This window comes from Cyprinus carpio, chromosome A24, assembly GCF_018340385.1.
Source record: "Cyprinus carpio isolate SPL01 chromosome A24, ASM1834038v1, whole genome shotgun sequence".
Taxonomy (NCBI): Eukaryota; Metazoa; Chordata; class Actinopteri; order Cypriniformes; family Cyprinidae; genus Cyprinus; species Cyprinus carpio.
Window position 1 is genome coordinate 14170853 of NC_056595.1, and position 260130 is coordinate 14430982.

General features: G+C 35.7%; 6 protein-coding genes across 13 annotated transcripts in view; 2 read left to right on the forward strand and 4 right to left on the reverse strand.

Moving 5' to 3' along the window:
- Positions 1–4761, reverse strand: part of tnfrsf11a (tumor necrosis factor receptor superfamily, member 11a, NFKB activator) — a 15592-nt gene extending 10831 nt beyond the window's left edge. The window contains exons 1-2 of one of the 2 annotated variants that reach the window (XM_042714273.1): positions 4236–4747; positions 336–408 (exon numbers count right to left, since the gene is read on the reverse strand). In XM_042714273.1, the coding sequence (XP_042570207.1) occupies positions 336–408; positions 4236–4310 (148 nt within the window). In that variant the 5' untranslated portion in view covers positions 4311–4747. Of the gene's footprint in view, positions 1–335; positions 409–4235 lie in introns of both variants that reach the window. The other variant, XM_042714274.1, reaches the window with a different exon arrangement.
- A 3061-nt stretch (positions 4762–7822) lies between these two features.
- Positions 7823–52083, reverse strand: relch (RAB11 binding and LisH domain, coiled-coil and HEAT repeat containing). 7 transcript variants are annotated; one of them, XM_042714267.1, is made up of 31 exons: positions 51426–52081; positions 50289–50339; positions 43740–43829; positions 38487–38558; positions 38281–38336; positions 38035–38148; positions 37757–37948; positions 37286–37377; positions 35706–36005; positions 33888–33963; positions 32455–32550; positions 32194–32217; positions 26721–26833; positions 26542–26632; positions 24998–25069; positions 23105–23245; positions 22831–22995; positions 21537–21681; positions 21105–21261; positions 19641–19764; positions 19388–19436; positions 18936–19015; positions 18751–18857; positions 17229–17328; positions 14882–14964; positions 14506–14569; positions 14237–14375; positions 13917–14033; positions 11363–11451; positions 11019–11089; positions 7823–8427 (listed from the first exon to the last, which is right to left on the reverse strand). In XM_042714267.1, exons 1-31 carry the CDS (start codon positions 51880–51882, stop codon positions 8307–8309), a joined length of 3648 nt encoding a protein of 1215 aa, XP_042570201.1. In that variant the 5' UTR covers positions 51883–52081; the 3' UTR covers positions 7823–8306. The 7 variants fall into 7 exon arrangements, 6 of the variants coding, with proteins under 6 accessions (XP_042570201.1, XP_042570200.1, XP_042570205.1 ...); XM_042714266.1 differs by lacking the exon at positions 14882–14964 and adding an exon at positions 16402–16484 and having other exon boundaries at positions 51426–52079; XM_042714271.1 differs by lacking the exon at positions 32194–32217 and having other exon boundaries at positions 51426–52079.
- Positions 52084–54196: 2113 nt separating this feature from the next.
- LOC109051497 (centrosome and spindle pole-associated protein 1-like) lies at positions 54197–71941 on the forward strand. The gene is given in 28 exon segments (XM_042714904.1): positions 54197–54997; positions 55103–55172; positions 55294–55397; positions 55594–55674; positions 55942–56055; positions 56585–56877; positions 57960–58039; positions 58143–58239; positions 58340–58397; positions 59241–59590; positions 59727–59845; positions 60076–60160; positions 61403–61514; positions 62420–62567; positions 63749–63835; positions 64196–64317; positions 64403–64552; positions 65104–65262; positions 65341–65454; positions 65700–65717; positions 65842–66017; positions 66330–66469; positions 68123–68260; positions 68679–68722; positions 68864–68927; positions 69710–69792; positions 70307–70457; positions 71261–71941. Coding segments are annotated over 28 exon segments (3435 nt in total). The 5' UTR covers positions 54197–54922; the 3' UTR covers positions 71464–71941.
- An 828-nt stretch (positions 71942–72769) lies between these two features.
- Positions 72770–122587, reverse strand: LOC109051526 (brefeldin A-inhibited guanine nucleotide-exchange protein 1-like). Its single transcript, XM_042714275.1, is given in 41 exon segments — positions 72770–74066; positions 74780–74897; positions 76710–76848; positions 77078–77246; positions 77537–77676; positions 78025–78145; positions 78281–78350; positions 79576–79714; positions 79906–80041; positions 80188–80317; positions 80475–80605; positions 81081–81241; positions 81832–82004; positions 82627–82778; positions 82985–83154; positions 85334–85374; positions 85471–85558; positions 86173–86317; positions 86409–86567; positions 87018–87146; positions 87230–87381; positions 87894–88059; positions 88288–88372; positions 88466–88671; positions 89222–89333; positions 90215–90416; positions 92025–92133; positions 93318–93383; positions 93385–93420; positions 93498–93656; positions 93978–94212; positions 94528–94661; positions 95654–95844; positions 96585–96701; positions 97855–98122; positions 103331–103384; positions 103506–103685; positions 104717–104863; positions 104946–105096; positions 109779–109809; positions 122245–122587. Coding segments are annotated over 41 exon segments (5616 nt in total). The 5' UTR covers positions 122369–122587; the 3' UTR covers positions 72770–73886.
- A 1657-nt stretch (positions 122588–124244) lies between these two features.
- On the reverse strand, positions 124245–140304 carry LOC109048988 (carboxypeptidase A6). Its single transcript, XM_042714276.1, is given in 11 exon segments — positions 124245–125391; positions 125575–125659; positions 127160–127359; positions 128568–128658; positions 128815–128925; positions 129776–129880; positions 129990–130091; positions 130770–130884; positions 132011–132135; positions 136402–136477; positions 139995–140304. Coding segments are annotated over 11 exon segments (1314 nt in total). The 5' UTR covers positions 140108–140304; the 3' UTR covers positions 124245–125200.
- A 7498-nt stretch (positions 140305–147802) lies between these two features.
- On the forward strand, positions 147803–259463 carry LOC109067463 (phosphatidylinositol 3,4,5-trisphosphate-dependent Rac exchanger 2 protein-like). The gene is made up of 40 exons (XM_042714277.1): positions 147803–148248; positions 168857–168928; positions 170422–170544; positions 171061–171165; positions 174735–174836; positions 175854–176015; positions 180831–180964; positions 181074–181177; positions 185516–185665; positions 186283–186427; positions 191596–191696; positions 193224–193318; positions 193424–193473; positions 197928–198003; positions 198496–198568; positions 200883–201025; positions 201390–201482; positions 203890–204038; positions 204276–204361; positions 207158–207294; positions 208313–208430; positions 209284–209468; positions 211656–211817; positions 214825–215044; positions 215182–215389; positions 220741–220920; positions 222055–222149; positions 222568–222650; positions 223950–224040; positions 226905–227033; positions 227859–227900; positions 228574–228779; positions 231217–231319; positions 232572–232715; positions 232877–232991; positions 242110–242176; positions 243278–243468; positions 251389–251491; positions 256449–256516; positions 259029–259463. Exons 1-40 carry the CDS (start codon positions 148111–148113, stop codon positions 259072–259074), a joined length of 4794 nt encoding a protein of 1597 aa, XP_042570211.1. The 5' UTR covers positions 147803–148110; the 3' UTR covers positions 259075–259463.
- The last annotated feature ends 667 nt before the right edge of the window (positions 259464–260130 follow it).

Below are 260130 nucleotides of genomic sequence, written 5' to 3' on the forward strand. Positions count from 1 at the left end.
TCAAAGGAAAATCATGCAATAAGTTGCCCATCTAAAGATGTAAATGTGTTTGCTCTTTAAGTCATTGAAAAAAGGTCAATGAATGCATATTGAGAAAGATGATATTCTTGTGAATTGTATAGTGGAAGTTAGGTTATAGTTCGTTTGGGTGTGTGTAGGCCTCTTCCTCTTTTTCTTATCCTTCTGCTTTTTAAAATGGGGAAAAAAACGAGCCAATTTAGACCTGATCTTATTTTTCCCAGACAGGCTTCACCCACACACCATAAAATGAATGTATGGACTGTTTTATAGTGTCTTCTACATACTATAATTAACTAGACTGTATTGCTGCTCACCTGGTTCACATTTTCTGCAGCATCCCCCGTTGTGCTCATATTCATTTAGTTGGCAGCTTATGGCCAGTCCTGCCTGAAATTAAGAGTTACAACAATAGTTAAACAAATGTATTGGCTCTTATATGATAAAATGTTTGTGATGTTCCTCATTTGAAAGTCATTTTGGATAAAAGCATCTGCTAAATGACAAAACATAAGGCCAAACTACAGCAACAAGTCATATCAGCAGCAACACACATTTATGATAGACAGATAGATACTAAATTAATTGTGCAGCTTTGAGAGCCTCACAGGTCACCCATGGTAGGTTTTTAGTTACAGATATTAACCATGGGAGAAGCTAACAGCCTTGGTGAGCATAAGAGACTTCTTTCAACAAATATTAAAACATCTTTTAAATTCCGAACTTTTGAATGGCAGCTCATATTCTTTTTCTCAACATAAAGCTAACAACAAACCCTTTCTGAGCCATGTTTATAATGACTTTTAATCAACGGGTCCCAAGTTTGATCAGTATCAGTTTGAATAGTACATTTATTATTTTACTATTGTTAAACGTTCTTTCTTAAAGGTGCTGTATGTAAGTTTTTGACTCTACTAACGCATAAAAATACCATAATATGTTTGCAGATATTTAAGAAACATGCTAAGTTAACATACTTGTTTAAAAACAGTGCTACAGTCAGTTATTCTCCTTTGAAAATGTGCGTTCTGGGCCGGAATGTCAGTCTCTGTTTTGGTTTGTGAAACCCGCCCTCTGCCAGTTTACCCAATTGTATTTCGGCACCCCGGGTTGCCAGTTTGCGGAAAAAACACAGCGTATTTCAATTCATCGTCAATCTGGCAACCTGCTGTGTCAAGTCTGAGGAGGAGGGGCCAGGTGAAAAAAACCCTCTCTAATATTTTGAATTTGGACTGCAATACTTAGTTCAACCACTCAGTGTCGATCCTACAAACAGCACCTTTAAAAAAATTATGTTATTTTTCTTAAACTGCATGCCTATTGGTTATTCAGTAATCTGATGCAATGGCATTCAGGCATTTTTAAGTGTGGCTTAAGCGTTCAAATATTTTTTGGGGTCACTGTATCCCCAGTCCGTTTGGTGATTTATATAGTAACAGAAAAACTGCACAAAGTTTAGCCTGTTTGAACATTCGATCTAGTCGGGAATGAGAATCTTCAAGGAATAAGGATCATTTGAGTGGTAAAAGCATCAGGGAATGAAAGAGTGGGGGAGTGAGTGTATGGTGAGGGGGTATTGCCCAACTCAGAGGAAGAAAAAAAGCAAGAAGAAAAGCAAAGAACACCACCCACATCCCTCCAGATACCACAAAAGCATTCCACGGTTTAACAGCAGGGCAGAATTAAATGCAATCCTTTAATTCAGTGCAAATCTGAGAAAATCTAGCTGTCACTTATGTAAAAGACAATAAAAAAGAAAATAGTGCCAAGCTCAGCATACTGGGCTCTCGTGGAGGTGAAAAGGACTTGGCTGAAGTACCAGATGTTTCTTTCCAGACTGTTAAAATAGCTAGAAATAATGCTCAAATTCAACATATTTCAAAAATCATAGAAATGGAAGAGAAATATTGTTTGTATAGGGACTACAGATGACTATTTATGAAATACAAAAGCTCTCTTTATCTCTCTAAAGCAAAAAAAAAAAAGCAGAAGCAAACATTTTCCTATTCAGGTTTCCTGGGATTGATTATGGATCAGTGGATTCATCCATCATGCCAGCTGGACAAATCCGTGGGTATCATGGAAATTCATGAGGAAATAAGATTTCCTTATCAGATTTGTTGATGACAACAAGTTTTGTTTAAACAAGGGACTAGTTCACTTCACTAAAACGAAAAAAAAAAAAAAAAAATTCATCAGGAAGAACACCCAATTTATTCAAATGACGAAACAAGTTGTGTCCTGTATTCCTTGATGTAAATGAAACTCAGTACAATTTATATATATACTCCTACTGCAGTGTGTCCAAATGTATTTTTTTTAAATCACCTTTAAATTAAAACACAATAAATTACAATAAACATTCAATAAATTAAATACTTTTCTCTTTGTTTCTATTAAGATTTTATACATAGCTAAAGATGAAATTCTGAGGGTTTTTCTACCACTGCTGAAGGACCTTTTGATGACACATGTGAAAAAACACAGGAAACCCAAAGGAATGTCCAGAGTTCATTTCTGATCCTTTACATTTGAATGCATGGCTATACTTTGGCAACAAAACACATTTTCATTGACTAAATATATAAGATCATGGTCAGTGACGCCCTGAAAAATTATATGTTAGAAACTATGCACCAGACACAGAGAAATCTGTTCTCATAGGATCTCGCTGAATATAGCAGAAGCACTTAGATAACTCAGTTCTAATGACTCAGTTCAGTCAAGTCATGTGATTTGCTTTGCACTTATTCTATTCTGAATGCAAAAAGATAGCAATGTTGTGTTACTGCATTCTAAACATGACTATATTAATAAAAGTCACACCCTGGCAACTACATCTTCAGACCTGCATGTGATGCAAAAGAGAACATGTTAAAACTTTTGACCGATAACTCAGAAAAAAACTGAATGAATGAAAATATGAATGAAAATGGGCTGAAAAAAAAAAAGATCTGTAAAATTTGCTAATTTCACAAAACCAGAATATAATAGATGTTTTCAAATTCCAATATAAGGGGTTTTCCCCGAAATGTTTGCATGGAAGTTTTGGAAGTTGCATGGAGTTTTGAAGTTTGGGAGTTTTCAGCTGGAGTTTTACTCCATTCCTGGGAATGTAATGATAATTTACATTTGATGAGTAGGTTATCAGTTTTACATTTAGCGGAAAGATCCATTGATTTCTTACAAAAAAAAAAAAAAAAAAAAAAAACCTGCACAGTTGAGGTTAAAACCATCATGAACAAAGCACAATGCCAGAAACATACATATCCATGGAGTTCCCCTCAAAGTTTGCAACAATTCAGATTCCAGGGAAAAGTTCAGAACAATTTTGACAGGGAAGGACAGAGTGGGGATGTGTCTAAAACCTAGTGAGCGGTCAGCCTAGAGAGCACTTTTGTCTAGGTATGTCTTCTCAATTTTGAGCAAAAGACAAAATTTGTGACAGCATGTCTTGCTATTTCCGCGAAGCGGTTCTTTTGAACAGTTCAGTTCAATGAACAGGTTAAAAAATATTCAACAATTCATTATTCGTCATCATTCGGACTTCACTGTAATTAGTCCTAATATGTCATGTTTTGGTTTTTAGTCAATGTTATTTTTTTTAGATTTAATCAAACCATGTTAAAATTAATTTACATCACTTAACTGAAAAGATTAAATGTTGTTTATTTAAACCTACAGGTTTCGTGCGCGTGTTGACAAAACAGTCAATAAAATCACAAACCTTTATTTGCATTGCGTTATATTTTTAACATTTTCGCCGTTCGGCTATTGCTTACTTTTCGCCCCATTAGTCAATTCCTCAGTTCACTACAAACGCTTCTATATTAACGAATCTTGATTCATTACGAACTGGACTTGTTCCGAAAGAGTTGTTTTGAAAGTAAGTTGTTGACTCGAGAACCGTTTGGGGCGATTCAGTCAGATCGAACGAAGCGATCAGACCGGGTTTGAGATTCATTGCAAAGGTCCGACTCAAAGAACGAGTCATTCATGAATTGTAACTACAGCGCAAAATGTATAGCCTACAACCGGTTTCTGCAACAAAACGTTGAAATAAATAGAAGGGAATAAGGTAGTTTAGCTTTGAGGTGACCAAGAATTTCCATTAAACAGAGTGCAAAAAATATAGCTACATTTTATATTAATCCCATACAATTCAAAAACAAATTTGATTTTATAAGAATCATATGCAAACACTTAAGCAAACCTACCTGCGTGCACAGAGCAAGAACGAAGTGTGTGATCCATCCTTGAAATATCCAACTAGCAGAAAAATTCACTCTCATTATTCTAAACTTTAAAGCAGGACTGTGTAATCTCCGCTTCAGCGCTGTTGTATTGTCCAGTGAGATTCAGCAGCAGACGTCTGCGCGCTCTGGGATGAAGCTCCAGACTGCTGTAGTTCATTCGCTGAGAGCATGTCCCATGATGTTCACTCACCCACGCCTCGACTGCTGCTCTCCCTGTGTTTCCACTGCTCTGCAGTCATGTAGAAGCTGCTCAGTTTTTTCACACGCTCCTCCCATTTCTCGTAATCAAAGTAGTCCACATATAAACGGGGTGACGTTCATTTAACCAGACAATCACTGTCAGTCACTAGCGTTCAACTCTGTAGCAATTTAGTTTACCACGCCACGTCAAGCACATGTATCGCGTTAGTTTACGCTTATAGACAAAGTGCAGTGAAGATACATTGTACTTTTAAGTTGTGAGGTACCGTTAAAACCATAGACTGTATAAAACCCCATAAATCAAAAGTTAGGTCTGTTTGCTAGTGTAGATGCAACAGAGCATAATGCAATGCACTTGACTTGCCCCTCCACTTTCTGTTCCTAATGAACCTAAATAACATCTCTCTTGATTTATAATTTGATTGGACTGCCAAGTAAAAAAAATAGGATTAAAAATCAACAAAAACTACTACTGTTTAAAATGTTTATCTTAAAAAAAAAAAAAAAAAAGAAAGAAAGAAAAAAGGCCAAGCATAAAATTTGAACATAGCCTCACTTATGGAAGCTTGTTTCTGCCACGGGATAAAAAAATAAAATAATAATAATAATAATTGCGACTTTTGAAAATATATAAATTATGAAAAGAAATGTCAGAATTGTCAGATATAAACTCGCAACTGTGAGTAAAAAAGTGAGAGGTCACAGTTAGGTAGCCTTTTTTATTTATTCCATGGCTTAAAAAAAAAAAAAAAAAACACAATTGCGAGATGTAAACTCTATTACATATAAAATGACTCATCTTGCACTACACAGATTTTCGTCCAATCAAATGCTAGGTTGTTAATGGTTGCTATGCAGCCTGCTATCCTGGCACAACTCAGATGACATGCGGGAGTGTGACTATTAGACAAGTCTCATCCAGTCAGATTTTGTAACTATTTTATTAATAAGTTGTTGTTGTGAGTAAATATTTAATTGTACCTGTCCCACCTTGAATGTGCAAGGCTTCTGGTGTCAGCCAATTCCAGTGATTTTAGTTGTACAAAACCATTGCAAACTGATTATATTTATTGCCGTAAACATAAATACACTGGTATGTAATGCAAATACAGTAGTTTATGGTTTCCTGTGTTTACTCTGACAAACTCCATATTTTGTGCATTAAATATTTTGCAGGCCAATACTTAATATTGCCTACTTTTTCCATTAGTTTTTTAGCAGATAAACCTTAATTTCTCCTGCAAAATACACATTAACCTCAACTGATAAGAACACTGTGCTCTTCAAATTGGTTTTCTTGTCCTGGACCTTACACAGTTTTCAGAAGAATAACACGTTTAAATGACATATAATGTTTCTTAATCAGATTACAGTAATGGTCCAATAGTCTGTGGCCTCTCTGAACAGAAGGTCACACTACTGTGAGTTGTTTGCCTGTAATTCTTATCTTGCTTAACTGTCAGCTCATAATTGCTCACTTGGCATCTGTCTAAGTGGGTGAATGGGGCAGATAGCAATGCTTTCGGGATGTTTGAAACATTGCCAGAACTTTTCTTCTAATTTACCATCCTCTTGCTTTCAAGCACAACGCTGTCGTGCCTTTCCTTTAAGCCACCGCTGCCTGCTTTGAATAACAGTCATCAGTAAAGCTGAAGGGCAAGTTTTGGCATCCACGCACTCTCCTTCATGCAGCTAGCGCACCACCCCACATGCAAATCAGGTGTACACCGTGTCCTCAATTCCTGGAGGCCTTTCAGAGCTGTTATGTCAGGCAGATGTAGAGATGTCACAACAGACTGATTGTTCAACCATGAAAAAAAACAACACTGAACCAACCCCAAATGAAAATTATGAGATAAAAAGTCAAAATATGACGTACTAGGCCATAATCATGAAACAAAAAGGTCTATGTCATGAAATCATGACATAAAATGATCAGAATTATGTGATATAAAGTTTATGAAAAATTATTTAGCTAAACTTGAGTAAAGATAAGACATATTAAGCCAGAATCATGAGATAAAATGCCCAAATTACGAGATTAAAATCACAATAATTTTTAATATTATTACATAGTTATGACATAGTTATCATTAATTATGACACGTATAATTATCATAATTATGACATTTTATCTCACAATTTCAAATTCAAAATAACTTTTTCTCTCAATTTCAACTGTCATAATTTTGACTATTAATTTATTTATTTATTTATTTTTTAAATTTTTTTTTTATGTTTATTTCTTATTTTGTAATTTTTAGTATTAATGGTTTTGTTTTTCGTGTAATGATGATTATGGTTATGGCATTTTGAACTTTTATCTCTTTAGTATCTCCTAGTTTTGACTTATCTCATAATTATGAGTATTGTCTCCTAATTTTGACTTTTTACATTTGTCCTCTCACCCATAAAATGTTTTTGCTAACTTTAGGAGAAACTTTAACTTAAGGATATTTTGCGAGCTTTAGGAGGGAGGAACCCTGGCACGCTCCAAAACCCTTCACAATTTGCCATCAAAATAGTCACATGTTGGCCAGAACTCAAAGCTTTTTAGTTCCTGTTTGTCGTCTTGTTATGCTCTCAGTCTACAACACAACAGGAATAAAAACACGGAGAGGCAGAATGTTCCTGTGGTTTTATGCAGCCGCTCTCTCCGGGTTTGGAAATGTTCCTGGCACTTCAACTCTTGCCCTGCGCTCATGAGTAACTTATCCCTGCTGATGAAATTTCCATATAGTACCATAGATCAGCTCCAAATCATGTGCAGGTCACCTCGAGCTAAAGAAAATATTTTATGCAAATATGAGCTCTCGTTTTTTAAACCATGGATTGCATGAAAGAAGAAATGTTACACTAGTGATGAAGGTTTAACAAAAAAGTTAAAGATTAAAATTAATATGCAAATTTTGTTCTCGTTCAGTCAATAAATGTTCCAAAACAAAGGCTTCTGTAGGATTGTGCCAGGATTTCCTCCCGCCAACTGCTAACCATGTGATTAAGGGGCCCTTGACCTTTGAAATCTTTTCTCCAAATGCAGAGGTAAAATAAGCCACGCCTTTCATGTTCTCATGTTTTTTCATTTGTTTTCAAGGCCAAGCATTTATTGTAGTAACACCTGTCTAAGTGTTAAATATGCGGCACAATTCAGTTGCATTAAAGACCGTATATAAACTGATATGAACCTCAGAGCCAGATAGCATGAGGCACAAACAATGAGCTACTGATTTGCTGTATCAGGAGTCCTTAAATGCTGATTTATTATGACTAAGCCAGATGTCTAAGCAAAAAAACATCTGACAGGCAATCTTAAAGAGAGTTCAAGAGACAACAGACTGAATCAGAAGTACATAAGTACACAAGTGGTCTTCGCTTTTTATTATCTTATGACACAAATCAAATATACATGTTGGGTACTGTTCTCTCGATTCACTGTATTTTACAGTTATTTACTGTTGGAGCATATCTGAAATAAGAGAAACAAAACCCCGGACAATTTTACACACTTATAGAAAATATTCTCCAGAGACACAGTAACACATAAAAGACAACAAGACGAGGAAGGAATCATTGTTTTGATTTCATAAAGTTCACATTGTCCAAAAAAAAGGTAAAGTGATGCAAATAAGCCTCTGAAATAAAATCATAATAAAAAAAAGAAAACATTGACATGAGTGCAAATTTCTTTGGAGGCTGGAACAAAATTTAAGACATAAATATGTTAAAAATATAGACTGTCAAATCAAAGGCGAACAAAAGAAAGGCAGACAATTGACTTCAAGTAGGAGATCCCAGAAAGTGGAGGGTCGTGGGAAACACCCCAAGCAGCTTTCATTTCTTTCTCTGGAAAACATTCGCCAGCATGGCACCTGAGGTGGTCAGCTGGCCCATCTTACTTAGAAACTTGGTCTTTGCATCCTCACCCACCAGACTCGCTGCAATAGAGATGGACCTGAAAAGAGACAGAACAGCATTCATGGGTCAGAACATCCACTCAAGTGTCGTGTAAGCACTGGCTGCTGACAGGGCCGGACAGACAAAGATGATACTGGCCACCCAGCGCTTGCGTGTTTTATGATAGAGTTTATAAGTTCATTATAAGTTCATTTTCATTACCACTCTCTGTGTGGCATTGTCATACAGTAAAATATTTCAGTAAAAATTAAAGATTTATCACTATGCATTGTCATGTGTCATAATGGTCCATTTAAATGTAACATTATTATTATTATTAATTATATTCTAAAAATAATTTGATCATTATTACGTATTAATATTATTAAAATTTTTATTAGTATTCATTAAAATGATTTTTTGTATTTTTCGTTATTGTATTTAAAGTCATGACTTGATTTTTTTTACTATAAATAAATTGTGAAATGAAATATTATAACAATTAAACAAATATATTGTAATGGAATTTATTCCTGTGATGGCAAAGCTGAGTTTCTTTATTATTATCAAAGTTGAACACAGTTGTGCTGCTTAATATAATTTAACAAATATATTTTAATGGAATTTATTCCTGTGATGGCAAAGCTGATTAAGTTTCACTTTTTTTTTGGCAGATTGGGGATGAATAAAACTTTGCAAGGTCACACGAAAAGAAAGATAACACATAGTTATGTGATGAATATAATAATTTTGGGTGAACATATCACCACCATTTCTATTTAAAAGGATACTCCACCCCAAAATGAAAATTTTGTCATTAATCACTTACCCCCATGTCGTTCCAAACCCGTAAAAGCTACATTCGTCTTTGGAGCACAATTTAAGATGAAATTTTGGATGAAAACCGGGAGGCTTGAGACTCTCTCATAGACTGCCAAATAAAGAACAGTGTCAAGGTCCATAAATGGTATGAAAGTCATCTTCATAATGCTCCATCTGCCATCAGACGTGCAATCTGGGTTATATGAAGTGATGGGAACACTTTTTGTAAGCGAAGGAAACAAAAATAACGACTTTATTCAATAATTCCTTTGTCAGCAGTCTCCTCTGTGTCTCTCCATATTACTGTATGCTGCGTATGCTCTTCTGTATCATCCGCTCCACAAGGATGTGCTGTTTTATTTCAAGTCAAAGCTAACTACATGTAGAAACAGCACATCCTTGTGGCGCGGATTTTTCCCATTTTAGTTTTTTGTTGGGATTGTTTTTTTTTTTAGGCATTGCAAAAGGGTTGTTGTGTATTATTGAATAAAGTTATTTTTGTTTTCTTCACTTAAAAGTGTTCCCATCACTTCATATAACCCTGATTGCACGTTATTACTCAGATGGAGTATTCTGACGATGACTTTCATACCTTTTCTGGACCTTGACACTGTTATTTATTTGGCAGTCTATGGGACAGTCACAAGCCTCCAGGTTTTCATCCAAAATATCTTAAATTGTGCTCTATAGAGGAACGGAGCTTTTACGGGTTTGGCACAACATGGGGATAAGTGATTAATGACAAAATTTTCATTTTGGGGTGGAGTATCCCTTTAATGGTTAAAAACACCATAAATCCAACAAATCACTATCTTTTGTATCTTTTTTAAGTCTTGCTCTCTCAAACTGGATCCCACAAAACATTCATGCTTAAAATGTCACCCGCCCAACTAATTAAATATAAAAAAGATCCCAGATAACCCGTGGCAGAACAACCCACACCATTTGTGAGAGGCAGACTCAACTGATGTATCATGTATCATGTAGTGACAGTCACAATGATAGACTATAAAGTTCGAACATTTATAAATATCTCACAGAGCCATGAAACAAAACCACTGGAAGCGTTGCTACGATACCAACTGTGAAATTTAAAAGACAAGTGCTGTTTTTAATCAAGCCACATCTTAAAGATTAAAGCTTTTAAAGAGTGCCACACATGTTCACAAGCTGGGTATATTTCGTTTTGGAAACCCTCAGTAAGAGAGAGAGTCCTTAGCAAGCGAAAACCTGACTGTACATACCCTCTCACTTCTTCACCAAGTCATTCAACTCTTAAAAATTGCAAACTTCTGCAAATAAAAACCCATTTAGTGCATATTATACTACCTTTTATTTAAGAAAAAAAAAATACTCAGCACCAAATCTGGAGTGGAACTATTACATAAATAACAGTGTATGATTCCATGTAGCTTTACACAGCTGCTACAAGTGTAATATGAGCACTGGCCTACAGGCACGGCCCAAATGGAGTGGGTTTGCAATTATCATGTGGCTAAACCAGTGGCCTGCAATGCCTGATGGGAACTATCCTGGCAGTGGAGAGAGTGAGTCAAACCCAAGCTGAACTCAAACAGATAAATTAGAAAATTAGCATGCGAAAAGCCTTCCTGAGTACGTGTACTTGAGAGCTCCAGTGAGATTATTTATTTTTACTCTGCTACTGAATGAGCACTTGTTCACTTGTTTTATTTTTTCGTGGCCAGTACAGAAGCAGACACTGTATTCATTTGATTTTCCTCTTGCATGTAGTGATTTGAGGCTCCATTTGCAGTAAATGAGAACACAAAACCTGGTGACTGTATGAATAAAAGTGTGTCTTCTCACCCTTGTGCCTCTCCAATGCCTTTGTTCTCCACCTTTATTTCACACTCCTTTATCATGGAACTGAGAATAACCTAAAGGACAAATGAGGAGTATTCTTAGAGCACTGCTGGGAAGTCTGACATACGCACATCAGCTGGACATTACTAGGCAAAGGAAATTAAATAAATAGAAATTAGGTTATATGACAAGCAGCGTGATAAAACGTTAAGACAACAAGACTGGACCAGACTTAGGAAAAGGATATAATGTTATGGGTCTGTATTTAATTAAGGATTATGGGTGGTTGTCATAATTATGTCATACAGACATGAAAACAAATGTTTTTTGAAATGTTGATTTAATACCTCATGCTCCGGAGAGAGCTGCTCCATATCAGTCCTCAAACATCTCAGCCCAGGAAGGAAATGATTTACCATAAGTTCTTCAGAAATAACTAAAGTCCCGGAGTTAAAGAAAGACTATGTCAAACATACCTGAGAAATATACATATACTATGACTTTAAAATAATATAGGACTTTAAAAATAAAACCCAAAATGGCAACAAATTAAATTTCAGTAATTAATACACAGCGCATAAATACTAAAACTCCAAACTATATTAAATATGTAATGTATTGGATAAAATTTATAACATAGAATAAGTAAAAGTTAATGTTAAGTTATTATAATAATATATTTATTTTTGTTTATATGTGACAGTTTTATTAAATTTAAATTACAAAACACTGAAATAAAAAGACTAAAAAAATAAAAAAAAATAAAAACTAATTAAAAATGTAATACTATAATAAACCTTCAATTGGGACTGTGGCTCTATAAATGTTTCATTAAATAAAAAACTAAAGTATTTCAAAATAATAATAATAATAATTCAAAAAGTAATTAAAAATGTAACATTTATGGCTGTTAATCTTCAATTAAATTAATTACATGATGTAACAATTAATTACATGATACACCATGATATACCAATTAATTAATTATTTTAAATAAATGATAATTAAACCACATATACCAATATTTGCTGAAAATACATGACATTCATAATACAGCAAAATATTAAATGAACACATGTAATTGCAAGCTCTGCTCACAATGCATCTGAAAATATAAAAAATTATTCAAAATAAGTATGAATTTTGATTTTCAAGAATAACTTTGCTAAATCAGCTGAATCTACCAAAAACTGCAAATGAATTAAACATCAAACACAGTGTTAAGTTATCGATATCTGCTAAAAGCTTGATGATCGTGCACCCCTAAAAGCATCCAAACCGAAACCATGACCACCGCCAAACTCGATATAAACCGTGAGAACTTTGCACAGTTAAAGCCCTATCGCCTTCCCATAATGACTTGCACTTCTACAGTAAATACACACCAGTATACAGTCCACCGATCCAGACTCAACCTCATATCGATCATGTTGCAAAACCTCAAAACACAAGACAGGACGAGGTTTCACAAAACTGCCTGGGGGGCAAGCCACTGCTACAGGGGGGTCTCAATTGTGACACAGCGGACAAAAATAAACTGAAACAGAGGAAGATGGGTGGGAGAACAAGACAAAAGAACATCTGCAAAGGCATGTGTGCTGGGAATCCTGACCAAAGGGCTGGGCCAGGCTCTCTTCACTCAAACTAACAACATCACAGAGCGTTTAACGACAAATTCTGCTATCCACCCTGCAATTTAGTGTACAAAAATGGCTGAGGTTTATTTTCTTTCTTTCATTGCCAGCAGGATATGCAAACATTTTCACAACGATGAAGCTCTCAGGAAAAAAAGGTGGAAGAAATAAAAAAAGAGAGTGAGAATGCAAATCCAGCTATGGAGACTCATGTCCAACTTAAATAGTTAAACATCGCTCAAAAACTCAAAAAGCACAGAGAGAATATGGCCACACAGAGTGTGTGTTCAGTATCTGTTTTTAAGTTGAATCTGGAGGTAAAACTGTGGTTATACGGTGCAAACTGCCATACGCCACAAAATCAGTAGAGAAACCAGTGAAAGATGGCTTCTGCTTCCAAACATCAGCAGTGGAGCTGTACAGTCCAATTCTGTTTTCAATTTGTAATCCAAATGTTCCCTCTCAGAGAAAAATCAACTTTTGGAAATTTTGGAAATGCGAACCGCTGGGCATTACCAAGACTTACAAAAACAATAAAAACACGATTTATTTGTTGAAAAAAGCCTAAACCGTCAGCCAAACGATTACCCACAGACCGTTCATGGACTGCCTCATGTATACTGATCCCCAAAATAGCAAAAGCTTGGCAAAATTACTAGTTACAATCTGATTGGTTTACACAAATTTCAGGTTTTCACTGGCCCACAGAGTAACAGATTCCAATTTAGGCAAACAGTTTTTCAATTAATTGAATTGTATAAAATGATATGAATTAAAAAAAAACAAAAAACATGTATTTTAAAATACTATGTATAGAGGACTAGTATTTTCACCAGAAGTGATGGATTTAAGTTAAAAACATCTTAACGATGGATTTGTTTCTTACAAACATGCAGCTATTCTCTTTACAAGACGCTGAAGTCGTGTGGATTACTTGTGAATTCTTTTAATGCTTTTATCAGCTGTTTGGACTCTCATTCTGACGGCACCCATTCACTGCAGAGGACCCATTGGCGAGCAAGTGACGTAATGCTATATTTCTTCAAATCTGTTCCCATGAAAAAGCAAACTTCGTCTATATCTACACCTTGGATTGTCTGAGGTTGAGTACCTTTTGGCAAATTTAAATTTTTGTGTGAACTATTCCTATCACAATAGTTAAAACCATGCTATGTGAGGCAAGATGAAAGGTGATTGACAGTAATAAGTAGTTCTAAACTTCCAAAATTGTAAGTCAAACTCTCTCTCATGTGACTATAAAAGATACAACAGCAGGATAAGGCGCTGTATGCCTCAAACAGTTGAGTGGCAATGTCAAGTCTTTTATTCTCCACCGTCTGCTGGTTGTTGCACAAAGCCAGTTTGTGTAAATGAGGAAGAACAACTGTGGAAAAAAACAGAGAGAGAACAGGACATGAAAGAAACAGAAAATACTTCTGCCACACTAATGTATGTGCACTAAAGGGCAAACAGAGTCACAGAAGCATGACGGTACTGTTATCATCACATTACAACACGCTATGGTGTTTTTGTCCGTGCAAATAGTGAGAAACTTTGCATAAGCAAACATATAGTGATGACACTCACATTCATCTCTGAAGCGGGGCTCTGCGTTGGGTCCTACTCTTCCAAATGTTTTGATGATTTCCATGTGCAAAGAATGCTGGTCCTGATACTGGGGGTCTTCCAGAAAAGAGGCCAGCTGCATTTTCACTCTCTCTAGCAGCTAATAAACACACACATGACATAAAAAAAGAACTTCTCTATACAATTTGCAAACCCTGATATACATACACACACACACACACAAATATATCTGGATTGTGTGAGGTATCTGTAATACGGAAGACATGTACCTCTTTTTGCGTTACGGTTTCCATAATTGTTCCGAAGGCAGGTATTGTAGATATCCTCACTGAGCTGAAAACATAAAATCTGTCACTACACATCCAAAAGAAACCATTAATTTCCCCACTAAAATGATAAAAGATGCATGAATGGAACAGAACCATGAGATGCCAATCACTTGATGGAATATGTGGTAAGCAAGATGATTAATGTCACATGATCATTCCCATGTCAGTATGAAAACCAAAACAGAAACAGTCAACAAATATCCAAATACCCCCCCCATTAAGAAAATAAAAAAAGAAAAAATATCCAACCAAGTGAATGCGGAGAGGAGACAGGATATTTGGTTTTTAAAGTGTCTCATAGCTGCGGTTAACTCACAATTCAGGACCACTGCACAAGGTAATAAGGGCTGGAGCTACTCGCTTGTCAATTAAGGCTTCACTCATGCCTCGTAGAACCAGCTGCAAACCAGTCAGATGCAAAAGAGAGACGGGGGGTCAAACACAAATGGCCAAGAATCTAGCAGGGAAGGAGGGTGGTAGAGGAGACTGTAGTGCTAGGGGGATTTGGGAAAGAGTGACTGGCAGCCAAACATGCCATGGGCCACATGAATGGACATATGAGTTGACTGAGGGGATGAATGGATTGTGGAAAGCAGGTAGCTTTTCCGAGCGTGTAGAGATTAGTGTAGCCTGAACGAAGGATGTTAGTACATCGAGCACATGAGACAAACAAAATAAGCACTGTCTCTCAAGCCTTGGTTTCATCAGGAGAGCCAGATATACACTTTCACACTGACATAACATTTACATTTATGCATTTGGCAGACGCTTTAATCCAAAGTGACTTGCAGTGAATTCAGGCTAACATTTTTTATTTTTTTCCTACCTAACGTGTTCCCTGGGAATCGAACCCACAACCTTTTGCGCTGCTAACGCAATGCTCTACCACTGAGACTCAGGAACACTGTAACATCAGCATGAATTACAAATGGACTGATGGTTTAACAATGGTTTATTTCAATAATAAATTTGTATATATGAGGCATATTTCAATCTCAAAATAAAATAAAAATAAAGAATAAAACAAAAATATTAAAAAAACTATATAAAATAATAATTTAAGAAATTTTTATAATAATAAAAAAAAGACTATTTTAGATTTATTTAAAACAATTAAGCATATTTAAAACTCTGTTGGTTAGTAGCTTATTAATGCATATAAATTCTAGTACTGAGAAAAATACATACAAAATGATATATAAATAATGCCTTGACCATATTCCAGACTCAAAATAAAATAAATGTAGCAATTTTCATAGAAATTAAGCACAGTTAACCCTATGGATGTCAGAAGCCTATTATAATGCAAATAAATAAATTAAATAAATATTTAAAAATAAATAAAATAAACAAAAGTAATTTATATATTACAATTTTCATCTACAATTTTAAGTATACATCATGGTAGTATTAGTTATATATTGTATTTTTGTTGTTTAAAAAAAAAAAAAAAAAAAAAAAAACAGGTCCAAACTGGTTTGTTTTCATTACTGTATTACAGTAATTAGAGATTTTTTTTTCACATTATGGTAATAAGAACTTGGTTCAATGTGATGAAAATTCTAAAATCATAATGCAAAACATATTCATGATCCTCTATTATTTTATTTTTTTAATTTTAAGGTGAAATGTGACCTAGACATTTAATTTTTTTGAAAAATGAATGCAATATTTTTGATATGACATTCATCACTTTCAACATAAATAAAGTGAAACCCTTAAATCTTGGCTCAGGTAGGCGGTGCTCGCTTGAGGAGGGGCTAATAAAGTTGTGGCCTCTGGAGAGAACCAAGGCGGAGGGAGGTGCATGGATGAAGGAGGCAGGAGGAGACTTACATTTCAGGATCACTGGAGAGAGTGATAAGTGCTGGAACAACTCTCTGAGCTACTAGAGTTTCATTCACCCCCTTCACCAACAGCTGATTGGTCAGAGCAGGGGTGATGTCACACAGGATGCATGGAAAGAGCAAGCACAGTGTCATGGAACACAGCAGAGAGAAAGAGAGAGAGAAACAAAAGAACACAAAAAAGAAACAACGGTAACAAACTAAAAAACAGAGCAGACATACACCGAAAACAGAAGCCCAAAGAGGCGCTACACAGATAAATAAAATAAAATTAAGGACTTAAGAGGCCAGGCGTATTTAACTAAAGCTACAACCACAGATGAGGAGAAGGGGTTTCTCACATGGAGTTTCCTAACACTCCTTGAACCTTCATTACGGATTTACAACGGTGTGGGGGGATGAAATGTAGGGGTTTGTTACATCATTTCTGAATGGCAATAGCAAGCGTGCTGTGGTGCAAAAGACGTACGGATGCTTTAAAGCTGCAACGACTTCAAATACAAGTAAACATTCAGCGATTTGACAGATAACAGTGATGACAAGGCACAAGGGGGCCCTACAGGGAGTGTGGATAGGTCTGAAAATACATATTTACCACCTCATACCAACCATTAACATTTCTAAAACATCATATCACAGCTAATTTGTATTAAAAACAATGCATTAGGTTATAAAACTAATCATTCGACTAGCCTGGAAGATGATAAATGTCTTTAAACATCAATTTATTAAGGACATTGGAAGTATTTATTAACTTTTTGGCTAAATTTACTATGCATGTCAATGTTTGAAGCGTGAATTGGAGGAAGGACTTACCTCGAACATGCGTGCAGCTGTGCAGCGTACCAGTGCAGATGTATGGACCACTCCATACCAAAGCACTGTCAGTAGAAGCTCATGATACACTGGGTTTGCCCTGGAGACAGGAAGTAACAGATTTAGTGGGTAATCACAAAATAATAGGCGATGATCCTACTAAACCTGATCTCCCAGTCAGTTAGACTGCCATTAGCGTCAAACGTCTGGTGCATTAGATCATCAGGATATGGGAGTCAAACAAATTGGGACATGTCATGTTTGTCCTAAACTGCTTAAACCATTATTGTCGGTTTATGCAAGGCTCAACTTGAAGTGTTCTGGTATGTAAGTGTTTGTCTTGCAAATGTAGACATTTGGTTTTATGTGATTTTTGGTCTAGAATTCTGATTGTCAACCTTTTAAACTTCATTTTTACATTAAAATCTTTAATATTAACTTTATATGAACTTAAATATTTAATATTAGGCAGAATTAAAAGTAATTGTAAGTTTCTTAAATAACTCTACAATTTTCAGCTATAACTGCGATTTGAATTTTTAAATAGTGAAATCATAAAACAAAACAAAAAAATGTAATTTTAAGTTTTTTGAATAACTCTACAATTTTCAGCTATAACTGCAACTTTATATGAACTTAAATATTTAATATTAGGCAGAATTATATAACCAGTTAATAATGATGTAACTGTCGAATTTGAAAAGATTACTTGCGATCAATAAGGAAGAAAAAAAAAAAAAAAAAAAACATTTTGTAAGGTTTTGCAGTAAAACAAAACAAAAATTAAAATAATTTGAAAATTTAAATAAATTTTGTATTTTCAGCTATTACTGCAATTTGAATTTTAAAATAGTGAAATCATAAAACAAAAAAAAAATTACAAATTAAAATAATTTGAAAAAATATTTAAAAATTGTGTAATAATATTTAAAAATAATTACAACAATGATATCATAAAATAACATTATAAATGTCCAATTAATATAAAATGCATAGAAAGGTGCGGAATTATATATTTAAAATAATTGTAAAACTATGAAACCATAAATAAAATAAAACATAAAATATACATATTTATAATTTTTTAAATATTAAAAAAAAAAAATTAAAACTGAAATATGAAATTAAAATACTACATGTAAAGTTATTTTTTAATTATAAATATAAAGTTATACATTTACATTAATAAACAAATCTTGCCCTGCAAAATATCTCTGAGATCTAATTTTTTAATTGCACTTTTTAGACAGCCCCTGGTTACAGTTAAACATCTGCTTTTGTGTTCCAATAAAATAAAATCAACTGGGTTTGGAATAGCATGAGGGTGAGTAAACGCCAATTTTGTGTGAACTACTCCTGTCAAATGGATGAATTAATAAAGCTTTAATGCACAGAAACTGACATGTCTCAACAGCGGGGTCATGACACTCGTGAGCAACTCATTTTACATCAGCTTAAAGGAATTGCAGCCTCAGATGAGCTCATGCAGAAATGCAGATTTAACAGAGCTGACGACACTCACCCCAGCTCTATAAATGAAGCCTTTAGACTGTCAAGAGGAGCATGGGAGAGAGACAGCGTGGTCATGACATCCTCAAGAAAGCCAACCAAGAGTTTACGATCCTCCTCCTGAAACGAACAACTTCATCAGAGAGAGGCTTTCCTGAATTAAGACATCACACACCAGGCGTACAATGATGCTCCTACCTGATTGTAGCACGTCAGGACTCCGGTTGCATAGATCGGCACCGTAGCCTTTGTAAGGATGCCATTTCCTGTGGAGGCGTCTGCAGGACACAATCCTTGTTACAATCTCTAAACTTATTTAACCAAACTCTCAGTTAAGTCAGACATAAAAGAATTAGTTGAACTCATCTGGTACTAATTTAGCAAAATTCAAACCATTAAAATGATACAACATGCAAGATTTGTTGGCAGATACTTTAACCAAAGGCTTTTTTTTTAACTCAATAAACATTCAAAGAATGAAAGAAAAAGCTCCATTTCCAAATCCCATGAAGAGTGAAAACACATATTTGACACCAGCATGGGAAAGAGATATAGAGACGAAGAGTGTGTGTGTGTGTGTGTGCGCTCTCTTCCCAGCCCCTCCTCTGACAGCGGGAGTATCATTCTTGGTTAAGTGAACAGTCACTCACCCACATTCTCCTCAGATAGCCGCAGGATTTCTTGGAATTGAGGTTTTACCCAAAAATGAGGGGAAAAGAACACCTAAATTAAACTGAAACTGCAGAGGGGAGTATCTGAGCCAGACTATTTGTGGCACAAGCTGTATTTAGCAACGTTTATTTGGGCAAGTCTATTTGTAGAAAAAATATAAATGAATAAATAAAAAAATTGTTAAAGATAGATAGAGAGAAATGTTTGTAAAATGTCTTTGACCTGTCCTACCTTAGTGTTGGTAAAGATTTTCCCAAATGTTCGACATAATCTCCAGAAGAACCTGCAGAACTCGTGCACACAGGTGGATGAGGTGACGTTGAAGCGTCCTACAATATCTATAAGCTGTGGTAAACTGTGGAGAAAAAAAATCAGGTTCAATGTAAATGTAAATAAACTAGGCCATTAACATGCAACATGTGATGAATAGAAAGAATACGGTCACTAAAAGGATTTCAAACACATTGTTCCTTAAATTGTATCCAACTGCACCACTGTACCTTTATTTTAACAATCAAATATACTCATAATTTTAAATAAAAAAAGATTTATATGACCTTCTGATTTAAACGTGCTGCTCATACTTTTAAAGACTTTGATATGTAAATGACCTCTGTTATTATTAATACAAAAAGGGAAAAAAATTAATAAATTTAAAGTATAAATCTAAATACACACACGTGTGTGTGTGTGTGTGTGATATATTGTTATTATTAATACAATATGTATTCACATATATATATATAAAATAATTATTTTTTTTTTATATATATATATATTAAGAGATACATATTTACAATTTTTTATTTTTTGATGTTATTCTGAGAAGAGCGTAGAATCGTTTTTTGGTATTTTATGTTATTGTTAGCAGGAGGGTTGCGGTGTTTTGTGTAATCTGGGATGTTCGCAGCAGTGTTTTCTTTCAAATCAAAGTGTAAATATAAGTAAAAAACTTATCCTTGTGGCGTGGCTGACACAGAAGAGCGTGCGCTGCCTGATTCGCCAAAATGGCGCTAAACTGATGTGGAGTGACACAGAGGAGAAAAATTGTTGAATAACGCGTTTTATTCACGTACAAAAAGTATTGTCTTCACAACATCATGGTTGAACCACTGATGGCAGATGGACTATTCTGATGATGCTTTTCATACTTTTCTGGACCTTGAAAGTATATTTTACTTGGCAGTCTATGGAACAGTCACAAGCCTCCCGGTTTTCATCCAAAATATCTTAAATTGTGTTCGGAAGACGAACGAAGCTTTTACGGGTTTGGAATGACATGGGGGTAAGTGATCAATGACAACATTTTCATTTTGGGGTGGAGTATCCCTTTAATGAAAAATATTGCAAAAGACAATTTTTTTTTTTAATAAGAATTAACCATCTCTTACATAACATCTGCCATTTTTCTTGTGAGTTGATCTGGAGTGGCCTATTAGTTTGCCCTTTGTTATGAATGATGTCATCTGACACTTTCTGACCCTTAGTTTGCCCGTTTTATAAATAATCTGGGTGGGATGAAGAGATTCATTTTTACGAACACATATGCATGCCATTTAACGCTCTAGGTGTGGCCTGGTGCTCCAACATGAGTGAGTGACTCAAGTTCCTGTCTCCACCTTCAATAAAAATGGCAAAAGAGGCCAAAAACCAGAGGTCAGAAGGGGGAAGAGTGTGAGTGAGACATCGACTTACAACTGGTTGACCACCCAGAGCAAACTGTCCCATCCTGTAGTCCCTTCATGCTGGAGCTGATGATCATGTAACTGCAGCAGAACTGCCAACTGCTCTCGGCTGCCCACAATGGTGGCCACGTCCTGTAACGGGGAGGCTGGCCGCGGGAATCGGGTCACTGCGAGGTCACATGTACGCACACACACACAAGCAGATTTTAAAACCATGAATACACCAAAAAAGCATAACTGTGCAAATCATCTGACGCGGCCGCAGCACGTAAATGAAAGAGCACTTTGATAGTGAGCCCAAAACCAGAGAGCAACCTCAACATGGCAGGAACCCTACAGTTACCCTGAGTCAGGCGCCAGGTCTGCATCGCTAAACGTGGCCTGACTGAGAATGTTAGCGAAAAACGCGTGTGTGCACATGTTGACGTTGGCCAACCCTCACCCTCGATTGGAGGCACGTCGCCCTGTAGTTTGGCTCGGCTGGTGAAGGGGGCGTTCTGGAGCAGCACCGCAAACAGAGACGGGATGAGGGACTGAAGTGCTGACAGATACATATGCAGCTTGTGTTCATCTAGACCATATTCACTCTGTTGGAGGAAGAGAGAGAGAGGGATTTAGGAATTAAATAACTGAATAGAACTAAGAGAGCATGCTTGTAGAGTTGGATATGATTTGCTAAGTTACTTTATTTAGGCATTTTTTTAGAGATTGATATTATGAGTTAAGTTTTTTTGTGTTGAATATAGTTTTCTAATTTAAGTTTGGTGTTAAGATTTTTTTAAAATGTTTTTGAAATAAGTCTCTTATGTTTACAGAGGCTGCATTAATTGGGTCGAAAAAACAGTAAAACCAATAATATTGTGAAAAAATTTTTTCAATTTACAATAGCTGCTTTCTATTTTAATATATTTTAACATGTAATATATGATCCTTCAGAAATCATTCTATTTGGTGCTCAAGAAATATTTCTTCTTATTATCAAAATGTGAAAACAGTTGTGCTGCTCTGTGATAATATAAACACACAAAAAAACTAATTAGGAATAGTAACTATTTTTCTTTACTTTCAATTTTTGATCAATTTAATGTAATACAAAATTTATTTCTTTAAAAAAAAAAAAAAAAAAAAAAAAAAAAAATCACATAAACCCCATACTTTTGATCTGTACTGTGAATTTTTTTATTCTAAATAAACATGCAATTCAAAAAAAGATTAAAGACTTCATTCTCAAGATACAAATATTATAGATTTGAAAATTAGATTCCAAATATTCAAAAATATCCAAAATGTTTCATATATTCAAAATGTTCACAATTCTATTCAACAGTAAATAGATTGAAAGTTTCCATTCTAATTTTTAAATTCTAAAAAAAAACACCAAGACTCAAAAGATTCTATTTGAAAGATAACAGAGGATTTGATTAAGTTTTAATATTTATATAAAAAAAAAATATATATATTGTAAAGATTAAATTCAAAAAGCTTTCATGGTTCCAAGCTAAAAATTCACTTCTAAAATGATTCTAAGGTATTATTCCAAATATTAAAGTTCCATTCTAAATATTCAATCCTGAAAAGATCGAAAGATTCCATTAAAAAAAAAATTAAAATAATAATAATTATAGATTAAAAATGGGCCAGGTGAAGTCTAAACATGCAAAACAAAAGGAAATGTGGAACGAGGGTCCTCACAAGGTTGTAAGTTTGTGTGTGTGTGTATACGTGCTGGTTTTCACCTTGAGCAGCTTCTCGATGCGTGTGAGGAGGGAGGGGATGAGCTGGGACTGTAAGTTGCCCAGTTCTGTGCACCAGGCAGCGAATGCTGGAATGAACACTTGGTGTGTGGCACTGACCACCCTCTCTGATGGGTCACCCAGAGACAACAGCATCAGCTCAAAGCCCTGTTACATAACCATATACAAAATAAAGCAGACATACATAAGAATACACTAGTCAAATAAAAAGTGTAAAAACACTGGATTGCACTTGAGCGTCAAAACATGCACACACCTGGGAGTATTTGTCTGGGTCGTCAATGTAGCCCATTATAATGCCTAAACTTTTCACCACTGCCTCTCGAACCATATCAGCTTTATCTTCTGCCAACATTTGCTGGAGCATGGACAGAACCAGAGAGCTTCGGATTTCCTTCTGCAGACACACACACATAATTGTATTTCCATGCCAGCTCTGAATTTGCATACACAACATTTTATTTTGTATTCTGCTGTGTTTGGCGAAATGATTAAGTGTTCATTCTCATGAGGAAGTGAGTAAACATCAGACTCTCCATTACAGACTAGAGCACACAAAAGCAAAAAAGGCACAACACCAACAATCAGAGCGCCGTTTGAGCCAAATCAGTTCAGATGTATGTGGGCAAGTGTTTCATAGCATTAATAAATGAGCAGCCCGCTGAGCCTCTATGATATACAGCCACTGAAAACTACAGATACTCCAGTGTCACATGATCCTCCAGAGATAATTCTAATATGCAGATTTGGTGCTCAAAAAGAATTCTTTGATAGATACAATGTTCAAAATAACAGCATTTATTTGAAACAGAAACATTTTATTTTAGCAATTTAATGTGCCTTTGCTGAATAGTATTAATATCTTAAAAAAAGTAAAAATGCTGACCTCAAATTGTTGAAAAATTGTTTTAAACACTGGAAAATTTTATTCTTAATAAATATGCAATTCAGAAAAGACTGAAAGACTTCATTCTCAAGATTCATATATAATAGATTTTAAAATATTATTATTTAAAATCCAAATATTAAATTATAAAATGTTTAAATGATTCTATTCTAAATGGATTTAAAGATTTCATTCTAAATATGAAATTCTAAAGATTTGAATATGAAAATGAAGATTTGATCATTTGAGCCTAATATAGATTTTAAAAGATTCAAACGATTCTATTGTAAAGACTGAATCCAAAAAGGATTCAAAGATTCTAGTCTAAAGATCCAGTTCTAAATTTCTTTTAATAGATGAACTGCCTGCAAAGCATTTAGAATGGGACAAAAAAAAATCCATTCTAAACAGATTCAAATATTTCATTATAAACACTCCATTCTAAATAAATTCAAAGATTCCATTCTAAAAGAAAATGGTCTCTTTTTGATCAATTTAACATATCCTTGCTGAATAAAAGTATTAATTTCTAAAATAAATAAATAAAATAATAATAATAATTTTAAAAAAATCATACTGACCCCAAAACCGTAATGTCCAAATTTTATTCTAAATAAATATGCAACTCAGAGAAGATTGAAAGACTCCATTCTCAAGATTCAAATATAAATTAACTCTAAATATTCAATTACTAAATGCTCAGTTGTTTCTGTTCTAAACTGATTCAAAGATTCCATTCTAAATATTAAATCCTAAAAAAATGATTCAAAAGATTCCATTTGAAAGAGTCAAATATAAAAGATCTGATCATTTGAGTCTAAATAATAATAATAATAATAATAATAATAATAATAAAAATCTAAAGATTCAACTGTAAAAATGCAAAAAGGTATCTAAAGATTCAGTTCTAAAATGATTCTAAGGCTGTTTCATTGCACTAGATGAACAACAGCCTGCTGAGAGTGCCGAGCGTAACTCTATGATGTGCAGCCACTGTAAACAAACAGCTATCCTCCATAGCAACACATACAGACATGATCAAAGTGGACACAAATGCAAACAGATTTTGCATATGCTGATATTTCTTGGTTTGATTATTTGATCATAATTATTTGATTATTTCAACATGCTTTTGCTTGACTACCATTCACCGCAGTGATCTTGAAGGTCTAGTGTTTTAACGATCACTAACTGTGACACTGTTGAAAGGTGAACATGATTAATGTGTCCCAGTTTTATATTTAGAGGAATGGAGTCTCTTACGGGTAAATAAGGGGCCAGGGCTCCACATGCTTCCGCCACCAGAAGTCTTCTCTCTGGATACTTGTGGTTGATCTGAGCGAGAGAAACACAGACAGCACAAGACACAACACGGCAGCGTCAGTCCCAGCTCTGACCACAGGACTGCATACCCACCCGTACCCTCTGTAAACCACATTAGCTCATATTTTTCAGTGTTAAACGCTGAAATTGTTTAGGTTATTTCCTCAGCGGAAATAGGTTCCATGTGGGGAGTTGCGAATGTACTGTACTTTTGAGAATTTCCTTAAAACTAACGGTAAACATGGGGATGTGTACCAAGCCACAGACATGATCTACAGTGGCTTCAGGACAATTTAATTCACACTTTAAGTTTGAGAGTCATTGTAGAAATGATAGAATATTCATAAATATATAATGGATAAAACCTTTCGGAGCCATTTTGTAACTACTTTTACATTTTTAAATACATTTTAACCAACTGGTCTTTCAACAACTTTTAGGGTACTTTTCTAAACTCAAGTGTAATTATTAAAACCTAAAAAAAAAAAAAAAAAAAAAAAAAGGACAAAAGATAAATAAATAAATATCCAATCACTGTGTGTTTCTTCTGTATTTATTTATTAAAAAGTCTTTAGACTAAAAAGACTAAAAAGATTCCATACATTCTTTCTTACCTAAGTTTAAGTATTAAAATCTCAAAAGTTTGAAATATTTGAAAATTCAGTACTCAATTATTGTTTACTATGTCCACAGAAATCTAATTACTAAAGTCTTTAATTACATTTCGAAAGATTTAAATAGAAAGTTTTTTTTTTAATTTACCAAATATTTAATTTAAAAGTTTAAATTCTGTTCAAAATTTTTTTTTCAAATATTCTATTGTCAAGCTTATTTTCTAAATAGATTCAAATATGCTAAAAGGATTCAAAGATTCCATTGTAAGAATACACCACTATAAAGATTCCACTGTAAAAAAGTTAAAATATTCCATTATAAAAACTCAATTTTAATAGATTCAAAGATGCTATTCTAAAAGGATTCAAAGGTTCCATTGTTAAAATATATTTAAAAATTCCATTATAAAGATTCCACTGTAAAAAGGTTCAAATATTTCATTATAAAAATATTCAAATAACCCATTTAAAAAAGATTTTAAAAATTGGAAACCGATTAAGTAAAAGCTAAAAATGCTAAAAAAAATTGAAGTTTGACTGCACCATATTCTACACTTCCACAGTACTTTTTCCAAGTCCACTTATAATGTTAGTAAAGTTGTTATAAATGTAGTTTTCCATGACGTTTTTATACTTCCTGATAAACAGTATAGCTTATTTTGCCACTGCATCTTCTACATGCAAATCAGCCATGCTTTGATTGGCTAACCTTCTCACATATAAAAAAATATTACAGATGTATTGATAAAATAGTTAATAGGATGTTGCAAAATTGTTGTTTTGACCATTTGGTTTATGTGAATGACAGAGTATGCCTACACAGTTCAAAAGCAATTATGTGGAGAGTGCGTGTATGAGTATAGAACTAACCTGTTCCCAGCACTGTGGCAGAAGTTCGGCTTCCACTCGAGTGGGACCCACATGCTGGGCGAATGCCACACACCCGGTCAGAATCATCTGCCTGGAGAGGAAGATTACAGCAGAGTGTTATCAAACCGATTTTTTTTTTGGTCATTTACACATGAGCAGATGCCCAAATGCGCACACACCTCTGCTCATCGTCAGGTCTCTTGATAAGATTAAAGAGGATGTGCAGTAGCTGGTCTCTTTCTTTGGGCTCGGGATGCAGGCAGGCCGTACACAGAATGAGAGGAATCAACTCCTGTGGACACACACACAGGAATGCAGATTAAACAATATGCATTGCACAGGGACATAAACACACACATGCATCTGCTGAGACCATCCCAATAGGCTTGGACAAGGAACTTCTGCAAGCAGGTATTTGAGGATATGGGAAAAGCTACTCTACTGAAGAAACACCTTCACCACAGAGAAGAGTCTACAAGCCACTAAATCACAGCACCAACAAGGGCTGGGGGATATATCGGATATTCACGGCATGGTTGGAACTAAATTGTAGGTGATATAATATTTAAAAACACTGTGTATACTGAAATGATTTTGATTTGGTCATTAAGTTTCCTAAAAACTCTCAATTTTCACAATATAACGATTCTGGAGTTTGAGAGCATTTGGATATTAACTTTTAAAAATAATGATAGAGTTATAAAAAAAAAAAAATATTGTAATTCAGTGTCACTTTGTGTTTTTATTTTTTAAGTTTCATGGCATTTTTATAAAGTAAAAAATACATTTGCGTTTTAACAAATATAATATAAACAGATACATGTGTGTGTGTGTGTGTGTGTGTGTGTGTGTGTGTGTTGTGTGTGTGTGTGTGTGTATATAATATATATATATATATATATATATATATATACATATATATATATATATATATATATATATATATATATATATATATATATATATATATATATATATATATATATATATATATATATATACATACACACACACTACATACACACACTTAAAATATTATTAATTAAATTTTTATGATTTTTGTTTTATGACTTTACCATCTGTCTGGAAAATAATTTTTATGAATTTAGTTATCTTTATACATTTGCATGACATTCTCGTGATCTTTTAAGATTTTAACTTATTTTTTAGACCTGGAAATCACACATTTGAAATTCTCTGATATTTCCAGGTCTATGGAAACACTTTATATTGGTGCATATATATGAAATTTAATTAAATATAAGTATTCTGTTCACTTAATGCAAAGCTGTTTGGAAAAAAAAAAAAAAAAAAAATTGATTATTTTTAACTGGAATTTATGGCTGTATAATGAAGGTTTTGATTAAATTAAAAAACACCTTTTCAGAACAAACTAATAAATATAGAAATCACCGGAATTTTGTCAAAAGGATTAAAAATATTGATATATATTGCCCGGTACTAGCACAAAGACATATCGAAGCGCATGTATACAAATGTGACATTCTCTAAAGTGTGTACAAAGCCATTTAGCCATGTAAATCTGTGGCTGTTTACCGTAACGGTGAGAAGCAGTTACAAAAAACCTCGTCAGCACGACAGATATCGCATTACAGAACAGGCAGTGTGCCCTTGGTCCACGTCTCATGGTCAAACAGTGGTTTCTAGCCCTGTTTTCCACGAAGACCCAGAATAGAAATAACAGATCAGGATTCACATGAAGATTCGACAGAAGTGTTTATTTTCTCTAGATTTATCTCATCTTGAGACGTCTGTGGGTAGAGCTTAGCCTCAAACAGACACTTTAAAGTGAAAGATAGTTAAGCAAATATGAGGCAAGACTGCAGGCTGTTTGACGCTGTGTTTGTTTGTTTGGACGGCTCTTTCAATACACCCGTTTCTGGAGGGGAAGTTACCTGCCAAGAGTTAAAACCATAATTTCATCCGCATTTCAGAGATGTTATGAAATGGTTGGTCTGTTGGAGACAGCAATGATCTGTTTCATCAGGAGTGACTTTGTGTGAGAGTGTGGCATTATGAGGCAGCAGCGTTGCCTGCTCCTGGATGACAGCTTTCAACAGAGACACATTTATGAAATATTTTATTTGGCTCTGGCCCAAAGTGAAAGTGTGAAATTGTGAGTGGAAATGGAACTTTTGTGGAAGAGTTACTGGAAAAAGAGTAACGATTAGAAGCAGGCATTAAGACTGGGAAGAGTATTAAGGCATTAAGAATGCAAATAAATAATTGCACAGTTATCATATTTGGGCCCTGTTTAAACTATAGAGGATTGCTTCCAAGAAAAACAGCATTTTTATAAAATAAAATGAAATATAAAAATCTCATTGCATAAAAAAAATAATAATAAAATAACCAAATAATTCCAGACCGTTCTGACACTTTGACCAAAGAATTTCCATACATTTTGACCAAAAATTCCATAAATATTGTTTTAACAGTGTATTTTGTTTTGTAATTCATTAACAACATTATTATTATTATTATTTTTTTTTTTTTTATAATTTATGAATATAATGTCAGTAACACTTTATAATAAGCTTCCATTGGTTAATGTTAGTTAATGTATTAACTAACATAAACAATGAACAATACATTACAGTATTTATTAATCTTTGTAAATGTTAGTTAATGAATTTACAGTTGTTCATTGTTAGTTCATGTTAATTCAGTGCATTACCTAACCAGTCCCTCCAGGATTTTGCGATCGCTGAATTTATCGCAAAATCAAGCAAGCAAATTTTCAGAATTGCCGCAAATTTTCAGCAGAATTTGGGCTTAGACGCATCCCGTGACGTAATCGCAATGTGCATTAAGTCAAAGAAAGGTTGTTTCTCAGTTCCAAAAATGGAATGAGCAGCCTTGTGTTCTCATCATGACTGATTTACAAGAGCTACACTGGATAAATGAACCGAGAGCGGAATGAATCCGCACTACTCGTTTGGGCTACGCAGCGCAGACCGTTTATCTGCCTTGAGCCTGAGCCGCGGGCTGATCTCGATCACGCGACACTGATATACGCAGCGCTAGGAGATACAGTGAAGAAAGCAGTCGAATTCACCCCAGAATCAATAACATCTCTGTGAAATCTTGTGAGAAGCATTCAAATTCAGCGCAGAATTCTGTTAAAGCTGATATCAGAACAAACGCCACTGATGTGGAAACCATTGATTTAACAGTAAAACTACAGGAACAACTTGTGGCAGAAATTGTCTGTTTTCGAGTGTTTTTAAATGCTTCACACAACTTTTCCCAGCACTTCAAAGCTTTAATCATTACCGAATTTTAAAGTTCTTTTTAATGTGACGATATTTTTTCATAGGCCATTTCCACTTCCTTAATATATATATATATATATATATATATATATATATATATATATATATATATATATATATATATATATATATATATATATATATCCACTCCCTAATATATATATATTCATTTGATTACAGTAATAAAAGTACATTTTATCAGATGTAATACATTTATTACATCTGTAAGACGTCTGCTAAAGATCTGGGAATCATCTTCTGTGTAATCTGATACACATCTCAGAAGCAGTTTTACATGCATTCTAATACATGTCTATTTGACATCTGACAGGAAATTTCTTAGATGAACAAGCACTCTTAACATTGTCATAACAGTGTTAGAAGAATGTTGTCTGTGGTATATTTTCACTGCAAAACAACAAGAAATGCCGCAAATATCACCACAAATTTTGAGAAAAGCCGCAGAAAAATTAGTCATTTTAGGCCGCAAAAATCAGAAAGAAGTTCTGCAAAATCCTGGAGGGACTGCCTAATGTTAACAACCACAAGTTTTGATATTAATAATGCATTAGTAAATGTTGAAAATTTACTAAGATTAATAAATGCTGCAGAAGTATTGTTCATGCTTAGTTCATGTTAACTAAAGTAGTTAACTAATGAAACTTTTCATAAAGTGTTACCATGATGTCTTTCTGTGATGCATTTTGCTAAAAAAAAGTACTTATAATTGTATTTAGGCCCTGTTTTAAACTAGAAGGAAAATTGAACTAGACTAAAAAAAAAAAAAAACTAAAAAAAAACTCTAATTTCATTAGATAACAAAACAGAGGATTCTAGAGGGTTCTTACATTTTGACCAATGATTTTCCATGAATTTACCCTAACTTTCCATTATTTTGTAATTTAAAAAAAAAAAAAATTATCTTGTTGTTATAACAATGAATATTGTTTTATTATTAATAAATAAAAATAACAAATAAAATGGTTTTGTGATGCATTTTGCTTGACAAACTCACTTTATTTACAATAAATGCCAATTTAATGGATATTTCTTAATCAAATGCAATGTCATTTGTTTGTGGCTGAAGTGTCCAAACACTTTTGGGCCAATGTTGCTAAAAAATGCAAACAATTAAATCTGTTCTAAACTCTAACTAAAAAAAAACAACAACAAAAAAACCTTGCACGTTTGGATTCCTTGTCACTCCAAATTGTTTCCCATGAAACCTTGTATCTTTATGCAAATTTTCAGTTATACCATCAGCCTGCATTGACTCATTTCTTAAACACAAAGGAAATCAACTGCTCCATATCAAGATAATAATCAGCAGAAAGCAAAGAGGCCCAATCAGAAATACACCCACATATTCAAACACACCAGACATAATTCTGCTAGAAGAAGGGGGTTTTTGGACTGTTGCAAACACACAGTGTAATGGCTGGTGAACCTGATGTCTTATCAGTTTTACATGGTAATCAATAACTTGAATGGCCTTTAATTCGACTTTACAATAAAGTTCTTGTAGGTGTGCAGATGATAGGAATTATATTGCAAGGCAGGTGTTCCAGCAGCGCCTGATTAGTAATTGCTCTGCAGCAGATGTGGGGAAAACTGAGGGTGTGTCAGAGTGTGAGTGTGTCTGAATTCAAGGAAGAAGGTTACGAAGCAAACAGAATTAACAGGCAAAGCTCAAAGTCCAGTTTAGCAAAGAGATCTCTACTCCTCGTGCAGTGTTTGTTTTCACCCGACTTCAGCCTGGAAAGCATCCAATCCATCTTAAACTGTCACCTGGCTTCCGTATAACAGAACTGCCCTATGCAAATCAGAGGGGCCCGATGAGGGAAATACAGTGGAACTTGCTTGGAACGGTACACACCTTTGGGGCTGCTCTCAACAGATGTGAAATGTGTGCATGTACCTTGTGTTTTTTTTTTTTTCCTACAAGTTTAGACATTTAAACCAAATCAGCCCTGTAATAGGGAGGCAAAGAAAACACTTTAAAATCAGACAAGGTTTCACCGTCAGCTGAAAGGCAGGCAAACTGAATTAATGCAGCCTGAAGCACAGAAAAATCACAGCGTAGAAATGTTCCACTGGCTTGGAATTATTCGTCTAAAACTGCTATTTAGTTTTTCGTTAAAAAATTTAGCTACTCACTATTTATAAAACAGAAAGTTCAGAACACACTCTATTTAGACAAGCAGTATTTGAAGCTGTTGTAAAATATATATTTGCATTTGAGTCACTGACAACTAAGGAAGCTGATGAAAAGCCAAGCCAACTGAAAGGTCAAAGGTCACACGCATGATGAAGGAAGGAGGGCTGATGTGAGAACATGCCGATGTGTTCCACTCACCTGACAGAGGTGCACAACCATTCTCTATCGGTGCAGTGAGATGCATGCACAAAAGCAAGAGAAGAAATGAGTGAATAGAACAAGAGAGAGAGAGGTGGATTGGGTTGGGGGCATAGAGAGAGACACACACACACACACAACTGCAATGGAAAAAAATAAGTTGAGTCAATGTTGAATTAAGAATAGAATGAGAGGAGAAGCCAGCCGCAGTGGACGATGGAAGATGAGCTGGGGCTGTTAGGTCAAAAGGTCATTGGTTACCTCTCGCTTGGCAAGCAGGACGTTGGGTACGATGTGTGGCAGACAGCGGCCCAGCATGAGCATGACGCTCTGCTCGCTGTCAGCGATTCGAGACACCTGAGAAACGAGCGCACTTGAATTAGGCACAAAAATGTCTCCACATAAAGACCAGCAGAGGCAAACATGTCAGACATTTCATTTAATCACACGTTCCTAAAAATGACTGCATAGCTGCTTTTGTATAATCTGGACATAGAAGACACTGTAAACTCTGTGACCTCTCAAACGTACCTATTAATGCATTCCTGGTTATTCTGAAAGCAACTGAACCACTTCTAGTGCACTTTTTTTTTTTATTGAAGGTTGTTGTTGTTTTAAGGGAGGGTTGAAAAAAAAAACTATGATTATTGGCATTTACTCGCCCCTAATGTTTGTTCCAAACCTTTTTGACTATCTTAACAAAAGAAAAGCACCATAAAAGTGGTCAATATGACTTGTTCGAAGTGTGAAGGCATTGTATAGTTTTGTGTGATGAATTGACTGAAATTTAAATCATTATCCAATGAGAATCTTCCTCTCCAGTGAGCTGATCACTATTGTAACTGGATCACAGAGTCAGTGACTTTAGAACCAAATCAGTGTTATTTATATAACATTATATTACTTACTCATATATAGAATCAATTAGGTTTATGCTTTAGTAATTTTGATCTCTTTTAAAAATATTTCTATTTAGCTATTATTTAATATTCTTTTAGTTTTAATAATTTTACTACTTAAACTTACTTCAGTTAGTTGCCAAGGCACCATTTTTGTTTAGGTTTAAGTTAAAATGTAAGTTTTTCATCAGTTATTTAAATTTTCAGTTTTATTTCAATTACTAATAATTATTTCTAGTAGCTTTAGTTTTATTTAACTGAATCAGTTTGCTTAATGAATGAATCAGTGAGACTTGGTTTTGTGAGCTGGATCTACTGAAAAACTGAAATGAATTGACTTATGGAAGTTAAAAGAATGATGACTTTAAAAAAAAGATTCATTCATGAAACGAAAATGACACCTACTTAATAGAGCTAATGGAGAGATCTCAGGATTTTCAGTGAATAACTACTAATATTTGGTCTGTTCGTCACACAGTGCTATTGTATGGCTTCAGGAGATTCACAGGAATACAGTGCATGAGTCATTAGGAGCTTTTTATTGAAACATTTTTTTTTTTAAACCTTTTTAACATTAAAAGCTGCAGGCTATTCACTGTAATTGCACTGCCAATTCAAAAGAGAGAAAAAATGTTTTTTCCCCTTTTGTGCTCCATATAAGAAAGTCAGTCATCCTGATTTGAAACAACATTAAGGTGAGTAAATAATGACTGATTTTTTATTTTAAGTGTCACAACAGGTAGATCCCACATGTGCTTGTGCTTTTGTTTCTGTATGCTACCTGACCCCACTCACCTCTGAGCCCAGACGACTGTCAGCAGACATTCGACAGAAGGACAAAAGTGCTTGGTGGAAGGCCGGAGACAGCTTTCTGCACAAGCAAACAAAACATGATTTAACAAGCCACCTCCACCTCCGGTTACCAATAACTCTACATATTAGCCCAGCTTTCCACAGCGCAGAGCAAAACGCTGATAAAGGAACAGTCAAAACAAGGAGAGAGTAATTTGTCTGAATCAGCCTAGAGGGGTAAAAGTCCATCCGGAGCAGATGTGCAAAATGATGATGAATGGAATATATGATGCCAGTCAGCACTGCAGTATGATGTGGATGAGGACTGAAATAGTGCTTAATGCAGTGCTGCTATCTAGTGGCCATAACAGCTAAAAACAACAAAAAACCAACAACATGCAGTGGTTTTCAATCCTGGTCCTGGGGACCCACCGCTCTGTACATTTTTGATGTCGCTCTTAACTGACAGACTCCGTTCAGTTCAGTTCATGGAGCTCTCGTCTGATGAGCTGATGATCTGAATCAGGTGTGTTAAATAAAGGAGACTGGTCCCAAGAACTGAATACCACTGGTCTACAGTCTAAAACAGCATCCAAACAGAATAGGTTATGGACTCTTTAAATGACTGATATGAAATAGGCTACTTTTCACGGGCATCATTTACTTGAATAATGCTAATCGTTTCTGTAGCTGACTTGATCTAATTTATGATTTTCCATCTAGCAGGCATTAAAACAGACATCCAACCAAAAAAAAAAATCCTTTAGATTTGTACGCTACTGTTCAAAAGTTTTGGGCCGGTAAAGCCTCGTTCAGACTGTCAGCCCAAATCTGATTTTGTGCATATCCGGATGGAATCTGATTTGAATAACTGAATGTCCACACAGTGTTTCACAACTGTTCATAATACGATTTGAGTGTCATCGTGATTGCTATTTTGTTTCGTTTAATGTGAGTTTGTTTTGGTTTTTATGGCAAAGCCGTTGCATTGTTATGCATAAGCTAAAAACAACAATAACAGCAATACAAATGTTGTCTTTCGACATGACAACATGTTGCCGTTGCGCTGGATTATTATTATTATGGATTTTGTCTTATGAGGCAGTGGCAGAAACGCAGGAAGCTGGAATGTGCGGCTTTATTGCGTGCTGCCGTCTCCACTGGTTTCAAATCTCAAAGAGGTGCGTATACTAGCAGTATATTGTCTTTTTCCACTTGACTTGCAGTTTGCAACAACAAAAGAGTGTTTTGTAAAGACGTTCATTATGTTTTCTACAAAAATGTTTGATGTTTTACGTGGCGTGAAAACATGAATAAACTAGGCTAAATCCGATCTGACCGTTCAGACTGGAATGGATATCCAGGAATGTGATTTGAATAGGATTCCAAACCACATATGAATGTAGCTCAAACGGATTTGCAAAAATCCGGATTTCATGTAGTTCGTTGCCGTTCAGACTATCTAAATATGATTGGATTTCAATCGGATTTGCACAAAAATTGGATTTGTGTGGCAGTCTGAACGAGGCTTACAATTTTTCTTTTTTTCAGAATATCATAGAGACATGGAAGTTGACTTCTTTGTGTTGGAATGGTATGCAACCACCGACCAATGCCCTAGAAACCAACTGAAACATATCAGAAACCATAAAGCAACCATCAAAATCAGCAAAGCTCTATGGTGGCAGGTTTGCAGCCTAATGTTTGGAAAGCCTTCACATTAGGAGTATGACTATGATGCTGAAAACATAGCCTAGATAGAAAGCTTGCATTTTTATAGTCATAAGAGTGTCGACTGGAATAAGGAAGTGCAGGTCTCACCTGTTGGGCTGGTCAAATTGCACAGAGGATTTACCCTGCTGACTCTGAGACTTTAGTTTGTTGTAAGGTTGTGTAGCAGTAGCGGTGCTTTCAGTGCAGTCAGTAGTAGCAGTAGTAGTGGTTGAGGTCTTTGTAGTGTTGGCATCTGAGGAGCTGTCCATTTCTGTGACCCCTCGTATGTCCAAATACTGTCCATTGTCTAGGGGGGGTTTACCACATGGAGTGTCTTCTTTAGACTGAATCAACTTCACTGCAGACGTGGGATCTGATAAAACATTCCTCTGAAGTGCCTGTATATCACTGGATTCACACACACCATACACACAAACACAGAGTATATTACATTTAGTGGTGTGCAAAATGTATGAAAATGCAAGTATAGAAGTGAATATACAGCAGTGTTGTGGCAAACAGAACAGGAAAGTATGAAGTGGAGGCAAAACTAGTGTAAAAAGAGAAAGTGTAGAGCTCTTCACTTTCTAGGAAACGTAAATGCCACGCTGAAAAATGTCATAGAGCAGAAGGTCATAATGATGAGCGCTTAAAAGCACAACATTGGAGTACTGGAGTCATAAAAGACACAGTGAGTATAAATATTATATTCATTACATGTTGAACATATCAGTAGTTTCACAATATATGTTTCACTACCATTCAAAAGGTTTAGGGTTAGTAATTTTTTTCTTGTATAAATTAGGTTTTTTTGTTTTTGTTTTTTTAAGCAAGGATCCAATTAATTTATCAAAAGTAACAGTTTATAGAATTTTATTGTAGCATTATAAATGTTATTTAAAATAATACCGATAGATTTTTTTCTTGTATGAGAGACTCTCTATATATATAATATCTCTATATATCTATATATTTATAGAATTTTATTGTAGCATTATAAATGTTATTTAAAATAATACCGATAGACTGAACTCTCTTATTGTTTCTACTGTATTTTTGATCAAATAAACAGAGCATTAGAGATGACTTCTTTCAAAATTGTAAAACTTTAAAAATCTGACCAACCCTAAACTTTTGGACAGTAGTGTAGTTTGTGTGGTTAACACATTAAATTAATAATAATAATAATAATAATAATAATAATAATAATAATAATAATAATAATAATAATAATAATAATAATAAACAACAACATTTGTAAATAAATATTTAAACAAACTAAACCTATAAATTTTAATAATAACATATGTACATGCTTTGACAATTAAAAATCTCTATTAGTATTAAATAACTAAATATGGTGTTATTATTATATGGTATAATATCCAATGCATGTTACTTCCATTTAATTACAACAAAATATGGTTTAGTGACATATTAGTTTAGCAGGTTAACTAAATCAGCATCAAAATCATAGGGAATCGTGACTAATAAACTATAGCTAAATATTTTTTCACAGAGAAATGTGATTTTTATAAACATCAGCTGACAAGATCAGACCCTGCAGATATTAATTATGACAGCAATAACAGGTCGCTGCTCTGAGCTCTGATTATTCGGGCTCATGCGGCAGGTTTCTAATGGTTCTGACTGAATTGGGCCCGCAGGCAGCAGGCGAAGACTCTTACCTTTGGAGTTTTTTAATCTGTTCAGCCAGACTCTGTTTCTCACTGTTCAGCAGGCTGATCTGATATTCCAGCTCCTGAACCACTTCCTGCTGCTGCGGATAACATCGAAATTACTTAAAAGGTGGAATATTTTAGACCAGAGAAACCCAAGACCACCCAAAATCACGTTTTAGACCCTCGAGAAGCATTTTAAATCAAAAATCCATTTGAATAAGATATTTTACTTGGGGTTACTAGGATTTGGCAATATTCTGATTATGTAAATATTTTGTACATGCATTAACTTAATTGGGATTAAGCTGATTAAGCCAATATTCCAGTTTCTAGGAAAGTGACTAAAATAGCTATCATATGCCATTAATCAGAAATGTATTTTATTTCAGAATAAAGGCTTAACCAGAATATGGATCTTAATCGGAAAACTATTTTCCCTTGACTACAATACCAACAGTTCTTCCTATATGTAAATACCTGTATGGCCTCAGTTTGCTGCACAGATTCCTGGGTAAAATAGTCTCCCGGCAAATCATTCGGGTCCACATTGACCGCCACATCCACGGTCTCCCGATGCAATGGCAGGCTGTTTCCGCAGTTCCTGTAGAGCTGCAGGAGGTCTGGAGGTTTGGGAATGTTTAGACCCACATCGTCCCACAACTCAAAATCCTGCAGAAATTAAATATCATGAATAACAGGAAGAAATAAAATACGAAATCAAATAATTCTATAAAAATGACTGCATAAAATATTACCTGATCATCATTTTCATCTGAGAATGTGATGGACGTTAACTTATATTCATTTTTTAATAAATACTCATTAACTAAAAAATTTAAGGCTCTCTTTTCAAGAGGGCGGATAGGCTCCTGGAAAAACAATTGGAAAAAAATTAATGCAGTTTCGATTCAAACTAATTGTTCATAACAAGATTATTAGAGAAACTTAATATATTTAAGCTTATAATACCATCAGAAAAAAAAAATGAAAAATAGGGTAACCTGAATTTCAGGACTGGATTTGTAGTTTTTTCTCTCTTGAGAGGGAATCTCACATTCTACAGAGAAAGAAAGAAAGAAAGAGAGAGAAAAAGAAAACAAGTGAGCTGGAATTTGATTTATGGTGGACATTAAAAACTGCCTTTAGGAATGAGAGCAGCTCCTATAGCAGAAAGGACTGAAGTATGTAAAAGTTGAAAGTACGCCACCTGCAGCCTGAGTCAAGTTGGCACGAAGAGCCTGAATGGTCTCCTTGGCTTTCCGCAGTTCAAACTCCAGAACTGGACCAGGGGGAAGTGGGACACACACAAACAGGCATCCAACCAAGAGAAGGGAACAAAGAAACAAAACAAATGGGGGGAAAAAAAAGAACAAAGGATGGCCATGAAAAAATGAAATCAAAAAAAGAAAGAAAAGAAAAAGAAAGCGACAACTTTCGTAAGAAGCTGAGGCAGAACCAAAACAGGGACACACACACGCTATGGATCTAATGAACACATGCAGCAGAGGTTGCTGGAGGAGCTGCCAGATCATGAAAATATTTACACATTTAGTTTCCTTCAGGAAATTTTATTTTTTCACATAATTCTCTAGCTGCTGTCTGACCAGGGATTTAGGGCAAATCAAATCTGTTCGCCCTTTTTTTGAAATTCCTTTAGATCTTTTAATTCCGTTTGACTTTTTAAAGCTGAAGTGTGTAATTTCTGTGCTACTAGTGTCATCAAACAGTTGCAAAATATATGGTCCTATCCTAAATAGTGCACTTTGTCATCTAGCAGCATGTGTCCATAAAGTTCACATGACCATAGAGAGTCCGATTTGTCATTTTATGTTGCAGAATAGTGCGCCAACTTCGGACCCAGTATTACAACAAAGTGTAAACCATGCCATTTGGGATAGGCCTAATTATGAAACAGGTAGTCTCACCCTAAACTCACATAATTGGCTAGACCAGTAATGTCATGTCAGATTGTTCGGGATGCAGAGAATTGTTTTGACAGCACCATAGAGACTTTTCAAGGGAATCGATCATTGAATGGCTTATTTACAACGGTCTCTGAATACTAAGGTGGAATATGAGAAAGTAATTAAAACAGACAAAAGAAAACTACTCACTTCAGTTTATAGTACGACTGTTATTCGAACAGGTTGACAATGCCAAATATATACAGAAGCAAATCCTAAATACACAAAAATCTAAATCCACCTGTTGTTTGCATTTGATCTTTGTTGTAAAACAGTTGTTCAATTGGTAAGGGATTTACTAGTGTAAGCAAAACCCCGCAGCAATCCTGCTACCGTGGACCTGCAAAGCGAGTTCTAACACAGGCTGTGTCTCATTCTGCTCCCTAGTTTCCTAAAACAGTAATCAGAGGAAATTTGGGATTAGCAAGAACCCTGATCTACTAACAATTGGGACACTGATGGCTAAATTACCTGTGACGAGATTACATTAAAAAAAAAAAAAAAAAAAAAAAAAAAAACACAAAAAGACCACAACACTGCAGTATTGTATAACATGTAATAAACCAATATTCTGTCTGGAATCAGCTGATTCTCACTGATTTTTATGAAGCATTCTGGGAATTTTGAGTGTATTGGAAGGATTGTGATCATGGGACAGCCCTAGAAATCTTTTGCCAGTATATGAACTTGGGAACGGATTGAGACACACCCAGAGACACCAGGAAACAGAAGCATGAAGAACACAGGACACTTTGCATGACTGTGCACTGATGATCAGCAGGTGGGACTCCCACAAGCTCTGCTTCCTAATATGTGTTCTGGAACACCATCTACCTGAACAGTGCCAGAAAAAGAAGGGAGGGGGAAAAAAGAAAGACGAATTCAAATGGGACGAGGAAAAAACTCAAGAAAAAAAAAAATCTAAGATAAAGCAGAGCTCAAATGGGACAAAGGCACTTATGCTGCTGATCAACAAAGCACAGGATGCAAGTTTAACAAATGGAAAAATGTAAGAACAAGCAAAAAAAAAAAGAAAAAAAGAAGTGGCAAAGTGTGCTTGCCTGGATGGTTTGTGGTCCAGTATTGGAAAGAGAAATACTAGAATAGAGACCCATCAGACAGCCAATAAACCCCAGGTCAGACAGCCAGGGCTGTGCTCATCGCTGAAGGGGTCAAGATTTAGGAGGAAATTCCCAATTGGGGGTGCAAAAGTGACATTTTGTAAAAGCAATCTTATTCTGCTGCACGGTTCCTTAAGCCATCTACTTACCTATTAATAGCTTTTTTCAATAAAATCACACTCAAGCACATAAAACTGCCCATTACCTAAATTAGATATAGTTATCATTTATATTCATGTTTATTTATTTTTTATTGTTTCGTGGAGATGCACAGATTGTAATTTTCTTGGCCGATTCCGATTTCTGGTTAGTGTGACCTGCCGATACCATTTTTTGCCGTTTGCGATTTTTTTTTCCCAAAGAACTATAATTGACAGCATACACAAACAAAAATCTATTTTACTTCAACGCAAAGTTTTATTTTAATAAAAAAAAAACACAAGTAAAAAGTCAGAAATAAAATAAAAACTAAAATTGCAAACAACAGTACAAATAAATGCAATAGAATAAAAAGAACCACTAAACTAAGATTTACAGGTTAAGTAAGTTTTTATTCAGGTAAGAAATACTACAGAAATTAAAGTAATTAAATGTACATTTTTATCCAATTTAATTTCTGTAGTCTTCATTGTAAAAATTAAATACAAATTAATGCTTACCATTAAAGTTATAAAACGTTATTCAAGTCAGGAGCAGAAAGTCATTTTCTTTGTCTTTTGTGCTTTGATTAACATGACAGACAGCAGCAGGAATATTGGACAGCGGTCCCTTTAAGAGTTTATCCACGCGTTCTCTCTCAACTATTTAACGTTCCAAAAGTGACTGTGTTTAACTGCATACTCACCAAGACGGGCATTTTGACATAATATTTGAATGTTTTAGCACAGTTAGCCACATTTTGGTATTTGTGGCTCACAAGCTGTTTGAGGCTGTGCGCTCCACTAATATAGATCAGTGGTGGTGTAAGCGCTTTTGGTGTAAGCGTGAAACCTGTGGAAATAACTAAAATAATGTGCAGTACAAGCACTGTTTAACTGATGCAAATGAGACGTGTGTGAAAAGGGGTCGTTGGAGAAAAGAGAGCGAGAATGCGCAGCTGACGTTATTGCCTGTGCCGCTGGTAACAAAACAGATCGGCTCGAAATCGGAAAGAAGTGAGACTGATCGGCCGGTCACTGATCCGGGCCGATCATGAGGAAAATCGTCCGATTCCAAACCCTGGAAGATCGATCGGTGCATCTCTATTGTTTAGTCATTAATATAAACTATAAGCCTGTTCACACCAAGTATGATGTGACAAAGTCACATATTTACAAACAATTGAATGTTTAATATTTAACTAACTTTAACTACTTAATATATAACAAAACAATTACATTTTCTGAAATATAATGAATAAAAAAATAATAATTAAACTAAAATAAATGGAATAAAAATAAAAATAATAATAAAAAAACTAACATGAACAAAAATAGAAACTATAATAAAATAAGCTCATACAGTAACATTATTCTGTTTTATTCAATGCTAAAAATGCAACCTTGGTGTGAATAGACCCTAATAATACTATCAGAAAATTTTAACATTTTAAAAAGACCACAAGCAAAATATATAACTAGATAGTAGAAACACTAATACTTTGAAAACAATTCATTGACTTTAATGTGTGACAGGGTCCAACAAATAATTGTGTACAGCTCAGCTCCGAAGAGTTTTTTTCTTTCTTTCTTGTGTTGAGAAAGGGTAGGGGATGTGAATTTTCAAAGGAACATTTCAATCTGAAAAATCAATATCTGCTAGGATAATGTAGGAATCTGAAGCTTGGGAGGGACTGAAGCTAATGCAGGAAAAAGCTAAAGGAACAATATGGCAACCTAGCCAAGCAAGTTTTAAAACAGGGAAATGACAAGAGAGGAAACTTGAGAGCCAGAAAACCTTTTGCTTGAAAAGAAATGGGAAAGCAAGATAGTTATCAATCCAGCCCAATTAGAAAGAAAAGTTTAGTGTACAGGCTATTAGTTAACCCTCCTACTCGTCTATAGAGAGCACTCATCTATGAGACCGCTGATGAAAGTGGTCAGTGAACCATAATGTTTGACCCATGTGTATTCACATCAATCATGAATGACTAGAATCTTGTGTCATATACGGTAACACTGACCAAATCGCCTCTCATAAAAGAATTCGACACAAGCCGCTGAACCACTAATAGTTTCCAGAAAAACACCCAGTAAAGCCAAATCCTTCTCATTTTGCCTAAAAAATGCCCACAAAATGTAACTGCTGAATTGTGTTCTTGGAAACTTTGGCTACTGTCAATTGTGGTCTAATATGATAAGTGCATGCAAAATGTTTAAAATTAAATGGACTGAAGATTTCCAGTATTAAAAGTACTGAATGACACAAAGTTGGAATTTAAGAACACTTGCATATTTAAAACCAACCACATTACCAGTCACTGTAGCTGAGGAAAATGTATTTAACTAGTTGCCAACTGTCCCATCGTGGCATGTGAGGCACACTGCAAACAAATCCAATATGATTTTCAAATATGATCTAGGACTGGGTGTTCATGCACAAATTTTGCAAGTAGGGCTGCACGATAATTCGAAATGGAATCGAGAACACAATTCGACAGAAGCTATGATTGTCATGCGTATCGTTCAGTGAAGCACGGTTCTGTGATCAGCAGTAAATCTCCATCCAAAGGCCAGAGGGCGCTCTCGCGCTGAAACTCCAAATACGGGTTGCCGAAGAAACCCAGGAAATGCCTATAGCGGTAGCTAGATAAACAGAAGATTTAACTGCTTTTATTGATTCAACGTGACTAAAAAACACTTGATTATGACAATATATGATTTATCGGAGTTATTATTATTATTATTATTATTTTCATTAAAATAAAGCATACTATGAAATATGTTGCATGCCTTATTCGGTGTAAGACGCCACATCATCGCACAGAAGGATTAATTTCAAACACTCGACTGACGTTATGAAGTGAGTTTGGGGTAAAAATGTTATTAAATGTGGTATTTTCACATGCTTTCAGATGGAGCAGCATTTACTACACAGAGCCGTAGTTCACGGAGAAGCTATGCAAACAGTGGTCATTATCGCGATTTTTTTGCGGAACTGTGCGGTCAGTGAACTACGGTTCTGTGTAGTAAACGCTGCTCCATCCGAAAGCACACGATGATGATTTACTGCTGATTACAGAACCGGCTTTACTGACAAAATGCACATGACAATCACATTTGAGTAATCGTGCAGCCCCATTTGTAAGTGATAGAATCCGATCTGAGCATCCAGACGCATTTCATTGATTTTTATATATAGATAGATAAATAGATCTGCCAGCAGGATTCTCCTTACCTGCCAATCTTTCGTCTGACTCCCTGTTGCCATCATCTGAATACCGTGCGAAATCCAAGGAGTCCAGTGTACTAATGCTGCCAGCTCGATCTGGAAACAAACAAACACACACACACAAAAAAATGGATGTTAAAATTTACTGGTTCCCACCAAATTATAGGGTTTTATAACAAAATGCACCCTTGTTAGATAGAACACTAACCTACAGTATCATTTACAGAAAGTAAAGTGGTAACATTTTGATTTGTTTCAGCAAACTAAAGCAGTCAGCAGTTATAGAGAATAGACTCTACGTAGGCCAAAACTTTCCAGACGAACATGTCTCTCTCCATCTGTCTGCACTGCTGGAGGGAAGATAGAAAAGTATTGCCAATGTCAAGCCCCCACATGGACTCCCCTATTTCTGCATGCCAACGATTGTAGTGTGCCATGTACACTGGCGTGGTAACACATTATTCAGCAACAAACCACATTTATTTATTTATTTATTGTAATTTCAGATGAATAATGAGGATATAATAATGGTGTTCAGGTACTTATCTATGCATTACAGATTTCACTTTATTTGCATATTTTTTAAGGTCCAGTCCAGGTCATAAGAAATCAAATTTTCCTTGATCTTTTGCAAGGACACAAATTGAACTCGATACTGAAACTCATGAAAACATACTTTAACTTTTAGAACTCCATTACAAAAAGATAACTTAGTTACACATCAACAAAATCTACTGTGTGTTCATAAATATGGCTTGCCCAGTCACACTGAGTTATATTTCTACTATTACACCAGAAGAACTAATAATTGAAGTGAAAAGTAGAAAACCATGTTCTATGCCTGACTGTATGTATCACCTACAGCTCTGCATTTCTATTTGAATGATCCCAATTGAGTACTGTAGTTACTAATTTATTTTTTTAACAAGACTCCTGATAATTCGAGACTGACTTTAAAAGTTTGTTTGGCACAAAAAAAATTAAAATAAATAATAGGACTCTAAATTTAAAATCACAAAACCCTAGACAAACATGACAAGTACAATCAAATAACATCAAATAAAATATAACAAGTAATATGGCATCTTTGGAAATACCTGTGCTCTCATGGCTATGGCACCCTAGTTTCTTTCACTCAAGCTAAATATCACAGTGACTTGAGCATGTCACATGACGGCAGTAAAGCTCATGCACTTAGTCCTGTGACTGTAAAGCTGTCCATGTAAAGAAGCGAAAACATCACATCCACCATTAAAATGAGAAATATTATTCTTGTATTCTGTATAAATGCAGCAGGCTAAATGTCAAATGACACCCTGATAGTTAAATTAGTGGACCTGCCCATCACAGCCTTGGACAGAGAAGTAATGATGAAGGAACAGTTTTGTGACTCTCTCTCTGGGCGTGACTTGAATGATAATGCTGAGATCCGACATGTGAGAGTGCCACGGAGCTGTACTGAATAAACGTCTTGTCAAACTGGTTGACAGGGAGGGGCTGGAGGTTGTGAGCCTGGCCTACGCTTAAGATGCTTCCTGCAAGGAATGATATTAAAGGGCTCTTGTTCAATATGTCAGACGAGTCATGTGACTCGTGTATAAATGTGCAAACATACACTGTTCACATAATCAACACAACATTGCTGTACTACTTAATGTTATATATTTATACACTGAACAAAATTATAAACAACACTTTTGTTTTTGCCCCCATTTTTCATGAGCTGAACTCAAAGATCTGAGACTTTTTCTATGTACACAAATTTTGTATTTCTCTCAAATATTGTTCACAAATCTGTCTAAATATATGTTAGTGAGCACTTCTCCTTTGCCGAGATAATCCATCCACCTCACAGGTGTGGCATATCAAGATGCTGATTAGACAGCATGATTATTGCACAGGTGTGCCTTAGGCTGGCCATAATAAAAGGCCACTCTAAAATGTGCAGTTTTAGTGTATTGGGGGGTCCGAAAACCAGTCAGCATTTGGTGTGATCACCATTTGCCTCACACAGTGCAACATCGCCATACATGCTGTCTGCCATCTGCCCTGTACAGTGAAAACCAGGATTCATCCGTGAAGAGAACACCTCTCCAAAATGCCAGACGCCATCGAATGTGAGCATCTGCCCACTCAAGTCGGATACGATGAACTGCAGGCAGGTCGAGACCCCGATGAGGACGACGAGCATGCAGATGAGCTTCCCTGAGACAGTTTCTGACAGTTTGTACAGAAATTCTTTGGTTATGCAAACCGATTGTTGCAGCAGCTGTCCGGGTGGCTGGTCTCAGACGACCTTGGAGGTGAAGATGCTGGATGTGGAGGTCCTGGGTTGGTGTGGTTACACATGGTCTGTGGTTGTGAGGCGGGTTGGATGGAGTGCCAAATTATCTGAAACACCTTTGGAGATGGCTTATGGTAGAGAAACGAACATTGAATTCATGGGCAACAGCTCTGGTGGACATTTCTGCAATCAGCATGCCAACTGCACGAACCCTCAAAACTTGTGACATCTGTGGAATTGTGCTGTGTGATAAAACTGCACATTTTAGAGTGGCCTTTTATTGTGGCCAGCCTAAGGCACACCTCTGCAATAATCATGCTGTCTAATCAGTATCTTAATATACCACACCTGTGAGGTGGATGGATTATCTCCGCAAAGGAGAAGTGCTCACTAACACCGATTTAGACAGATTTGTGAACAATATTTGAGAGAAATAGGCCTTTTGTGTACATAGAGAAAGTCTTAGATCTTTGAGTTCAGCTCATGAAAAATGGGGGCAAAAACAAAAGTGTTGCTTTTATAATTTTGTTCAGTGTATGACGTATGTGACAACCAAAGGGAGTTTTTGTGTTCTGTCAGGAGCTTATCATCAGTGAGCACACAGAACTTCACATCTCCTATCAGAATTTGGCTACTAAGTGTTTTGCATTAGCAATAATAGGTTATTTTAGGAGCTCAGGAATCTGAGGGAGTAATAAACACTAAAGCTACACCAGGAAGACAAGGTCGTTACAAAAAGGAGCCATTTCTTCTTAGGAACAGGTTACCAAAATCAATAAATTAAGCTTTAACTACAAAGGTCGTTTCCAGAATAATTAAAAAACAAAGCCACACCTCCAGGGCCACATGAATGCAAAGGTTTAGGCCTATAGGCTTAAGAAGGACTTCTGGGGAGGCCTGGAGACAAGTTACTTAGCCTATATATATTTTTTCTCTTCATGAGTTTACACACATTCTTCATTCCTTTCATTATTTTACTTTACCTTATACTTTTACTCCCACTTTTGTTTCAGCTACTATATGTATGCACCACAGAAATGTCACCATGTAACCATGTAAGAATTTACAAAACATTTACAAAAATGGGGTTGGATCATTATAGCATACCACAGGTCACATTAAATAAATAAATACATTCACAAAACCTGTGGCCAGACTCTTATTATACACTACCATTCAAAATTTTGGAGCTCACCAAGGATACATTAATTAGATAAAAAATAAAAAAACAGTAACATTGTGAAATATTACAATGTAGAATAATTGTTTTTTGTTTTAATACTGTATATCTAAATTATCCTTCAAAAACTTTTCTAACATGCTGAATTGATGCCCAGATAAAGTTTCTTATATCAATGTTGAAAACAGCTGTACTCATTAATATTTTTGTGGAGGCCTGGATACATTTTTTAGGATCCTTTAATGAATAGAAAGTTTATTTAAAATGGAAATCTTTTGTAACATTATAAAAGCCTGTACTGTGAATTTCTTTCAAAAAAAATCTTCTTATATATAAAAACATCCAGTGATCTTAAAATGACAAGAACAACCATTGCCTCAATCTTGACATTGTTGATAATTTTAGGTCTTTATAATTTAAATGTTAATTTTAGTGTGTATGTAGGCAGTATGTCAATGCAGGTCTGCAGAATGTTGTATTGTAAGAATCAGTAGAAAATTTAAATACATTTATAAGGCCTAATGGAGTATTCTGGTCTGTTTGTTGTGTCATTCGGAGCTCAATGAATAGGCTCGGGGGAGGTGGGGGGCACAGTCAATTGTGCGGTGAACTACACTTTGATGACAACCCGACAGCTGCTAGCATCATACAGTTTACAATATTCATTCAGCACTGCTTCAAATCCTCTCACATCCTAAATGCGCAGAAGCCTTTTCATCCCAGAAACGCTTCTCAAGCGAATGCTGCATCTCTCTAGCAAAGGGTAAAATACTGGCGAGACTGAGTGAGGTGTTGATTATGTCTCTTCCTGCAATGACGTGACAGAAGCATGGTTAAGAGCCATCTGCTCCCTCTCTGCTGGTTGCCAGATCCTCTTTTGGGGAGGGGCTTTGCTCCATAACGCTAATAAAACCACCCTGTGGTTCCTAAACCTCTGTGTTCTTAGAGCCAGGTCAATACACAGCCGTCAGCGGCAATTAGGCATGTATTTAAAAACCATTTATGTGCAGTAAGCTTACGTAGAAGAAAAAAATACTGTTTAAAAAATATGGATTGGCTGAAACTAACAGGCAGCCCAGGTCTACTCCTCTAATTTCTACAGCATCCCCCTCTCCCTGGAGAGCGGTGTCACTTAAGACACTGCACTCAGCTGATGAGGTGAGGTCACATCCTGTCTTTCGGTCTGACACCCTAAAAAATAAAGGTTCTTTTCTAGCATCGATGGCTCCATGAAGAACCTTTAACATCCATGGAACCTATCCATTTCATTTATAGTGGAAAAGGATTCTTTCGATGATTTAAATGTTATTCACATGTCCACTGAAAGGTTCACTGAGGAACCCAAAATGGTTTTTCTATATAATCACTTTATAGGCCTTTTGGAACCTTTATAGGTATAGAGACCATTTTAGAGGTCTTAGAATTGGATTGTTTTATTTTCTGAGATTTTTTAAAATCAAGGAATTTATAATCACATCAATTGATTTTACATAATGAATTAAGGTTTTCACATACTGTGGAAAGGTTGCAGGACTACATGGAATTTTAGTGATCTTAATAATATCAGATCTAAGCCTCTTCGATGAAGGAAAGATTGGTTGTTATGCGAAACGGAACAAATATTTAGATATGATACTCTTTGCAATAGGCAGCTGATTAGACCGATTAATGACTGTTTTGAACCATGAATAAGCCTGCATGAAAGCCATTTCAACATGCCCACCCACATGATCAGTCAGCAGCAGCTGAGAAAATGTGCAGTTGATATGCACTCATGCCAGGCAATCACGCAACCACGCCGCATGAAAATTGAGGAATAATTGTAATACAACCAGTACAGACCTGAAAGTATTCAGGTTGTCTAATATTTGATCAGTTTTTCCTCATTCAATCAAACTGTAGAATACCTGCAGTTGTTCAACAAGCTTCAGCAACACACAGAAATTTTCCGTTATGTTATCATCATTCAAGATTCATATGGTACACTGATTTAAGGCCTGTGCACACCAAGAGTGATAACTATAAATAGAACTATAGCGATAACTATAGCATCCACACACCAGTTTTGCTACTTTTAACACTTGAGTCAGGTGGATTCTGATTGGCTGTCAATGTTTTTGCAGTGGCCATTGTTTTTGTTTTTTTTAATAAAGTATTTATTTTTTAACATTTAACATTTTTAACATTTATTTATTAAAATGTTGACTATTTAACATTATTTTTTTAATTATTTATATTATTAATGTTAATTTGTGAATGAAGGTTACAGCAGTTTAATCCACAACAATTTACTTTAAAAAAAAAAAGTTTGAAAGAGTTAAAAAAATAATAATAAATACCTCTCTGAGTCTTTGTGTCACTGGTTAACATTTTCCTCCATAATTTATGCAATATTCCATAACTGTCCAAACACATCAGACCAAAAGCTTGCCTAATTATACGGTGAATGGCAACAGTTGCTAAGGTAGAATTGCATTTTTACATTTTTTAAGGTTGGTCTTAAAGGGATGATTCTCTCATCATTTACTCACTCTGATGTTGCAAAACTGTAAGAGAACCTTTCTTCTGCAGAACATAAAAGAAGCTATTTTGAGACATGTCTTTTTTGTCCAAATAATAGAAGTCAATGGTAACCATTATCTTTTTTTGTGCTCCACAGAAGAAAGACACCAGTTTTAAAACAAAATAAATAAGTAAATGATGACAGAATTTAATTTTTTTGCATGAATTTTCCTTTAGATTATTGATTTGTGTAACTGATTCCAAAGAAGAATCAGCTCCTTTTAACAAAAGGGTTGATTTTCTTACAAAAATAAATAAATCTTTAATCAATGAAATTCTTTTATAAATGATCAACACTAGAATTGGATCTAGCAATTGTCAATCAACACTGCAACAACATGCAAGGAAAACAAATTCAAAAGTCATGCTTTGAAAGGCAAATAGTGAGAGGCAGATGAGTGCAGGATATCAGATCAGAAACTTCATTAAGGAGCAAAGGTACAAGAAAGACAGACCACGAAAAGAATTCCTGATTACACCAAAGTACATCAATCCCACATATCACTGCACACAGTCAGGTTTTACATACCCCTCATATGAGCATCTTTTTTTCTCCTCTTTCTATCCTGCACCTGCGCAGCTGAGGGTCAGTGGGAAGACTTCACATCACATCACACAACAAAGACACAATCCAGCCCTAAAAATGCCTCCTCAACAAGCCAATGCATTAGACTGAAGCACAATAAACCGCAATATGAAATAAACAGGTAGTCTAGGCAGCTAGAGTACTAACAGCTGCTGTGTTGGTGTATTTTATGGCTGTTTAAAGAGCAAAAGAAAAGAGTGACTTTGCTACAAAAGCCAATGAGCAGCCTACCTAGACAGCATTTTAGAGCATTAATTTGGGTACTAACTAGGTATCCAGCTCCAAAACCTAGTGAGCTTCCTACCTAGATAGCATTTTAGAGCATTAATTTGGGTACTAGCTAGGTATCCAGCTCAAAAACCTAGTGAGCTTCCTACCTAGATAGCATTTTAGAGCATTAATTTGGATATTAGCTAGGTATCCAGCTCCAAAACCTAATGAGCTGCCTACCAAGACAGCATTTTAGAGCATTAATTTGCATACTAGCTAGGCATCCAGCTCAAAAACCTAGTGAGATGCCTACCTAGACAGCATTTTAAAGCATAAATGTGGGTACTAGCTAGGTATACAGCTCCAAAACCTAGTGAGCTGCCTAATTAGATAGCATTTTAAAGCATACATTTGGGTACTAGCTAGGTATCCAGTTCCAAAAACCTAGTGAGCTGCCTACCTAGACAGCATTTTTGAGCATTATTTTAGTTGTTAATTGGTTTTCTTTATGTAAAAAAAAAAAAAAAAAAAAAACAAAAAAAAAAAATATAAAAAATAACAACAACAAAACATCTTAAACCAGACTAAGATGGTCTCCCTGCCTGGTTTACCTAGTCTAGCTGGTCTTCCAGACTGGCCAAGTGGAGTTCAGCTAGTTTAACTGGTCGACCAGCGGACAAGTGTCCAAAGACTTGAAACCAGCCAGCCTAACCAGGTTAGGAGACCAGAAAATCATTTTAGACTGGTTTTAAATGCGATTAGGATATACAGTCTCGTAGGTTTTGAAACACGAACATTACTTCATATAGTAAGATTATAGGCTTTATTTTTTTTGGTGGTTTTTTATTAGAGTATGATATAAAGACTTACTAAGTGGACCTCCAGGACCGACACCTTGCTCTTTGCACGCGGGTGGAGTCCCGCTCTGTCTTTCGAAGTTGCCTGGATTGGAGAAATAGTCCCGCAGGCGAGGCAGCTCGCGTCCGGCTTCCAGCAGCTCGGTGTGCAGCTCCAGGGCCGCGAGGATGTACTGATCCCGGAGCAGCTGCGCGGCGATCGCATCCAGCGAGACCCGAGTCTCTGCGCCTCCTCCTCCGATCCCAGCCACCGCGGCGGCCGACGCGGGTATACCGTCCACACTCGGGCTCGTTCTGTTGCTAGACAGCAGAGCGGCTGGCTCGGAGTACGCCGGCGGAGAGAAGGGACCGAGGCTATGGCCTTGCGCTTCATCACTCGGGCTGCGCTCGGTGTCCGCGCCATCCTGCCTCTGCTCCGCTTCCTCCTCCGAATCACTCACGTTAAACGGGTTGACATTACCCGCCGCCATTTTGCCGTAAGGTGTTCAGCCAGCTGTCTGGCTAATAAGTGTCTCCGTCTTCCTGGGTGGATGTCAAGAGCGCTTTATTGCTCCTAATCAACGGAGCTTCTGGAAATATGCTTTGGTTGGTGGGGCCGAATGTCATTTCAGCACCCCGCCTCCTCCCTGCCAAGACACGAGCGGAAATAACGTCATGCACTTCAAGTAGCAGGGATCCGCCAAGTGGACGTGCAAAGAGCCAATGGGAAAACATAAGTAGTCTATCAAAAGAATAAGAATATTTCATAAATTCATCAAACACAGAACAGTACAGCAGGCACGCCAGTCTGTCTGTCGTTCTAAGCTCCAAATAAAACAGATATATTTAAAAAAAAAATTATGTGACTAAATATATTTAACAAATTAAATTATATACAATACAATTTTTAGGACAAAAATGACCCCCCCCCCCATTTATCTCCGTCTGTCGTTCTAAGCTCCAAAGAAAATAAATCATTTAACATATACTGGTATTAAATTACATTTAACAATAAATTAAGACAAGAATTGTGATTAATAAAATGGAATTGCTCTGTCTCTTAATTGTTGCATTTAATCTATCGTTCTATTTTTATATAATTAAACATATTTAACATATTTAATTATATACAACAATTTCTTAGAACAAATGCTATATTAAAATAAATTAAAATATTAAAAATATCTATCTATCTATCTATCTATCTATCTATCTATCTGTCTGTCTGTCTGTCTGTCTGTTCTAAGCGTTTCATATGAGGAATTAGAAAATAATAATATAAAGATTTCATATGCTAATGATACATCTTCAAAGCACTTTGAAATCACAATTCAAGATAAAGACAAACAGGTGCACATCAGCATTAAACAGACATGACATTTCATCTCATGACAGACTCCTCTAAAATGAAACAGCTGATCTGAATCAGATTACCAGCACTGCTCGGCCATCAACAGACGTTCACGTGGCTGCTTGCAGCATTATTAGTGATTGTACACAATCAGACATTTGTTTGTGCCATCTGCTGGACTGAACCAAGCATAGCATGTTTTCTGTTCTGGACGACTGGCCACAAGGTACATTCATTTCTAATTTGCATTTCAGTTAATTTGCATGTACATGACTTCTATTCAGAGATGCAATTGTATCACTTAAGTAAACACCCCAAATAAATATTTTGTTGTATTTGTGGCAATATGAGCAGTTCACCTGCATGGATCTCATCTATTCATTCTGTTTAACATTTAAATATATTTAATTAAATGTCTTGATGCACCAAACTACACCAGATTCTATATGTGGATAGCGTTGGATATTTTTCCTCCTTTAAAAAAAATTTAATGAGTGTTTATTTATCGGAACTGAAGCTATGGTTACCATGGTCCTCCTTTAAAAAAAATTTGAATGAGTGTTTATAAAAAGACCTCAAGAGATGATTTATTGATTGAAATATTACAATAATGCTGAGAATACAAAGAACTGGTGGTGATGTACAATTTGTTTGGGTCCCGGCTCATGTTGGTGTTGTGGGAAATGAAAAAGCTGATGAGATTGCAAAGACAGCATTAAAACTAAAAGATGATGAAATAATGAAAGTTCCCTTTGGAAAAAGGAGAGGCCAAATCATTAATTAGAAAAGCAGTGAGTGACGAATGGCAGAACAAGTGGGACACAGACAATAAAGGGAGACACTATTACAGCATTTCAGAAATCTATTAAAGTGAAGGGTTTCAAAGGGAAATATAGAAGAGATGAAGTGATCTTTTCAAGATTAAGGCTTGGACATACTGGGTTAAAATCAACGCTGTATTTAATGACAAAATGTGTGTCTGATAAATATGAGGTATGTAATGTTCCTGAAAATGTCGAGCATGTCATAATGAAGTGTAGTAAATTTGATTTTGAGAGGAACATCTTGCGTGATAAGATATGTGAATTAGGACGGGGATGGAATTTAGAAGGGATACTGGGGGATAAGTGAGGAAACATGGGAGTGTTACGAAGCTCTCTTTAACTTTCTTAAATCTACAGGATTAGACCATAAAATATAGGGCCCCCCAAAAATTTTTTTTTTTTTTTTTTTTTTTTTTGGATCAGTAAAAGGTAACCTGAAATACTAAAACCATGAATTACACACTCCGGTACAGTAGGTGGCGGTATGCACCGGAAAAAAATTGGTTGCGACCCGCCATTAATACTAGAGAGAAGAAGAAGAAGAAGAATATGGTTACCATGGTCATTTCTGTAAGGGCTGTCGGTAAAAATAGGACTTTTATTTTGAAATGTATTATAGTCAGCTGTGAGAACAACTTTTGAATGGTTTCTGTTAGCAGCAGTGGTTCCACATAAGGCGCAAGATAATATTAATAGCCGTCTCGTATGGTTGACATTATGCTCACTTTTAAGACGGTCACGTAAAAGTTTCAGGTAAACGAAAGTCAGATTAAACCCTGGACAGGCAAGATTTTTAACAAGTACAACAAGGAGTTGAAAACAGACACGCCAAGCCGGACACTTTCTGTTCCCGTTAGTGACACTCACGCGGTGTTTGCGTACTTTATCACAGATGAAGTGAATTAAATGCAATATTTGTCAAATACAGAGACGTTTTAGAAACGTTTTCATGAGCAACAGAAACACTGTGCCGTCAGTGAAACGCTGTCGCGGTACTTTGATGCCACACGTGACAGTTTTGTGGCGTCGGCGCCGTCTCAAATCGGACAAAATTTCTAACCGGCATGCACTGCTTCAAATCAGACAGCCATTGGTCTGCGCAGTGCTGCATGAAGTCGAACGCACCTATTGTGTGAAGTGTGCGAGGTTGAGGCGCGTGCGTTGTGTTGAGTTGTTGCCTAACAACCTCTGCGTCTGCAGCGTCTGCACTCCTCGTCCTCTTCATCTCTTCTTCCTCTGAACAAAGTCTTTCTTCATTTCCATGCCCAGAGAGCAGCGTATTCACTCGTGTGTTATTAATAAGAGCTTCGTCTGTCTGGAGCTTTTTATTAACTGGTGATTCTGGTTTGGGAGAATATGAACGTCAACATCAGCAACTTTAAGGAGCAGAGAAGGGCGAGCACAGAAGAAGCACCTTACATGGAGATGAAGGTAAGCATAAATTCGAATTAAAATAGTGCTGCTTGATGTGTTTGGGTGTTGAAACATGAAAATTTTGATGTCTATATATTTATAGTGTTTGTCTTTCTTTCATAGACAAGTTTCGGTAACAAGGAGAACATCAAACCTGCTAAAACACAACCTTCACAACTCAAACAGACCAAAGGCAGGATATATTTCAATATAATTTCAGGCAAATTCATATAGGAAATACTTGATATTGGGTATTGGATTTTTCCCCTCATTTTTGCTGTTGGATATGTTTCATATTGTTGTCTTATTTCCAGAAGAGAGTTTTGGCCTCAGTTTACCTCTTGGAGAGGAATATGAAAGAAAAAAGCAAAAGTTAAAGCAAGAACTTCGTCTTGATTACCGGCGCTTCATGTCTGAGGTACACTATGCTCCTCTGATATAATATAATATAATATTAAAAAAAAAAAATGAAATATACTGTATAATAAATAACTTGCATACCTATTTTTTTGTTTTTAAACTACATATTTAAGTAGTTTGTTTTGCTGTTTGTTAATCAGATTTTTTTCATTATTTTTAATAGTTTTCATTCATTTATTTTATTTCTTCCTTAGAAAAAAAATCAAATTATTGCTGATCCACATCTGGTGTACATTGTTATGTATTTTTGTTTAAAAGATCTTGGTTTAGGTAAGGTGAATATGTTTTTGTTGTCCATTTGTAAACGAAGGCATAATTACAGCAAACTTCAGTCCATTGCAAAAAAAAGATCCACACTTACTGTTTGGCAAGCCCTCAGTGACATGAAAAATGATTTGCTTACTCTGAGTTGATTAAAGTATCTAGTGGCAACCAGTGTTTTGCTGGACTGCACACATTTGAAAGAGGTCTTATACTAGGAATAATGTTAATTGTTTATTATTACCATAGAAATGTTTTGTTTTATTCTGTTAATGTAACAGTTTTGTGATTCTACCCAGGAAAAACTGCAGAATGAGAGGAACAAGGAATATAATATGTTTCTCCGAGGGCAAGAGGGAGCACAGAAAATGGGGAAAACTTCAGCTACCCCACAGGTTTGAACGAAATATGACTTATCCATCAACGTTAGGAATAAGTAACCTTCCCAAATGTCCTTATTCAAACCATTTAAAAATTTTTAAAGGGATAGTTCTCCCAAAATTGACGATTTGCTGATAATTTACTAACCTTGGGGCCACCCAAGATGTAGATTTTAGATTTGGAGAAATTTAGCATTACATCACTTGCTCACCAATGGATCCTCTGCAGTGAATGGGTGCCGTCAGAATAAGAGTCCAAACGGCTGATAAAAACATCACAATAATCCACAAGTGATCAACATGACTCCAGTCCATCAATTAATATTTTGTGAAGCAAGAAGCTGTTTATTTGTAAGAAACGAATACATCATGAAGATGTTTTAACTTTAAACTGTCACCTTCGGCAAGTCCTCTATCCACAATTTTGCTTCCTCCAGTGAAAGTTTCAGCAAATTTAAATTTTTGGTTGAACTGCTCTTTTAAAATTCTGTAGACCTGAACTTTGCCTTGAATCCTCAGCATATGTTGATCATGTTTCTGTCAGGCCCTGGAGAGAGCTCGCTTTGGCTCTATTTCTCCAAAGTACCCCGCTGGTTCTCTAGAGGTACAAGCGCAAAGGGCCAGTCAGAGCCTGGAGAACATTGTGTTCTCAAAAAGGGATGTTGCCACTGTGACTGAGCCCATTTCTAGAGTGCCTGATCGCTGGGGAGGCCCTCACCGAGATCACACCAGTTCTGATGAGGAAATGGAGCTTGTAGAGAAGGACAGGCATAGAAATGTACAGGAAGAAACAGGCAAAACCAGGAGAGGAGGAAAACACAACAACAGATCTCACAGGTGCATCTTCCATGTTCTCTCTATTGCTGTTTATTCTGCTGGCACTCCGAAGTTGATGTGGTTGTATTTGTGGAAACATAAAAATAATAACGTTCACTTGAGGGACTTCTGTAAAGTATAGGTTATAATTAGGATTATGAAAGGGATTATAAGTGCATGTCATTGACAAAATGATATTTATGTAATTCAGCCCCATGCATTATTCAAATTTATAATCAATGTTTTCTTTTTTGTTATTATGTTAAAGTGCAATATAAGGTATAAATCGAAAGAAGATGGTTTAAGCAGGCAAAAAAGGCTTAAATATGTTTTTGCAATTATGTCAAATAGCAACACTCGCAGATGATGTTTTTCACAACTTGTAGAGGACGTGAAATTAACAACCTCAACCAAACCGACTATATCTGCGAAAAATCATCACTACAGCAACATTCAAATAAAAATAACTTGAACAGTTGAAGAGCCAAATATAAGCAAATGTAGAAAGTAGAAGGGTTGTACGGGCTGTAATCTGTTAAATTTGACGTCGTTCTTACTAGACACAGTTAATGCAGACAGCTGTGAGGAGAATAGACAGACCCTAACAGCACTTCAACTCAAGCACTGATCTGCAATTAGAGTAACTGGGGTTTAAAGCCAGTCTTTCACTGAAAATAAAACTGCAATGAATCAAATTGCTGAAGTGGCAATTAGTCTAGCAGAAGTCTGTATTTATAAACCCTCCTATAAATTTGTTGGCTTTCGAATCCACCTGTGGTGGGGGAAAAAAAAATTGTGTGATGGTTTTCAGTCTTCATTTTACCTTTATGGTTTCATGTCTTTTGTAGGATTTTCTGTTAAGTCTACTTGAGGGTTTTTTGTGGATCAGCTGGATTTATTGTGCATTCTATCAGTGGGATTGTATTGATTGGTGTTGATGAGGAGGCTCAAAGCCTCTGATGGCTCTGCACCCAGGCTCTTTAATTTACTGAATATGTGATGTGTGTGAGGTAATAGTTTGGCCGGGGCTGCAGAGATCAGGGTGGGTTTTGTTTAAGACACTGGATGGAGATTTTTGTTCCTTTGTGTGATTTTTGATGTAGTCTACAAGCACCAACTCCAGCCCAAAGCAGATCTGTCAACGAGCAGAACATGACTGAGTTTGCTACAGGACTCATGATTGGTAAGACAATGAGTGTTGGGTCAAATCAAACTGTATGTAGAGTATATACAGTATATATACATAAAAATGTGTGTAATTTCTGACCTGTGAATGGGTTATTTAGGTGCTACTGAAGGAAATGAGGCCTCTCAGAGGAGGAAGGAACGTTACAGACTGGAGCTGCTACAGCAAATAGCCGAACAGCAAAAGAACAAAAGGAAGTGAGAAACATCAAGTATTTGAAATGCTGATTGTGGGTATTTGAATTAAAACCTTTAAGGGCTCAAATATTCCCTTGACCATATAAACTCACTTTTACAGGGAGAAGGAGCTAGAGTTGAGAGTGGCTGCAACAGGTGCTGTTGATCCAGAAAAAAAGGTGAAGGTCCTCAGGTTTTTAGTCTGTGAATATTCATTGTTTTTATTTAGATTTTATATTGTTTCTATATTAAATGAATAAAGAATAAGAAAAAAATATTTTCAAGTAATTAATAAGCGACATATAATTAGTAAGTTTAATTTTTTATTTTTAATTTTATAATGTATATTTTTATGGTTTTTTCAAGTAATTAATAAGCGACATATAATTATATATATATATATATATATATATATATATATATATATATATATATATATATAATATATATAAATATGTAAATTTTAGAATTTAATTGTTGGGTGTTTCTTGTTTTTTGGTTCTTTTTTTTAGTTTTTTTAGTAATTTTTTTTTATGGTGACATTTTCATAAATAAAATAATAAGAATATTTAGCATAAATATTTAGCAAAAAAAAAAAAAAAGCTTATTTTATGCAAAATATTTCTTGTAATTTTGTCTATTAGTTCTTTCAATTCTGAAACATTCATTATGCAAAAACTCTTAATGGTTCTAAAATGGTTCTCAATAAGAATTTTTGTCCATAATGATATATATAAATAAAACAAAAGTAGTTCATACGAAACATGCACTACATTCTAAGTTGGTAATTATTAGTAAATAACAACTTGAATTTTGGCCTGTACCTCACACAAACCAATTGTATGGCTTTAGAAGACTTGTAATATAGCGTGCAAGAAGATGTTTTTGTTCCTCTTGCACTTTGGAACAGAATTTGAGATTGACCCAATAGACTGGACTTTGACACACATTTTCTCTGCAGCCATAGTTGTGCAACATCTACTGTGCTTCTACTGACAGTCATCTCACCTTGTTTCTCACAGTCAGATCGAATCAAACAATTTGGTGCCGTGACTCTGGAACATGGGGGCAGGAGAAGGGATGTACCCTACCGCACAGGGTTGGGTCTGGAGGAGATCAGGGCTGACTCGGCCAGGTGGCTCAAAGAAGAGCGAGCTCCACAAGCACCAAAGGAGACAGCACCCCCTGAGAGACCTCGTGTTGCTTTCCAGTCACCATCTATAGACCACAGCACTGTCTTAAGCCGGCTGGCTAATACATCAGGCCTTGGTCTGGAGGCTGGAGCAGGGTTTGGGGCCAAGGACACCACCTTTGCTACTGAAGACAATCACAGAAGTCTCTCAAGAACCCTGGGGGAGATAGTTGCCCCAAGGTTTGTATAAGATTTTTATGTTATTAGATTTTGCACTAAAATAACAAAAATTAAACTATTTAATTATATGCTCTAATAAAACTATAGACAGGATTTTATACATGTTAATTGAAATCTGTCGGTTCTCTGATATCAGAATTACAGGTGTGCGTCCTCCATTGGGTCCCTCCCTCACTGACTCCTATCAAACTCCTTATGATAATGCATATTACTATTATGGAGCTAGAAATCCTCTAGACCCCAATCTGGTTTACTGTAAGTAGCATCATATTTGGTTAAACTAAATACATCTGTGCTAATGTATGTCATTATCTTTATCATTTATTGATATTTTGTGTTGTTGGTCAGTATGAGTAGTGTTATGTTGCAAAATGAAATTTGTTTCTGCAGTAGCTACATTATAGTTTGGAGTCCCTGGCTATTTAATGATGAATGTATCTGTTGACTGCATGTTTAATGTGATTTGTTTGTTTTGTTTGTGTTAGATGGATCAGCAGTGGGTCAGCAGGCACACATCCCTCCAGAAGCACAGTGGCCCATTCTCCAGCCTCCCTCTGGAGGCCTCACGCAGTAAGCACGTTTTCACACAAAACCTCAATTATTTAGCTTCAGAGTTTAGTCTGTCACATGACAGGGATAGTCAGAGTTGTCATTTAGCCGCACCTCATTTAAAGGGGTCATATGATGCTGCTAAAAAGAACATTATTTTGTGTATTTGGTGTAATGAAATGTTTAGTCTGTAAAATGACAGGGATAGTCAGAGATTATTGTTTCTTCTCTATGCCCCGCCTTCTGAAATGCATCGATTTTCACAAGGCTCATCGCTCTGAAAAGCGAAGTGTGGTTTTGTTTGGTTGGCTATCTATCGAGTTGTTTTTGGTAAGATTCTTAAAACGTGTGACGGAAATGTTATGCCCCTAAACATGCCCCACGCCTTGTCCGGCCGGAGCGACGAGACATAAACATAAAACCCATTATAAACGTGATATAAACATGATTTCTAGTCGTGTTTTCTTCTGGAAGGCATAAACAAAGTAGTTTCGCTTTCTCAGCGAAACAGCATCACACACCCCGTCCTTGAGTGAGCCGCGCTCTAAAGTGAACCACAGCCGACTTGAGTGAGCAGATGCGGGCGGCTTGAGACGGATTCTACGAAGGAGCATACCTTGTGCTTGCAGCGACCACATGTGACGACCCCGGGCTGGACGCCGCTTCGTCCACGGTGAAAGCCCATTCGGCGATCCACAGTGCAAGGTTGATGTATTTCCTCAGGGACCAGCACGGATAAGCTCCAGTTATGATGAAGTGGATATCATCCTCATTTGGAAGGCCAAACAAAGTAGTTTCGCTTTCACAGTGTAACACACAGTGTCTATATGACATGGCGGCGGCAACAACAATACTACAACGAGAATAAAAGGTACGCCTTCTTTCTTTGCGTGAACATCTGGGCGGCATTATGCAAATCTTCCCACATACTGACGTAGATATGTGGGGGCATGTTAGAATGAGCCGTTTCAGGGGGGCATGGAGTTTCAGGGGGCGTTGGCGAGTCTTAACTTTTAAAAGAATATCTCTTTGGATTTGAGACTTTAGTCTTTGCAACTTCACAGATCTTCATTATTCACCAAGAGCTTGTAACACTCCAAACAGGAAGGAAAATTTGAAATCTCATCATATGACCCCTTTAAAACAATACATATTGAAATGACAATATGTATTATATACTGAGGTACCAGTAGGGGGCATATTTATTCAGCTATAACAGAATACAACAGAATAAACATAAAGCTCATCTCTGTCTCTCCACAGAGCGATCAGCCATGCTGGAGTTGTTTCTTCTGGACCAGCGTTCTTTCCTCCTGAGAGGCTGCAGCAGGCCAAGGAAAGTGCTGTTAGCTATCAGGAAGCCCTGAAGCAGCAGGTACTCTCACAATGATTTATGAGATGAGATTAATTCATTCTCATGCCATAGAAAGGGTGCAAATAATTTAAATTTAATTTATGGAAAGGTGCAGAAACAGGGTGACACAGCTTTACATTTTAATCACCAATAATGTATTAATTAACATTTTTTTAATTAACCGTTTTATTACTACAATTAATTGAATATTAATTATAGATTATGTCAGAATTATGACATCAAAACCTCAGACATTGAACCAAAATCATTAAATAATTTAAGGAGTGATGATACAGATACATTTATTAAAACTAGCTACTTTTCGAGATAATATTAATTTATTAAATGATGTTAGATGAAAGTTCAATGAGTGAACACTACTGTTCAAATGTTTGGGGTTGGTAAGGTGTTTTCGAAAAGTAGTATTATGCTCACCAATGCTGTATTTATTTGACCAAAAATACAGCAAAGACAGTAATATTGTGAAATATTGTTATTACAATGTAAAGAACACTTTAAAATGGTTTTCTATTGTAATATATTATTAAAATGATTTTTTTATTTTTTTCTGTGATGGCCAAACAGAGTTCTCAGCAGCCATTGCTCCAGGCAGAAACCATTTTGAACCATTCAGAAACCATTCTTGGTGATCTGATGATCTGATTACAACATGTTGAGTAGTACTACTTTGATTTTGATGTCACATTCTTACAGTATCTGACATTAAGTTGTTTTGTTTGTTTGTTTTTTCAGGCAGGCAGCAAAAATCCTTTTTTCATCTATTTAGTTATTTGTAGATTGAACAGCAAAAAAATGTGTCAGATGTGATTTAAACTTGTTTCTGTTTTTTTTATTTGGGATTTGAACAACAAATCAGACGATGTGCAGTGTGAACAAAGCCTAATTGTCTAAATTGTGGTGCACAGATTCAAGAACGACAGCAGAGACGGCATCACGAGAAGGTGGAAAATGAGCTGTATGATGCTAAAATAAAGGCTGAGATGAAGGCCTACGATCCCTGGGGAAGAGCAGGAGCAGGAGCCCCTCTTAGGGATGATCATGGAAACCTCATCAGTACGCATACAGAGTTCACACTACACTCAGTCACCTCCCTGTCCACAGTCAGCTGCAATCACTGCAGTTTAATGAGGCTTTCATTAGTGCGATCAGCAAATTGTTGGCTGTTAGTGGGAGTACTGCATGCAAAATGCAAAATAAAAAACTAAAAACGTTTACATACCCTTACCGAAATCTGCAAGACATTAATCAATTAAAAATAATAAATTTTAATGCATTTTTAAATATTTAATTTAGTTTGGCCCTGATTAAGTTGTTGTATACTTGACACAGATATTTATATGTGTCAGTGTTTCTATGGTCATGGAAATCACAAAAATGAAGAAAAAGGTCAAGAAATAATCATGGTGATTCTGATAGTAAATATGAGATTTTCTTTTTCTGGTTTTAGTCTGCTTAGAAATAATTCAGCAGCTAGAATCATTCTTTGTGAGTGTTTACAGAGTTATCATGAATAACTGGAAAAATCACTGAAAAGAGATACTTAAGCAGATACAAGGGGTACGTAAAAGTGTTATTAAATCTTGTTTTGTAGTTAATAAAAAATTTAGTTCTGAAGTTCAAAAGTTTGGGGTTATTTTATTTATTTTTTCATTTTATTTTGGTGTACAATCCTGCATTGATCAAATTTGATCCAAAATACAGTAAAACAGTAATATTATGAACCATTTTAATAATTTAAAATGACTTTTTTATTCTAATATATTTTAAAATGTAATTTATTCCTTTGGCAAGGCTGAATTTTCACCGGCTATTATTTCAGTCTTCAGTGTCACATGATCTGTCAGAAATCATTCTAATATACTGATTTAGCGCTCAAGAAACATTTCTTATTGTTATCAATGTTGAAAACACACATTTTTTTCACATTTTTGTGGAAACCATTTTTTTCAGGACTCTTCAAAAGAACAGCATTTATTTGAAATATATATATTTTTTTATATAATGTTATTAATGTCTTTCCAAGAAAACAATTCTTACTGACCTTAAACTTTTGAACTGTGCTGTAAATCACAATCTTTCCACTTACAGTTGCTCAGTGGTGTCAGTTAATTCACAGATTTTGGATTGGGAACAGAAAATGTATATAATTTGTGTATGCTGTATTTTTTATCATTAAACTGATACTGAAAATTAATGGTATAAATTATAGCAATGTCATGTTTTTGTGTTTCCAGGTGATTTGAAACAAATGCATAAAACAAACGTGGAAGCTTATGATTCCGGAGGCAGATTAGCAAGGATTCCAGAGGCTTCTAGAACAGGTGACAGAAATTTACCTCATGCATCAAGTACCATGGCCACAGAATTACAAATTGACTCGCATTCACAAAAAGTATGTAGCTAGAGTGGAATTTAAATGGAATTGAATTTTTTAATATCTGCATCGACATGCACTTAGAGCAGGTTATTAGCTGGTGGTCCATGATGGTATACTGTATATAAAATGTATATTTAAAAACTAATATAAATTTAGCTAAATGTATATTTTAGAAATTACAAATTATGTATATTTACATAAAAAAAAGCCTCTGACTTTGATTGTGGATACTATGAAACCTTTCAGAAGCTACAAATAAAAGACCTTTGCATGCAATCCATCCAAATCTTTTCTGCCCCTGTAGAACCTGCAGGTTTTTGTTCTTCTCAGCCGTCTGTGCAAGCCCGGGGTAACCTTTTCAATGAACTGCCCACTCCACAGCAGCTCCACGATCAGGAAAAGTACAAGGATTGCTTGAAACAACAGGTACGGACATTCAGTCAGCTTTGGATTCTGCTGTCTGTGCTTTCGTCCTGCTGTCTCACTTTGTCATCATCTTTGGGATAAACAGATTGAGGAAAAGAGGAGAAACGAGGCAGAAGAGAGGGAACGGCACAGGCTTGAGGAAGAGAAAGAAGAGAGACGGCTGGCCGAACAGCGAGCTTGGATCCAAAGAGAGTATGAGGAAGAGCAGGAGAAGAAGCGTCAGAAAGAAAAAGAGGTTCTTATTTTGCAGTTACATCATGTGAATTGCAAAAATGGCCTGCCAAGAGGAAGATGTATTTACTTTGAAGCGCTGGTCTTGACCCACATTGAACATATGAGTGTGTTAAGCTTGAAATAGTCTATCCTCTAAAAGCCTTCACACAGTGTCCTAACAAAGTGTGACACAAAAAACGGCAACTGATAAAAGCTTTCCCTTTTAATCCCTAACAAACAGCTACATTCGAACGGCAGTCAATGGAAAGATCCATCGTAATGGTGTCATAATACTGTACCAGCAGTTACACTGGCAAAATTGTGGTGAAATTTCACAGCCAGAAAAGGTTTATATCCAATGTCTGTGAAGCACAACTCATTGTCAAACATGTAATTTTCTGGCTTTCTGTTAGTCGAACTTGAATCCAATGTGAAATCTGTATGAGGAAATTCTATCGCCATCCTGTGAAATTCCAGTTTCCTATTGAAATGATGTAGATTCCTATTGAAATGAATGGAAAAATGACAGGAAAATTAGATGAACAATGACACAGTGCAAGTTGAAAGACAAAGTACAGAACCACAGGATGTGCTTTCTTTGTTGAATATTTGATTAGGCAAGCCGAAGAGCGTCGTAAAGATGCTGAGAAAATGAGGAAAGAAGCGGAGGAGAAGGAGGACGAAGCCCTGGGAAAGAGGCAGGAGAGAGAGAAACAGACACATCTGGAGGAGGTGAAGAGTGCACATTATCAAGTATGTTACATTTGTTCATATGTGCACACAATGTGCTGACGCATTATTCTCAAATAGCAAAAGGTCCACAGGGCACCGTCACCACCCCTACCAGCCTTGCAGAGGAAACTACGTCAGCAGACGCCCAGACCTCTATCGGAGGAGAGCCACCGCTCTTCTGCTACTCTGTCTGTGAGTGACACGTGCGCACAACTACTTCAAAATAAAAAGTTACAGTTTGTTAATATTAATAACAAAAACCAACCCCTGCAATGGAAAAATGTCCCAAAAGTTGAAGAAACACCCATTTAGGGTCTACACTCCAGCTTATTCTGGACAACACCCTTAACTTAGATAGGAACATCTAAGTGAATAACATGTAAAGTGACTAATTTGTGTTTTGTTTGTTTTCTTTTTATTTGTTTTGTTTAATGTAGGTGCGATATTTTTCAGCAGTGCATTCTCGATGGGAAGATATAAGTGCCCCGTAACATATATATATATATATAGGATATATATATATATCATATATATATAGGTAATATATTTACATATATTTTATCCTGTCGCCACCACCAGAGCTGTAAAGGACCGTATCCCTGAATTGTATACTGACTTTGTGTTTTAGAAGAAAAACGTTCTGTGATCAGGGAGTTGTCGGCCTTGCGTAGGCAGCTGCGGAGTGAACAGAGACGTCTGGAGGGAGAACTGATGCAGTCTAACAGAAATGATCACACCCCTCCTGTTCATAGCAGGTAGCAAACATCCTGCAGGCACACATTCAGAACGCGTGTGGTTAGTTAGAACCTATAATAAAGTTTATTTCCCCCACAAAAACCTTAAATGAACAATATTCTCTGGACTAATGACAACTGAACTGTATATTTGACCATTGTCCTTATTTATTTGGTAAGTAGCCATGTAATATGGGATAATGTACGGTCAACAGCTAATTATCATAAAATAAACCATTTCAGAATAATGGTAGATGCTTTGTGTTGGGCTCTTGATCATCCTGGGAAGGTTTATTTTGTCCCTCTGACCCTTATGCCTTGCATATTGAACAGGTCAAAAGAGCACCTCCCGGAGGATGTTTTTGAAGTGGCGAGACTACGCAAACAAGTCCCCATCAGGAGGCCGGATTCCCACACCACTGCAGCGGTCAACATGCAGAACCTGCAGGAGTTTAACCGTCTGAAGTACAGAGGTGAATGTGACAGAATTTCCTGTCTTTTGCTTGAAAAACCTCTACAGAGCTCTTCAATAGGTCTGTAATTTCACTCTCATAAAGACTCATCACAGCCGTGATGGCTCCCAAAAATCCCATTCGCCGGCCTTTATTACATTCGCATATCCACCAATAGCAACGCTCATTTCCTGTTACTCACACCCTGATCCTTTGTTAGCTTCTGTGTAACACCAAAAACTATCATCTGCTCTTCAAATACCTATAAAAGTCACACATTACCACACTGGCTAAACGAGTTTAGCAATATGCTTTATGCCAAGACGGCTGCCAAGTGAACCGAGTTGCCATAAAAGGATTTTTGGTTTTTGAGTCAAACTTTATTTTCCTGACCCAGAATGCTGGCTGGATGGATGGATAGGTGGATGGAGGAAGTTAATAAAATAAAGCAATAAGGCTTATTGCTTTTATAAAACGATTATTCCATATACATACGTAGTAAGGTTTCACAGAATAAAACAGAGCAAATAAAGTGTAATGATATAAATAAAAAAGTATTCTTCCACCAAACAATGTAGTTCCTCAGAAACAGTTGTACTTACAACAAAGTGGCAACACACAGAAGTAAACAAAGATGTATGTTTGTAGTGTAATTTACAACAGCTTCGAACGCAGCTCAACCAATCAGAATCAAGGACCGGAACTATCAGTTTTAAAAAGTAGCTTTTTGTAATCAAGGTTATTAATGTTAACAACAAATAATTGTTTACTGCACATTAAATGAAAGAAGCTGAAAATAAAATGTATAAATAATAGAGAAAAACTTTTATAAAACTTGCATAATAAAAAAATTTAAATGTCAAGTTAAAGTACAAAAATTACAAAACTAAAATGGATAAAAATGGATACATAAATAAATAAAAAAACATAATAAAATTACCTAAACTATAAAAAAACTGAAAATATAAAAGCTAATTAAAGCGAATTCAGAATGTGAAAAATTGTTATTGTATATAAATAATAATAAAAAAAACACTGTCTGTGATAGACTTCTTGCAGGGATTGCTGGAGCAGACGCTAATGGAGAATCTAAAGTTTAAACAGGAGATTATCTATATGAAACTTAATGTTTTTGAGGCTTGCATCCATAGACCAAAAACCTGGATATGGCCGAGTGAAACTAGGATTAATTTATGTCCAATGTCCTGATGCTAATATAGTATCAAATGCTAATGTGTTTTCCTAGAGCAATGTCTGTTCCTGTAATGTCGCTTATGAAAATCTTTAACCTTCTCCTCTGCTCAGAAGATGGATTCACCAGCTCTTCCTCTCCATCTGCCCACCTCATGGGGTGGACGGTCGTATCAGTCATCAAACCCCCCAGCAGGAGAGAAATGAGTAGCCTCTCTGTGAACCGTGACTCAGCGCTCGGCTCCATGCCCTTGTCATGCTCTGATTCTCTCTCTGCATCGCTGTGCCAACTGGTTTGGCCATATCAGACCTGCTGTTCTCCTGTCATTTGGGATGGACAACACTTTGCTATATGTGTCAGTGTTTTCTGTGATTGGATAATGTTTGTAAATGTTCCTCTTAATATCTCTATTCGACACCCCTGTATTATCTGTAGTCCTGGAGGAGAGGATGACTCTCATCTGTGTGTGTTTGCGTTTTCAGATGGTGCATCTCGTGAGGAGGTGCGGCACACGTATCCTGACCCCCCCAGTGACGACCACAGTCTAGATATCCAGCAACAGGCTCTGTTACGCCAACAGCAACGAACCATCAACAGCCTGAGGAGGGGCAGAGCTGCTGGTCAGTCTGTTATAGAGGATGTAACACGTAATATGTTCACAATATCACTGTTGTACATGGGTGTCAGAGCTGCTGGTCAGTCTGTTATAGAGAATGTAATACGTAATACGTTCACAGTAATGATTGTACTATAATGTATTTTTGGTTCGCTTTCAAACGTTTTTTTTTTTTTTCCCCAGTTGAGAAAATCATAAATGCCTCCCATTCTTTTGAGCAGAAAGATCAAAACATTGACAGCCAATCAGAATCCATTCTGCTTTAAAGATTTCATTGATTTGAAGTGGTAGTGTAGTTGAAGTGGTCTTTTTTGTTGACGTTCTTGGACTGAATAGGCCTTTCAAAAACCTTTTGAATGGTATTATATAAATAACCATTAAAAAAACTGCAGACTCATACAGTACCTGTATTTCCTGGGCAGATTACTTTGACGTGGTGTCTTCAGGGCAGCGGCATCATGAGCAAGTGAGTAGAGTTTACACACCACAAAAAAATCTCGACTGTTTTTCTGTGAGCCCTTTAAGGGGTATCTGCACTCTATTAGCACTGTCTGATGATTCTGGTTATTGACTTGACGTCTTTATTGATGTGTTGATCCCCCCCCAGAGGCTGAATTCTGCACTGGATCCAGGCAGACACTTGCTGTTAGACTCAGAGAGCGCCTTTATTGGTAAGTTCCCATAAAATGAAGAACGGAGGGATGTGTTTTCCACCCTCCAGTATATGTACATGTTATATGTTTTTATGTACACCCACCAGTATACATACTTAAATGAAGTCATACAGGTTTGGAATGACATAAGGGTGAGTAAATAATGACTGTATTTTAATTTTTGGGTGAACTATCATCATAATAACCTATGCCATGAAGTGTTTTGCTGTACTGGTGAAGGCCAAACTTGTTATTGTGACATTTAGTTCTGTAGTTCATATTTAATTTAGTAATATAATGTGATATCTAATTTAAAAGACATTTCAGGGGTAGCATTAGAGTTGGGGCATATCGATTAACATCATTTAGAAACAATAGACGTCTATGGGAAGTTTTTACAAGTATAGGGGTGTGAATGTGTCAGTATGAGCAGCAGACAATGCGTGACAATGCCGTCAGACAGCTGCTGTCACTGCCACCAGAGACGGATGACAGCTAGTGTGACAGCTATGAATACCAGACAGAAGAGAGATTGACTCTGGGATGAGGATAATGCCTGTCCACAGCGGCACCCCAGAGAGATCAGCAGTCACCTTGTAAATGAGTTCCCAAAACCGTCTCAGTCTCATCCATTAAATGCCATTTCATTTGCTCAGTTTCAATTACCAAGCTTCGATTGCTTGACTTGTGCATGATGGAGCTAGAGATAATCTCGAGAGAGCGAGAGAGGAGGGACTGCAGAGCCTGCTGTTTCTAAACATTTGTCAGCTGTAAATAACCAATCAGTTGTTTCTACACAGACCCCAGTGGCGATTCATTCCTTCTACAATCCTGGCGTGACCAGAGAGCGAGAGCGGCAGTTAGGAAGACAGACATGTCTGAAGTAAGAGTTCCCAGTTATATACAAATACAACCTCACTTGACCAAGGCAAAGTCATTAGCTCTGTTCTGAAACCTAGCTGACTTGCTGACTACTTCCTACATGGGCAGCTACCTTCCAAGGGGCCATTTGTGCAGAACGTGGGACAGTAGAATGGGCAAGGTATAGAGTCATGCTTTTTAAACTTGAGCACCACATTTTTAGAATGCAATGTTGTGTGAGATTCTGCAAAAGACATGTGATGTGAGTTGTGAATGCAATTGTCAAACATGTCCATCTAGCAGTACAGTGGAACCTCATAATTGACTGATTTGGAAAGCTCTACATAGGCAACAACTCCAGTTGTTGCCATGCATTATGGATTACATGCATCCTGCCTTAGAATTTGGTCAAAACAAGGTATCTTTAAAGCCTGCGTACTATTTAGAAGCCATTGGGTTGGGATTTGGAACAGAGCTAGAATGTGCATGGAATGACTGAACAGTACTGAATGACTGTACTTTTGTTTTGTCGGTAGGATGTGATAAACAGGTACGCTCGACCTGACAGCAGTCCTGACAGTCAGTCTCTGCACTCGCTAACCAGCACAGAAATAGAGCGGCTGAGGGAGCGCACAAAGAACAAGATGACATCGCTGAACAACATGAGAGAACATGATTGGAGATCAGGTCAGGAGCTCTGAATCTGAAAGGAGATCACCTAGGATTGGTTAGTCTTGTCCATCCATGTTTACCAGTCAGAGCAAACTTTTCTGGAAAGTTTTCTTTGGCAAACTCTTTTGAACTCCGTTTTGGTCTGATCTAAATGTTTGTTCGAAATGACATCACACCAGTTCATTCTTCGATTTCACTTTAAGTATATTGGGGCCTTTCAAAGTTAACTAAACGCATACGCACTAGAAAGATTAAACTTTATCCAGTGTCTGCGCTATTTCTCTCCAGAAGTTATGGGTGATAAAAATCTCTTTGTACTCTTTTAAACTAGATTTGTGGGTGTCTCCTAACCTCCTCACACAAGCGTTTTGTCTGTTGTTGTCATCTATCTATTTCGATTGCAATGTCCTGGGCCAGTGCTGCCACTTTGTGGACAAAGTAATTAGTTCCAAAAAATTCAAGGCCTATATGTGAGCTTAGAGTATAGAGTATGCAAGGTTAGCAACATTGGGCTGCACATAAACAGTGGTATGCTGATGTTGACATTTTATGGCATGTGCACCGTTTGCAAAATGAAGAATACTTTGGGCTTAACACAACCAACTACAGTTTGCTGTTTTGCCTGATTTTTAGGGATGGATATGTCTAGAATCCAAAGTACACAAAGATAAAAAAAATGTAAATTGTGATATCTTGTTTTAGCTACTCAAAAGCTCTTCTTAATGAGTTAGCGCTATGCTGAGCTGTTAGCTTGCTAAATGCAAAGCCATCAATGTAATTCAAAGCACTGAGATATGTATTTTTTTTGTGCTATCTAGGGGAAGTGTCAACAGAGGAAGGGGAGGAGCTATGGCCACAGACTTCTCCTTCACCCGGCATTTCCATTGACACCATTGCCACAGACCCCTGGTTACATCCTAGTTCCTCAGAAACACTGAAGAGATTCACGGGCAGTCGCAGGCCATCCAGCCGAAACCGCATAGGGCAGGATTGGGAAGGGCCGTCCACTTATCATGGTTAAATCTGATTCAGAACATGACAGTTTTGCTATTTTATTTATACAAGTACATACAAACTTGTATACTTGAGACCAAAGATGAACATTGACGATTTATAAGTCCAGTTTCTTTGTTTCTGTCTTACTTTCAATTGATGTGAATGAAATATTGCACTTAGAAAGTTCTGGAACACTTCCTGTAGCATTAAGAGTCTGTTCCCTCCGGTCAGAGAGTGCAGTCTGGGAGAAATTCACTTTGATGCTTCATACTGTGACTGTATGAATGTGTAAACTGCATGAATTCTGTTTGTTTGTCAGGTCCAATCTTGTAATATGTAATTAGATTTTCATTTTTAATGAATGTTTTATGATACATGAATTTTAAGTAGGAATATGAGCTTATGCAAACATAAGCTTACAGTCTAACTGAAAACATAAGCTAATGTAATAAGCATGTAAGGTAATGTCTATGGACTCTTTAATAAATATTTTATTCTTTGTATTTGATCTGTCCACCTTATTTTTCCCGTAAGAGAGGGCGTGGCCATTTGATGGACTCTTTAATAAATATTTTATTCTTTGTATTTGATCTGTCCACCTTATTTTTCCCGTAAGAGTGGGTGTGGCCATTTGTCATTTTTATTATTTTATTTTTTTTAATGTCTGGCTTCCATTTACATTTATGCATTTAGCAGATGCTTTTATCCAAAGCAATTGAGTGGGTTTTGAAGTGAATTCAGTTTGTACTTATTTTGCAATTCTCTACAACTGAGCCGTTATTCATATTTCCCTACATCAGCTAGTGATTCAATCGGTTTTTTTTTTTTTTTTTTTTTTTTTTTTTTTAAATATAGTTTTAGCACTACTGTTAAAAAGGTAGTGGTTGGTAAGATTTTAAATTTTTTTTTTTTTTTTTTACTGGAGTAGTTTTATATGCTCACCAAGGCTGATTAAAATACAGTAAAAACAATAATAATATTGTAAAATGTTTTACAATTTAAAATAACACTTTTCTGTTTAAATATATTTTAAAATGTAATTTATTCCTTTGATGGCAAAGCTGAATTTTCAGTCTTCAGATTTTTTTCCAACATTGAAAACAGCGTTTTTTTTTTTTTCAGGAATTTTTGATGAATATAAAGTTCAAAAGAAAAGTTAGTTTGAAATTGAAATTTTAGAACATTTGCAAGTTAAGTGTTTGAGAAAATCTTTTTTTTAAATATTGGAATTCCCTTTTATAATTCAAAATTCATCAGAGCAAATGCACCAAGTTCCAAAACTTTATTAACCTATGACCTGATTAGAATGTGTGGTGATGACCAGTTCTGTATAGAGTTGTACAGATCATTTTATTCCATATAGAAAACTTTACAGGGCTGTACCATTACAGTCACCCTCACTAGCCAGGAATGCTTAACATCTTTATTCCATCAACAGTTTTAAAGCGCAGCTATCATTAATTTCTATACAATACAACCCACCCCCAAAACCAAAAAGAAGATTTTAAATATATTAACTTTAAAAAAAAAAAAAAAAAAAAATTTGTACACGTAGAGTGAAGCCTAACTTCCAACAGGGATACAAACCAGTGACTCGGATGCAGCTCACATTTAACTCGCCCTAAATTTTTAAGTTCCAGTTTTTTCCTTTTAAAGGATCTCAGTTGCCCTCAGTGTTTAATTAAAAAAGTGTCAGCAATATAGAAAATGGAGTAAATCGAACTAATCACTTCATATCGTATTAGAAATCTCCAGCTGGACAGTTATGGAGGGAAAGATGGCATAGTTCAATAATTTATCACAAAAGTAAAAATCTCCAGTGCATTTTGATCAAGAAAACAAGTGCAGCAAATATCCGAGAAACAAACAAAAAGATACAGAAAACAAAATCTAGTGTTATGAGATTATATTACAAAGCTGGAATTCTGTACAACTAGTTTCTTCGGTTATTCATGCTAATGTTAGCCATCAGCAGTGCAAAAAAAAAAAAAAAAAAAAAGTGAATCACTTGAGAAACATCCCATCACATTGCTTGATATACAACCCTTCTGTCATTCTTCAAACAGCTTTTAATATAATGCCAAGACACTGTTTTGAAATATATCTGGACCTTTTGAAGATCTCAAAGGTCAAGCATTTGTTTAGTAGTAGCGATATTCAGCATCCTCATGATGTTCTAGATAATTTGATCCTATTATACAAGGCCTGGTCATTTGTCCAGTGGATGGGACGTAATTCCTGAACTGGGACTGGCTGTTTGTCCAGAGCATACCCTGAAAGGGCGGGGCGGGGGTTTGATATTAGTACCATCACATCTAACGCAGTCCATCTTTTCTATCTCCTCGTTCCTCATTGGTTGCAGGAGATCAGATGCTCATGTCCTGCAGATGACAAGAGGAGACACTGCATGTCTGTGGTGTTCAGGAACAGGCACTGCTGTTGCTTCTTCTAGGCGTCGTTGGGAGTTTGGGCGCCTGATGGCTGATCTGCTTCCAAACTCTGGGTGATCTGGAACACCAATCCGATGCGCAGGAAGAACTTGCGCAGGACGGCCCTCAGCTCTGGGATCAGGTCAAACTGCATGATCTCACAAAGCAGAGGGTAGTATCGGGACGCGTGGGCCTTGAACTGCAAAGAAAACACATGTATTTGAATTCCATAACATTTTCTCACCGCATGCCCTGCTGTAATCAGATTAAATGGATTTAAATTTGTGGAAAAAATGATGAATGGAAAGTTCAAAAGAACAGCATTTATTTAATTCTTTTGTTGTAACATTACAAAAATCTTTACTGTCAGTTTTGATCAGCTGAATGTGTTTAAGAAATTAATAAATAAAAAAAAACTTCCCAACCCCGAACTTTTGAACGATAGTGTTTATAATGTATAAAACAAAATGTATTAAGAATGAAATATTTTATGTATAAAACAAAATGTATTAAGAATGAAATATTTTAACATATTTATTTATTAATAATATATATTATATATAATATGAAATATATTTACATATTCTATATAGTTTATACAATATTTATCAAAAACTTCATATAACCAATTTTCACTTACGAGCAATTATTATTAGTGTCAAGGCTGGAATGCTCAACTGGTCATTGGTACATATCAGACGTCAGCACTTGGAATATCCATGTTAAAATATAATATTCAATAAGAGTAAAGTTTTTTGTTTTTTTTATCATTTACATTTGTTTTAAACATTATTTCCAAAGAAATCTCACGAACAGTCTTGCAGTTCCATCATGAACCACTAGGGGCTTGCAAAGCCTCAGTTGGGAAATGCTGGACTGAACACATGTATCAGCAGTGAATCAGACACTCACCCGGTCATCACTGATCTTGAGCACTTTGGTAAGGAAGAGCAGCAGTAGGTTGGTCCAGGCCTCGCGGTGGCTCTCAGACGTCAGGGTCAGGAAGTAAGCCACAGCGTCACTGCACACGCTAACAAACAGAAAGAGAAACTGCGTTTCAGCACAGAGGATTTAACATAAATATTCCACAAAGATCTTGAATACAGCCTTGGTGACCTCTGCCATGACCTCTGATATGCTCCTCCCCTCATTTGTCTTATGTAACCCCCATCTGCCCACTCATCATGACCTAATCTCTCCGAAATCCCTTTAGCCTGGTTAAGCATGTCTGTAGGGGCACTGGGCCAATGATTAGTGTCTCTGATAGTCTTCTTGAAGACAAGGGAGTCCGAGTCTGACCTGGCCTCTTTCTCATGGTTACACCCTATTAGCAGTGAAGTCTGAGAGTCAGGGACACTTGTGTTCATGCCAAATTGAATAGAATAGAATTGAATAGAATGAAATTAGTGCTCAGTGTAGTGTGTTTCTCGTTTTAAAGCGCTTATGTCTGTTACTCAGCTAATCTAACAAAACGATGCCCTAATGGTGCATGAAACGCTCTTTCTCTGTTGGATCCACACCAGAGCACCAACCCCAATTCAATAAAGCAAACCCACTCTCTCACTTCAGGAATTATTAGGCAGAGTGGCCTTTGTCCATCATATAAATAAACAAACATTGCTTTTAATGTGCTGCGCTTCTGAAGTCCAGGTGTTTTTAGATTCTAGACATGAAGTCTTTATTTGGCTCTAGCTGCATGCTGGGTTCCTGCAGGACATCCTCTGGATCGTCCCGTCAAAACATCCAGTAGGGTTCTACTGGACATTATTTTTAAGAGAATCCTAATTATACTGGAGCAGAGTCTTGCTCCTCGTTGTAGATCCTGTTTCAACCGGAAACTTGTCACATGATGGATGGGACACACATGCCAAGAACATACTGTATCCCTCCTTTTTTATAAAATACACAATATTAATTTGTGCTACAGTCATGAACACAATTTGCTACTTGTCATTACTAGTTGGTGGTGTGTTCAGATATATTTTGGATATAAAATATTTGGATAAAATTTTAATATACAAGCAAGTACAGAATGTGTCATCAATATTTTTGGTCAATTTTTCCAGAATAGTAAGTGCTGCTACTTATTGTTGTGTTTTATAATTTTTTAGTCTGTGTGTATACATATTTCATTTAAATAATATTTATTTGAAAACTGTTTATATATATATATATATATATATATATATATATATATATATATATATATATATATATATATATATATATATATATATATATATATATATATATATATATATATTTAAAATTTAAAGCAATTGTAATTGTTTTTAATTAAATATCTTTTAAAATGTAATTATTAAAAAGAATTTTCCGCATCATTACTCCAGTCTACATTGTCACACGATCCTTATTTTTCAATGTTGAAAACGGTTTAGTATTTTATTTTTTTTATTTTTTGTGGAAACCGATAATTTTTTTTTCAGGTTACTTTAATGAATAAATAGTTCAAAAGAACTTAATTTATTTGAAATAGAAATATCTTGTATAAATTATAAATGTCTTTACTATCACTTTGGATCAATTAAATGCATCCTTGTTGAATAAAAGCTTTTTCTTAAAAAAAAAAAAAAAAAAAAAAGAAAAAAAGTAGTCTTACCCTAAAGGAATAAAAGCCACAAATTTTTTTTTTTTTTTTTTATTTCCCATGGTCTTTAAGATAATATTTGATAACTTAATTTATTTGAAATAGAAATATCTTATAATATTTGATAGTTGTTTGATTTATGTTAGACAGCAGAAGCTATGAGCATGTAATTAGCCGAATAATGTTTGCGTGGCTGGAGGGCCTGAGAGCACAGTGCTTCCAGTAATGTCTTACTTGAGCAGTCTCCTCTGCACCTCCTCCCAGGCGTCCTGCCTGCTCTGGTCCGTGTACATGCGGAAGAGGATGCGCAGGCCACACGCCAGGCTGCTGGTCTCTTGCTTCAGCAGATTGGGCTTCGACTTCCCTTTGAAACCTGATCACACACACAGAGACACAATGGGCTCTGAAGAAATCAAGCCAGATGTGACAGATTTTCCATTAGGCCACACAGGTGGCTCTTTCTGATAACGGAGGACGTGAAACGACGTGACCTGTAAGCTATGTGGCGGCTTTTGTAAATGAGGAGAAATAAACTCCTAACAATGGATATATTTATTGCATCTCAAGTTTTTAACAACAAAGAAATGATCACGAGTACTGACCAGCCTTCCACAGTGCGGTTCTCTGTTCGTTATTGGAGTTAAAGGCCTTAGCAAAGCGATGAGACTCTAGAAGACAGTCAAGCAGTTTAAACAGCTGTTCTGAGGTCAGGTAGCGATACATTCCCTGGTCCTGAGTATCCACGTGTACATCAGCGCCCAAAGCATCTCTCTGCAGGAAAACACAATACACTTAGACTGCAGAACTCACTAGAACTTTATCAAAAGTTTTACTTCATAACCATTTAAATGATGTTGTGGCCTAGCATAAGGGCTTTTAAGCTTTTATTCTTTTATTAGTAGTAGTAGTATATTACTTTTAATATGTTATTATTAATGTAAACCGAATTTTCTCAATTTTTCTCAAACATTTCTGAAGATGATATGGATGGATTGATGGATTTCGCAATCCCAAATATATATATTTCATAATCAGAGTTTGTGAAGATCCTTAAATGGTACCTGTGCTGCTGCAAAATTTTCAGCATCCTCCTTCCTACTAGTTGCAGGAAAGAACACAATGTTGTCTATGGTCTGAATGAGCTCCAGCTGGACGACACACTTTATGAGCAGAGCTGCAAACAGCCGCTGTTCCTGGACTTCTGGGGAGATCGCATATGGAAACACAAAATGACCAGCTGATAGTCAGTATGCTCTGAGTGCATTATGAAATCAGGCTAAAAAATAATATTGTTAAATTCAATTCATGAAAATCACTAAGGATTATTACATGGTTCTCTGGATTTTCTCGATTCTAGCTGGTCATTTGTGGCATTATGCAATCAAATACTGCTTTATTTTTTTTTTGCAAAAACTTATAAGTAATGAGTATAATAATAATAGTTGAGTTTCAAATCTTTCAGTTATGAAATATTGTGGAGCCAAAAAAGAAATATTGTGAAGATCAATATAGAAGAATGATCTGTATGGTTGGATAATCTGGATGATGCCTGATGCCACACTGAACTGACTCTGCCTGCGGTTGTCAGCCAAAGCCTTCTCCATACTGTTCACTGACTGCTGGTCATCTGACCGAGTCTGAATATCCACTGACTTCTGGGAAATGGAGTCCTGTAAGCACCAGATCAGTACTTTTTAATGTTATAACATGAAATGAACTCATACAGCACTGAAGAGCATCTGGTTGGGATGACCCTCCATGAACACTTAAACGTTGAGCACAGACTGGAAATCTTATTTGCATACCAGCTGTTTATCAGAGTCGAGCTGAGTCACATGATCTCCCTCTGTACCAGCCGGTCTCCACGTCAACAGCCTGAAAACAACACAGAGCTAGGTTAGAGGGGTCATGCTACGCAGCAGGTGCCTTTTATGGTTTAATGATATGGGTTGCCATATCAGGCTAAATAGATAAAATTATTTATTTACTTATTTTTAAATAGAATTATGTCTTCTTTACATAATTATGCCAAAACAGTAACAGGATTTGATGGTAACAGGGCTGACAGTTCTACAGCTTTATTTTACATTTGACGTTCCGTGTAAGTTATTTAAAAACAAATCTCACAATTTATTGCAGATATTTCTACAAATATCAAGCATTTAATAATCAATCATTGAATATACAAAATCATAGTAACAGGGTTGAAACTTACCAGTTAATTTAGCTACAACATGTTTATTAGAATTTAATGTAAATATTTCCACAAATATTCAGTAAAAATCATAGTAACAGGGCTGACACTTCTACTTATTTAAAAGAGAATTTAATGCACATATGTCTACAAATAGAGCATTTAATAATCAGTTGTTTACTTTACAAAATCATAGTAACAGGGCAGACACTTCTACTTATTCAAAAGATAATTTAATGCACATATTTCTACAAATAGAGCATTTAATAATCAATTGTTTACTTTACAAAATCAAGGTAACAGGGCTGACACTCCTATTTATTCAAAAGAAAATTTAAATGCACATATTTCTACAAATAGAGCATTTAATAATCAGTTGTTTACTTTACAAAATCATAGTAACAGGGCTGACACTTCTACTTATTTAAAAGAGAATTTTAAATGCACATATTTCTACAAATAGAGCATTTAATAATCAGTTGTTTACTTTACAAAATCATGGTAACAGGGTTGATATTTTTAGATCATGATGCCTATTCACGATAAAGACGAGATTTGTCCTTAAAGAGTTCACATTCTTGAAAGATTAAAGCCATTAGGACATTTTCTTTTATTGTGGAATAGATTATTATTTTAGAAAGGTAAAAATATGATGTTAACAGGGTTGATTTTGGTATAGAGAATAAAGAACTAAATGCTATTTTTTATTTTTTTATTTATTGAATGTGCATTTACAAAGAAAGCATCAGTTTTTGTTCAAGATTTAAAAAAGCTATATAAATAAATGACCATTATCTAGGCATTAAGTCATTTTTAAACATTTATATAAGAGGGACACTATTAACATTCATTTTGTAAAATGACCCCTTATTAAAACATCAAACCATCAAATGGGTGAAAACTCACATGTGTGGGATGGTGGTTTTGAAGATGTCTAGCATACAGTTGCAGGTCTTGTCCCAGGTCTCAGCGTTAAACTTCTCACCATTGAGAATGACCACATTTTCAAGGCAATTAGTGCCTGATCTCGCTAATTGCTCATTATCTGTGAGGAGAGAAGAGCAACTGAGATCATGACCTGAAGTCATAATTCACATATGCATTTTCAGTGAACTGCCTATATACACAAAATATTCTAGTCTTCAGTATTTTGAACAATGTGTGTTGTTTTCTAAGCAGGGTCACTGCAAATGTACTGCAATTGTAACTCGTCCCTTGCTGGTACTGTACACTTACCTTGCTGCACACACCAGTAGAGCTGAGAGAGGATATCATCTAACAGAACATCACTAAGTGATTCAAAGTACTGTGTGAAAACGTCAGAGATAGCATAAAGTGCATGATTGCAGGTGGTGGTCATCCACTCCGCTTTCTGTCGGAAAATACAAAATAGAACATTAGCCATGAAGATACTGGAGTGCTACCATATGATTAAGAGTCCTTTTCCAAGCGATATCTGCGCTGTTGACACTTTCTTAATGTCTTCTAGGACAGGTTTCTGTGCTGATGTTGACTTGCCTCAGTCTGTTGCTCAGGGAGCTTCATATTGTCGAAGATCCTGAACACAATGCGGAACAGATCCTGCCACCAGTGTTTCTCGTAGGTGTGACCGTACGTCTTCATCACCTCAAACATCACCGTCAGACCCCTGACAAAACAAAACAAAAATATATCGTTGGGATAGGGTTTAAAAAGATTGACAATGCTGTAAGCATCATTCTAAAAACATTTCAGCAGTAAATGTAGTCTGAAAACTGACACTTAAAGTACACTTTAACCCACTGTATTGTGGGTTTGCCACTAACCTGGTCCGGACGTCCAGCTTACACCTGTTGATGATGCATGACAGCTCAAAGAGAATGGGGAACCAGCCTCTCACCCAGACGCGGTCCTCCGGCGCAACATTCATATCATCACTGGTATAGTCTTTAAATGCCTGGCGACACAGAACACAGTTTGCTCACAGAACCTTATTTGATTTGCTTAGCACATATTCAACACAAACCAGAACACACATGCTGCTTGACTATAAGCTCCATTCACAGATCAAAGGATTTTGCCCCAATCTGGCAACCCAGGGTGAGAAGCAGTGGAGGGCTCCATGTAAGTTGCCTTCACTAATCTCCATTTCAGAAACACCAGAAGACTAAAGCACTTAACAAGCACAAACACAGCTCATAACACAAATCACCCTTCATGGAGAGCAGAAAACATATCGTTTACATTTTCCATCTACTTAATAAAGGCCTTTAGGTTTTGCTCATTACGGCATCTGGTAACGAGAGTTTTTTTGTTAAAAGTGCTCTGTGGTCTCCTCAAGCGTAATCCATTTAGTGAATGTCTGTCTAAAGCCTGACCCGGGGTCAGATCATAATTCAGCTGTTATGGAGTGCACACTCGTTAGCACTGACCTGAGGTCGGTCGGAGACGTATTTGGCGCAGTGACGGATGAGACGGATGGCCTCCATGCTGGTGTCGGGGAAAGCAGCATTGCAGGCGAACTCAGACAGACATTTGACGGCGTCCTGGAAGGAATCAATGGTAGCTGGGAAATGCTTCTCAAATACATTCGCTGTGAGGAGAGAAGAGACGACAGAGGACTTTTACAAACAGCACTTTTATACAAATAAAAATTTTATTAAAACTTAATAAATGTTCACAATGCAAATCATCCTTTCCACTCAACCCAGAAATGTAGAACAATTATAAATGATAATAAAAACTATAAATATAAATAGAATATTTTTAGCTGTAATAATGTTAAGATGTAATATTTATAAAAATAATAACACATAATCAATCCTTTATTTTCTATAATAACAATTTATTAATATATATATATATATATAATATATATATATAATACACACACAGACCACACACACACACACATATATATATACATATATACATATATATATAACATGCACCACACACACATATATATATTATATATATATATATATATATAATATTATATATATATTACACACACATACATAGAAATTATATTATATATACATACATGCATACATGCATACATACATACATAATTTAAAAACAAAAGTGGAATTTTGATTATTTTGTTTATTAAATAGAGATTTTATCTTATATATTTTGTATCCTAAATCAGAGAATCCTTGATCTCCATCAGGCACTTACTGACGATGTGTCCAGTTGTCTGGAAGGCCAGCTCTACTATACTCTCATCCTGATCAGAGGCAGCGAGATGGAAAACAGAGAAAATGTTCTTCCACCCTGATCTAATATTCCCAGCCTGAGAGTTGACCATCTGGGCTATACAGCGGACCACCATGTCCCTAATGGTTGGAGATCTGTAGATGGAGAAGAAGCATGTGAATAAAGCAGGAAAGCACACACACACACACACACACACACACACACTCTTTCTCCATCTCATTCTGCTGGGGCAAACACGTGTAGACAAGTTAATTTTTCTCCATCAGTCATGGAGTTTAGTCATGATGGCTTCTGACACTGTGTTCACTCACTAAGCTTAATGAGTACTGCAGGGTCCACATGAGCTAATATAACTTTCTCTTCTTCGCTTCCTTCCACTGATGGAGACGCTACTTAGACAGTGAAGATTGCCAGGCTGCTTCTAATTTAAAATAGTCAGGCTGTAGTCGAGTTATCTTTTGGAAAAACATAGTTAGTTGCTCTACAATGAGGAATGAATAATTAAATGAAGATGGAAGCATTCTATTTAGAACTAATAAAATAAATGAAAAAAGTTTATGCAACTGAATTTGAATAATATGTATTTCGCCTTGCGTCTCTAACCCGTCTTAAGGCAAGGCTTACACATTTGTACGTCAAACTATGCAGTTTATTAAAGTTTGTTTGGTTAATCAACTAACACTTTTTACATTTGAAGGTCTGGCCTATGTTTTTCAGTGATATTTCACTTTCATCAGTGTAAACTGAAACGCTTACCTGTTCTTTTTCATTATGTGCTCAAACGGCCTGAGGAAATCCTTCTGGAATCTGAAATTGGCCAGCTCGCCCTTCTCCAAAAATTTCATGGACAGCTGCCTCAGAGAATCCACAGCGAAAATAGCGACATCCTCATTAGGATTACAGCCGACCTGGGCCCAAACAGAAAGCGGAAGAGAAATGTTAAAGTATCGAGAGCCAAAAGCGCGGTTTTAATTTTCAGCTCTTCTTCAATCTATTAGATATGCCCTCCTGCAGGCAGAGTGACATTTAAAAGCATCATTAGTTTTCTCTGATATTATACAAAGCCACCGTGACACACACTTTTCATGAACCGATTTCCTTTCTTTGAACTCACCTTATTGAAATGATCCCCTATAACCTCCCATATCCTGGACCACTGCAGCCTGATACGACCCATGTTGTAGTATGATATCTCCACTATCTTCTGCAGACTGAACATTCGAGGGTGTGTAGGGGAGGCCAATTCATCCATCGATACAGCACACAGCCATCGTACAAAATCCACTGCAAGACACAACATTTGTCAACCAGATGTCACTTAAATCTTCCCTGATATGACAGAGCAGGTCACGGGTTCAAAAGGGTGTGTAATCATGCAAGTTTTTATACACCAGACATCAGGGTCATACTAATAAAATGCATAGTTTGAATGCAATATACACCACTGTTCAAAGGTTTAGGGTTTGTTGGTTTTTTTTTAAGATATGGTTTCATTAGTTATTGTGTTTTATTAATTGAATTAAATGTGAGTAATAATTTTGTTACAGTATTTATTCATATCTGTTAATGTTTGTTAATGAAAATGCAGTCATTCATGTTAATTGCACAACTTTCATGTTAACAAGCACAACTTTTAATTTATGAAAATGCATTAGTAAATGCTGGAATTAACATAAACTAAGATTAATAAATCCTATAGAAGTAGGGCTGCACGATTATGACAAAAATCTTAACTGTCGATTATTCCCTTGAAATTGTAATTGCAATTATTAATTACAATTATCACAATTTACATTGAATGATGTTTATACCATTGCTTGATGCAACTGCATGCCGTATTTTTATATGACAATAAACAAGCTGAAAACACTCTTACTGAAAGACTTTTAGTGCTTTTCTATAGTATTAATCCTTAAATGTCAACTATACATCGGATTGGTTTCTTCTTTAAATTATAAAAAAGTAAAAATATGAATGGTATTATAATGCTATACTAACTAAAATTAACATAATGGGAAAAACCCTTAAGATAACATGTAGAAAGACTAAACGCATCTTAAGCACAGCGAATAACATAAGTGGACTTTTAACGATAAATTACCGCTTTGAACGATTAAGTAATTGTGGCATCCATAATTGTAATCGCGATTAGAAATTCGATTAATTGTGCAGCCCTATATAGAAGTATCGTTCATTCTTAGTTCAAGTTAAAGGGATACTCCATCCCAAAATGAAAATTTTGTCATTATTCTCTTACCTCCATGTCGTTCCAAACCCGTAAAAGCTTTGTTCGTCTTTGGAACACAATTTAAGATATTTTGGATGAAAACAGGGAGGCTTGAGACTGTCCCATAGAGTGCCAAATAAATAACAGTGTCAAGGTCCAGGACAGTGATTCAACTGTAACGTTATGAAGCGACGAGAATACTTTTTGTACACGAAAAAAACGAAAATAACGACTTTTATTCAACAATTCCTCTCCTCTGTGTCTCTCCAAATCGCGTAGCGCCATTTTGGCAATTCTGAGCTGTACGCAGAGAGCGTATGTTGCTCTTCTTATCAGCCGCGCCCAATGATACAATTTTTTACGTGTATTTATGCATTGGTTTGAAAGCAAACAATGCATCGGCGCAGCGTGGCTGACACAGAAGAGCATACGCCATCTGCGTACGGCTCAGAATTGCCAAAATGGCACTACGCTGGTTGAATCACTGATGGCAGATGGGACTATTCAGACGATGCTTTTCATACTTTCCTGGACCTTGACACTGTTGTTTATTTGTTTGTCTGTGTGTGGGTCTGTATCATGCCTGCTTTTTTTTATAAATATTTTATTTTGTTTTGTTAAGAAGACGTACAAAGCTTTTACGGGTTTTGAACGACATGGGGGTAAGTGATTAATGACAAAATTTTCATTTTGGGATGGAGTAACCCTTTAACTAAAGTAGTTCACTAATGTTAACTAATGAAGCTTAATGTAAAGTGTTACCAATTTAATTTAATTTAATTTTCATTTAATTTAATTTTTACGCTTCTATTGTAAGTCGCTTTGGATAAAAGTGTATGCGAAATGACTTAAAGTTAATTTAAATGTTAATTCTGCAAGGACGAAAAAACTGATCAAAAGTGACAGTAAAAATATTTATAACATTACAAAAGATTTGATCTTTGAGCACCAAATATAGCACATTATAGTGTTTTATGTATTTTTATGTTTAAATTATATTTTAACTTTTTGAGCTTTGTATTGATAGTTATAAACTACATCTCAAAATGTATTAAAATGGAAAACAGTTACTTTAAATTATAATAATATTTCACAATATTACTGTTGCTTCAGTATTATTGATCAAAAAGACTTCTATTTAATAACATCAACCTCAAAATTATTAACAGTTGTGTAAGTTTAAATATACATGTGTCTGCCAAATGCATAAATGTACACATGAAATCTTGTACTTACCAATGGCATTTCCATCAAGTCTGATAGAGCCTGTGAATATCCTGCCGAGAAGAATATGAGTGTTTGTAACAGTCCAGAGACATATTGGTGTTTGTAACATTATGAGGTTCATTAAAAATTAATGATAACCATCATACCGGTCTACAGCAACTACCACACTTTGTGAGCTGGTCTCCCCGATAGACTCCTGAATGCTTGCGATCTGTTTGCGATCAACGTTCCCTCCTACAGCGAGAAAAATCACATTGTTTATACAAACACAAACTTCATTTCACACAATGCTGCTGGATAATTATATTGGATTATCATAATGCAATCTTAATTATAATTTAGCTCGAGTTAAAATGTTTTTTGATGATGCAATGGCAAATGGAAAAGCTGCAATTCTGATGGTGCTTGTGTTGAACATGTCTTTTGACAAAAATATCCTTTAAAAATTAAATCAATAATACTGTCATTTATTCATTATCCTATTTAACCCTGATTGAAATGTTGAAGAAAATATTTTTATTTTTATGAACCAAACATTACCTGATAAATGTATAATATTTAGCTTTTAATTTAAACATTTATCTCAGATATAAAGGATTTATTAACATTAATTTTACTGTAACAGATCAAATTTCTAAATAAAAAGAATACATTTCTAAATACTGAGCTATCAATTAATATTAAACATATATTAAACACAAATTACACAGATTCCAGAAATCATTTATACTGTGCTTTTATTGTCTCTACCATGTTCTTAACAAAATCCTTTGTCATCATATATTTTTGTTCATTTCATTGATGCGAGGATGACTGCTGCCCATGTGAAGTGTGACTGACTAACTGACCCAAGCCCAGGTACTCGTCAGACATCTGTTCCTTTGTGCTGGTGATGAAGCCTTCCTTCCCCCGTACGGTTCCTGATATGTACCGAGCCTTTACTCCTGTCCCGATGAGCTGGGCCAACTCCAGCTGACTTATGCACTTCAGGATCTGCAGCACACATAGACAGAATAATAATCTGTCTGCCAATCACATTGCATACGTACAGGCCTGTCAGAGAGCTGGGTTTGGTAGAGCTCACCTCATGCCAGGAGTTTCCTAAATAATTTCCATCCGTGTGAGCCACTGTGATGAGGGTCTTGATGGTGTCGATGTTCTTCTGCTTCATCTCGGTGATACCCGAGCTGGCCGTCAGCAGCGTGAAGCGGGCCAGAGCCTGTACGTATGCGTCTCGCTCCAGCTGGAACAAACCAACACAGAACAAAAATTTTGGACCCAATTTATGACTGAAATCTTGGTCTGTTTCTCGCTGAAAGCTATCGTATGACTTGGAATATACAAGTCCACTTTTATGAAATATTAGTGTGCTTTTTAAAGCTTTACAGCTCTGATCCCAATTTATTGTAACTGTATGGAAAAGAGTGACATGCACATTTCTCAAAATATATCCTTTTGTGTTCCACAGAAGAAAGTCATGGGGTTTGGAATAACATGGAGGTGAGTAAATGATTTAAAGTTTCATTTCTGGGTGAAGTATTCCTTTAAGCAATCAATCATTGCAAGCAAGGATGACAGAAGTGTTTAAAGGTGCTTATTCAGACAGAGACTGAATAGTAATGCAAACAAATGCCAAGCCTTTCTCGGCTTCAGTAAAGGACCTCTTCACGGTTAATGCAAGGTGTGAAATTACCTGAATGCTAAAGATGCACGCTATCCTGATAGCACAGCGGATTCCTTCCAGGCACAGAGAGGCCACCTCAGTGTCATCACAGTCCTGCAGACCCACACTGAACGCAGCCAGGAAGGGTGTCCAGGCCAGCTATGAGAGATCAAGATGATATGGTAGGAGTATTTGCATCCAAACAGAATGTGTGTGTATGTGTAAGCACATGCGGGGAATACCTTAAACATTGGTCTGACGTGTTCGAGGTGGGTGGCACTGGTAAAGGGGGCCTGAACGTGGCTCACTGCCTCCATCAGAGCCTTGGCTGTCTTTGCCATCTGCTCCATCTCAACATTATACAGAAGCCTCCTCTGCTTCTCACTGGCCACACCTGATCCAGAGATAGTAGCAAAATGTGCCATCAGTCACCACAAAACACACCTCAAAATATCAGAATAATCACAGAACAGACATGTTCATTTGTCCTCTCGGAATTACAACAGCTTGGGTTTTAATAATAATAATAACAATTTTATTTCATGTTTTAATATATTATTATTATAATTTTAATGTACATTTTATTTTAATTTTTTAAAAATAGATGTAATTATTATCATTATTAATAACAAAAATCATTAAATGACTACTAATTTAATAACAATTACAAAATATTGGACTACTTAGTTCAGTCGTTAAGTGAATTATTTTGTTATATTGTTAAATAATAAAATATTTTATAATTTATATTTTAATTGGTGGTTTGAGACACACACTTGTTCATTCCTAATTGAAAAACAAATTAAATGATTGCTGTGGCCCCAATTAGCAAAAATAAAGAACCCCAAAAAATTCAAAAGTCTGTTTGATTTTGTCACCATGTTTGTTGGTTCGTCAAATACTCACTTTGCTTATTTGATTTGAGAGTTAACTCCTTTGTCTCCTTCATGGATATTTTTTTCCCTGCGATTTCATCATAAATGGCTGAGAGATACTCCTCCGGTAAATCTTTACTGTCATTGATACCTCTGTTCATCTTGATGTATTGCTCTTTCGTCATTTTATTCTTCACCTGCGCCAAGATAAAGGAAACAACAGATCAGTAGCGTTCTTCCTCTTGTTTTCTGATTCGTTTCAGCAACATCCATCACCCTAGATTTAGCTATTCCACTCAAATATGCCAAACAGCCGTTTCCAGCTCCGACGTTCACATTAACATTCATAGATGCGGGAATGAAAAGAAAATGCATTCTGCATTCGCTGTAGATTTCAGTGAACAATCAGCGCTCGGTGAACTAACCTGCGGACTGTGTAGATCTGTAGTCAACATGATGATTGAATATGCAAGAACATATGCAGTGTCAGCGCTGGCGAACAGTGTTTGCCTAAGGTCAGAGATATAAGAGACAGCGACTGAGTTCAGTGTTTGCGGCATAGTTAGCGATGTAGGTTAATTGGTTGCAACAACCTGTGCTCACCCTTGGTTGCATTCTAAATATCTAGCAGCAAATTTCTCCATCAGTCGATCGATTTTCTGGGCCTCTCCAGGCAGACGGAAACCCTCAAGGAACATACGCAGCGCCGGCACAAAGTCTTTGCCCTGGAAGTCCATTTGGTCGACGTAGGCATACATAACCTCTTTATTGATGCGATCGTTGTCTCCGAGAAACTCTCCTACCTGGCTCTGTCAGGGTGGAAACAGAAGGGCCAATGAGTCCGATATCGATTGTGTAGGTAGAAAAATACATAGCAGGAAAAACATGTTTCATAACTCAAAAACACATGCTTAATGCTACAGATTGGAGAAATCCTCAAGCATTTATTCAGTGTGCTGTGCATCACTGAAATGCAATGTTTATTAAAGTATTCCGCGCACATCTCAAGTCATTCAGAAGGCTGAGGGCTGTTCTACTGAAGTGCCCTAATTTTAGGGCAGATATAAGGAGCTCTCTCTTACTGCTGGAGGCTTTTGAGACCTGATGAATGAGGAAATGAGTTGCAGATTCATCACACTGAAGTATCAAATCATCTCTAAGTGGAAGTTTGGCAACACTTTCCTGGATATTTTTGTTTTGTTTTTCAGAAATGTTTCAGAAAAGCTCTGCAGCTGCATATGCAGTTTTATTATAGTACACCGCTGTATTGTTCAAATCTATTTGACCCTAGGCCACAGCACATGGAAGAAACAAAGTAAAAATATTGTATCTTGTAGGAAAACAATAGTTGTATCTTACAGAGTCAAGCCTCTCCTCTTGATGTAAAAACTGGGCGATATCTTCAGGCGTGGTTCCGAGCATGCCTTGCTCCTGCAGGTACTGAATGCCCCTCTTTGGTTTTTTGTTGAACCTGTGTATAATGGTAAATAGAGCATCAACATATGAGCCACATATTTAGATTCAGCAGTTTTTAAGTATGAAGCGTTTATATCATACATTTTTCCCCTGAGGTTATGATGTTAGTAATGGTGTTTGTACCAAAAATAGGTATAATATAGATTTGTCCCCTCCCTCTCACTGTTAAATGGGCTCTTTTTGCTGCCCTGACTCAAACATTGAAATACATTGTGAAAGATTTATAAAACATACTGGTATAGTCGGTTTTAAATGGTTTCCTCAGAAGGAAATGCAGAGTTGTAGGTGCCACACATAGCCAGTTTCTGACTACCGAATAGGGCTCACTGACGTGTAAATGTGAGCAGTCGCTGCAGAATGTCTTTTTTCTCTAGGGAAAAAGTTGGGTTGTTTGAACCCAACAGTCTAACTACTAGGTCAATAGATTGCATAATTTTGGGGATGGGACTGAATACCTGTTTGTCTTACAAATGGCAGATGGGGAGTGTTTTTATGAAACATGTTTGCAAGCAATTATTTTTTACAATTCCAACTGTTCCTTAGAACGCCACAGAACTTGCACACTTCACATCTAAGATATGTCAGGAGTGTCCAAACCTGTTCCTGGAGGGTCAACATGCTGCAGGATTTGGCTTCAACTTGCCCCAACACACCTGCCTGGAAGTTTCTAGTAGGCCTGAAGATCTTGATTATGTGTTTTAATTGGAGTTGGAGCTAAACTTTGCAGGACGGTGGCCCTCCAGGACCAAGACTGGACACCCCTGAAATATGTAAACTTAGCAACTTTCCATACTATGTCTATTGATAGTGATTTTGTCAAACCATGTATGGTGCACAGCCTGCTTTCATGCTTTTGAATCCAATGTAATGGCTTACAGGTCAATGCCTTGCTCTATGATCTCCTTCTGTTGTTTGAGGACCTCAAACTGCTCAGGGTTGTCCGTCCCGGACATCTGCGTGCTGTAGCTCCCGATGCCCGATGAGGCAGTGGAGTCCAAAGAGTTTATGCTGCCGTAACGGTTAATCGTTTCCGGATGCTTCGACTCACTGGTCTCCTGTTCTAAAGGCTTTTCTTGGCCTGATTGAGATAGAAGGGAATGAAATTCAGATGCAATTTCATAGAAAGCAAGAACAACAAGCCCAGTTTGTAAAACACCATGAGGCCCTATAGCCTATGGAATAGAGATGGAATGATTCATTGGGATCCTGGTTGTATGAAATGTATGTTGGTGTATCGAGTCTTTTCTCTGGCTCAGCTGCCTATATAACATAACACTTCTCTAATAAAGTCTTTGGCCTCGGCTGACTCGTATCACAAAAACAGCACAACGGGGACTGAAGAAAGAGCAGCATGACCTGAATACACAATGTAACAGATCTGAAGTTGGTGCAAGCAAAACAAACAGGCGGTTTGGGTATATGGAAGCCATGGTTGCATGTCGCGGGATCTTATTACACACTGGAAACACTGTAAAAGATTTAGCGGGTAGCTATGGCTGTAACAGGAGCTGTCAGGTCACTTCCTCCTTTCTCAGAGTTTCCTCTCTCTGAAAGATCACAGGAGCCAGGAGCAGCTGGGAAATACTTACCCATTCGTATTCATTCATCTGTTTGATATACAAAAGCTAATACGGCCACAGTACAAAGGACTATTAAGAAACCACTATCTAATTTACGCAGCACATGCTAATGCAATCAATTCTAATGTCACTACAAACCGCCGTTACCTGCTCTTCCTTTTGATGTGCGTCCGTTAAGAGAAAAGAACAAAGATTGATTGGCTAGAATGATGAGAATTCAAGAACCTGAAAGCCTTGATTAGTGATCCAAAACAAACATAATGCACTTGAAGAGTTGCCCAGAGTATGCTACAATCTGATTGGCCGATTAGGACATAAAAGTAGCTATTTAGTCTACTCTAGATGAAAGGTTACAGCCATTTCTTGATTTTCCATGGTAAACATAGCTATATTAAATCCAAGGTAATCACTGTCATTAAATAAATATATTTTTTATATTTTAGGTGGTCACTAAGGCACTTTGAGTGTTAGTTAGTGCATGTTTGTTAGCCTGTAGCTATGTGCTTCCAAGTGTTTGACTTGTCATTTAAAAACAAGCAAGAATTTCTAGTTTATGATTGGCTGATAACTGAAAGTCTGGGGTGGGCTTTTGGCAACAGAGAAATTTCCCTTTGGGCCATATCAGAGCCTCTTCTCCTCCAACCCAATATAGCCAAGCTCCGAAGAGGCAGGGCATTTAACCTGGCGCATGTTCCCAGCTCATACGAGAAGCTTGGTTTTACAATGTCCAGGGAGACCGCAGTCTGCCTCCCTGATGTCAAGGTGATGCATAACAGCCTCAGGATTGTTTGATTAAGATGAAAGCCCTGAGTAGCCATTATGGCGAATAGCATTTTCTGCCTGTCTTTGAGGCACAGGACTCCTAGTGCGCTGTCCTCAAAGGCAACTGTTTATTCATTTGGTTCTGCACAAGCCAGAAGCCACTGGAAAGCAGCATAAATGCACTCAGAGGAGACTCATTTAGAAACGCCAGGGCCGTTACCTGGAATATGTGATGCAACTGCTTGGATCCAAAGCATATCAGGATATAGAGAGGCTAAAGAAGGTTCTGCAGGTATTTTACTGGCTGAGAAGTTGGTATTGATGTATTTGACTGTTTGTCTTACCGAGACTTGTCTGGGAATTGGGGTTGACATATTGGTCTTTGCTCCACTCCACCATACACTTGAGAATGGACACCAGACACTCCAGTCCTTTCTTCCTTAGAGTCAGCTCCTGAGGGACAACGTGAGCCGGCATCACTAACACAGTTTTAAAAGAACAGTTCTTATGATTTACCTGTTCTAAATCAACATGATTTGTTTAAAAAAAAGAACAAAATCGCATCATGAAAGTAGTTCATACGAGATTCCTGTGGCTGAAGTTCAGCGACAAATAGACTTTTGAATATTTCTAAACATTTGCATTTGCAAATATTTCTATTTACATTTGCAAATATACATAGACAGTGCTGGGAAGTAACTGGTTACATGTAATCTGGATTTAATAACCAGATTCCAAAAATTTTGTAATTTTAATTTGATTATATTTAGTTTTTATATTATTTTAATATTAATTGAATTTTTTTTGGTTTTTTTTGTTTAATATTATTACATATTATACAGTAAATTATTCATAATGTGTTGATTTGTCCTCATTTTTATTTTTTCTCTCTTAAATTTTCCTTTCTTGATAAATACTACAACTTATATACATTAGAAATGTCTTCCAGTTTTATGGAACTGCACACACCAGCCACTAGTCAGGTGACTATAATTACACCGAAAATGGAAAGTCCACACAATTTGTTTAATTTGACATTTTTATGATATATGAACTCACAAACCCCCTGGAGTTCATTCAAGAACCCCAGTTTGGGAAACTGTGGTGTAATGTAATGTTTAATGCACTTAATGATGTTGATAAATAAAGTCATCAAAATGTAGTCTGAATACATTACGTAATATGTGTTATCCAACAGATTACATTACTAACTACAATTTTCATTATGTAATTTGTAATCATTAATGGACTACAATTAATAAGTCATCTACCCAGCACTGTACAGGAATGTTTGAGGTGGGAAAAGATTTTGAATGTTTTCAAAAGATGTTTGATCAAAATACTGAAAAAGGGGTAATATTGAGATATTTATTATGACATTCTGTTTAAAATAACCATTTTCTATTTTAATATATTTTATTAGAAACAAAAATCTGTTTCAACATTATAAATGTCTTTATGCATTTAATCAATTTAATGTGTCCTTGTTTGAGTGCCACTGCAAACAATATAATTTTGTATGGGAAAGACCACTTCAAATGTTTTTTTTTGTGTGTATGCTTATGAACATAATAAGAATTAGCACGAATGATGACAATGTCAAAGTTAACAATTCTGTTTAAGGACAGAGTGTTTACCTGAAGTGGGGTTGTTCCCAGTTCATGGCCTCCTCGTCCTTGTGCAATCTTTGAGAGGTCATTAACATGACTCTAGCCTATATATTATATTAGTTGAGTTCAGGTTAATATTTTAATTAAATTTATTATATACTATGGTCTTGTGTTATGGTGGAAGTATAATATAATTGATTTTATTATAGATATAATATAATTTTAATATATTTCAAAGTAAGATAGAAAAGGAAAGTCTTTCATACCAGCACATATTCTAGTGAGGGTTTGAATGACCATCCACTTGTGGTCATACGAGCTTGTGGACGTTTCCAGAATATAAAGAAAAATCTCTTTGAAAAACACCTGAGGAGGGAAAAACATAAATATAGTCGAGTTTTTCACCTCATAAATTCATAACCAAGTCAGTAACAGAACAATAATAACTTTCGGCAATATATGGTGTTGTTAAGATGTGTAACTTGATCGATTTGAGAAATAAACAATAAATCCTAACACACTCGTCAGGAATGAGGCACACACACAAACAGACACACAGACTGAGGCAGAATTACAAGCTTTCATCCTAAACCACAGCTTAAATAAATCCACACTGTCAGCTAGACGCTCCACAGACTGACGCCAACACATTCCGATTCGGGAGGGGGGTTGACTGAGTTCAGGCACCTCGATTTGCATCTTGAGATGTGTCTTGAAGTTGGACAGGAGGGTGAGGAAGATGGACAGAGACAGCTCGAACACCTCGGGGACGGAGGAGACGCCGTTTTTAGACAGCGCTACACACAGGTACTGCTTGATGGCGTTGATGAACATCTCGTTGGTTTTGAAGATGGGCCCAGCGTTCTGCAGGATGGACAGGAGGAGCTGCAGCGAGAGGACCTTGGACCGCAGCTCATGGGATCTGGAGGAAGAGGAGGAATCTTAGGTGAATAAAACAATAGTCACTCCTTATTCATTTTAATATTCTCATGCCAAACTAAACTTAATAAAGAAGAATCGGTTAACTTTCGCCTTAACGGGGCTTTAATTGAGTATTTCAATACTTCATATTTCCTCACTGACATGGCCAAAGAAAGACATATACCACAGATCTCAGATTGTGATATAACCACATCAAACTCAATTGGATCCAGAGTGGGGATGACATTTTTGGTGATGTCATTAACCAATTCGTTTTGTATACAATCCCATGTTTTGTTTAGAAAGACAAGCTTACTTCGGATCAGGGGGACCGTCTGAAAGGGGCTTCATGGAGAGCTTGCAGAGTGAACGGAAAACCAAGAACGCATCCTTCTGGAGAATATGGGAAAACTTTGCACCTGGTGCTGAACCAGTGGTAGCTACCGATTCCTGTGAGAGAAATGCTCACGTTAAGAATCTTACAGCAATCAAATTTAACTGGCAGGAAAATGAATCATCATCTATAGCACGTAACATGCATCAACCATAAAAAAGCAACAGGCCATAAAATTGGCGTTATGGTCCATTAAGCATATACAACGGCTCCAAAAAATATTTGGATACTTATGACACTTAAAAAAAAATACATGAATACCTTTGTGTTTATTAACAGGATTTCTGGAGAGTTTTTAAAATCCAATAAGACTTTTGTATAAAAATAATACTGTATGTTCATACAGAACAAACCCTTTCAATCTCAAAACAAATCAAGAATCTCAGATTCTTTTACTTTTTCTTTTTTTTTTTTATTTAACAGCTGCAAAACAGGGTAACTGCAAGTTTGAAATATTTAAGACTCGTGTTTTATTCAATATATACATCATTACTGAAACTGGTCTACACACTTTGATATCAATACAAGTTAATTAGAGGTCGATCAATATTGGATTTTGCTGATATGATAATATTGTGTTCAAACAAAGGCAATGACAATACTAGGAAATATCTATATATTGAATGTGTTAATTAAAGTTCTTAGTCTTTTCTTCCTGTGCTGTGCTAAAGACAGGATACACAATTTTTTTTTTATTAAAGGGCAGATACAGTTTACTGTTTGAGTGAAGAAAAAGGTGAAAAAAAAAAAACTGTGACTCTTATTCCCGAAAGTGTTTATACTTTTATTACTTTTAGCTGCTCATTCAAAAAGATGAGGGAGAACTGCTTTTTTACATTTCACAAGGAGCAGTTTGTTATTATAGCAAAACACAAAAACACTTAAGAGAAATGAGCGCATCATGGTTTGCGACATTGCAAACAAACCCTAAAATTTAATTTTGAAGAATTCAACTGTTAAATCAATGAAGTCAGTCCTGGATAAACAAGCCAGTCAAACCAATTACGGATGTAAACAAGAAGCCATTTGACTTTTTGGAAACTGGTACCTGAGTGTCATTGGAGGAGACAGACAGTCTGTCGTCGGGGAGGGACGGAGTGAAGCTCGCAGAGATGGGTGTGCCAGGGATGCCGTTGACGTGAACATTTTCGTTGTCGCTGCCCAGCCCTCCCTCCTCTTCCAGAGAGTTTGGAATGCCCTCAGCTGGCTCAGCTTCGCCCTCACGGCTCTCCTTAACATCTGAACACAGAAAAACAGACTTCGGGTCAAATGGGATGTTTAAAGTGTATCACTACCAAAAACAAACAGTTCCAAAACCTAAAGATTTGCTTCCTGATTTGGAACAGTTTACCAAAAAGGGAAAATTCTGTAATCATTTCTTCACCTGTCATTACAATCATGGCATTACAAACCTGTACCTGATTTCTGTAGTACACAAAATTAGACATTTTAAAGAATGTATTAGTAACTTTCCCCCATAAAAGTTATAATTTTAATAATTTAATACAATTATAATTTTAGAAATGCTGTTCTTTTGAACTTTCGATTCATCAAAGAATCCTAAATAAACCGTTTTCCAGTTTATTATGGTTTTTCACAAAATTATTAAGCAGCAGAACTGTTTTATAAGCACCGAATCAACATATCTGAATGATTTCTGAGGGACCATGTGACACTGAAGACTGGATTAATGGCTGCTGCAAATTCAGCTTTGCATCACAGGAATAAAGTACAATTTAAAATATATTCAAATAGAAAACAGCTTAAATTGTAATAGTATTTCACAATGTTACAGCGTTTACTGTATTTTTGATCAAATAAATTCAGCCTGGGTAAACACTTCTTTCAAAAATGACTAAAAAAATTATATCTTACTTTACTGAAAAGTTTGGTTTGTTAGTTAAATAATAAATTGATTAGCTGTTAGTTTTTGGGTGAAATGCCCAACTGTCCCTTTAAGAAAGATGCATATAACTCGCCTCCAGCAATCGTGTTTACAACTTCTTGCAGAATGCTCTGTACGATCTCCTGCGCTTTCTCTTCATAGTTCAGGCTCTCTTCTTCCTCGGTGGCTTCCGTGGCATGCTCTGCCGCACCTAAAAAGACAGCCGAGTACGTTTAAGCTTCTAATTCTGTCTAGTCAGTCATTCATGGTGCGATAGGAGGATTTTCCCTCCAAGCACGCTCTGTAGTCACATTAAATCCACGTTATCAGTTTCCCAATTTAGCTTTAATACGCGTTATTAAGAGGGAACTCCATACTGCCTGTAACTTGGTGATGTTCTGATGGAAAGCTGTGCTATTAAGACACGGACAGAGTTTTCCAATAGTGACACATCATTAGAAGACGTCTCATCTGTTCTGATGTCAAGCCTGAATACACGATTAACTAATAATGAATAGGAATCAGAGATGCTTGGTTGTGTCTAGCTGTGTTTGGAGGAGGAGGGTAACAAAAAAGACTCTACCTACCTAAAGGGAGAGTTCACCCAAAAATTTTAATTCAGTCATCATTTGCTAACCCTTGTGTCATTTCAAACCAATAAGGCCTTGGTTAGATGTCAAGTCACAAATTAAGATATCTGTAATGAAACCATAAGAGGTTTCTGTCCCTCCACTGAAAGTCCAAATAACCAAAATGTATAAGATCCAAAGGCCACAAAGGTGTTGTAAAACAAATTCATTTGACTCTGGAAATTCAATACAAGGCTAAATTAAATCTGTTCATCAAATAAAGCAATTATATAAGATTAAACTGCTTGATTCATGTGGTATTTTTAAAAATATCTTAATTTGTTCTTCAAAGATTAACCAAAGTCTTAAAGATTTTGGAATGACATGAGAGTGAGTAAATGGTGACAGAATTATAATTTTCTGCTGAACTTTAATGCAATATCAGCACCAAAACTCATGGCAAGAACGAAATGGAATCAATAAATAAATACAAAACTATGTCATTTCAATGAATAAAAAGGATTAAAAAAAAAAAAACCTTCAAACTGAAAATTACAATCGACGTAAGATTTCCCAAATGTATTTTTCAAAAAGAAAATCTGAAACTCTTTCTGAATACACCCTACATTTTCAGTCACATTTATAACCAAGTGAACTTAGGCAATAATGAAAAGCACTCTCCTAGAATATTTCACTGGTGTCTAGAGTCATTTAGAGAAATTACCATAATAATTTACATAAACATAGAAGACTAAAGCTAAATTAATCTCTGCATGTTTGCACGCTTCTCTTTACTTTGTGCAGCAGCAGTAGCCTGGTCTGCCTCGGTCTGCTCATTCTCCGCAGGGCAGAAGTCGGTGCCGTTCTCTGGTTCGGGACTCTCGTATGGTGGGGATCCCTGCTCGACCTTGCTGCCCTGGTGTCCTGGTCCACCGTTGGCCTCTGTGGGCAGGCTTTTGCAGGGGGTGTCGATGTGCCGCTGTCCAGGAGACTCTGGTTCTTGCGGGCTGACTGGAGAATGCTGTCTGTGCCTCTCTCTTTCCATCTGCTTGGCTTCCTGAAGCTGGAACACACATACACACACAAAGTCAACTCATTTTAAACATGTATCAGATTGAGTTTATACACTCATGTTTCCTCCGGGGCAGCCGGGAGCCCAAAGCCAAGCTGATGTCCATCCATTTCTCTGAACGGGAGGCAAATGATTACATTTAGGAATACAGACGATTCCCATCTTTTAAAACAAAAAGAAACACAAGACCAGGATCTTATAGCATCTTACTGTATGTGAAGACAATGTCTGTGTTCATAGAGACAGATGGTCGTTTGACGACATGCACCTGGAATGACAATCTGGACTACGCACATGCTCACACTGGTGTTTTAAAGCAGGATAAGCGCATGACTCTTAACTCGAAAATGAACATTCTGTCATTATTTACTCACTCTCATGTAGTTCTGAACATGTAGGACATTCTTTCTTCAGTGGAACACAAAAGAAGATATTGCATACACAATGAAAGTCAATGGTGTACAAAAAATTTTAACTGTTAACTGTTCACTGTTAAAAAAAAAATCCCTTTTTTATTTTCTTTTGTGTTTCTCAGAAGGATCAAGTAGCATCTTCATTAAATAGGCGCTATGGCACTAAAATTCATTGCAGAGGGAATCAATCTGCCATCAGTAATATTGAGCATGCCACATTATGCAATCCTGATTTAAAAAAATATATATTTTATCATCAGACACAAATACCATGTAAAAAAAATAAATAAAAATAACACACACACACACACACACACACAGGGTCCAAATGGCCCAATTATGACAACTGAATCTAAGCTGGTAGCTTATTCAAACTGAACATGTGCAGACAGCAATAAGACTGGATCAAAAACAACATTCTGGCTTTGGTACAATACCAGCTCCTACCCTGGTATCCATAGTGAATCAAAAGACCTTGGGCTTGGCAACTGATAAAATGAAAATGGGGCTGTAAATAAGTAAATAAACAGCTTTGATACAATACCAGCATCTAAAACATAGTAAATAGAAACTAGAAAATAAATAATAATAAATTGTTAATCAATATATTAGCTGATAAAACTGATTAAATTAAACTAGGTCTGTTAATAGCGTCAATAATTTGCCATTAACAATGTCATTTTATGAATTTTAAATTATAGTTTTAATTTATAAAATAAATAAATGAATACATAAATAAGTTTGGTACAACACCAAGCTCTGACATCTTAGTAAATAGTCATACAATAGTAAATAGCAAAATGAAAAATAGTCAATCAATACTTAAGGTCTTAGCAATGAAACCATGTCTGTTAATAAATTCAGTAATTCAATGTAAATAATTTGTAATTAACATAGTATATTTTTATTCTTCTTCTTCTTTCCTAAAATTGATCGTGCAGACCAAACCGCCTAGAGAGCTGAAAGTTTGTCAGATGGTAGTAGTTTTGACCGCTACTCAGATCCAAAGACTCAGCTCAATCGGCCTAAAGCAATCGAAAACGCAAAACTGCTCATAACTCCTAGACTGTTTGTCATAGACTCAATTGTATACTTTTGGAATCTGTAGAAAACAAGAAAAGTGCATAAAGTATACAAAGATTCACTCTAGGAGGAATCCCACCATGGTTTTCCCACAATTTTGAAGTAAATTCAAAACCTTTTTTGCGAACTAGTCCTAGGTTTTTCGCCCCGATCGGAACCAAACCACTGCAGAAATATTCTCTGGACAGTGAATATCAATAATTATCAAAAAAAGTTGAAATTTCGACTCATCGTCATATAGGGACGCCAAAACGTTCATAAGCCAAACGATCAAATTGCACAGCTCTGCCACTTGGTGGCGCTATAAGATGGAAAAAAACGTTAGTCCAACTGACCCTAAAATTAGTATGCTGTCTCTTAGTCCAATGTGCCATAAGGGTCTACGAGGACATTGGCATATCTCAAAAAACATGGCTGCCATCGGCCAATGAAGTTTGAGCACCTTTTAGACAAGGTTAATGGAGGACGATTGGAACGAAGCTCGGTGGGCATTTTCAATCCATGGCCCTAAAGATGTGTTAGAATTGTGAAAATTATCGGCCACTAGGGGGCGAAATTGCATTTTTCAAGTACATAAATGATTGTATATTGCATGATTTGTCACACACACACTCAATCTTCATATCATTTGATAGATCTCCTGATGCTGGGAAACTTTGCCTCAAGAACCAGTGATGTCAATCAAATCGTTCATTAATTATTCTCAATTGTGTTGAAAACCTACTTTTGCAAACTAGTCCTAGGTTTTTCGCTCAATCTCGATCAAACCACTGCAGCAAAATTCTCTGGACTCTCTAGATCAATAATCATTAGATAAGAATTTTTTCCTTTGGTTAGCTATAACGGGGTCATTTAGAAAAGGTGCCTGCCCAAATATACCAAAAAGCCTATAAAACCTAAAAAAAATTAACTTAAAACTTTACTAAACTTGGTGAAAACATATGTCAGATGACTCTTAACAATCATGCAAAGTTTCATCAAGATCGGACCATAGGTGGTGTCATAACAGTAAAAAATACTTCAAACACACAACATTTTAATTGATAGTGATTTTAAATTCTAAAAAAAAGTTCATATAGCCACACATACACTACATCTTCATATCATATGATAGATCTCCTCATTCTGAACAATGTTGCCTCTTGGACCAAGGCTGTCAATCAAACTGGTCATTAAATATTCAAGATTATTTAAAAAGGTTACTTTTGCAAACTAGTCCTAAGTTTTTCGCTCAATCGCAACAAAACCACTGCAGTACAATTCTCAAGGCCCTCTAGATCCATAATTATCAAAAAAAAATATTGAACTTTACACTTTGGTAAGCTACAACAGCCTCAATTTTAAAGGGACGAGGCCTATAAATCCAAAAGCCTATAAATCCTAAAGAAAAACTCAAAACTTCATGAAACTCGGTGAGCATATGTGACAGATGATTCTAAACAAGCATGCAACATTTAATATAAATTTGAACATAGGTTCTTTGGTAAATTACCTGCATTTACTAAAAAAGCTATTTTAATCATTGATTTAGGTGGTTACAGCCATGTTAACACAATGTATTTTACCTTTTGTGCTTAAACGCCTAAAGTACTTGAACCCTGGTAATTGCTGCTTGCAATAATATTATAAGTTATATTTGTAAATAATTAAATAAACTAATTCAAATCTCAAGATAGAGAAATTACATTCTGGCATACAAAAACTTTTGTTAAATGGAACTGATTTATAATTAAATCAATGAAAGAGTTATATTTTTATCTTTTAGGTATATTCCAAAGAAACCAAGTTAGCAAGTGGACTGCTGAGTATGCTGCATTTATCAATTAGCCAGGAAGGACATTTAATGTAACAGGTTTATTAATAAAGTATGAGGGACAAAGATGTCCCTTCTCTAGAGCTTTCAGCTGGATTCAGGTGGTCTAATATAGCCTGATCTGTGTTGGCAAAACTAACACATCTTCAATAATGTACATCTGATTTGTGATGCATGATGTGTCTGCCGGTGTCAGAATGAGTCACGCTCTGTCCAGACTGCTAAAACTGCGATACAGTGTGTTTAGCTTGTGCCAAAACCGCAAGCCCCACTTTCAAAGTGGCATCCTTTTGATCAGATCAGTGACTGTGAAACATCTAAACTGCACCTCACTGTCCTCATCCACATGCAGCTATTTAAAACACAAAGATATAGACAACATCGCATTTGCTCCTGGTATCAACATCCATCTCGGATGATCTGAAACCAAATGACAACACTAAATACGATTGTAAACAAGGTCCAAATTGATTCTTGATCTGATTGCTCAGTGCAAAATGTTTCCTGAACAACGCTAATCATGTGACATTCTCATCTGAAGTTCATCAACTAAAATAATTGTGCAACAATTCTGCTCAAAACATTGTTTATGGTGTAATCAAAGTGTATTTCAGAAAAATAAAGATTTTTTTTTCTAGACTTCCTTTCTTGATATTGAATATTCAAAATATACTAGCAATGATTTTGTAGTATATAAAATTAAAGGGATACTCCATCCCAAAATGAAAATTTAAGCACCGTTGTGAATATCACCTTTAATACACTTTCATAATGTGTCAGTCCATCAAAACTCTGATCCAATGTTTCCTTGCAGTTATTACTGAAAATATTGGTGGAATTTTCCATGGAGCATTAATATTTATGTATTAAAATGTCTATTTTAAAATATTTTTTGCATAAATATTGTGGTTTATGATGAAAAAATGTGCATATTATTAAAAAAATTAAAAATTCATGCAGGAAAAAATTGAGAAAACCTAGATTATTTTAAATAGATTTGTATATTTACTGTACATTATATTCACATACAGCCACATTCTGAAAATACAACAAATGTTTGGTTAAAATATTGGTTGCTCTGTTACTTTTATTCAGAAAAGATGCATTAAATTGATCAAAAGTGACATTTAAAATGTTACAAAAGATTTTTATTTTAAATAAATGTTGTTCTTTTGAATCTTTTCAGGAAGAAATCCTGAAAAAAATTAATTACGATTTTTACAAAAATATTAAGTGGCATAACGGTTTTCAACATTGACAATAATAAGAATAATAATAAAAAGTTTTAAAAATAACAATAAAATGTTATATTAGAATTACATTTTTAAATTGTAATAATATTTTAAGATGTTATTTTTAATTCCATTTTGATCTAATAAATGCAGTCTTGTTAAAAAATCTTACTGACCCCAAACTTTTGAATGGTAGTAATCTTGTCAAAAGGCTAAACAATATTTAAATAATATTTAGGAAAAAATTGCCTAGTCCCACAGAGCAACATATGTCATCATAAATTAAAGACTCTTTCCTCACAATCCAAACACTCAGGAGTCACATGTTACCACCAGGTGTCAACAACTTACGACCAAATCACCCGAGTCGGATGTTACTACCAGGTGTAAATGTGGCCTTACAAACAAGAGAGAACTGCTGTAATCTTCCACAACACATGAACATGGTAAGACAGATGAAAGGAACTCATTTGTCATGGAGGGGACAACAGCAGGCAGAAAACAAATGCAATGAAGCCAAGGCAAGCAGACTTGCGCGAGACGTCTGAGAGAGAATCAGAGAGGGAGACAGAGCACGAGTGACGGATGAAGCCCATGTACACAAACCAGAGAAAACTTCAGATCAAGCAAATTTCAAAGCAGTCCCGTCACTCTTTACCTGACGATCTCGCTTTCTTGATGCCAAAGACCAACTGATCTTGTGATTTGTAAGCTATATTTTGAAGGGGGAAGGAGGAGGAGGAGAAGAGGCATCAATCAAAAAGAAAGAAGAAATGTTAGATCAAGGTGTCATTTCTCCGTATTACCACAGGAGAAGTGTCAAATGCACTCACTGCTTGGTTCTCCATGCGGGCGAATATCACATTCAGCATCTGCGTGAGGGTGGCTTTGGCCGTGGTCTGGTTGATGAGGTTCTTACTGGCCAGATAGATGTTGTAGCACGTTCTTACGGCCTGCAGAACCGTACCTTCATGGATCTCTATGTGCTGCGAGGTCACGGCTGTAAGCAAGGCCTGTCGGGAGCCGGAGTGAAAAGAAACAAACACAAATGTCACCGCTGAGGAAGTTGAGCCATGAGTGTAGCAATAAACCCTAGGAAAGTATTCGGACTATATGGGGAGCGTTATTATTTATTACTTAAGCTGCAGGAATCTTGGGAAAGTTCAAACAGATTAGGCTTGACATGCGGCCGTATGAAGGAGTTCAGCAGCTTTTAGGCGCCGCGGTTGTCCTGCTACTCCACATTCCACAATGAGATTTGTAAAACAATAGCTTAGGCAAATGACATTATGGAAATCTGAGCACTACAGGTTAGGGCAGTTCTACAGCAACCTATTCAAAATTCAAAAGAGACATGCTCTAAAAAAAACAAAAAAACAAAAAAAAAAAAAAAAAAAAAAAAAAAAGAGTAAATTAAATCACACACAAAAAAAAAAAAAATATACATTTATATACACACACACACACATACACATATATATATATATATATATATATATATATATATATGTTTTGTGTTTGTGTGTGTGTGTGTGTGTGTGTGTTTTATGTATATATACACATATACAGTGTTTGCAAATTTTTTTTTTTTTTTGGACACCAGGAAGACAACTGAAAACTAAAATAGACTAAATAAAAATTATTAAATCAATTACATTTTGATTTATTTTGTAATATTGAGTCAGTAGTTTAAACAAACATAATCATTCCCCGTTAAAAATTGCAACTGCATTTAAATAAATAATAAATAAATAAACAGAATTTCCATTTAGGAGCTGAAAGACATTTCTGCCAGTTTTGCCAAAAATATTTTAAGAATTTGAAAATCCCTTTATGTCATAATAAATTTGAATTTAATAATAATTATACAGTTTTTAAATAATAATAATAATAATAAGAATAATATTAAAGTAATAAAATAAATAATAATACAATTATTATTAAATTCTAAATTATGATGACAGAAAGGGATTTTCCAATTATTAAGACAATTTCTGAAGAAATATGTCATACTATTATTATAATTATATTATTATTATTTGACCTTTATAATTTGCAACTGGACGCCTTCATCCGTCTGCGGTCCTTGGAAACAGCCACATATAGTCTCGATGATCCTGTCGATGAGTTTTTTTCCGGGGGTGGTGTTGTCTGGAGCGCTGCCCGTCAGGTGACCATATGCTATGAGTTTCTGAAAAATCATGAACACAGCGCATGAGGTGAAACATCCTCTTAAGAAGGATCCTGACATCAGTGTGTTGCAGGGCACTGACCTGTAAACAGTCTAGAGAGGTGATGACGATGCGTGGACATTTGGACTGACACGCCAACTCGAACGGCAGGAAGTACTTATCTGCTTCAATGAAGTTGGTCTTCGATTTGATTGGTGGCAAAGTACTGGACTTGTTGTCCCCAGCCGGTGGGCTACAAAACAAAAACAAAGATGTCAATCAGTCACACATTACATTAAATTACAGCAAAACATTCTAAAATGTCTTTCTTTCTTTAAATACGCAAAACCCTTTAGTTCTGCCAGTGTGAGAAATCCTTTGAATCTTTTTATATATCCACACTGCAGTGGATGTGACCTAGACTGCAAACTCTCGCTTTATATCCAGCCACTGTATCAGCTCAAGATGAGCAACGGATCTGGAGAGGTGCCAGGCCAAGCTGGGAGTGCTGTGTGTTAGCAAGGACGATGAGTGCACAGTGGGACGGGGGAAGTGGTTGGGGGGGGGGGGGTGAAGTTGAGTAGAGAGAGAGTGAGTGAGATATTAAGAGTGTTGAATATTGGAGCACCAAAGGGACACAATGCAAAAGAGAGAGTGACAGAGAGCAAAGCAGCGGAAGAGAAAGATGCAGTTGAATACTATAGTATCGTAGTAATCATAGTTTTTTGATTGCTTTATTATGGTTGATTATGATTCCAATATGTCACCAAACCCCCCCCAAAAATGCTTCCCACTGGGGAACTGGACCTCATATGGTAACCTAAACAGTGAATTTATAACAGCTAAGGGGGTTTTAGGCACAACGTGAAAACGCGCCTTAGCTGTTATAAATTCACGTTATACTACGGGGCCGTTGAATGCTTGAATCTGATTGGCTGACGAACGTTCTGAGGAGTGCAATTATTTTCTGGGAAACGCACGGCGAATGTAGTTCCAGGCAGCTCTATTGACCACATTACAGTTCCATATCACTTCACATAGTAAAACTGTAATAACAGAAATTACAGGACTAACAAAAACAACAACATGACAGACGATTTTCGGAAATCGGAAATAACATTTCTTACTAGCGAGGTAATAACGGCGCTGTTTAGAGACGCTGCTGCAGAACACTGTTGAGGGACGCACAGAGGTAGCCTAATTCACACTATCTCTCTCTCTTTCTCTTTCTCTTTCTATGTGTGTCTCTGTCTCTCTCGCGCTCTTTCTAATAACTTTATTAATAACTGTATTAGAATGCTATCAACGGCTCAAGCCTCCGTTACCAGCTTTAAAATGACGTTTTGGAACATGCAAAAGAGACGTTGGATGAAATGGGGAAGAAATAATCCTACTCACAATAGCGATTTAAGTACAAAAAACGGACAAATCCCTTTAAATATATCATCTGATCGATGTCTTGAGGTGTGGTTACCATAGTATAAGCAGAATAATTGACTCTGGGCTGTTGAATTATTAGAAAAATAATGAACACAAGAGGTGTAACGCATCACCACCTTGGTGTGCATTATTTTTCTAATAATTCAACAGCCTGTCGTCAATTATTCCTTATGTAAACCACGGCTTCTTGGGGCTTATTGCTTTTATAAAATGGTTATTCCATATACGTACATAGTAAGGTTTCACAGAATAAAACCGAGCAAATAAAGTGTAATGAAATAAATAAAAACAGTATTCTTCCACCAAACAATGTAGTTCCTCAGAAACAGTTGTGGGTCCAACAAAGTTGTTGTCGAGCAACACACAGAAGTAAACAAAAGCAAAGAACAAAAGTATAGTTTGCAGTGTAATTTACAACAGCTTCGAACACGGCTCAACCAATCAGAATCAAGGACTGGAACTATCCATTTTATAAAATAAAAATACCAAAAAGTTTTTTTTTTTTTTTTAAGAATATCATTATTCATTTATTTCAAAACTTTGTTATGTTCATTTTGAATTGTAAAAATGACCCTGTGAACTCATTAAAAAGAGCCCTCATTAAAAAGAACTGACTCATTAAAAAAAGCCCTTTAAAAAGAGCAATTTATTCACAATTAATATTTATTAGAAATTTGCAGCTCATATTTTAGCACATATCATCCATCTAGCTAACTGTGCAGAAAAACAATACAGACAGCACAAAAATGCTCTTTACTAACATGTTCTTTAAAATGCTGTTCTTTTTAATGAATCAAATGAATCATTTGGCAAATCTAAATCTAAATCTGAACTGGTCACTACAAAAACCAAGTGTCCAAACTACTACCTTACTCAAATGTCTCTAAATGATTCACTGACTGAAAGAGTCCAATTCAATCTGCTAACTCACAAACAAGGTTGTTTAATGAATCTTTTGAATGACTCACTAATCTCATATAAAAAGAGTCATTTATTCACAGCTCATAATTACTAGATATTCACAGCTCATATATTGATACATCACTCATCCGAGCTAATTGTACGCAAAAACAAACAGGCAGCACAAAAACAAGAACTTGCTCATAAAAATGTGGTGTTCTTTTTAATGAATCAAATGAACTGCTTGGCAAATCTAACACAGAAAACAAAATACAGTAGGAAAAACAGTCCTAAATCTCTATTTTACTCAAAAGTACACACTTTTCCCCACTGGTAGATGTCTACTAAGCAGGACACAGCCGCGTTGGGCTGCTGTGGCTATGAGTTAGCTGGCCGAGTCACTGCAGTATAATACAGCTCTTCCCATTGGCCCTCCTCTTCTCCCTTCACTTCTCCTTCAGTCGGTCTCATTAATCTGTCTGTGGAGGGATTAGCCAGCTCATATTTTTAATTGACATAAATTGAGCTGTAGCCAGGCTACGAGGGAAAAGACTAGAGCTCCGCCGGGTTCAGAGATTACCTCACACACCATGGAGTTAAACCAAGTCACTAATCAGGCAGAGCACAAACAGCACTGTAAGCATCGTGCAACGCCGAGACATCTGGGGAAGCAAGAATCAGCTAGTGCCATTTTAAAAGATTCAAAACAAAGTTAAGATCTATCGAGAGCATTTGTGGTTACCCAGAAAATATTTTGTTTGTAAGAACCATAATGCATTTATAAAGGGAGACTGAGGCAAGAGAAAAAGCTGAATTTTCCAGCTCGTAGTGCGTTTCATCTATATTTTACATGGCTTTGCATGGTTATGAGTTGTACTTTGAAGAGCTTTGCTCATATGTTAACATATTTAAGTCTATTAGTGTGTATTGTAATGTTTATTTCCACTAAGTGCATTTCTATCCATGTTTTTAACAAACTGAAAATTTCAGTGGGGCTCAATATTTTTTTTTTTCCTGTGGTTATCAATATTATACCACATATGCAGTTGATAGAGACTGAACCCAGAACATTCCTGATATATTTCTTGAAAGGACGGAAAATTGACATTTTCTAAATTAAATGTCCACATAAAGAAATAAAATGCTGAAAGTTGATGTGACATTGTATAAATTGAATAGATATGTGCAGAATGAGAAAGCAAAAGCTTGGGGTCAGTATATATATATATATATATATATGTATATATATATATATGTATATATATATATATATATATATATATATATATGTATATATATATATATATATATATATATACTATTTTATTTATATATATATATATACATATACACACACACATACATATATATATCTATACACATACACATACATACACACACACATATATATATATAGATATATATATATATATATATATATATATATATATATATATATATATATATATATATATATATATAAAAATTCATATTTTTTATTGAGCAAGGACTAATTAAACAGTTCAAAAGGGACAGTAAAGACATTAAAATGATATAGGCCTTCTTTTATACATGATTTACGTTCTATTCATCAAAGAATGCATGTAAATGTTATACCTATTAATTATTAGTACATTTTTAATATAAATATGTTTTTAATATAATATTTAATATTTAATATAAAAATAATACAATTATAACTATTATAGTGTGTGTGTATAAAATTATTTTATTCTAGTATATATTATAATGTGAAAAACACCAGAAAAAAAAAAAACTAGTAAAACAAACACCCATTATGACCAGAGCAGTCTAATTCATAAATACATGACTCTTAATGAGCTGTCTTCTTAACAGTTAAAAAAAATGTATTCATGAAGTTTTTTAATGAAAAAGTAAGACAAAGAGAAAAGAAAAATGATTTGAATCAATCTAACAAATCACTTGCTCAATCCGTCAGGTCGGTTTACTGAACTAACGTTTGAAACATTATGTTTCTATGACAATGTGTAGATTACAGATTCAGATTCACGAAGAGTTTTGCTGTGACAAATGGTGTTTTAATTAAAAACTGAGACTTAAAATAGAACTATTGTTTGGAAGGAGTGCACCTTCATTTCAAAACAGAAATCTGTAAGAGAGAACAAAGAGAAGAAACACCAAAAGACAAGGATATGGATGTGAAAGCGAGAAGGATGGGGTGAGCAGGTGAGCTGTGAGTTAATGGATGTAGAGGGTGAATGAATGCTGTCTCTATGAGGCTTCTGAGATGAAGGGCTGAGGGAGGTGAGGCAGGACCTCAGAACGGGCTGCCCCGGCCCTACAGAAAGACATGAGCACAGAACGTCTCATTCCTGTGTCCTAGTCACACAGCAAGGTCTCCGAGCACATTAACAACACCGGCACTGAACACACACTCACAAATCACAATGAGGGCAGGGCAGCAGCCAAAACACAAAGAGGCCACGTGGGGTTACTCTCTGGAAAATGTCAGCGCTGCATTACAAGCACTGAACCTGACTACAGTGAAGGGGGATTTTGAAATACATGTTCAATATCTCGACAGATGAGGTGTGGCATAAGATATCGATTTACCTTAATTTCTCAGATTCCTCCTTGATTTCCTCTGTAAAAGAAAAAGAGAATAGTCACATGAGTGGTAAAAACTAAATAGATAAATAAACTATGCTATAGGGAATAATGTGGCTGAATTAAAGCCAACTATAATGGTTGACTTGTTTACCATCTACTGCCAGAGAAACACAAGAGTTCAAGGAGAGCTTTTCAGATATAATATAGCATAATGCAAAATCAGTTTTCCTAAACATAATAACAAAATAAAAATATTAGACAAAAAACAATAATAGAATATTTTATATAGCTGAACATATAAAATATGTTGAATTTTTTAAAATAACTTTACATATTTTTCTCAAAATGTTTCAAAAATATATTATATTATTTTATGATTATAATATATTTTATGTATATAATTTATGTATTCAACTGTTTATAAAATTTTGTTTTTTTGTATTAATTTATATGTATAATGTATTAGAAGTATATTATATTAAACATATATTTTCTTAATTTTATAAATCCCTCAAAGTGCAAAGTCATCACCAAAAAAAAAATAAAAAAACAATCAAAAAAAAAAAAAAAAAAAATACATCTGGAATATATGCATGGATATATATCTAAAACATACATAACACCTCAAAAATATATAATTGTGTTGTGGTTTTGAAACAAATCAAATAAATTAATGACAATAATAAAATGTACATGCACTTTCTAGAATAAAGAGAATAAACTGCTTTTCACTGTAAGCCTCTACTATTCCACAATATTACTGGTAGTTAAAAGCTAAATTAAATGAGCAAAAATATTTAATAATCCAAAATGCAAGGGCTCAATGACACCAAACACACAGACAGCTCGCTCAGTGCATCATTTTGTCGAGAGCTATTTTCACTGCTAACACTAAAGAATTTAATTACACATGGACCCCTTAACACCTCTTCCTCTGAAACCAGTCATTAACCGCATCAGAAATGCATTCGGTGTTGAAAAAATCTACTAACGAGAAGTCGGAGGCACACGCTGCAAGCTTCTGAAAGCTTCTACATTACATAAATTAGACTTTAAATCAGCTTTAACACCTGGATTCATTAGCATACAAGCACTTTGCGCCGACTTGCATCGGTCATGCTGTTACTAACAGGTCAGGATATCTGACTACTTCAGTCTGTGCTGGTGTTTTGAAAGTAGTTTGGATTGAATATGTTTATTCTGAACAAGAGCCTCTGGTCTCAGCGAGCAGCTGCAGTCATGAATGACTAAGTGCTCGGCACGGGGACAATGTAATACTGTAGAAAGAGCACTCTCCTTCTTTCTCTTGACAGTAAACAATGACGAGTACAGCAGCATAATGACATCTACACGCTCTGCTGACAGACAGCCCTCCAACATGCTACACTCAATCTGAACACGGACAGAACATCGAGCACTGGTGTCTGCTTACCCTCACATCATTCTCCATCACTCTGCAAGCATTTCCAAAATGATTAGAGATATGGCTGGGACCATACTGCAATACTGGTATAAGCTATAATTAGTATTTTTTTTAAATTAGAAGTAGTGGTTTAACCGCACTATGAGAGCAGAGAGCTAACAGTACAATTTTTTTATTTCTCCTCGATTTACACACTAGTTTATTTGGCAGGTTTCAAATAGACATGGGTCACATTGGATTTCTTAATGTTTTTGAAAGAAGTCTCTCTCTTATGCTCACCAAGACTGCACTTTTTTGATCAAAAATGCAGTTAAACAAGAAAACTTTGAAATATTACTTGTACAACTTTTTGATTTTTTTTAATAGATTTTAAAATGTAGGCTAATTTATTCATGCGATTGCAAAGCTGAATTTTCCGCATCATTATAAATGTTTTTGTCATCACTTTTGATCCACTTAATGCATCCTTGCTGAATAAAAGTATCTTTCTTTCAAAAAAGAAAAAAATTGAATTGTGTATAGTCATACAGTTAATGAGGCAGACTGCACTGAATTAAACTGTTCTGCAGTATTTTAGATAGGATTACATGTCTATTCAAAACAAGCACTATCTTTGCCACAGCATAGATTTGTGAACATTATTAGCTGTTTGCTAATTGACTGAAGTACGAATTAAACAGCAATTCAACTTGCTACCGTGCATGCTTCTTAGCCTCCTTCTTATTCACTGAGCTATGAATGTCCTATACATCTAATGAGTAGCACAAAACACAATCTTACTGTATGTCATACTCGTGCACAGTTGGCACCATTATAATTTTGAAACCGTGCCATCGCCTACACTTTCTGAGTCGACAGTTGGGACAACATATTATGACACCACATAAATAATTTTCTTTCAGTTACCATCAGCTTCAAATGACTGATATGAAATCTGACTGTGCCACACAACACTACTGATATGAAATCTGACTGTGCCACACAACACTCGCAATCTCAAGTGTGATAGTTAAATAGATAAATAAACCTTCTGTTTATTATTGTGTGGTTTTTTGGGGAGGGGGTCTTGAGGTCCACTCTGAATATGCATTTTGGGAGGTGTTTGTGGTATGTGTGTGTGGTTTTTGGGAGGTGTTTGTGTCCCCTCTTAACTTTAGCAGGGCTTCTAGACCTTCTGCGAATCCCAACAAACGGCATTCCACGTGCCTGCTGTACCAGCTTAACAGTGAATAAGGTTCTAGACCTTCTGCTAAATATAACAAACGGTGTCTTACATCTGCTTTAAAACACCACTGCTAGAGCCATAGGGGCCTTTCACACAGCTGTGTGTGTATATAGGTAATATGATATCTACTATAATTGCTGTACTCAGCTGCCAGTGAATAAGGTAATATGATTCTACTAAATATATATATTTATGATTATTTACCAAATCATTGAAACAAAGTTGTTTTAGTGGCATTATGTATTAGCTTTGGAAGTGTTGTTAAACTATGATGCCACTATCATCTAAACTGAGTCGTGAGTCACACCAATCAAGACAATGACACTAGCACAATTAATGTAAACCAAACCTGCAACCGAATAATTGATGCGACAGTGGGGCTCTAGGATGATTGTGTTCATTCGCTCTCTGGGTGATCTTACAGAGTGATTGCATAATTGCATAACTGATGGTATGATTACAACTTCCTGGGAGAAAAATCATTAGTAATGACAACTGTTTTAAATTTTAACTAAATAAAACACTAAAACCGTAAATAAGTCAGTCATTGCAACATTATAATATTCATTTTGAGATTTGAGGAAGATAACATTTAACAGTGTTATTAAATAATTTTTTTTTTTACAGTTTAACTTTAAGTGAACATTAGAGGATGTTAAAGGTAATCAATGTAAAAATACAAAGAAGTGAGCATAAAGAATTAAATATCCAGATAATGGAGATAAATAAATGAAGATTCCAAAAATTAAGCTGATAACGGTTATGGTACCAATCGGTGTAATTTTAGCATTGTTTATGTACAACTATAGTATTTGTTATTTTGAATTAGCTTTTATTTTTATATTCATCTTATATTTCAATTTTAGTAATTTAACATAAGTTTTAGTAAATTGATGTGCTTGTCATTTTTCTTAGTTTTTTTTATATTTAGATTTTTTCATCCAATATTTATGTTTTATTTTAGCTTTATTTCAATTACTATTTTTAAAAGTGAAAGTTTATTAATTTGATTATATTATACATTAGAAATCTTGCCTTGGCAATTAACTGAAATAAGTAAGTTTTTCATCAGATCTTTTTTTTATTTCAGATTTTTTTTCAGTTACAGAAAACAATTTTTAATAATTTAATAATTTATTTTAATTATATATTTAAAAAATTTTTGTCAGTTACAGAAAACAATTTTTAATAATTTAATAATTTATTTTAATTATATATTTAATTAATAATTTATTTTAATTTTATATTTAAAAAATAATGTAATATAATATTCTTATATAATTTTAGTTTACAATCTTAATAGTTTATTCGAAAGATGACAGGAAATAACTTGGAGTGACAGAACTATAAATCGACTGGAATCAAACTCCCATTTCCAACTTGTGCATAAAGTCTAAACTTGTGGGGACTCGTGTGTCAACCGCTAGGCCACAGGTCTAACGTTAAAGAGAGTCTTAAACAGACACCAGAAACTGAGGGACTGACTACTTGGTCAGGAATGTTGGGTCTGAGTGGGATTTCATAAATGCCAAACACGTTGTCGTCAAAGATGTCCGTCCTCTACCTGAAAATATATCAGCTCTGGAGGTGTCAGCCGCAACTCTAATGAAGCAGAAATAGCTTTACTTTCACTCATGGTGCATACGGTGGCCGAGAGCATGCCGTGACATGTCACTCTGTACAGCAACACCATGGGGAGTTTCACTCGGCAGGACAGCAGAAAACCCAGACGGTTGACAGTCTCTCTTCTTCATACTGGAAATAATTGCAAAGGAGCTCTGTAATTGCATATTGCTATTTCGCTCTGGATCTTGATTGCAAAAGTCAAATATATGTATATGCTTGCTTATTGGTACCCTGCTTTGGTGTTTTAGACAACAGCATGGTGGGATCGAGTCGACTGCTCTGAGACACCTTCACCTAGGCAAACAACTCTCAGAGCTAATTCAGTCTCCAGTTGCCGGTTTGTTCCATCAATTAAGCAAAAAGCGGATGGTGGCATATTTTGCAGTACACACATGCTGCAGCTCCAAACGCTGGGGAAAGATAAACACTAGGGTCCTTTGGGAGTTCTGCAGTATACCATGTGATCAACACCAAGGCAACACGCGCACACTAATGCAACGACTGCAGACAGAAGCCGTTTACATAGCCAGAGGGTGTGTGTGGATGGAGTCCAAGTAGATGCTATAAGGAGGGGTCTTATTAGGGCATTCTTCACCTCCTTCTTCATTCTTCATTCATTCTTTTCTCTCAACTCTCGAGCCAAGACTCACTGAAGCTTCTTTCCCGAGACATCTACATCCAAGTCCTTCGAGCCCTTGGAAAACTCTGATCTGCTGCCCAATTGATCTCCTCCAGTGAAAAGGGCAGGGTGGATTTCACACATTCCCAGATCCAGGACTGAAAGACAGAGGCAGGATGGGGCTGATCCTTTCTCTGTATTTGTGCTTGATCTTAAGAGCTCAAATGTGATTTGAGCACAGTCAGTCAGTGATAAATCTGATAAAAAGAGGGGACATTTACAAAAACCATTAGAGCTTCCCAACCGATCCCATTCTCAACGGTGCCTAGTGTTACCTGAGAGCGGTGGTGCGTTTTTTTCTTCTCTCCTACAGATGCATTACCATTTCAAAGCACACACATTCACACCGTGTCGACACACTCGACAACCAGAGAAACTATTTAAATTAACTCCTCCTGCCTTACAAACCTAATATTTTCAAGAATGAATAAATCCGGCAGACAAGTTTAGGAATTGGAAGGCATTAGTTCTTTTGGGTAGGTTTGACTTTATAACACCTGGATGGGTTGCAGAACTAACAGCATGGAAAAATATAGGGCTGTTTTGTTTGTTAGTTTATGACAAGAAGCAATATTTTTTTTTTGTTGGTTTGTGTTTATAAGAAATTGATTTTGTACAATTGTTATAAATGTTTTGAGGTTCATTAATTTAATTTATAAATAAAAATGTTTTGAGGTACAATACACAATTTTCTTGTAGTGTACACTACCTTTCAAAGGTTTGGGGTCAGTAAGATTTATTAATTTTTTTTAATTAATACTCTTATACAAGGATGCATTAATTTGATCAAAAGTTACATTATTGGTACAAAAGATTTCTATCCAACTTTCGATTCATCAAAGAATAGAAATAGGAAAAAAATCTAACAGTTTCCACAAAAATATTAAAGGGTTAATTCACACAAAAATGAAAATTCTGTCATTAATTACTCACCCTCATGTCATTCCAAATCCGTAAGACCATCATTCATCTTCAGAACACAAATTAAGATATTTTGGATGAAATCCGAGAGCTTTCTGCCCTTCCAAAGACAGCAATGGAACTACCACGTTCACGGCCCAGAAAGGTAGTAAGGACATCGTTAAAATAGTCCATGTGCCATCAGTGGTTCAACCGTAATTTTATGAAGCCACGAGAAAAACTTTTTGTGCACAAAGAAAACAAAAATAATGGCTTTTTTCAACAATTTTATCTCTTCCGTGTCAGTTTGACACGAAGGTTGAAGATGAACAATGGTCTTACAGGTTTGGAAGGACATGAGGGTGAGTAATTAATGACAGAATTTTCATTTTGGGTGAACTATCCCTTTAAGCGGCACAACTGCTGTTGTTTTAATTATTGATTAAGATTAGAAATGTTTCTTGAGCACCAAATCAGTATATTAGAATGATTTCTGAAGAATCATGTGACACTGACGAATGGAATAATGATTACTGAAAATTCAGCTTTGCCATCACAAAAATAAATAACATTTTTAAATGTATGGAAATATAAATGCATTTTAAATGGAAAATTTCAAAATATTACTGGTTTTAACCGGGTTTTTCACTTGCCACTAACTTGAACAGTAACATATTCCAAATATCTTTTTGACCAATTATTAGATAAGGCTTTATGTGAACACAACCATGCGGACAAACTTGTTTTTGTTTAGTGATTCTGCACCTTAAAATATGATCTGAATCCTCTGAATCGAAAGTGGGCCAGGTAACAAGTCTAAAGCATTTCTCACCTGGGCTGTTCTCCACCTTTCAGTAAAGGTGTAATTGTTAACCATAAAAGGTGATATACAGAACCTGACTGGAATACACGAGAAACATTTATACAGAGCATACACAACATATATTTATTTATAATATATTATAAAATATATTTTATATAGATTACATATTAATTTTTCTCTAGTATGTCTAGTATCTTTAACATGGGACTGCCTGCTTCCAATGCATTGCCATTTATGTCTGCATACTTGAATAGAACATTCTAGCCAAACCAAAACAAGATACGCTACAGTTTAAAAAAAGAGACGCCTGTAAACTTTCATCCGTCTCTACTTGGACAAGACCAGCTGTTTAGAGACCATACACTGTTTTATTTGGCACTTGGTTCCTTGATACTGTCATGAAGGCATTCTGACTATGGAACGTAAACAACATCAGAAACAAATTTGCATAATGTATCTATTTAGCCCACAGTTGAAGTATCAAGTATCTACCCACCAAATAGAGACAAACCATTTCTCACACACAAACAAAAACGCTTCCAAAAAGCAAAGCCCCAGTGGAAGGGGAGGCAGTGTGCTCTTTTCACCCGCAGAGATAAACACCCAACTCAGGTCCTCTGTGCTTGAGGAGGGAGCATTGGAGCACTGACAGCCGCATTGTGTAGAAGAAAGAGAAAATACCTAGCTGTAATTAAATTTAGGTACTGCACAGGAAATGCTGAGGGAGGTTGTCCGGACAACGCAACGTGTGGGGTGTGAGGGTGGCCCTGGTGTAGCCCTGCTAACTAATCACACCCCACAAGTGCATGTGTATGTAACCACATAGATTTTCTCCACTGGTTAGCCAGCCATGGTTTCTGAGACAAAAAGAACACTGTGAATGTGATTTCAGTTTCAAAATCAATGAAATTGGTTCATTGGACCCTGGCTGGTTGCTGATAAACTTTACTATGACTGGTTTAATAGTCCAATAGTCAAAGTCCAATAGAAACTATACTCATGCCAAAATAGGGCATTCATTTCGTGATTTGTTACAATGGAATTTTAGTCTATCTGTCATAAAAGTCGACAACATTAAAAACTCAATTCATCAAAATGCTCATCTTTACTCTAGAGGGATATAAAGCATGCTTAGTCTCAGCCTACTATAAACCTATAGTGTCCATAACCTACTTCTCTAGCATTCCTAACCCAATCAATGTAAATGCTGTATGATCCCATAAACACGCTAAAGGACTCCAAAATAGGGGTGTCAAATGGTATTGTCTCTCATTAGCTTGTGGCTGGACTATGATTAATTCAGCACCTGTCAGAGGCCGAATGAGCTACTGCTACTGAAAGATAATGCATTATTTACAAAGGCCAGTAATGAAACAAAGTGTCTGGTTAGAGATCTAAACTATGCTGGACTTTCATCCAAAAACATGATCTTTTATATTAAACAGCCAATTTCATTCTAATGCTCTGCACAGCCACACTTTAAGAGGAAAAAATGATCTTTTATATTAAAAATACAGTTTTAAATTGTTGAAAGGGTAATAGAGAGAATGGAGAATACAAACGAATAAAGAATTTTTTAGTGTGTTGCTTTTTTAGTGTGTTTTATGCTTATTGATTATTTAAACTTATATATTATAAAAAGCTGTGATATTTGTTAGTTAACTTTGTTCTGGGATCTGAACTTCACTTTAAACTTCTTCCTTGTTCTGGGCCATTAAGAAACTTTTTATGATGAATAGCACAGGTGCCAACAGGACTCGAAACTGCCTGAAGTGTTAGAAGACGTGAGTAATATACGATCCGTCTAAAAGCTAAATAATTAATGTGGAGACCTGATCTTATTGGTTACTCTCAGTTTCTTCACAGGTGTCTTGAAAACAATGCGAGTACATTAATATTAATAGTCCAATGAATCACAATTAGCCTTTTTATGATCATACAGGCTTGTGTAAACTTGTGCTTCTGTGAGATTTTGGCCATTTTATAAAGACACAACAGGCACTGTTGTTGTAAACCACTGCTGACGGCGATAGCCCATGGAGTCAGGACTCAAAAGGAAGGGGTTTTTTTTTATCTGTCGGTGGCAGGTGAACTGGGAATCTTGTTATGTCACATGCAGTATCATTCAGTTTCTGTGAAGCAGTGACTGTCACAAAAACAGAGATTTTGTTTAAAATGAATACTGGAGGAACAAAATGTACAGGAGGTCTCTATAAATGCTTCACCAACCTGACCAGTGTTATTTTATTATCACATACTATTACAGTTTTTTTAATGGAATAGTCCACCCAAAAAGTAAAATTCGGTAATTTCCTCACCTTCATGCCATTCCAAACATGCATGACTTTCTTCTGTGGAACAGTTTCCATTCCTACTGACTTCTATAACATCGCTGACTTCCGTACTATGGAAATCAATGGGACTGTTACCAACATTTTTCAAAATATCTTTACAGTCCACAGAAGAAATTAAGTCGTACAGGTCTGGAATGACATAAGGTTTTTTCTTTTTTTTTAACCTATGTCTACGTTGTTTCATTAATTTTCCGAAAACAAAACAAAAAAATAATGAACTTGTTTTACCTGCTCCGTAAGTATTTATTCTGCTTAAAGGGATACTCCACACCAAAATGAAAATTTTGTCATTAATCACTTATCCCTATGTCGTTCCAAACCAGTAAAAGCTCCGGTCGTCTTCGGAACACAATTTAAGATATTTTGGATGAAAACCGGGAGCCCTGTGACTGTCCCATAGACTGCCAAGTAAATAACAGTGTCAAGGTCCATAAAAGGTTTGAAAGTCGTCGTCAGAATACTCCATCTGCTATCAGACGTGCAATCTGGGTTATATGAAGCGACGGGAACAATTTTTGTAAGCGAAGAAAACAAAAATAACGACTTTATTCAATAAATTCTTTGTAAGCAGTCTCCTCTGTGTCTCTCCATATCACCGTATGCTGCGTATGCTCTTCTGTATCATCCGCGCCACAAGGATGCGCTGTTTTCTTTAAAATAAAAGCTAAATACACATAGAAACAGCGCATCCTTTGTTTTCTTCGCTCCATGTATTTCACGACTTCTTTGGCATTCAAAGCAGACTTTTAAAGAGATAGTTCACCCAAAGATGAAAATTAATTATTTATTCACCCACACGTTTCTAAAATGATATGATGTCCTTACTATTGTGGTTCATAAAAGAAGTTTTTTTTTTTTTTACTTGTTTTGTCCATACAACAAAATTCAATGTTGGTAACTAATACTGTCTGGTTATCAGCATTGTCCAAAATATCTTCTTTTGTGTTTCCAGAGAAGAAAGAAAGTCATACAGGTTAGGAACAACATGAGCAAATGATGACAGAATTTTTATTTTTTGGTGAACTACCCCTTTAAGCCATCATATTTCTTTTAGAGACAGAAAAGCTTACTTTCCCAAAGCATACATTTACTTTAAAAGAAAAGTCATACAGCAGACTATTAAACACTTCAAAAGCTCAGCATGCGAAGAGTATGCTTGCTTTATCTGCAAATAATATTTCAAACTCCTTACTCTCACAGCCTTTTAGTGACCCATTTTTTGAGTCGTCCCAGCAATCCTTATCTCGAAACTTCTTTTACAGAAATACCAATCATTTTCCAAGATATACAAACTTACTTTCTCAACATATCTTCACGATGGGTGAGGGAATGCTAAAAAATTGTAGATGAAACCAGAGTGCACAGCTTCAAGTGAGGCGGGTGAACCCCTCTGGTGTGACAAACAGGATTTCTCTAAAGTTCACTAACAGACGCTGTCATATCTCAGACAAAAGCAAAATGTAAAAAACCAACTGTAATCCTAAACATGCAAAAATGGACCATAATTTAGAAAAATTATAAATTAAAAAATAAATTAATTTATTTATCTATATTTGTCTACCACATATGACTTTTTATAAGGGATATGAACATAAATATACAAATTAACGAAGTCGGTTAACTAATAATATTCTTTAACCATTAACTACATTTATTATCCACATGGCCATTGTGCAATTTTGCAAAATGCAGTTGTATGCATCAGTCCTTTGTAATCAGAGTAAGCCGTCTCATCTTTTAAGTAGCCAGAGACCAGACTTGCGAGGATAAGGCATGCACTGGGAACTTTGTCTTAGTGGTGTAAAAACACAGCTCACTGGATATGATCAAAATTATTCACTAACCAGCACAGAGAGAGAGGCTTGACAGTTTTCCCTATATTTGCCAAGCAGCATGAAATAGCTTAAACTTTGTACCACTCCATTTGACTGTGGCTGTCCTTTTGCCTACATCTTTATATCTTCTTGTTACATGAATGTAATCACAGTAATCACATTTCTCTGAACATGAAAGATGCTCCTATATGTGTACATCAAAGTATCCCATTCCTAATAAAATCACACTCGGTGTCTAATGTTTTCCAGACAAACCAAATTCTTTAGTGTAAACATCACTGTTTGCAATGCAGTAAAGCAGGCTGAACCAACAACCCTGCATGTACAATGCACGGTGCATGTGATTCCAGCCAAGAGCCTGGAAGCCACTGCTTTCTTCCCCCTTTAATAATGCACTGTAATTCAACTTCCACCGTGCATGCATTATTGACCGCTGATAATGAGAAATGCATGACAGGGGTAGAGTCATTCACCTTATCCCAAACAAGCTCTTAGCTCAACCCCTATCCTGCACACAACACTTCCGTTACGCCCATCGCAAACTAGGCTGATTCATTTCATCGAATCGGTTCTTTCGGGCAATTCATTCAAGTGAGCCGATTCACCAATTCGTTTGAGTCATCACACAAAAGTGTTCACAAAAGCGATTTTATCCGGTCTTTTTGTATAGTGAAATTCACATTTATTCACAAATGCAGCTGTTTATTTCTTTTTCTATCGAGTATATTGTGAAGATAATGCATCAAGTGATCCAATTGTTCTCCAATCGGTTCATGTGAATCATTCAAAAGAGCCGTTTCAAATGAACAATTCAACGGTGCCTGTGACTGCGAGGCACAATGATTGCGCATCGTTTCTACACATTTTTATAAAGTTAAACCTCCGTGAGCATATATACTCGTCTTATTTAAAGACAGTTAATAATTCTGTGACAACACCGACGCAAACAAGCATCTCCGCCTGCGTTTCTCTCCATCTTGCCCAGTCATTGTTGTTACTGGGGGAAAATGAGGATAGTGAAAACAGATTTCCGCGAATTTAAACGACATGACAGCTTAGTTTGTACGCTGTCGTGTCGTATAAAAAGCACAGACTGCACGCAAAACTAGAATGTAAGTGTTATTGTAATATGACAGGTGGGGTCTTTACATTTGATGGTAGAAAAACATGGCCAGCGACGCTCAAATGAATTCGAAGCAGCCACTTTGAATGCACTTGAAGCTTGTAAAATGATAACATGAAAAGTTTATTCTGTGCACAGCCCGTGTGATGAAGGGGCTTTCTCAAGCTCCTGTCAAAGAGGACACACTCGCCCTGTCAGTTCCTGCTTTCCTTTTACCTGTTTCCTCATCCGTACGTGCACTAAATATGATTTATTCAAGCCGAGCGCGCATAATTATCGATATTTCATGCTAAAGGAACAGGTACAGGTTTAGATCGAGGCGTTTTTCAGGTGGAATGAGAATCACTTCCGCAATGCTGCTGGATTCATGCAGCTCTTCTGAAGCTGCTCGGTTTCATTACCGGTAACGTAGGATTAAAGCCACACATGCAGATCTTAAACATCTAAAACACTGCGATCAACGCATCGAAGTCATACTGACCTAGTGCCACCTCACAGGCTTTGCGCAGCTGCGAGTGATGAGCCTTTTTCACCTCCTTGTCGGCCAAGATCTTTTCCAAAGCTCTGGTTAAAAACATGTTTTTCGTCTTATTGCCTTCATACATGACGCGCTGCGACGGGGCGAGGAGATCCTGTCCCAATGGAGGCTAGATCCGCGCTTTTTAGATATGACCGTATGATTGAGTTTCTTCTCCGGCGGATGATGCCCTCAATAGAGAAACATAAATAAAGCCAGAAGGTGTTGTAAATCCCTCAGTTTTCCATCAGCGACCTGCTGCCTGCGCCATGTTGGAAGGAAATGACGTCACGCACGTAAAAAACGGCCGCAGTGAAGCAGCATGAGAAGTGAGGGAGTAAAAATATACATAAATATATAACAAAATAAATACTAATAAATGAACAAAAAAAAAAAAAAAAATTTGAAAGAGAGATATTTCTGCTCTGTGTATTAAGACCAGCGGTGGTCAGATATAGCCTATCAGTATAACTCACTTCCTTGTGGTAGTTGTGGTTATATATTTATAGTCATATATATCTGTGTTTATGTTGTCCATAGGTTATATAGCAACTTGTTAGCAATTTATGTACTGTATGCAATTTATATTGTAGAAGAAAACTTAATCTCTTCAATAATTTTTACATTTATAGCCTACTTATAATCAAAACATATTCTAAAAACCTGTAGGATAATTTTGAGGAAATTAAATAATTTCTTTTTGTTTTAAGACAGCTTAAAAGTTTTATTAAAAAGGATGTTAATATGTAATTTTATGTGGCCTAGCCATGATTCAGCTAGCTACTATAGAAGTCATTAGGACCTAAATAAAATTTGCCTTTACTTAAATGACTACTAAAATGTTTTTTTAATTTTAATCAAATTTAATTAACTTATTTCCATGTTACTTTATTGCTGTTTGCTGCAGTCTTTTGAGTATCTGATTTCAACTTGAGACTCAATAAGACTTATTATTTATGATTTTCATCCGTCAACACTGTCTGTAAGGACAAACACCGTTCTTCATCAAGCAAAGCCACAGTTTGTTTTTGGCACTCCATGATGAGTAATTGTCAGGTTGTATTCACAAGATGCCTGAAATGCTATTGCACTACACAAAGAAAGAAGCTGACATCAAATGCGGAGGATGAGTCAAGGCCACACGATTTCGAGCTGTCTGTTCCCTCCAGTTGTATATTCAGGTCATACAATGAATAAATGTACTTAACCACTTATTGAAGGGGTCATTTAGACACTGGGTATGAAAAGCCATATAAAAAATTCTTATGTTATCTATTAATAATTATTTATCTATAAATAATACATTTTACATGTTTTAATTAAAATTTTACATGTAACATTACATTCATATTTTATGCAGTGGTCAAATCTGATTGGCCGAATGTTGCGTATCATTGCATTGGCATTTAACGTTTTTGTATCACCCCACTTCTCGTCATTTTAGATTGTTGTTTGTTTGTCTGAAAGTTTCAGAATCTGTATTTTTATACTTATTTTCTTTCTCAACTGGAGGCAGAGCTAGGCCTATGTAATGCAATCTGCAGCAAGGAGCATTTTCATTTATTTTATCTTATCTTATTTATTTTTTCTGAGAGGATTTATTTATTGTCGAGTGAAAACAGCAAAATCTATGTTGCACCTTCTGATTTTTTGTACAAATGTGTACAGATTATTTGGGACCGGTTTCTATGGCGGAGAAGAAAAATACATTCTGAATTTTTTTTATTTTTTTTTTTTTAATCAAAAGGTAAGTTACTCAATATTAACTACTTGTTCATAGTTATACAACTGTGTATAAAATCAATATCACTCTCCAAATCATGATATGATATTGAATATGTTTCTGGTGTGATAATTTCCATGTACTCAAAGATGGACTATGGTCTGGGCTAGCCGAAAAACCACGATACACCACCCACGAAAGATGGACTATGGTGTGTGCTCCACCCCCTGCTGTCTGGGCCTATGGGACAAGGGCCTTGTTTCTCTCAGTTCAGAGGCCTGCTGTGTCCAAAGCACTGCTTTAAATGCCTACTGGTTGTCTTTTTTGCAATGTATTACATAAATGGTGTGTTCATTCTTGTATTTGCATTTTTTTTTCATATTTGTGAAGTAATTTTTTGTTATTTGGATAGTAATGAAACTACTATATATTATCAACAAACAATAGAATCCATTTTTGGATGATCGGTAGAGCTTTTAATGATCTACCTGTTGGTAAAATAAACAGTACGATACAAAAATCTGTGTACAATCAAACCAAATCTTAAATGCCAACTAGCAAGACACGTATTATATAACAAAGTACTGTATATTTTCATTGAAATAAATACAGGCTTATTACAGTAAAATTCCAAAACGTTATAGTACTTAAGAGTTCAAATGTAAACATTGCCCTTGCAAGTACAATTAATTAGTTACTTTGATATAAGCTTTTTTTTTAAAAACAAAACAAAACAAAACACAAAACTGCGATTTCATGCATTTTCGACTCATTTTAGATGTTAAGTTCCCATTGATTTCCAAACAAAATCAAAGCTGTTTTTAGCGGAAATTTATACATATTTACACTAAAATAACCCCATTTTAAGATAACAGTATGCATTATTTACATTCTCTGGGCATTACTGTTCTTTTGAAGCGAGTGCTCGTGTCTATTTTCCTCATGAGTAAAATCCACTTTTGAGAAAGATTTAGTTCATAATTCAAGTGCTTGCATTTCTTCAGTTTACATGTATACCATTTTGTTTAATGTAGAGCTTCTTTAAAGTAGTTTATAAATAAATAAATCTTAGTTACTAATTTATAAAAAAACAAATATAGAAAATGCAGGCACATTTGTGCATAGCTAGTACACATTTCTATGGCTTATGGGAGTGAAATTGATAGAGGGAAGATAAGACAAGTCAAGTGAAAAGTTTCATTTGGTACATTTCTTCAGCAGGCCTGAAGCGATTGTTTTTACTGCTCTCATGGTCTCTGTGCATGTGGGATGTATCAGGGTTTCTGGCAACAGGAAGCCATAGTAGCCTGTATCACGCAACTCGAAGGCAAAGGCGTATGGGATCCCGTTCTTGTAGGCCCAGTCTATTGAGCTTCCAGAACTCACATCTGCAAATTAAAGAAACGCATTACATCACATCTGGACATCTGACTGTTGTTGATATAGAAATAGTCACGACGAGTCAAAAAATAGACTGAAGTCTAACTGAGAGGGCAAACAGAGAGCTGATGACTCATACATGCAATAGCTATATATCACTGATTGAAGAAAAGACTGAATGCCTGACTTACAAAGTGTGGTGGAAGCAGGGCCGTATCTGTATCGCACTCCATAAGCCGAGTACAGAGCGCTCACTGCGTTCTGGGCTGCTGATTCCTGAGGGGGAAGAGCAGAGGTTCAGATCTGCTTCAGTATCGGTCGGGTCCAGTCCATCATTAAGAAAGCTTGGAGTATAGTCAAAAGATTGTGTGGGCTTACAGCCATTCAGTCGATATATGAGCAAGCTGCACTGAGGCAAGCCCATCAAATAATATCTCATCCATTCTATATTCTTAATGAGGAGTTTAATGTTTTGCCCTCTAGATGATATTGAGTTCTGTCTTATTAATGGCTGAATCACTTTAGAAACTCCAGGGGGCAAATTATAGTTTACTACAGAATCCTATATAAAGAGATGTGAAGACATTATACTAAAATATAGAAAAAAGTTAAAAACTGGCACTTGCTATATGAATGCAAAAAAGAATCACACTTGATTTTGAATGATCAAATGATCAAAATTACCACCATAGGAAATGAATGGGAAATATGAAAAATAAGCAACTAGTGAATACACAGCTGTATATATATATATATATATATATATATATATATATATATATATATATATATATATATATATATATATATATACTGAATATATATGTGTGTGTATATATATATATATATATATATATATATATATATATATATATATATATATATATATACTGAATATATATGTGTGTGTATATATATATATATATATATATATATATATAGGTGTTATAGAGGCATCTACTGTTTATACCATATTATTACATATTTTCTTTATTTCTCCCACCATATGGCACTAATCTGCCTTACATGGATTGGATTGTAAAATTTCAAACTGAAACAATGTATTAATTGAAAATAAGATTAAATATTTTTTTCCTATATTTGTGTTGATTTAAGAGGTGAGTATTGTGTAGTACCATGAAATCCCCTCAATATACAAAATATTGAAGAATAAATATGCTTAATACCTTCAGTCTGTTTTGACCGCTGTATTTGAGGAGTACCATAGTGTTTAAGACAAGTAAAGATAACTTGCAGTTCAGTAATTGCTTTAGTGAATTTAGACTGATTCAAATTGAATGATTCTTTTTTTGAATGATTCATTAAACAAATCGGCTCATTTGATAAGACGTTCATAAGACTACTTTGATTTTTGCTGTATGTGCTCGACATACTAAATTCACAGAAAATTCGACTACATTCGTCACACTGTATATTTTTGATTTGGTAAAAAGTACTTGTTCATAGGAGTCATTTGCTTGTGATGTAAATTGGACTACACTGGTTGCACTGTCTGTTGTTTTTGCATGCAGCTTGTGAGGACATCTTAATAGAAAGTTGCATTTTCTTGATGTTATTTTTCTTATATTCAATTCAGACAGCAAACTCGCATTCAAAATATAACCAAAATATGATTTATACATCGTAAGTTTTTCATGTGCTCTGAAATTATAAATGGATTATTTATATCTATAATAATAAAATAATTACAGAATGATCCCCACCCAAATGGACAAATTCAAGATTTGCTGTCTTTGGGCTGTATGTTGTTTTTGCATGCAGCTTGTGAGGAATTGTTGATTATTTGTAGGAATACGGATAGAGGAGCATCTGAGCATAGGCGTGAATAGAGATGTAAGCTTTGACCCGTTTCCTGTGTTTCCGCAGAAACTTGGCAACAGCTTTGACCTCAGGCTCTGACTCAGGGAAGGGACCGCAGTATGTGTCATCGCAGGGGTGCAGGGATGCACCCTCATCTATCAGGGTCAGCAAAGACAACAGGTGTAAAACAAACAAACAGTTTAGCTTTCTTTGTAATCATTTCATCTTTGCCTTTTCTGCTCCGAGTCTGTGGTCGTAGACGACTAATACTTTCCTCCCATGGCATCTTGCTGACTCATGGTCATTTTTTATGTATTTTCTATCTCAATGTCAGGTATTATCTACCAGAGCATTAAGAGTGAATATTTTTAGACAGGCATTATTCCCGTGTCCTTCAGAAGCATATAAGAATTGTAAGTCCTTAAAGTTCAAGAAAAATAAATTAGTGGGATCAGGCATCTTCTAATAATCAAACCCAACCTTGTCAGTGCTGGTTAGTACTGGTTTAGTGAAAATTTAGCTTTAAATGTTTGGTTTAATATTTGGTTTTCATATGTTCTCTTCAACTAAAATGTTATTTTGATTCCATTATATAAAATCTGATGCCATATTAGAGTAAAATTGACAAAAATTAATGCATATAATATAACGAAATATTAAATATAAAGGCGAAAGACAAAAATATGATTCAAAAAAAACTAAAATAAATAAATACAAATAAATGATGATGTATACTTCAAAGGTGGAACAGAGTTTCATTTAACCAGACTGTTTAATGCTGCCCAGAGGTGGCATGAATGCATTTACACAGCAGTTGCACCTTTATACAGTACTTTGATACTAGGGACTAAGGTGGGTCAGAGCAGGTATAATTTAGTCTGGCTTTATTTGGCATTGTTCCTTTACACCGAATTTTAAGCAGGCACAGAGCAGTCTTAACTTGGCTAAACTTAAGACGCCTTAAGTTCAGCTGGTTGAGACAGTCAAGCCTGGTGAGGACAGCATCCAAAATGCAACACTTTCTACAGTAGTAACCAGTAACTCATGCCAAGAGATTATTTGTTAGTGCTATCTTATTAATAAATGCATTTACCCACAGCTTTAGAGTGTGTAATGTGAGAAGACCATCGTTAAAAATTTACCTATGCACACAAACATAGATTCTAACATCTTATGTATTACAGAAGGAAATTCAAATACAAGATTGTGTTTGTAAATATTTCATTCTGTTAAATTTTTAATCTGTGTTTCAGCCATCTTCATTGGCTGCTAAAGTTGTGTCTGCATACTCTGGAATGCTTATTTCTTTTGTAGATGAACACCAGGGCTCTTTGTTTTGAGAGAGGGGTTATTAACAACTTACCGCACCATTTGACTTTCCAATTTCGATTGGCATCCACTCCCCGACAATGATATTTTGGAATCTTTGACCGAGTTTTACGCCAAAAGCGATCCTAAGAGAGAGAGAAACCTCAGATATTTTCCTTCATTATGCCTGGCGGCCTTATACCTTATAGAAAGGAAAGACATCCTGCATGTTAAACAGCACAGAGCTGCGAACGATTAATTTCAGCGAGCTCTGCAGTGAGATCTAGGCATATAGAAGTTACCGTCTTCCAGCTGTAATGGTAACCATCCACATTGAAGACAGGCATAATGTAGAAATTGAGCTGATTCATCAGTCGTCTCATGCTGGAGTCGTGTTGATAGGAGTTCAGCGCCTGTATACACAGTGAACCGAATTGTGACAGACTTCAAGAGATACAGGAAATGTGTGTCTTGTTTTGCCCACAGATAAACTTCAGTAGAGCAAAATACTCTCTCTACAAGGACACAGCAGTGTGTGTTCAGTTCCTCTATTCAACTAAGAATAAATAGCATATTTTGAAGATGCAGTGTTACTGTGTAAAAACTAATTGCGCACAGCAGAAAGAGAAAATTGATGAGTGATTGTGGGTTGTGGGTAACAAGAGAGCTGTAACAGCATTCATGGCAGGGTCAGTCTTCTTCAGGTCTGTGTCATACTGTACGTCTGCCTCATAGTGGTGTGCTGAAGGTATTGCAACAGACCTGGTACTGAAGCCTCTCTCTTTTGAGCTCTCTTATTTTATATTTTTCTCACTCAGTGTTAGCTGCTGATCTGAGAGTGGTTTAGTTGTGTGTAGAAAACTACACCCAGATCAGCATAAAAGGATGTCACACTTAACTAAATGCATGCTTTGATATTGGTTTATGAGATGAGCTCAGAGACTCATGTATTATACAGATTAATCTAGGAGGAATTCAGAGCCTCACTGAATGAAACAGTCCCAGAATACACCAGCTCACTCAAATCTTCAATGTCAAACAAATTGTGAATGTTATAAGAGTGTTGTCTTTTTGAATACAGATAATTGGTAATTTGTATTAAATAAAAAAATAATCAAAACAGAAACATTTTCACTAGTGGTCTTTGTTTTTTGGATCCCATTATGCACTGTGCATAACCATTTTGTTGTTTTTGTTTTGCAGTAATTTAAATATCAACATGAAGTGAACAATGACAAACAGAAATAATTACACTGCACATACCTCTTTCACAAACCATTGGCAGAAAGCTGGACCAATCCATTCTCTTGCATGCACTCCACAGTCTATCCACACTGCCTTCTTAAAGGGACGTGTTCTCTTTCCTAACTGACAGGAGAGGGGCAGAAAATACTGTTTAAGTCTGTGTGTGTGTTTGTGTGTGAGTTTTGGTTACAGAGAGGTTATAAATGTTGTCATCTCTCCCTTCAGCCTTTACCTGGAGTACATAGAGGGGCCGTCCTTCATAGGACTGACCAATAGAAAACAGGTCCACCAGGTGTGGGTGTGTCCGGTTCATCTCAAACATCCAACTCCGGATCTGTTCGAAAAGGGTGAAAAGATTTTGACCCACATTCTCCAGATTAACATGCAGCTTGTATTCAGGTAAAACTTTGTAGCAGAAAGTTTAAATAAATATTCATACACATTTAATTTTGCAGGTCTGGCCTACTTTTGACCACAACTGTATATACACAGTAAACCTATAGTATCAAAACTACATTTTTTTCTTTTAGAGAAACGTTTGTCCTCTTGACTTGTTTGTCTTAATATGTTAAAGCGAAGATTAAGATTTGAAATATTAATTGATGCATTTTTTTTTTTTTTACATATGTTTTCTTTACAAGAGTACTACAGGAATTATATCCATAAAACTGAATGTAATCCAGCCCTTGTCTGCTCTGATGGTTTTCCCATTCATCATCTTGTCATGGGACTAAATCACAGAGCTGGAGTTGTATCTGTGCGTTCATGTGAAGCTGGCACTTGGTCTGAGGGAGAAGACCTGGCTGTGAGTAAATCTGTTTTTCTTGTGTTCATGGGCCACAACAGAATATAAATGCACTTCTCAATCAAAGGCTGTTAGTTAGCCTGCGAAAGTCAAGCTTCTGTTGAGAAAGATGGCAGACAGAGAAAAAAAAAAACTATTTGATCTCTGTCTTCTCCATCTCTCTACATAAAAATTGCCATGTATATTAATTTTCATTCATGCACTCACCTCTTCCAAAGGATGGTACACTTCATAGTCATACTGGAATTCTGATCTACGCTTCCTGGAGGATCGGTATCCGATTTGTTTCTCAATTTCGGTTTGGAGATTGGAAATGAGCACCCTGTGGAGAAAGTCAAGGAAGGAATGTTGAAAGCATATGCACTATGTATTCAACCGTTTAATGGCAATTTTCAGGGTTACTCAGATGCATATACAGTATGTGTGTGTGTGTATATATATATCTGTACACATGTATGCATCTACGAGAGAGAGAGAGTGGTAGATATACACAGTATATACACACACACACGATTAATTAATTAATTTTTTTTGGCTATGCAGTTTTTCCTCCAGAATAACATTTTAACATTTAAAAATTAATTAATTAATTTTACTTATTTATTTAAATATTTTATTTGTATATTAATTTAGTATATTTGTACTATAATTTATTATTTAGCATATTTATTTATTTGTACTTAATTATTGTAGTTTATTTGAAAAGTAATTATGTAAAGTGCTTTGCACCAAGGTCATGAATGATCAGCTTACTTATGTTGGCAGGATTTTGGAGCTAATGCAAAATTAAATGTTTACACAACTAACCATGAGAAAAATTCAAGTATTTTAATTAAGATTGAAAGGTAGACCCAATATCACCAACATTAATCATCTAATTTCACCCAGAGCAAAGGTATATCAAAAGTATATATATATAAAACAGAATTCAGCCCCAATTTTGCTTGTTGTTGTTTTGGCTAAGGATATGGAGGAAAGAATAAGAATGCAAAAATGTATCTGACCTGTCAAAACCAAAGCAAACAAAACTGGAGGTTTTTAAAACTAGAGTAAACAAAGCACATTTCTTTCTCTCAACCTATCCCATTACCCAGAATCCTCTGAGGTATCACTTCTGCGTGTAAATATGCTCAAATACTTCAGCCATCAGAAGGAGAGGAGATATTGAGGGTAAAGGCCTCCCTGGGGAAAGGGATGCCAATGAAAATGTGTCTGGCTGCGGCGCGTGAGATAAGCTTCATTGTTGCTGTTGATCCAGATGATTGATGGAGCGAGCGGTTGAAAAACTACTCTGAATCGAGCTTTCATTTCTGGATCCTTCAGCACATGTAAATCAAAGTCTGAAGAATCCAAGTAGAACTCAAATGTGTGTCCCCCAGAAACCGATGCTTCTCACGCAGGAGTATGAGAGAGGAGTTCACTCTCATAAGGAGGAAGAGGAGACTCACTTATAGTGGATGTGCGCTTGGCGAAGATGTCTTCTCAGCCATTGTGTCTTGTTCCATCCCATATGAACATCTACTGGGCTGTTCTCTCGAATCAGAGACACACTGTTGGGCTTCCAAAGGTCCACCTGCAGAACATCATTGAAGTCAATCAAGCAGGAATGTTGCTCCTAGAAGCTCAGTTGAAAATTCTGTCATCATTTACTCACCCGCATGTTATTCCGAACCTGTATGACTGTTGAAATATCTTTCACAAACACCACTGATATAGTCATATAGCTCAGTTGTTTATATTCAGTTTTGGCAGACCAGGTTTGATGGCATAGGCATCAAATAACATTAGTTTTGTCAGAACTTATCGTGACTCGTCAAAAAGTGAATATGTGAAAAAGCAAATGAAATCTAAGGAAATGAAAGGAGGGGAAATTAAATATGGTACTCTACTGAATGCATGGCGGAGGCTGACACGGAAGATATGTAATGAATTAAAAGAATTGTAATTTAATTAATGTATGTGAATAAAATGTATTCTCGTAGCTTCATAAAATTATGAATACGAATATACGAATGCGCCTCCAGTTTGCCAAAATGTAAAATTGTTGCAAATTACCATGGGAGTGTGTTGAACTGTCCCTTTAAATCGAATTGTTTTTTTAGCTATACTCCACATACATTATTACAATATAAACATAAGAACAGGTTCATAATGGTCACAAACACAAATTAAATCTAACAAAGGGAGAAATTAACAGATAAAGCAATCTTTGCAAAGAAATCAGGTCCTTGAGATTCAAGCAATTTATCACATGTTGTAAGATCTTTGAACAAGAGTTGAGATTACAGATGAAGCTTTTCCCAGTGCTGTATGATCTATAGATCAGAGACCTGCTGACTAAACCCATTCACAGAGAGTTTGAAACAGAGCTTCAGCGAGCCGCCATGATCACAGCATTTGACTGAAATGATCTATTTCTGTGTGTGGATCCACAAAACCACTTTAGATTGCCAACATATGCCAGAGCCTTTATAGCAGCCCAGATACAAATCCCTGAAGCATAACCTCAGATTTGCATCATCAGCCTCCTCTGTACGTCTGCCAAGTCACTACGCTGTTGACTTTGGCTACAGCAACAGGCCCATTTAATAAGATGAAAAAAGTAGAGCTTTTCAAATGACCCATCTTAGCACCAGCATCAGAGTAGATCACAGGCTAGTTTCATTTCCTAAATTTATTTCCAGACCTGAAATGGTGCACTGAACACAGTTCTGAGTTCTATTGGCTTATAATATATATTTGCATTTCAAATTATATGCCTTGTGTTAAATACAACCCTTCAATTTGTGAGTCTTGGTTAAAAGCAGGAATATGAGTCATAAAATAGGTCCACTTTGCATGCAGAAAAACTCCTCAGTGCCGTGCTGCATTCCTAACAGTTGCTCACAAACCTGGCAGCTGTAACAGATTTGACATGTTTGTTTTGATGGTGTGTGACTGCTTTGTTCTTGAAACATAGATAAACTTCAATAGAGCTCCCCCCATATCATACTATTTTACTGTAAAAAGGTATGATATTATGATGACATTGGGTCTGTACATCCGTGTTTATATTGGTTGTTTTTATGAGTGTTTATCTTAGTTTTTATTTGTATTAATGTACATAATGTTTGATTTTAAACATATTGAAAATGAAATATAAATTTGCATTTATAAGCAGTGTTGGGGAAAGTTACTTTTCAAAGTAATGCATTACAAAATTGTGTTACACCAATTACTAATTGTGTTAGGTTACTTTTGTGTTACCTTTTGCCACCTGAGCTGGGCTTGCTTATAAACACCAAAAGTGAAATGAATAAGCCTCAGGCTGAAGAAAGTGCCTCTGCACAAGACAGGAGGGGCATCAGTGAATAAATGGGAAAACAAAGAAACTTGCATTACTTATTTAACTCAGATATTTTCTTGTAAATTTAAAAGTAATGCGTTACTTTACTAGGTACTTGAAAAAAGTAAGGATTACGTAACTTGTAATGCGTTACCCCCAACATTGTTTATAAGGCTACCCAGAGTATATACTTTTTGTGTAAGTGTGGTTTCAGTTGTTGTAAATTTAAAATTTTGGTATGAATCATTAATTCTTTGTGTGCAGATTTTACGCGCACATTTGGGTGTATGCATGCTTTCCGAATCAGACCCAATGGCTTTTATCTTTTTATTGTACTGAAGCTAAAGCAAATATAACTGATAAAAAAGTCAAATATTCTCTCTTAGATATTCCACAGACTCCTCTTGTGGGTCCCTGGACTCCTGTCTGAGAACCTCTACCTTATTTCAGCCAACAAAAAATCTGACCAAGTGGCACACTTGCCTAATGACTAAATTGATATAATAGTGTGCAGATGGTTATGTGTGAGTGCAGACCTGAAAACTTCTCTCTGTTAATGCAGTGACCCCAATTTCTTAGGTTCTCCACACCAAGCATTATAAAAATCAACATGGCTTAGTTTAAGATTTAATTCTGAGATCATCATCACACTAGACATTTCATCAATATTTTCCAAATCTCTGTATAGGTTCTCAAAGATTAAGTCATATATGTAGGAATTTTGGACACAGATTTGATTTGGACTTAGGCCCCGTCCACACGGAGATGCGTTTCGCTGTATACGCATAACTTTTGTATCGTATAGGCGTTTCGTAAACACGGATCCAGTGTTTTGGGAGAGTGAAACCAATATTTTTTGAAACCGGTTCCCAGAGTGGATACATTTGAAAATGCCGCCCTTGTGTTTTCACGTGGACAGCGAATCCGTATATTTTCTGAAACGATGACGTCATCAGCCCACGTCTCTGCCCTAGTCAGACACCGCTACGTCATGTAAAGGATTATTTATATATTTCGTGAAATGATGGTTTGTTTTTTTATTATTTGACATTAACACAGATTAATAAATGTATTGTTCCATGTTCATTTGAATACTGCGCGCAAGGTTTGCATAGTCCAAGTCTTCTTCGCCGTTATTAGTGTATCTCTGTGGCAGAATTACAGCACCACATGCTGGTCTGGCATGTATACTACATCGTTTTTGTGTCAGTTTCGTGTGGACGGTGGACATAGATATTTCTCGAGATGAGAAAAAAAAATAGGGAAAGCTCTGGCTTCGTGTGGATGTAGCCTTTATTGTCTAAATATAAATGTTTTTATTCAGAGCTTGTTTATTTAGTTTGTTATGTTGGTATTGATTTTGTTTTTGATCATCTGAGGTGCATGTGTTTGTACTTTAATGCCTATTTTTCCTGTCTCCATTTCATGTTGCCTGTGAACAGGGATGATGTTACTTGAGAAAATACAGCAGAAATAACCAAGTGACCCAAGTCTCCTCAAACCTTTCACTAGAGACTCTTCTGAGCGGTGACATCAAAGGCAGCAGACAGAGATACAAAGCCATTACACACTTTTTAAGAAAAAAAAATTGTCACTGGAAAAACATCCTACTGTAATATAATGAAATATTTGTGATGTTTATGTTGCTTGCACGAATATTGTTTTAGTCAGAATATGCAGCTAATTTGAATGGCCTGTCAATGGTGAGGCTAATTAGCCAAGCCTTGAGAAAGTGGTTGGCTAAGGACTCTTTTCATAGACAGTGACACGTTTACACTGTAATTAACATTGTAAATCTAGACTAGAGTTTGTGTTTTCTTACTTTGACATTAAACTACAGAAAACTGGATAACACTATGTGAGTGTTTCTAATACAACGGCTGAAAGAGTGATTGCAAATTTGACATTTTTATCTCCTCTTACTAATGTATTACTCTCTTGTCTCTTGAGATTTTATTTTATTTTATTTTTTTTTGCTATTGGGTGCACTGAGTATATATTTGTTATAGTTTCTGTTCACCAACAGAACATAACCCTACTATAATGACTTCTGAGAACCGCAAAATTTGTGATAAGAGTTCACTGATGATGTTTAATTTGCCTTGTATAGTGTATACTTCTCTCTGCTGCCTGTATCCGCTGTGTTGTATAGACAGCTCAGTTCAGAAGCTTATTTCTGGAGGAAATAGTGGTTATGGTGCTGGGGAACTCTTACTTGACTCTTAACGGAAACTGAGCAGGTTCATGCATCACTGGTGCTGAGAATGACACAGTGATGGTGCAAAACAAGATAAAGGCTCTAGCAATGGGATAAACTAAAAATAGTTTCGTTTGGAAGAAAAACAAAGTCGAGAACTTTGGAGGAGAAAAGGATTTGATATAAATTATTTGTTGTTCATATAACACACACAAAAAAACAGTGACATCAGTTTCCACAGGGTTTGATTTTGTTTCTCATGATTCTTTTCATTTGTTTAATGTTACATGAGTATTGCAGGGAAGAAAGGTGCTCACCGTCAGGTTTTGGAAAAGCTGTTTGACTGCTTGAACCTCTGTGTTGCTGCTGGGGGTTATTCTGAACACTTGATCACTGCAGAAATAAAGCATTGCAGTTATAAACTAAATTATACACTGGCACAGGAATCAAATAAAAATACAGGAAACATTTTTTTTTGTATGTTTATACAATATATTGTTCAAAAGGATGAGTTCAGTAATTAATACTTATTCAGCAAGGATGAATTAAATTGAGCAAAACTGACAGTGAAATCATTTATTATGTTATTTCTATTTCAAATAAATGCTGTTCTTTTGAAAAATCTTTTCATCAAAGAATGCTGAAAAAATAAATAATTAGGGTTTCCACAAAAATATTAAGCAGCACAGCTGTTTTCAACATTGATAATAATAAAAATAAATGTTTCTAGCGCAACAATTCAGCATATTTGAATGATTTCTCCAGAATCAAGAATCATTCTGAAGACTAAAGTAATACCTGCTAAAAGCTTTGCCATCGCAGAAATAAATTACATTTTAAAATATATTAAATTTGAAAACAGTTATTTTCAATTGTGATTAATTTTTAATTACTTAATTGTAAATAATGCAGCCTTGGTTAGCATAGAAGACTTCTTTCAAAAGCATTAAAAATATTACAGAACTCAAACTTTTGAACGGTAGTGTAAATAAATACACCAAAATAGTGATTTTCCATGTATCAACTATTATTATTATTATTATTTTTGTTGTTTTCAGATTTTCAAGTATCTACAGTATGAACAACCATCTTGCAGAAACCAAACTGAAGATGGATATATCATATATTGAAAATCATGTATTCTGAAGAAAACTAGCAGCCAGTCTCTGAGATTTTTTTGCACGTTGTATTGTCTACCAAGCAGAGTCTGATTACACACCTCTTCTCTTCTGTCGCACAAACATATGCTGACGTTTAATACTTCAAACTATCCCCTAACGCTAAGTATGAGCAGTAGTACTAGTGATTAATGCTAATATTTTCAAAAGCGGCGGAGCCAGCAGACAGGTTTATTGAGCTAGCTGCCACATCAAGGCTTCTCTGAGGGTTGTTTTTCTCTGAAACGGTTCAAAACACACCAAAGATGACCTCATTACATCACTAAGAGCAATCTGCTATATTTAGGCTTTGAGTGACACTGACACTTCAGGTTACATTCTCTTTTTTTTATGGTATAATTTTGTGAGCAGCTCCATGCCAGCTCTATCATTAAGCCACAAAACTGGTCTCAGTTCATGACGTCATCTTACACTAATGGTAAGAGCAGAGGAAATCGTGCTTGACGCCACACCTGTAATATCTTTGTGTGTGTGGTATTTTATGTCTTGGATGGTATTTCCCACAGAATCTTTATTGTGTGGTGTCATGCAATATCTGCTTATGCTTTAAATAATAATAAACTGCTCCTCAGCTGCAGGGTGCAAGGCTGCTTCATGCTCTTAGTCATTTTGCTTACTATATAGTGGACTTTTTGTGCCATTTTTCCTCTTTTTGTCTGTTATAAAGTTTCCTGTTGGTTATTCCGGTTTCCTGACTTCAGCCCTGATATTGTACTGGAATAGAGAAACATCCAGGACCTTCTCTGTCTGATGTCAGCTGGCGATTCAGTCACACATAAGGACAAAGTTTGGCTGATCTGGGGCAAATGTACTGGGCTTCACACCTTCACATACGTAAAGAGGCGTTGATTGGTGCGCTTTATAGCCCTGTGTAAAGCATTCGTCTGATGGAATAGAGAAAAACACAGTGATTGACCGTATACAGGACAGGAATTTATAGCACCCTATACCCTGTAAGAATGCTAGCTGATGGGACGTTGACATTTAAACATGACCAAAAAAAAGAAAAGATCTTGGTAAGCAACATTTGAAAATATTATGGACATGGTGATCAAAAACGCTCATTTATTTACTATCATTAAGTGTTTCCATTTTTGATTAAAAATATAGTTTTAATTTAAGGACACATTAAACTGATCAAAAGTGAGAGTAAAGTCTTACATTATCACAAAAAATAAAAATAAAAATAAATGCTGTTTTTATTAAGAAGCACAACCATTTTAAACATCGATAATAATAAGAAATATTTCTTGTGCATCGAATCAGCATATTAGAATGATTTCTGAAAACTTATGGAAAACAGATATATATTTAAAATCGTAATAATGTTTCACAGCAGCTTTTTATCAAATAAATGCAGCCTTGGTGAGCATAAGAGACTTTCAAGCTGAAGAGAGGAAGTCCAACCATATACTAATAAATCTTCAGAGAGAATGAGGTTTATTATGAGCCATAAATAACTTGGATGTTTCAGAGCTATTCTTATGATAAACAGCAACATTCCTAATCTCACATCATTAGAGATTTTTTACTGGTCGTAATGAAGTGTCAGGCAACATCCTGCACTCAGAAATATCAGTGAAGCCAAAACATCATATCACAGAATGCACAATGTTGTTAACATCGTTCAGATTGTGATATTTGTGATATCTCAGAAGACCGCAGGGAGGAAGTGTCCTTTTCAGTACTCCCTTTCTCTTTATGTTCTGTCAGGCCTGTGTTTCCCCAGTTCTCACTCTGACTGAGTTAGCATTTATATTGCTCCCTGACCAGAAGAAAACAAGTGTTTTCACCTCTTTGTGAATTGTTTGTTTTGCTCTTTTAAGCTTATGTGCACTGAACAAATCTTAAACAAGGCTATGAAAAAGAATGGAAGTACAAATACTGCCTAAAATTGATATATAGGCTACCAATTTATTTATGAAGTAAAATACATATATTTTAACTCCAATTTTAGACTAATTTTACATACGGAAAGAAGAGCTGTCATAACCGCAATAGAACCGCAAAATTGACATTTCCACAATGAAAATCTAAAATGTTGATGATAAGAGATCCATAATTTAGCTTGAATATCTGATCATGATTGTCATTATCACTAAACCTACTGACAGCCTATCTAAATAAATAAATAAATAAATAAATAAGTAAAAAAGATCACACTTATATTTGCCAAAGTGTCAGCCAGCGTTCCATTATAATCTTCGTGCTTATACCTGTCGAGACCAACTGCATATTTTAACGTCACATGAGTGCTTTTCAGCCTTAGCAAAAGAAAAAATCTTGGCCTGCAGAAACGCCTTTGTTTTATAAAGCCAGTGTTGATATAAGAAGAGACAGACTTATCTCGTTGTGTATTTGTGGTGAAGTTGAGTGCTTTTAAATTATTTTAAACTATTTTCCAAACTCCACGCTTTTGATTCTCGCTAAATGAGAATCGAGAATCATTTTGATGAATCGGTTCATTCAGACAGTTCTTTTTAAAGGAACCGATTCAATCAATTCACAATCACTGCGAGCGCTTATTACACGTTATTTATTTTTTTACGCAAGCGCATAACTATTTAGTTAAATTGATAATTTTTCGCTATGCGATTGATCATATTATGTAGAGTAAATCTCCAACAAATTCAAGAACCTTAAAATAGAACGATTCGTTCGCGAGTCAGACATCACTCCGCGCTCGCTACTACAACTCGAGTTTAAAAACTTTGAATGAATGAAACACTTACCCGACGTAGCGGTTGTTGTAGAGGTAAGATTTGACAGGATAGGGTACGGTGCTGAAAATGAGAACACTTCCGAGTAAAAAAGTACTGGACACGTCTGTGATTCTCAATGCCATATTAAGTCCGTATATAAATAAAAACGGAGCAGTTAATCAGAGGCTGCGCTGTGTATATAGATGCTGAATGGAAATCATCCCAGTGGAAGGAACTGTGAGACTTTTCTGTCCTGGGTGTCTGCTCTTGGGACGATTTCTTGAGGTAGAGGTGTGAAATCATTCATATGGGAATTCTGGTGCTATCCCGAGTCTTTTAAAGAGTTTTTGGAAGTGTGGTCACGTGATGCGGGGTGTCAGAGGGGTTGGGAACCGAATCCCTGTTTGGAGTTAGATCAGTGAAGTGCTCAAGTTTATTAAGAGCGGAATTGTGCCTCGTCTCGGCTGCCTGAAGCGTTAGTTTGATGCCATGGATGGATGATGTGTTTTTTCTGGTGGGGGTTGGTTGAAGTGTTAGTTTTTTTTGATAGTTTGATGATTTTTTTTTGATATTGACTGTAACTAATATAATACATGTATAGCAATGAATTAACTGTGCAGCTGGATTTAAAAAAAAATTTTTTGGATGAAAAACACATTTGCTATGTGTTCTGAAAGGTAGGCCTATTTGTTATGAAACAGATGGATGTTAGTAAATGCAAAGGTGAAGATTTTATATTCTGCCAGGCGAAGAAAGAATGAAAGAAAGTTCACATTGTCGATAGGCTATACATAATTTACTGTGCAACTAGACTTTTTTTGAGAACACAGATTTAAGTGTTCTGAATGGTTTTAGCATGTTACTAATGTTCAGGGTCATTGTTAGTGCGTTCCCTGATAGCACATGTCACAGAGACTTTTGTAAACACAATTTTGTCACAATATGATTTTATATTTTTTAGTTTGTTTGCTGATATGAAATGTGTATGTTTTCTATCAGATGTCAAATAGACGTTTAGAAGATGTCTATAAGATGTTTATGATTTAGACTGTATGTAAAATTGACATCTTAAAGACATCTATCAGATGTTTGTACACAGTAGATGCTTTCCAGATTAAGTGACCTTTAACAGACATCTTGCAGAAATATGTGTGCTATCTGGGTTTCTAGGTAGTTGTTATACCCACCCCAGATAGCACAAGTACATCTGCAAGATTTCTGTTAAAGATCTAAAAAGCATCTGCTGTGTACAAACATCTAACAGACGTCTTTAAGATGTCAGTTTTACATACATTCTAAATCATAAACATCTTAAAGACATTTTCTAAACATCTATTTGACATCTGATAGGAAACATCCTATAGACCTATTGCAGATGAGCAACTTGCTCTAAAAAATACGTCTTGCAGATGTAAATGCAGACGTCAAATAGACGTCTCCATGAGCGTGCTATGAGGGACCTGACAGGGAACATTCTCAGAATTTTGGCTAACATTCTGGCAATGTTCTTTCAAAAGTTATAAACAAATGTTCTTCCAGTAATGTTCATTCCGAGATATCATGGTCTTTAATATGTTCTCAAAAGTTTAGCACAAAAAATAATGTTTTCTCCAACTTATTGTAAGATGTAAACAACGGACACTCTCTCCCAACCAAGAAGCCTGAAGGTTGAACAGTTAAGAGTGCAGATCAAAGTCGGACCGATTATGTTTATTCTTTCATTTGATTCTTCCTTCAGTTATCCTATCATCCCAGAGATGACTTTTAAGAGGTAGCAACTGGCATTTGTTTTGAATCGCTCCCTCCAGCTCTTGGTGACTCCCATTAATTGTAGCTACAGCATTCCTCCTTTTAATTCTGTATTTATCAGTCTGTAGTGCGGTTAAAGGTCTTAAACCAGCAGGGCTTTGTAATTGCATGGCAGCAGCACATTTTTCAAATGCTTCCCCCTGTGTCAACACTCTGCCACCTGTTTTACACCCAATTACTGTGCAACAAATTACCCTCACAGACAGGCACTGACAGGAAAGCTGATCCTGGAAAAGTGGCTCCAATGTGGAAAATGAATTCCTTGGAGGAGAATTCCTTGGGAACGTGGTTTGCAAAAATATTTAATGAAACTTAAAATTAATATTCTATTATTCTTGTGCTGCACATTTGCTTATTATAACAATGGCATCTTCTAACTAGTTCAAGGAAGCAATTAGCATTTAACAGTGACTTGAATTTCACAATTGCCTTTCATGTACTTGCTTATGTCCAACATAATTTTTGTCCTCAATATAGCTTGAGTACAATTAGCCACCACACTGAAAAGAATCATGAAACTCCTGCGTTCAGCAATAACAAAAATAGCTGTTTACCAGCTTCCCACATGGGCTGCCCAACAGAATCATATTTCTGACCAGTGGTTAAGTTTTGCACTCAAGAAAAACAGCTCTGACGTGTTTTTGAGGAATATAGACAGGTTGAAATACAGTAGCATATTCATGACTTGGTTCCCAACGAAAGCAGATCGTGTTCATGGTTTGTGGGGGACCAGAGGAGTTTAAATAAATAAATAAATAGTGTTGGCGGTTATAGACTGAAAGGACCGTTTGAAACACCTTTATAACTTTGTGGTAGTAAAAGACAGCCTATAAGTAGGCTATACAAGTCCTTCAAGCCTGAAGGTTTGGAAGTAGTACTTGATTTTTAACAACTACTCTCTAAACATGGTACCAATGTTTGTTCCAAAGTATGTACTTGCAGACAGTTCGTGCAGCTCTGTGTGGCCTGTTTGGGATTGCAACTGAAATGGCAAATTATGCAACCACTGTTAACAAAAGACAGACACACATAAAGAAAATAAATATTTGAATGATTCAGTTCCGATTCCTTATGATTCTATATGTTGTCATATTAACAACTACACTATTTTACATCTCACGATTATTACTAATAGCCTTTTAGTATTAGTACGCTGTATGTTTTTGCTTTTCTAAAAAGAACCGATTCATTACAGACATGCATTTGAGAATCAAACTACCCTGGTCACTTTAGTTTTTCCAAAAGGAATCATTTCAAAAGATCTCAGACCATTTGCTTGCTGTATGCACTGTATGTTTTCATATGGAAAATTATCCTGCTCATAAGAGTCATTCATATGGGAGTCAGACTGCACTGGTTTTGCTGTATGCTTTTAAATCAGTACAAATGTTTCATATTTGTTCAGGAATTATACTACAGTACACTGATCGCGAACGTTTTTGCAGCTCAGTTGAATAAGTATAGTGCAAAAACCTCCATAAGAGTATTTTAGTACAGTTTTGCATGTATGGATGATCATATGAGAACTGTTAATAGGACAAACGTAACTCATTTTTGGTATTAAAGAAAGGGAACCAATTAAATTCAAGTGTTTAGTTGCTGCTATATCCAAACCCAGTTCATTCATCAACTAGGGTCTCTTTTTGTAAAAACCAGACTAAGCCTGAAGTGTGGATTTGTGTTGGTCCCTTTACTCTGCGGCTCACATATGTTCCACAGTCAATCTATGAATTCTTTTATTGCCTGATATATTTCAGTCAGAATGAAGCTTGTGTGAGTCATTATGTAATAGAAACCAGCATGTGAATCTCTGGGTACTAAAAATGCTAAAAGGTCACTGTCTCAGAAAAATCTGAATGCCGCGGGCAAGAATCAAATGAAAACACGTTTGTATCATCTTCAAACAGCCACAAAGGGGTGATATCAAAGTTGTGAGGAACAGAGTTATCATTCCAGGCTGCTGATTTATGGGAGATCGGGCTTTGTTGTAGAGCTGCACATTTCTCACTCAAGATCTGTGTCCCATTAAGCTCAAGAGAGAGCTGGTTTGAGAAGAAAATGGATCAGAAAGACAAAACCAGCATAAAATTACCTGTGAAGGGCAAAGACAATTTACTTTCTAGAGAACCACTCCTCCTACTGATCTTCCCGCTCTAGTGGAGACAGATCTTCTGTCATTATCTGCCGCTGAACCCCAGAAGATGAAAGCAGATAAAAAAACAGAGTTAAAAAAGAAGAAACACCACATGATTTCACAATAATTCTTTATGCTCTATATAGGAAAGTTGCATGTTTGGACCCTCTATATACAGTAACATATTTATTCCCACCATTGGGCATATCCTGATTCATATCTTGGCTGTTGTGTTTCAGAGAGTGATAATATATGCACCTCACAAACCATTTTGTTTGCATGTGATTATATTGCATATTTTTGCTGCAAATCCACCTAGCAACCACTTATATTTTGTATTTTTGCTGCAAATCCACCTAGCAACCACTCAGAACACCTTTTGATGCAGATATAGGTTGCTGTAAATCTTAACATTGTTTTGTTCAGCTATAGTTTACTGTAAAACTTCACCTTCATGTGAATAATACCAGTGCATTAAAATATTCTGGAGGGCCAAATGTGAAAATTTCTTTGTGAATATAAATGTAGAAACAATCAAATACATACACACCTACAATAACTATAGTAAACCAGAGTAATATTAAATTTCTGACCCAAAGTGGATTCTGAAGTACAATTCTTATGATACTTATCATTCAACTTACAGATGTGTGTTATAAAATGGGCCAAAAAATCACACTTAGCTTTTTCTCAGAACACCATAGGAGGTTTTACTGAGTCTCTGTTGGATAAGTGTCACCTTGTTGTGTGTTCCACAAGCATTAGTGGGGCTGTACTTGCCCTCAGTTCAAGAGACCTGGGGTTTCCTACTGTTGTTTTTGGCCTTCAGTTGAATCCATACCAGTGCATGAAAATATTCATGGAGGCCAGGTGTGAAAAGTTGTTTGTGTGTGTGTGTAGATGTGATCATATTTGTTATGACCTGCAAGAACTATAGTAACCGTGTGTTATTTTATTTCAGACACCTGTATTGGATTCTGAGTGTAATTCTGAGATACTTCAAAGATTCAACTTACAGATGTGTGTATAAAATAAGTAAAAAGATCACACTTCCTTTTCTCAGAATTAAGAGTTATTGTTTTTTTGTTAGATACTTCAGTGTTGTTCATTTTTGTGTTTGATTTATAATATTTTAAGTTTGTTATACTTCTACTGGAATGAGATGTGGGGTGAAGTGAACTGATAATAAGATAATAAACATTGATTTACCTGTATACAGCTTTGACAAGAATTAATGTTTGTCAGATTTGACGCTTTTTCTGAGATTCAGTAGAAAATATACGTGCATATTTCTGACCACTTGAACATGTGAGTGCAGTTTGATGAATGCTGTTTGATAAGAGTTTGATGTTCTCAGTTCCTCTTTCCGCTCCTCATCCTATAAAAGTGACAACGCTGCCATCTACTGATCAGGACTGATTATGAGTTTAGCATTACAGTATTTACAGGTTCCTAATGTATTTGGGTTTGATAAGTATAATCGTATAAATTTATATAATATAGATAAATAATGTATTTGGCATTTAAAATCGTATAAATTTAATTTAATTATAGAAAAGAAAAAAATCGAATCAAGTGGCATCTGCAAACAAACTATGTATTTGGTATTTCTGCATAGTCAGAATATTTCTGCAGACTAGCCATGTTATACATTTGACAACCATAACATGTCCATTTAGAAACACTAATGATTTTTGTGATTTGTGTCAATTTTGAGATTGTTTCTAAAACAAATGTTACTTGTTGTAGGCCTGATATATATATTGTTTTATTAAAAATTGGATTGACTTTCCAAGTAAAATTTTGGAGCCAGTGTGTACATTGACATGCTGTAGCTGAAGATTCTGTAAAAGCATGAATAAATTTAAATAAAAATAATAATTCAAAAATTAATATATAAAGAAAAGCATGAAAGATATTATTTTACTTCTGGTACTAATTAATAGTAATGAACTACATATTAGCAGTTGGGGTCTGAATATGTATTGCTATAATTAACTAAATTTAATAATAAAAGATATTATTTTTATTTTAATTTTAGTTTAGTTGTGCAATTCAATTTCTTGTATTTGATTTTATTGTATTAGAGTGGAGTGTATTGTATTAATAAAGAAGTGTCACCTCTCACTCCTTCAGTTCTGATGCTACACCCCATGTCTTCATAAACTAAACATGTCTCAGTTCATGTCATAACATTTTAATCCAGGCTAGTAGATGGTCTCTAATTTGACCACAGCAGAGCTCCTCCAGAGGATACTGTGCTCAGTGAGTCAATAACTGGGGGATATTAAATATTTGTCTCGGCTGATCAAATTTTATTGCGCTATTTCAATTTGGCAGACACTGCACAGGGCAAACACTCGGTCCGCAGAGGGAAGTAAGCAGACTGGTGCTGAGAATACAAGAGCACAGGCCACATTTCAGAGACCTCCTTGCTTGAGAGTCAAATATTATCATGTTGAGCTGAGTAGAAAGGGCACAGCTAGGAGAAATAATAATAAAATAAATATTTGGCAGGGAAACTCTATCATAAAAATAATGCATGTCATTTAGATTATTTGTAACTGAATATATATTGGTACTGTCAATTTGGCAGCACAATCACACAGCAAAAAGTAATAACCTGCAATTGATATTTAAAGGATTAGTTCAATTCCAGAATAACAATTTCTTGTTAATTTACTCACCCCCCTGGCATCCAAGATGTTCATGTCCTCCTTTCTTCAGTTGCAAAGAAACAACTGCAAAATGAGCATTTGTCGTTAAAAAGTATATACATTTAATTTTTTCCCCCTCAGGAGCCCTTTGAAGCTGCATTGAAACTGCAGTTTGGACCTTCAACCCATTGGCCCCCCATTGAAGTCCATTATATGGAGAAAACCCCTTTAATGTTTTCCTCAAAAACCTTAATTTCTTTGCGACATAAGAAAGAAAGACTTGAACATCTTGGATGACATGGGGGAAGAGTAAATTATCAGGACATTTTTATTCTGGAAGTGAACTAATCCTTTAAAGAGATATTTCTACCTGTTTTAACCCGTATATTTTGATTGTATGAATTAATATAATTAGGTTGTATCGGCAATATTAAATAATATTTTCTTGACTTAATTATAACCAATTCATTCAAACAAATTGACAAAACCTTTCTAGATATTTTTGGGGTTTTCTTGCGTTAAATTACAAGAAAAGCATGGGATTAGTTGTTTCTTATACAGTGGGATATAAAAATGCGAATAATTTTCACAGAAATTAAGTAAATTTCATAATTACACAGAAACCGCAAGTAGCACATTGAATCAAACTGAATTTAATTTCTACGCACCGCAATAACCACTACTGTAAAATCATTTGTACACTGTAGGCTAAATTTTAATCTTCCCAAATGGGAACACATAAGGTCTGATGATGCTTATAAAGATTTTTTCTTTTTCTTCTTCACTCTTTCTAACAATTAAATGATTTCAAGGAAAGAAGGAGACAGATTCATTAATGCATGCCATGTAAAACACTTTAATGGCTTATGTTAAAGTAAAAAGGAACTGAACAACTGTATAAGCTCCATTTCTTTACCTTTGTACTGAAAAAAAAAATCTTAATTTAAAAACAAAATTTCTTAGCTAATGTATTAGGCTATAAAGTTTCTGACATATATAGTATTCCAGATGAAAAATTTAATTTTAAAATATATTTTTTTTTAAAGACAGCATTTTAAAATGTTCCCCCCCCCCCCCCATTACATCATTACACTTTGTTACATAACTAACATAACTCTTTACTCCCATTCAGTTTTTCAAGGTAATGTAAATATAGGAGTCTGGGAGAGGCTTGCATTGTAATTACCCCCAATGTCATCAACATTTCCCCACTGTGCTGGCACGAATTCCCAGCCCTTTATTTCCTGTCCTTTTCAGCTGGAGGGAGGCTGGATTTGGGATGAAGGTCTTGGGAGTCCCATGGAGCAAAGTTTTTGATTGATGTCCAGAAGCCATTACTACACTTTTCTCAGGCGTGTAAAGTAGTGCTGAACTTTGATGTTGCTTCTGAATGCAGCCGATTCGTAGATTGTTTTCAAATTGCGTTCGTTCGTTCTGGTGAATTTGTCCGCTGCTTTTCCCCATCATGTTTCAATCCTCCAGCCGGCGTCAGTTCGTTTAAACTTCTGCCCTTGCAACTTTGAAGACTCTTAAGAAGACCATCGAAATGACCGAGGAGAGCAAAGCCGACCACAGTGCCCAAAGTGGGAAAGATTTAGAGAAACAGCTCCGTTTGCGAGTTTGTGTTTTGAACGAACTTCTGAAGACCGAACGGGATTATGTTGGGACGCTGGAGTTTCTCTCGGTGAGTGCGACTTGGGTAATTGTTTCATTAGATAAGTTTATATTTTTAGCCCAGGTAGCAAGTTTCTCGGAGCGTAAGCACAGTCAGTTCTCTCTGAACGGTGTGATGAAAGTAAAACTGTGTACACTTTTACAGTAGACAGTTTATTTGATTATAACAGAAGCAAGTGTGCGAATTATGCAGCGATTTTAAATGTGTTTCTATCGGGCACCTACTACCATTTGCCAACTAGCACAGAGAAAAGACTTTTAAAACAAAAAATATATATTTTTTTTGTAACATAAATTAGGCTAGATGATACTAGAAAGCGTTGCAATGGTTACACCATCAGGTTAGCGTCTTTTTGGCGAAATGTGTATCTTTCGAAAGACTTTTAAATCACGGTTTATTCAAATGGATGCTTATTTGCAAAACTATGTGCTTTTAAGTTATTGATTTGGACCGCACCGGTCGTCAGACCCGCATAATTCGTATCCTGGGCGCGTTCTGTTTTGTCGCGTCGTTGAACGCGTCTGTTCAGTATGTTTGGAGTGAATCAGCAGCATCAGAGGTCTTGCGGTGAACCTCAAAACCCAGACCGTGCAATGCCTGTCAGTCCCGCTGATCGCTTTGGTTTGTAGCTCTGTCTAAGAAGAAAAATCACAGAGTAATTTGTCTCAATTTAGTGTGTGCTTCTTGTTTTTTTTTTTGTTTTTTGTTTTTTGTCTTTTTTCTGCATTGGAGATCTTCTCTCCAGTTCCTGTTGAGAACGCAGTCAATGTTTGGATTCACTGAGAAAAAGTTCACTGCTCAGAGGTTTTATAGCTCAGGAGACCAACTCTCAGTTGCTTTTATGTAGATATCAGTTTCGCCTCAGATGTTTCTTCTAGACACAAATGAGACACAACCCAGATAGCACAAGTGCTTCTGCAAGATGCCTGATAAAGGTTGCTTAATCTGAAAAGCATCTACTGTGTACAAACATCTGATAGACGTCTCTAAGATGTCAGTTTAACATATATTCTAAATCAACATCTTAAAGACATTTTCGAAACATCTATTTGACATCTGATAGAAAACGTCCTATAGATGTATTGCAGATGAGCAAACACTGAAACTTGCAAATGAAAATGACAATAAAATTTAAAGATTTTTATCTTAAACAGAAAAATTTTAATATTATGCTTGATTATAATGTCCATGCTGGATGTCTCTAGCAGGGATACATCTGTCCATGATTTGCTCAGGCTCAGTGAGCAGAGTAGGTAAATGCTTTTGAGTCTGAGCCAAGAACTGAGGCAAAGCAGGTGGACTGAAAGTGAAAACCTCAGACTGGCACACTGTGGGACTGAACCAGCTAATATCATTTCTGCCTCTACTGGAGGAACGGAATACTGTAAGCCCTTAGGCCTGACAGGGGAATTGAAGACTGGAAGGAAAGGAAATGTTTTCTTGTTTGTTTGTGTAATGCATAGTTTTTACAGTCAGGCACATAAGCAAAAGATTATTTAAATAAGGAAATGAGTGGCTAATCACTTATTCATGTTTAAAGTTTGAAGCTTGATATTGATCTAAAACTGAAGAAAGCAAAGAGAGCATGAAATTGTGTTTTCAAAAGTCTAAAATGATTCAAGTTGAACCACCAGATATAACATCCTTGTGATTGATATGTAGCAATGACCTGTGTTTCGTACCCTTCATGCACATTCACATGCTTACATTCCCCATCTGGAGACAGTGTCACAAGTGGTTCTCAAATTCATTCAGACTAAATGAAATCTCTCTGTTCAGACCATTTTGATCCAATGAAATAAATCATTAGCCTATGGAGATCGTATTTGGGAGATAGACATATAGAATTATTCCAGCCAAACATTTCAGTTTGTTTTATTTCCAGTGCTAAACATGATTTCTTCAGAGGTGAAAAAGTACTTCTTTTAAAATGATGAAAGCTTGCCGTTGTACCCCCGAGTGTGATTGGGAGGTTAAGGAGGAAACTTTATCAAGTCACTGGCAAATATCACCCACATGCTCTCAAGGATCAAAGCCTTCCCGGGTGCCACTGCAGGTCTGTGACTGATCACTTTTAACCAATCATCTTTCTCAGAAATGCCCATGTGGCTTAACCAGAATTCCTCAATGTCTAGACCAAAAAAATAAAAATGGGGCAGTGTTTGGTGGGCTAAAGGAAGCCTGTGCAGAATTGAAGTTAGATGATAACAACAGGCTGTGGTAGAGGACAATGGCTGTTGTGGGGTGGTGTTTCATGGCCCGGAGGGCCCAGAGGAATGGTGCCATGCTGAACAGAGGGCATTTTGTGTTTGTGAGAATTAGATGAAGGGGGTCACTTCCAGACAATATGGCTCCCCGGTGGAACTGGCCTGGAGGTATTGCCAGGAGAGGGACTGTGACGTGAGAGCCCGGGTTCTTTGCCTTCTGTTGCAGAGTACATTTCCTGGTGGAGGAATTCCGGAGAGGTTAGAAGAAATTAGGAAACAATGGTGGATAAGTTGCCTTGTTTGAATCCAGGGGAGGGTTGGCTACATCAGATCAGTTTAGACCACTATATCCTTCATGGCTAGTTTGTTCTTGGATAGGAGTTGCTCTTAAAAGTTGTTGTTGAGTTAGTATTTAGTGTAAAATCCCAGCTGTGCTAACTGACTGTTGCTTGGCATGCTAAGCAATGGTGTCTGGCTATCAGATGAACCAAGAACAGTGTCTGGCAATTCACATGAGATGGAGGAAGTCTCTTAAAAGATCTTTTCTGAGATATCCCTAGAATGGCTTACGTAACAGCTCGCTATAGATCTGATAATGGGAGGTTTCGGATAATCATGTTTATATTTGTTAACTAGAGGCTAAGAATGATGAGCCTCTGTAAGAAGTGCCTCACTATGCTTTTTACTGTATATGCCCTTGAGCTTATGGTAAAAGTCACTCAAGCAAAAGAGAAGTACAACTGACCAGCATGAGTATTCATCAGTACTTGCAGAGTGAATCCAACAGGAGTGAACAGGGGGAAAGCTTTCATGTCCTCCTTCAGTAGGAAAACAGCCGTGTTGCTGCATAATGTGTTCTCTGGAGTCTTAGTTCTGGATTAAGTGGTCCCTCTGCAGCGTTTTTCTTTCGCTATACCCTGTGGGTTTGGAGGAATTGACCACCCAATGTACTTTTTAATGCTTAATAATAAAACTTCAAAAAGGGATTTTGCACCACAAACTGCAATTGCTTTCATTTTGCTTTTGGGGTAAACACAAGTTTTAAAAGTGCCCGTAGACATTTCTTGGTCTATTTAGAAATTTGTTTGAAGATGATGTGGTACAGCGTTCAAAGTTACTTGACAATGTGGGATTCCTACTGTTTGACTCATTAGAACAAAAATAGCAGGCCAGCTTAACCACACTCACAAATTAAACACAGGGCTACTTAAATAATTAAACCAATGCCTATTCAAGTAGTCTTATCCTGACCTGAGAACTAGTGCATGTGACCTGTAAAAAACATTTGAGATTCATTCAGTCACTCAAAAGGTGGTTAAAGATGCATACAGAATGATCTGGCCAAGTGTAAATTGGTCTTGTTGTTCAGACAACTTACAGTCTTTTCAAACGTATTCAACTTTTCCACATAATATGCTAAAAACATTTGGCATACCTTAGCAATTGCAAAGCAAAGCCTTGGATTCTAGTACATTTTTATTCTTGTTGTGTTAGAATCAATTTTTTTCTAATCAAGTTTTCTTTTGAGTTTATTCTAACTCCACTGGTATGCTTAAATTGCTTCGTTGTCCTTTTTCTCTTGTTCTGTTTATTTACAATCAGTCTGAGGCCTGTTGATTTGTTGGTGTCACATGACCAGCACGGATTGGGGGGGGGGGGGGCATATCTTTTCCCATCCAGGCAGTGAACCCTGCAACCCCGTTCCTCGGGGTCACAGTTCTCCATCCTCAACCTCTTCCTCTTGGTAACCTGGTTTATCCATCTGTTGCTCTGGAAACATGGGGGCTTGATTATCACGCCCATTTCTCACTGTTGAAAACTTATTCAGCTGAACTAGAATGTAAATGGGTGAAGATCAACCTAAAAATTGATTTAAAGTTGGGAAAAAAATCAGTCTGAGATATGACGTTGTTGAGATGAGGAAAATAAGGTTGATTGTTCTCACTAAAACCAGGGTTATGGTTTCATATTTTAGTTATTTTTGTCATTATTGTGCATCCCCCCCAAACAATTGCAAACAAAACCACCATTAGTTGGACTGTTTTTTTTGTTTAGTTTTTTGTCTCAAAATGCTTTGTTCTCAATATTAAGTTTGTTTTTGACTCTTTATTTTTTAAAATTCAAAACTCCATCAAAAAACATTTTGCTCTTGAAAACTTGTTTCATAACCTTTTGCTCGAAACTTAGGTTGACACTTTTGAGTCTCAAAATGCTTTGTTCTCAAAATTTAGTTTCTTTTAAACACTTTTGTTTGAGTCTCAAAACATTTTGCTCTTGAAACTTTGACAACATTTTCGTTGAGTCACTGACTCTCAAAAACTTTTGATTTGGCAAAACGTTTTGCGTACACATCAAAGTGTTTTACTTTTTTTTCCACAGATGTCAAATAGTTTGCTTGCAAGTCGTTTTTTGTAAATTAATAAAAAAAAACCTCAAAGGGTGGGGTCAGCAATCACTGATGACTGAAAGATGCTTTTTTTTATATATATATTGTTTCCACTGGAATGACAGTGCTTGTTCTGTGTGTGAGTTATTAAGGTGGCAAAAAGATAAGGGATATAAGAGGATAAAATACTTAATCCTTATTTAAGTATTTAAGGCGTTAAGTAGGCTTGTGGAACTCATCCAAAAGAAAAGTGGTAACTGTTTGCAAAACTATCCATCTTGGATCTACAATAAAGGCACAAAAATTACTCCATACATGTTGGGTCTGAAGCCCTGGAAGCATAATAAGAGTATAATTGGAGTGCGGACATGGTTGACTCAGCCATCACTGTCAACTTCGGCCTTTGTCAGCCAATCAAAAGCTAGCATTGCTTTCTTTCTCACTTTAACACGCTTTCTGTCACTGGCTCTTGCCAATCTTTACAGCCTTCACCTCCTGCATATGTTCCATCCATTATGTCCCAATACTTTGTTTACACAGAGTTGCATTTTCCCCTTGCTACATGGGGGATCATTAAGATTCCAATCTTTCTAATGAGTTCGGCTTTCTTTTTCCACTGTAAGGTCATAGGAGTTCTTATGCGCTGCAGACAGACGTTTTAACCAGTGGAGGCCTTCCTTTATCTTATCCTGTCTTTTTAAGCAGTATGCTTAACTAGCTTCCCGAGGCTCAGGGCAGGTCGCCTCATTCCAAATGCACAGCGTGAGTGCAAAATGTGTCAACCATTTTTCTATTCTAGTGACAGTCCAATTCATGGAAGAGAACAGAGTCTTTTTGTGCCCCTGAGGGAATTTAGAGGTGAGGTTCAGCGTTCAGTCTGAATTTACATGATGGGGCTTAAGAACAAGGAAGTTGTCGCTGGTGGGGAGGAATTGTGACCTTCCTGCTGTTGGGGTCCTGTGGTTGTTTGTTTCCGTGATGAAGCTGGAAGCATCTAATCACCTGTGAAAGCCCTCCATCATTTGGTTTCAGTTAAATCTACATTGGTTGAAAAAAAGTCTGAGGTGATTTTGTTTATGGCCCTTGTCTTAACTTCTCTTAACTCTCAACATCCCAAAAAAATTTTATCGCATTGTTTTGCTTCTGGGAAGCAATTGGTTTAATTCCCTCCGGGACCACCACAGTAACATAATAAATGTAAAGTGAACCCGTTACGTTGATGTGCAAGTCTTGTGTGTCATGTTTGTGAGTGCACAGGGGGTTACGAGGGGCTCTGGCCGGTGAGTTCCTTCAGCTTTTGTCAGTGTGAGCAGGATTTCCTTCCTTCCTGCCCCTCCTCTCCTTTTACATTGTGCTCTGCTTCCCCTGTACACAGAGCTGGCTGTGGAGGCACACGGGCCGCTCCACACGACTAGAGTCTATGCCAGGGCATCTGTCTCAGATCATGCTCTGGAAGACAGCAGCTGAATAAGAAACCATTTGTCAGATGTTTTTTGGTAATTTTTTTGGAATAAAGCACAGGTCATCCTAGTCTTGCTTAGTCAGACCTTCAGACTAATGGCTGAAGGTTTGGAACCCATGGCAGCTTTCTTTGGCCAAGACCCGCCAATGAGGCCGTTTGACCGACATGTCAAACAACCAATCACAATTTGTTTCATTCAGCAGCACGTTTCGGGGTGTGGAAATGTCAACCTTCAATTTAAACCTCTTTAATTTTCGGGTTTTTTAAATGTTTATGTAAAGGGTTCTTTGAATATTTTTTGTAATTTTGAGAATTTTACATACTTTTGAGAATCCAGCATTGCGCTCGTCATCACAGTTTTATACAAGAGGGCTTTCTTCTTTCGTGAGGGGGTTTGGTGGCACAGCATCTTTGTTTCCGGAAATCCTGTATAATTCAACCAATCCGATGACGACTTTGAAACTCCTGAAGTGTTTTGCTTGCTGTATGCATCAGTCGTTCAGCCAACGGTCCGTGTGCGTCACGTCTGAGGCTGAGACTAGGGTCATCGTGACCATTTTGGGCGATATTTTGTCTCCTACGTGTTTTAAATGTGGGCTGTTAGTTAGAAGATGAATTGAGCATTTATGCTTCCCATGTGAAAAAGAAGTACTCTTAAATGTATTAAAAATGTACTTGAAATTCATATAGTATATTTATAGTACAATTGTTCTCCTAACGTGCTTACTTGAAGTGCATTAAAACATGTATTGAATTGCATTTTAACATAATTTTTAAAAGTATACTAGAATTATGTTGGTAATAAATAAATGCTTAGTTAAGGTTTTAAGAAATATGCTAAAACAGACGTACAGTATACTTTTTGTGACATTTTAGAAAACATAATTATTGTAATCGTACTTAAAATATATTTTATATTTACTTTGTACAAGAACGTAGTAAAATGATACAGCTTTTAGTGGGTTGAAAGTATATGTATCTCATTTATAACCATATGTAGACCTAAACTGCAATATATTTCAAATATTTATGTAATGAAGATGTGCTTCAGCCTAATTTTTAAAAGGAAGATATCTTGCAAAACATTTTTAACATTTTAATATATTATATTATAAATATAATTTATTAAAATTATATTAATTTACTCGCACATAAATATATTATAGCTAGGTCTATAAAATATGCAAATGCATTCTTACTTGTGCCAACTTATAATGTATTATAAATATAAGTTTGTCAACTATGCCTTAGTAATTAGCATACTTAAAATCAATATGTTGTTCATTTTTACTTGTTTGTACTTGTAAAAGAATTCTAGGCATCTTGTAATACAATTCAAATACATTTCTATTTCACTTTTAAATACATAACATGATACATTCATTGTAATAGGCTATTAACTGTTCTTTCCACAAGTATTTCAACATCATATTTTTTCCCAGCTTCTTAAAGTGTGTGTAGATTTGGAACCTCACTGTTTTGTGACTCTAGGTAAGCATTTCATTTTTGTTACTTGTCTTTTTTTTAAGCGCAGTAGCTACATTCAATTTGACCAATCAGAGCCAAGCTTTTAAAATCGGCTTTGCAGGTACTAGACCAATCACAGCGTTGTATGCTGTTGAGATGGAGTAGCATTCGTTGATTGGTGTTTTCGTTCAGTTTTAACAAATTTATTGCCTGTTTGAATGTGGGTAAAAAATTATGCTTATAAGAGAGAAGACATCTGAAACTGCTACAACTGATCAAGGTTTTGATTATATTACCCACCAGGTACATTGTATTGTCATTGTTAAAAAGAAAACACATCACTAATCATCATTTGCCTGTATGTAGTTTTTTTTTTTTTTTTAGATTAACTGTTGATGTAATAGAAGGCAAATTGAAATCAGATCAAAAGAGACAAGCAAAGGAGTGAGTGGTAAATATGTTTTGATCTCATATCAATTATGAATGAGAATTCTCAGTGTATAGACCCTGATTTGGAGAGTTAATTTGCCTTTAGATCCTCATGGGTGCGAAACAAAGGTGTTCTTGTTGATCAGCCTTTAAAATTTGGCAAACACAGCTCCTCTGTAGCTTCTATCAGCTTTGTCTGTTGTCAAAAATCAAAGACTCTCTCACTCTCAAAATTCTAGAAATGGCTGTTCATGCATTTGTTACGTCCCGGCTTTATTACTGCAACTCTTTATATTGTGGTATATCTAAGTCTTAAATTGCTCACCTTCAGCTAGTCCAAAATGCTACAGACAGACTTCTTTACAAGTGTCATAAACATGAACATATCACTCCTATCCTCAGATCTCTGCACTGGTTGCCAGTTCACCAGAGAATAGACTTTAAAATTCAAACTCAAAGAAAAGTGATTCTCCACTTGAAGATGACTATGATGAAGATGGTGACATTTAAAATGTTTTTTTTTTTTTTGGTTCAGTTATTTGCAGGTTTAACTTAAGTTTGTTAAAAAAATGCACTGTGCTTTATTGTTTTTCAGTAATTTTTTTTTATGTGTATGTGCAGATTGTAATTCAGTTGTATGTAATATTCATAGTGTACTTTCCAGTAATACAAGTATAACAGAAATGGGTAACACTTTATTTTAAGGTGTCCTTGTTACAAATGTTACATGTACTTTATATTATAATAGCAATTAATTATGCATCATTAACATGCATGTAACCCTAAGCCAAACCTAGTAAGTACATGTAATGAATTAATATTACTCAGTACTTAAATGCATAATTACACTGTAACAAGAAATGTTCTACAAATTGATTGAAGTAGTTCTGTTATAGCATTCCACTGATCTTTAGTTTGTATATGCTGCTGTACTTTTTTAATGTACTCAAGGAATGTATTTTTGTAATGTACACAAGATATAGTACATTAAAGTTTTCTCTAATGTGAAAGTGCGTACATGTGTCATTTTAATTTAATGATTTTTGTACTTTTTAATATACCATTTTAGAATGCTAAAAATAGCTTTATAACAAACTAATTGTAATGCATTTCTAACGAGATAATATGCTATTGAAAATGTTCTTGAAGAATATTAAAGTGAGGCTTAAAATACATTTAAAACAACTGTACTTCAAGAAGTATAAAAGTGTATTTTAAATAATGTAAAGAAGTACAATTAAATTACACTAAAGATACTTGAAGTTGTTCCATTTCAGCACAACTAAATATATTAAAATTCACTGCAATTACCTTAAAGTTCATCTTAAGAATATCTTAAAGAGCACTTAACATATGTAAAGTTGTTGCAAAATAACATTTATTATGCACTTAGTATAGTATAATAAAAATATAATAAGTGCATCAATATTAGTTCAACTTAAGCATATTTCTTTTTTTACATGGGTTGGCATGCATCTGTGGGGCATCCATGACTATGTGAAATAGCAACCTATGGTCTTGCAGTTGCAGCAACTTGATGAATAACCTGTGCCAAGCATTTTTATTTAATAATTTATTAATTGAAAGAAATCTAGTGCACAAATCTATCACACAAAACTTCTGGTAATGGTGTAAAATGGAAAATAAATAAATAAATAAATAAATAAATAATGAATATAATTAATAATACTTAATTAACTTTTACTTATTTACAAATACAATTATATTTTGTCATACTTAAAAAAAAACTTTTTACTGCAAACTTATATATATTTTGTATCATAAATTCTATAATTCATTTTTACTTAAAAAAAACTTTTACCAGTTTTAGAGTAAAATGTTATATGTTTATATTGTTTTTCAGATTAAATTTAACTTTCATTATAAATGGTAAGGTAATGTACAGTGAACTAATTTAAAAGTTTTTATGCTACACTGTAAAAAAAAAAAATCTGTAAAATGTAAAATTTAAAAAATACGGTAACAACATTTTAGGTTTTACGGTTTTTACGGTTAAATACCGTAATTTCATGAACTGATATAATGTTAATATACCAACCTATTAAAGTACTGAAATCTGTTTTGTACCTTTGTAATACACTGATAACCGCCAAATGCAGGCGATGATGAGAAAATCACGTGATAAACCAAAGCCCATCTCAAGCAGCTTTTAAATAATAACATATATAGAAGGTGCACAGTGTCATTCACACAAGCACTAAACAACATCATGATGAGACAAATGTTACTGAAATATGCAATAAACATTTATTTAGCAACATTATATGTAACATACAACCCTAATAAACATAGTTATTTCAAAGAAAAAACATCAAATTCAAACAAAATTTGAAATGCAACGCAGAGAATTCTGGGAATGTCAGTTTATGTTTTTTCCCTGTAAATTTTAAAGGAACTTACCGTTAACCATTTAACAGGTTTGTACTGTAGCATTTTCACAGTTTTTTACCATTAAAATCACAGTCATTTTTTACAGTGTAGCATTTTTCATATTTTTTCTTCAATTGTTTTTACAATGCAAATTTATAGAGAAAACAAATAACATTTCACGTCGACTTCCTAGGGTGCTATTTGAAAACAGATCTTTGTTGTTTTATTTCTCTTTTTATTTATTTCTGTTTTCTGAACTTACATTTAAGACACTTTCAGTCATTTTATATGTTGATCTCAAGGCATAGTTGTAGAATATTAGAAGATATTTACATTATTGTAGTGAAAGCCCGATTTAAACAGTCTAAATCCTTCTCAGCCTTATCAGTTCTTAGAATGTCTTAAAATGTCTGGACCCCAAAGGAGAAAATTCAAGTGCAAAACAGGAAAAAAAAAAAAGAAAAAAATAATTCCCATGTAAGGTGCATATGCAAGTAAAGGGTAGTGCAGAAAGTGAAGGGCTAGAAACACAGAGCGGGCGGAAGAGTTGAAGGGGCTGACCGGCCACTATAAATCAAATCGTCCTTGGTGTCCTTTGTTATTTTGGTTTGTTGTTGTAGCAACAGTTCCCAATCAGTGTGCAGTACAGTGACTGAGTTCCACAATTTCCTGTATAGCATATCAAAGTGTTTCCTCCTAACGGCCCTGCTTCCTCACACTTCTGGTGTTAGCAGACAGCTGCTTAATGACAAGTTTAAATTAGAGATGAGGAGCCAAAGCAATGAAGTTTCATCCTTCCTTGACGTTACCATATAAAAGACATCCATAAGTTAAACCCTGTTCAGTGATTTTATCGCTGGAGGTCGCCAGGTTGCTATACTGCCGGGTGCTCATAACCGTTGCTTGTCCTGACGTTATTGGTGGGCCGCGTGACTATCCATAGCTTTTGAAAATCTCAGCACAAATGAGGTGCACTGTCTGTAAAAATAAAATGTCATTTGATTTTAACAAGGACTCAGCAGCTTTACGTTCGCACCACCAGTCTGGATTGACAGCAGTATGTCTTGCGATGCACAATTTGTTATTTACAAAATAGCCAAGACCGCCTACTTTCTTATTGCTCACACTCACGATTCAGTCTGTATGAAATGTCCAGCGATACCACATTGAATTAGAGCCATGTTTCTGTGATGCACATTACGTGTTTGTATTCTCCTGGTTTCTGAGTCATTACTGGTAACTTGATCATTTTATTAGTCAGAGACCTTCATTTCAAGTCCATCATCATGATATAGCAGTTAAGCGGGTATCTGTACCTTTTCTTTCTGCGTGCGTTTGGACGAAGACATCAGGTTTAACAGCTGGTGTTTTGTTAAGCATAATGCAAATTGTGCCACAAGTTTGCAATCCATTGTTTAGAAAAATATTCCAAATGCCAGCCAGAAGAACTTCATTTCTACATACATGTTGATGATACAGTTTTAGGAGAAGCTACATATTACAGGCTAGTTGAGTTTGAAAATATGTATAATTAGGCTATTTTTGGATTCACCCAGCCTTGATCAGACACTTTTATAAAGGGGGTGTCATCAACGTGCTAATTAAAGAAACAGGTAAAAATCTGAATATATAAAATAAATAGAAATAAAAAACATTTTGTTGTATTATTTAATATATGGTATTCAAAAGTTTGTGCGGTCAGTAAGATTTTTGAAGTTTTGAAAGAAGTCTCTTATGCTCACCTCTTTAAATAGAAATAAAAAAAAAAGTAAATGTGTAAAATATTACAATTTTACACATATATTTTAGCAGCAAATTGTGAATCTGGTAAAAGCAGCAAGATTGTGAAATCTGTTAAAATTACAATTTTCATATATTTTAAAATTTTTATTCCATAACTGAATATTTTTTTTTGTTTTTGTTGTTACATGATCTTTCAGAAATCATTGCTGATTTTGTGCCCAATATACATTTCTCATCTTGAAAATAATTGAGCTGCTTAATAATTGTGTGGAAACAGCAATACTTTTTTTTTTCCGATGAATAGAAAGTTCAAAAGAACAACATTTATTTGAAATATACATTTTTGTAACAATGTAAAAGTCTTTAGTGTCACTTTTGACCAGTTTAATGCATCCTTACTGAATAAAAATACTTTACTGCATTCACATTGAACTGATAATAATTGAACTAATATTTTTGCTTCTTAATCACAATTTCTGGGCTCTGTAAAGATACATGTATAAGGTCTTATTTTGAGACCTAATGCTTGAAACAGGCTTGCGGATATCATCAAATCTTTGCCAGTCCTGCCTGCGGTGCTTCTTTGTCTCTGATTTGTTATTCAATCCACAAATAATCAACAGTCCAACCCAGGAGACAAATTGAGCGAGCAGTATTTCATCGTACAGGTCAGTTAAAGGCTAGCACCTGGGAGCCGGAAGCCGCAAGTACAGTTTTTAAAACTAAGAGCCAATTTTTGTTTTTTTTGAGAGTCTACAATGTGTTTTAAAGTGTGTTTTTCACCTCAAACCTTTGCAGGATTGTCCTTTGTGGCTCCACTGTGATCTGCGACAGACCGCTGGTGCCATCTTCCCTGTCTCTTGTGCTCTGCTAACTAGTCCCAGCCTCCAGCGGAGTGACTGGCATGCTGAAGGGGTCAGTGAGGGCCACTGTTCATTCATACACAAAGATGGCATTGATCCCAAAGCACTTGGAGGGGGCACTTTTGGCCGGCCCTTTTCATTGACATTCAAGCTGTCTTTAGGGATTTCCAAAAGGAAAGACAAAGTTGCTTTCTCTTTCCCTCCACTGATGGCGTCCAATTGCGACCAAGTCTGAGGTTCCAAGATCCCCAATCGCATCAGATCCAGTAAAAATTGGCTTTATTGAATAACCCAAGACAGAATTCAAATCAATAGCACAGTTGTGTGTGCCACGCATGCTGACTGAGCTTAAAATGCACAGCTTAAAATTCAGCTTAGTCACCATGGGCATTCCAACGCCAGTCTGTAATGGGATTTTGACCCTTTGATGCATAACAATTAGCTTTGAAATGCACGTGCAGTAACACTGAATTGGCTGTTATGAATATAATAATAGGAGACATTGAAATGCTATTACACTGTACATTTGAATGCCATTGAGACACTTGGACAATTTGTCATGGCAGTTTTTTTAGTTGATCAAAAACATACAGCGGGACTAGTGTAATTCAATTTAGCTCTATTGAATTGAAAAACAAGTCAGTTCCCTTTAATGGAATTGATTCTAAATTCTCAACGCCTTGGAATCAGTTCTTTTTCAAATCTGTTACCAGTCCTAACCAATACCCAGCAGCCAAAAACCAAGGATATGGAAGTTCTCTGCAGGGTGTAGTGCTTTATGCTGCCTGACTGTTTGAGGTTGAATACACATGATAAAGCGGTTACATGCCTGTAGACAGGTGGGCGTTTGTGGACAAAAAAATATTGAAAAACCGCCTTGTCTTTGTTAATAATAACAAAGTCCATGGGTTTTTAGCATGTCCCAAACCAGCATGTTAGCTCTCAGAGCATGTATTTATAGTAAGCGTTTCCTGTGGATGTCTGCGGATCCTGATGGTGTTATTAGTCAATATAAAACACAGGCTTGTTTTATGCTCATCTTTGGATCCTCCATGAAAAGTGTTTTGTTGTTCGTGCTGACTTTCTCCGAATTTGGTATGAAAGTCTCACACTGTCACAAACTCATGGCATGCAGGCTTTGTTGATGTTGTGCAGAAATAGGTCCTGGTAAATTGAGTTTTTCCTCCACAGGAAGAAAAGCACAGGCTATTTCCTCAGACGCCCTGGTGTGGGTATGTGAAGGAGGAGGCTCGTCCCAGACTTTGGTTCATCATCTGTCTGGAAGAAAAGAAAAATGAATGACCGTGGCAGAGTGCATATGTCCTTTAACGATGAACAAATACAAAAAAGTGCACAGGATTAATTAATATATTTTTTATAATAAATAAATTAATTAAATTTCATTATTTGTGTATACTACTACTACTAATTATTATTTTTATTATTAGTAGTAGTATTAGTATTCATAGTTAAAAAAATCGTCTGCCAGCAGGGGTTGACTAGTTCATGCTAACTAGTTAACCCTTGACCAAGGAAATGGGATAACCAAATTAATAACCTTTCTTGACTATATTGCTATTTGTCTTAAAGTTTATTAATAATTATGAAAATCTTTATCCTTTTTTTCTTCTTTCAAAAAATGCTCAGACTTCTGTGGTCTTGGCAGATCCAACAGGCTCTGAATGTTTTCTTTTACAGACTGAATTAAAGCCTGACCCAATTACCACAAAACAGAGAATCACTGGATCATCACTGAACAAAGAAGCCATTCACAGAATTATGTTTTGAATGGAGAGTGTCTGCATTTCAGCCGGCACGAAAAGTATTCGTTACATGTGATTGACCGCAAATGTCATGCAGTATTTCCATTCTGTTACCCTGTAATACAGGTTTAGCTACCTCTGTTTTAATTTTTAATTATTTTATTCTTATTTAGAATTAGTAAAACACTGAAAGCAGAATAACAGATGAAAAAAGGAAGATTTTGGGGGGGTGGGTCATGTGTATGATCATTTAACCTATAGGTTTACAAGATTGATAAATTAAATAATTAGTGTTAATAATAATGATACTAATAATAAATGTAAAAAATTTTTTCAAATCATATGCATTTTCATTTATCTTATTTTTACATTTAGATTCTCTTTGTCATCATCTAGCGCCCTCTTTTTAATCTTCAAAAACAATAATTTAGTAACACAGTATATTCTTTAGCCTACTTTAACTTTATTTTAAACTGTGCATTTATAATGTTGTGATGCTTGTGATGACAAAATAGTATAGAAATTTAATATTGGTTATTGGCAATAACATAAAAGTAATTATCAGATTATTTATTATTGGCCATAATTGTAATATTAGTGCATCCCTAGTCTTGTATTATTATTCACTTGTATTATTTCATTTTGAATGGGCTTGGGTTTGATTTCTTTACTTGTCTTGTGTTGTTGCAGAGAAAGATAACATTTATCCTTCATGACTACATTCTACGGCTGTCAATTGCCTGTCATACATAAGTTATGGTAGGAGGGTAAATGATTTGTGTCAGAAATCTTGTGTGCAAACCTGTCATTGATTTTTGACAGCTATTCATTGACAGCTATAACTCCCGTACTCATAACATTTGAGGTATGGATGCCTGACATAAGGAAACAGGTAGTGCCTTTCTAATTGTGACTGCAAAGTTATACAATGAAGACTGGCATTGTGTAATTTTCAACACACGCATGTATACACACGAGACATAAACAGAGCATGAGCCCAAGCCACTGTGTAGGAGTTTGGTGGCCGGCATGTCTGCTTAGCCGGAAAATGTGTAAACTTATTCAAACACATACAAACATACACATGCCACTTTACATTTATTGCTTCCTGGAGGCAGTAAATAGAGGATATTCATAGATATATTCATAGATGTGCACTAACGTTCAAAAGTTTGAGGTCAGTATGATTTTTTTTGGAAATAAATTAATACATTTATTATGCAAGGGCACATTAAAAGTCACAGTAAAGACATTTATAATGTTGCAAAGGATTTATATTTCAAATATGGTGTTCTTTTGAACTTTCTATTCATCAAAGAATCACGCACACAAAAAATTCATCATGGTTTTCACAAAAATATTAAGCAGCTCAACTTTTTTCAACACTGATAATAATAAGAAATGTTTCTTGAGCACCAAACCAGCATAGTAGGTGATTTTGAAATGATTTTTGAAGGATCATGTGACACTGAAGACTGGACTATATACACACACACACACACACACACACACACACACACACACACACACACACACACACACACACACACACACACATATATATATATACACAGTGGGTACAGAAAGTATTCAGACCCCTTTAATTTTTCACTCGTTATATTGCAGCCATTTGCTAAAATCATTTAAGTTTATTTTTTTTTCCTCATTAATGTACACACAGCACCCCATATTGACAGAAAAACACAGAATTGTTGACATTTTTGCAGATTTATTAAAAAAGAAAAACTGAAATATCACATGGTCCTAAGTATTCAGACCCTTTGCTGTGACACTCATATATTTAACTGGAACTGCCTATATATAGCTATTACTCCAGTCTTCAGTGTCATATGATCCTTCAGAAATCATTCTAATTACATAAATTTGGGTGGTCAGACCCCCTTAAAGACCCTTATAATTTGCATTCAGTCTGAATATTTTTCTATAAGATGTTAAATAAAACCATGCTGGATTTACTGTTCCTGGTGAAGATATTAGTATGAGTATGAATTCATGGCTTGGTGCAGGTTCAGAGTGCTCTCATATTCGGTCATCTAGCTGTCTAATAAAGGCTGGATTTACTGCAGCAAGCTTCCGTCTGAAGCTGAAGAAGACGAGACAGTGGCCAGCAGGTGAATGTGAGTTTGTCTGCATGTGGTTCACATCCATGAGTTTGGAAGTGTTTTGGACTGCATACCTGTGACGTGTTCTTTGAAAAGGACAAGTTGTTTTTTCCTGCAGTCTTCTTGGATGACATCCACCTTTCCACCCTGAAGTTCCTTAGTGACCCAAGACTTATGCTCAATGGGTTCTGGAATCAGTTTTTTTTTTTTTTTTTTACTGACTGAAGACAAAACAGGAAACTTTAAAGGAATAGTTGACCAAAATTAAAATCTGGTCTTTATTTACTCACCCTCATGTTGGTTCAAAGTTATATGGCTTTAATTTTTTCTGTGAAACACAGAAGAATGTTGGTGTCCAAACGTTTCTGAGTCAGATTGGCTTCCATAGTATGGACAAAAAAGACTACAGAAGTCAGTGGGACCTGAAACTGTTTGGTCACCAACATCTTCTTTTGTGCTTCTGAGATATTTGGGTCAACTATCACTTAAATCTCTATTGCAAGCAGTAATTATTTTGATCTTGACAAAATCTAATGACACTAGCATTTGCTTTGGAATTTGGGATAGGACTGAAATGTAAGACTTGTGCAAGTTTAAAGGAAAAGTTCATCCAAAAATGAAAATTCTGTCATTATTTACTAACCCTTGTGTCATTCCAAACCTTAAGACCTCCGTTCATCTTCAGAACACAAAGATATTTTTACTACCACGTGAACGCATGACGAAGACTGACACGAAAGAGAAGAAATTGTTAAATAAAGTCTTTTTTTTTTTCTTTGCACACAAAAAATCATGGCTTCATAAAATTAAGGTTGAATCACTGATGTCACATGGACTATTTTACTGATGTCCTTACTACCTTTCTGGGCCTTGAACATGGTAGTTGCATTGCTGTCTATGCAGGGTCAGAAAGCTCTTGGATTTCATCAAAAAATATCTTAATTTGTGTTCCGAAGATGAACAGAGGTATTAGGGGTTTGGAATGACATGAGGGTGAGTAATTTAAAATTTTTTATGTGAGCTATCTCTTTAAAAGCCGCAGAACCTCATCGCAGTGGGACAGATCTTGTTCTAAAGCTCAGATGACATGAAATCGTATGCAAATATAAACTGAAGTTACATGTTGTTAGCGCAAACCAGCAGCCATGTCAAGCCAATGCAAGGTGCCGTTTGCTGACACTCCACATGTATGTTCATTAGACTTGCTAATCAGCCGGTGTAGCTGTGGAGCACAGCTACAGAAACATAATCAGCACAGAGGCTTATCCTGCGCAGCTGAGCTGCAATCAAGAGCCGGGTTTCATTACCTCTTTCCTTATTCGCCCATTCATTTGGTTTTTCGTTTGGAGTGTTCTGGAACTGTTTAATTTTAGTTGATGAAATATATAAGTGGTTATTTCCCGGCTTTGTAATCAACACATTCAGTTTGCATGTGGTTATCTTGCCAGTGGAGAGCCTCTCTTTGGTTATTTGGCCTAGTGTTATAGACCCACTCACTCAGCAGAGAGGACGAGCTGTTTACAGCACAGCCATTTAGACAGATATGCTAACAGGAAATGCCTTGTTTTCTGTACTGTCACTAAATTGTAGTTTTGTAGTAACCATTTTTTTTTTTTAGAGAAATAGACCCTTTTGAATTTCTTCATCCATATAAGAAGTCATCAAGATCAAGAAACAAAACAAACAAACAAACGAAAAAAAAAAAACTGTAGATACTGTAGTACGTGATTTATACAAAGCAGTTCCATAGTTCTACCATGGTATATGTCCAAAACAACATGATGGAACTGTACCGTGTAGTGCTGGGATGAAATCTCAATATTTTCAGCATTTTGACAATATATACAAAGTACTGTTGTGAAACTCTAGATGGCACAGGCCAATAGGTTCTAACTGATATCTGATATAATTCACATAAATCTGAAATAATCACATCATTCTTCACATGGCACGTCTGATTGGTTTCTTTGTGTGTAGAATGGACAGCTCAGTACTTACTACTCACTATTTATGACTTCTTTTATATAAGCTACTCTTTTACTCTTACTCAAGTATTTTTTTTTTCAACAAGTACTTTTTACTCTATTCACACTACTTTTTTGGAATAAAATGGTACTTTTACTTGAGTATATTTTTTCAGTACTCTTTCCACCACTGCTCCCCTTAGATAGCCCATTCTCTGTGGCCTTGGCAATCTTCAAAACTCCCCTTACTAGGTTTTTTAAAGTACTGGAGCCCCTATCTAGACTGTGCTATCCCCCCTGCTAGTGTTTCTAAGAGGGTAGTCTCTGTCTGTGGTTCATGTATTATCAGGCTAAAGTGTTGCTCACATAACATAGCTATCTGAGGGTAGCTGGGTTTTTAGCTCGGTCTGGATGTCCCTCTCGCATCTGAAGCTGGGTTCCCCATTACTGCCAAGCTATGTGAGCAGCCCGGGGTGTCAGTGGCTTGGTCTCTTTCTGAGGAAAGGTTAGATGTATGTCTGTCAATTCCTGTTTCATGTCTCCTTCGGACAACTAAGTTCTGTAAGCGCTGTCTTTTACTTCCAGCCAGGATTGGAGATTTTTTCACACATGCTTCAGACACAGCTGGGGGGGCAGCTGTGGCCTACTGGTTAGAGAGTTGGACTTGTAACCCGAAGGTTGCAGGTTCGAGTCTCGGTGCTGGCAGGAGTTGTAGGTGGGAGGGAGTGATTGAACAGCGCTTTCTTCGACCCTCAATACCCATGGCTGAAGTGCCCTTGAGCAAGGCACTGAACCCCCAGTTGCTCCCCGGGCGCTGGATATATAGCTGCCCACTGCTCCGGGTGTGTGTGTTCACGGTGTGTTCACTTCTCACTGCTGTGTGTGTGCACTTGGATGGGTTAAATCCAGAGCACCAATTCCGAGTATGGGTTACCATACTTGGCAAATGTCACGACTTTGACTTTTCACACCGGTCCTGCTGGCAGCAGACGCTGTCCGCTAGAGGACGCAGCGTCTCGTTCTCTCTCGGAGAACATTCTTTCAGTCTTTGTTTGAATAAGTACCGTGTATTTAGCATGCATATTTAACAAACCAAACATTTCTGAAATGAGCTTCTGACAGCATTTGCCTCACTCATATTAATAAATCAACGAGATGTACAACCACAACTAAGATACCCCGCTTTTATTTATCTAGCTTTGAGTTGTTTATAATCCAGACATGACAGCCCAATTATCTCAGGCTGTTTTTTTTAGAAAAAGCAAGTGTGACACAGTGATTCAGATAAGATGTGAATAGTTTAGCTTATATTGAAATGATTCACCCTCTTAGCATTCTCTGCTCCAAATAGAGATCTTAACTTGTGATAGGATTTATTTGTGTTTACTCAAATTTCCTTCATGCAAAGTGACTTGTGGACGCATCTATTCATCAGCCTCAGTGCTTGAGATGTACTATATTCATTATTTCTGCTCACAAATGTAGTCACGCTTCCTTCCTGTTGTTTTTATTTCAAGTCCTGTTTTGTCAGACCCCTAGTATTGTGGCATCTTTCTCCTTCTTCTTGGGAAGGTTGTAAATTGCATTTGTTATGTATTCCCTGTTGTCTGTGATGAGGAGAAATTGGATTTCATGTTGGATCGTTAGCGCTGGCTGCAGTTGGCTGTAGTTTCAGTCGGTCAGGGCCTCTTCATCCAACTTGCTGCAATTGGAAATTCAACTCAGTCTTTCTCAGATGGATGTTCTTGTGCAAGAGGGAGACAGTTTGTGGGTTGTTTGCTGACTGTTAACATTCTCCTCTTTCCTGTGTCCCCATCAGGTACTTCTTCATCGCCTCAATCAGTATGCTGTGTCTAAAATTGATAAGAATATCACAGAGGAAACTGTCAAGGTGAGTTCTGGACACACTATTGGTTTTAGGGGTGCATTCAAGCCTAAAAAAAATTATATTTGTTAAAGGAATATTTAATTAAAAAATACATAAATAGTCATTTAAACACCTTAATGTCATTCCAAACCGGTATGACTTTCTTCTTCCATTAAACTCAAAAGGAGATGTTTTATAAAATGCCCAAGCTGCTCTTTTCCACACAGTGAAAGTAAATGAGCTTAAAAAATTAAAAAAGCACCATAAAGTATCATTAATATGGTCCATAAGACCAGTATTGTTGTTATTATTAAAAATACTTTTCAGTAATTGAAATATAGCTCAAATAAAATAAAATAAAAACATTAGATTAATATTTAAACCTGAAACTTAGCAATTTTAAGTTATAAAAAAATAAAGATTATAAGATTACATTTGGTAAATAAATACTATTTCAGTTTCTACATACATTTTTTTTAAATTCAGTATGTTGCTTGCTGTTTGCAATTATATATGAAATTAACTAGCAATTCCTGAGTAAAAATAGGTTTGAAGTTATTTTCTTCACCATTTTTTTCAATGTAACTGAAAGTTTAAATACTTAAATTACTAAAACTGAAATAAAAATAACATTTAAATAGAAAACAAAAAATAATAAAAATGAGAAACACATAATTACTAAAGCTTAAACTAAAAGGAAAATGAAAACTGAAAATATTAAAATAAAAAAACTAATTTAGCATATTAATAAAAATTATGATATTATATAAATTATACAAAAATAACTTTGCATAAGACTTGTGCACTATATTGTAAGCCTTTTAATTTCAGACAATAGATTTGTGTGAGAAACAGACCATCATTTAAGTTATTATATGCTGCTGTAGTTCTCTCCTCCACAACGCTGCACCTGGTTTGACATCAGTGACATCAAACATAATTGGTTCTCTTCTGATGAATCACGACATTCCAGACACGAGAGGGAGCAAATTTACAAAATTAGCATATTTATAATTTGCAGTATGTGAACTATTTCTTTAAAGGTAGGTGCATGGGTGAACCAAATGGCTGTAAACAATAAATGTTCAGCATGGTTGGCGGTGCGTGAACAGTGAGTGTAAACAAGCTCAGACTGCTGTTTGCATGTTTTAGAGCATGTCTGAACATTTGTGTTTGAGGACATTTGTGCTGGATTCTCACTCTCCAGAGGTCATTCAGAGGTCAGGGTTATTGAATATCTGGAGTACATAGCACACAGTTGGCTTGTCTTGATATAGAGTGGTCCCAAAGGTTTTGGGACACTTAAGAGACATTTAAAATGTCTGAATGTGATTCTGTTAGGTATAAAATATCAAAATAAATGCCTTAATAAATGTCTTAAGTTTTCTTGTGCTATTTAAAGTTACAGTCACTTCCAGACATCTTCAGTTTTCATTTTCAGTTTTTGCAGTGTATTATTGGTCCAGCCAATGTCCCCCAGTCAGAAAGGCAATCTTTTCCATGCGTTCGCCCCACAGGTGCTGTTTTCTAACCTGGAAGAGATCCTGTCTGTGCACAGGGACTTCCTGTCCATGGTCGAAGAGCTTCTGCAGCCTGACCCAAACCCGTATCATGAAGTGGGCCGCTGCTTCCTGCACTTTGTAAGTCTCTGTCAGCCACGCTCTCTTATTCTCACTGTATTACACACATCCTTGTTGAATAATAATAAATAAAAACAACTCCGTGGTTTAAGCTGGTCTTAGTTGGTTTAAGCTGGACTCCCTGCCTGACAGGCTGAAAAGTGGCCAAAACCACTCCAAAATCAGGACCCAAAACAGTTCATGCTGGGAAAGTACAGTACCTCAGGCTGTTTAAGTTTTTTTCCCCAGCAGGATACAATGCACATGTTTTCAAAAATAAATCATTTTACTGTTTGTGAGGGTAGAACACTGCAGAGGTGCTTTGAATGACAATGCTGTGTTGTGGTTTTGGGATGAAGCCACTGCTTTGTTGTGCTAGCATTCGATCCCCCAATCTTCCTTCTGCCTCTGGATAAAACCTCAGAGACGCTGAAGGGCATGAGGAGTGAAATCTCAGAAACAGGCCTCCTGGCCTCCAGGCCTCCTGTATGGGACTGACTGTGATTTTGTGTGTTTTTTGTCTGTGTTTCTCCTCAGAGAGGAAGGTTTCAGATTTACGACGAATACTGTGGGAATCATGAGAAAGCCCAGAGGCTTCTGCTGGAGCTCAATAAGATCAGGACAGTACGGACACTTCTGCTGGTAAGACTCTTATTGCCACACTATATATCATTTTTGTGTGAATTACAATATTCATGTATACTAGTTGCCATACAATTACAGTCATTCTTACAGTAGAGGTTAGGTCTGCACAAGTAATAAAAAGAAAAAAAAATTGTGATACAGTTTAGTGTGATAATCAGATCGCAAAAGCTGTGATTTAATTAAATAAATATATCAAGAGTCAAGAGGCATTTATTTATCATTTGCATAGTTAACACCGGGGAAAACTGGGCATTGAAATGCTTGTGACGAGGCTCAGACAAACAGTGATAATAACAGGACCATACATAAGCGGATATAGATGTACATTGAGGGCACTGAGATACTGAGTGACTTCAGTGACCATAGGCAGAACAATAAACACAGACAGAACATTAAATACAAATAAGTGGCAGAAACAGATACAATAAGGGTAGACAGTGTTAATAGTTATAAGGAGTCCTGAGGTACTGATATAAGAATATTGGGGTAGAGCAGTGTCCAAAATGTCATTGTAGAATGTCGCAGAGCTACATGAAAGAAAATTAAAAGTGGCAGTGCAGATGCAATAAATAGACTTAAGAGCAGCATGTTTTCCGATTTTGTATTTCCGAGTAGAGCAGTGTCCAAAATGTCATTGTAGAGTGTCTCAGAGCTACATGAAAGAATATTAAAAGTGGCAGTGCAAGTACAATAAATAATAAACTTAAGAGCAGCATGTATTCCGGTTCTAGATGAAGGATTGGTGGCTGTTAAGCAGTATAGAAGCTGTTCTGGTCAGTTTGGTTGTCCGTGATCGAATGGATCGATCTGCTGCTCACCACTCGAGCTGAAGAGCTTTGCGGTCGAAAGAAGAGCAGTTGCCATACCATACAGTGATGCAGCCGGTCAGATTGCTCTCTATAGTGCAGCGGTAGAAATTTGACATAATGTTACAGGAGATGCCAAACCTCTTCAGCCTCTGCAAGAAGTAGAGACGCTGACAGGCTGTTCTCACTATGGTCTCTGAGTGTAGGCTCCAGGAAAAATACTGTGAATGCCAAGGAACTTGTACAGTAGCTCTTAATTGTCTCTACTTTCTCTCCATTGATGTGAATGGGAACGTGGCCCTCTCTCTGTGATTTCCTGTAGTCTATGATCATCTCCTTGGTCTTGGCTCTGAGAGATTGTTATCTGCACACCATGCTGTGACTGCATTAACTTTATCTCTGTAGATTACAGATAGTGATGAGTCCTAGGATAGTTGTATTGTCAGCAAATTTGAGGATGATGTTGTAGCCATGCTTAGCAGAGCAGTCGTAAGTGAACAGGGAATACAAGAGAGGACTGAGTACACACCCCTGTGGGGCACCAGTGCTGAGTGTGAGTGAGGAGGATGTGTGATTGCCAATTCTAACCACCTGGGGTCTGCCAGTCAGGAAGTCCAGGACCCAGTTACATAAGTGACCGTTAAGGACCCAGATCTTTCAGTTTGGCTATAAGTTTGGTAGGGATGATGGTGTTAAATGCAGAGCTGTAATCAACAAACACCATCTGCACATAGGTGTCTCTTCCCTCCAAGTGTTCCAGGGCAGAGTGGACGGCCATTGCAATGGCGTCATCAGTGGATCTGTTTGAGCGGTAAGCAAATTGGAATGGGTCCAGAGTGTCAGGTAGAGAGGAGCAGATGTGGGATTTGACTAGACGTTTCAAGCACTTCATGATGACTGATCAGTGCTACAGGGCGGGGAGTCATTGAGGCAGGAGACAGTTGTTTTTTTGGGAACAGGGGTGATGGTGGTATGCTTGAAGCATGTGGGGATCACTGTCAGTCTCAAGGAGACGTTGAAGATGTTGGTGAAGACATCTGCTAACTGGACACCGCAGGCCCTCAGGACATGTCCGTGGATGCCATCTGGACTGGGAGCTTTCTGGCCGTTGACTGTCTTGAATGCCTTACTCACTTTGAGTGTGGTTAGAACCAAAGGGCAGGTGTCAAGGTCAGCAGGTATTTTCACAGCAGGGAATGTGTTGCAAAGCAAGCATAGAATGTATTGAACTCATTCGGTAAGGAGGCAGACAAAGACACAACACTGCTTTTCCTTCCTTTGTAGTAAGTGATATAGCACAAACTGCTCCAAATGTGTTGGGGGTCAGAGCCATGATATTCTGAATCCACTTTGTCCCTAAAGTCTCTTTTGGCTGATTTGATAGTTTTTTGAAGGTCATACCTTGACTTCGTGTAAGCAGTTAGATCCCCAGAGTTGAAGGCAGCAGTTTGTGCTCTTAACCTTGCACGCACCTCACCGATGACCCATGGTTTCTGGTTTGGAAATGGCTTAACATTAATGGATGGGACAACATCCTCTGTGCATTTGTTGATGTAGCATATCACAGAATCTGTGTATTCATTTATGTTGTCAACACTAAATGACAGTTTAACACTAAAGCTCTGCATGTTTCAGAGTGAAGCGTGTTACTGTGTTCTTACACATGAGCAGCTTATTATCTGCTTATTATCAGCTTGAAATATGTAATTTTTTTCATCACTTGATTTCTAATGTATAGAATTTTTCAATTTTATTTTACTTTACACAATAAATGGCACTCTAAATGCTGCACCAGGTTTTTTAGTACTTGATCTGTAGTGCTAAAAGTTTTGTTTTGTTTATTTGTAAATTATTATATATTTATTTGTAATTATTTTATTATTTACCCTTCATTTGTATTAAAACACATGAATAAAGATGTTTTTGTTGGACACATTTCCTATTCCTGTCTCTGGACGGAGAGCTCATTAATGGGCAGGACCGGGCCAAGGTCAGGTCTAACACTGTGGCTCCGGTGGCATGTGTTTGTAATATTATATCTTATGACCTCCTGTGATACACGGGAGCTCCTTGGAGAGTCCGACACAAATTCATTTCCTCTGGCTGAGCTGACAGAAGTGTCCTTCAACACTCTGTCTTTTGTAATGTAATGCAAACAAGCGCTGACCCCTCTATAACACTAAAATACTTACATAAATTTAAAAGACAATCTACACACTCACATTTTTGAAGATTTATGTTGTGGATTTACTTTAGAAATGTAAAAGCGTGTATTTTTTAACATTAATTCCAGTGTGATTAATTGGTCTATAGGTGTCTCTTGTAAGTGCATTAATGTAAACATGTTTTTTCTTGCTTTTATTAGGGGAATTTGTTAGACATTTGTTTGTCGTATTAAAAGCTCAATATGCTCTTAATGTTTGTTTGTGGTATTTTTGAAAATTAAGAAATGTTTATGTGCTAATATAAAAACAGAAACATAATCACTGGTGTTCTCGAAAGTGTGATGTTGGTAACCTATATGGTAGGCTATATGGTTGCGAGCGCTCTTAGATTTACTGCTTCATAAGTCTTTGAACTCACTCTTTGTTGGCTATACGGCTGTAATTGAATTGGATTTAATGGCAATTTTATAGCCATGACCTTGGTTGGAAACATGCCATCCCTCTGAGACTCAAATTCAAGTATAGTGTGTTATTAAAGACTGCACAGGGACATTTCGGTAATTTTCTGACTTCTTTTGCTTGTTTATCTCTTGAGAACTGCATGTTGCTGGGCGGCAGGAAGAACACAGAGGTTCCTTTGGAGGTCTACCTGGTTGCACCCATCCAGAGGATCTGTAAATATCCATTACTCCTGAGAGTGAGTACAAATTATGCAACTATAGACATTTCAAACTACATTGTAACATGACCTCATAATTTTGCATGAATGATAATTCCTGGAAATAATTTGTAATACATTAACAGTTATATATTTTTAAAATGTATTATAATTTAATTTTTTTCTAAATGATTTTGAAAATGTTTTATTATTTATTGATTGATATCAAATATTGATTAAATATTACATATAAACATATTAATCAAATAATTAATAAAGAAAGAGATGTTAAAATTTCATATCTGGTATTCTGATCAATGTATAATTAATAAAGAAAGAGATGTTTAATTTTCATATTTGTTATTCTGATCATTGTATTGCTTTTTAATATAATTTTGTTTTTAAAATAAATAACACACTAAACTCAAATGTTTTTGGTGAAATGTCAGAGTGTTGCAATTATTTTGTACATTTACATGGAAAATTAACAAGAATTTTACAAGCCATTATTTACACTCTGAGTTTCATCTGTTGCCAGGCTCATAGGTAATGTTTCGTGGCTGTTCTTGAACCCAAAACATTGATTTTTAAACCATTTACTGTAAACACCCACAAGAGCTAGTTCATGTAATAAGACCATAATTTCTGGCATATTCACTGAGCTTCTCACAGTCGGAGCCGCCACGGCCCCTCTCGCTAAATACCAGCGATAGGCATCTGTGGTTGCTCAGATATCTTAGACATTTAAATGTGAGCGGCAGAATTAAACTGATGAGGCAGAACACTTGTGTTTAGACTTGGTTTAGAGATTAGCATCTTCCTCAACACACCCCGTCTTGCAGTAGCAAGAACACTGAACATACCACAAACACAGTTTTAGCCATAATTCTTCAAAAAACATAGCCTCTAGCTTTGGTAGCTCCATCGGTCAATGGCAAGTTTTGTTTCAAAGTTAAGTTCACTTTGTACTTATTCACGATACGATCATGTTTTGTTGCAATTATACTTCTTTCTTTTCATGTAATGCTTGATTTTTTTTTCTCTGTGGATGTTTAGGAGCTGCTGAAAAGAACCCCAAAGAAACACAACGACTACTTGATGGTGCAGGAGTCGCTGCAGGTGATGAAAGCCGTTTGCTCCAATATCAATGAGACCAAAAGGCAGATGGAGAAACTGGAGGTGCTGGAAGAGTGGCAGTCTCATATTGAGGGCTGGGAGGTAAACACACAAAAACACACACACATCATGATAGGATTCTCAATTTGAACTCCATTGTTTCTAAACTATTAGTGGTACATACTACAGCAAACTTAATGATTTGAAAAAAACATTAAACTCTTATCTATTAAGGTTTGTTAACTCTTCTCTATTAGGGTTTGGCGTGCAACTCATCCTTGGGTTAAGGACAAGAAAGATATCTTAATAATTTTAATACTCTTATTTGGCAAGGATATCAAGCATCGCAACTGTTTTCAACATCGTTAAATCATGTGACTTGTTGAAGAGATGTGTTTTTACTTTTCTAAGCAATCAGACTTCTGATTTCTCTTGACAGATGCTAAAAAGTGCAAAAATCCCATAGACTTTTATTGTGTACTCAAACCCTATCTAGGGACTTTCATAGGTACTTTGGGATCATTTTTGAAAGAAGTATCTTATGGTCACCAAGGCTGATCAAAATACAGTAAATACAATAATATTGCACAATATTATTTCAATTTAAAATAATACAATAAAATGTAATTTATTCCTGTGACGCAAAGCTGAATTTTCAGCATCATTACTCCAGTTTTCAGTGTCACATGATTCTTCAGAAATCATTCTAATATGCTGTTTTGGTGCTCAAGAAACATTTCTTATTTTTATCAATGTTGAAAACAATTGTGCTGCTTAATATTTTTGTGGAAATAATGATACTTGAATAGAAAGTTCAAAAGAAATACAAAGTTCTGTCATGAAACTCTGTCGCAGGCCGATCAGTTTGAACTCAATCTGATATAATTACGTCATCATTCACATGGCATAGCTGATTGATTTCTTTTCACATCAACAGCCAATGAGCTTGCTGCTCAGCATTAAAATTTCTTGGATAGTGCTTGCTGTAGCAGTTGCAGCAACTTCACCCTCCACCTTCCCCAGCTCCACCTGTATAGATCTGCTATGTGGGGAATTCATCTATGTCATATATGGGGGTTATTTCATATATGTTATATGTGCGGCAGCAGTATTTCTTACATGCTCACAGCAGCATGTCTGTGGATGTATTGGCAGTAGCAAGTCTCGGTACTTAATTTGCCGCAGCAGCAGTGTAGCAGATCTATTCCACCAAGACCAAACATATTAACACTGCTTTGTATATTATGTTTATTATAATGTTAAAGATTTGTAATGGTTGTAATGAATTTCTTTATTTTTCCAGTCCCTTTGATGTAAACTGTTGAAACCCTAAAATCTTAAGACCTAATTGAACTTGATTCTTTTGTTCGTCCATTCTTTCAGCCTCTGTACAACCCCTCCCTCCACCCACCAGCTCAGCTGAGTGCTCTTTAGACTATGCCAGCGCTATCTGCTCTTTGCATCAATGCCTTTAATTAGACCCACTTTGTAAGGTAGCGGCCACTTGACGATAGCACAAGATTAACTCGGCCATTATTCATATTCAGATGGTTGATTAGAGCAGAAATTCTTTCACAAATGCTCTATAAACTAACCACAAACTATGTGTAACATGCAGATGTGTTCTGCCCCATCACATCGTTTCGCACGCAACACGTGACCCATCAAGTAACCAGCAGGTACCGTCAACTGCAGTCCGAAACTCATTTATCCTCCAGACTTCCCCCTTAATAACATGTGACTGGGCATGGGGCTGCCGGCCAAGGGTGACAATGGCGGTGATTGTGTGGGCAGTGTGGGTTCTGTGCTTGGGGTTTATATAACAGACCCGTCCAGCAAGGTTTTATGTGAGCGGGAAGCTTGGTGGCTTTGGGGAAAGATAGAAAGAGGTGAAATAAAAGACACAGATATGGTGAACTCACACTCATTAGGACATAAAATTCAACCAGGACATGAAATCTTTTAGACAATGGAGTGACTACATAAAAAGAAAACAGATAGAATAGAAAAAGAATAGAGCAAGCTAGTGTTAAGAGAACTTAGCAAAATGTTTATGATAATCATTTATATTATTAATAATATTTTCAAATACACACAACTGCTCATGATAGTATTTATAGGGATAGTTCACCTTAAAATGAAAATTCTGACATCATTTACTTGCCCTCACATTGTACCAAACCTGTATGAGTTTCTTTCTTCTTATGAACATCAAAGATGATATTCTGAAGAATATGGGTAACCCAACAGTTCAAGTATCTCTTTAATATTTTTATTCAGCAACAGTGCATTAAATTTATTATTGAAGTTCAAAGACTTCTATTTCAAATAAATGCTTTTCTTTTGAACTTTCTAATCAAAGAGTTAAAAAAGTGTTACCGTTTCAGATTTGACATCATAGGAATAAATTAGATTTTAAAATATATTAAAATAAACATTTCATTTTAAATTATAATAATATTTCACAATATTACTGTTTATACTCTATATTTGCTCAAATAAATGCAGCCTTGGTGGATTTAAGAGAACGTCTTTCAAACATGAAAAATCTTTAGACCCCAAACTTTTGAATTGTAGCTTATTAGTCTCATTTGCATATGCACATATTCAAATGTATCACATGAAAACATTTTATGTTTGGAAGCAGAGACATCAAACTTGGAGTGGCATACAGTAATATGGGAACATGAATGAGATTTGAAAATTATGGCATTGAATAATGAATGAGTATTTTCCTCACTATAACCTAGCATATGATGTCAGAACATTTGGGATGTAGGAATCGAATGGTCTAATTTTACAGTGCTTTTAGGGTGTTTTCTTTGTAATTTTGGAGTTTGACAGGCTCTGGGTACCATTCACTGTATGCCTATTAAATATTTTTATGTTCCACAGAAGAAGGAAATCACGTAGGTAGAGCAAATGATGGCACTTTGGTTTAATTTAATTAATTTATTTATTTATGACTTCAACAGAGTCCAGAAGTCTGGGTTTTGTGAGTGTGGGTGTTGCTGTGTGGCATGGTGGCACTAGACTGAGTTAACACTTGTCAGTGTGTTAACCACGAAAGTCTAATGAGTGCTGAGTTTAACTGTCTCACGTACATCTTCCTGTAGCACTCAAATTTAGCCTCAACCCTTTCTAATTTCAGAATGAACACTTCACAGCAGGCTTTGGATCTATTTTTAACTGTATATTGCAGATTGCGATACAGAGGACAGCGTTTATGCTTACATTCTTTTGAATCTGTTTACCCATCTGCTTCATGAATCGCTGAGTCATATCGTATTCAAGAATGCAAGTAAATGAATTTGTAAGCAGTCGTAATAAGTTCAAGTCTCGCATATTTAGAGATTAAACAGCAATGACCGCAACTATTTTTAAACGAATAAGTGGGACTTTTGCATTTGAGCCTAGCAGCCTTGCACATGTCCTTGTGTTTTAAGAAGAAATTTAGCAAAACAAAGGCTGTGTTGTTCGAGCATTCAGGGTGCGTGTTGAAATGATCCTAGCCAGGTTTCTCTGTCCACATCAACCATTGTATAAACATACCGCAGAATGAAAAACAGGCGGTTAGATTTTACAAGGGAAATATAGTGGAATGTTTTATAACAGACAGACATGGGTTTCGAAAATGATGTTGACTGAATTTTGTTTTAACATCTACAATTTCCCTGCGAGATTGTTTCTGTCTGTAACACATATCTGAGCCGTCACACCCTTCTGGTAGGCGAGAAATTATATGCATTTGGTCTGTGTGGCCAGAGCTGTCACTTTATAATATTATGGGGAAATTTCTGTGCACCATTTAGTGGTACGTACTGTTCGGAGTGCAGTGACCATTCCAAAACCGCTTTAATGAAGTACACGGTGACCTTTTGGAAGCAGTTCCTATTTCTATTTTAGCCGTCTGTGCTTCATTACTGGCCTTTTGCTTTCCTGTTACTTCATGTCCTTGAAACTAGGCCTTTGATGGGATGCACACCTACAGTGAAAGCAAATAATCTATACGATTTGCTTCGTAATCATGAACTTCAGCCCCCATTAAATGTGAAATGCATCAGTGCATTAATATGTGTTCTAGATTTGGAGGAAGAGGAAGAGGTTGTCTGTTCTCACAGGCTGTGGGTGGAGATGGGATCAGAGAGAGTAGTTTTTCCACAGTAGAGTCCAGAAGCGGCTGGTTGCTCGTTGTTGTTGACCTCCTGCACAGCTGTGTGTCCTTCACAGCAGGTCTTATGAAGCAGTGTTCATGAGACTCTACTGACCAAGAGCACTCTCGGAAACAAGACAAAGTATGGGACAGAGCAGTATAAGGGATGGACCACTTGCATGAACAAATGAATGGGAAAAATTGTAAGGCATTATATAGCAGCTGTAGAACAGGGAATAACATTTTCAAGAAAAAAATAACTAAAACTAAAACTAAAACCATAAAAAAACTTGTTACTTGAAACAAAATAAACATTAACTAAAATGAAGTATAAAATAAAAAGTGTACATTTTATTTTAGAAACAAAATATAGAACTATATATATAGACATAAAAAAAAAGAAAACTAATAAAAATAAGAAAAAAACAACAAAATGCTAAAACTTTAACTAAAATTAAAGTGAAATTATGCTAATTAAATCTAATTTAAAATATTAACAAAAACTATAAAACTATAATCGGTACCAAAATAATATTGACTCTTCCATCAAAAACAACTGGACTCAGATTAATCTTTTTTATTTTATTTTTTATTTTATTTTATTTTAATAATACATTTTTTTAAAATAAAAAGTATAAACATTTATTTCTGGTACATACACATTTGTTACAAAAAAATAAAATTCCGTTTTGAATACAGTGTTTTTTTTTTTTTTTTTTTTTTTATTTCTTTTTAACCTTTTTTGCTCTATTTTCCTCACTCAGGGCTCCAACATCACAGACTGCTGTACAGAGATGCTCATGCAGGGAGTTCTGCTGAAGATCTCTGCGGGGAACATCCAGGAACGCATCTTCTTCCTCTTTGACAACTTGCTGGTGTACTGTAAAAAGAAGAACAGGTGAGCTTTCACTTTCACCTGTCAAACCTTTCAGCTGCCAGCTGTGTTGGGTTTTAATGAGATAACAGAGAAGCTCAAAGTTATGGTTCTGTGCTGCACTCTGTTACAGGCGTTTAAAAAACAGTAAGACGGCCACTGAGGGTCCTCGCTACCTGTTCAGAGGCCGAATCAACACAGAGGTCATGGAGGTGGAGAATGTGGATGATGGAACAGGTGTGTGTTGTTTACTCAGCCTCATGCCATTACAAATCCATATCAGTGTTAAACTATATGAGCCTAAATGAAAATGAGAAATGTTGCATTATATTGTATTGTATTATATTATATATTGACTCAATGTATTAATTACTGTATCGGAAATTAATGGCATCTTTAAATGGATTTTTATTTTTCATTTCAGAGAATAAAATTAATTACAGCAATTCAACATAAAAATAAAATATATATATACAGTGCCCTCCACTAATATAACCCTTGGTAAATATGAGCAAAGGCAGCTGCGAAAATAAATTAAATTATTTATCTTTTTGATCTTTCATTCTAAAAAATTCACAAAATTCTAATGTTTAATTGAAGGGAAACTATTGAAGGTGTGAAGAAACTCACATTGTGAAATAAATGTTTTCTCCAATGCATGTTGGACACAATTATTGGCACCCCTAGAAATTCATATGAGTAATCTCTGAAGTATATTCCCATTCATATGTACATTTTGTAGCACACCATGGTGACTAGGAGCATGAAATTGTCTAGCCATGACTTTGTGTTCCACAGGAATATAATTATGAGAAACACAATGACCAAATCCCCTTAATCATCCATCATAATATAATTCTGATGTGCAGAACAAGTGTTGAGCTTCACAAAATAGAAAGTGGCTGTAAGAAAAGAGCTAAAGCATTGAAAATTTTCAGGGCAATAATTAAGAAGTTCTAATCAGATAAAGATGTTGCAAATCCCCCTGGAAGTGGATGTGTGTTTGTATCATCCTAATGCACCATGAGGAGGAGAGTTTGAGTGGCCAAAGACTCTCCACTGGTTCACAGCTGGAGAATTGCAGAGATTAGTTGAGTCTTGTGGTCAGAAAGCCTAAAAAAAATCCAAATATACAGCCACTACATCACCACATGTGGTTCAAGAGGGTTTCAAGAAAAATCCTCCCTTCTCATCCAAAAACATTCTCCAGCTTATTCAGTTGTCAGACACGTCTGGAACTTCAAACGGGACTGGCTTCTATGGTCAGATAAAACTTAAAAAGTACTCCATCCTCACGGTTAAATATACTGCTGGATCATTAATGTTGTGGCCCTTTTTTTTTGCCAGAAGTCCTGGACATCTCATTCAGATAGAATCTGCATCAGGGATTCCATCATATACCAACAAATAAAAAATCAAAACCTGGTTGCCTCTGTTAGAAATCTTATTATGGACCATGGTTAGATCTTCAAACATCAAAATCAACACAAAAATGTCTTACTAAGCACAAAATGAAGCTTCTGCCATGGCCATCCCAGTTCCCTGACCTGAACCCTGTAGAAAATGAGTGGGGTGAACTAGAGAGAAGATGCACCAACATGGAGCAGGGAATTTGAAGGATCTGGAGAGATTCTGGATGAAGGCATGGTCTCTGATCTCTTGTCAGGTGTTCTCCAAACTTATCACGCTTTGTAGGAGAAATCTCAGAGCTGTTATTTTGGGAAAAGGAACGTTGAAATAATTGGGTGCCAATAATTATGGCCAACGTGAAAACAACAACAACAAAAAAACATATATATATATATATATATATTATATATATATATTATATATATATATATATATATATATATATATATATCTATATAATATATATATACGTTTTTCATTTTTATTTTAGAGAAAATAGTTTTTATGTTTTATTTCATTTATTTTATTGTTTATGTAATGTAACTTTTTAAAAGTTGTAGTTTAGTTAACTATAATACCCCTGATCCATATAGCTATTAAATTTTTTTCTGTAAAACTCAAAAAAGGGATTTTAGCTGAATGTCTTTTCCGAATAATGAAAGTAATTGGGTACTAGGGCTATTAAGCTCTAAAAGTGAAAAAAAAAAAAAAAAAAAAAAAAAAATACCATCATAAAAGTAGTTCATATAAGTCATGTGACAGCAAACATAATTGGCTTTCAGGGAAATCCATCCATAAGTTTTAAAATAACTGAATAATCTTTGCACCCTCAGGGGGAAACTATACTAAACTCTATAGATCTATAGCGCGTTATAGTTTCAAAGCATGTGTGGTAAGGGTTTAACTACTTTAATAGCTAAAGGTTAGAAAAATGTCATTTTCTGGGCAGGATGACAAGTGCTTGGAGCCCGCTGACTGGATGAACTCTTGAGTGGAGTGTGTTTTGGCGATGGAGAAGCCCTGATTATCAGTTATATTTGTAGAAGCAATCATTTGCTCCCTGGCAGACCTAATATCTGGCTGCTCTGGAGATGGATGGGTTTCAGTCCATGGAATCTATACAAAGCCAGCACTGCCGAATTTGCTGGTGGGTGTTTTCCCATTCTTCCCAATGACTCCGTGTAAAATCCAGACATAAACTATTATTTGTGTGTAATGAAAGCTGTTAGGTTGATGGAGACTTCCTGTGCGCAGCTGTAAAAGTGCACTCTGAAGCCATAAATGAAAGAAAGAATATTCAAGTAAAGGCTCGTAGCATTCTGTTATAATGAATTTAAAACTGCAAGGGCTAATGAAGCGGTTTTAAAACTGATAGGTCTTTATATGAAAGTTGAGAGCTATTTGGAAATGGATTCAGTTGAATTAAAGGAAGATGCTGCCTGTGTTGGCATTATCCCACCAGCGGTCGTACAGATGGATGCCTGTAATTTATCCAATTCCTGTGCTGAATTGAGACGCGTAGTCATAGGCCATTCATGGGGGAAGGAAACACAGGTGCACAGATTCACTGATTATGGTGCGAACGAACGGCCCATTTCTAATGCGTGAGAAAAGAAACTGATGAATACACCTCACCTTATTTGTTTTTTTGCTGAGGTGTTTGTTCGCATATGGTTTTCAGAGTTATGCTTAAGTTATGATCTTGCTTGTTGGGCGGATTTTTGTGTAATCATCTTCCAAATAAGGGAGTTTTAAGCAAATGTAGTCTACGTTTTCTGAAGCAGCAGTGTGTTACGTGAGCTTTTCAAATGAACTTGTGAACTACATGTGTATGTATTAACATGATGTAAACATGCATTGTTTCACTTTATGTAATTGCACATATTTGCGTAATTGCAAAAAAAAAAAGTAAAATTTTAGGGCATAACAGATTCACCTTAATCATGCATAAACCTGAAGAATTTCGAACAGAAATAAATAATCACATAACATTCAAAACAACCATTTTATAATAATAATAATAATAATATTTTATTGATTAATTTACTACTATTTTTTAACTAATATGTATATACTCTATATATATATATATATAAAATATAACAATAATAAATTATTATTATTATGTGGATGTATTAACATAATATTACCATGCATTGTTTTACTTTATGTAAATACCACATATTTGCATAATTGCTAATATTTCGGGCATAAAATTGAAGAATTTGGGATAAAAATATATTATCGAACATTATATTAAAACAAAAACAAAACAACAATAACAATAATAAATGTTATTATTTTATACAAGCACAAACATACTATATATATATATATATATATATATATATATATATAATATATATATAATTATTTTATACAAGCACAAACATACTATATATATTATAATATAAATAATAACAAATTATTAGAAAATATATCATTATATTATTGTTGATTATTTATTTTTTATATTATTTTTCTTTATAATAAAATATATTTTTTATAATTGCTTTATTTACAGTTAATCATCAGCACAAAATTCATGATAATGACAACCCAACTTGCAAAGTATAGAGCTGTACATTGTAGAGAATACTTATCCCAAAACAATGAATGAAAATGATTGAAACAATACTATACACAGTATTGTTTGAAAGCTGCAAAAAAGTTCTAAAGGATTTTGTTCCTCTGAGACATTGATGCAATCAGTGCTTCAAGATGGGTTTTAATTCCTGCCTGTTCTTCAGGACTGTTCAAATAGCATGTCGATTCTTCACGGCCTTGTAATTAGAGCAATCGATTCATCGCCTGCCTGTGATCTATTTCATTCATGGGCTGTTTTGTTTGTTGCCTGTTTCATGTGGGAATGTTTCATTTGCTCTGAACTTTACTGCTCTCATGGGTTGTTCACACTGCTTTGTTTATGGCCAAGAACATCCATTTTGTCATCTGGACCGCTTTGATTGATAGCCTGGCATACAAATGTGGAGGGAAGGCAAGAATGCGAAACGGAGAACATTGCTGGTCATGCCACATGTACACAAATGGGCCACACAGACAAAAGAAAATATGTTTTGGAAAATCCAAGGAAGTGGCCTGGGAGGGCTATAAGAGGCGTCTCTAACAGGCAGACATCGATAACTTGTCGGTGTTTTTCCTCAGCGGATTACCACAGCAGCGGGAACATCGTGAACAACGGCTGGAAGATCCACAACACAGCGAAGAACAAGTGGTTCGTCTGCATGGCGAAGACCCCGGAGGAGAAGCAGGAGTGGCTGGAGGCCATTTTAAAAGAGAGAGAAAGACGAAAAAGTGAGTAGTGATGTAATAATACCTGCTGAAAAAAACAAAAACATTACGGCTCATTAGGTGTACTATGAGTGAACAAAAGTCTTAATTTGAGATTTAATGGTCATATTTTGCTGTATGGCATTACATATTTTGTAATTTTTTTTTTTTTATATATTATGCATTTTTTTGTTGTTTATTTATTTTTATTAATTATGTTATGTGATGTGATGTGATGTTAATTATATTTTGACATATTGAATCCTAAACTTAATGTAGAATCAGTATAAAGAAAATATATAATCGATAATATCTGTATAATATCTGTATAATAGCAATATAATATATATATATATATATATATATATATATATATATATATATATATATATATATATATATATATATATATATATATATATATATGCAAATATAAATGGAAACATTTACAATAAGGTTCCATTTGTTAACATTATTTAACTGCAGTAGTTAACATGAATGACACATTATTATACACAGTATACACAAAAAAACATGTACATACACTGTGCTAAATATACAACTCATAAACACATACAAACATTCTGGGTAATTCTGGGTGCAATCTCAAAGTGCAATCTCTTTCTTATTTTCTTTTCCAGCTTTGAGACTGGGCATGGAGCAGGACACCTGGGTGATGATATCTGAGAAAGGCGAGAAGCTTTATAACCTCATGAGTAAACAGGGCCACCTCATTAAAGACCGCAAGCGCAAACTTACCACCTTCCCCAAGTGCTTCCTTGGAAGGTAGGTCAGTGAGGGCCATCTCTCTGTGCTCTGTCTGTGCCGATAATGGCTGTGATAGACTCCAGGAGAGATTACACTAGGGGTCACGAACCTGTAGTATTACGGGAGTGTGAGCTACACGCTGAGAATGAGAGTGTGTAACTGTAGAAGTGACTGTAGTGACCGGAGCACATAACATTTCATGAAGATCATAAATAACAGAGCAGTGAAGTATAATGGAGTTAGAGATGGTCAGCATTCGGGTGATCAGATCTCAGGCTACTACACATGATGAATAGATCTCAAACACTATGTCAGGATCACTTTTATTATCTGTCCATTTCTGTGCTTTTAAATCTGTCCTTTTCTGTAGAGTCCATTTGTCTTTTGTTTTTTTTTGTTTTTTTTCCTTGAGGAATTTCACTTAAATGTTGAAGAAATAGCTTCTAGGTTCTTTTTTTGGTTGTGAATCTTCTTTTAAGAGCATTGGTTGAATGGTTCTATACCTTCTTTTTATTTAACATTGTAAATCTGGTCTGTTTTAAATGGTACCCAGAGTTCCCTGCACCACCCTGTCTGAAATGTGTTTATGTGGTTTAAGGTTCAAAAAACACATTATTTTCCACATACTGTACATTATTGTTTCTCCTCTATGCCCCGCCTTCTGAAACGCATTGTTTTTTACAAAGCTCATCGGTCTGAAAAGTGAGGTGTTCTTTGATTAGCCAGCTATCCAGTGCTTTTTGATTGGCCAAATAAATGTTACGCCCCTTACTATACTGTGATGTGTGTCCCGGTCAGAACTCTGGCGCCACAAGACAAAAACAATTAAACCCATTACAAACGAGCATTTGTTGCATCCAGTGGGGACAGAATTACGGATTATAATGACTTATACTGTGTTTTTATGCATTCTGTTGCATCGCGCCACGTAAACAAACCCATGTCTGCATTTGTGATTGGAAAAACGACAAACAACAAGCGCTACTCTACACCAGCGGTTCTCAATTCCAGTCCTTGCGCCCCCCAGCTCTGCATATTTTGCATGTCTCTCCTTGTTAACACATCTGATTCAGATAATCAGCTCGTTAGAAGTGAGCTCCGTGCATGAACTTTGTTCCAATTGACATGGTCCCTACAGAGTGTTCATTGCTCCCTTCTCCCTGAGCAGGGGAAATTTGTTGAAGTTAGGTTGACCAAACATGCCATTTTCCCAGGACATGTCCTGGCCAGGATTTCTATATTGCCTAAAATATCCAGGTTTTGGCTTTGGTTTCCTGTTTTCATACTTAATAAAGGTTATGATCGTTTGACCAATAACATGCAGACAATGTACGTAATCGACCAATCGTGTTGCGTGAGAAGGTGGGATCTACAGAGAACGGTCAAAGCGATGCAAATACGTGTACATATTAGTGTTTCGACTTGAAGCAGCACTGAACATAACAGTTTATGACATCAAAGTATCGTGAGAGCGATTGAAAAGCACAAGAAGCTGTCTGCTCTCTAGAGCTCTCACGGTACTTTGTCATACAACAATTGGTCTGCGCAGCGCAAACAAAGCCAAAACGTGAATATTTTAGGCAATATAGAAATCCTTGCCAGGATCTGTGCTGGGTAAATGGCACGTTTGGTCACCTTAGTTGAAGTTACCTCACTTCACAACATTCATTCACGTCTTCACACATGGATAAGTGTGACATCATATACCTCTGTAAATAAATACAATTTAAATTCACGTCTCGATCACTTCAATGCACTTTGAATGGAACATATACGTTCACTTCAAACTGAAATCAAAGCGAAATTATCCTGTGATGTCCACTTCGCAGGGCACTTGTAAATACAACTTAACCACTGATTTCTAGTTGTGTCCTCTTTTGGAAGGCCAAACAAAGTATTTTCACTTTCACAACGAAACAGCATCTCCATGGCATGGTGCTGGTGGAAACAGTGAGAATCAAAGGTTACGCCTTCTTTCTTTGCATGAACATTTGGGCGGTGTTATGCAAATCTTCCCACATCATGACGTAGACATGTGGGGGGTGTTTAAACGAGGCATTTTAGGAGGGCGTGGACGAGTCTTAACATTTATAAAGAATATCTCTTTGGGTTTGAGACTTTAGTCTTTGCAACTTTACAGATCTTCTTTATTTACCAAGAGCTTGTAACACTCCAAAGAGAAAGGAAAACTTGAAATCGCATCATATGTCCCCTTTAAACTGTGTTCAAAGACACCACTACCATACTTATGAGCAGACCCAGATGGAGTCTGCAGACTTTTTCAATTTATCTTGACTGATTTGGGAGAAAATATGAGGAATAATTTGAAAATGGACACATGTTAAAGGGAGCTGCAGTACTGCAGTTTTACAGTCTTATTGGAAGCTGAAATCCTAATCAAATAAGTCATATTATTTAATAAACAGAAATCCAAAAGGTTCTATGGCTACAGATTCTGTATGGGCTGGACTGTAGAACATATAATGTACATGTTGAATAATTTTTCTTTTCTCTAAAACTGATTCTGAACTTTTAAATTTTATTCACTTAACCCTGGGTTAATGTCTTTTTAAAACCCGGGTTAAAGCCACTTTTTTTTTTGGCAATTTTATTTTAGTCTTTCATTGCCTCGGTTATGAAACCATGCACCACTTTTACATTGTTAACCCCAAATTGTAGCATGAAATGACTATGTGCTAGAATGTAACATGAAGCCAAACAATCATAAACTGTCTTAATGTTTGCCTCATTAAATATTCATGCTGTACATTTACATTCAGCATTTTAGGGAAACAGGATTATGTTAACCTAGGGTTTAGAATATTGACTTAAAATGTTTTTTCAACGACTTAGAAGGTCTCTGCACAAGTTATCATTGTTTTAAGTTTGAGCTGATATAAATGTTGATGCCTAGCTTTGAAGATGGAAGTGTCTGCATTACACTGAGGAAATCCTCAGGCTGAACTCAGATTAACTCAGATCGACTGGCAATCCAGAAGTCTCTGCAGCTGGCATTCATAATTGAAACCATTTGAGATGTCAATACGACAACAACACCGTTCACTAAAATAAGACAGGATGCTGTGACACTCAACCACTCTTTATAATGCCATTTTTCGATGGGATTTGCCCGTTCAAAGGAAATGATAATAAAAAAGCCTCCTCAAAGAACAACTGCTTATAGTTGTGGCCAGATTCTACTGTAAATGGATTTAGGGGCACAACTTCCCCCCCCAGACAGCACACAGACAGCGAGGTCTGGAGCGGGAATGGATTCATTAAGGATAGAGATCACAGACAGCAGATAATGTTCATGAGTGGGTGGTTTGTGTCTCTGAAAGCCAGATGGACTGAAGAAACATATGACAGCAGAACCTGTGAAAATATACTGTTTCTCTTTCTGGGTGAATGTGCTGAAACACTGTAGTGATCTGGCCACTGGTTTGTGTTACTATTTTAACGTGTGATTCACAGCCAGTAATATTTTTGACCAGTCTCATCTCTGATTGCTTCATGTATCTCTATGCCCTTACTTTTTTAACATAATTTCACTCGCTCTGCTTTCATATAGTTCTCACGTTGCAATAAGTGACTCTCTCTTTTCTTAATGTGCTAAATTTGCATGCTAATCTCTGAGTATTGAATTTTTTAGCAAATGTTAGCTCTTTATTAACAAACAGACTTAATTAAAACACTTGCTTTATATATATATATATATATATATATATATATATATATATATATATATATATATATATATATATATATATATATATTCACACACATATACAGTGGGTATAGAAATGATTCACCCACCTTTAAAATGATCACATGTCATTGCTTTGCAGCCTGAAATACAGCTGTATTTACTCAACTTATAACATTTACTCGTATAACATCCAAGTGAGAGATAAAACACCAACATGTCCAAAAAATAAAATTTAAAAAACAGAATCACTGAGCTGGAAAATAGTGTAGACCAACTGAAATTCTAACAATACAGTAGTTCCATGTGCCACTTGAGCTACTGGAACATCTGTGTTTCTTGATTAAAATCCTGCTGTCTTTGTGATCTGGTGGAAATAATTTCAGTAATACCGTGGTGTGATGTGCAGTTCAATTGTGCAGAAATGCAGGTAACAGTTTGAAACCAATTACCAAAGTGACAGCAGAATGACAAACCATGCATTATTTCCTCTTTTCACACTTTCTCTTTCAATTATTGTATCTAATTCTGTCACAGGGACTGTGCTGATGTTATGCTATACATTTGTACATTCTGTCTTATTCTGTGTTCATCTTTTGTTATTCATTTAATTCACTGCCATTTTCTCTTTCTGTTTCTATCTCTTATCTTCTTATCTCTATCTCTCATATCCATCATTGATTCAGTCAGCGAAAGTGCACTATCCAAACTTAAATGGTTGTAATTCACGAATGCTTTGGAATACAGACCTAAGGTTGGTCTCTTTTTAGAAAAATCTGTTTTTTAAAACCCCGGAGGTCTGCTGGAGTCTGAGATGTTTCTCATGCTGTATCACAGCCGGGTTCCATAGACTCTGGGAAGAGCCGCAGGATTACACTGGTGGAGCTTGGCATGTTCGTTTTGGTTTTGCGGAGAGGTGGATGGGAAGGAGAGCCGGGGAGGGAGTGCTGGGAGTAGAATCAGATATCCTCCACTGAGACAGTGGCTTTACCCAGCAAAATTACTAAATTATACAGGGCAGTTAGTTTAGCTTTATCGGGAGAAAAAGACTTAAGAAACCAGTCAAAGATTGAAAAAGAGTAGCAGAGAAATACAGAAGGAGTACATTTATTTTTATATTCTAATCTCTTCATTGTTAAGGGGATCAGTGGATAGATTCATAGATAGATGGATGGACAGATAGATAGATGGATAGTAAATAGATGTGTAGAAAGAAAGAAAGAAAGAAAGAAAGAAAGAAAGAAAGAAAGAAAGAAAGAAAGAAAGAAAGAAAGAAAGAAAGAAAGAAAGAAATGGAAGGAAATGTGACCAGATTTAAACTCAACCGCACTGCACAAGAAGACTATTATTTATTGAGCTCGTCTCTGTGGTGTGATCACTCAGTTATAATGGATTTTGTTGACAGTCGTTCATGTAATTTATCGGTCCCTCTTTGTTTGTCCTCACGTTATTTATATGTCCTCTGTCTCTCTTTTCTTAGTGAGTTTGTGTCTTGGCTGATGGAGATCGGAGAGACCAATAACCCTGAGGAAGGGGTTCATTTGGGCCAGGCTCTTCTGGAAAATGGCATCATCCACCACGGTTAGTTCCATTTCCACTCTGTGCCATCATTTGTATCTTTTAATAACATATTCTGACTTTCTGCTTGTTAGTATTGGTTCAAATTTTTACAGTAACTATGTTGTGTAACTTGGGTTTGTGAGAGAACGGCAGGGGGTTTTGAGATTTGATGAAACGCTAATGATTAATTAAATTATAAAAAATGATTAACATATATGCTAATCATATAAATATGAAAAAGGGCAATACACCATATTGAACTAAAGGGTGTTGGTTGTCAGTCAAAACCAGTGTGCCTGATTATCATCAAGTTTATTTCCTGCCTGCTTACTCAAATAGTAAGTTGAGTTTTCATCAACACCATTTGTGCTTTATTAATATATTAAAGATGAAGTCCACCCAAAATAAAATCCTGTCATCATTTACTCCCCTTCATGTCATTTTAAGTCTGTATGCATTTCTTCTGTGCAACACAAATGAAGAATAGTGATAACCAAACAGTTTTGAGTAACTATTGGGTCCCTATTGTATTTTTTGCCAATAAGGAAGTCAAAGTGGTTGGTTACCAACAATCTTCAAAATATAGTCTTTTGTGTTCTATTACTTTTACCTTTGGCAAGTATGTTTTAAATTACAAAATGAGTGTAGTGTTTTCAGTGTAGTTATTTATGATGTTTGTTTTTTTTTTTATAGTGTGGTGTGACATATAGGGGATAATTCTGAGATCACATGACCAGCTGATACCTCTCTACTGTATGCTTCATTTTCATAGCTCCCCTGATGCTGGACAATTTTGATAGTGGATAAATTACAACTACTATTTTAATAGATTGAAATAAATTACATACATTGTTTAAAAAAAGGGTTAACTTTTTTTTTTTTATTGTTCACAAAATTTTTTAATACTTTAATCTACTATGTAATTATTTTGTGGGACTGCTTGTAAAAGAAATTTACTAATATTATTGCTATTATAGTTGGTAATATTTTTTATAAATGTATATTTATTTATTTATTTATTTATATCTCCTCCGTTTGGGGGTTTTCCAGTTTCCAGTTTTTTTTTTTTCTCGCCAAGGCTAATATGGTTGAAATAGTGTTACAATTTAAAATAACGGTTCTATTGTAATATATCTGAAAATATAATTTATTCATGTCAGCATCATTACTCCAGTCTACAGTGTCACATGATCCTTCAAAAATAATTCTAATATGCTGATTTGCTGCTCAAGAAAACATGTTGAAAACATTTTTTTTTTTTTTGTGGAAACCATGATACTTTTTGTCTAGCAGGATTCTGGGATTAATAGGAAATTCAAAAGAACAGCATTTATTTGAAATTTAAATCTTTTGTAACACTACTGTCACTTTTGATCAATTGAATGAATCCTTGCTAAATAAAAAGTATTGATTTCTTATTGAAAAATAAAAATTGTACTGACCACAAACTTTGGAATGACAGTGTACGCATACATTTATTTTGGTGGAATTTTTTTGTTGTATTTTTTTTTTATTCTCAATATTGTTGTAATTTTTTTTGTTGAAAAGCACACCAGTTTAAGCCAGAGCCGGTGCTCTATAGGTTCCGCTATGATGACGGCACATACCACCCTCGCAGCGACATGCAGGATGTTATCTCCAAGGTAACTCAAGCAGCCATGCTCTGCTTAATGGCCAGTATTTCTCTGTCATTTTCTGCCCTTTGGAAAAGTTTGGCATACAAGAACAAATGTCCTTCTTCCCCTCAGGGTGTGAGACTGTTCTGCCGACTCCATAGTTTATTCACACCGGTGATCAGGTAAGGGGCCAGTAGCTTAGTTCCACCTCATTACAGCTGTCTCTAGTCACACCAGCTCTACCAGATGCGTTCGCACCCCTGTCGCTTCTTCTTCCACTCTAAAGATAGCACCTATATGAAAAAAAACTGGAGGCTGAGAAGTGATAAAAAAGACATTTATACTTTTTATGTATCTTTAGGCACATAACATGATAATTTTGTAGACACTGTCTTGTTTTTAGTTTATGGAGTTGAACACAATGTTGTGTCATGCTTCTATCTGAGTAATATGAATGTGAAAAAGGTGCATTCCGAGATTTTGGCAGCTGACAGACCACAGGACATTAAATTCTGCATGTAAACACAAAGCTAATGGACTCTGAGAGCACATTTTCTTGTTCGGATGATCAGATGGATTCATTTTCCAATTTTCTGCTAAATTCTACAATCGTTGTCGAAGGCCTGTTGGGTTGTACTACAAATATGCCATCCCGTAAATGCATTCTTAAGAGTTTCAAGCTATTTTCTGAAAAGTAAATTGCATAAAAATGTAAGTCTCTGTCAAAGCAAAGAATGTTTATTTTTGTGTGGAGTTGATTTCTAAAGGTTTTTTTCTAAAGGTTTTTAACACTTTAAGGCTGGATTTATGACATATAAAGTACATAGATTCACTGCAGTGAGAATGTGTTTGAGCCATAGAATGGCACAATGATTTTCTGTTAGTTTTCATTCGTATATACAGTATATATTTTTTGAAATATATATTTTTTGTTAAGTGCAGTAATTCTAAAAGTGAATTACATTTTTTCCCATTTTTTTTTCTATTTATTCCATTTTTTTTTTTTAAATCTAGACCGGCAAATCAAGAAATGGATAATGTAAAACAAACAAAATATAAAATATTATCATATTCAATTATAAAATATTGAAATATTTGATTTGAAATAATTTCATTCTGAATTTTTAAATATAGAATTCAAAATAAAACTGATTTCACTAGAAATTAGAAGACTTTCCAAGGTCGTGTGGTAATTTTATTGCCATCCAAATCCACATCTCTGAGTTTTCAAGGAGGGGTCAATTCAAAATTTGTTTTGTATATCCCATAGAGCAACGGTTGCACTTTGTGGTAATGTGCACACATTTAAATATGGACACTTTTGTTACTGGAAACTTTTAACAATAATTATATTCTGTCAAGTTTTGAAATTGCCCATTATTATGGGATGCAGTATTTTTTTTTAAATATTAATATAATGAAATACTAATATAATTAGGTCTTGCAAAACTGATAATTTTACTAGTCAAACAAGTAGCCAGGTCAAATGTTGGTAATACTTTAGAATACTGTTTCATCATTATTGAAGAGTTACACAAGAACACATGTGTAACACAATATTAGCACTCTAGTAACTACTAGTAACTAACTAGTAACTGACTAAGTAATAGTCAATTAGTAAGAAATAGTGCTTAACCTAATGTGGTAGTTCACTATTAGTTAATCGGGAACAACTATTTTTTCCATACTTCCCCAAGAACCACTAAAAACTACTGTAAACAGGTTTATAATTAAAGTGAATAATGCATAATGTATAATTAATTCTAAAGTGAAGGTCATGGTTACCCACTAGTGACTCAAATTCTTCAGAAGGAATTACTTATTATTTGTATCAGTATTCTAAAGTGAAAACCACTTTCAGCTGAGTACTATTACTTAATCATTAATCAGAGTTGTTAGTTGATATTAGTTACTAGAATGTAATTAGTGCATTAGTTATTTGTTCCTGTGTAGTTATTCATTAATGACAGAACAGTATTCTAAAAGTGTTACCCAGATGTTTACCTTATGTAAATAAGAGATAACTTATTTCTAATTATGTCCACATTTAAAAAAAAAAAAATCCAGTATTTTGAGCCAGGAAGCCAGGAAGTCAGTTTCCTATTATTATATAGGATATTTAAAATAATAAAATAGTAAAATGGATGTTATTTTTCTATAATTAAATTAAGCAGGATTTATTAAATTTCCAAGCAGTAACAGACATTTTGTTTATAGCTGACAATCATGTGACTGACCACATGAGCACCATTTTCCCAGGTTCGTAGGAACTCGCTCCTCCACTGTGAACAAATCGCCTTCTGAATTCACGAGTTTTATCACCGAGATGCCATGCAAATTCATTTTTACTGACATCCCCATGAGAAACAATTAGCGTCCAATTAGAGCTTAAGAATGCATATATTCCCATATTTCTGTACCCTGTACTGAGCATCTCTTCCGTGCAAAGCTATAATTGAAGAATCCAGCTCTAGTTTAATTATCTGGTATTTCCTGCTGGTTGGAGGGGCTCTGGAGGAGCTTCAAACCCCCGCCTTACCCATATTAAAAAAAGACCCCAGCTCTTCTGAGCCCCGAAATCCAGGATGAGTAACATTCCAGCCATACTGTATAACAGTGAGAAGTAGAACAAAAAGAAAGTAAATATCTAAGAGTGTTTAAAAATGACCAAATGCCCAAATCAGTAGACTGAAAAGGATTTGAAAGGTTTGGTTGACTTTGCACACACTTGTCCTACAGATTGCAGTGCTCTTTTGCTAGGCATATGACTGCCTGTGGTAACGCTGTTTACTCTCATTTGTCACGCTGACAGTTTTGAGTACAGCTACATAGGAAAGGGCTGGCTCCATGTCTAAAGCGGTTAAATCATGGCAAGGCCTGTCCAGACTCACACTTCTGGTCTGTGATTAAAACAAGTCCTTATATAATCGTACAGAAATCATCATACACAGCATGTGAGAGAGGATTTCTTTGAGAGAAAAGGCACATTTCCTGTCATCTGAAGGTGTTTGGTTGTGTAAAAATGGAATGGGGATGTTTCTCTTTCGAATTCTCTGAATTTAAGCTGCTAAGTTTGGAGCTGAGTGTGTTTGAGTTTGTAGGGTGTGGGCCCTATACTCTCTGACCTAGCGCAACAAGTGTCCCCCAAGAGACTCTTGGCTTCATGGGAAAATCTTTGCTCCATTTCATTTTCTGTGGTCTGGAAACAGCCACAAAGCATCCATTGGACCCATTCCTGGACCAAACTGAGCTGAGAGTCACCTGCTGACCTCTACTGGAGTGGAGAATCATGATTGTTTAGAGAACATAGGGTCTTGAAACACATTTCTTTAAAATTAAACTAATTTTAACTTGACACACCATCTAAAATATGCAATGCCAGTGACAAGACACTTAAGAAACAGCATGAGATGCAACTGCAATGTTTTTGACTAAAGCGGTGTGTTCGACCGCTACTGAATTCACTTTTCCAGAATGGTTTAATCGTGTAAACCTGTAATTTGCATGCTGTCAGCATGCTAATCCAGTCATGTTTAAAGTTGTATTTTTTTTTTTTCATTTTGTCATATCTTATGTGTATTCTGTCATATACATCCCAAAATTGACAACCAGGATGTTATGTAAAAAAAAAAAAAAAAAAAAAAAAAAAACTAATTACAAAAAAAAAAAAAAAAATCAAAGAAAGAAAAATGTTCGGATTCATGTATTGATTTGTTCATCATTTCATTCAGTGTTTGATTCAATGGCTTAAGATGGTAGCAAGTTGTCTTTTTTGTTGTCTTTGTGTGATTTAGTTAGCCATTGAATCATTAACTCAACAATTCATTTAAAATAAGTAGTTCACAAGACAAGTGTCTTTTGGTGATTTGTTAAATTATTTGTTTTTCTGATTCTTTCAGTGGATTTAGGTAGTAACAAGTGTCTTTTGGTGATTTGTTTAATGATTTGTATATAGATTTATTCAGTGGTTTTAGCTGGTGACAAGTGCCTTTTGTTGATTTGTTCATTGATTTATTTACTGATTTGTTCAATGGCTTGACATTTACTAACTGATATATATATATATATATATATATATATATAAACAATTGTGCAAAGAGAAAGATTTTGGTAAAATTAAAGTGAGTTTATTTTTCAAAGAGTTTTATCGTGTCATTTGCACATTGTCAGTATGCTAATGAAAGCACCACTGCTAAAAATATCAGAACTGCAAAAAATTTAAGAAAAAAATCTTTACCAACTAAATAGTCAATTAGTTCACCATCGTGATTCCTTGACATCTTCTCTCATCTCAACATCTCAACTCACTCTGCATTGATAAAAATGTCCAATTCTGTTCTGCCAGATCAACTTTGTGCCACTAAGCATGGTCAGCAAGAGCAAAATATGTGCAGAGGGTCATTATTCAGTCCATTATTATTATGTGCAACCCTAAAGAAATTCAAGGTAAAGAACTTGTTTGGGCCTCGAAAAATTGAGAGGAAAGGGTTGCTGTGACGTAAAAGCCCAGAACAGCTCTCTCAAGAGCTTTTCAGGCGAATGCAAGTAAGGGCAAAGGTTAAAGTTTAGCTTGAAATGTGTGTAAAGAGACAATTTTTGAACTGTTCAAGTCAAATTTTACATGTTTTCCATGCAGGGATAAGGATTATCATCTACAAACATATAAATCGGTGGTGATGGCCAACAAACTAATAGACTGGCTGATAGCACAGGTAAGATTTGAGTATGATTGTTCTGGACATTGATACTGTTTTATAGACAGATTGACATCCATAGGAAATGAGACAAGAGGAAAGAATGGAGCAAAAGTGGAAGCTGTTTCCTAAACAGGCCGGATAATCTCAAATATGCTGAGACGGAAGAGAACTTGAACAGTAAACCATCGTCCTGCCACATAGTCCAATTCAGACAGTCATCATGAGAATGCAAATTTTGATTTAATTTGAAGTGTGACTCAGATATTTAGAGGCAACTTTCATATTCAATGAGTGTTCAATAAGATGATGTGTTGTGTTCAACTATGAAATTATTGCCAGGCAGTCAAGTGACCCTTCAGAGTTGTCACACTGTGGTGACCCGACCACAGTAGTGTTTGTGTGAATTAAATGTGGTTTTCTGTAGCTCAAAGCCAAAGGAGGGTGTGTGACATTTTGACCACTTGTAAGCAGACAAAGAGGTTGGCACTTGTCTCTTTCTCTTATGAAGGTGACTGCCGAAGCAGAGAAGAGGCGCTGATCTTGGGGGTGGAGCTGTGTGACAATGGATTCATGCATCATGGTATGATAGCTGTTTATGTCATTGTTTCTTTTTTTATTTCCTCTCTTTGTTTCTGTTTGTCTGTCTGATTATACCTTTCCTTTTTGTCTCTTTGACATTGTATCTGTCAAAGTTGTCTTTGTGTGCATGGGTCTTATCTTAACTCATCCCAAAAGTGTCAACTAGGATGTTTTAAGCGTAAATCATAGAAACTCTAGTGAGGTTTAAACTTTAAAACAACAGCAACAATGTCAAAAATACAATTTGCCAATGGGAAAAGGAAAATAAACTTCATTCATTTTATTAGGAGTGATTTTTGATTCATCTCAGTGACTTTTTGGAGTCTGTTCACCCAAAAGATTTGTTCAGAATCATTTAGTGATTAAGATGCATTTAGTTATTTGGTCACTGAGTAGTTTTATGGCTTTAGAGATTGAGAAGTATTTATTTGTATGTTTCGAGTGAGTCATTTGTTCCAATATTTTTACTAATTTGTTCATGGATCCATTCATTGATTTGTTCATTGAATCATTTCTTTTTGATTTGTTCAATGGGTTTAGGTAGTGACAGGTGTCTTTTTGTGAGTTTTGAGTATGACATTGAATCAATAACTTAATTATTCATTAAAAATAACAATCGTTCACAACTGAAAAAGCCATTACTTGAAGTGAGAAACTCAGTAAATTATAAATATGAAATAAATATAAGAATGATTTGCTTACTTAAATGATAGATCTAATTATAAGATAATATGTTAACAGTTTCATCTTGAGTAAATCTATTTAGAACATTTGATATGTTCGATATTTTTTTAGAACATTTTTAATTGAAAGCATTTTGTGTGTGTGTGTATGAGGTTAATTGCACATTGCAAAACTTTTTCTCTAACTGGGTTGATTCCTCTAACTAACAGCCTTGACCTTCTCCACAATCCAAGTTTGACTGGCTAGTTGTCATGGCAACCGTTTGTTTACAGGATTCAGGTCTGGTTTTCAGGGCACTCGATGCCAGAGTCCACATCATGCTTGTGTGACTCATTCATAGTCTAACATGGGCTGCTCCCAACAGCCTGCAATTGAGTTTCATATGGGGCAAACTACCGACAAATTTATAGAAAGTAATAACTTGACTGGCTATGCTTTTGTTTTTTGGCCTTGTATGCGACCATTTCATTCATTCATATAAGATGTTTAATTGGTTATGTGACCATTAAAGCTAATTCAACTTTATCTAATCTTGCCTACAGAAGTCTAGAGAACACTGGACCTCTTTTTTCTCACGGGGGGTATTTTTACTACAAAAGTGAAGGGATTGTTTAGAGCCCTTGTTGCCGGGGTGACAGATTGAAATCCATGCTTGTTCCTTTTCACGGGACCCACTTTCCATAGAAAAGGCCTCCCCTCTGAAACTCTCTGTACGGCTCTTGTCATTCCAGTACATTTATGTGATACCCTGTTCTGTGTAGTTCACAAATTCAATTTACAAATCAATTTGATTCTCATCTTCTGCATGACAAGCAGCAGCCAAAACATAACAACAAATTAGTTGCTATGAAGTTGCTTCTTGTTGTGTCAGTTATAGAATACCTTTAATAATTTACATGAAATGAAATTAATGAAATGAATAATTTAAGTGAAATGAAGTTAACTAGTAGTCAAATAATGTTTTTAATACAAAAACAGGAGTATTTAGTAATAATATAATCAAATCTAAAATATATCATTTTTTCAAATATAAAGTATATAAATATTAAATAATTTAATATTAATGATGATGATGATGATGATGATGATGATTCCAAATTATAATAATATTATTTTTATTACTTTGGTATTTTTATTCATTTAATATATACTGTGTATGCAGTGTGTATGCATGTTATGTGTATGTGTGTATATATATATATATATATATATATATATATATATATATATATACTGTGTATGATGTGTGTATGAATGTTATGTTTTTGTGTTTTATTTGTTTATGTTTATTTATATGATTGATATGCTTTGGGAATGTATTGTTTATGGTAAATTATATGATTAATATTGGTTAATTTTAATATATAACAATATGGGCAGAATAGTAAATGTTTTCCCAGTTTCTATATCTATCTATCTATCTATCTATCTATCTATCTATCTATATATATCTATATAGATATATATTATATATATATATAATGTGTGAGTTTAGCGTGTGACACCACAGTACATGTAAATTTCCCAATTTCACGTCAGCTATCTTATTTTTGGCTTGCTGACCATTAGCACTGCTGAATGAGCATCAGGTATAATTTGTCCTTCAACATCTTGTTTTTGTCTTTTTGCAGTTTTGGAAAAAAGTGAATTTAAGGACGAGCCTCTTCTGTTTCGCTTCTTTGCCGATGAGGAGATGGAGGGTTCCAACACAAAACACAAGCCCATAAAGCATGATCTTAAAATAGTGGAGAATGTCATCGCCAAGTCGCTGCTGGTGAGAGATGTCGTCTGTAATCGCCTACAGCTGATGGCACTTACAATAGCGCATGCTGGCTTGAGCCCATGTGGTTTTTATCCACTCGCATGGGGCTTTTCTGCTTTGGCACGTACGGGGGGTCTGAACTCAGGCCAGCTCTGACTCTAGAGTCTTCACCAGTAATTATGCTTGACTGTTTCTAAACCAGCCTCTCATTACACTTAAACATGAAGTCAACTGGTTTGACAGTTTGGGCTCATGAGAGACTGAAGTTCATGTTCTAGGAGCAGCTCCAAAACATGAATTGTAATAAAATATCTCTGCATGACAAAACCAAAGCTACTAAGTCATGATAACTGTGAAATGTTTACTCTGATTTCAGATAAAGCCAAGTGAAGGAGGTTATGGTTTCACGTTAGAAGATCGAAACAGAGTACTCATCGTCAAATCAGTGGAGAAAGGTTCTCATGCTGAGGTGCGTGTGTTACCTTTGTGTGTGTGATCTCAACTGGTTTTGCATCAAGACCCAGATTTTTATTTTGGACATGAAGTGGTGACTTGAGTTGTTTACCAGTATTTACCAGTAAAAGTGTCTTTAAAACTATACAATAAAGCAAAAAGGCTGAAAAATTACTGGTTTAGCTGTTTAAAATCACTGTAAATAGTGACTTCATTGGGCTTTTATAAAATGGTAATTACATATACCGAGTAAGGTTTCATAACAAACACACAGCTATAGTTAATAATTTATGATACAGTTTATGATGCAGTTCTTCAGAAATGTTTAGCAGATACAGCAACACACAAGCTGTGTCCCAATTCAGGGGATGCATCCTTTAAGACCGCAAAGGTCGAACTGAGCATTATGGGACGGTCTCGTCTATGGAGGATTGCTGTTGTTGCCAAGCAACTGTGACAGCTGCCATTGATGACCAGCAATTACGTTTGTAATTGTTTGACTCTAAAAATAAAACAGGTTTCACAACCTGTCTAAATAGTTTCACCTTTGTCCATTTGTGTGCATAATAAATAAAAAAATATTAACTATCTAAAAAAAATCGCATCATCTTAGTAATATATGTCAACATTTAAACCGCTTTGAATAGTTTTTTGTAACATTTGTATCATGAGATTTTGAGTAAATTGAAACCCACTACTTATATTTAAAAGTGTAATGTTGTGCAACCTTGTTTGCATATGAGAAGTGTTTTCTCCTCTACTTTGAAAAGCCTATTCATTTTGCATTCACAACTTTGTATGGTTATTTAGCATAGTTTGTCCCTGCTCTCTTTCAGAAAAGACTTGCAGACTGTTTTTGGGTCACGACCCACCAGTTGAGAACCACTGGTCTGTTTTTCCTTCAGCATTTCTAGCTAGACTTATTGTGAATATAAAAGATAGGCTTCTCCAATGTATTTCCAAGCATAGTAAAATTAGAAATAAACAAACAAACAAAAACAGTGGTGAGGGGTTTAATGAGAAAATTTACACACCTGTTGTCAAGCTCATCTTTTTGTTTGTTTTTTGCTCGATCAGACCAATTAGGCATTCAAATATCAACTGAATAATTCATTAGCAATTAACACTCTCTTGAACTTGCTTTGCGATAATGAACATTTTAATGTTTGTGGGCTTATAACACAAATAGACCTCAAATCACACCAGTCTTGAGGTTCCCTTTTAGTGCTTTAAAATGTTCGATCTGTTAGATTAAACCCTGGTAAATGTGGTCAAGCAAACTGACTCGGTTCTGACATAGAGAGAGTGATGCTACCCAGACCTTGAGTAACTTGTGCATCACAGTATGAGTGCTGCATTGCATGTGGATCTGTTTCCAATGTGGAGCAGAGTGGAAAAAAGCAGAAAAAGGCAATAAAATCCAGCTGTGCACTTAGATGAAGAGCTGTCTCGTAAAAATAGTGTTTGTAACTGATAAAAAGACAGTGACCAAGAGAATAAGATGATCTATAATAATAAGAGAAAAGTGAATGAAAACGGGAAAGAGGAAGCAACAGAAGAAAAGGGAAAAGCTGCCCAACCATTTTTCTCAGTGCAGAGGATAAACATGATCTGGAAACAGAGGACTGTGCATTTTATTGTAAGAGAAGAATGGTTATATTTATAGCTGTCAAGAGTCGTTTCCAATCCATTCAGTGAAGCACAGAGTGAATGAATTACATCCACTTGAGAGCTCAGAGCAGGAGGCTGCACATATAGATGAAAGGATTGAACCCTGAAAATGAAATTTATCTATGCATTCAGCCATCCATTCATGTACATACATAAATGAGATATATACATTGACCTCAAAATAGTTATTTTCCCTATATATGTTTATTCCCGTGATGACAAAGCTGAAATTTCAGCAGCCATTACCATCCTTTAGAAATGAGGCTAATATGCAGATTTGAATTTTTATTATTATCAGTGTTTAAAACAGTTAAGCTGCTTAATAATTTTGTGTAAACTCTGATATTTTTTTTTCTTCAGGATTATTTGATAAATGGAACATTTCAAAGAATAGCATTTATTTTGAAACAATGTAAAATAATTTATTATCACTTTTGTTTGGTTTAATGTGTTGAATAAATGTATTAATTATTAAGAATAATATTAATAAAGTGTTAATTAAAAGTATTATTTCACAAAATAAATAAATAAATAAATTAACTAAACATAAAATTTTACATAAAAACAAACCTTTTTTTGTGAAAAAAGTTTACTTCGAAAGTGTTTCTCCTAGCTTTTTATTTTAAATAAATAACTGATTTATGTTTTGCTGTCTAATGGCATTGTCACCTTTTCTAAGTGTCCACGTAATTTTGGAGCAACTATATATCTAGATGGAGAGGTTATTTGATAACTGTGTATCTCTTGTGCAGATGGCTGGTCTGGAAGTGGGGAAAAAGATCTTTGCTATTAATGGGGACCTGGTCTTCTTGAGACATTTCCAGGATGTGGAAAACTTCCTAAAACAGTGCTTCCACAGCAAAAGTCCCCTCAGAGTACTGGTCAGCACCAAACCCAGAGAGTGAGTAGAAAACCTCTCATCTCCTGTGATCTGAGGATTCATAACACCAGGCAGGTTGTCTATAAAGTCTGATATCAATGAAACAAAGAACCTGCTAGATAAACATCCTTTTATTGATGGATATCAGCTCGATATTTAACTGCAACTCAGAATACACAATACGCTTGGAGCAACGGCTGGAAAATGTGCTGTGTTTGATGACCAAAATTGATGTATGTGTGTCTATCTGCTCCACAGGACTGTGAAGATCCCAGACTCTGCAGACGGATTGGGCTTTCAGATCCGGGGGTTTGGCCCATCTGTGGTGCATGCGGTTGGCAGAGGTAAGAGTGAAGCAGAGAGAACTATAGAGAGAAAAACTAGGCTGGGCTAAAGGAAGTTACTTGTGCCCTTTAAATCCTACTGTGTTTTTGAACCTCAGCTGGATCACAGCTGGAGCTATAGGTACATGACTTGACTTGAGCCAGACTGAGAAGAACATCACACACACGCACACACACACACACACACACACACACACACACACACACACACACACACACACACACATATACATCTATATATAGAGAGAACAAGCTGCACAGCTCTCAATTCCTGCTGTGTTTGCGGTGCATTCTCATCAAACATGGTGAGAGATGAATGAAAAAAGAAACACTTCTGAAGAGAATGAAAGACTGAAGAACAACAATCCTCACTTCACAGGTGCATTCAGACAGATAGTTGCTTCTTGAATATGTAATTTGTAATTTAAAATTTGAATTTATGAATTTATTTTGTTAATTTTATTGTTTTGTTGGAATTTTACGGTAAGGTTTGATGTCTGGCTGATTCTAGTGGAATTTAGCAAGAATGCAAAAATATGTTGCCATAGCTGATATATATCGGCCGATATTTAGCATTCTTCAGTTATCAGTAAGTTTTTTTAGTTTGACCGATAAGCATCAGATGGTGGGACTTTTATTTTGACATTGCTGTGAACCTGGTCTTTCTTTGAAAAATATGATTCCTAGTGTACAAAAACTTACCAGATTACTGATTACACTGTTGGTAAAAGAGTTTAATTCCTTTTTATTTGTGTTTTTAATGTCTGTATTTGTGAACAATACTATGTTAAGATTACATGATAAAAGAATCAAGAAGTTCCTATCTAAAGTATAAATCTGCTTGTTTTACAAATTTATTTTGTATCAAGTGCAATTTATTTATTTAAATTCATTCATTAAAAAAAGGAAATATTTTCTAAAACATAAATTTCATTGCATTTATATGTTATATACTACTTTTAAAATTAAATAGTGTGGTATCATATATATCAACTTAATATTGGCCATCAGCCAACCTTCTCTCTAAGATATTGGCATCGGGCATCAAAACAAGGCCACAACTTCAAACTACAGTAACTTAATCAGTAAAACATAATTAGTGAAATAGATACATTTGGGTTGATAAAGTATTTTAATTGGTTTTATTGTTATGATGTCATTTGTTAACTTATGTTTATGTTTGTGATGTGTTTTGCTAAGTCTTACTAACTGTAGTGGAAGTTAGCAAGAATGCTAACATTGCTTACAGCATCTTAATAAAACCTAGGGTGTGTCTTAGTCAACTCCCTAGTTCAGTAGTCAGCGCACCGATCAGAGATTTGGCCATTTTAAGGGCTGTCTAAATCGCAAAATCTTTCCAGTGCACTGGAACATTCGCTCCCTGAAAAATCCCACAATGCACGGCAAAAACTAGGGAACATTGTTGCTCACTATGGTCCCTTACCAGAAATTACGTCACATTTCTGAACCGCAAAACCTAAACCACATTAGTTAACTTGATAAATATAATGACACGTGATAGAAAATTTGAAAAGACAAACCGTTTTATCAGTATTTTTCAGCATAAACACAAATAGCTAGACAGGTCCCTGATAGCAAACATACAGTACTTCATGGAGACGTCTATTTGACTGCATTTACATCTGCAAGACATATTTTTTTAGAGTACATCTATAGGACGTTCCCTGTCAGATGTCAAATAGATGATCTCAGGAGCTAGGGAGCTGATTGAGACGCACCCCTAGTCTACGAACTTTGCTAGCAAGATTGTGGTGACGTCAACAAGCTTTTAGCTAGGCTTTGCTTGTACCTGAACCAAACTAACTAGAATAAATTGTGGAAGGTACAGTATGGACATTTATGCTAGCCTAAGCTAGTCTTTTCAGCAGGCTAGTACTCAAATACAAATTTCTCTCCCCATATTTAGAGGGTCAGCTGCTCCTTTAGGTGATTGCTGTTATAAGCTCAGTGGGGAGTTATGATAATTATTACCTTGCCTAATGTGCTTGCTTGCTCTTAAAAATTGCTTTTGCCTGAGTTTCGCTGGCTGTAGAAGTGAGAGAGCGTTTGCTCAGGGAAAAAGAAAATGCAGCGTCAAGACTTCACACCATAAAGTTTGATTAGAGAAACACAGGAACCTTTTACAGAGGAGTGCACTTTTAATACAGAAAAATATATTCGGTATAAGGCCTTGTTTAGGAGATTATGCAAACTATGAATATTTAGCCTCTGCAGTGAAATTTCAAATGTTGGCTTAGTCTTCAGACATCTTTTATAGGAACCACACATCATTTACAGATAAACAGGTCCTGATTTAACTGATGCTTTGCTTTTCTGAAAACTAACTTACAGTTTATAGTATCATCTGCTGTAATGCAGAAAGTGGCGCCACTGCCAAGTGACATGAACTATGATAGAATTGTTACTACAGAGAAAATCTGCTCTAATTATGGATCCTAGTAGCTATTTATGGGTCTGCTTATGAGATTGTGTGTTTAGGAGATTTGTTTTGATTTATGTTTCTCCCTTCCTCATTGTTTATGCACAAAAACATCTGTTCAACTCAGAAAGCTCTGTTCTAATACTGAATCATCTCACTGTCTACCAACTACATAGGCTGATTTTTTTAAATGCTGTACACTGAATAGTTTTTATCTTCAGTACTTTTCAGTACTGAATGCTTTTGAGTACTTAATATTGTTTGTACTGTCCATCATTTTGCATTCTGCTGGTTTATGCAAAGTCGTCTTAGATTTTGGCCAACTATATCTTATCTCTCTTCCTGTTTCTTAAAAGGCACCGTTGCAGCAGTCGCAGGCCTTCACCCAGGTCAGTGCATCATTAAAGTGAACGGCATCAATGTGAGCAAAGAAAGCCACGCCAGTGTCATCGCCCACGTCACAGCCTGCAGGAAGTACCGGCGTCCCACACAAGTAAGAGTGCGAACATCTCTCAGCCCCTCCATGGAAATGCACTATTCCTGACCTTTCTAAATTGTAAATCTGTATATATAAAGCACTACAAAGCACATAACAGAACCATTTGTGATCCGGTCCGGATCATTACCCAGCAATAAAAGCAGTTATGGCTTCTTTTGTGGAACAGGGCAGGGAAGAAGGCCAGGAAGCTGGCTGGGGGTGTGAGGGATATGGGTTAAGGAATGGGCCAGGCAGGCCTGTTTTGGAGGGCAGTAAAGTACAGACTTGGCACAGGCTGAAGTAGGACGGTTTGGTTGGCACGCTGGCTGGACTCTGGTTTCCATCAGGCATGGAAAAAGAGTGAGGGGGTGCCCAGCCTCCTGCTGAGCAGGGATTTGCGGCCCACCATCAAAGGAGGGAAATGTTGGGGAGGATGGGTGGATGTGCTTTAAACATATAAAGGCTGTGATATACTCAGCAAAGTTCTTTTTTAGTTCAGCATTTAGGGATAAAAGGAAGTCCGAAATACTTAATCTAAGAAGAAGCCACATTGGTTACATTTTGGTGAAATTTTTCAGGCAGAAAATGCCTGTTGTCGGTAGCGATGCATGTAGCACAGTTCACTCAGAAGTCACCAAGCAACTTGAACCTGTTGCAAAATCTGTGTGGGGAAATCTTTTGCCCTAATGTGTGATATTCCCAATTGTGTGGATTCCCATTGAAATGACTGAATTTTTCCACACAAACATTTGGTGATCAACAATAAATGTGACCACACCTGTTTGTTCTTCTTTCTTGAAGTATATTGGCCTTAATGGGAAGCCATGTTCACATTCAGTGGTAGATTGGCAGGGTCTTTTTCTTAAAGGAAAGTTGGCTGCTTGCACTACATTTAACCTCATGGCTATCTAGTAGAAAAACATAAGGTTTTAGCTTTTTGATTTTTGTGTGCTATGGGAGTGTGTGATCAACTCGCAATTCTTGTTTTGAAAGCAGGTCTGTCTGAAATGTGTTTTGTTGTTCCTTATTGCAGCAAGACTCCATTAAATGGGTGTACAACAACAGCGAGAGCGCACAGGAAGACCACCAGAGAACCAATCAGAAGCCCGCCGCAGGGGAGAACGGAGATGTGTTTGAGTGTAAAGTTGAAGGTGCAGTTACAACACCAGTGCAAACACATATTGTACACACAAGTACACACTTTTTCATCCTCCCACTCTAGTCTTGATATTTACTCTTCTTCTTTGTCCTCTGAGACTAACTACAGTCTCGCATCAGTAGACTCATACGTGATTCACAGGACACGGAAACAACTCATGTGTCATGGTTTATTGACAGCATTTAATTTTGGACTTTTTTTTTTTTTTTTTTTGTAAATGTAGTCAATATTTTGTAATGACTAATTCTTAATTTTTATTAAATTTGTATTTTATTTAAATTAAATATGCACAGTATTAATTTAATTTAATTTAATTTAATTTAATTTAATTTAATTTAATTTAATTTAATTTAATTTATTTTTGTTTATTTAATAATTTAATAATTTAATTTAATTTAATTTAATTTGACAATGAAATTATGAAAATGTGATGGAAAAACTGTAACAAAGTAAAATTATATAAACATTTAATTATCATGATCATATTATCACATTTTCACTGTTTTGAGTTCACTATAGTTGTTGAACTCAAAAAAATATTTTGCATTTCTGCATTTTCGTCAGTAATTTCATTGACAAGATTAACTGGCATGTTAACTTTTATTGACCTTATATGATATAATTTGGTATTTATTTGATTTTTTTTGTTTTTAGTCTGGGTCAGTGAATAGCACTAAAGATTTGCATTTGTATATATAAAGATTTTTGGTACTGTATTTTGTTATTAAGCAGGAAGCAGGTTGGTGGTCTCTGGATGAGCTCCAGCCATTAAAATATTGGCTTTTGTCTCTTTTGGTCTGCTCAGACTAGTAACATTGACACAAACTGGTGTGTGTGTTCCACAGAAGTCATGGACAAGTTCAACACCATCGCCATAATAGACGGAAAAAAAGATCACGTCAGCCTGACGGTGGATAACGTGTATCTGGAGTACGGCGTCATGTACGAGTATGACAGCACGGCTGGGATGAAGTGTCACGTTTTGGAGAAAATGGTGGAACCAAAAGGCTTTTTCAGCCTCACGGCCAAGGTAGAGTCACATGAGTCATCCCACAGACACACACCAGTGAATTAATTCATACAGAAGCAGAGGAGACGACAGGGATTGTCTTGTACATTTGTAAGGCCCTCTTCACAGTTCATGCGTAACACACAACCACTGCTAGAAGCTAACAGCAGAGTATATTAAACGAAGTGTGTGTGACAAATGAAAGTGGTCTTTGCGACCCCCTGCTGTGGAATAAATGGATAAACACTGTAAATCACAGAGCTTGTCACTGTGTGGAGACTATGGAAGGGAAGAGATATAAATGTGGAGACTATGGAAGGGAAGAGATATAATTTTTTCGTTTGAAACTTTAATTTATATATTTTTTAGCAAAATGTTTATAAAATATTTTATCGATTCAGGTTTCGTGTGCACGTCTCTCCTTTTATAGCGTCAGCAAGAGAGTGTGAGGGAAAGAGATATGGTTATGTAAAGTGTGATATCTGTTGTTGATTATTAATGTTTGCCTGAATAAGTTTAGCACTGCATGCAGCATCCTGCAGTGTGTGATCTCAGCTGCTCTCAATAGCTTTTTATCACGCTTATTTACAAATGTATGCCATATTTCGTTTCCCTAAAAATGGATATCTGAGATTTACAATCTACATTAATGAACCAGCAGCTGTCAGGAAAGACTGTTCGGCGTTCTGTTGCCAAGCAGTGGAGGCATTGCAGCTTGAGAGTGACGTCTCAGAGACGCAAGCTAATGGGACTCTGATGTATTGACATGTTCTACGTATTAAGACTCTTTTTTGTTTTTAATTCCCTTAACTGCCAGCAGTTTCTGCCTTATTACAAACATCTGCTTTGGTAGGTCTGCACTTCCTCTGTGAAAACTCTCTTCAGATGATTTTTCATATTTCAGGGCTGTTAGGCAGATTATATGCAATTGTTATGGTCACAGTGTGCTCTTAAATTTAACCTCTCCTCCACAGTCTCACAGGCAAAGGCTGCTCTCTCTTTTGAGAAAATTATTCTACCATCGTGTGTGTAAAATTTATTTTATTTTTTGAGAAAATTATTCTACCATCGTGTGTGTACATTTTGTGGTATTTGCCTGTAAAACATAATTATATTATATACTCATTAAATACTTATATTTATTTAATTTATTTTTGTAATTCATTTCAGAGATTTCATTTTGTATTGAATTAATTTCTTTAGAGTAAAAAAACATTTAGGTAATTTTGTTAGTTTTATTTATCAGTTTACACACACACACACATATATATATATATATATATATATATATATATGACTTATTTTTAATTAGGATTTTTTTTATATACATTAAGTTTTATTTCTTATTTAATTTGTAATATACATTCATTAAATACTTTAATGTTTATTTTTCATTAAAAAATAAAAAAATATATATTTTAATTATTTAAATAACATTTTACTGATTTTTTAAATAATTTTATATCAGTTTTAGTTTTAAACGTTTTCATGTATTTTAGTTTAAAATTTAAATTCCATGAATTCAGTAAATTTTGTTAATAATATAATATAATATAATATGGAACTTTAACATCTTTTAAATAACAGTGTTCAGGAAAACCTACAACACTGAGTATTATGTCCTCCTCCGTGTTGTTTCTTGATCACATAAAAACAAACTTTTACCATCGTGTGTGTACATTTATTTTAATCACCCCTAAATGTGCAAAGTTACATGGCAACTGCAAAAAAAAAACAAAAGATGAATAAATAAATACATACATAAAAAAAATATTATTTATCTTGTGCTGATGGCATGTGTTGCTACCAGTTACAAAAGCTTCTTATTGAAAATGAACTGGGAACTCGTGGTTACTATGTACTGTGTTGGAACATGAATGGCCCTAACTGTATAAAACACTCCTATAATGCGTCACAGGACATCAAGTCTCATTTTAGTGTAAATAATACTGTTTTTACAGTCATACAACTGTTAAGGAAATAAGGGTTGGATGCAGCACACCCCTGCAATAACCACAAGGGAACAAGAAAGTTTGGCTTATCTGTTTTGGGAAATGCATGTTTCAAACTCACTTGACCTATGGCAGTTTTGCTCACTTTATCCGTATTACTGACAGAGGAACGGTGGAAAGCACATCTGGTATACGACCAAAGCCCTTTTTTCTGCCAAAACTCATGCTATATGTCTTTCTTTGTGTGGTTTGTCAGATTTTAGAAGCTTTGGCCAGGAATGATGAGCAGTTGGTGCAGACTTGTAATCGACTGAGCTCCAGCACAGAGCTCATCTCTGAGGACCTGCAGACCAGATTCAGTGCCATGTGCGGCGAGAGACTGGAGCATATCAATCGAAGAATCACCAATTACAGGAAGGTCAGCAAGCATTGTGTGAAACTATATGCTATATATCCTGGTGTTTTTAGCAGGGTGGATCTTATTCTATGCTTTAAAAACTATTTTCAATGTTTTGAACAATTTCTCTAGTTAGTGTCCTTTAGATGGCTGCAGCTAAGAAAACCTCGCTTGACTTGTAGTACTTCTATTTAGGTTACCGAACAGGAAACCGTCCCACCCTGTCCTTTTTAACACCAGCTGGCCTTGATTGATGAAATATGTGAGTCCACCAGTACCAAGGGAAGCAGGCTTGTGCAAAATGTAATTTTCAATTTCCATCAGCTGCTCTTATTTGGAGCAAGAAAAGGAAAATACGTCCACAAGCATCTGACAGTTTCCCTTGTTTTTCCCTGTGATCTGATTCAACATCAGCACTGGAATAATTAGCTGTTGCTTCACCGGCTATAAATAGCTCTGAACATACCGTCCCGTTGCATAATTTCCCTTCTGCTGCATTCTCAGTAGGGCCCTGTGAGAGGTCTGGCGGGGTCTGGACCCCGGACACTGAAGCTCCACGTTTGTCAAAGCTAGCCAGGAATGTGGGAAGTCCGGTCTGAGAGGAGGCTACGTGTCAGGGCAGCTGTAACCCGTCCAGTGTAGTCCATGACTGCAGCCATTCATAAGTACAACCATAACTGTTATGTCATTGTTGGAAAAAGGCGAAGTTCAAATCCTTGCTCAAGGGGAGCATTGAGGTCTTGTCAGCCTGTCACTGATTCAGTTACATGCTCCTGTGCCTGAAGCTGTGACTTTGAATGCAAACAGTTTAAAACAGTTATAATTTCAGGTTGCAATATGGATCTATTCATGAATAGTCTTGCTTTGTAAATAAATGACCCCTATATGATTGATTTTCTAAATGTGGAAAAGGACATTCCTTCTGGAAAACAGTGATTAAGGGTGCAAACTGACTTTGAAAGTGAAAGTCGTGATATTTGTCAAGTATGGTAACCCATACTCGAAATTGGTGCTCTGCATTTAACCCATCCAAGTGCACACACACAGCAGTGAGAGGTGAACACACCGTGAACACACACCCGGAGCAGTGGGCAGCTATATCCAGCGACCGGGGAGCAACTGGAGGTTTAGTGCCTTGCTCAAGGGCACTTCAGCCATGGGTATTGAGGGTGGAAGAGAGTGCTGTTCATTCACTCCCTCCCACCTACAACTCCTTCCAGCACCGAGACTCGAACCTGTAACCTTCTGGTTACAAGTCCAAATCTCTAACCATTAGGCCACAGTTGCATTTGTTGAATGACATGCTGAATAGCCCATCTTAAACCACTCTAAGGTGGTTTGCTAGTCTTATCTGGCTTAACAAGTTCCTGGTCTAGCTGGTCTTCTTACATAGTCAAGCTGGTGTTTAGTTGGTCTATCTGTTCTTCTAGCATGATAACATTTGTGTTCAGCTGATTTAGCTTAGTAGCCATCTGATCTCTCAGCTCAGTATTTATTCACAAATTTTGCGATTTCTCAGCAATTGACCCTTCGCTGGGAGTTTGATTGACAGGTGATCTGACCAATCATAATGCTGAATCTGCCATTTTAAATGTTCAAGGTCATGGGTTCGAATCCAGGGGAAAGCAATAACTGATCAAATGTGTACCTTGAATGCAATGTAAGTCACCTTGGATAAAAAGTAAGTAATACATAAGTGTAATTTAAATCTAATCTAGGCCCTAGTTGAGAACCACTGCTCTAAAAAAGTGTATCAAAATACACTAGCCTGACCAATGAGAACCAGCCTAAGCTTCCAGCTAATGGTGTGTTCTCACCAAAAGCGAGGCGAATATGCCCATCGTGTCCCTCGCTCTAGATTACTTGTGGGATGTTTTTTGCGTCACTCGCCTATGTGTTTATTCATGCTAGTGAGGCGAAATACTTCCCACGAGTAATCATCCATGGTGAGGATAAATATGATCGCTGCTTTGTACCTGTTGTGGGAGTCCCAAAAACACAGACGTGTCTGGGTTCACAGCACCATACAGAGAAGCAATCGCTGCTTTTTTACCTGTTGTGGGATTTCGGGGTGTGCGGGAAATGCTAAAGATGTGCGTTCATAGATTTTCTGATTCAGCCAGATGTGCTAATAAGCGCTTGCACGAGAACGCATCATGCTAATTTTCCGCTCGAGTTGAAATTTTTTAACTTGTGTGGAAGACCAGATTGAGGCAAATATCTAGCGTTCGCACCAAACGCATCGCACATTTCACGTCATTCATGTTGCCTGGTGCAAATTTGCCTCTATTTGCGTCTTTGCATTGACTTTGTATGTAATCTACTCACACAAATACTAAAATTTGCATTTGGTGTGAATACACCGTAACTGTGTGTTCACACCAAACGCGAAGCGAATATGCCTATCGGGTCCCTCACTCTAGATTACTCGCGGGATGTCTTTCGCGTCACTCACACTATGTTTTTATTCATACGAGTGAGGTGAAAAACATCCGCGAGTATAACTTGCGCGGAAAACGTGATTGAGGCGAATATCTCGCGTTAGCGGCAAACGCGTTGCGCATTTCGCGTCATTTGCATCGCCTGGCACGAATTCACCTCTATTCACGTTTATGCATTGACTTTGACCATAAATCACCATAGACAGGTTTACTGTTAAACATGCCTAGAACATCAGCAGGTGATTGGAGATGTTGATGTACTGGTGTTTTTATAGACTGTTTGGTATATAGACTGAGCTTTTGTATGGTCAAAACACTTTTTAGTGTTCACAGTTTAATCTGAATATTAAACTGCACTAAAGCTTGATGGGAAAGTACTGTAATGGGCTTAGCATGATAGCATACCAGACTCAATCCAAAGATCCTATCGCTAACTCTTAGTGAAGCCAGGTAGGTTGAAACAACACAGTGTTGAGTTGTACAGTAGTACAGGTTTAGATAATTTACATAGGAAAAACCAATAAGCCCTTGCTCATATCCACACAACATATGTACTGTATCTTACACTAATGCCTCTCTGCTCTCAGTTTTCACGGGTTTTGAGGAACAGGGCCTGGCCCACATTCAAGCAGGCCAAGTCCAAGGTTTCCCCTCTACACAGCAGTGACTTTTGCCCCACCAACTGTCACATCAACGTATTGGAGGTGTCTTATCCCAAGACCACTACTTCCCTTGGAAGTGCCTTCGGTGTCCAGCTGGACAACAGGAAAAACACTCTAGAGAAAGGAGGCCGCAATTCAGAGCAGGGTGAGTGAAGATATATTCCTAAATTTAATGTACAATCCAAGATCATGCATTACAGGAAGCAATGGCCAATTTAATGAAATAAATATTGAGTTTTAGTTCATGTCTATTAGCTTTTCTCTGCTGGTTTGTGATTTCAGGCAAGCTGAACCCCATGGTTTACGTCCAGCATAGTATCACAACCATGGCCGCCCCATCAGGACACAGTCTTAGCAGGGCAGAAGGTCACGGTCTGCGCTTCCTGCTCCGGGAGGATGACCTGCTCATCCTGGATGCCTACCACAAACTGCTGACAAAACTCACCACTGTCATCAAAGAGATGGAGTGCTACGCCACCCAGATTCATGAGTATGACATTTTTATTTGGTAACGTCTTTGTTTCATCATGTGAACATGTTCAATACATGCATATATAGCTTGCCTTTTCAGCCTAGTACAACAGCTGTCTTAAAATTCGATACTTAAACTGACGAAAAGTCAAGTTTTGCCCTTTGCTTCAAGAGAACTCTATAACTCAACACAAAGAGAGGAGATCCTTCATTGTGGTTTATGTATTATTCTCTTTATTCTTCTGTTTGTGGGCTACCCTCTGAATGAACTGGTCTACCCGGTTTTCATGCTTTTATAATCACAGAGAGGTTGGAAAGAAATCAGAAAAACTAAATTATTATTTAGGTGTTCAGTGCAAAACAACCATGGCTAATATTAGTGATACAGTGTAAACATATGTAAATATGTAAAGATACCTCGATCAAGAGGTTAAAAGATAAATAATGTAAATAAATAACAATAAGATTTATTATTATTATTATTATTATTATTTTAGCAAGTGTGCTTTAACTGAATTAATGAGATTTCAAAAAGTTGATGATAATAATAATAATAATAATAATATTTTTTTTGTTTGTTTTATTCATTTTCTCTATTTTTTCAATGTGATTTCTAGCTAAATCATCAATTAGGTGTTATTATATGATGGTATTATTATTGTTGTTGTTAAGAAATAAAAAAAAACATTGTAAAATCTTGGCTTGATGTTAATTAATAATATTAAACATTTGCATTTTTACGTCTCCCTTGACAGTAGATGATTTGAAACATTTATTCAGATGTTGTATTTGGAATGAAATGACGTCAGAAATCACGCAAGTTGTGTCTAGATGTGACAGATCTTATAACTGCTAGTCCCTGTGGGATGTTACTGTCCCAGCATTCATGTAATCTTTGTACATTTCACATGACCCAACATCTGTTTCTAATTCCCTTTTTTTCCTTTTTTTTTTGTCAACTAAATGTGTGTGTGTGTGTGTGTGTGTGTGTGTGTGTGAGAGAGAGAGAGATACTTACGCAAAAAGAGGGTGGGTACCTCCTGTCTGAGCCAAGGTGTTGATGGTTTCATTTTCTGGAAGCCCATTAACACCTTGAAGGAAATGGGGCACTCTGAGGCCCCTATTCCAAAATGTTAATATGCAAAAAAATACCAAAAAAAAAAAAAAAATGCTACAAGCGCACTGAACTCAAGCAGTACACTGTAAATGTCACTCTCACTAATTTGCAAAGTGGCATAAGCGACTAACAAGACTACATTACAGAACTCCTGATTATCTTTCTTTTTCTTTCCCTCTGTACTCTCCATTCTATTCACACCAGATATAGTTATAAAAAAAATATATTATTTTATTATATATTTATTTTTATTTTTGTATTTGCATGGAATTCTCATGTTCTGGTTGTACATGATGGCAATTACAGCTAGTCTTGATCTGCGGTGGGGGCGGCACCTTTCACTGCTGCTGCCATATGCTTGTCAGTGCCGATTGCTGGCTGAAGGTCTGTGAGTGTGCTTATTGGCAAGGCTGTCCTTGATCTGGTGGGGAGATAATGACCTTCCTCACAGCCCTGGGCAAGAGAGAGTTCTGTAATGGCTGCCTGGAGGCGGTTGTCAGACAGCCATCCCTATCATGCAGCAATAATGGGGCAAATAGCAGCCGAGTAGCTCATCGGAGACACTTCCGGAAGCCTCTGACTCCACTGTGATTAAGAATAGCGTTGATCTCTACAGTTGTTGAGGTTGAAGAAAAAACTACAAAAAGCAATTTATGAAGAGATCTGAAGTGGGTGGTTCAGAAAGACTTGCGCCTGGTGTTTGTTGTTACTGTATTACTGTCTTAAAGGGACACTTCACACAAAGATGAAAATTCTGTAATTTTGTATCACCACCTTGTCATTCCAAACATGTATGACTTTTAAAAAAATATATATATTATTTTTTTTAAATGTGTGTGGTCCACAGAAGAAAGAAAGTCATACAGGATTGGAACAACATGAGGAGTAAATAATGACTGAATTTTTATTTTTGGATGAACTGTCCCTTTTAAGCAGTGGTTCTAAACCATGAGTCTGGGGCCCACTTGGGGGCCTCAGCAAAGTTCCAAGGGGTCTTAAAAGGATTAAAAATAAGACAAAAACAAGCATTAAAATAAGCTAAAACAACTATTTGTTTCCTTTAAAGAACTGGTATTCCCTCAGTCTAGAAAACCCTAAATTTTAACATTTTAAATGTGATTTCTGTACCTGGAAATGTCATGTGAATTAACAAATTGACAGTTACAAGCTCTATAAGATATTATTTGGTAGAAATTGTGATTAAGAAATATCAAGTAAATCACAAACGACTGGAAGGGTCATGTAAATATAATGTGGAACCCCCCACCCCCCCCCCCCCCCAAAAAAAAAATTCAATTTAATTAAATTAATTAATTAATACAAAAAGTGTTCCTGTCGCTTCATATAACCCAGATTGCACGTCTGATGGCAGATGGAGTATTCTGAAGATGACTTTCATACCCTTTATGGACCTTGACACTGTTACTTATTTAGCAGTCTATGGGACAGTCTCAAGCCTCCAGATTTTCATCCAAAATATCTTAAATTGTGTTCCGAAGATGAACGGAGCTTTTACGGGTTTGGAACGACATGGGGATAAGTGATTAATGACAAAATTTTCATTTTGGGGTAGAGTAACCCTTTAATCTTGATTACCTATAGAGTAGTACTGCATCCTTCATATCTCCCAAGATTCTTTAGTTTTATCAGATCTATAAAAGACAGATACAGTTGTACTGAATCTCTCCGAAAACAGTCGAGCTCCTGGAGGCTTGCCGTAAACGGAGCAAAAGAGTCACAAGCATGCAAAACTTTGGCATTGTGATCGTCTGCAAGCTGTGATATCGACATAAATAAAACAGGAACAAAAATTTAATTGACTTAAACTAACTATGGTTAAAAATTTGATCCAGCCATATATATTCAATCCAGAATCGGATCCTGACGACTTCCGTAACCCAAATGAAGCACATTGATGGCCATGCACTTGCTCTCGCTCTGGTTGATGTGTGTGTGCGCTCTTCTAGGAGAAGTGAGACAAAAACTTTCTGAAACTTATGTGAATATGGGAATGAGATTCTTCATAATTGTTAATAATTTTGAATGCATGAAATAGCATTAGACATCCCCTTTAAGCTCCTAAAATGTAGAATCCTAAAATGTAATTAATTTGAATCATAATATTTTAAATTAGGATTAGGAATTAATATTTCCCACAGATTAAAATAAGTTTCCTAAAACGTTTCTATCCCTGTTTTCTTAACAGATGCTCCTAACGTTGTTTAAAAAAGAATTAAAAAGTATTCCAGATGCATCACGAATGGGTTTTAATATTGACTTTAAGTGGCATTCACATAAGCAGCTCTTCTCTGGACAGCTTCACTTTTCTCAAAAGAATCAAAGAACATTTTAGCCAAATAGATCATATGCCATAAAACACATATTACATTCTATTCCTCTTTTTGGCTCCATTTCTGTACTGTCCTACTAGTTAAATGCAGATGTTTCAAATCTATCTTCTCAGATGTTTTAGATAGTGATCTCTTTTGTATTTGAAAGTGTGACTTGACCAGAAGTCACATTCTGATTATAGTTGAAAGTGCCGAGTCAGCTGCACGACATTAGCTGAATGAAAAGAGCCTTACATGTCACATGAAAGCACTCATGTATAAAGGACCATAGGCGGAGAGAGACCCATGGACCCGAACCAAGATCTCCCCTGCAGACTCTCATCATTGTTCCCCTCCTCCACTACTTCTCACTTTGATGCTCAGTGCCCCTCGAGGCACCATGCTGCACACACTTCCTTATTAAGCTCCAGCCAATAGCGGCGTTGGGTGCTCTTTTCCATGGCAACAGAATGGGACTCAATAGTGGCGACCTGTCTGCTTTGACAGGAGGGAACATTGTTATAAACCGCAAAGTTGGAGAACTAGGGCAGCTGGAGAGGCCTTTGGGCAATCTCACGAGTGAGGTGTCGCTTGAGACCTTCCTCAGTTTCTTACTCGCAGAATTTGTTTGGGTTGGAAGAGATTTCGTTGGGGTTTTGTTTATTGTTAGGATAGGATGAGAATTAAAGTTACGGTTTGCACTCCTAAGGGAACGTATTCCACGAAAGCATGTTTATGTGTCCCCTCTCTTTAAAAGAACCCGGAGGGGTTTGTCTGAAACTCAAACAAGGCTTGACATGTTAGTATGTTCATGTGTGGAGAAACTGGGCCTCAAAACCAGACTGAAAATATGGCTTAAATGTCTCCATGTGTGAGAATAAGCGTCTACATTTTCTTCGCCGTAGTCCTCCAGGAGAAGAATCTAACGAAGTTATGACTGTTGACACAGCTGTATATGCGTGTTTTGATGTTATCCATATTTTGAGGATCTCTAACTTCCTTGAGTTGTTGTCCGGAAGCCAAACACAAACAGGTTGGGATTATGTTTGGCACTGGACATCCTCACGCATTCAGCACTCTGACACGCTGAGCCTGATCCTCTCGAAATGGTTCAAATATAATATGAGACTTACAAGATGTTAGGGTTTGGGAAGTGACAGCTGGACAAATGGATGCACAGCACAACAAAATCAAATAAAGTTGAAAGTAACAGAAAAATGCACAACACAAAGCAAATAAACCACAGTGCAACAGAGAAACCCACAACATAATCGAAATAAACCATAAAACAATGGAAATGAGCCACAGCACAAACTAAAGCAAGCCATGACACAATGGAAATAATCCAAACAAAATATTTTAAGAACACTGCATTTTTTACAGAAGTTATAAGATAAGTCACATTTTATTTTATTTTAGTGAAGTGACATACAGCCAAGAATGGTGACCCATACTCAAAATTCATGCTCTGCATTTAACCCATCCAAAGTGCACACACACAACCGGAGCAGTGGGCAGCCATTTATGCTGCGGCACCCGGGAGCAGTCGGGGGTTCGGTGCCTTGCTCAAGGGCACCTCAGTCATGGTATTGCCGGCCTGAGACTCGAACCCACAACCTTAGGGTTAGGAGTCAAACTCTCTAACCACTAGGCCACGACTTCCCCTTATTTATTTTATTTGTTGTGCCTTATTTCCACTGTGTTTTCAGCTGCTAGTATTTGTTGTGTTATCCTCCCCTAGTTCACTGTGACAGAGTCATGGAGTGACGTGTCTTTCTCTCTTTTTATGAGAGTCATAAACATGTGTTACTGGAGGTGTAGATTCTGACTCTTTAATTGCACATAGATTGCAGTGTGATTCATGTGTGATTAATCTTTCTCTGGTTCTCCTTGTTTCTCTCTTTCTCTCTGTATTTCCCACAGTTTGCTTTCCTCTATCACACATCCCACAGGGTCTGAAGGGAAGCCCACTGAGAGCTACATTTCAGCTGAGAGTGAGAGCGAGAAAAGTGAACGCAATGGGAAGAAAGTGTGTTTTAATGTCACCGGAGACGAGCAGGAGGACTCGGGTCACGACACCATCAGCAACAGGGACTCATATAGGTAATGTGTCTTACAGTGGCCATAAAGTACTTTTATAGTTAGATGTAGTGTCTTCTCTAAAACATCACTTCTGCCAGGTTCTCAGTTTCTGCTTGATTTCACATGACATATAATTTATTATTAAATTGTGTTTTGTACGTGTTGCATTCTCAGTGCAGCAAAGAAACATCCACAAAAGTCTCTTCTAAATTCAGTTTCCTGTTTCAGGTCAACTAATGTCATGACAATATGAATTTTAGTTATATTTTATATTATTTGGAAGAATTTTTTTCTGAAGTTTTCTAAATTATGTTTTTTTTTAAGTTCTTTTGGAAAATAGAAAGCACTAAATTATATGTATGTATGTTTTTTAAGTTCTAAATATATATATATATAGTATTACAGTGCTTTCTATTTTAGTTTGTTTTAAAATACAGTGTATGTACTGTTAGTATTATACCATATAGAAATAAAAATATATGTGTTACATTAGAAAAAATATAAATAAAAAAATAAATACACTATATTATTTTCATTTCAAATGAATGCTGTTCTTTTGAACTTACTGTTCATCAAAGAATCCTGAAAAAAAAAATGAATCAAGGTTTCCACAAAAAATATTAAGCAGCACTTTCAACACTGTTAAAAATAAATGTTTCTTGAGCTGTAAATCAGCATAATAAAATGATTTCTGAAAGATCAAGTGACACTGAAGACTAGAGCAATGATGCTGAAAATTCAGCTTTGCCATTGCAGGAATAAATTACATTTTAAAATAAATTAAAATAGAAAACAGGTATTTTACATTGTAATAACGTTTCACAATATTACTGTTTTAACTATAGATATTTTTTAATCAAATACATGCAGCCTTGATGAGCATAAGAGACTTTTTTCAAGCGCTCATTACAAAAAAAAAATTATAATAATAATCAGAATACACAGCTACTTATGAGTGGCTGTCAGTGGAGAAAGATTTGGTTTAGAGTATGTTTCTGGGTTTCTTTGCACAAGAGCTCACAAATGAATACATTCAGAAGAATTTGCTGTGATCCTAACAGATGTGAATGGCTTTTGCACCATTGTGATCCTGTCATGTATTAGTATTCATATTCATTGTTCATAACACTTGAATATTCGTCTGATTTCTTCCAGTGATTGTAACAGCAACAGGAACTCCATAGCGTCCTTCACCAGAGTATGTGGAGGTGTCTGTGGATCTTTTGTGTGCAGAGAGGAGATGTGCTCAGGTAATGCAACCAGACATCATCCTGCACACGTCTGACACCACAACACCATTGTTAGTTCACCTCCCTGATAAATCCTCCATGACTGTAATCAAATTTGGCAAGTGCTTGGATATGCCATTCAGACTGAATCTTGTCTCATTACTCTGCACATCAAGCACGCATTTTCCACTTAGTCAGACAGAACCCACCAAAATACAGAGTCTGCCAAACTGATGGCCATTTGACGTTAACTACTGAACAGATTGAGGAAGAGAAGGACGGAGGGAGAGGAGAGAATTGTTTGCATTGTTATGGCAAAACCTCACTAAAGAAACACACGTGTTAAGGACTCTGTGTTGAATGTGTGTATACTCTAATGATTACCACTTCACCCTCTGTCTCTCCACACACACATACACACACAATCAATCACATACAGGTGACGAGATACCAACCAGTGTGTGGATATCTCACGACAAACAGAAGAAGCTACACGGCTTCCTGGAACATCTGTTCAGTCAGGTGTGTGTTTGCTGTCAGGATCAACAAACTTTTTACATCCACATGCATGTAATGTAGAGCATTTGTTCATGTGAACTGTGACCATTTCAGTCACAATATCTTAAATATCTTATCCATATTTGTGTATATAACTGTGAATAATAAAAATAATAATTGAATTTCTGCATATGCTAACATACTAATTTCTACATTACATATTTTTACTAAATTTTTCAAGTTAAAAATGTTCAAAGTAGTATAAATTAACATTAGCTGATCTATCCATTAATTTATACATTTATATTATAAATTACCTTGCAATAAAATGTTGTTCACTGTTAGTTTTTGATACCTAATGCCTTAATAATTGATAATTAATAATAAAGATTTGTTAAGTCAATTAATTAACAATGAAATGCTTTTTAACTATCAAGGAGGTGTGTGTTTGCTGAAAGGTTGTGTTTTTTTTTTGTTTTTTTTAAAGCTCCTTTAAATGGTCTGGAAGTGTGACATGATTGAAGTACAAGTTTTAATATTGAATCCATTAATACAGTGTCATAAAAATGGCATTTATTAAATGACAAAATCATTGTTTAAAATAGTTTAACATATATAGCAAATCACTTAATGTTATGTCAACTACCCATTTATATTTTAATAAAAATAATGATTTTAACATTGAATAATTATGTAATAATATTTGATATTTTAATTTATAATTATCTCAATATATAATAAATATTAAAATTAAACTTTAAAAATAATATATAAATATAAAATAAAAATCAATATGAACAAATAAAAAATAGTTATTTACTATTTAAATATTTTAAATAAAAAAAAAAAAATGGTTTTGCTTCTTTTTTGCTTTATCCAATCTTTTCTTAAGAAGTCTTCGCGTCACCTTTGACTTCTTTGACACCTAAAAACAGGCTGAAGCCCCTCACATAATGCACCATGGCCATGGTCATTTCCCCCCAGAGATCAATCTGTTTTGTCTCCACACTTTTTAACAAGGATGTCTCAATCACCAGTGAAATGGAGAATGTGCAGCTAGGCTGCTGTTTGGTTTATAGCACGCAGGTTTCCGGGAGCGCAACACTCCCAGTTCACATGCAGCACAAATGTTTTCCTGCTGATGGGGTGGGAGTTCAAGGGGGCTTTTGTTTTGTTTTTGTGCAGACTGCCTCCTTGGCCACTTTATGTTTAGTAGCACTAATGGGACTGAATTTTGTAATACTCTTGAGTTTGTCCATTTGCTTAGTCAGCTAATTAAAGACTAATTTTCCAGTGATGTTTTGTTGCTGATCTCATTTTCAGGTGGAGTCCATCACCAGTTTGTTGAAAGGAGCAACTGTGACACGAGCTTTTGAACAGACTAAGTGTTTCACTCCGGGACGAGGACTTCAAGGTATTGAGCGATTTTCATGTTAATGAACTAAATTGTGTTTTATTTCTGTTGGCACAGTCTTATTCATACAGACAATATTCATTAAAGAGACTTTCATGGCTCAGTGCACTTTTTGTTAAGGGTTGCATAACTTAAGTCAGACTTAAATTGTGTGTGCTTCACTCAAAGTGCTGAAACTCATAAACTATACATGTTTATGAGATTATGATCTCCAGGGATCTCTGACAGTGGATTTCCAAACTTTTCTGGTTATGCCGCTCTGAAATGTCTCATTGTGAAGACAGTTATGTGTTTGCCAGGGAGAGAAGGAAGGGGGTGAAAAGGAGTGACATAAATCTGGGCCTGTATTTCATGTCTAAAGGGTTGTTGGCAAAAGGAAGTGTGGCTAAAGGTGGGGGTTTCCTCTGAGCGGTGTGGAGGTTTCAGTGATTGACTGCTCCAATCTCGGCTTTGTCCTTTACTGCAAATCATCTTAATCAAATCTGTATGATTTGTTTTATCTGGGACAGATAAAGAACGCCAGACTACTAGAGATAGTCTAGGACGCTTCCTCTCTCTGATCTGAGGAGGACACTAGGACATTGGACTCGTAGAGATTGTCTGGGTCACTTCCTCTGTCTCATTCTAGATTTTGTGATGGTTTTGTACCCTTGAAAAGGACACTACTCACATAAATCCAAATCTTATATAAACATCTCATACAAAATTATTTAATTTAATTTAATTTAATTTAATTTAATTTAATGTTTAATAGATTTTATTTTAAATCTTATATAAACATCTCATACAAAATTATGTATTGTTTTTTGTATTTTAATTTTTTAATTTTAATTTAATTTAATTTATTTTTAATTTTTATTTCGTATTTATTGTATTTTGTTTTTCATTTGATATTTTATTGTATATTTGTATTGTTTTTTTTGTATTTTTATTTTTTTATTTTATTGTTTTATTTATTTATAGATTTTTTTTTTATTTATTTTATTTTATTTTAATTTTATTTTATTTTGATTTATTTAATTGTATTTTTTTTATATTTTATATTTTATTTTGTTCTATTTATTTTATTTTATTTTATTTTATTTAACAACACAACACTGAATGATACCCAATTGTAATTACATTTGCATAGTGCTTAACACTGAGTTTTTACTTGAAGTGCACTCCTGAATGAGTAGGACATAGTGATGCTCACTTTCAAACGAATTTCACCCTTAATAGCCTGTATGATTTAATCTCTTTAAACAATAAAATGTTTAAACTAAGGAGCCTGAAATAGATAAACAGCTCCAGGTATGAAGCTCTCAGTGTGTTGACAGTAGAAACAAACTTTAATGCAATGTGCAGTAACTCTTAAGTCCCTGGTTTAAGGCACAGTTTCACACAGGATGTGGCTTAAGGTCATTTGGTAGGTTAATAAACACAGTAGGCATTGTTCTAGTGATATTTGAAAGCAGGATAGGATTGGAGTGGGATATAAATTTTAATGGGATGTAGTTATTAGTTGAAGTGAGTATTTATGCTCTGTATTTGTGTTGTGTGTGTGTGTTTTTGTATCTACATTTTATGTTTCTGCTTTGTTTTTGTGATTTGATGAGCAGATTAGTATGGAATCATCATGGTGTTAATAGTTGATTATAACTTGTGTGCCTGTGCATGTGATTTGTTTATTTAAGCTATCACATGCATGCAGGTGAGAAAATGGGATTTGAAAATTAGAAATTGAGATGCTTATTATAGAGCTAGTGGAAAAGAGCAATGTGACTCATTGACTAACTAACAGATTTTTTTTTTTTTTAAATGTATTTATATTTTAAATTATATTTTTGTACTTTTACCTTTTGGTACTTTTAGCTTTTAACACAAGCAGGGAAATAAATATATTGAAAAAATGAATGAATGAATAAATGAATGAGACACAAACATACATAGAAAATAATTATATTTATACAGGTAATGCAGATAACTTTTGAATATGCAAATACAGAAATATATGTAATATTTAAATTTAAATATAAGTTTAAATATAAATATGTGGATACAAACATACTGTATTTTAATTACAATAATAATAATAATAATAATAATATTAACAACAACATAATAATAATAATAATAATTATAATAATTATTAATTATAATAATGTTTATTTTTATTAATATTTTTATTATTATTATTTAATATTTTTTTTTTTATTTATAATTATTATAATTGTTTTTACATATAATAATTACTAATACTACATTATATATACTATTTTTATAGCAGCAGAAATAGTAATAATAATAATAATAATAATAATAATAATAATAATAATAATAATAATAATAAACAATTATGAGAAAATAAACAAATGTTAAATAAACAATATATATTGATTATTATTATTATTGTTATTATTACAACTATTTGTCTCGGTAGTGGACCTGGTCTTACTCTGTGTGTGGTAGATTCCTGAAAATGTTTTACATCACCACAGAGAGCTCAAAGGGAATTATGATATAATCACTGAGACGAATCAAATGATGTAAGACCATCTCACACACCCTCTTTTTCTCTGGACAGAGCAGGAAGCGGATAGGTGTGTGTGAGAAATGGCATATGTGTGTCACTGCATACCTTTTTATCATCACCATGGTAACAAGCCATGACACCTTTTACGGCCAGAGCCATCTACTATAAGGGCATTGGAGCTATATATCATAATTTTTTTTACAACTCTCAACCCTACTGATCCCACTGCACAGGGTCTTGTGTGTTGCATAAATGTGTACTCCTTAGTTTAGTGTAGTTGTCTGTTTGTGTTGGCTATGTTTGATTCTGTACGTTGGACTCCAGTGATCCTGTGATTGTTTTTGGGCAGAGTTTCATCAGGACATGGAGCCTAAGCTCAACTGCACCAAGAAACTGCGGCTTCATGTCAAGCAGGATCCGTGGAACCTGCCCAGCAGCATTCAGGCTCTCACACACACCATCGCCAAGTTTGCGGAAGGTCAGTGGTTTCAAAACCCACACACACCACATACGTGTGATCCTGGCCAAAAACAACCACTCGAGCAGTTCTCAATAGGGGCTTGATGCTGCCACGAGAGCGAATTATTCAAGCATACACTGCTAAATGTGAGTTTATGGAGGGGAGAGAGTGAATATTTGGCTTTAACTCCCTCAGGTCAGTTGTCAGCAAAGGCTGAAAAAGCATTCTCCTGCATTTTAACTTCCTTACACTGCTGCTGCTGCTGCTGTGTGTGTGTGTGTGTGTGTGTAAATTCCAAACCTGATGTGTTGGCAGATTAGAAGAATGAACAAATGGAAGATAAGCATTATAGTCCAAAATTTAATGAAAGGGATGATATTAATTGCTGGAAAATATGACTGTCATTTTACACTGCCAGTTTTTTTTTGTTTTGTTTTGTTTTGTTTTGTTTTGTTTTTTGGTTTTGTTTTTGTTTTTGTTTTTGTTTTTGGTTTTGGTTTTGTTTTTGTTTTTGTTTTTTGTTCTTTTGTTCTTTTGTTCTTTTGTTCTTTTGTTTTTTGTTTTGTTTTGTTTTTATTGTATAGCAAAGGATATTAAGATTTATACTATTCAGCATCATATTCACTATACAGTTGTGGGTGTTTTATTTAATTAATTTATTTAATTTAATTATTTTATTTATTTATTTAATTATTTGTTGTGCCTTATTTCCACTTGTCTAAATCTGCATCTTATGTACTTCATTCAACCAGATGTTAAATGCAGTAAATCCAGATTATCCATATTTTTTACTTACTTATTTAACTTATTTCATGATTGACGTTGCTTTTTATGTCCCCTCAGAGGTAAAAACGCGGCTACTCTTGGTCCTACTGCAATACACAGGTGAGTGTCGATAAAACCAAATTCACTTACGCATATTATTTAAATGCTATAAATATACATGACAAATAAGGAACACATCATTTTCAGTCTTTCCATTATTCACACTCATTCATTATATGCTGTAATCTGTCACACCAAACAGTAGGCAGTCTTTTGAGGTCACCCTGAATAAATTACACTCATTTGAGAATTTCTCCACACAGCATTTCTCTCACACCTGCATCAGCGGCCCAGCATCCTTCGAGAAAAATGATCCACATCAATAGAGCCCTCAGAGACTTCTGTAATCCCCTTAAGGAAATATAATTTTATAACAAGACAGTTTCTCAAGGTTATGACTAGAAAATGCAACTAAATTAAATACATTTGGCTGAGGAAAAAGAGCAGGCTTGTGTAATGGTGTCTAATGTGTTTTGAGTTCATTGGGAAGTACAAATGTGTCTTTAGATCATTTGATGGCATTCTTTTGTTTTGATTTTAGTCTTTGAACACTAAACAAAAAGTGGAGACTGAATAAGTTTTATTAAGAGGGCATATTATTGAGAGAGTATCAGTAGTTCACCCATAAACGTTCATGCCATCATTTACTCTTCCTAATGTCATTCAAAACAACTAAGCTAATTGCATAGTTTTGCTCATATTATGCAAATTGAACTCTCTTTCTCTCTCTCAGACTCAGAGATTCAATTGAGGAGGGATATGGTGTTCAGTCAGAGTCTGGTGGCAGCGGTTTGCTCTTTCTCAGAGCAGTTGTTGGCTGTGCTAAATCAAGCTCTCAGCGCGGAGAGTGAGAGTCAGGAAGCCAGTCGCCGCTGGCTGGAGCAGATCTCCTCGACCGGTCTTCTGTTGCATTTCCAATCCCTGCTCTCCCCCAACTTGGTGAGTACCTGCCACGGTCAGTGGGCTTGAAATAAGCCTTACCAGCCTTTCTAGTCTGACATCCTCCTTTAGGTCGGATATATTTGGTTCGAGGGTCATGTATGGCACTCGAATGATTGTCAGCATCCCACAGCTCAGTAGGATTTATCACATCCTTCTTAGATTCAACGTAATGGTGTTCTGTGTCTGTGATGCGTAGCCTGTGAAGATTAAAGTAGTTGTTAAAGCAATAAGCCATGAGAGGCCAAGTGTTATAGTTATTTTGTCTGGCTGAGAGGTGTTGTTAGGCATGACACGAGACATAGCATGTGAAATAAAATGTAAGAAATAAATAAAATAAATAAATTAAAAAAATATATAAAATATCAAACATTAAATACAAATTGTAAAATGCTGGCAACTAATACATAAGACATGATCAATAAATAATAATGTTAAAAAAAATTTAAGAAGAATTTGCTAGCAATTCAGAATTAAATAATTTTAAAATTATGTTTTGGTTTATTTTAAAGCTTTTTTTTTTTGTTTTATTTTTTGCTTTTTGTTTTGCATTTTTTATTTAATTTTTTTTTGCAATTAAAAAAACACTAATTTATTAATTATTAACATGATGATTCATGGTTGTTGTGGTGATTTTTTATTATGGTTGTTGTGATGATTAGTAAGAATAGCTGCTACTTAACATCTAATCTAAAGTCCATTATTCTGTGCCTTTAATGAGCAAGATAACTCCTCATTTAACAGAAAAATGTGTGAAGAGACCGACAGCATCCCTGAGCTACTTTCTTATTTTATTTGTCCTCCTCCCTGCAGATTACATCTGCTTTTTGTTTACTGCAACCAGCCGCAAGGTCAGATCCACGTCTGTGTGTTGGGACTCAGTGGAGTTTGCTTTCTTATTGAATTGATGACTGTAGCCATGTGTTTTCCCACACGACGGCAATTTCCACAATCTATGGGCATCCCGACAGACCGAGGGATAATGCAGGATTATCATGTCTTGTTTCAGTCTCTGGCTTCAGCTTGAGATCAGATTTCACCTGGCCGTGATTGAGGCCAGAGGATTACATTTATTTGTTTGCGTGCCTGGGGTTGTTCTTTATGTGAAAGATTTATTTGCACCCAAAGTCACTTTATGACATAGCTGAAATGTGAATATTTCTCAGCCGAAGGATATAAGGGCTGTTCATATTTAAAGGAATAGTTCACCCAAAAATGAAAATTTGCTAAACATTTACTCACCCTCAGGCCATCCAAAATGAGGAAGAGTTTGTTTCTTCATTGGAACAGATTTGGAGAAATTTAGCATTACATCACTTGTTTACTAATGGATGCTCTGCAGTGAATGGGTGCCGTGAAAATGAGCTGATAAAACATCACAATAATCCACGCGTAATCAGATAAAATACAAGTCTTTTATTCATTATATTGCTTTCTCAACTGCCTGTCTAAATCAAGAGAGAAATATGCATAGATCAAGTGCTGTTTACAAGCGAAAGCAGTTCTAAACAAAATATGTCTGTGGATAGGGGATTGACTTTTTCACTGGACGAAGCGTTATTATGGATTATGGACTTCTTAGAAACACAGCTTTTCACTTCATAAGACATTAATTGATGGACCGGAGTGGTGTGAATTACTTGTGGATTATTGTGATGTTTTTACGATCTCATTCTGACGGCACCCATTCACACCAGATGATCTAATAGTGAGCATTCTCATTTTTTTTTTTTACATTTTATTTAGAGAATATAAATAAAAACAGCAGCAGGTTTGGATGATGTATGTCAAGACAGACATGTTTAAATCAAGCATGTAGTCACAGAGGCTAAACCCACATGTAATATGAAGATTCCCCGCGTTTGAGATTTTAGTCTTATCTGCACAGCACTGCCGCTCTTTCCCCTCCACACCCAAACACACTCAGGGGAGGGAGAGCAGGCGGCAGCGAGCAACCCGAAGGTAATTTCTTGACATGATAACGCTTGGCAGCTTTGTAGGCCCCCAGATGAAAGGATTGTGGCATCTGGCACATGGGGATCTTTGAGAGAGTCGGCCCACGTATCAGGCAGAGGAGTCCTTTTCAGATGTGTGAGGAGCGGTCCCTTGATTCTCACACCAGACTTGTTCAGATTTGTATGTGGATGGTCTCATCCACAGCCATGGGCGTACTGTGTGTGTGCGGGCAGAACTAAAACGAATAGATTGGAGGATGAAGGAAATATGAATTTCTGTTTCTTCTCTTCCTCAGTGTATCAGCAACAGGAAGTCATAATTGTAATTTGTATCTATACTAAAGCACACCAGTTTTTATTTGTAACTTTTTTTGTATATTTCATTCATACTATCAGACCTTCAACATAGCTTTTTCTTTTTTCATTATACACATGTAGTCTAGTAATGGTTTTGTACTTTTGTTATGTCATTTTTTCTTTAGACGGATGAGCAGGCCATGCTTGAAGACACACAAGTTGCTCTCATAGACCTGGAGAAGGTCACATTCTACTTCCGGCAGTTTGAAGGAGAGCCTCTTGTTGCTAGTAAGTACTCTTTAAAGAAGCACTTGTAAATATTGTTAATATTTACAATAGTGGCAGTGTTTGTATTCTTAAAGGGGTCATATGATGTTGCTAAAAAGAACATTATTTTGTGTATTTGGTGTAATGCAATGTGTTTATGCGGTTTAAAAAACAACATTATTTTCCATGTACTGTACATTATTGTTTCTCCTCTATCCCCCGCCTTTCTGAAACGCGTCTATTTTTACAAAGCTCATCGTTTTGAGAAGCGAGGTGTGCTCTGATTGGCCAGCTATCCAGTGCGTTGTGATTGGCCGAATTCCTCATGCTTGTGATGGAAATGTTACGCCCCTTACTTTACTGTGATGCCGTGTGTCCTGGCGCGATGAGACAAAACCATAAAACCCATCACAAACAACACATTTGTTGCATCCAGTGGGGACATAATTACTGATTATAATGACTTATACTTTCTTTTACGCGTTGTGTTGCATATCGCGCCGCGTAAGCATAAAACCATGTCTGCATTTTTGATCTGAGAAACGACAAACAACAAGCGCTACTCTACACCGCTCAAAACTCTCGCTTGAATCATCAGTGGCAAATTCTTTAAATATGTAAACATACTTACAGGCTGTGAGTCAGAAGTGCCAGACTGTCCTTGGAAAGTTGGAATTGCCCCACTTTATAGAAACAGACACCGGCATTGTAGGCTCCTCTCCCAGGAAACAGTCCTCGTCCTCCGTAAAATGTGCTGCACACATCTGAAAATTAGGGTTGAACTGTTCTGGAACAGTGTAGTAGATACAACTGATTTCTTGTTGTGTCCTCTTTTGGAAGGCCAAACAAAGTAGTTTACAATGAAACACATGTCTCCACAATATGGCCTTGGGGCAACAGCGAGAATGAAAGTTGCACCTTCTTTCTTTGCGAGAACATTTGTGCTGTGTTATGCAAATCTTCTCACATCATGACGTAGACATGCGGGGGCGTGTTAAAATGAGCTGTATTAGGTAGGCGTGGTAGACTCTTAACTTTTATAAAGAATATCTCTTTGGATTTGAGAATTTAGCCTTTGCAACTTTACATACCTTCTTTATGCACCAAGAGTTTGTAACACTCCAAAGAGAAAGGAAAAACTGAAATCACATCATATAACTCCTTTAACTTCAATATTCAAAAAGTCACTTGGAACCAGTGTGTTTGTATGAAATATTTTATTCATAAACCCTCTGACTCCATCCTGCTGATGGCTTTGTTTCTTTTTCTCCAGACATGCCCATCTCATACCAAGTTGAGGGCACACGGCAGGCTTTGAAGGTCTGTTTTTACCTAGAGGCGTTCTACTTCCAGCAGTTACCCCAGAGACTAAGATACGGCGGTAGCTTCAAAATTTACCCCATCCTGTTCACCCAGGGTACGATGTGTTTGTATAGACACAGTTAGCCTGAAGCATGGCCAAAAAAGCTAAAAATGAAGCTAGTCACCACCCTTAACGTTTTAAAAATAATAATGTTACTAATACATAGCTAAACGTCTGAGGAAATTCCAGAGCTTCACGTAATCTTTCTTTAATAGCCTTGGAGAGCATGGAGGGATATTATTACCGAGAAAATGTGTCAGTGGAAGAGTATCAGGCCCAAATCAATGCTGGATCCCTGGAGAAGGTCAAGCAGTACTACAAGAGACTCCGGTAAGTCTGCTTCACCTGTCAATCAAACTTCAGCTATGAAAATACTGGGAGATTTTGAAAAGTGGTTATGGTTGCTGAGTTGTACTACCTGGACTGGGAGTGCAAATTAAATATAGAAATGACAAAATCAGTAATCAAGTTATTATTTAACAAATAAAAATGTAAATAGATTTTTATAAATAGATACATATCAGTAATTATTATGCCAGTCTGTTCGAATAATAGTTTTGAGGTTGAGATGAAGATGAATTTGCCCCCAAACCTCAAGATGAGTTCAGTTCATCAGTCTGCCAAAACTGACTATATTTCACAACCATGATTTGTGTCTAATATTAAATATGTGGGTATGTGTGTGTGGGAACACGAAAACCATGCTTGTTGTTGATGTGTGGGATGTGGTTTGTATTTGTATTGGTGTTGGTGTATTAATATTCAGTTAACTCCAGATATCTGGTTTTACACCGCCTTCATGTTCCTTCAGTTGTTTAGTTGTATGTTTAAGTCTTCCAGAGGTCTCTTTGGACATTTAAATGGCTGTTGAAACACGTTAAATTGTTTCCAAACCCTGAACATCAGCACTAATACTCAAAATATGAGTGAATTTGATATGTTTATGGAAAATAATCATAATGTAGGATCCTAATAACATGTTCTCCGAGCAGCTGATGTTTGCTTTATAGCTCACAAGGTAAGCATCTGGTGTAGATCTCATCTGTAAATGGTTACAGTGTACTGAGGTCAGCCAAGTTTCATTGTATTATGTGAGCCATAGGAGCATGTTACTTTTGGGATTTGCATTGAGGCAAGCCTGCCAATTGTACCAGAGATCAAGTACAGTCTTGGCTTGATTTGAGGCCAGTGGAAGACGTATGATGGGTTACTCAAGAAATATTGTCTCATTATGTGCAAACACTGTTTTGGTTTGGCTTGCCTGCATTCGGGGTATAATGCTGACTCATTATCTACACTGTGCTCTCTGGCATATTGGCATTTCGAAAAAATCTCTCTATATTCCACTAATAACATGATCCTTCTATGCCTTATCCTGGCCTTTGCTATCTGAGCATTGGTATTGGCATTTTAAGCTGAGCTTGATGCATTTGTATCGACTGAATGTGAAGTGTAAACACTGATAAGGAAAAAGGCAAATCTGTTCCTTCTTCAAAATGTCAATGGTCCGATATGGATATGACAGAGTTGACTGTACGTGCTAGAATCTAGTTTTCATAAACATTTAATATAATAGGTTAATAAGTTAATAACTTAAATTATATAAATGGTTCATATATAGCTGAGTCATTGTAAGACTGCAGTTGTTTTATTAGCAAGATATAGTGAAAATGGAGCATTTGCACTACAAGTACAACAGTACTGATGACAGCATTTTTCATCATTCATGTGGTTTCCCAGGGTTTGTGGTTTTTGTTTGAATTTGTGTGATTTTTATGCAGGTGTGGAAAGGCCCTGCAGGTAAAGTGATTCAGCTTAGTCATAGCAAGACAGAGGCTTTTTCAGAAAGCTGTGCAGATGGGCTTGAAATGAATTGACAGGGAGCCTTCTGGTGTAATGTGGAGCAGATGTAAACTGAGAGAGTGGACAGAGATGAACGAGAGAGGTGTGGAGGCAAAGAGGTAGTCTTAGCACCTAAAGTGTAGGGTTGCCAGATCCTTTTTTTTCAAGTACAGTCTTTATTTGTCACACAACTGGAGTTGTACAACTTATGTTACACTTACCAAAAAGAATACCAAAAATGTCAGAATGTCTGGATATTTGTTAGATCCAGTTTGATCCCCTTTTTGATCAAGGTCTATTTATGCTGTCTTATGGAAATTTTAATAATACAGTCATAATGTGAAGGGAACGCTAAAAACAAGATATGTTTCTTATCATAAATGTTAGGCTGGAGATTGAGTTGAGATCAGCTATAATGCCTGAAGAGAATATTATCATTCCTATTTATCTCTATTAGAAATATTAGCTATAGATATATGTTGCTTTAGCATCACCATGAGAAAACGAAGGCATATTTGCATTAAACCCAGATGAAACGTATTGTATATTACTGTTCAAATGTGAAGTGCATTAGTTCTGACATGACTGTTGCTGCTCGTCAGAGTAAAGCCAGCAGATTGACTCAGCGGTCTTACCACAAAGACCCACCATCTGTCTTTACAAAAAAACATCTTAAGCACATGCCAGGATATATTTGGGCTATAATTTCAGCTACACTGGAGTCTGTGTGTCCGTGTTTATATCTTTAAGGAGGAGATCGTCAAGTCATGTATTATCTCCAGATCTTCTTTACGTCAACCTATAGAGACAGACCGCAAAGTGTCATATTCTGAAGACCACAAAACAATCCAGCACTCTCCATTGACTTTCTACTTTCTATTTTCTTTTTTCTATTTTCTATTTCTATTTGATATTTTGGGGTTGACAGCTTATAAAAACGTAGTTCTGTTTTTTTTTTTAGCTTGTTTACTGTACACCTTGTCACATAGCAACTTTTATGCATTACTTTGAGTTTTTGTTATAAGTCAGAAATGACAAGGAGGGAGCTTCCCGCAATAGAAAGTCAATGGAGAGCATTGGATTGTGGTTAACAAATGATTAACATTGTTTTAGTCATATCAGTCAGAAAAGCAGTTCTGTTTTTTTTTTAGCCAACTTAGTTGTTATTCTTGGCTGAATAACTCTAGAATGTTTTAAAAAGCCCTTTAAAATTAAATATGTACACAGTTTGGATTAAATGAAAGTATAGTCAATTTTTTTTATTTAGCATGTTTTTCTGTTTTGCTTTGGTACCGAAATTGGTACTGAGAACCGTGGATTTTCACTGGTATTGGTACCGAATACAGAAATTTTGGTACCGTGACAACACTAATACATACACTTTAAAAATGACATCTTTTTAATAGAACTGTCTTGTTTGGCTAAAATATCTACAAATTCTTAACGGATCAATTATTTGGGAAGCAGCACTGCATGAGATGTCATAGATTGCATGTATATTTTGTCTCAATGCTCTGGAAATTTTGACTTGTTTTAAGTACAAACAAAACTTTTTATACACAAAGCCCTATATGTTTTGTAGAGAGAGAGAAATCACATGGCAGAAATAGCAAGAATGAGAATTGACAAAGGTGGTGGTGTGAAAGAAAGGTGCAGCTAGAATAAAGAGAAACAGGTATACTGACAGAAGAGGTTATATAAGATGGTTCAGAGCTGTTGCTTCATTAGTTGTAAATATGGCTTCATTTGTACTACATTCAAAACTACATTAGCTCATATTTCCAGCTTTTGAAAAAGCCCTTAGAGTTGATGTCAGCTCCACTTGTGTCTTTTTTTTCGTGCTTGAAGACGGCACAGTACTCCTTTTCATGTGGAAGTGAAATTAAAATAGTTTGATTACAGTTGGCACATTTAATCAAATCCATGTCTCATCTGGTAGTTTTGAAGCATTTTCTAAGTCAAGTTTATGTCCAGTTCATGTCGAGTTCATCCTCAGTATCCCTTCATAAACAGGACTTCAAAGTATGGAATCAAAACTGCTCTTAATACACCCAGTAAGTCAGTAATACAGTTGAGACCTTGATGTGGCATCAGATCTGTATGTGGTGACTGATTTTTCTGATGAGGAACAGCCAAAAAAGTCTCCAGCCAGCTTCTTTTAAGTCATTTGGGCTTCATTTCAAGCTCTGCGGATTGTTAGATTCATTCTACGAGCTTGTAGACTAAAAATACACTTGGTTTTTGATTGTTCTCCTAAACAAGGCGTTCACAGCTGATTTCAAATCTAAACTCCACATGCCCATAAGTTCTTTGTTTTTTACTGAGTTACTGAAGTGTGACTTGTTTGTAGTGGTCTCTGCGGTGCGAGTCATGTGGATGTGGTGGGTTTGATACAGATGGATAGCTCGTTCTTGTAGCATTCTGGCCCTGTGTTATGTTTCTGCATTGTGGGATGTGTGTTAGACAGCTGGATTAATGGCTGTACTTATCAGCTGGTAAAAACTCAACGCTTGGCTAATCGCATGTCTAGAAGTTGCTGTAAGAGCTGAAATCGGTTGAGTGATCTGGTCCTAATGGGAAGACACCTAAACATGGGCTAAAATATATTTGTGTGTGTCTGTTAGAGTCCTTTATGCCAGCTTGGAAGGAACCACCATGACATCATGTTTGTGAATCTGTTTGTGATTAGTTAAGGTTTGTTGAGGTCATGCTTTGGGTCATGATGGCAGTTGAGGCACAGTGCTATTTGTAGATTTATTGATCGACTTAAAGGCTTGATGACCTGGCAACCTGATAATGACCATGATGCAATGGTGAGCCTCAGAGAAACCAAATAAAAACAGACCACACTGGCAGAGGTCACTTGGTCGATTTAATGGTTTGATTGACTGGCAACCTGGTTGTAAAAAAAAAAAAAAAAAAAAAAAAAAAAATATATATATATATATATATATATATATATATATATATATATATATATATATATATATATATATAAAGAAGCTTGGTCAGTAAAAAAAGATTTAATTTAAATCTATTTATTATTATTTTTCACATTTTTTAATTTGATCAAATATTGACTGTGTACTATTGTCTCTTATCTTTCAATGAAAAGATCACAGTGAAGACTCTAACTGAGTGAACACCTGGCTACTGGTTATTTAGTTTAAGGGCCTTTTGAAACTCAAGCTCTTGTTTCCTAATTTTTATAGTCTCTGTCCTGCAAATGACTTAATTGCATGATTTACACGACACATGTCAGAGCAGATAATGTTTTTAGACCCCTGTAAACATTTGTACTGCTTTTGTTTTGACCCCACAGAAATACACACTTCCCTTCTCCAGAGTTTACACACATGAGCGTGTAAATTAATGATGAATTTATTCTGTGGAATATTTTATTTTATTTTAATGTATGTAAATATGTTTTGTTGTATTGAAAACAAATTTTAGTAAAATAATAAAAACAATTTAATTGTTAATTTAATTGTCAAAATTGTTAATTTGAATCAGTAAACTACTTCTATTTGTATCTAAATACAACTCCATACTATCATGGTCCAATTGAGGCATGCTGTATTAATGCATCAGTGTGTAATCATGCCTGAAGACCCCAAAGCCAATGGGTAATGCTTGTGAAATACTGTAGGGCCAAAAGTGATGTTTTTTTAGGTTTTAAGATGAAACGGTGGCTGCAATTTGCTTTTAGACCCAGAGAACAGAGGCACAGCGTGATTGGCCCATCCTTGGATCCTGTCCAGCATTCCCATTAAAGTCTCTCATAAGAGCCCATGGAGAGAAAACACAGGCCATCAGTTACTGCTCAGTGTGCCTTAAAGTAAAGACCACTGCTGAGTTACGACTCCTACAGGAGGGTCCCACATTCACCACACACAGACATTCTAGATAACACTGTGCTCTGTTTTAATGGATTACATTTGCCTGCATGAATAGCTGTCTTTAATCACAGTAAGCCCACCAGAACCAGAAAACATTTTCACAGTACAGGGGGTTTTGTTGTTATGCTCTACCTTTGATAACATTTTACACTACTTGACTCTAAGCAATGTCACCACAGGCCTCTTTTATTGCTTGCAGAAGGTTTTCACATTCGTAAGGATTTCGATCATAAACTTTCCACCGCCATGCAATAATAAAAAAAAAAAAAACTCCTCTATGGGATTGAGGAATGCGGAATATACTGGTAGAAACATGGTAGAAATCTGGGATGGTCACTGAACCAATTGCGGACCAGAGCAGCATGATGGAAAATTACATTATCCCAAATTACAACATACTGAGGCTGCTCGGCCCGTCCTGGCCCATCCTGGCTCTCTATATAGTAAAACACTAATATAGTAAAACAGTAATTTTGTGAAATGTTATTACAATTATAAATAACTGTTCTCAATATTATTGTAATTTAAAATGTCATTTACTTACATCATGTTGTCATGATAATCATGATACATTGTTTTCAGGATTGTTTGATAAATAGAATATTCAAAAGAACATCATTTATTTATAATGGAACATTATACATTTATTTTAGTGTCACTTTTAATCAATTTAATGTGTCATTGTTAAATGAAAGTATTAATAAAAAAAATACTAGTTGCTTATTAGCATGGATATTACTAGAATATTTGCCATTTATTAGTACAAATTAAGCACATATTAATGCCTTATTCTATATGACCATATTCTTCATCTCTAAACCTACCCAAGTGTTAACAAAAAAACTTACTGACCCCAAACTTTTGAAAGATATTCTACATATAAATGTGAATTAGGTTATATTTCAAAATCTTGTTTATGTTTTATGATCATTTTTTTTGTTTATTTTTTTTTTTTTTATTTTTTTTTTTGTGTAGTGTAATATTGTGTTTGTTTTGTTATATTGAAGTAATTTTTATATATTTAAGTTTAATGTAAAAAACGTAGGATGGGATTTTTTTGGGAACATCTGTCACCCCTGCATGTACCTTCATACACACCTCCTGTCAGTGCAGTGTTCTTAGTAGTGAAGTGTTGGCATGAGTTGTTGTCTCTGCTGTGAAACTGAACAGCGGATGGGTGATTGATCTAGTAACGTAAATCGTCAGCTTCATCTGGTGCTGCTTGAGCCTGCCAGACTTGGATGTTTGGTTTTGTGATGCGTTAAGGCCCGTTCTGCTCGTCTGGTGTGTGCTACTTTGAGTGGCACAGCAGGCTATTGTTTTAAATCAGTGACTCTTTAGTCACAGTCTGAAGTGAGAGGCACACTACATAAACTGGTCTAGTGCAGAAAAATTAGGTCGTGAGTCACAGTTCACACAGTTTTTTTGCATGTGAAAAAAAAAAGTTTGTTTCTTTATTGAAACAGATGTGGAGAAATTTAGCATTACATCACTTGCTCACCAGTGGGTCTGCAGTGAATGGGTGCCGTCAGAATGAGAGTCCAAACAGCTGATATACACATCACAATAATACACAAGCAATCAACACCATTCCAGTCCATCAATTAACAGATTGTGATTAACAGATTTTTTATTTTTATTTTTTCAGTGGAGGAAGCTTTATTTCACTTCACAAGACATTAAATGATAATCTGGGCTCTTGTCAATCAGTTATGGATTATTGTGATGTTTTTATCAGCTGGTTGAACGGCACCCATTCACAGCTGAGGATCTATTACTGAGCAAGTGATGTAATGCAGAATTTCTCTAAATCTGTCATGATGAAGAAACAAACTAATCTACATCTCGGATGGCCTAAAGATGAGTACATTTTAGCCAACTTTTACTGGCATAGCACAATTTTGTTCATTACCACCTCGTAATAAATTGTGTTTGGCTTTCATACTTTTCTCTCATAAAGAATCCTCGATAAATTTAATTCAAACTCAGTGTGGCCCTGGGTTACAGAGCACTTTTAAAATCCTGCTCTGATGTGGCCAGGCAAGGACATCTTTGGAGACTTTCCTGATGGATGTGGCCACGGCTTACTCTGAGACTTTAGGCCATCTGCAGGAAAGGTGACGTGGACTTCAGAGGCTGGAACTTCACATAAATGATCAAGCAGCCGGCACAAAATTGGTGGATTGTGAAGGTCTTCTGTCGGCAGTCTGCGAGGCATTTATCTTCTTGACTGAAATTACAGAGTTCCGTTTCTTTTTGCCTTGTCTCCTTCTCTCTGTTTTTCACTTTTCAACACTCTGTTGTAGTCAGGGTCAGTAAATATCAGAAATATATATATGTGTGTTTGTGTGTGTGTGTAAACTAGAAAGGTTAAATCAGATCTTCTCACTGCTTTACAAATAAATATATATATAAAAAATAAATTTAAATGGGAAACTAATAATAATAATTATTATTATTATTAATGTAATACTAATATGTACAGAGCCATTCAAAAGTTTGGTAATGAAACTAGCATGATCGCATACATCCCTTTGTATTACACAGCACTGAAATGGCTACAATAGCTATTGAAGTCCAGAAGCAGCTGAATCAGAGCTTAGAGGCCATGATGGATGTTTCTAAGGCATTTGACCTCCAATAGTGATCGTTAGCGCTTTGCAACATCTGTTGGGTGCTGCTTAATGAAATCCTTTTGTAAATCAGTGGAATTAGTGTTTAAAGATCTTAGTGCTTTAAGCTGATGGCCTCAGGATGTGTCTAAAGAACTTTGCTTAATGCTTTCCATTACACTAACTTGAGCTGCCTCAATTAGTATGCAGGGTGAGTAGGATCTTATGATGGCAGCTTATGATGCATTTATTTCTTTGAGAGAGAGAATACCTGAGTCTGCGTTTGTAAACATCATTTGGCTTTATTAATAGTCTCTAATAGTGCCACAGTCCTAGTTTCACATTTGCATATCATCTGCTGCAGTCAGTCAAGGATTAATATCGTTGACTATTTAACAATAATATTAATGTTGCGTCAAATGAGAATATTATTGTGATAAATTTCTCCCTGGCTGGGTGCAGATGGCAGATTAATTTACCTGACAATAAACATGTGCTGCAATATGCCAGAGAACCAGAACTACAAAATAGACAGGAGTTTGCATATTTATAGGGGTTTACAATAAAAGGGTGATAAATTGATTAAAAATTTAAAATGAGGTTATTCTGGGCTAATCTGCCCATACTTACCAACCATATACTATATATAAACAAAATAAAATAATAATAAATAAATAAATGCTTATTATTTATATAGGAATAACTTCAAATAAATAATAAAATAATTACTCTTTTAGTTTATTATTATTATTATGATTAATTAATTTATTTATTTACTAACATATTTGTATTGACCAGAATACCATCACATTTATTCTCTTTCAACTACTTTACTGCCACCTATGTCCGTTATGGTTACTGCAGGCAGTAATTGACATCTGGAATGAATCCCAGAGTACTGTTGATATGTGTTGTTTCAAAATAGATTTCCCAGTTGCTTTGTTTGTAGACTAAATAATTCTTGCAACCAGCTTTTTTATGTAAATTAAATCCAAAATTATATTTTACAGCACATCATGTTTAACTTGTATATGCAATTATTGGTCTTTTCATGTTCACTGCTTACACTAATATGACTGTATTAATCATCCATAGGGCCTTTTATCTGGATAAATCAAACCTTCCCCCCAGCTCGGCTCCCAAAGCAGCCTTCATAGACAAGGTATGTGCCATCACTTACTATAGGATCTGCAGGGACTTGTGGGAAGTCTGTGTTTATGGCAGTACAGTGAAGTTAGTTATTTATTGAATGCATTTATTGATTCTCAATAATGAAAAAAGCAACCTGCTGAGTTAATGACATTTCTGTCATTAATTGTTCACCTTCATGTCATTCCAAACCCATATGTTCTTATTGTTTCAGTGAAACACAAAAGGCGAATTTTCAAAAATCTTGTCACTCAACAGCTCAATCGAGAATGACTTGTAAGTCAGTGAGTTGAATTCAAGAAACAAATCAGTCCAGTTTGCAAATGATTTGTTCCTTTGAGGCAATTCTTTTAAATAAACCAGTTGATCCAGTTCACAAGCTAGATTGAATGATTCATTCAGGAATCGGACTGATTCGGTCCTCAAGTTAAACTCACTGACTAAATGATCCAGTCACAGCAGTTCACAAGCTAGACTGAATGATTCATTCAGGAATCGGACTGATTCAGTCCTCGAGTTCAACTCACTGATTGAATGATTCAGTCACAGCAGTTCACAAGTCAACAGATAACTTAAAAAAATTTCACACTAAGCCATCGTATTACTTTAGATAACTTTAATTATATAATGCAAATCAGCTGAACCTCTCTTATTTATTTATTAGTTTGTTTTTAGTTTTTTATTTGTTTGTTCATTCATTTATTTTTGCTTGGTCACTATGAACTGTTATTGTTTGGTAAAGCATTCGAGCCGATTTAAGATGTTAAAATGTTTCTTTTCATGTTTCACGGATGAAGGCAAATTATATGTACTCTTAAAAATAAAGGCACTTTATTGGCATTGATGGTTCTATGAAGAAACTTGAACATCCATGGAAACTTTGCATTGCACAAAAGGTACTTTAGAGTTAAAAAAAGTGTCTTTGGATTATTAAATGTTCCTTGTATTAAGAAAAAATTGATTCTTCTATGCTATCGCTGTGAAACTCTTCTACTGGAACGGTTCCAGACCGTGGGTTTGGAACATCAGAGTGTGATGAGAGAGTTATCATTTTTGGTTGAACTATTCATTTGACATGTAATGTTATTGTAATGTTATTCTTTTTCTTTTGTAGCTGATGCATCCTCTGAATGCTCTGGATGAGTTGCACAGACTGATGGAAAGTTTTATCTCGTGTCGGCGGACAGCCGCGTGCCAGTTCACAGCCTGTGGAGCGTCTGGAGTCGGGCTGCTCACCGTGGCCTCGGAGCTGTGCAGCCGCCTGGGAGCGTGTCACATCATCATGTGTAACAGTGGAGTGCACCGGTCAGCCTGGGTTACACACACATACACTCACACTCCTCCCTTCCCTTCTGTCCGACAGGCATCAGGCATTCGCCAAGGACTCTGTCTAAGTGGAACGCTTCTGTTTTTTCCTCCCCTATCTTTTTTCCTTTCTGTCTGTAGCTCGGAGCAATTTACTTCCTGTCACTTATGTCTTTTATCCTGTTTTCCTCTCTCCAGCCTCAATCTTTCTTCAGTTTTGGCTGGGTTTTTTGGATTTTCTCGATGGTTCTGTTGCAGTCTTTCTCTTTTCAGTCTCTCCTCATCGTACCATCTAATATTCAATTTCCTCTTTTGTATGAATATGTAATAATCCTCATTACATGCTCATGTATCATTCCATAAATACACCTTTCTCTGCACTAATAATTCATCCAAAGCAATTATGAATATTCAGCGTCTCAGTTCTACATTTAGAAGGTCTCGCTTAATCTTTTCAGAGATGGTCCAGACAGCTCTATTTCTCTAAGGCCTGATTTGTGAATCTTAAATGAAGGGACACATTTTATTAAATTCAAGACCAATTTTAGTATCACCCAGAGGTGATGTACTTACTTCCTGAAGCCAACAGTTCAGCAGTTCTTTGGTTATTCATTTTCAAGTGTCTCTGTATATCCTTGCAGTGTGATCATAGGCCTTATCATTAAAGTGTTTGAAAGCCAGCACTGTATTGTTATTCTGTAAATATTCTGGTTTTGTTGGAAACATTTCACTATCATTCAAATGTCTGGGTGTGGTATTATTTTTTCTAATGTTTCTTTAATTTGAATTTTCTTATTCGGGACTAGGCTGCATTCATTTGATCAAAATATATATTACAATTAATATTATTACAATTAAAAATATTTTTCTATTTCAGTATATTTTAAATTTTAATTTATTCCTGTGATGGCAAAGCTGAATATTCATTACTCCAGTCTTCAGTGTCACATGACCCTTCAGAAATCATTCTAATATGCTGATTTGCTGCCCAAGAAACACTGATGACATCATCAAAATATTTGCATGCTGAAGTTTGGTAGGTTTTCTTTCAATCCAATTTGAATTGAATTGGCCACACTACACAGGAAGTTGAACTGGAATTTGAATTGGAATAACTGGAAATGGAACTGTTTTTGAAGTGCAAGGTCAATTCTGAAGATGCCCAGTTGGATTTTAAATCTAGTTTTGACTGGGCCATTAAAGGAAATCACCCTAGTTGTTTCAGTGTGGGTTTTCTTGTTTGCTTCGGGATATTATTGTTTTGAAAGATTTACATTTCTTGCTGCAGTCTTTCTGTTTTCTATTTTTCTCATCTTATGAGTTTCTTACATCACTGTCTGGAGGACTGCAACTCTTTTAGTTTTGATTTAAAAATTTTACAAGCTTCTTGGTGGTGTCACTTACTCCAGCTCTCTTTGCCTGGATTGTGAGCTTTGGAGGACAGCCAGTTCTAAGAAAAGATTTACATTCAGTCACGTTTGTAAATAGGAAGCTTTACAACGTGATGAGATATATTCATTGGCATCATTTTTTTAATCCTTGCCCTAACTGGGAATTTTCAAGACCTTTGTCACAAATCTGCTTGGAAAGATTGTTCACCTTCATTTGACCAAACAGGTGTGTTCCCAGACAGGGTGAGCCAATTTAAGAAATTAGCTTTAATTTTAATTGAATTAGTAAATTGTCTATGTGTTGTTGTTCTGGCATGAATAATAATTCTCAGGATGTGAAAAAGAGCAGGAGGGTGTTGACTTTATTGCCACTGTATGTTGCTGAAATGGTATTTCAATTTAAATTTCAAGGCCTTACACATGGCAACAGATGCACATGCTCTTTGAGTGGCACTTTTCTGCAGTGTATTGGATAAAAGCAGCATGAAATGTTCACAGCATTGTGTGTGTTAGTTTTGGTGTGACTAACTAACATTTGTATGCCAGAGTAATTACAGGCCACATCTCAGCTTTTGTGAAGCTGCAGATTCTCAGACCTGCCAAGGATATGGTGAATTCAGTCTTGTTTACCCCTCTAAACATGCCTTAATCAAAAAAACTCTTTTTTTATTTAACCTGCTTTTGTTCATAACCAACTGATAATTCCAGATAATTCTGTGTAAAACATGGTTTGGGGCATTTTTTCATATTTATAGTTTGTTTCAAGCCATTTTTTCTCAATAGTAGCTAAATTGAAGTTGTGTTAAATAGGTTTAGGCAGCAAATGTGTTGTACTGCTTGCAAGATATATGTGAGAGTTGATGAATTAATTCCACAGAGTAGAATTTCAGATGTGGTTAACCTGGGATAAAGGGTTAGTTCACCTATAAATGAAAATTATCAATTACTCACCCTCAAGTTGTTCCAAACCTGTATGAGTTTCTTCTGTTGAACATAAAAGAAGATATTTTGAAGAATATGGGTATAACCAAAAAGTTGATGGACCTCATTGACTTTCATAGTATGGAAAAAACACTGTGGAAGTCAGTGGGGATCATCAACATTTTGGTTACTCACATTCTTCAAAATCAACAGACAAAATGTGCCAGTTTCTGCTTTTAATGAAATTAAATACTTGCAGAGAGGCACAAGCTTTGCTTTAAAGTGCTCACCTTCCAAATGCGGCTAAAGTTAAGTGAGAGCTGATGTCTATTATTTTATGGCAAAGGTGTTGCAGAGGAACTTTCTTAGCTTTTTGGTGTCAGACATATGAATGTATTCATATGTCAGTGACACCAGCATTGTTCATAAATAAAGCAAATAGGTGATATAAACTAAATAGGATAGATACTATATATATATATATGTGTATATATATATATATTTTTTTTTTTTGCCATCTCTTGGTATCTATAGTCGATCAGCCGATATCCGTCCTGTGCACTCACTGAGCACTCTCTTCTCCATACCATTACTAGGCATCCCCCTTACTGCTGATTGGCTGCGAGTTTGTTTTGGGACTCGGTCCGAAACAGTGGTTAAAAGCATTTTTTTGAAAACTGCTTAGTGCACCTTTAACTATAAAAGTAAAATGTGTTTAAGTCTCCCAAACTTTGTGCTGTTTCTGGCTGTGTGTAGCACCTACAGCTCTGCACATCCTTTCAAAGTGTTTGGAAAGAAAAGCTGAAGTTTCAGGCATTGTTCAAATAAGTACAAGCTAGAAAGGGAAGGAATAAATAAAGATAATTTTTTTTTTTCAATTTAGGATGAAGTCAAATAGTGTCGAAAGATATGAGTTTTCAGCTGTCTCTTGAAAATTGTCAGGGATCCAGCATTCCGGATAGGGGTGGGAAGGTCATTCCACCACCCAGGAATGGTGAATGAGAATGTTCTGGAAAGTGATTTTGAGGCTCTCTGTGATGGTACCATGAGGTGTTGCTCACTTGCTGATCTCAGACTTCTGGAGGGGATGTAGATTCGTAGTAGTGAGTGTTAGTGTTAGTAGGCGGGTGCTGAGCCTGTGGCTGTTCTATATGCAAGCATCAATGTCTTGAAATTGATGCGAGCCGCAACCGGTAGCAAGTGCAATGAGATGAAGAGAGGTGTAACATGGGATTTTTGGGCTTGTTGAAGACCAGTCGTGCTGCTGGTTTCTGAATCATTTGTAGAGGTATGATTGTGCTTGATGGAAGTCCAGCCAGAAGAGCATTGCAGTAGTCCAGCCTAGAAATGACAAGGGCCTGGACAAGAGGTTGTGCACCATTCTCTGTTAGAAAGGGTCTGATCTTTCTGATGTTGTGCAATGCAAACCTGCAAGATCGAGCAGTCTTTGCAATGTGGTCTTTGAAGGTCAGCTGGTCATCAAAGATTAGACCAAGATTTATGACCGAAGTTAATGGGGTAGTTGTAGAAGAACCAAGCTGGATGGTGAAATCATGCTGTAGAGATAGAGTGGCAGGGAATACATTTCAGCACAAATGTTGTGGAACTGTAATGCAGGCTTTGACTTTTGAGAGATGAAGCTCTGCAAACTTTATTGAACCTGTAAAACTGTAAACCCAAAAGGCTTGAAAAACTATATTAACTGTACTAACCTCAGTGGACCTCATAGTAATATATACAGTATATAACAGCCACACAGCAGTGTGTGGCTCCTGCTGTCCCTTCCACCACCTCTGCTGTGATGGCAAAGCATCTCTGATCTTCCCCATAATTGTGTCTCACTTTAAAAACCTTGTACAGATGTATTGGAAAATGTAAAGTTTCATTCAACAATTTATTTTTATTTTTTTATTATTTTGTCATCATTTTTATAAGAATTTAGGAAATCAGTGAAAATCAGTACAGTGAAAATCAGTGGGGTTCAGTGTTGTTTTGAGCCCAACCTTCCTCAGAATATAGAATTTGAAAAAAATATTAGCCAAGAGCTCATTTGTTACTCAAAAAAAAAAACTATGTGTTCTCCAGAAAGGGTGCAAAATGCAAACAATTGCAAGTGAGAGAGAATTTTTTTTTTTCTTGAGCCTTCCATGGACTTGATCAAAGAATAATAATATTTATAAAAGATTTTAAACATAATTTGTTTAATTTAATAATAATAATAATAATAATAATAACTTAAATCTTGCATTCTGTACTTAAAATAAAAATATATATAAAATATAAATATTAAATAAAAAAACTGCCTTGGGATCTTAAATAAGTATGTTGAAGTATTAAAATTACTAAAATGAATTGGGATATTGAATTGGGATCTTAAATAAGTATAAGTTGAAGTATTAAAATTACTAAAACTGAATTAATAAAAATAAAGGACATAGGTTTGCTTTTACTTGTTTTACCATAAACTCTTTCCACTTTCCTGCTACCAACCCTATAAGCTCATAAAATTGTTCTTCTGCGATGCTTTCTTCACTGCTAGTCATGTGGAGGCCAAAGTGGCGTGTGACATGAAAGTAAAAGGCCCTTAACACTTACTTTTAAGCATTCTTTTTATTTTAGCAATTAAGGAACAGTAGAAATGTTACAGCTGAGAAGAGAAAAGACAGCTCAATCAGCCGTAAAACACTGAAGATCAATATCGAGGTGAAGTTTGTTATCGTAAAGAGGTCACAGTGCCCTTGACACTCAGTATGTGTCTGTCTATCAGAGAAACGGAAACACATAAATCAAGCCCACACTTTAGCAAGATTCACCTCTTTTTGCTGCGTCATGACATGTCCTTGAGGTTTAAAATAACTGTGAATGTGCGATATCAGTGGCTGATGTGAGAAACACTGGTGATTGGTGACTCTGAAATCGTTTTTTTTTTCTCTATTATAAATCAGGAGGATCGATCTATGAGATGCAATTGAGGGTAAAATACACCTAAGCATCAGGTGAATTTCGACATAGTCAGCAGTTTGCCAGAAAGAAACCCATTTGTTGTCAACGGCAAACAATCAAAGAGTGAAACAGGCAAAAAATCCTGATGCGTTTTTTTTTTTATAAAGACAAAACAGAAAACAAATCCATCTCTTAAGTTTCATATATTCTAGTATAGTAGCTAGACTCTTGAATAGCCTTTTTCTTGAGCCAAAGGTCAGTGCTGTTCTCACTTCAGAATAACTGGATGAGATAAGAGCCCGATAAGAGCCATAAAACACATCTGACACCTCTGCCTGTGAACACGTATATATATAACCAAAAATGAGATGTAAATGTCAGGCTAATGCATCATGGATATAGACAGTTCGACAGTGGACAAGCTATTAAATAACCAAACATCTTTCTGACATATTCTGTGTTACAGCTCACCAGTTTTAAACAGTCTCCTCACAGGTATAAAAACATTAGCAGTGTCAGATATTGATTTTTTTATGATTGCTTCGTTTTTATCAGATCTTCGTTCATGTTCGCGTAATCTAAAATCAGTTTGGTATGTCTCTAAATAAGTCATCATTTAGGTTTGTCATTTGGATTAGGTCTTATTGACCCAGACGCTGCTCATTGACTTTGTTTAGAGCTCTTTTGGCCTATCTTTTGGGAAATGAGAAATCAGGTTTTTCATAATCTTTGGAAATAAATTAGTTCAGTCCACTATGAAAACACTCTAACTTTCAGAACTCAAAAAATTCTCTCCAGTCTGAAAGACAGTTCATAAGAATAAAAAAAAAAAAAAATCAGTTCTGTGTTATTTGGTGTTTTCTATTTTGTCAGTTTTTTTTTTTTTTTTTTTTTACATTTTTTATTACAGTTTTAGTTTCATTATAATTTTTGTATTTCAGCATTGCCAAAGTAAAATGAAATAAACATTTAGTTTTGCACATGGGTATTTAGTTAACTTGTGACTAAACAGGGTTATAATAGTTTTGAATTATAGTAATTTCAGTTTTTATTTTTATTTTATGTTCTATTTTGGATTAGTTTTAGTATTTTCAGCATTTTCTAGTATTTTTATTTATCTATTTCAGTTTGTTTGTTTTTTTGTTTTGTTTTTTTGTCTTTTTTTAGTTTCATTACAATTTTTGCATTTTCATGTGTTCCTGTGGCTCAGTGGTAGAGCATTGTGTTTTAGCAGCGCAAAAGGTTGTGGGTTCAATTCCCAGGGAACACACTTGCTTGTAAAAATAAATGTATAGCCTGAATGCACTGTAAGTTCCATAAAAGTGTCTGCTAAATGCATAAATATAATATTTTAGCACTACCAATATTGATGCGTTAAACTAAAATAAATAAATATTTAGTTTTGCACAAGAATATCTAGTTAACTTGCTACTAAACAGGGTTTTGTAGATTTAATTATTATTATTATTATTATTATTATTTTGTAATTTTTGTTTTTATTTCTATTTTATGTTCTGGGTTCAGTTTTAGTATTTTCTGTGTTGTATATTTTATTTTTTATTAATTTTTTTATTTATATTTTATATATTAAGACTATGAAAGTTAATGTATGAAACTAATCTGGTACCATTAATAAACTGGCATTCTCATCTAGTGACAGCATTTGTTTATTGTGAGTGGTTTAGAAATGTTTTATGTTTTATATTATGGCATGTATCAAGAAACTACATTCAGTTCATGCTTATCTTCTTTTAATTTAGTTTTGGAGTCATGAAAAGCATCATGCTTATCTTCATTTAATTTAGTTTTGTTGTAATGAAAAGAAAGAAAAGAGAAGTCTTCCTAATTCCAGATTACAGCTTATTATGTTGAGAAGGTGATTTCTAGTTTTGTGCGTCAGATGGTTATGGAAAGGGGTGGCGTTTTGTCTTATTAACCCAGCCTCTGTAGTAGTAGTTCATAAATATATATTGGCCTATATATTGGCCTTTTGATTGGAATGATCTGTTTTATCATATCCTGATTGGATCCTTTCCCACTCATATCTAGTGGTCACAGTCTTTTAGAGACTACATGCTTATACAGTAGTTCACCTTGGGGGATGTTTATTGGTCTCTTGGGACTGTTTGCTTTGGATGCAGTGGAGTGTATGACTCTCACACCTGTTTGGCCACCTTGCCCTTTGACTGGCAGACACATGTTTTCAGAGAATGAAAGTGCATGTCATGGTTCATCATGCTGGAATGACAGCACATCTGACAGGTCTTCCTGTTATCCAGGCGTTGGCACAGACTGATGCGACATCAGCCCGGGCTGTACAAGCTTGTTTTATGCCTTTGTTAATTTTCTTGGTTTTGTTAGTATATGTAATATATTTTGTAATTTTTGTTTTAATTGTTTTGTTTTGTTTATCTGTTTTTTTAATTAAATTATTAATTAAAAATATCTCAGCATAATTAATTAAATTAGAACATGGCTAGTGGAAAGTGATCTCTGATAAAAGGAGCTTTTTGCTCCTTGAGTGTAATTACCCCCCTCATTTTTGCTATTGCTGCAATCAACATCTGAATACTTTATGATATTTGATAAACAGTTCTGATTGTACACTATAATGTGGAGTGTATGGTGCTAAATGCTGACCTGTACTTTATTGTTTGTCTTGCAGTTGTACTCTGAGTGTCACGCTAGAACAGGCCATTCTTCTGGCCCGCAATCACGGCTTGCCCCCACGATGCATCATGCAGGCCACTGACGTCATGAGGAAGCAGGTATGTTCTGTTCTTGGGTAACACTTTTGGCCCTGTAGACCTTTAGCCAAGTTAAACTCCAAGCACACTTTTTCCACTTTTTTTCCACTAACAATATCCAACAGTGTATGTACAGAACCATTCAAAAGTTTGGGGTCATTAAGATTATTTTATAATTTTTGAAAGAAGTCTCAAGCTTTAAGACTGCATTAATTAAATCCAAAAAGATAGTAAAAACAGTAATATAGTAAAATGTTGTTATTATATAATATTACAAGACATTAATATAATTTAAAAAAGCTGTTTTCAATTGTAATATATTTAAAAATGGCATATACTGTACTGTATTCCTGCAGCAAAGCTGAATTTTCAGCATCATTATTGCAGTCTTCAGTGTCACGTGATCCTTCAGAAATCATTTAGTATGCAGATTTTGTGCTCAAGTAACATTTCTTTGAAAACTAGAAAGTTCAAAAGAATGACATTTATTTGAAATCAAGGTCTTCATTCGTAATTTAAATGTCATCATAAATGTCTTCAATGTCACTTTTGATCAATTTATTTGATAAAAAAAAAATACTGACCCTAAACTTATTAATGATGTGTACATATACATTGCATTATAATTATCTGAAATATAATTAAAAAAATTTTTTGATGGACGTGACATTGGAAACATTTTTGGAATAAAATGAGAGATTTCATTGTCTTGCAAATGTTAATTTTATAGCTAGCATCTTATGTATCCTAAATACATAAAATTAAATAATATTTATTTTACTTTTTGCATAATAATAAGAATAATATAACAAAAACAAAAAAGCTGAAATCTGTTAGTTTTAATAAAAGATTGAAGAACCCTTTTACTGGTTGTCTACTCAATGTTATGCTAGCTCTCTGTAGAATGGACCATTTTTATATTTTTATTTTATAAGCCCATGTTTTTTCATTTAAAGCTTCTACTGGGAAATTCATTTATATGGTTTGGTTTTAGAAGTGCCATTTCCAGCAGAGAAAAAGATGGACTAATATCTACCACTGCTTTATAATGTTTTTTGAATTTTACTGAACCAGTTAATTTAGTGGGAATTACAGTTGCAAAAAAATGTAAACATTAGACCACCTTGTTAATTTCAAAGAGGATTCCTTTTTACCAAAGGCCTGATAAATTATTTTGGGAAATGTAACAAGCATAGCTGCCTTGGTTTGCTTTCTCTCATTTTGGTTTCTCTACAAGGCTATTAGCATAAGCTCTTCCTCCCTCCGGTTAGCTAGTCTGGAAGGAGTATAGACGCTCATGAAATGAAGCCTCGCTACCTTTCATTTAGAAAGTGGAAGATTACCTAGCCATTTTCACCATAGCCTTGAAGCATCCTTCATGAAGTTATGGATGAAACTGACAGGGTCTGCTCTTTTGATATCATTAAGCACTGGAGACTTGTATAATAGAGGGCTAGGACATGTGATCCAAAGAGTACATTAGGGCAGTGCATTTCACCTCATGTGTCAGTCAATGTGTCATTTATACATTTACTGTAAGTTTGAATCATTATTTAATAATAAAAGTTTTAATGTAATTATTTAAATAAATAAATTATTAATAATAAATGTATGCACATATATAAATCATTGATTTGCATATACAGTACATTGGCCCCAAACTGATCATGACATACATGAATTATTTATCCACGCATTCCACTTCTGCTGTTATTAATGCATTTGCTTTCAATTTTAATCATTTAATAATAAAAGTAGTAATACAATAAGTATTTTTATATATTTAAAGTAATTTTAAATAAAATTACAATGAATTAAAATTAAATTAATGTAATTATTAATAAATATGATAGATATATTTAAATGATTGATTTGCACACACACACGTATAATATTATAAATAAATAAAAAATTAATTAGTAATTTAATAACTATAATTTAAATAATTTTGTTTCAATTTCTGAAATTTGTGGTATTAATATTTTCAATGTTTGATTATAAGCAGGGGTGCACATCATTTTTTCAGCCTGGTTCTCATAAGAGAACCTGGAGATTTGGTTTGGATATAACTATAAAAAATATTAATAATAGTTATAATATTATTGCACTTTATTTAGTTTTTTAAAATAAAATAATAAACTAAATAATAATATGTGATAATATTATTAAAAATAAAATGTAGGCCTAGTATTAAATGCAAATACAATTATTTAATAGTAAACAAAAATAAAATGCTAATATTTACTACTACTTTATTTGTTTGCCTCTTTAAGAAAAATCACTTTATGTATTCCCCAATTGTAAGTCGCTTTGGATAAAAGTGTCTAAAAATAAATAAAGAAAAGCATTTTCATCATTTTCAAACTTAAAATCAGCATTATTTTGGCGGATTGTCGTCAAGTAAGTATACGCGCTTCCGGATTTAGCGCTGCTGCTGATTAAAGAGCGTCAGTGAATAAATGTTACAGTTTTGCATTGTGATTTGAAAACAGCATGGGATAGCCTAGATTTATGCTTTCAGTTTGAAAAGTCTCTGTAGTAGTCTCTGTAGTAGTAGTAAAATCTTATATAGTACAGTTTGTCGATCTAAAATGGTAATTGTGTATTAACAGCTGTCAACCATGTCGGTACACAAATGCGCTGTCAGAACTTATTTATATAGTGCTTTTTTTATTTTGGTCATGCATGCGGACCTGCAGACCACTTATGTGCACCCCTGATTATAAGGGTCGTTTTGTTTAATTTTATGATGTTTTTGATGTCTGATGTTAAAAATGAAGCAACACCGTGTCAAACCACTACATTAGGCAACAGATCCTTCATAGACCAGTAGTAAAACAACTTTATGAGTAACTTTATATTTAACTTTCACCTGAGGATAACCATACCTTTTATAATATTTATCTGCATATCACCTCTGATTTTAAAACTGGTGAATTCATATAATATGTATGGCATATAATATGTGATGTTGTGGACTGCCTTTGGGTGATGACTCCTTACCTGTGTCGTCCAGGCTCCAAAATGACTTTATGAATATAAATATGAATGAATGTCGTCAGAGCTTCCCCTGGCTGACTATTTATTATTATTCACCATAATTCGTACCTCCCAGCAAGACTTAAAAGAAACCCATCCATCATAAAGCCTGGAACTCACTAAGGTGCAGAAAGGGACACTGACGAATAGCTCCATTATGCAGTTTCTGTGTATAAACACTAAATTGCCGAACTGCTAAAATGAGTTAACCATATTTTTAGGGAAGTGATTGTTAAAAAAAGGTTATCAAGAAGGTTGGATAATCTTCTCAGTGTCTGTAGACAACTGCTCTTTGTGTTCTTGCCCTCTCAAATCTCAGTTCTTCTCCTCAACGTCCAGCTGTATCTGTTAAAGTCCCAGGAAAGCAGTAGGCGAAGCGGCTGACTCTGGTGGTGTAATTGCTGATCTTATCATGACATGATAAGGGACTGACCATGGTGCTGCCTATGTCTGAGGCACTCACCGGTCAGCAGTCGTTGGAGAGGCAGTGTACCTGTACGCTTAAGCTCTCCAATCACTATCACAGCTGTGTTTATACGGCAGGAACGTCCCCCGTTGCTGATCCATCCTGCTCCTGATGCACCTGCCGAGACGCCTCACGTCAAACCAACCTGCAGAGCTATTTGCGGAAACAGCTAGGCTAATGTTTGTAAAATGTTCAAGATACATGTTTTCGTTCCTAAGTCAAGGCACAGGTGGACATTTTTCATTTTGACGTGATAGGATTCCGGAGTGAAAACGCTCTCAGTTAAACAGTCCTGTGATTCATTTAGCATCGGACGTTTATTTAGTTGGGCGCATCTTACTCACAGCAAACAACTCTGGATGTTCTATGAGTATGTATGTTTTATATTCTAATTTATGATTACAAACAAGTCCATCTAACACATTTGACAAGGCCAGAGTTCGTGAGCTGTGACGACGGATGCGGCTTGTAAGTCACAGGTTCAGCTGGCTGGCAGGACTCTACTGCTGCTCTTTTTCTATGAAATATGAGCCACAGCATCTATGAAGGATGGCAGAGCAGGCTGACTTGGGTAACTGAAGAGGAAAAAACAGATGATCTGTTCAGAATAGAAAAGTATTATATTAATTATTTAAAAATAGAACATAAACCAGTGCATATTTATTTAAAAAAAAAATAAAAAAAAATCCTTGGTATATAAATAGACATACATTAAAAGTACATTTCAGTACATGTTTGGGGTTAGACGTTTATTTGTATTTGACAACACATAAAATATTATACATTATATATATGTGTGTGTCAAATATACATACATTACTGATGTTATATATGTTGATATATATTATATAATATATATTTTTTTATATGTATATTTTGCTACATATTTTATTATATATTCAAATGGTATAAATATATTACATATAATCCATCAGCCATGGTGAAAGTTTTTATTTGAAAACTAAGGCTGATGATAAAATGTGTTAATTATGATCATTTATTATATAGCATAATGGAAAAAATGATGCAATTAATCAAGCTTCCTGACCGGTTTGTAAATTAAATTTTGAAGAGTTTTTCTACCATCAGAGCAATTCAAGCTTAAAATACCACGTAATTGCAAAACATTTTCAAGCCCCATCAAAGATAAATTAATCTCAGGTTAATTAATCTTAGATTAATTATTTGGTATATCATGTAATTAATTAAACTAAAATATTTATTTATTATCTAAATTTATTTATTTAGACATTTTTTTATTTTTATTTTTATTTTTTTATTTCCACTATAATGTCTTTTTTTTTTTTTTTTTGACTGGATATTTCATAAAATCTCCATAGCAATATACAACACAGCTTGAATGACGCCACTTCTCACCTTTGACCGACGGGACACAGAATATGTTTATTCTTATTTAAAGAATAAGTGTTCTTACAGGCCTGAGAATTCATTTATAATTATGGCTCTTTTTAGGGAGCAAGAGTGCAGAACTCGGCCAAGAATCTGGGAGTGAGAGACCGCACCCCATCAACAGTGCCAAGGTAACCAGAGCGGCCCGCACACCACTTTCCTGAATCACTACACACACACACACGCGCACACACACACACACACACACACACACACACACACATATAATTTCAGTCCCCTCGCATTCACACTGTGGTTTTCACTAACCTTTCATAAAATGTGCATGAAATAATTTTAGACACATTTCAGAATAAAGTTTAGGGCTCCGGAATTATTACAGCACTATATCGACAGGCCTCAAACATTCTGATGAGAGGTTTGCTGTAAACCTCTAAGTGTTTGGAATGGTTGTGGGTGATTTTTCATTTTTGGTGAGCTATTATGTTAAATCTATTTAATGTGCAGACTTATTTTTATAATGAAGTAAATTCAGCCTAAGGTGGGCTATCTGGTCTACTTTTAAAATAATTTAAAGGGATAGTTCACACAAAAATGAAAACTCTGTTATTATTAACTTTCCCTCATGTCTTTCCATAACTAATTTAATAATAGAATGCATGAATGAATGAATGAATGAATGTAATTGCAGTCTTTAAAAACTATAAAATTCTGAATTTATTTATCAAAATTCTGAGTTTTGTATCTTGCAGTTCTGACTTCTTTCTCTAAAATAGTGTTTACTTTTTGCAAATCCGTTTTTTTTGTTTCTGCCACAAAATAAAAGATAAAAAAGGTAATTGCAGCATTTCTCACAATTTTTATTTTTTCCTCCAATTGCAACTTCTCAATTGCAAGAAAAAAAGACAAAATTGTGAGATAGAAAGTCACAATTAACTTTTTTTTTTTTTTTTTTTTTTTTTTTAATCCTGTGGCAGAAACAAGCTTACATATCTTATAATAAAAATAAAAATGTTGGTAACCCAATGGTGGTCACATTGACTTTGATAGTATGGACAAAGAACTACTATTCAGGTCAAAACTGATTGATTACCATTTTTGGGTGGACTGTCTCTTTAAGATTAAAGTTTAAAAATCTCCCTGACTTCACAGAATATTCAGCATTTAAATATAGCAATATCAACATAGTAATATTTGCATTTTGAATTGTGATGGGCTTCATTGTTGCATCTTTCTGCATACTAAATTGTGAAGAAGTTTAAATCCTATAGCTACTACAGCTACTCAATAACATGATTTGTTTACTGTCTTTTAAGGACTGATATTTCTTTCTGCAACTGCAAATCTAGTATTGTAAATGAATGTGCGCTTTTTAAATATCCTTTAGTGTAGTAATAAGTGGTGCACAGTTTTACTGGAGACAGAAACTCGGGAACAGCTGTTCTACATTTATTCTTCAAATAAACCCCTGGAGTCGAACAGTGCGAAACAAAAGATACAGCATTCTTGCAAATGTGCGCATTATGTTGTATTTCTCCATATGCAGTGAAATGCTAGTGTGTGTGTGTGAGTGCGTGTGTGTGCACGCACAAAAGAGAGAGAACATGCTGTGTGTGTGTGTTTTTTTTTGTGTGTGTGTGAGTGCGTGTGCATACATTAAAAACAGACCCACTCATTCTTTCTCAGCAGGTACAAAACTCCAGCGTAAACTCTAATCTGTCACAGTCACTTGAGGTCTGTAGGGAGATGTACTGTAGCGTGACCCTGAAGACAATGACTCATAGCTTTTCATAGCATGTTGCATGTGATCATTGCTGTGCGGCTTATGTTTATTTGGCATATAACAAATGCTGCCTAAATCCAAGGATTTGTGTTTAACCTTTTTAAAATTCACTGCAGCTCAGAAGGAAAGTTATTAGCTTGTTTATTACATAAATTTAAGTGTATGTTTTCTGTTTCTTATCATTTACATTAGCAAGTTGCTTTCTTAAAAACATAATGAATGTCAAATATAGTATTACATCCTGTCGTAACCAGGCACAATGTGACAGTCTATCCACATAATCATAATCATAACCAATTAGAACACATTATTTTAAATATACAGCTTTGTGGAGAAGGATTTTAGAACATATTATTATAAATACAGATTTGTGTAGATTAATTTTTGTTTTCAATTTTTTTTCTATTTATTTTGGACTATTGATGTTTTTTTATTAATTTTCTATTAATCAAATAATCTGAAAAAATATCTGTTCACAAAAAATATTAAGCAGCTGAACTGTTTTTAACATTGATAATAAGAAATGTTTCTTAAGCAGCAAATCAGCATATTAGAATGATTTCTGAAGGATCGTGTGTAACTGAAGACTGCAGTAATACCTGCTGAAAATTCAGTTTTGCCGTCACAGGAATGAATTACATTTTTAGAATATTAAAATATGAAACCATTATTTTAAATTCAAATAATATTATCTTGTAATGTTGTTTTTACAGTGTTTTTGATCAAATAAATTCATCCTTTCTAAGCATAAGAGACAAAATATCTTAAAAAAATAAAAATAAAAATTTTAACAACCCCAAACCTTTTTATAGTACTATATAAAAAAAATTCTTAAATATTTTACAAGTATAGTATATATATATATATATAAAATGTTTTTTTTTTTTTTTTTTCATTAACAGATTGTACAAACTGTGCCAGCCTCCACCTCCTGACAGCGACCCCTGAACCCACATCTTCAACTGATCTGGACCAGCTCTGGTCCAACTCCAGACAAACACACATTGTCCACGTCAAGAGACCCATGGACGTTCATCCTCACTCCTGCTCAGAGGCAGATCTGTCACTTCAACTCGAAGGATTCAAAGCGTAATATCTATTTGACTTTTGTCATAGCTTTTTAAAGTCACCATTATTTTTTTTTTCATGCTTTGCTATGATGCATCTCATTCTAGACTGAAAATCAAACAAGCAGGATGTCTGATCTCTTCCTGTAAAGTCATTCACATCAGTGAGTGTCAATCATAATGTCTGTTTCAAATAACTTTGTGCTTCATGTAAAAAAAACAAAAAACATGCACAGTGCTTTAGTCTCTGTATCTTATATTGGTAAATTTTGTTTACTTTTTTTTTTATTTTTTGTTTTGGCATAGTATAGTATTGCCTTACGGTATTTTTTTTTTTTTTTTTTTTATTTATTTTATTTTAATTATAATCTTTAACATATGTATAGGTTTGGCTTTCACATTATTAGGTTTCTCAACTTAGAGTTTATTAACACCATAGTGCATTAAGCTACATGTTGCAGTCTCAGTGAATCTGGAGTGCCAAACAGTACTGGAAAGTTCGTACGACATGGTCATCAGTGTTGTACTGTAGATTTATATATTTGTCACACTTTTGTAGTATTTAATAGTTTTTTATTCATTTTGTCTTCACATTTTAATTATTAGGTGTTGTAAGGTGTTTTTTTTTTATGTTGTTTTAATTTTGATTTTAATAGATAATTAATATGGATAATTTTTAGATGAAATGTTCTAAACAGGAATTAACTCCACAAGTTCCACTTTGAGAAATTAAGATATTTTATACAATACGTCTGAATTAATATGCTCTTGATAAAAGCAGCAAGAAGGGAACATTAATTAATGTGAGAGATATTTCTGTAAAAAAGTTTTCACTGAAAAAGACAGTTATTTATTTTGTCATAAAACTAACCCATTTTGAGATTTTTCAAATACATTTCTTTTCTTTTACCTGAAAACCCAATTATTACCAAAAGTG

What these genes read in the sequence shown, in the direction of transcription:
- relch (XM_042714267.1), bottom strand. Translation starts at nt 51,882, where the DNA reads ATGGCGGCGGGTAATGTCAACCCGTTTAACGTGAGTGATTCGGAGGAG. An exon ending in CTCTGGGTGGTCAACCAGTT is followed by an intron (nt 19,765 to 21,104) that starts GTAAGTCGATGT and finishes TTTTCTCCACAG; the next exon opens with TTTACCACAGCTTATAGATA. An exon ending in GCCCCGCTTCAGAGATGAAT is followed by an intron (nt 14,034 to 14,236) that starts GTGAGTGTCATC and finishes TTTTTTCCACAG; the next exon opens with TTGTTCTTCCTCATTTACAC.
- LOC109067463 (XM_042714277.1), top strand. Translation starts at nt 148,111, where the DNA reads ATGACCGAGGAGAGCAAAGCCGACCACAGTGCCCAAAGTGGGAAAGAT. An exon ending in AGAAAGGTTCTCATGCTGAG is followed by an intron (nt 201,483 to 203,889) that starts GTGCGTGTGTTA and finishes TCTCTTGTGCAG; the next exon opens with ATGGCTGGTCTGGAAGTGGG. An exon ending in TGGAACATCTGTTCAGTCAG is followed by an intron (nt 222,651 to 223,949) that starts GTGTGTGTTTGC and finishes TCTCATTTTCAG; the next exon opens with GTGGAGTCCATCACCAGTTT.